General features: G+C 62.4%; 26 protein-coding genes and 10 non-coding genes across 61 annotated transcripts; 19 read left to right on the plus strand and 17 right to left on the minus strand.

Moving 5' to 3' along the window:
* Nucleotides 1–563: 563 nt before the first annotated feature.
* DPYSL5 (dihydropyrimidinase like 5) lies at nt 564–16,929 on the plus strand. Of its 2 annotated transcripts, XM_055811222.1 has the most exons (13): nt 564–637; nt 5,905–6,169; nt 7,919–8,077; nt 8,862–9,041; nt 9,151–9,219; nt 9,473–9,517; nt 9,797–9,872; nt 10,742–10,898; nt 12,092–12,233; nt 12,612–12,754; nt 12,838–13,045; nt 14,511–14,679; nt 15,605–16,929. In XM_055811222.1, exons 2-13 carry the CDS (start codon nt 5,909–5,911, stop codon nt 15,688–15,690), a joined length of 1,695 nt encoding a protein of 564 aa, XP_055667197.1. In that variant the 5' UTR covers nt 564–637; nt 5,905–5,908; the 3' UTR covers nt 15,691–16,929. The 2 variants fall into 2 exon arrangements, with proteins under 2 accessions (XP_055667197.1, XP_027634989.1); XM_027779188.2 differs by lacking the exons at nt 564–637; nt 14,511–14,679 and having other exon boundaries at nt 5,152–6,169.
* Nucleotides 16,930–17,852: 923 nt separating this feature from the next.
* MAPRE3 (microtubule associated protein RP/EB family member 3) lies at nt 17,853–26,817 on the plus strand. 5 transcript variants are annotated; one of them, XM_055811068.1, is made up of 8 exons: nt 17,853–17,986; nt 20,283–20,488; nt 23,783–23,910; nt 24,018–24,163; nt 24,292–24,448; nt 25,154–25,305; nt 25,446–25,598; nt 25,861–26,817. In XM_055811068.1, exons 2-8 carry the CDS (start codon nt 20,481–20,483, stop codon nt 25,927–25,929), a joined length of 813 nt encoding a protein of 270 aa, XP_055667043.1. In that variant the 5' UTR covers nt 17,853–17,986; nt 20,283–20,480; the 3' UTR covers nt 25,930–26,817. The 5 variants fall into 5 exon arrangements, with proteins under 5 accessions (XP_055667043.1, XP_055667045.1, XP_055667041.1 ...); XM_055811070.1 differs by having other exon boundaries at nt 24,077–24,163; nt 24,292–24,493; XM_055811066.1 differs by having other exon boundaries at nt 17,854–17,986; nt 24,292–24,493.
* A 429-nt stretch (nt 26,818–27,246) lies between these two features.
* Nucleotides 27,247–27,410, minus strand: LOC114010658 (U1 spliceosomal RNA). The gene has a single exon (XR_003552229.2). It is a non-coding gene; the product is annotated as a U1 spliceosomal RNA (small nuclear RNA).
* Nucleotides 27,411–29,624: 2,214 nt separating this feature from the next.
* On the plus strand, nt 29,625–29,788 carry LOC129784961 (U1 spliceosomal RNA). The gene has a single exon (XR_008748284.1). It is a non-coding gene; the product is annotated as a U1 spliceosomal RNA (small nuclear RNA).
* Nucleotides 29,789–30,556: 768 nt separating this feature from the next.
* LOC129784962 (U1 spliceosomal RNA) lies at nt 30,557–30,720 on the minus strand. Its single transcript, XR_008748285.1, has one exon. It is a non-coding gene; the product is annotated as a U1 spliceosomal RNA (small nuclear RNA).
* Nucleotides 30,721–31,272: 552 nt separating this feature from the next.
* Nucleotides 31,273–45,804, plus strand: TMEM214 (transmembrane protein 214). 2 transcript variants are annotated; one of them, XM_055811022.1, is made up of 17 exons: nt 31,278–31,476; nt 31,787–31,992; nt 34,187–34,337; nt 34,916–35,050; nt 37,111–37,193; nt 37,979–38,084; nt 39,213–39,294; nt 40,709–40,810; nt 40,933–41,074; nt 41,472–41,563; nt 41,690–41,738; nt 42,375–42,488; nt 42,814–42,931; nt 43,402–43,498; nt 43,755–43,923; nt 44,601–44,752; nt 45,231–45,501. In XM_055811022.1, the coding sequence occupies exons 1-17, from the start codon at nt 31,344–31,346 to the stop codon at nt 45,355–45,357; spliced, it is 2,058 nt and encodes a 685-aa protein (XP_055666997.1). In that variant the 5' UTR covers nt 31,278–31,343; the 3' UTR covers nt 45,358–45,501. The 2 variants fall into 2 exon arrangements, with proteins under 2 accessions (XP_055666995.1, XP_055666997.1); XM_055811020.1 differs by lacking the exon at nt 44,601–44,752 and having other exon boundaries at nt 31,273–31,476; nt 45,231–45,804.
* A 278-nt stretch (nt 45,805–46,082) lies between these two features.
* On the plus strand, nt 46,083–46,155 carry TRNAA-AGC (transfer RNA alanine (anticodon AGC)). Its single transcript has one exon. It is a non-coding gene; the product is annotated as a tRNA-Ala (tRNA).
* A 550-nt stretch (nt 46,156–46,705) lies between these two features.
* AGBL5 (AGBL carboxypeptidase 5) lies at nt 46,706–70,313 on the plus strand. 5 transcript variants are annotated; one of them, XM_055810881.1, is made up of 15 exons: nt 46,709–47,318; nt 47,592–47,763; nt 49,013–49,179; nt 50,884–51,091; nt 53,105–53,283; nt 54,270–54,831; nt 55,631–55,800; nt 61,291–61,426; nt 62,092–62,282; nt 62,928–63,136; nt 68,510–68,625; nt 69,035–69,081; nt 69,338–69,495; nt 69,730–69,818; nt 69,972–70,313. In XM_055810881.1, exons 1-15 carry the CDS (start codon nt 47,119–47,121, stop codon nt 70,062–70,064), a joined length of 2,697 nt encoding a protein of 898 aa, XP_055666856.1. In that variant the 5' UTR covers nt 46,709–47,118; the 3' UTR covers nt 70,065–70,313. The 5 variants fall into 5 exon arrangements, with proteins under 5 accessions (XP_055666854.1, XP_055666856.1, XP_055666857.1 ...); XM_055810882.1 differs by having other exon boundaries at nt 69,987–70,313; XM_055810879.1 differs by having other exon boundaries at nt 46,706–47,318; nt 69,730–70,313.
* Nucleotides 70,314–70,400: 87 nt separating this feature from the next.
* On the minus strand, nt 70,401–71,114 carry OST4 (oligosaccharyltransferase complex subunit 4, non-catalytic). The gene is made up of 2 exons (XM_055810884.1): nt 70,956–71,114; nt 70,401–70,689 (listed from the first exon to the last, which is right to left on the minus strand). The coding sequence occupies exon 2, from the start codon at nt 70,686–70,688 to the stop codon at nt 70,575–70,577; it is 114 nt and encodes a 37-aa protein (XP_055666859.1). The 5' UTR covers nt 70,689; nt 70,956–71,114; the 3' UTR covers nt 70,401–70,574.
* Nucleotides 71,115–73,287: 2,173 nt separating this feature from the next.
* Nucleotides 73,288–81,107, plus strand: EMILIN1 (elastin microfibril interfacer 1). Its single transcript, XM_055811092.1, is given in 11 exon segments — nt 73,288–73,691; nt 76,304–76,429; nt 77,123–77,141; nt 77,143–77,332; nt 77,415–78,384; nt 78,464–79,242; nt 79,652–79,698; nt 79,700–79,760; nt 79,881–79,898; nt 80,181–80,315; nt 80,540–81,107. Coding segments are annotated over 11 exon segments (2,850 nt in total). The 5' UTR covers nt 73,288–73,518; the 3' UTR covers nt 80,872–81,107.
* A 36-nt stretch (nt 81,108–81,143) lies between these two features.
* Nucleotides 81,144–87,424, minus strand: LOC101916682 (cGMP-dependent protein kinase 1-like). 3 transcript variants are annotated; one of them, XM_055811256.1, is made up of 21 exons: nt 87,182–87,424; nt 86,873–86,947; nt 86,454–86,653; nt 86,224–86,390; nt 85,855–85,968; nt 85,679–85,784; nt 85,031–85,094; nt 84,786–84,863; nt 84,604–84,692; nt 84,346–84,411; nt 84,215–84,262; nt 83,548–83,592; nt 82,928–83,066; nt 82,693–82,823; nt 82,519–82,608; nt 82,293–82,434; nt 82,036–82,199; nt 81,850–81,966; nt 81,615–81,677; nt 81,469–81,544; nt 81,144–81,393 (listed from the first exon to the last, which is right to left on the minus strand). In XM_055811256.1, exons 1-21 carry the CDS (start codon nt 87,188–87,190, stop codon nt 81,307–81,309), a joined length of 2,070 nt encoding a protein of 689 aa, XP_055667231.1. In that variant the 5' UTR covers nt 87,191–87,424; the 3' UTR covers nt 81,144–81,306. The 3 variants fall into 3 exon arrangements, with proteins under 3 accessions (XP_055667231.1, XP_055667232.1, XP_055667233.1); XM_055811257.1 differs by lacking the exon at nt 86,873–86,947; XM_055811258.1 differs by lacking the exon at nt 86,873–86,947 and having other exon boundaries at nt 87,200–87,207.
* A 446-nt stretch (nt 87,425–87,870) lies between these two features.
* Nucleotides 87,871–90,622, plus strand: KHK (ketohexokinase). 6 transcript variants are annotated; one of them, XM_055810999.1, is made up of 8 exons: nt 87,872–88,042; nt 88,127–88,243; nt 88,338–88,472; nt 89,382–89,454; nt 89,568–89,714; nt 90,003–90,091; nt 90,168–90,325; nt 90,424–90,622. In XM_055810999.1, the coding sequence occupies exons 1-8, from the start codon at nt 87,906–87,908 to the stop codon at nt 90,507–90,509; spliced, it is 942 nt and encodes a 313-aa protein (XP_055666974.1). In that variant the 5' UTR covers nt 87,872–87,905; the 3' UTR covers nt 90,510–90,622. The 6 variants fall into 6 exon arrangements, with proteins under 6 accessions (XP_055666975.1, XP_055666974.1, XP_055666973.1 ...); XM_055810998.1 differs by lacking the exon at nt 88,338–88,472 and adding an exon at nt 88,511–88,645; XM_055811000.1 differs by lacking the exons at nt 88,127–88,243; nt 88,338–88,472 and adding an exon at nt 88,511–88,645 and having other exon boundaries at nt 87,871–88,042.
* An 83-nt stretch (nt 90,623–90,705) lies between these two features.
* CGREF1 (cell growth regulator with EF-hand domain 1) lies at nt 90,706–93,882 on the minus strand. Of its 5 annotated transcripts, none has more exons than XM_055811005.1 (6): nt 93,017–93,074; nt 92,288–92,470; nt 91,887–91,958; nt 91,578–91,648; nt 91,371–91,495; nt 90,706–91,287 (listed from the first exon to the last, which is right to left on the minus strand). In XM_055811005.1, exons 2-6 carry the CDS (start codon nt 92,365–92,367, stop codon nt 90,940–90,942), a joined length of 696 nt encoding a protein of 231 aa, XP_055666980.1. In that variant the 5' UTR covers nt 92,368–92,470; nt 93,017–93,074; the 3' UTR covers nt 90,706–90,939. The 5 variants fall into 5 exon arrangements, with proteins under 5 accessions (XP_055666980.1, XP_055666981.1, XP_055666979.1 ...); XM_055811006.1 differs by having other exon boundaries at nt 92,944–93,023; XM_055811004.1 differs by lacking the exon at nt 92,288–92,470 and having other exon boundaries at nt 93,017–93,882.
* Nucleotides 93,883–94,012: 130 nt separating this feature from the next.
* Nucleotides 94,013–96,931, minus strand: PREB (prolactin regulatory element binding). The gene is made up of 9 exons (XM_055810996.1): nt 96,762–96,931; nt 96,330–96,525; nt 95,908–96,119; nt 95,596–95,676; nt 95,401–95,525; nt 94,917–95,090; nt 94,773–94,845; nt 94,512–94,671; nt 94,013–94,379 (listed from the first exon to the last, which is right to left on the minus strand). Exons 1-9 carry the CDS (start codon nt 96,894–96,896, stop codon nt 94,285–94,287), a joined length of 1,251 nt encoding a protein of 416 aa, XP_055666971.1. The 5' UTR covers nt 96,897–96,931; the 3' UTR covers nt 94,013–94,284.
* Nucleotides 96,932–97,851: 920 nt separating this feature from the next.
* On the plus strand, nt 97,852–99,985 carry TCF23 (transcription factor 23). Its single transcript, XM_055811025.1, has 3 exons — nt 97,852–98,279; nt 98,700–98,952; nt 99,401–99,985. The coding sequence occupies exons 1-3, from the start codon at nt 98,073–98,075 to the stop codon at nt 99,454–99,456; spliced, it is 516 nt and encodes a 171-aa protein (XP_055667000.1). The 5' UTR covers nt 97,852–98,072; the 3' UTR covers nt 99,457–99,985.
* Nucleotides 99,986–100,320: 335 nt separating this feature from the next.
* SLC5A6 (solute carrier family 5 member 6) lies at nt 100,321–106,467 on the minus strand. The gene is given in 16 exon segments (XM_005232031.3): nt 100,321–100,929; nt 101,031–101,152; nt 101,220–101,323; nt 101,440–101,624; nt 101,741–101,827; nt 101,913–101,980; nt 102,069–102,181; nt 102,258–102,346; nt 102,445–102,574; nt 102,660–102,754; nt 102,756–102,801; nt 103,032–103,186; nt 103,289–103,356; nt 103,448–103,499; nt 103,578–103,643; nt 104,043–106,467. Coding segments are annotated over 16 exon segments (1,857 nt in total). The 5' UTR covers nt 104,373–106,467; the 3' UTR covers nt 100,321–100,782.
* Nucleotides 106,468–107,240: 773 nt separating this feature from the next.
* ATRAID (all-trans retinoic acid induced differentiation factor) lies at nt 107,241–110,324 on the plus strand. Of its 2 annotated transcripts, XM_055810816.1 has the most exons (7): nt 107,241–107,401; nt 107,676–107,806; nt 108,057–108,128; nt 109,548–109,619; nt 109,685–109,806; nt 109,906–110,006; nt 110,081–110,324. In XM_055810816.1, exons 1-7 carry the CDS (start codon nt 107,342–107,344, stop codon nt 110,183–110,185), a joined length of 663 nt encoding a protein of 220 aa, XP_055666791.1. In that variant the 5' UTR covers nt 107,241–107,341; the 3' UTR covers nt 110,186–110,324. The 2 variants fall into 2 exon arrangements, with proteins under 2 accessions (XP_055666791.1, XP_055666792.1); XM_055810817.1 differs by lacking the exon at nt 108,057–108,128.
* Nucleotides 110,325–110,943: 619 nt separating this feature from the next.
* LOC114010657 (U1 spliceosomal RNA) lies at nt 110,944–111,107 on the plus strand. The gene has a single exon (XR_003552228.1). It is a non-coding gene; the product is annotated as a U1 spliceosomal RNA (small nuclear RNA).
* A 685-nt stretch (nt 111,108–111,792) lies between these two features.
* LOC129784963 (U1 spliceosomal RNA) lies at nt 111,793–111,956 on the minus strand. Its single transcript, XR_008748286.1, has one exon. It is a non-coding gene; the product is annotated as a U1 spliceosomal RNA (small nuclear RNA).
* Nucleotides 111,957–114,749: 2,793 nt separating this feature from the next.
* Nucleotides 114,750–114,913, plus strand: LOC114010656 (U1 spliceosomal RNA). The gene has a single exon (XR_003552227.1). It is a non-coding gene; the product is annotated as a U1 spliceosomal RNA (small nuclear RNA).
* A 319-nt stretch (nt 114,914–115,232) lies between these two features.
* Nucleotides 115,233–129,994, plus strand: CAD (carbamoyl-phosphate synthetase 2, aspartate transcarbamylase, and dihydroorotase). The gene is given in 46 exon segments (XM_055810350.1): nt 115,233–115,416; nt 115,676–115,815; nt 116,870–116,999; nt 117,230–117,372; nt 117,604–117,745; nt 118,297–118,468; nt 118,559–118,744; nt 118,815–118,927; nt 119,068–119,213; nt 119,304–119,435; nt 119,655–119,888; nt 119,982–120,203; nt 120,594–120,782; nt 121,282–121,406; nt 121,508–121,641; nt 121,714–121,826; nt 121,934–122,184; nt 122,256–122,502; nt 122,601–122,699; nt 122,795–123,019; nt 123,104–123,286; nt 123,395–123,613; nt 123,711–123,878; nt 123,950–124,132; nt 124,213–124,317; nt 124,397–124,645; nt 124,891–124,972; nt 125,153–125,319; nt 125,433–125,597; nt 125,680–125,811; nt 125,913–126,114; nt 126,203–126,393; nt 126,469–126,609; nt 126,703–126,798; nt 126,870–127,011; nt 127,150–127,197; nt 127,693–127,737; nt 127,850–128,004; nt 128,132–128,206; nt 128,317–128,529; nt 128,742–128,867; nt 128,975–129,067; nt 129,069–129,131; nt 129,200–129,301; nt 129,416–129,510; nt 129,870–129,994. Coding segments are annotated over 46 exon segments (6,771 nt in total). The 5' UTR covers nt 115,233–115,331; the 3' UTR covers nt 129,973–129,994.
* Nucleotides 129,991–139,490, plus strand: MPV17 (mitochondrial inner membrane protein MPV17). Of its 2 annotated transcripts, XM_055810352.1 has the most exons (6): nt 129,991–130,113; nt 134,735–134,850; nt 135,697–135,789; nt 136,180–136,275; nt 138,463–138,495; nt 138,756–139,490. In XM_055810352.1, exons 1-6 carry the CDS (start codon nt 130,041–130,043, stop codon nt 139,116–139,118), a joined length of 774 nt encoding a protein of 257 aa, XP_055666327.1. In that variant the 5' UTR covers nt 129,991–130,040; the 3' UTR covers nt 139,119–139,490. The 2 variants fall into 2 exon arrangements, with proteins under 2 accessions (XP_055666327.1, XP_027634979.2); XM_027779178.2 differs by lacking the exon at nt 129,991–130,113 and having other exon boundaries at nt 130,140–134,850.
* Nucleotides 139,491–147,054: 7,564 nt separating this feature from the next.
* TRIM54 (tripartite motif containing 54) lies at nt 147,055–150,733 on the minus strand. The gene is made up of 10 exons (XM_055809421.1): nt 150,496–150,733; nt 149,808–149,980; nt 149,250–149,421; nt 149,056–149,151; nt 148,716–148,949; nt 148,407–148,429; nt 148,054–148,178; nt 147,716–147,817; nt 147,397–147,435; nt 147,055–147,182 (listed from the first exon to the last, which is right to left on the minus strand). The coding sequence occupies exons 1-10, from the start codon at nt 150,661–150,663 to the stop codon at nt 147,172–147,174; spliced, it is 1,143 nt and encodes a 380-aa protein (XP_055665396.1). The 5' UTR covers nt 150,664–150,733; the 3' UTR covers nt 147,055–147,171.
* Nucleotides 150,734–152,223: 1,490 nt separating this feature from the next.
* Nucleotides 152,224–154,348, minus strand: DNAJC5G (DnaJ heat shock protein family (Hsp40) member C5 gamma). Its single transcript, XM_055809423.1, has 4 exons — nt 154,118–154,348; nt 153,803–154,016; nt 153,522–153,675; nt 152,224–152,938 (listed from the first exon to the last, which is right to left on the minus strand). The coding sequence occupies exons 1-4, from the start codon at nt 154,228–154,230 to the stop codon at nt 152,856–152,858; spliced, it is 564 nt and encodes a 187-aa protein (XP_055665398.1). The 5' UTR covers nt 154,231–154,348; the 3' UTR covers nt 152,224–152,855.
* A 356-nt stretch (nt 154,349–154,704) lies between these two features.
* On the minus strand, nt 154,705–166,575 carry LOC101915136 (uridine-cytidine kinase-like 1). Of its 2 annotated transcripts, none has more exons than XM_027779169.2 (14): nt 166,260–166,575; nt 165,751–165,857; nt 165,534–165,659; nt 164,848–164,919; nt 164,335–164,524; nt 164,163–164,224; nt 163,618–163,634; nt 162,780–162,878; nt 156,712–156,805; nt 156,538–156,600; nt 156,204–156,326; nt 156,018–156,125; nt 155,785–155,941; nt 154,705–155,617 (listed from the first exon to the last, which is right to left on the minus strand). In XM_027779169.2, exons 1-14 carry the CDS (start codon nt 166,510–166,512, stop codon nt 155,544–155,546), a joined length of 1,545 nt encoding a protein of 514 aa, XP_027634970.2. In that variant the 5' UTR covers nt 166,513–166,575; the 3' UTR covers nt 154,705–155,543. The 2 variants fall into 2 exon arrangements, with proteins under 2 accessions (XP_027634970.2, XP_005232083.3); XM_005232026.4 differs by having other exon boundaries at nt 165,489–165,659; nt 166,260–166,574.
* A 1,901-nt stretch (nt 166,576–168,476) lies between these two features.
* On the plus strand, nt 168,477–172,350 carry SLC30A3 (solute carrier family 30 member 3). Its single transcript, XM_055810492.1, has 8 exons — nt 168,477–168,732; nt 169,915–170,076; nt 170,152–170,298; nt 170,369–170,522; nt 171,081–171,285; nt 171,448–171,553; nt 171,863–171,997; nt 172,105–172,350. Exons 1-8 carry the CDS (start codon nt 168,477–168,479, stop codon nt 172,248–172,250), a joined length of 1,311 nt encoding a protein of 436 aa, XP_055666467.1. The 3' UTR covers nt 172,251–172,350.
* Nucleotides 172,351–173,183: 833 nt separating this feature from the next.
* GTF3C2 (general transcription factor IIIC subunit 2) lies at nt 173,184–185,100 on the minus strand. Its single transcript, XM_055809415.1, has 18 exons — nt 184,539–185,100; nt 183,886–184,267; nt 182,698–183,004; nt 182,042–182,136; nt 181,702–181,779; nt 181,189–181,287; nt 180,662–180,889; nt 180,302–180,413; nt 180,037–180,154; nt 178,050–178,081; nt 177,687–177,816; nt 176,951–177,095; nt 176,508–176,669; nt 175,923–176,010; nt 175,459–175,587; nt 174,879–175,010; nt 174,080–174,187; nt 173,184–173,904 (listed from the first exon to the last, which is right to left on the minus strand). The coding sequence occupies exons 1-18, from the start codon at nt 184,831–184,833 to the stop codon at nt 173,698–173,700; spliced, it is 2,847 nt and encodes a 948-aa protein (XP_055665390.1). The 5' UTR covers nt 184,834–185,100; the 3' UTR covers nt 173,184–173,697.
* A 65-nt stretch (nt 185,101–185,165) lies between these two features.
* On the minus strand, nt 185,166–185,329 carry LOC114010655 (U1 spliceosomal RNA). The gene has a single exon (XR_003552225.1). It is a non-coding gene; the product is annotated as a U1 spliceosomal RNA (small nuclear RNA).
* On the plus strand, nt 185,328–188,867 carry LOC129784884 (proline-rich protein 2-like). The gene is made up of 3 exons (XM_055810493.1): nt 185,328–185,808; nt 187,122–187,550; nt 188,593–188,867. The coding sequence occupies exons 1-3, from the start codon at nt 185,328–185,330 to the stop codon at nt 188,865–188,867; spliced, it is 1,185 nt and encodes a 394-aa protein (XP_055666468.1).
* Nucleotides 187,591–187,754, plus strand: LOC129784959 (U1 spliceosomal RNA). Its single transcript, XR_008748282.1, has one exon. It is a non-coding gene; the product is annotated as a U1 spliceosomal RNA (small nuclear RNA).
* LOC129784960 (U1 spliceosomal RNA) lies at nt 188,437–188,600 on the minus strand. Its single transcript, XR_008748283.1, has one exon. It is a non-coding gene; the product is annotated as a U1 spliceosomal RNA (small nuclear RNA).
* A 993-nt stretch (nt 188,868–189,860) lies between the features above and the next one.
* On the minus strand, nt 189,861–196,465 carry EIF2B4 (eukaryotic translation initiation factor 2B subunit delta). 2 transcript variants are annotated; one of them, XM_055809418.1, is made up of 13 exons: nt 196,114–196,465; nt 195,962–196,005; nt 195,738–195,876; nt 195,070–195,276; nt 194,766–194,848; nt 194,458–194,549; nt 193,947–194,061; nt 193,522–193,598; nt 193,202–193,304; nt 192,610–192,737; nt 190,594–190,774; nt 190,314–190,494; nt 189,861–190,104 (listed from the first exon to the last, which is right to left on the minus strand). In XM_055809418.1, exons 1-13 carry the CDS (start codon nt 196,463–196,465, stop codon nt 189,905–189,907), a joined length of 1,902 nt encoding a protein of 633 aa, XP_055665393.1. In that variant the 3' UTR covers nt 189,861–189,904. The 2 variants fall into 2 exon arrangements, with proteins under 2 accessions (XP_055665393.1, XP_055665392.1); XM_055809417.1 differs by having other exon boundaries at nt 195,070–195,279.
* On the plus strand, nt 196,423–204,915 carry SNX17 (sorting nexin 17). The gene is made up of 15 exons (XM_055809420.1): nt 196,423–196,622; nt 199,572–199,646; nt 200,024–200,141; nt 200,542–200,606; nt 200,786–200,896; nt 201,323–201,413; nt 201,615–201,702; nt 202,092–202,161; nt 202,273–202,365; nt 202,513–202,716; nt 203,077–203,199; nt 203,335–203,412; nt 203,602–203,676; nt 204,012–204,053; nt 204,142–204,915. Exons 1-15 carry the CDS (start codon nt 196,563–196,565, stop codon nt 204,259–204,261), a joined length of 1,413 nt encoding a protein of 470 aa, XP_055665395.1. The 5' UTR covers nt 196,423–196,562; the 3' UTR covers nt 204,262–204,915.
* Nucleotides 204,916–205,025: 110 nt separating this feature from the next.
* On the minus strand, nt 205,026–210,158 carry ZNF513 (zinc finger protein 513). Its single transcript, XM_055809419.1, is given in 4 exon segments — nt 205,026–206,184; nt 206,429–207,019; nt 209,427–209,663; nt 209,666–210,158. Coding segments are annotated over 4 exon segments (1,788 nt in total). The 5' UTR covers nt 209,874–210,158; the 3' UTR covers nt 205,026–205,432.
* Nucleotides 210,159–210,665: 507 nt separating this feature from the next.
* Nucleotides 210,666–219,013, plus strand: LOC101913654 (E3 ubiquitin-protein ligase RNF19B-like). Its single transcript, XM_055811264.1, has 9 exons — nt 210,666–212,257; nt 214,537–215,153; nt 215,667–215,857; nt 216,183–216,333; nt 216,795–216,956; nt 217,396–217,511; nt 217,702–217,839; nt 218,171–218,363; nt 218,509–219,013. The coding sequence occupies exons 2-9, from the start codon at nt 214,705–214,707 to the stop codon at nt 218,666–218,668; spliced, it is 1,560 nt and encodes a 519-aa protein (XP_055667239.1). The 5' UTR covers nt 210,666–212,257; nt 214,537–214,704; the 3' UTR covers nt 218,669–219,013.
* Nucleotides 219,014–224,971: 5,958 nt separating this feature from the next.
* On the minus strand, nt 224,972–253,306 carry PPM1G (protein phosphatase, Mg2+/Mn2+ dependent 1G). Its single transcript, XM_055810012.1, has 10 exons — nt 252,982–253,306; nt 247,739–247,808; nt 234,014–234,099; nt 231,423–231,555; nt 229,538–230,007; nt 228,968–229,105; nt 227,942–228,176; nt 226,399–226,528; nt 226,138–226,240; nt 224,972–225,696 (listed from the first exon to the last, which is right to left on the minus strand). Exons 1-10 carry the CDS (start codon nt 253,099–253,101, stop codon nt 225,502–225,504), a joined length of 1,680 nt encoding a protein of 559 aa, XP_055665987.1. The 5' UTR covers nt 253,102–253,306; the 3' UTR covers nt 224,972–225,501.
* Nucleotides 253,307–253,833: the final 527 nt, after the last annotated feature.

Below are 253,833 nucleotides of genomic sequence, written 5' to 3' on the forward strand. Positions count from 1 at the left end.
GTGAGGGGGAATGGGTTGTCAGAAGGGGCTATGGAGGAGTCCTATACGGGGCTGTGGGCTCCCATCGGGGTCTATAGGGGTCCCATGGGGTCCCACAGGGGGCCATGTGGATCTATAGGGGTCTCATGGGGGTCTCCAGGGGTGCCATAAGGTCCCACAGGGGTCCATGGGGGGGTCTATAGGGCTGTCATAGGGATGTATAGGGGGGCCATGGGGCTCTATAGGTGGTCGGTCTATGGAGGGGCCATGGCGGCCATGGGAGTCTGTAGGCGTGCCACAAGGTCCCACGGGGGTCTGCAGGGATGCCATGGGGTCCCAGGGGGGCCGGGGTCACTCGGGGCCGCCCCCGCGCGCCTTTGTGCCGGCTCCCGTCACCACGGCAACTGAGCGGGCAGGTGGCGCCGCTGGGCGGGGTCCTGCCGCAAGTCCCGCCCCCTCCGCCTGTCATTCAGGCCACGCGCAGCGCACCCTGCTGGGGGGGCCGGGCCCCTCCCCCGGCGGGGAAGACGGGCGGCGATTGGCCGAGGTGGCGGGCAGGCCCTGCCCCTGCCGCGCAGGTTTGGGTGAGAGGCGATCGCGGACGGGGAGCGCGGCGGGCGCAGCACGGAGCGGGAGCGGAGCGGAGCGGGAGCGGGAGGTACCGGCGGGGCCGGGCGGGGCGGGGCGGGGCCAGGCCAGGCCAGGCCAGGCCAGGCCGGGCCGGGCCGGCTTGGCTTGGCTCGGCTCGGCTTGTGTGGGCTGGGCTGGGCGGTTTCCGCACGTTCCCGCACCGGTGGGACCTGACTTGTCGCGGGGGGTGGCATAATCGCGACAGGTGCGTGCATCGCGACAGGCGAGGAGGGGGAGTGCCTCGCCGCCTCCGCATGGGATCCCTTGTGGGCTATCGCGGGGCAGAAAGGTTGTGTGCGGACCCCGCCCACGTACGGCGAGTCACCCGTCGCGACAGGGCGATGGTGTCGCGGCAGCGCGAGGGGCTCGCCTCGGCGGGGTGTGGCCACGGGGCCGCCCCGCCCGAGCAGGCCCGGCTCCCTCGTCTGCGCCTTGTCGCGACCGGGTGCGGAGTAGCAGGTGCGCGGGGCGCGGCGGAGTGGGGCCCCCAGGGCGGGCGGGGGGTGGTGGGGGCAGGCGGGGGTCCCACCGGGCCCGGCCCATTGTTCCGCGGGGGCTCCCGGGCGGCCCCGCCCCGGCTCGGAGCATCCTTTGTGCTGGGCGGCACCGGGCTTTGTCTGCGGGGCCGCCCCGGGGCCAGGACCCGGCCGCGCCCCCGGCAACCGGGCACCGGGGCCCCGCCGCGGCATCACCGGGGCCGCCCCTCGCCCTGGCGCCCCCACCCCTCGCCCGCCGTCCGCCCCCGCACCGGGGCTGCGCCCTACCCGGCACCCCACACCGGCAGCGGGCAGCCCGGCTCCCTGCCCAGTGCCCCCCACGCCACAGCCCCGGGTCGGGCCCCCCAGGGGCTGGCAGGACCCCCGGGTGCGGTGCCCGGCATGCCACCGGCCTGCCGCAGTGACAGCCGCGACGCACCCACCCGGCACACCCTGGGGTCCCCGGCACACGCCAAGCACCGAGCCCGGAGCGGGACTGGGGGTCCTGCCGGGCCCCAGCACCCCTCTGCGGCGGCAGCGCGCTCCAGCACCCACGCGGGTGTGGCTGTGCCGTGGCGCGTGCCGTGCCAAGGTGCCCGCGGGGACCGGGACCGGCTGTTTGCACGCCTGCAGCATCCCAGGTGACCGGCTCTGCCGGAGCATCCCTGGCCCTTCACCCATGGATCATGGTCCCCTGGTCACCGCGGGGCAGCCTGGGTGTCACCAACCCTCCCAGGGTGGTGGCTCAGTCACCCCAGCACCGGAGCTCATCCTGGCCGGGGGGGACATCAGTGGGACCCCGGCAGCGGGGCAGGGCAGCCCGGGCCCCACAGGCAGCGCTGGAGCGGGATGCAGGTGCTCAGCCTGGCTGTGTCAGTCATGGAGACGGGGACAGGGCAGGGCAGGGGGGATGTGACAGTTGTGACCCCCAAGAGGCATCTCCCAGGCAGGGGGAGATGGCCACCCAGCTGCCACCTCCAGCCAGGGCCAGGCAGTGGTGGTGGTTTGGTGTCACTGGCAGGGCTGATCCTGCCCAGGAGGGAACGGTCACCAAGCCTGGCCCCTGACAAAGGAGAGTCCCTGCCAGGGCCCAGGTGGGGCAGGGTAGGTGCCGGGCAGGATGGGTGCCAGGGGGCTCTCCAGCACAGACAAAAGCGGGGGGCGGTGGAGGGGCCATGGGAGGACTGGTGTGGGAGCAGCCCCTGACCTCGCCACACAATGCAGCTCTGTGTGCGGCCGCGCCGCAGCCCCCACCGTCCCGGCACAAAGGCCAGGCCCAGCAGCCACCCCGGCCCCAACAGGTGCCCCCCCGGCAGCCCCTGCTGGGGCAAGGGTCCCTTTGTCCTGCCCGGGTCACAGCTGTTCCTGCACCCCCGCCCCGCCAGCCCCCACGGCTCAGGGCTAGCAGAGCAGCCGGCAGGCGCTGGGGGGCTGCGAGCCCCCCGAGATGGCTGTGCTGCTTTGTATGCCGGGAAGCGCCGCTGCGGCCCCCCGCCTCCCAGGGCTCGGCCAGGCTGCCGGCAGCACCCAAGAACGGCTGAGCCGGCAGCCTGTGGCATACCGGTACTGGCTATGGTGGTGGGTCTGGGCAGGGGGTCCCCAAGGATGCTCGCGGCCCCCCCAATGCTGACGCTGTGTTTCTGCCCTGCCGGGGGGACCTGTTGTCTCACAGAAAGCTCCTGCCTGCCGCACCAGCGAGCAGCCGCCACCGCTGCTGCCTGATGCTGGCTGTGCCACCGCACCGCAGTGGCTTGCTGGGGCACAGGCCAGAGCCCAGTGTTCCCGGGACAGGCTGTGCTGCACTGGCGCTGCAGCATGGGCTGGGGGACAGAGGGACAGAGCCCCTGGGGATGCTCAGCATGAGTTGGGGGGACTGGGGGGGAACTGGCATGTCAGAGGGGCTGTGGTGGGCATGGGGACCGGTGTGCCAGCTGGAGCGGCAGCTGGTGGTGCAGGAGGCAAGGGGTAGCAGGGCTCTCCCGGGGCTGCGTGCAGGGGGTGACTGGCTGGAACCCCTGAGGAGGTGGCAGGAAAGGGGCCCGGCGCAGCAGGGTAGGGGGAGCACGGAGGTGGCAGCATGGGCAGCTGCACGGTGGCCAAAGCCATGGGCAGTGTGTGGAGCTGCCAGCCCTCACCTGTGCATTATGTCCAGCCCAGGCTGGGCTATCCCGTGTCCCCACGACTGCCAACTCGCCCCTGGTGTGTCTGCTGCTGCCCACTACACTGCCATGCTTTGGCACACTCACCCCCTCCCAGCACACCCACAGCAGCCACCCTCTCCCCCGGCTTGCTTATGGGGCCAGAGCTGTGGGGCTGGAGAGCCCACCTGCCCACCTGTGCCAGACCTCACGGATCCAGCCGGCAGCCAGGCCCCATGGCTGGCCAGGCTGTGTGGGACCCCAGGGGTGCCCAGCTCCTATCCCAGTCTCTGCAGCATCGGTCACAGTGGGTGACATCTCCCCACCCATCCCCAACCCATGCTAGGGGGCCCTGCCCATGCCACAGGGTGGGAGGGTGCTGTGGCACCACTGGGAGCTGGCACGGGCTGCCTTCCCATGCACTGCTGCGCTCCAGATCTGTCCATCACAGCAACCTGCTTTCATCTCAGGGTATGATGCACCACCTCCCTCCTGCACCCCCATTTCTGTGCCACACCGGCACCATCCTGCCCAGCCATCCCCTGCCCTGGGGTCCGGGGGGGCTCATGGGGTCAGTGGACACCACCACGTGTCCTGTGGGTGCTCACCCCACCAAGGTTGGCTGGCATCTTGCCCCATCCCAGCTGCTGCTGGCGTGGGGGCTCAGCACGTCTCTGCCTGGGGCTGCCCCCTTGTCCCCCTCATCCCTCTTGTCCCCAGCAGTGCAGCCATGGGTCCGGGTGCCCCCCAACACAGCCCTTGCACAGGGCAGTGGCTTTCCCAGGTGCCTGAGGCAGAGCTGGGGGGCAGGTATGGGCAGGGGCTGCCCAGGACCAGCCAGGCTAGGGTGCTGGTGCCCAGCATGCCATGGCAGCGCACCATGCTGCACAAGGAGCTGCTGCCAGGAGGAAGGTCACTGCCATCCCACTTTGGCCCCTCCAGGACCCGTTTTCCTCTGCCACCCCTCGGCAGCTGGCGCAGCTGTGCATGGCAGCAGCATTCTTGGCCCGGAGAGGGATGCCTTTCCCAGGAGCGTTCCCTGTGGCAGGGGGGCTGCTCACAGCACCCCAGCAGGTGTTCGCTGCCATCCATGCCACAGTGAGCAGTGGGACGAGGCACGGGCTGGCACCACCATCACAGAGCCCTGGGGCAGGAGCTGGCTGGGGAAGGGCTCCCAGTGCCCCCAGCCCCACACTGTTGTGGCCTTGTGGTGGGCACGGCCACCCACCCTCCCCAAGCAGCTGCTCCTGCCCACAGTGCCGGGAATGCTCAGCTGCCGGCAAGTCCCAGCTCAGCCTCGCCGGCTGCCACTGCTCCCGGCCAGGTCCAGCGCCCGGGGAAGCCATTTGCTGCCGAGCAGGCGTTTTGCTGGCTGGCTGGGAATTGCTGGCACATGCTCAGGACAGTCCTTTCAGAGCAGTGCCCCGGTATCCGCATGGAGCAGCGGCAAGGCTGTGGGGGCACTGGGCCAGTCCCCCGCCGCAAGGGACCATGCTCCTGCCAGCAGCACCCTCTGCCCCACGGCTCGGCGCTGGCCCCGGCGTCGTGACACGGACAGCATGTGCTGTGCCCATCCTGGGGCCTGGGAACACTGGGTGGGACTGGGGCCCTGCTCACACCGGGGCTGCTCGGTGCTGGCCTGGCACTGCTGTGGGCTCTTCCCCACAGTCAGGGCAGCAAGTCTGGGCAGTGCTGTGCTGCTCGCCCCTGCGCCCTGGCTGTCTGGAGGAGGGGAGGCAGCGCTGTTGGGGGGCCCTGGGCGGCGGGGGGGGGGGGCCTGCAGTGAGTCCCTACAGAGGCATGTCGGGGTGGGTTCTGGGGGAGTCCCAGCCCACCTCATGCCCCCAGGGTGCCCACACAGCCGGCACGTGCCGTCCCTGCTTGGGCAGGTCGATTGCGTTTGACCTTAATCTACCAAATGAGTTATAGATTGTGTCTGGGGACGCCCCTTGCTGCCGGGGGTCTGTGGAGAAAGCAGCCCTGGAGCAGTGCAGGGGGGCTCCAGCAGAGCTGGCACCATGCGGGATTGTGGGGCAGAGGTCCTGGTGAGTGGTGCCAGCCTGGCACTCTCCATGCCAGCCTTGGCTGCCCTGCAGTGCTGCCGGGACAAGGCAGGCAGCTTCCCCCAGGCATGGGTACTTGTGCCCCAGGAGAAGCCCCAGCAGCATCCCCTTGGTGGACACAACACCAGCAGCCAGGCTCAGCCTCCTGCCTCACCCTGCAGCCGGGGGAAGCAGGGCGGGCAGTGTGTGGGGCTGGCAGTGCTCAGGGTCCAGCAGCCCTGCTCTGTGGCTGGCTCTGGGTGCTGAGACTGCAAGGTAGGCAGCACTGGCCCGGGTGCAGGCTAATGTCATTGGAGTAGGGGGGCTCAGCAGTGTGGCAGCCCCTGACTTGGCACCCGGGGCCCCCCCGCTCTGTGGATTTCCCAGGATAATCCAGTGTTGACATGGCTCAGGGCGGGGATGGGCATTCTAGATGCGCAGCCGCGGAGCTGCCCAGAGCCCTGCCTGCCTGCACTGGGACCCCATGCTGACAAGGGGTACTCACCCCCCTGGCAGCAGCACTGACCCAGCCTGGGACCTCCATAGCAGGCAATGGGGCTGAGCAACCCCCGGCCCCGGGGGGCTGCATGGGACTGGGGCAGCCCACAGCTGCCCCAGGGCTGACACCTGCCCTCACAGCACCATGCTCGCCAACGCGGCCACCATGCGGATCCTCATCAAGGGGGGGAAGGTGGTGAACGACGACTGCACGCTGGAGGCAGATGTCTACATTGAGAATGGCATCATCCAGCAAGTCGGCCGTGAGCTCATGATCCCTGGTGGGGCCAAGGTCATTGATGCAACTGGCAAGCTCGTCATCCCGGGCGGCATTGACACCAGCACCCACTTCCACCAGACCTTCATGAATGCCACCTGCGTGGATGACTTCTACCATGGCACCAAGGTACCCCCTGGCCGCAGCCCCTCCCCACGCCCCCCCGGGTATGCTACCTGCCCACACCCCAAGCCCTGGTTGGGTGGGTTTGCTCCCAGCTCAGGGAAGGCTCCCTGGCCACTGTGGTACTGCAGGTGGTCAGCATGGAGCATCGGATGCCAGGCAAGCCCACCAGTGGGAGCTGTGTGGTGTGGGCAGGCTCTCTGCCCCGGCACTGCGGGCAGCCAGCAGCATCAGCTCCCCCACAGCCTGGCATGGCAACTGCCTGTCCCTGTGTCCCCATCCATCAGGTCCCATTGCTGTGAGCATCCTCCTCTCTCACTGGGAACTTGGCACCCAGTGCCAGCATGGGGCCCCTCTGCTCTCGTGGCTCCCTACGCACTGCTAGCTGTGCTCCCCATGAGGTGATGCTGCTGGCATGGGGCAGAGAGTGAAAGATGCCACTTCCTGGCAGATGAGCCCCTGGCCCAGGCATCCGGCAGCCTGGCTCCCCTGCCTGGCCATGTTTGCTGCCAGCCCCAGAGGGTGAGCAGAAGGGTGGGCACGCTGGCAGGGACAGTCGCCGTGGGGTGCAGCCCACCCGCATGCAGCGAATGTGCTCTCTCCTGCACTGGGGACCCCCTGGTGCCCTGCAGACCTTGCTGGGGGGGGGATGCTCATCCAGCTCCAGACCAGGGCATGGCAAGCCCAGGCCTGCTCAGCACACTGCCATGGGGGTGCTCTGTGGTGCCAGCCTGGCTTGCCCCTCCCTGTGTGGCAGGGCCCTGTTGTGGGCCAGTGGTGCCATGCACCGGGTGCCGCTGCCTGGAGGTGTCAAGGGACCGGCGCGGGCTTGTCCTGGGCAGTGCTGGGGCTGGCTGGCTCCAGCACCCTGTACAGAGCAGCCATTGTGCCGCTGTGGCACTGGCCGTGCCCGGCCCTGGGGTGCTTAGTGTCCCTGGGCAGGGGGCTCAGCTCTCCCATGGCTGCTGCAGCAAAGGGGATGGGGGGCCAGCCCCATGCCATGGTGCAGCAAGGGGTCTGGAGAGGCACAGAGGTGTGCTGGAGGGTAGGGGGCTGGTGCAGCAACCACAGGCATGGCGTGCCTGCTCCGTATCCCCATCCTGGCAGGCTGCCTTGTAGCCTGTGCCGGCACCACTGGCCTGCGTCAGCCTGCCAGGGCCAATTGGTAAAGGAGCTTTGGGGATCAGCCGGGCTGGGTGAGCTGGGGACGCTGCCAGGTGCGACAGTGCCTGCCCTGCTGCCCGTACCTGCCATGGCCGGGGGGCTCTCCCTGCAGCCCCTGTGCTGCTTGGGGCTGGGCTGGGCAGCCCCATCCCAGATTGGGCCCCATGTGGGGGGCGCAGCTGGGGGGGCCTGTGGGGACCCTGCTGCCCAGGCCCGTGGGTAGCCCAGGTAGGGCATCCCCCTGACACCCCAAATCCAGTGATCAGTGCTGGAGGGAGGCATTGGTGCCCCAGTGAGCAGCAGGTTGGGACTCTCCAGATGTCATGCACCCAGATGTGCAGCTGCAACTGGGCAGGTGCCAGCAAGGCCAGGGCACTGTGAGGGGTGGGCTGGCACCCCAGGGTGATGCTGGGGGATCCCTGCCTGCAGGCAACACTGTGCCCCACATGCAGCTATCCCAGCTTGGCCACCCAGGGGATTAGCCCTGCTCATTGCCGGGCAGGATTAGTGCTACCCCTCAGCATGGGCAGCAGAGACCGCTCCTGTGGGGCGAATCGGCCCCACACCGCTGGTGTCCCCTGTAACCCACAGGCAGCCCTGGTGGGAGGGACGACGATGATCATCGGCCACGTCCTGCCTGACAAGGAGACCTCGCTGCTGGACGCCTATGAGAAATGCCGCAGCCTGGCCGACCCCAAGGTCTGCTGCGACTACGCTCTGCACATGGGCATCACTTGGTGGGCGCCCAAGGTGAGCCCAGCCATGCCAGCACAGTGTGGCTCCAGCCCCCTGGCACAGCAAGTGCCCAGGAGCAGCTGCTGTGGTCGGGGCTAATTCCCAACCCTGCTGATCCCATTAGCTGCTTGTTGGGGTGGGCTGGGCTGAGCCCCCAGGCTGCCTTTTGAGCTGCCTTGATCCAGGCTCAGCGGGACAGAGGTTCCCTGCGGGGCTGAGCCCCCCACTGGGGTGGAAAATGACCAGGGTGCCTGGGCACAGTGATCCCAACCTGGGGGGACCCCATCCTGCAGCATGACCCCTATGGGGGTGGCCAGAGGGGCTGGCCCTGCTTGGTGCCTAGACCCCGTCCCACAGCATGCTTGGGCCCTGCAATGCCCACCAAAGCTGCCAGAGCAGAATGAAGCTGGGCTGCTCCCAGCCGCACTGCAGGGAGACCCCAGCCCCAGTGTACCCCGTGGCCTGGCCAGACCCTCCCCAGGCAGAGCAGGGGAGGATGGGTGTGGAGCAGGTGCCCCCCACCACCGACACACCAGGGATGCAGCCAGGCCAGGGCCAGATCATGGCACGACACGGCAAGAAAATCCCCCCCGCCAGCAGCTGTCACTCCCCAGATCACCCTGGGACACACACGCAAATCCTGCATCTTGTGTCCCCAAGTTGGTCCCTGCCCCATGGTGGGGGGCACCTCATCCCAGATCTGCCCCATAACTGGGAGGGAGAGGGTCTCACAGCTGCCTGTGCATACCAGAGCTGCCATGCCCCCCGCCACTGTACTGACCCCCCTGTCCTGGCACAGGTGAAGGCAGAGATGGAGACGCTGGTGCGGGAGAAGGGGGTGAACTCCTTCCAGATGTTCATGACCTACAAGGACCTGTACATGCTGCGGGACAGCGAGCTCTACCAGGTCTTCCGAGCTTGCCGTGACATCGGTGCCATCGCCCGGGTCCATGCCGAGAATGGCGAGCTGGTGGCTGAGGTGAGCACTGGGGTTGGGGGGTGCCCAGCAGTGATGGGCATCCCATCATGTGCTTGGGGCAAACAGAGCCCCCTGTGTCACCCCACGCTGACAGCCCCCCATTCCCCAGGGAGCAAAGGAGGCGCTGGACCTGGGCATCACGGGGCCGGAGGGCATTGAGATCAGCCGACCCGAAGAGGTAGGTGACAGCTGGCATCCCCGAGTCACCGCACAGGCAGTGTGGCCTGGGACATGGCTTGGATGCTCTGGAGCATCTTCATAGCTGGCACTGCCTGTGCACCCACCCATGCACCCATCTGTGCCATCCGTGCACCCATCTGCATGCCCATCCTTGCACCACCCATCAGTGCCACTATGCCTGACTGCACCGTGCCCCAGCTGGGGCATTTTGCCATGCTGTGCCATGCACTCACTGCCCACTCTCTCCGCAGCTTGAAGCCGAGGCCACACACCGTGTCATCACCATTGCCAACAGGGTGAGTGGTCCCACGCTGGGCAGCCAGGACTGAACCTCGCTGCTGAGGGTCTGCGCCGGGGTCCCCGCCCCTTAAGTGAGCTGGGTGTGTGGCACATGGCTGTGCCAGACCACGATGGGTATCCCACCTCCTCCTGCCGCTGGGGCATCCCCCTTCACTACATCTGGGGGTGGGTGCCCCACTTCCATGGGGAGGTCCCAGCGCCCTGGTAGGGGCACAGGGATGCCTCTGCGGAGCTGGGGCACTGTGGGGATGGTGACACTGACACCCTCTCTGCAGACCCACTGCCCCATCTACCTGGTGAACGTCTCCAGCATGTCTGCAGGGGATGTCATTGCAGCCGCCAAGATGCAAGGTAGGACGCCTGGATGGGCACCCCTAGGGGTGGCCCTGCCCAGGGCAGGATGTGCCCCCTACCCCGGGCTGGCAGTGGGGTGGGACATGGATCCCTGCGCTCAGTGCGCAGGTGTGGACTGGCCCCACTAGGGCAAAATACCCCGGGATGGGGGCCATGCGGTGGCGACCATCTGGCCGCGCTCTCGGTCAAGGCCCCACCTCTTCCCTGTAGCTCCGCCCCATCCTGTGGCCCCGCCTCTTGCAGTGGGGGCTGCTCCCACACGCGTGGGGACATGGGCACACGCAGGGACACGGGCACAGGTGAAGGAGTGCACACATGCAGGCATGAGCCTGTGCAGGGTCACGGTTGTGGGGCACATGCAGGGACACAGGCACACACTGACACAGACGTGTGTGAACAAGGGGCACGTGCATGGATGCAGACACACCCAGGCACAAGGGACACGCAGGGTGCATGTGGGCACCGGGAAGGTCCTGGGTGTAAAGGGACATGGACATGGGCACATGCAGGGCTGTGTCACATGCAGAGGCATGGACATGTGCAGCACAGGAGCTATGGGGACACACAGGGACATGTGGACTCTTAGACAGGGACACAGGCAGGAGCAGACACATGAGCACATGTGTGTGCATGTGTTCTCGGACACGTGTGCGCACATGGGCCAACAGCCACCGGGCACCCGCAGCTCTGCTTGCACAGGCACAGGACACATGGACACAGGGCTTGTGCCCAGATGGGGGCACACGCTGCCTGCAGCAGTACCGGTAGAGCACACACATGCTCTTGCACACTTGCCCCTGTGCACCCTTCCATTGCACGTGTGCCCTGCTGCCCCCAGCCCCACGCGTGTGCCTCCGCCCTGGCAGGGAAGGTGGTGTACGCGGAGACGACCACAGCGCACGCCACGCTCACCGGGCTGCACTACTACCACCAGGACTGGTTCCATGCTGCTGCCTACGTCACCGTGCCGCCGCTGCGCCTGGACACCAACACCTCTGCCTACCTCATGAGCCTGCTCGCCAAGTGAGGCACCCAGGGCACCCCATGCCCTGGGCACCCCCTTCCTGCAGCCACACTTCCCAGCACCCCCTCCCCAGTTGCCATGCTTGTTGGTTGTCTCCAAGCATCCCCAGTTGTCCAGCATGGCCAGGTGTTCTTCTCCTAGGTGCCACGCTGTCTGGCTGCCCCAGCACCCCAGCACCGCATGTTCAGGCACCCTGCTCTCCAGACACCCTGCTCCCCTGGTGCTGTATGCTCCAGACACCCAATCTTTCAAGCACCCCCCTCCCTGAGCTACTCTCGGGCACCCCAGCTTCCCAGCACCTCACTTTGTGGGCACGGGGCTCTCTGGGAACCTCACTTCCCAGACACTGTGCTCCCTTAGGGCCTTGCCCTGTGGGTGCTGCACTTCCCAAGCACACCCTGAGCACCTGGGATGCTAGGTGCTCCAATCCCCAGGCACACTGCTCCCCAGGCATTGGGCTCCCTGGGCACCCCACTGCTAGGTGCCCATTCCCCAAGCACCTCAGTCACCAATTGCTGAGCTCCCTGAGCACCTTGCTCCCCAGGCACTGACCTCCGTTGGCACCCCACAACCTGGATGCCCCACTCCCTGGGCACCCTGCTCCCTGGGTGCTGAGATCCCTGGGCACCCCATGATGTGCACACTCTGCTCCCCAGGCACCCTGCTCACTGGGTGCTGAGCTCATCAGGCACCCCACTGCATGGATGCCCCATTCCCTGAGCACCCTGCTCCCCAGGCACTGAGCTCCCTGAGCAGCCCACAGCATGGGTGCTTCATTCCCTGGGCACTGAGCTCCCTGGGCATACCTGGCATGAGTACCCCACTCCTCAGGCACCTTGCTGCCTAGGCGCTGAGCTCCCCAAGCACACCACTGCATGGGTGCCCCATTCCCTGAGCAGCCTGATCCCCAGGCACGCCATGGCATGGGTGCCCCACTTCTGAGGCACTCTACTCCCTTGGCACTGACCTCCCCTGGCACCCCACTGTGTGGGTACCCCACTCCCCAGGCACCTTGTTCCCTGGTCACCCCACTCCCTAGGTGCTCCATTCCCTGCACACACTCCTTCCCAAGCACCTCACTCCCTGGGCGCTGAGCTCCTCAGGCACCATGCTCCTGGCTGTGGGCCCTGCCACTGGCTGGCTGTGGCCAAGCCACCCCAGCAGTGCCATCAGCAGCCCCATCCTCCCACAGTGACACGCTGAACATCGTGGCCTCCGACCACCGGCCCTTCAGCACCAAGCAGAAAGCCATGGGCAAGGAGGACTTCACCAAGATCCCCCACGGCGTCAGTGGGGTGCAGGACCGCATGAACATCATCTGGGAACGTGGTGTGGTACGGGGTCCTGCACACCCACCCCCGCCCACAGGCACCCTGGGATGAGGCGGCCTCCCTGGCTCTTGGGGGGCTCAGCAGTGGGGCTGGCTTGGGCTGAGGTTTGGGGTGGGAGGGCCCTGGGGTGGGAGAACCCTTCTGTTGGCTCCCACAGGATGTCCTGGGCAGCGTTTGCCCTCCAGCATGGGGTGGGCTAGGTGCTCCCCAGTGCAACCCAGTGGGTCCTAGTAAAAGGCATAGCCCCAGCAGCCCCTCGCAAAGTGTTGGGGGGGGCAGTGCAGAGCACGAGGGACAGGGCACAGGCAGCTGGGCAGCACTGTGGGGCTGGGGCAGAATGCAGCCAGGCACATTCTCACCCTTCCCCTGCTCCGGTGGCAGGTTGGGGGCAAGATGGATGAGAACCGCTTCGTGGCAGTGACCAGCTCCAACGCTGCCAAGATCCACAACCTGTACCCCCGCAAGGGCCGGATCATCCCCGGGGCAGATGCCGATGTTGTGGTCTGGGACCCCGAGGCCACCAAGTAGGTGCAGCCAGCGGCAGGGCTGGGGAGGGGGCTCCCCGTGCCGATGGGCACCCACTCAACACCCCATCCCCCTCACTCAGGACCATCTCGGCCAGCACCCAGGTGCAGGGAGGGGACATCAATCTCTACGAGAACATGCGGTGCCATGGCGTGCCCCTGGTCACCATCAGCCGTGGGCGTGTGGTCTACGAGAACGGTGTCTTCATGTGTGCTGAGGGCACTGGCAAGTTCTGCCCACTCCGCTCCTTCCCAGACTCCGTCTACAAGAAGTTGGTGCAGCGGGAGAAGGTACAGGGACAGCAGGGGCCGTGCCGGTGCTGTGCCACAGTGTGGGGACGGGCTGTGCCGTGCCTTGCTCCTGGCTGCTGGAGGGGCCAAGGGAGACAGCGTTGGCAGTGGTCCCAGAGATGTGGGTCAGTGCTGCCAGTGCTGGGAGGACAGGTCTGTGCCACCTAGTGCTGTGCCACCCCAGTGCCACGCTATGCCACAGCCGGTGCCACCCTGGAACATCATGTAGCGGGAGCGCAGTGTACCTCATGCAGGGGCAAGGATGGCAGTGGTGGTGCCCAGCCAGGGGCAAGCACCAGCAGTGCGGTCCCTGCGGGTGGGTGTAGGATGGAGGACCCCCCTCAGCTCCCCACCCTTCCACGTGCTGGTGGTGCAGAGGGTTTGGGGACAGTTGGTTGGCAGTTGTCCTGACATGCATGTGAGGCACATGCCAAGTGTCAGGACCTGCTGCAGGCTGCTGTCCTGGGCTTTCTGCCCTCTGCAGCCCCCTGAGGCACCTCGCAGCTTATGGTGGTCCCACGTGCCCCAGGGCAGGGATACACATGGCTGGGACAGGAGGGGACACCAGGGCATGCGCTTGCCAGCTGTGGGACAGGTCTTGCCATGCTTGGTGGGGCCACAGAAGCCCCTCTCCCCACCTCTGTCCCCCGACCCAGTGCCCTCATCCTGCAGCGCTGGCCCCTCGTCCCGTTGCTGACCCGCTGTGCTCAAGGGGCACGGCCCCCACACACCAGACCCCTCGCGGGTCCCCAGGGCTGCCCAGGCATGACACCCAGGAGCTCTGGCAGCCCCCAGTCCTGCGGACCCCTCCATGCCCCCGCCTTTCACCAGCCCCTGCTTGGTGTATAGAGTGCACTGGAGGGGCAGGACGTGGTGCTGGTGCTGTGAGAGAAAGGGACAGCCAGGGGGTCCTATCACTGTCCCAGGGAGCTGGGAACCGGTGGCCAGCACCAGGGTGTGTGGCTGGAGCCGTGCATGGCTGGGGGGGACACAGGGCATCACCTGCCTGTGTGGTCCCCTCCAAACACTCACCTGCACTTTGCTGGGGGGGTGGGGGTGGTGTGTGCGGCTTGTCATCAGCAGGGAGACAGGCGAGGGGCTGCGCCGCTGGGGTCACCTGCCTCCCCCAGACTCTGCTCCTGCTCTGGCACCGCTCCGCACCAGCACCTCTTGAACAGGGAGCCCCACAGCCCAGCCAGTGTCCCACTCAGTGCCCCCCAAGATGTACCCCTCCCCACACCACAGCCCACTCCCCATGCCACAGCATGCCCTGGCCCCCTTCCTTCCTTCCCTCCCAACACCCGGCTGATCCGCACCCCGCTGTTAGGTCCTGGCACCCCTAACCCTGCTCACACTGCGGGGTCCCCCCATGCTCCCCCTGCACCCTGGCCGCAGCCCCCCGCCCATTACGGCGCAGTGCCCGCTGGGCTGACGCTCTCTCTGCTTTTTCTTTCCCTTCTGGCAGAGTTTAAAGCTGCGGGGTGTGGATCGTACCCCATACCTGGGGGATGTGGCCGTGGTTGTGCATGCCGGGAAAAAAGAGACGGGGACGCCCCTGGCCGATACGCCCACCCGGCCCGCCACGCGACACGGGGGCATGAGGGACCTCCACGAGTCCAGCTTCAGCCTGTCCGGTAAGAGTGGGGGTCCCAGCAGCCCCAGCCCTGTGCCCAGCCCCACTCCAGGGCTCGCTGGCAGCCCCGCATCCGGCGGCTCTCGGGCACCGGCCAGGCACTCACCTATCCAGGGTGTCCCCACCAACAACACCCCTGAGGGTGCAACCCCCCATCTCTGAGGCAGAGGGCCATGCTGCCCTGCTGCGCCTGTGGCAGAGTAGGAAGCTGACCCCATCCCTGGCCCCGCAGCCCCTCCAGCCTGTCCCTCCATGCACCGTCCATCGTGTGGCTGTGCCGTGCGGGGGTTCATGCTGGGCTGGGAGTGGCTGGGGCAGGTAGGACTGAGCCGGCGCATGCATTGTGTCCAACCCCAGCAGGCACCTTTGTCCCCAGGAACAGGAACAGAGGGATTGGGGGGCATCCCGGCGGCCCTAGCTGGCACTGCCATCCCACCCTGCAGCCACCATGGCGCTGCCCTGTGCCAGACAGGACCAAGCCACATGCTGTGCTGGAGCAGGAGTGGGCCTGGGGGCCTGGAGCAGGAGTGGGGCTGGCTTCAGCTGCGGCACCCGGTGCTGCCCACGCTCACCACCACCGCAGCTCGGTGCTGGCTGTGCCGGGGCCAGCAGCTGTGGGCGATGCTCCCTGCTGGCACCACACTCGGGCATGGGACCTGGCCACTCTGACCCCCTGGAGCAGGACGCTGGGACCCAGTGGGTCACGAGCATCAGTGCCAGCGTGGCCAGAGTTGCACAAGCACTGGTGCCCACCTACCACTCTCGGCAGGAGTGTGGCTGTTACAGAGCCAGGGGGACACAGAGCACCCACTGTCCTCAGGGTGCTGGCAGCAGGGCTGCTGGCCACGCTGGAGGTGCTGGGGTGGCCATCGGGCTCTCGCCCTGGCACCGGCGGCCCTCATGCCGTCCATCCGTCTGTCCGGCAGGTTCTCAGATCGATGACCACGTTCCAAAGCGAGCTTCGGCCCGGATTCTCGCTCCCCCCGGAGGCCGGTCGAGCGGCATTTGGTAAAGCCGGGGACATGTCCCCCAACTGAGGACCAGGTGCCGTCCCCATGCTGTACCCCCGCCGGGACCCCGGCTCTGGTGGGGCTCCCCTTGCACCGGGGGGGCCCTGCCTGGCCCCCGTCCTGCCGGCGGGGCCGTGCCAGCAACGTGAGCCGACAGCTGGGTGCGGTGGGCCAGGGGGCCACGGCCCAGCCGGCGGGAGGGGATGGGGCAGTGGGTGGGTCTGCCCTGGCCCTTTTCTGTTTGCACGTTGGGTTTGGATCAGTGAATTTTTGACTTGTTTGTGCATCACGTGGAAATACTCTGAAGTGGTTTGTGTCACTAGCGTTAGGGGAGAAGCAGGGACCCCCCCCCTCCGCCCTTCCCACCCCCGGGCTGCCCCCACCCCCCTCCCTGCTCTGGCCCCCTGTGGGATGCCCAGGCCCATCCCACGCCGGGGCAGCCAGCAGCCAGCATGCACACGCCTGCACCAGCGTGGGGCTGACAGCTGTCCGCTGGCACACACGTGTGCATCCCACCATGTGAGGTGCTGGCAGGCTTCTCACTGCGGTATGTGTGTCCACATGTGTGTGTAACACCAAGCGTGGTCTGAGATGTTCATAGCACACGTGTGCCTCCCTTTGTGCAAGGTGCTGGCAGGCTCCTCACTGCCATGTGTATGCGCACACGTGTGCCACACCATGCATGGTCTTGGTGAGATATTCATTGCACACACGTGTGCACACGTGTGCAAGGTTCTAGCAGGCTCCTGACCACTCTGTGTGTGCATGCTCATTGCACATGTGTGCACACATGTACTCCTCAGCAGGTGTCCATGCACGTACACACACGTCCCCATCCCTCTGTGCACGATGGCAGCACCTGTTTCATGCCATGCCAGGACCCCTCCACGTCCCACTGCGGTGCTGCCGAGGACCCTGAGGCTGGTGACACTCCCGTGCACCCACAGTGGGCACAGGTCGGGGTCCCTGTGGCCGCAGCAGAGCGGGGTCCCCACCCATGTCCCCCGCCATGCACTGGTGCTATCCGGTGGGTGCCCCCGCCCCACTGCCCCCTCCCCAGCCATGCCCCGTGGTGGTGTCAGATGTGAGTTGTCCCTTGTGCCCTGTCCCCCTAGTTGGTCCCTGTAGGTGTGTGGGGGGGCCGGGTGGGCGCGGGGGTCCTGCCCGCCCCTGGGTAGTTGCATATTGGCCGTTTTTAGGAACCTGCAGTACATTTCTGTTTGCTCATTAAAGACAGTTCTCACAGCACCCAGCCTCGATGCCTGCTTGGGGGGGACTGGCTGGGGGGGCCAGCCTGGGGTGAGGTGTGCAGTGGGCTCCACATCGCCCCACTGCCCAGTGTGCATGGCAGTGTGCTCCAGGACTGTCCCTATGGCCACCCTGCATGTATGTCCGTCAGCCCCCGGCACACCAGCCCTCGGGAGGGTGACCCCCCACACCCCCTCAGATTCCCTGAGCGTGGCTGGGTACTGTTGGAGGAGGAGAGCAGCCGCCACGTGTGCAGGGACACAGACTTGGCAGGTCAACCCCAACTCCTGCACATGGGATGCCCCAGGTTGAGCCACTGGCATGTGGCCACCATGGCAGCACCGGAGCCGGTGTGCAGGGGTCCCCGCGGCTGCAGCGCTGGGGACAAGCAGGGCCCAGGAGCCGCAGACCTGCCGGGGGGGCACGAGGAGATGTGGGGGGCACATGGAGCTGACCTAGCCACCATGTGGCCGAGGCATCTCAGCAGCACCGCTGCAGGCAGCTATGCCAGTTGCACATCACCGCAGCGGGAGGGTGGGGGCACATGCACACACACTGCTGGGGTGCATGAATGCACCCATGGGTGCAGAGAGGGTTTGGGGGTCTGTAGGGTAGGGATGGGGGGTAAGGGGAGAGCTGGGGTGTCCCGGGGCATCCCTGTGGGCTGGGGGGAGGGGAGGCATGGGGACCTCTGGGAGGTCCCGAGGGGTCTCAAAAGGGTCCCAGGGGGGATCCTGGGGAGGTCCCAGAGGGATCCCGGGGGAGTCCCGGCCGTGCAGAAGCCGACGCCCGCCCCTAGGGGGCGCTGTGGGGGAGGCAGGGCCGGTCGCGGCCCACGTTGCCATGGCAGCGGGAGGGGCGTGGCTCCGGCTGTTCCCATGGCGGCGGGGGCGGGGCGGAGCAGGGTCCGGCCCCGCCCACGGGGAGGGGTAGAGGCGGCGGCGGCGGCGCATGCGCGGGCGGCCTGTGAGGTCCTGGCCCGGTCCCGGCGAGCCCGGCGCGGTGCGGAGGGAGCGGAGCGGCGGCCGGAGCGGCCGCGGCCCGAGCACGGTGAGTGGGGGGCGGGGTGGGGCGGGGCGGGGCGGGATGGGACCGGACAGCACCGCACCGGGCCGCCGCCATCGCCTGCATCCCGACACCGGCCGGCGCCGCTGCCCCCGGGACCGGGCGGGGGGGCCCCGTTGGGGCCTCGGGGGATGGAGCGGCGGGGGAGGGTGACACCGGAGGATGTAGCGGCTGGGGCGGGGTCCGTCCGGTGCCTCCAGGGATGGGGCGGCTGTGACAGGCGGGGGGGCCCGGGGACAGAGCGGCCTTGTCCCGTGTGGGGAACGGGACCGCGGCTGGGGACGCGAGGCCCGTGGACCGGGGCGGCCGGGGCCTGCGGTGCTGGTGGCGGAGGGGTCCGGCCTGACTCAGCGGCGGCCGCCCCTGCGCTCCGGCTGCGTCTCCCGTGGGGCCGCGGCCCCGGTACGGCATGGCACGGCACGCCGGGAGCTGTAGTCCTGGCACCGGCGGGGCCGCCCGGCATCGCGCAGCATCGATTACCGGGCATTCCTGCCGGTTACCGGGCATCTTCGGAGCTCAGCTGGGTGCGGGGTGCCCGCCTGTCAGGCAGGGCCAGCGCTGTCCACCCGGTGCCGGTGCAGGGTGATGCTCCCGGGACGGCGGGCAGAGCCCCTGCGGTACCGGCTGGGCCAGAGCAGTCCGGGACAGTGAGGTGGCTGGTGCGGGTGACCTGCCAAAGCGTGACGTGCTCTCTCGTCCCTTGTCCTCATGGCGGCACGGTGGCAGTGGCTCCGGCACGGTGCCACGCCAGGACCAAGCTGGGCACCAGCAGCCCTTTGCGGGCAGGGTGGCAGCCTGAGCGTCTAACAGTGCCCGTGTCGGGATGGGGGGCACGGTGCCCTTCCCGGTGCTCCCCACCAGAGAACACTCAGCCCCGTCTCCTACCAACGACCTCAGCACGTGGGGAAGAGCAGGTCCCCCAAGCCGGGTGCAGGGTGCTTACAGGGTGTGCAGAGTCCGGCCCCCCAGTGCCACCCCAAGACTCTCCCCATACCCCCAGTGTGACCAGGAGCCAAGGGGTGCCAGATCGGGGCTTCATGGTGATGCTGTGTGCCCATATAGTGGCTCCTTCCCATCACACGTGTGGGGCCACAGTGGGGGACAGCTCTCCCTGGTAATCAGTGTGGGCACGCTGGCATGGCCAGAGAGTGTGGGGCTTCTCAGGGGGCTTGGCTGGCACTGGCAAGGGGCTGCCCAGGCTGGGGGATGCTCTGCTGTGGCACAGACCTGCAGGCGTGGGTGTCCCCTGCCCTGGCTGTGAGGTGCTGACGAGCAGCTCTCCCTCCGCTGGCTCTAACAACCACCCAATTTGAATCATCAAAAGGCACTCGGCATTAATATTTCAGGGATGCTGTGCAGGATAAGGATGCCGGCGCAGGCAAGGGGGGAGCAAGTGCGGTGGGAGGCGCTGCCGGCGGCACCGCGCTCTGCACATGCTCCTGCCGCTGCTATTTCAAGTTATTTAGGTTAGCGAGAGCGGAGCAGGCAGGGGACCCGTGAGGGTGGGCCACCCTGCCCCTGTTCCCCCGCATCGCTGTCAGCCAGGCACCGCAGCCACACCGAACACCACTGTTGGGAGCCACGGGCTCCCAGTGCGTGAGTGACTGGTTTTCCTCACCACGGGCCGGGCCGGGTGCTGCTGCCTGCTAAAGAGCCGGGAAAACAGGGAATGTGCTGGGGGATGGACCCGGCAAAGAGCCAGGTGCTGCCTGCTCCCAGGCAAACCCATCTGCCACATGCAGGCTCCAGCGTGGCGTGGCATGGACAGCACAGCACAGCATGGGGATGCTCCCCTCAGGGTAGGGGGAAATGGCACTGGGGGGGCCGTCTGTGATGGCCAGCGGTCGGGGGCAAGTGGCCACCCCTGCCAGCACCTGGGCCACCCTGCCTGCTGCCTGGAGCTGCCTGCCAGCTGCCAGATCAGCTAGGCAGCACCGCAGCAGCTCCCTCCGCACAGCCCCCGCTGAGTTGTCTGCCACCCCCCTCGCCTATTTGTCACTTGAGAAGCCACCCGGGATGGCTCCCAAAATAGAAGCTGCGAGTCGCAGCAGCCCAGCTCGCCCCAGTACGGTGGTGCTACCAGGCTGGCGCAGACAGTGAGGGGCCAGCACTGACCCGCAGCTTCAGTGGGCGACACTGCCCATCCGGCTCCCAGGCAGCCACAGCAACGTGCAGTTGGTGCCTGGCCTTGGCAGCTGGTGCTGCCACCACCGCCTTGGTGCTGAGCAAACACGTCCGGTGCGGCCACCGGCCTCATTCTCCTCCCGCTTTGTTTGGCCAGAGCGCGCCGGCCCGGCGAGGGCTGCGGCGTGGGACGCTGGTGCCTGCCGCTGGCTCCCTGGCAGCGGTGGCACGAGGAGCCGGGCTGGACGACCTCTCCGCGCCCCGGCAGCGCCGGCGGGACAGGGCAGAGACACGCGCCTGAGTGTTTTGTTCGCCGTTGGGCCTTGATTAGCAGCTTGGCGGCTGGACAATTAAAATGCAGCGGTAAGCGTCCCTCCTGCCCCGTCAGCACGGCTGGCCGGGCGCCCTGCGCAGGCGGCACGGGGCGGGGGGGCTGCCGCTCGTGGTGGGGGCTGTGCCCCAGACCTCTGCATCCCCCCCCACTGCCGGTGCCTGCAACCTGCCTGCGCAGCAGAGGCACAGCTGGCATCAAGGGCAGGTGGCAGGAGCCGTGCTGCCAAGCGAGCCACTGCTCCCCGGGGACCCAGTGCCTGCAGAGCCAGGCCGCTGCTTGCCCAGCACCAATGCAGCTGTGTGCCGAGCCCTGCACCAGAATGGCTTCTCTCCCACAGCCTGCTGGGAATTGGGGCTAAATTCTTACTTTTATTAGGTTTGGGGTTGAGTTTGTGGGTTTGTTTTTTTGGAAAAGGTGGCAGCAGAGGCAGCATGCAAATCAGCCCAGCTGGAGGCTCCCTGCCTTGGATGCATCCACCACACAGCGTCAGGGCTGGGGCAGGTGGTGGGGCTGGCTCCTGCCCTGCCGGAGGGCTGGCACAAGCATTGGATTCCCTGTCATTATGCTAGGGTGTGCTCGGCGCTGTGGTGAAGGGCTTTGAAGACCAGCATGGCATTTCAGAGACTGGAAATGAGCTGGGTGGCACAGTGCGCCCCAGCAAGCATCCCTGCGTGGTGCTGGCACCTCCAGCTCGATGCTGGTCACTTGGGGCTGGGACATGCAGGTGCTCAGTGGTGCCGCATGCTGGAGCAGGGTCAGGGTTCTCCCTGCCGGGCTTGCACATGTGGCAGCATGTGCAGGAGTCGGGGTGCAGCTGGCGGCAGCATGCTGGGGAGTGGCTGGCATGGTGACACCTGAATTCATCCTGCTGTGAAACCTGTCCCTGCGGCTGCCAGCACAGGCCTTGGCTTGCTTTGGCAAAGGGGAAGCCATGGCTGTACTGAGGCGCAGGGCACCAATACCGGCAGCCTGCTGGGAAGCGCAGTGGAAATCCTGGGTGGCCAGGGGGTGCGTTGCCTGCCTATGGGGGCTGTTCCCTCCTGCTTGACCCCAGCCCTTTGTTTGCTGGGTTCCGTACCGGGGTGAGATGATGATGAGGAAGGTGCTGGGTTCAGCCCTTGGTTGGGAGCAGCTGAGGTTTCTGCTGGGGTTGCACCCTGCTAGTGCTGGCGCTGGAATGGCATTGGACCACACGGGGTGTGCTCCGAGGCTCTGCGCTGCCTTGCCTGCCTGGGGAGCATCCCCAGTGGGGAGCTGCCTTCTCAACCCCCCCCCAGCAAGGTTCCTGCAGACCCCACCACACAGGGCATCCTGGTGAGCCCCATGCGTTCCTACATCCCCTCTGCTTCTCAAGGGTCTGGGGCATGCCAGCCACCCCCGTGCCCCTATCCCGGCCCCGGCTAGGTTTGGAGGGGACTGCACCCCAGGGCTGGGGCAGTTTCCCTGCTGCGATGGCTACAGCTGTGTTGGAGCTGCCCCAAAGCACAGGCAGGGTGCTGGGAGAGCTGTGGGCTGCTGCGTTGGGTCCGGGCACTGTGCACCCCCCAGCTTGAGTGGGGCCAGCCCCAGCCTCACGGCTCACTGTGGTGGCCACGGTGCTGGCACCCAGTCCAGCCCTGCTCAAGCTCTGCCCTGTGCACAGGGTGCTGGCAGCTGCTCCTGGCTATTTCGGGAAAGGATGGTGATGGGGGACGGTGGGGGGTGGTGGGGGTGGTGTCAGCCAGCCACTGGCTCCTTGCCGGGACGGGCAGGCAGCCCTCTGCCCTGCAGCACACACAGCCCCCCCCGCCTGCCGATCCCCTGCCCACTCCAACAGTGGACAAGCGCCATTGCCTTCCCGGCTGCACTGCAGTGCGCGTGGCTCTGGCTCTGTGCCGCGCATGACTCAGCTCAGCGCTGCTGGAGGAGGGGGGACCCCTGCCTGCACCCCAGGCAGCATTAGGCTGTTTGAACAGACACTGCAGCCAGTGTGATGGGTGGCTTTGGTCCTCACTGGCTGCCGGGGAGTGAGAGGGTGCCCACCACACTGTGCTGGGGGCTGGCGGCAGCTGCAGGGGCCTCTTTTCCAGCTGCTCCAGCGGCTAAAAATACCAACACCCCCAGCTGCGTGCCACGGCCCCGTGTGGGGTGGGATGGGACAGGATGCTGGGGGTCCTGGCCTGGCGCGAGGGACGAGCCAGCTCAGCTGCCGGTAGCAGTTCAACCAGCCAGGCTGTGTGGGGGTGCTGGGGCCAGCATCACCGGTGCTGAGTCACGGCGCTACCAAGGCCGCGAGTTGGGGATGCGCAGCCACCGGCACCAGCACTGCACAGCCCCCCTGCCATTGCACCCATGGCTCCAGTCTGCTGGCAACAGGGGGTCCTGCGTGGTGGGGTCCTCCCCAGGCCCAGGGTGCAGGCGTGGTGCAGGCAACTGCCCCCCCTCGCCAGTCCCACACAGCACCTTGGGCTGCTGCAGCAGGAGAGCGGGGCCGGGGGGGTGAGGGGGGGCGGCCCCCAGCTGGCAGCTGGGCCAGAGGCCCGCAACCCCCCCTCTCCAGGGAGAGCGGATTAATGCGTGTCGGCTGCTGAGGCGTGGGGGGAGCAGGGCTGGAGACCCCCGCTCGTAGGGAGGGGGCAGTGGGACAGGGACCCTGCCCTCGCACTGGGGGCGGTCCCTGCTCTAAAGTGTTTGGCAGGAGCCGGTGGGATGCTGTCTCAGTGGCCCCCAGCTCTGCAGCACAGGTCCTTGGTGCTCTGCCATGCCAGGGCAGTGGCTGTGGGGTCTCCATTCCTGCGGTGCCCGGGCAGAGCCCTCTGCCATCTGGGAGCGGGTTTGTGGCCGTGCTGGCAGATGTTGACCCTCTAAGCCCTGCTCTAATGGACCCCAATCCTGGCCCCGGCAGATTAGGCAGCCACTGAGGGCTGGAAGGGGGGGGGCCATAAGCTGCTTATGGGCCGGCACTAGCCCCTGGCCCCCAGCCTCGTGCACAGGGAAGGAGCTGTACCCTCAGTGGTGCCCACATCCCCCCACGACCCCTTGCCTGTGAGCTGCATCTTGTGCCACATCTGTGTCCTGTGGTGGGTTCTGCTGCCAGTGGCTTGGGGCATGGGTGGACCCGGCTTGGTGGGACACCACAGGGCTGGCCAGGGACCCTTGTGCCCCCACCCCTGCCATACCGGGGGGTACAGCTGGGGTGAGGGGGTCCGGTGGGCTGTACCATGGCAGCCTGGCCCTGGTGTCCCCGGGTGGGACGGGTGCCCTGAGTCCTGCCAGCACGGAGCAGAGCAGGGCTGGGGGCGCAGTGGGGTGCCGGTGCTGGTGTGACGCCTGTCTCTCGGCAGCTGGGGCATGGCTGTCAATGTGTACTCGACGTCGGTGACCAGCGAGAACCTGAGCCGCCATGACATGCTCGCCTGGGTCAACGACTCCCTCCAGCTCAACTACACCAAGATCGAGCAGCTCTGCTCAGGTGGGGCGCGGGTCCCAGCGGGGTGGACAGACACGGGGAGGGGGGGACAACAGTGGCAGGGTGCTGCTGGCCCCCCTCACTGATGCCACGGTGTGGGACCGGCACAGGGGCTGCCTACTGCCAGTTCATGGACATGCTGTTTCCCGGCTGCGTCCACCTGCGGAAGGTGAAGTTCCAGGCCAAGCTGGAGCACGAGTACATCCACAACTTCAAGGTGCTGCAGGCCGCCTTCAAGAAGATGGGAGTGGACAAAGTAGGTCCATGGGGGGGGGGGGCGGGGGGGGGGGGGGGGCAGGCTGTGGCATAGCTGTGGCTGTGGCATGGCTGTGGCTGTGCCCATGCTGAGGGCAACCCCACCAGCCCTTGCCTGTCCCCCCCCAGATCATCGCAGTGGAGAGGCTGGTGAAGGGCAAGTTCCAGGACAACTTTGAGTTCATCCAGTGGTTTAAGAAGTTCTTTGATGCCAACTACGATGGGAAGGAGTACAACCCGCTGCTGGCGCGGCAGGGCCAGGACGTCGCGCCCCCCCCAAACCCAGGTGATCACATCTTCAACAAACCCAAGAAACCCATTGGCACTGCAGGTAATGTCCGGGTCCCCCCCGGCAAGCGCTGACCCCTGCCCTCCTGCTCCCCACGTCGCTCTGCCCGCAGCCAGGCGTGTCCCCCTCCCGCACCCCTGCCCCTGCCTGTGCCCAGCTCTGCTGCCTGCCTGCCTGCGACCGGGTCTGCAGGGACACCTGGGTCGGAGGGGACGGCAGAGGGACCTGCGAGGAGCCAGGCAGGGCTCAGTGCCTCCATCTTCTTGCTCACTCCAGGCTTGAGGGTGGTTTGTCCCTCTCAAGTTCCCCCATCCCATGGCTGCCATCCCCCGGTGGTGCCCAATTGCTGCGGGGCTACCAGGCTGCTCCTGGCTGCAGGTGATGCTCTATGAGGATCACAGGCTCCCTGTGCTGGCCCCACAGGAGCATCTCAAGGGCCAGACACCCCCCCACCCCCTGGTCCCTGGCAAACTCCAGCCAGGCCACGAGCACCCCTCAAGGGGGCTGAGGGTGAGATCTGCCAGGGGAAACTGAGGCATGGGGGGAGGCTGAAGGCAGGACAGCTCGGAGTCATGGCTCAGCCCCAAGTGCTCTGCCTGCTGCTGTTGCCCTGCCACCCAGCATGATGCAGAGGGGGGGTGTCCCTGCTGGCAGTCCCCCGGGGCCGGCATTAACCTGTTGGTCACCGTCTCTGCTGTCAAGTCCCTCAGAGGACCTCTCCCACCGGCCCCAAGAACACGTCAAACCCAGCCCGCCTCACCAACGTCCCCAGCAGCATCCTCCGGAAAAACTCTCCTGCCACCCGCAACGGGGGCACTGAGGCTGATGCGCAGATCCTGGAGCTCAACCAGCAGGTAGGCAGGGCCCCTGCCCGCCGCTGCCTGCACCCAACTGCCTTCAGGGCTGGGGGACACCCCGGCGTGGGAGGGAGGGGGTGGTGCTGAGCCCCCTCTGGGTGCGGGCTGAAGGCTTTCTGGACGCCCCCATCCCACAGCTAATGGACCTGAAGCTGACGGTGGATGGGCTGGAGAAGGAGCGGGATTTCTACTTCAGCAAACTGCGGGACATCGAGCTGATCTGCCAGGAACATGAGAACGAGAACAGCCCCATCATCACCGGCATCGTCAGTGTCCTCTACGCCACAGAGGTGAGGGCCGGGCACCATTACCCACCCCTGTCACCAGGATCCCCAGTCCCTCATCCTGCTCTCTGGGTTTCCCTGGGACCAGACCCCATGGCTGCTCCCGGCCTCATTTGCAGTGTGACTGGGGCAGGGGGGTTTGGGATTTGCTGGAGCCCTTGCACCATGCCGGGGGGTGGTGGTGGGGCTGAGGCAGGAGCTGGCTGCGAGCAGGAGCACCTACACAACACAACCCCCGGACTGATGGCCCCCCGTGCCCCCCTGCCAGGAGGGCTTTGCCCCACCAGAGGATGACGAGCTGGAAGAGCAACACCCAGAGGACCAGGATGAGTACTAGACCCGGCACGCTCCCACGCCACCCCGCGCCGTTCCCCCACCATAGACATTTTGAGGTCTGAGCCTGTGCGCCTCGCCCTGCACTGTCCACATGCCATCACGGTCTCCAGCAGCTGAGCCCGCGGCCTCACTGGTGGGAGGCCACCGTCTCCATAATAAATAGATGTCCATCCAGCGAGGAGCACGGCTGTACCTATGCCGGCAGGTGGGGACGGGCTCTGGCCGCCGTGCCCGGCCCTCGCCACCCCCACCCCGTATTTATTTCCGTTGACCCCTCCGATGTGAGTGCTGCAGCCGCCCCGGTGTCCCTGCCTGCCCCGTTGTGTGAGAGCGAGAGGGAGAGAACCGAGTCCTCAGGGTGTTTTCCCCGGGGTGGAGTGCGCTCGTGCGCTGCCTGTGCTGCCTGCACCCTGCCAGCCCGGGGGGGCAGGTGGGCTGGAGCCAGCGGCCGCGGGACCACTGCCCGGGGGTCGGTGCCTGCCCGGCAGCCTGCGGGGGGGGGGGGGGAGGGGGAAGGGGGGGATGCGGCTCGGACGAGGGAGGTTGTTGCTTCAGGTTCCTGGGAGGGTGGAAAAGAAACCCCAGTCCGGCTGACGACGTGGCCGCCTGCCTGCTCGGGTGGGTGCAGGCAGCGGTGGGGGGCACCTGGCCCCCGCGGGCCAGAAGACGGTCTGACCCCCCCCCCGCGGCGTGGGGACGGTGCCGTCCCTCTCCCCGCTGCGGAGCCCCCTTGCCCGTGGCCACTGAGGACCCCCCCGGGGCGCTGGGGTGGGTTTGCTGCCCGCCCTGGCCATCGTCTCCCCGTTGCATTGCTTGTCTGGTCCGTCACTCCGGTTGCAAAGCCTGCATCTGTGTTAAGTTTTATTTAAAATAAACTCGTGTGGTAAAACGCTGTGCTGCGGTTCTGGGGCCGGGCTGCGGGAGGAGCGCGGCTGGGGGCGGGGCACAACCGGGCTGTGGGCTGAAGAATGACACGGAGTGGGCGGACGCCCGGGTGCCCCCTGCTGCGGGGGGGTCTCCTGGGCCAGGCCTCCAATGCTGCAGACCTGGCTCGGGGCTGGGGGGTGGCCGTGGGTGGGGTGAAGCGGCCGGGGGTGGCGGCTAGGCTGTGTTTGGTTTGTTCCTTATACTCGTACGTTAAGAGCGCAAAGACCCCCACTAGCTCTGCAACACCAAACCCCCGCGACCCGCACTGGGGCAGACCACTGCGTAGCGGAGGGACTGCTCGGGTAGCGTCGCACGCGGGTACTGTATGAGCTACAGCAGCACTACGCTCGTTTTTCACTGATACTATAACTCTGTCTTTTGACCACCGAGCCAGGGGAGAGCGCGAACGCAGTCCCCCACTACCACAAATTATGCAGTCGAGTTTCCCGCATTTGGGGAAATCGCAGGGGTCAGCACACCCGGAGTGCAGGGGATGAGCCTCGCCCTGGGAAAACCACCTGCCTGATCATGGTGTCTCCCCTGCCAGGTAAGTATGAGCACCGACTCCGCAACACAACACCGCACAACAACGCACGCGCACCCACAACGCGGCCACCGCGGAACACGCACGCGGAACACGCCCCGACACGCGCCCCGCGCCTGCCCGATGCCGCGCGCCCGCACGACGCCGCGGACGCCCGTGGCCGCCGCCGGCCCCGACCGGGAACGGGCCCCCAGGAGCCCGCGCGGCGCCTCATCTGCATGGGCACGCCCACGCCCCGACCGCCCCGCCCCGGCCGCGGAAGGACGCTCCTGCCGGGGCCGGGGCCGGGCCGCGGGGCACCGCCGCCGATAACGTCTGGTCCCACCGCCTGCCGCGGGCGCCTCCGCCGGGCCGGCTCCAGCCGCCGCCGCCGCCTCTCGCCACAGACACCCCCCGCCCCCTTCACGGCGGCCCGACCGGCCCCGCGGCCCCTGGGACACCGGCACCCCCCGGTGCTGCGTGGGGCCGGAGCCGCAGCGGGGCCAGCAGCGGGAGGGGACCCGTGGGGCAGCGCCAGGGCCTGTGGCCGGGACCGTGGGGGCGCCCGGGGGTGCTCGAGGGGGCCGGGGCTGTTTCGGGGACACGGGCTGTGCTCCGCAGCCGGCTGAGCCCACAGAGGGGAAGGCGGGAGCTGCAGCCTCCGCACCCCGCTGGGCGGTACTGGCTTGTGCTGGGCTCTGCCAGGGCTCCACACAACAGCACCTACACGGTCTGTGGCGACAGCACATGCAGCCCAGGGACCCCAGTGCCAGGACCGTGGGGTCTGGGCGCTGACAGCGGCACGGCAAGAGCAGGTGCCCGTGGAGGGGACAAGCACGTGGTGCCCTGAAAGCCTCTGTGCCCTCCACGGTGAAGGCAAGGGGCCGGTCAACACCCGCAGTCACAGTGCCCCACACCCGCCAGCTCCAGCACCCCGTGCGCCCTTGTGCTCCCTCAGCAAACGCAAAACCACCCCCTCGCCCCCCTCCCGGTGTCTGGGTGCTGCTGGTTGTGCTCCTAAACCTCGTCCTACCACGGGAACTGCTGGGGCTCTCGGGGTTTATCCCGGCTGCCTCTGGATCAAAACTGTCCCTGCTTGTGCTTCACACACCCACCAGCCGGTTACATGTCACCAAACAACATGGCAAATGCCCCACGCGTGCTACTTCCCCTGCCCGCACAAGCCATCCCCCCGCATGGAGCACTGGCTGGGGCAGGACCTGCCGCCGAGGCCCTGCCATGGTGGGGGTGCTGCTGGCGCTGCCGGTCCAGCTTCACGGACATAGTGACACGAACTCTGGTGCCCACAGACCGGAGCAGCTGCTCAATGGGCTGGGGCCGGCTGGACAACAGCACATGCTGTGCACATGCAGAGCCCAGGCCAAGGACAGAAGTGGCTCCTCATAAAATTTGAGGTCAACATCAGATACTGCTTGAGGCACCAGGAAAAAATCTTTGGGTCGGTGGGAGCGGCCCCCAGGCATGGGGGGTAGATGAGGAACTGCTTGGGACAGCACCAGGCGTAGCTGGGCGTATTGACGGTGGTGGCAGTGCACGAGAGGGCTCAGCTGACGCTGCCTTGAAGGCAACGGGTACGCGGCGCCGCCTGCCCCGGGGCTGGAAGAAAGAGACGGTCAGGCAGCAGGGCTGGGACTGACGGCTGCAAAGGCTCATACAGCCCAGCGGCCGGGATGGGCGATGGGGTGGCGGGGCCCAGCGCTGGAAGCCCCCGCGCTCCCAGGGCACCTGCGGCCCTTCCACCGGCTGCCCGGCCCTCGGAGGCTCTGGCCGGCCGAGCCCCGCGCAGCACTGGGCGGTGCCGGTGTCCCAGGGGCCGCGGGACGGGGGCGGGGGTGTCTGTGGCGAGAGGCGGCGGCGGCGGCTGGAGCCGGCCCGGCGGAGGCGCCCGCGGCGGGCGGTGGGACCAGACGTTACCGGCGGCGGTGCCCCGCGGCCCGGCCCCGCCCCCGGCAGGAGCGTCCTCCTTCGGGCGGGGCGTAGCGGCCGGGGCGGGGCGGGCGGGGCGTGGGCGTGCCCATGCAGATGAGGCGCCGCGCGGGCTCCTGGGGGCCCGTTCCCGGTCGGGGCCGGCGGCGGCCACGGGCGTCCGCGGCGTCGTGCGGGCGCGCGGCGTCGGGCAGGCGCGGGGCGCGTGTCGGGGCGTGTTCCGCGTGCGTGTTCCGCGGTGGCCGCGTTGTGGGTGCGCGTGCGTTGTTATGCGGTGTTGTGTTGCGGAGTCGGTGCTCATACTTACCTGGCAGGGGAGACACCATGATCAGGCAGGTGGTTTTCCCAGGGCGAGGCTCATCCCCTGCACTCCGGGTGTGCTGACCCCTGCGATTTCCCCAAATGCGGGAAACTCGACTGCATAATTTGTGGTAGTGGGGGACTGCGTTCGCGCTCTCCCCTGGCTCGGTGGTTGAAGAACAGATGAACCAGCCCGGGCAGCACCTCCAGCGCTGTTGCAAGCACGGTTGGGTGCGGTCGTTACCTGCGCACAACCCCGGGGCTGCCAGCAGAGGGCAAACTTCGCACGCGCCAAGCGACAGTGGCCCGGCCCCAGTCACGCGATCATTTTCAATCGCCGTTCGTGCGCGCCTGGGCTCCCGTTTAACTGCACAGCGCTCGCCTTCCTACGCCCTCGCGTGCTCTCGGGGGGGCGCCCTCTGTGAGGAGGGGGCATTGCTCGGGGGAGGGTCTCGAGTTGCCCGAGGACAGTTCACGCGGCTGAAGCCACTTTCCGTGCGCGCTCGTCCGCTTCCCAGCGAGCTGACCTGGTGATGGGCAGCGGCGCGATGGCGTCGGCACCTCCCCGGGGCCGTGGGTGGCCGTTTGCAGGGGCTGACGGCTGAACATCCTGCGGGGTTTAAAGCCCTTCTCGTCCGTCATTGCAGCCCCTCGCACGTTTCGTCAAAGGAAAATCCTGCACCAGCTCCCGCGGCGCCTCAGGGCCCCGCGGACGGATAATGCAGAGCCGGGTGGAGCGAACCCGACCCGGTGCGCGCGAGGCGACTTCCGGGCGGGGGTTGGGATGGGGTGCTGCCGGGGCGGGATCTGGCCCGCGCGAAACGTCCCCAGCAAGACCGACGAGCGACTGAAAGCGAGCCCACGAAGAGCGGTGCAAGGCTACCTGCGAAACTACTGTTAAACCGCAGGATCTGTTATTAACCGTGCGCGCCAGGGGAGAGCGCGAACGCAGTCCCCCACTACCACAAATTATGCAGTCGAGTTTCCCGCATTTGGGGAAATCGCAGGGGTCAGCACACCCGGAGTGCAGGGGATGAGCCTCGCCCTGGGAAAACCACCTGCCTGATCATGGTGTCTCCCCTGCCAGGTAAGTATGAGCACCGACTCCGCAACACAACACCGCACAACAACGCACGCGCACCCACGACGCGGCCACCGCGGAACACGCGCGCGGAACACGCCGCGACACGCGCCCCGCGCCTGCCCGACGCCGCGCGCCCGCACGACGCCGCGGACGCCCGTGGCCGCCGCCGGCCCCGACCGGGAACGGGCCCCCAGGAGCCCGCGCGGCGCCTCATCTGCATGGGCATGCCCACGCCCCGCCCGCACCGCCTCCCACGACGACCCGCCCCGATGGGCTTGGCCAGCCGGCCGCAGTTTGAGTGTTCCCGCCCCGCAGGTCCCGCCCTTCCCTCCGCCTCGCACCACTCGCTCCTGGGCCGTGCCATTCCCGGGGCCAGGAGGGCGGCGGAGACCGCGACTGGTGGCTCGGAGAAAGGGGGAAGTTACGGGGCGGGGCGCGCGGGTCAGGCGGCCGAGGCCTGCCAGCGGGGCGGGGCCCCACCACCCTGGGGGCGGGGCCTGAGCGCTCACGGCGTCCCGCGGCGCGGTGGGGTGGGGCGGAGACGTGGCACCCGCCGCGCGGGCCCCGTGTGCGCGGCCGCAGCCAATGAGCGGCCCCGCCTCCCCCCTGCCCCCCCCTGCCCCGGCTCGGCGCGATGGCGGCGGCGGGCCCGGCCGCGGGCGGCGGGCGCTGGGAGGTGGTGCGGAAGGGCCGGCGGCCGGCGGGGGGCTCCGGCAGCCGCCGTGCCCTGGGCGAGGCCAACGCCGTCCGCGCGCTGCCTTTGGCCGGTGAGTGCGGCGCGGTCGCGGGCCCGCGTGGGGTGTCACCGCCGCACGCCTCGGAGCGGGCTGCGTGGGGGCCTGCCGCCGGAGGTCCGCGGGTCCGGGCGGGGGGCGCTGCCTGGGGCTGGGTGTCTCGTGTGGGGAGGGCCGGTCGGCTCCATCCCCCAGGCTGCTGCCAGCCGCGGGGGGCCCGACCCCCCTGCCCACGCTGGGGCTCGGGCCCGCTGTGCCCCTGGGGCTGGGACCCACCCCTCTGCCCCACGGGCCAGTGCTCCCCACAGGCCCCTGCTACCTACTCCCCTTTTCCGGGTTCCAGCTCCCATCGCTACCTCTGACACCATCTTCGAGCTGGGCTTCGAGCGGGCGCTGAAGAAGCAGAACAAGGAGCAGGTCCCCCCCGCGTCGGCGCCCGAGCAGCCACACCGGAGGCAGCATGCAGGGAAGAGCACGAAGAAGCCGTCAGCGACCAATACCGGTGCCAAACCAGGGAAATGCCGCTCACTGGAGGAAGCCCTTAGAGCTGTGAGTGTGCCTGGCCAGGGTGTGCCACATGGGTGCCCTGACTGCCGACTGCAGAGCCGAAGCTCCGTGTGCTGTTGCTCACTGAGGCTGCCCAGCACTCACTCCGGCAGCCTCTGCTCCCAGTCGCTTCAGCAACGAGAGCCTAGGTGCTCAGGGCGCCGTTAAATCCAGTCAAAGCAAGCAGCACAAAGAGCACGGTGCCCTGTTTCGGTTCAGCCCTACCACACAGGTGCATTACGCCTCGGGGAGGGAGGCTGGCTCCGGTGCCCCAGCCCCTCAGTGCCCACAGACCCCCAGCTTGTGGCAGGATGCATCCTCACCCCTGTGCAGGGACGAATGCTCCCACCTGCCGCTGGCTTTGGCCAGGGTGGTCTCGCTTGCTGTGGAAGCAAAGTGGATGGTGTGCGGTGCTTTGGCAAGTGCTAGGCTGGCCTGGGAGATCTGTCTGGTGCTTGGAATTGTGCTTTGGCTGTAGGCAGGAGACAGAATGGCAGAAGCTGGCCAGAAGGGAATTTCTGGTTTCTTTTTCACCCACTCCCTGTCTGCTGTCTGGGAGGAATCCTGGGAAAGTCTCGTTGGTGAAGCCTCCTCCCTGTCCCACCAACTGCAGTCCCAGGGAGCTATTTCTGCAGGTCATGATCCCTGTGTTACCGGTGGATCTGCAGAACTCGTTTGACTTTGTCCTGCCTGTTCTTGTGATGTCTGAGCAGGGATGGGTTTTAGAAAGAAAACCCAAATTAATTCTGTTGAGACAGTGTCGGGAAAAGCGGCTGCCTGGCTGGGCTGTCCCGCAGCGGTCGCTTCCTCAGCTCCATGGTTTCACCCAAGCATTGCCCCTTGCTTGTGCCCTGAGCACCTCTGATCACCCTGGCTGCAGGGGTCAGGGGTTTCCTTCACTCTGCTGCGTACAAGTTGTTCTTTGCATCCAGCTTTTGGTTGTAGAGACAGCTTGGAGTGGAATTAACTTGTGTTATTTCTGAGTGTGTCACAGCAGACATTCCTCAGGGGGAGCAGCAGCATGGTTGCTCTGTAACCGCTCTGCACAGCTCAGCAGTGACAAATGTAGTTGTGTGACTGCTGCTCTGTCAGCTTCGCTGACAGTGTCAGTTACTTTTTTGGTGTAGCAGCAGCTTTCTTTTCCTCATTCCTCTCTTCCTCTTACTCCTCAGCAACCATTCTTCCAAAATGGTTGCTGAAATAAGTGTGCAACAAAAGGTGCCCATTTCAAATTTAATAACGTACTGTGGCTGAAATGCACTGTGTACAGAAATGTTAGACTGCAAAACTTCAAACAGCTATCTAAGTCTTGCTGCATCTCCTAAACTCTAAGTGAAGGCAAGGTATCTGTTCCCGAGAGCTTCTAGATAATCTGAGTTTAAAAGCAGGCAAAAAGCATGTTTCGTGACAGATGTCACAGGAAGAGAAAGGTGCGGGGATGTGGGCTGCTGTCTGTGTTCCTGGTCTGTCAGTTGTTGGTTGTTACTCAGGTGGGTCTGGATGATCTTGGCTGTTGTCTCCTTTGAGGACTCTGAGTGCAGAGTTGCCAGTCAGTGCCCACACAAACCATCCACAGCTGGGGTAACACTGGGCTGATCCTCACTGAGCTGCAGCCTTGAGCTGTCTCCTGCTGAGTGAGAGACTCTGAGCACCGTGTGCTCCTCGGTGGTTTACACAGAGCTGGCTGGTCCCAGGTGACGCTTGCAGCAGAACCCCGGCTGCTGTGCTGTGGAGCGGTGTGGAGCAAGGAAAACCCCTCAGTGTGCCCAGGGGTGGCTCCAAGGAGGGAGAAGGGCTCATCCCTGCATCCTTCTGATGTTTCTGTTGGCTGTGGAGCCTTGTGCAGCCCCTTTGACACTGGGTGCCTGCCACATTCCCCACATGGGTTTTGTTATTCCTCAGCAGCAATCTTTGCTTTTCTGAAGAAAATGTGTTTTCAGTACAAAATCGAATGCTGTTTCCAGGCCAGCGCACCCATTTGCATTAACAAGTGGTGGTTTTTTGGGGATTGCTGCATAGCAGCACCAAGCAGCTGGGGATTTCCATGCGGGAAGGGTGGTGTTCTCAGAATGAAGGTGGGGGGTGTTTTCATCCGTGCCCAGCAGTCCCTTAGGTGCCAAAGTTAACTTCCTTCTTCCCATGCTTTTTGACCAGTTCTGTATGTCCTGGGTTGAACTTGTCTTGTCTGTTGCTTCAGCTTGACTTGGTGGATCTGCAGAAGGAGCTGGATAAAAGTCAAAGCGTGTTCCCCGAGAACCCCTCCGTCTGGGTGAAGGACTTGGCTGGCTATCTCAACTACAAGCTGCAGGCACCCAGGAGCGACCCCACGCTCAGCCAGCACCCCCACGGTCAGTGGCGTTTAACCTGTCAAGGCAACTTGGTAATAAAACAGGGAATATTTGTTTTATTCTGTGATATCACCGGAAGTGACTTTTCTTGACTACAAAGACAATGAAATCGTATATACAGTTGGCAAATTAAAGATTTTCCCCAGTCACCCCTTCTCCATAAGAAGCCGTGACCTGTACCTGCTGTTGTGGAATTCTGGAATCTGCTCGCAGGTATCTGCACTCATCTTTAAAAGGGATATTCTGGCTGGATTTCCCTTTTTTTGCATGATCTGTTGGTTTATGCTTGCTTTGAGCACTTGGTGCCGGGGTGGCATGGGTAAAAGAGCAGATTATCTTCTCAAAACCCGTGTATATCCTGCAGTACCAACATCTGACAGAAAGCAATCCTTTATTGCTAGTTAGATGCATCTAATATAGAATGAGAAAGAAGTCACTTGTTGAGTATGTGGCATATGAGGACAAGGCGCTTCTCTGTGACCACCTTGCCTGCCAGGCCAGCTTCTCTGTGCAGCCACAGCTAAAAGTCTCGCGAACTGACATTCACTAAACTCTTCCTACCCTTGTGTTGGCTCCAGACTATCCGTACTGCCTTGTGAGCAAGGAGCTGAAGAACATCATCAGATCCCTGCTGGGACGGTCGTCCGGCGTGCTGGAGCTCTTCTTTGACCACTGTATTTACAGCATGCTGCAGGAGCTGGACAAAACCCCAGGTGAGGCACAGTCAGTGCAGGTCTGGGGTGCTGGCACACCCATTGTGCTCTATTAGTGTGGCAGACTGGCGATGAGGTTTTCTGGCCATGGGAACACTGCTGCTTCTCATTGCCTGTTTTAAGAGCTCATCTGAATTCCTCCATGGAGAAGGGGAGGTGGGAAACTCTTTCTGTGCATCGGGTGTGCGGTGAGGAGCTGCTCCTGCCTGCACAGCTCATCAGTGTGATGCAAAATGCTGCTGAAGCTGGGGGGCTTTGGGCTGGAGGAGCTGGAGCAGACGTAGCAGGGGGCAAGATATGAGCCTGGCATGGTGCTTTGGGGAAGAATTGCAGACTGGAGAGTGTGTGAATGGAAAGCATCTTTCTGAGGGCTTTTGCATTGTGGCATGTGTTGCCATAGCTTTTAAAACGGGGCCTTTTGGCCTTATGTAATTGGGTAAAAGCTGGTTTGTTTCTGTCCTGTGCTGCAGTAAGGGCATTTCCTGCAAAGCGAGTGATCACCCTTTAGTTGCCAAGTTGCCAATGTGCCAGTGGGATTCTGGGGTGCCTTGGGAGGAACGTGGCCTGCAGGTCGAGGGAGGTGGTCCTCCACCTCTGCTCTGCCCTGGTGGGGTCCATCTGGACCTCTGGGTCCAGTGCTGGGCTCCCCAGTTCCAGAGAGACTGGGAGCTGCTGGAGAGGGGCCAGCAGAGGTGACCAAGCTGATGAGGGGCTGGAGCACCTCTCCTAGGAGGAAAGGCTGCGGGAGCTGGGGCTGTTCAGCCTGGGCAGGAGAAGGCTGAGAGGGGACCTGAGCGATGCACACAGGTACCTTAAGGGCCAGTGTCAGGGGGCCGGGGCCGGGCTTTTGTCAGCAGTGCCCAGCGACAGGACAAGGGGCAACGGGCACAAACTGCAGCACAGGGAGCTCCGTGGGGAGAGCAGGAAAAACTTCTTTCCCTTGAGGGTGCCGGAGCACGGGGACAGGCTGCCCAGAGAGGCTGTGCAGTCTCCTTCTCTGGGGACATTCAGAGCCCGCCTGGCTGCGGCCCTGCACAGCTGCTGTAGGAGAGCCTGCTTGAGCAGGGGGTGGGCTGGGTGGTGTGAACTGGGTGGGCTCCAGGGGGTCCCTTCTAACCCCAATCACTGTGATTCTGTCCCCAGCCCTTGGCTCTGCCATATGCTGTGCTGAATGGCCAGTGGCACCACCTGTGGTTTGTTTCCATCACAAAACCTGCCTGATTGATTACAGTTATGGGAAGGGGATAGCTGTTAGGAAATGGTCGAGGTGCTGCTTTGCTTTGGGGTTGCATTCGTATGCAGTTTGGGAAGATGCTTGGTTGTCGAAGGAGGTGTTGGTCTGTGATAGGGAGGACCAGGGGGCTCCACTGGGCACAGCAGCTGTGCTGGCCTCCTCTGCCACTGGCCTCACATCAGCTTGACCGCGGTGTAGCTGATGCATCAGGTGTGAAAGCCACGTGTGACCCAGGGGAGCATCATGGCTGCAGTGGGACTGTGCCTCGGAGCAGGACCAGCCTGGGGGGCAGCCAGCCCCTGCTGTGGGCCACACGGCCCAGCCTGAGGGCCAGCAGAGCTGGAGGGAGTTGCTGGATGGCACCCAAGAACCAGAGGGTCCCTTGAATCCCCAGTCTCTTTCAAACGTGAACAGGGGGGACACGAGCCCTTGGAAGTTCCCAGACTTGGGGCTGCAATGGTGATGGTTACTGTGCCTGCCTGCGTGTTCTTTGGGGGGCTGAACTGGGCTGAGTGGGCTCCAGGAAGCTGCGGATGAGTTTCCAGGGGTCTGTGGGGTCTGTCCTGCTGCAGGCTGGAGCCCTGTAGTGGGGGGTCTGGGGAGAGGGCAGGTGGGGGGCACTGCCAGAGAGGGAGCAGGACCCATGCTACCATGGTGAGGCTTGTGTCCAGAGCTCGTTAGCTGGTGAGCAGGGCAGGTCTGTGCAGAGAGGTTCATCATCACCCCCCACCCCCCACCTTCTGAGGGTTGGTGAGGGAGAGGGGAGGAGAGAGGCTTGAAGAAGGCTTTTTGTGACTGCGAAGGCCCCTTCTGTGCTCTGTTTCAGGGGAGTCTTTGCACGGGTACAGGATCTGCATCCAGGCGGTGGTTCTGGACAGGCCCAAAATCGCCACCATGAATCTGGGCAAGGTGAGCCGGGTACTTGGGCTTGCTGGTGGTTTCTGCACAGATGCAGTAAACCTGGTGGTGCTGCTCCTGCTCCCACCTCGAGGATCCCCTGGAGCGGTTGGATGATGAGCATCCGTTCCTGTTAATTGGAAGTCTTGGGATCTGTTGGGGTTGTCCCATGCATGAAGTCCTTGTGCCTCCCTGTGCTTATGGCCCATGCAGAGGCACCAGCATCTCCCCTCCTCCCCAGATGTACCAGAACTGATGTAAGCACTGGTGCCCCACGGCATCCTTTCTTTAGAAAGACCTTGTCCAAAGCTCATGCTCCCTCTCTGCCACATTCTCTGTGCTCTGCTGCTCTTGGAGGGAGTGGGACATGTCTGTCCTTGGCTGCACTTGGTGGTCAGGCAGCCATGGGACGGGAATGAGGAGTTCTGGGGTCCCACTCCTTCAAAGCAAGCAGCCAAGTGGGTGATGGTTGCGGATGCAGCTCAGCTGCCATCCAGCACCGTGCAGTGCTGGCAGCTCTGCTTCCCCAGGGCTGGGGTTGGAATTCCGCTTGCCCCCAGCCAGCATGGCTCCCACCCTCGTCTGGTGCTGAGGGTCCCTCCCGCGGGGTAGGGGCTCTGCCCAGCTCCAGGGGTTGCTCCCTGCCAGGCTGGGCAGCCCAGGGCCCAGCGGGGCTGCTGTGGTCCTGCAGCACTGGCAGTCCTGCAAAGCGGTGTGATTCCAGGATTGTTTGCAGTGGCATTGGGGCAGGACAGGCTGAGGCTGCTCTTGACTGACATGTCTTGTCTTGCCCCCAGTACTTGGAGGTGTTGCGGTCTCACCAGAACAGGCCGATTAAATGCCTAACGGTCCTCTGGGCACTGGGACAGGCTGGATTCGTGGACCTTCATGAGGGCCTGAAAGGTGAGAGCTGGGGGCAGTGGGCTGAATGCCGGTCCTCCCTCAGGGGGCTCCCCCTCCCCTGGGGACCACAGCAAAAGCAGGGGCAGCCCCAGGTAGTGCCTGCACATCTCCGGTCCTTCCAGTGTTACTGCTAAGGTGTAGGGTAGGGTCTGCTTCAAAACACACCGTCCCACTGCTGAAATGCTGGAGAGGGGAGGGGTCTGCAAGACCTGGGGGGCACACCTGGGATCTGGAGTGTCTGCAGCTGCTGTGGTACCTCACGGTGAGAGCACACTGTGCCTGTCAGATGCTCGTTTGAGAGGAGAATGATAGAATCATTCAGGTTGGAAAAGACCCTTAAGGTGACAGAGTGCAGTGGAGGGTGGTGTCCCCCATGCTGCAGCAGGGCCAGGTCGGAGTTTGCTGCCTGGTGTGTCACGTGTGATGCTGCTTGCTGGAGCTGGCTGCTTGTTAATGCATTGTACATGCCTGCCTGCCTTAACTGTATATGTTAAAGGCTAGTCAGCACCACAGAGGCAGGGTGACTTGTGCTGAAGTGTGTTTATAGAGGCACAAATACTCAGCATTTAGGGCTGCAACGTAGAGGTGCGTGAAGCGGTTAATTATTTTGGGGGAAGCTGGAGATGTTGCAAGAAGCACATTGCTGACAGAAGGGTGAGTTCAGATCTCCTGCCAAGCCTTAGTGGCCCCTCTGCATGGATAGAAACTGCCCTCCTGGCATCTTGTCCCTGGAGAGCATCTTTCCTGCCTGGGACAAGGAAATAACTCAATCCCAGGAGGAGCTATCCTGCCTGGAAAGAGGGGGAGCATGCTGCTCTGCCATTCCTCTGCAAGCAGAGCAGTGGAAGCAATGCAGCCACCCTGGAGCCCTCCCTGAGGGATCTGTCTGGTTGCTTGCTGAGTGTTTTGAGTAGGGAAATGGGGTGGTGGTTTGTCCTGGGTTTAAATATAGCTGCGGTCCTGGCACCCAAGTGTTCCTCTGCTTTTCAGTTGCTGCTTGCAGATCTGAGGAATGCGCAAGCTGATGGAAGGAGTGCATGGTGCAGCCGATGAGCGCTCGGTGCCGTGTGGAGGCACGGCAGGAGCCCTTCTGCTCCACAGTCTGATCACTGCCTCTCTCCCCCACAGTGTGGCTTGGTGTCATGCTCCCAGTGCTCGGGATCAAGTCTCTCTCTCCTTATGCTGTTGCTTACCTGGACCGTCTGCTGATGTGAGTTACCTTGATAATGAAAGTGAGGTGTATATTCATTAAGAGGAATGAACACCTGCCCAGGCTGCTGGGTGTGGTGTGACTTTGTGTCTGCGTTGTGCTGGTGAAAAAACCTTGACTGTGTGTGGGAGAGTGGCGGTGAGTGGGTGTGTGTGCCCTGGCGAGACTGCCACAGCAGGCTGGCCAAGCTGCTTAGTTTGTCTCTGATCTTTGGTGACTGCCTCTAGTGTCAATGTCCCAGCAGCATTCAGCAGGCTCCTGACTGCATCTGCTGCCTCAATGGCTGCTGGTTCTGCAAATGGCTATGTAGAAATGCAGGGGGAGCAGAGCCCTTCCCCAGCTGGCCCAGGTCACCTCCCTGAAGCAGACGAGCGGCTCAGCCACCCCCTGGCTCTGGCTGGGGCGGCAGGGTGGGCTGCTCTGGTGCTGCAGATTGGGGCTGTGGCTGTGCCGGTGTGACCCTGCATATGCCCTGTGTCAGGAATGGGCTTCTCAGGTGCCTGTGTGCCACATTGCCTGTCCCCACGAGCCCGGGAGAGCAGCTCCTGCTCTGAGTGCAGCTGGTGCCCGTGCCTCGAGGGATAGTGCTCTGAGGAGCAGAGCCCATGTTGCCACTGGCTGCTGCGGTGCACAGGCATGTTGGGGCTTCTGGCTGCAGCAAGAGTTGCTGGCAGTATCTGCCATCACAGGCAGATGAGCCTTTCCCTGCAGGGAGAAGGGAGGTGGCATTTGGTTGAGGGCTGGGGCAGGCAGCTCTGCTGACCTTTGCATGGTGAGGGCAGCTGCCCTCTGGCATTCCCACCTTGGTGTGGTGGCAGGGAGCTGGGTGTTACTGCGACAGCTCCAGCACCTGGGGTGGAAAAAGGTCCAGTAGTGCAGGTAGCTGTCATGGCAATGGGAAAGGTCAGGAATGGCTTCATGGTGGGCACCAAGGGGCATCCCCTGCCCTTCCAGAGGGTCTGAGAGGTTTTAATTCAGGGTTTTTTTTCACCAAACACTCAGTTTTTTCCTCTGTGCACTTCAGCAATGGGGCCATAGCAGGAGCGTGGGGACACAGAGAGCTCAATGGGGGTGGGAGGCTGCCTGGCTGCCATGGCCCAGGGAGGGGGTGACTGTCCCCTCTCGGCCCCCGGAGGCCACCTGCCTTGTCCCAGGGGAATGGAGGCAGCTGCCTGCATCTGTTCTGCCTGGCCAGCTGCTGCCAGGGTGGGATACGGCCCCTTGAGCTGCCTGCTGACCATGCAGGGTGTCTCCAGGTAGCAGCGAAGACAGATGAGTCTGGTGGTTAGAAACCACCCACGTGTACTGGAATGGTGTGTCTTTGTGAAGGGAAACCACCTCGGTGAGGGTTGCAGGCTGCAGTCGGCCGTGAGCTTGTCTACTGTGGCTCACAAGATTTGTTTCTGCTGCACAGGATGCACCCAAACCTGACCAAAGGCTTCGGTATGATCGGACCCAAGGATTTCTTCCCCCTCCTGGACTTCGCCTTCATGCCCAACAACTCGCTGCCGCCCAGGTATGCTGGCATCCCCCAGTACATCCCAGCATGGGCTGTGCTGTGTGTGAGGCTGCCGTGGGGCAGTTGCCCCAGTCGCCTCGTTGGCCACTCTCCACAGCACCGGTGCCATCTCCCCTCAGCTTACAGGAGCAGCTGCGCCGGCTCTACCCTCGCCTGAAGGTGCTGGCATTTGGTGCGAAGCCGGAGACAACACTGCACACCTACTTCCCTTCCTTCCTCTCCCGTGCTACACCGAGCTGCCCTCCCAGCATGAAAAAAGAGGTGAGCCCTGTGCTGGGGGTAGTAGCTGCCAGCCCTGTGGGACCCCCAGGTCCCAGCATGTCATCGTGTGGCTTGGGGCAGCCCTGGTGTGAGGAGGGACAGCGAAGTGGGTCCCATCCTTCCTACCCTACCCACGCCAGTGGGCATGGGGCTCTGTTGACCACTGGCCTAGCTCCCTGGACACGTGCTGTCACGAGGCAAGGACAGGGATCATGGGACAAGATTCCTGCTGCTGGCACCCAGGGTCTGGGAGTGCCAGACCCATGAGTTATTCGGTGCCTCAGGAGCTGGCTGGGATGAAGGCAGTGAGGCTGTGCTGGCATACAGCCTGGGGCACAGTGTATGTTGCACTGGGGGTGAGGATCAGGTGTAATGACCTGCTGTGTTCTCTTCCCAGCTCCTGACCTCCATGAGCCAGTGCCTCAGCCTGGATCCCCTGAGCTTCAGCGTCTGGAGGCAGCTGTACACCAAGCACCTTTCTCAGTCCAGGTCAGTTTGTGCTGCTGCCTGCCCCCTGCTCTGAGCAGGGCCAGCACCAGTCTGCTAGTGCTTAGGAGTGTGTTAAATTGCTTCTTGGAGCTCCTGACTGAGCTCTGTGTTCTCTTCCCCCAATAGTTTGCTTCTGAACCATCTGCTGGAGTCCTGGGACAGCAGGAGCAAGAAGGTAGGAGTAAGCCATGGGAAGGAGGAGTTAACGTGAGATGGGGAGACAATGTACCGGTGCTGCTGTGGGAGGTCCCCTCGAGCAGCATCCCAGTGGGACCTGTGTGTGCCCACCCAGCGCTGCTCCACCGAGTTGGCAGCTCAGTGGGACTACTGGTGGCGGGAGGTGCCTGCCAGACTCAAGAGCCAGCACATTGTCCTGGGAACAGGCAACACCTTGCCCACAGGCAGGGCATTTGTTTGCTCACTGATGGAGCAGAGAAGAGCCCCTTTCCCTCCACACGCTGTGTCAGGACTCGGGTATTCTATATTCAGTCCCTGTTAGGCCTTGCTGTTCTGGTGCTGTGGTGAGTGGGGAGGTTGCACTGGCTTACGGCTCAGCATCTGTGGAGCAGCAGCGCAGCTCCTGCAGCACTGGAGCAGTGGCTGGCTGGATCAGCTGGGGCACTTGGTCTGGGCACAGGAGCCTTGGAGGTGTCCCCACAGCCTCATTTGTTCTGCAGATCCCTGATGTTTCTGCCCAGCCCATCTTCTCTCTGCTCCCTCCTGCAGCCCCTACAGTGCTGGGTTGCGTGGGTGCATGGTGCTGCTGGCTTGGGGTGCTCAGAGCTGTGACACAGCTCTTGCTTTTCCTAAGGTGCGTCAGTCACTGCAGGAAACGGTTCACTCATTCAAAGTAACGAACGAGGAGCTGGTGGCGAGAGGGCCCAACAGTGACCAGGACGTGGCTGCCTGCAATGCTGCCTGCAAGGTGAGGGATGGCACGAGTGGTGCCCAGTGTCAGCCAGCAGCCGGATTTTGGCTCTCTGCTGAGGCACACACCTCCGGCACACACCAGGCCAGCGGCCTCACAGCAGCACATATGCTGGCCACACCAGGGACAGATGGCGCTGGCCCTCGTCCATTCTCCCAGCTGCTTGGCAGGTGACACTGGTTTCCACTGGGAAGGCAGGGGTGGGTGATGAGAGCACCTGCAAGCATGGCAGCGTGCTGCCGTAGGGCAGTGCAGCTGTGCAGGAACCTCCCCAGCCTCAGGAGCCACACAGTGATGGGGTGTCATGTTCCTGTGCACCCAGGAGCTGCTGCAGAAGATGAAGGGCCAGGGCTTCCCCTGGTCGCGGCTGCTGCTCATCCTCCTGGTCTTTGCGGCCGGCTTCCTCCTGCATGATGTCCGGACACATGGCTCCTTCCAGGGTAAGGTGGCAGCAGCTCTGTCCGTGGCTCTGTGTGATGTGGAGGAACATCCCTGGGGAACAATAACTTTCCTGTTCTCCTGAGAGAAGGCCCTCCGTGCCCCTGCCTTCATCCTGAGTCTGTGCCACTGACCACCCTTGAGCAGCGTGGCCCCCTCCATCTGTCTGTGTGGGGTGTGCTTGGAGGGTATGTGGGCTGCAGTGGGCCAGATGTCCTCAGCAGGCTGCAGATGGATCCCCCTGCCTGTTGCCTCTCAGGAGGGTTTCCCCTGGGGCTGCCCTAACCCAGCTTTCCTCTCTGCTCGGGAGTTTCCACTCTTCTTTGTCCCATCTTGGAGCATCTTCCAAGATGTTTTGCAGGGCAGCTCGAGCTGCAGATCCCCAGAGAGTGGCCTCAGAGACAGACTGAGCATGCAGCTCCTGCAGACCAAGCTGGAGGGTTGCTCAGGGAATGGCTCTTGTCACTTCTAGCCTCCTCTTCTGCTCGCCTCCTTCATTCCTCTGGCGTCCTGCCGGCCCTGCAGCAAGCCTGGCAGAAGGTCTCCCACTGCTGCCTTGAAGGATACAGGTCAGTGGCACTGGCACTATGTGTGGCTGGGTGGCCATGAAGGTGTTGATACAGCCCAAAGTGATCTCCACTGGGAGCCCTCTTTGTTGGGGAGTTGTTTCCCAGCTCTGCCTGGGAGTGCTTTCAGCTCAGCTCTTGAGCTGTCCTCTTCCCTTGGCTTCTGGCAGCAGCTCCCGGTACCTGTGTGCCCCCATGGCTCTGCCAGTGGTGCCGGGGCAGCCGGCGCTGCCCTCAGCCAGCGCTCGTTCTGTTACAGGTGGCTGGAGCGCAGCCTGCCCGTGTACAGCTCCCAGGCAGCAGCTGTCCTGCAGCCACAGCTGGAACTGCTCTGGGTGAAGAGCAGCGAGGTGGCCCTGTACGCATCCGAGCAGTGCTCATCCCTGCTGTCCTGGGTCCACAACAGCCTGCCCTGCTTCATTGAGTGGGTAAGAAGGATGTCCCAGCTGCTGGGAGAGATGAGTGCCGGCGGGGCTGCAGCCTGCAGCAGCTCAAGAGACTGAAACCCCCATGTCAGGGGTTCCTGCCAGACAGCAGCACTGAGGGCAGGAGGTGGGGGGAGAGGCCCAAAGGAGGAAGGCGATGTCTCTGCTGCTGCTTTTGCACCAGCTGTCGGCTGCGAGCCCACCGGTGCTGGCAGGCCTGGGAAGGGGGAGCCATCGCCACAGGTCTCTGATGCTGTTCTTCCCCCTACAGCTACCACTCACCCCAGCTGCCTTCAGGCTGCTGGTGTTGACTGCATTGGGTCTGAAAGGGAAAGTTATCTTTAAGATAACTCACTAGTTTCCTGAAAGTCAGTAGTTTGGTGAAAAAGGGTTGATGTTAGCATCCCACAGAGCAAGCAGCATGGGTCCTGCAGCCCTGTCTCTGCTGTTTGATGGAGAGGGGTTGTGCATGAGCCGAGCGGTGAACGTGGGGAGGTCTAGGTCGTGCCAGGCCATGGGGGAGGGATGCCTGGCTGACTGTGGCACAGCCCGGTTTGCACAGAGCCTCCTTCACGGCTAACCCAGGCTCCTTGGGCTGCCTGAACCTGTGTGTACCTTGGGCACCTGCTGAGGCAAGGAGGTCATTGTTAAACCTGCACCTGCTCTCTCTGCCCCTGCAGCTCCAGTCCCATGTCCCGGAGTCCCTGCTGCACTTTGCCGAGTGCATCAGAGAGCTGCTGCTCTTCCTGGTGCGGAGCTGCCTGCTGCCGCTGCTGGAGTGTGTGGCTGTAGCGCTTGAGCGGGTCTGGAAGCACTGTGTGGACTCTTGCAAGTGAGCATCCATCCCTGCTGCTCTCGAGCTCTGAGTGCTCCCTCCGGGATGCTCTCCAGGCCCAGTGCTGCCCCGTGGCTACAGGGGCTGGTGTCTGTCCCTCGGTACAGCAGCAGCAGAATCTCTCCCTGACCTGGTTGCAGGGGGCTCCTTATCCTGCTCTGGCAGAGGGGCTGGGACATGGCACCATGGCTGAGCCATGTTCCTGCAGAGAGCATCCCCCATGGGAGCAGCACGGGCAGGTAACTGTGCTGCAGGACCTGCAGCCGCCCCCAGCTCTGCATGAGAGCTGGGCAGGGGAACGAGTAGCGTGTGTGCTCTCACGTGGCTGTGTCCCTGCTGCCGGCTCGAGGAGCTCCCAAATCCCTCGTGGGCTGCCAGTGCCGGGGGCTGGGTTGCTGCTGCTGCTGCCTGTGGGTTTGCCTGCCCTGCAGCTGGCACGTTCCCTGCCTGAAACCTGTTTCCCTCGCTTTTCCAGTGGAGAAATATCATGGGACTGCATGAGAGAACATCTGACAAGCTTTACCTATTCTTCTTGGATTTACCTGCAAAACACAACCATAGCCATCAAAAACTGGGCCCTGGCTATGATTTCAGGACACTGATCTGCTTTCTGGAGGAGTGGGGGCACGGTCATGTCATCTCCCGAAGTTCCAGCCACCGAGGAGTATCTCCAGCACAACTTGCGGATGGCAATGCCAAGGGAGATGTACACAGGGACTTTGGGCTTAGGTTGGGGCTTACGGGGGAGGTGGGTTTTATTGTTTTTTGGTTTGTTTTGGTTTGGGTTTTTTTTTCCCCTGGGGAGACACATCCAGGTTTTCCACACCTTGTGAATTAGCTTTGGCTTTCCCTGTCCTGCTGCCCCTTCTCTAGGTCTGGATGGGGTCAATGATCTTATGCTTTGCCTGCAAGTGCATCTGTCCCAAAGTGTCAGAGGATCAGGTGCAGACACCCAGAGGTCTCCCACCCGTGCCCCCCCAACTCCTTCCCACGGGTTCCAAGTTGATGAACTGGACTGATTACTTTTTTTTTTTCTCCTTTTGAGTGCACGTGCTTTGTCTTCCTTATTGGAGATGTCTGTGGAGTGGGGGGCTGTCCAGAACCCTGGCACAACCTGGGGGGGGGGGGGGGGCGTCGGGGGGGCAAGGGGGGCTCTGGTGGTGGGGAAGCACCCCAAATGCCAGAATTCCAGCCCCACATACCTGCCGGGGCTGTGCTGCCTGTGCAGTGGGCTCCGTATTCCGGGGTTGGCGCTGAGCAGCGGCGGCCCGTGGGGCGGGGCGGGGGGGTGTGTAGGGGGGCGGTGGCGGCAGCTGTGGTTGGTGGTGGGGGATTAGCTCAGATGGTAGAGCGCTCGCTTAGCATGCGAGAGGTAGCGGGATCGATACCCGCATCCTCCAGCTTCGCTGCCGCGCAAGGCGGGGAGCGGGTGGGCGGCCCCCCAGATTTCTTTATGGACGTGCGTGCTGGGGGGGTGCGCGGTTCTATGTATAACCATATGGTCTTATGGGCAGGTGTATATATGAGTGTGTGTACGTACACGTGATACTATGTACGTGTGTGTATGTAGAAGTGTGCACGTATTCTTATGTGCAGGTGCGCATATGCACGTGTATAGATGTATGTGCATGTATGTGCATATACACATGGATTATATATATACATGTGCATGTTTATATGATGTCTATGCACACGCATGTGCTTTGAGTGTGATATAGATGTGTGTGCAGACGTATGTATGCATGTGCTGCATGTTATGTGCAGTTGTGTATATATGCATGTAGGAGTGGGTGTGTGTATATGTTCTCATGCATGTGCAGGTCAGTGTGCATCTATGTACATACGTACTGCACATTCATGTGTTCTTATGTACATATGTGCATACATGTGTGAATGTGTATATGGAGATGTGTGTACGTGTGTGTGCATATACACGTGTTCCTATGCACGTGTGTGCATGCATGTATATATATAGGGGTGTGTGCACACACATGCACACACCTCTATACACACATATGTGTGCATGTGTTCTTATGCACGTGCAGGTAAGCGTGTGCTTACAGGCGTGCATGTATGTGTGCGCATGAACGTATGTGCATGTGCCGCTGCCCGTGTGCCTGTGTAGTATGTGTACAGTACGTCTGTGAGCGTGTGCGCACGGGGCGGGGCCAGCGAGGCAGGCGCGGCGGCGCGGCCCGCTGCCGAGGCGGTGTCCAACGGGCGGGGGCGTTGCTAGGGAGCGGCGGGCCAATAGGCGCGCGCGTTGCTGTTGCCGGGCGGCGCGGCGGACCGGGCCGAGGCGGGCCGGGCCGGGCCGGGCGGCGGAGCGGGGCGATGAGCGGTGCCGCGGCAGCCCGGCAGCCATGGAGATCCGCTGCGGGGGGCTGCTCTTCAGCTCCCGCTTCGACTCGGGCAACCTAGCGCACGTGGAGCAGGTGGAGCCGCCCGGGGCGGGGGGGCCCGGCCCCGCGGCCTGGGGCGCTGCCCTCCCCGCCGCCGACTACGAGTTCAACGTCTGGACGCGGCCCGACTGCGCCCAGACCGAGTATGAGAACGGTAACAGGTAATGGCACGGCGGGGCCGGCTGGGCGTCCCTTGGGGAAGGGGGTTGGCGGGGCTGGGGGGCTGTGGAGAGGGGCGTGGGTAGCTGGCGGGGTCAGGGGTGCCCTGGGTGGGGGGTTGCTTCAGGGGTCTGTACCCCGCACCGGGGATCTGACCGGCTCCTCGCGGGGTTGCGCTGGGGGGGATGGGGGTGGCCAGCTGGCGAGCTTGGGGGCTCCCGTGAGGGGGGACTAGTGGGCTCTGGGGCTGACCTGGGGCTGCTGTACCTCCCCAGGTCCTGGTTCTACTTCAGTGTGCGGGGGGGAGCTCCGGGGAAGCTAATCAAGCTGCACATCCTGAATATGAACAAGCAGAGCCGGCTGTACTCCCAGGGCATGTCCCCCTTCGTGCGGACCCTGCCCGTGCGGCCCCGCTGGGAGCGCATCCGCGAGCGGCCCAGCTTCGAGGTACGGGTGCTGAGGCTGGGGGCTTATGCTGGGGGGGCCCTTGGCTCAGCTGCCGTAACAGGCAGGGGGAGAGAGCCCTCGTGTTCAGAGTGGGGGGCAGCTCCAGGGACACAAACGCTCGCTGTGCCAGGGTGACCTCCAGCCTTCTGTGGCAGAGTGGAGCAGGCGAGCTGTTGGCTTTTACTTCAGCAGCCCCAAGAGGTGGGGGGGCGGGCAGTGATAAAACCCCTTCCCAGGGCCAGCTCGGGCCAGGGCGCAGGCTCTCCCTGGGCGATTTCCCTGTTGTGTGACTGGGGGGACCACAGAACTGCTCTCAAAGCATGCCTGGCGCTTCCCTTCCCATTCATTGCTTGTCAAAGTGGCTGGGAAACGGTTCTTTGTGGCGAGCTGTACGATGTTAAGAGTGCCAACGGCCTGCGAGGGGAATGATGTGGGGCAGAGAGCTGTGGGGTGAGAACCTGAGGAACCAAAGTCAGCAGGAGCAGCTGTGGTAGCAGGTTGATTATCACAGCCCTGTTAAGCTGTTTGGGTCTCAAACAGGAGTTTGCTGTTCCTGGTATTTTCTATCTTTGGTCTGGTAGGAGCTGCTTGTGTGTGCTCTGGGTCATCTTTGCTCCGTGTGTGCTGCTGTAGGGAGTCAGCAACACCCCAGCATGCCCCCTTCTTCTGCCCCACAGAACAGGAGCTAGAGAGAATCTGTGATTCCCTGACACAGGACAAGATGATGCTTGATTTGGCCTGTGCCAGCACCAGGGAGAGATACAACATACAGCTGAGCTTTGCAGCGCTTGTTAAATTTGCAACGTGTGCCAAAATAGAGTAGTTATTGCTCAGTCTCTGAGTGCTGGCTGGTGGGCATGAGGACAAGAAGGAACCCCCTGTGTTTCCCAGAGAGCTCTGCCTTAGAGCCAGGCGTACGGCAAGGCTTTGGTGTCCCTCCAGGGACCCAAGTGCTGGGCAGTGGGGCGAGCAGGGAACCAAAGGCTTTATAGGAAACAGTCTGGTATTTGAGGGATCTGAGCAAAGCGGGCTGTAATCTGCTGGCAGCATAGCTTTGATTCTGGTGCAGTTAGAGAAGGGTGAGCGGCTGCAGGCACCACCTGATGCACAAAGGAACCTGCACAGTGATGCTGGAGCAGAAGCATGGGGGCCTGCGGTGGCCTGTGCCTGGGACGCGGCTCTGTACAGCCTTGGCTGGTGGCTCCTGGGGCCGTGCCTTTGCTCAGTCTCTGCTTTGTGTCTGTCCCAGATGGTGGAGACGCAGTTTGTGCTGTCCTTCGTGCACCGCTTCCTGGAGCACCGCGGTGCCACCACCTACTTTGCCTTCTGCTACCCCTTCTCCTACACGGAGTGCCAGGAGATGCTGGCTCAGCTGGATGGCCGCTTCCAGGAGTGCAGGCACATGTCTCCAAGCAGGTGCGCACCCATTCCTGGCCCTTGCCTGCTTGGCTTTCCCCTGCCATGGAAGCACAGTGTTGTCCAGCTCTGGCTGCAGTGGGGTGGAGTGCGGAGGGGGGTCTTGGTGCCCCTCGTTCCTCTGATGCTTGCTCTTCTGGGCCACAGCTCTGCGTGAGCAGCTGCAGCATCTCCCCCTGAACTTGCAGTTCTGAGGGGCTTCCAGAGGGTCCTTCACTGCTTCAGGCTGGACGCTCCTGGCATTCCCAAGAGCAGGTTCCCATCAGGCAGAAGAGGCTGAGGAGGGGCTGTAACAGAGCTGCAGCTCTCTGTTTGAGGAGAGGGGGTTCTTGGAGGCCAAGACCTTGTTTGCTTTTCCCCTCCTGTCTGTGGGAAGGTCTAGGCATCTCTCTCCCACCACTCCCTTCCTCTACAACTGCTGTCACAGAGAGAGATTTCACTGCCAAGAGCCAGCCTTAGCACCAGGTTCTTTGTGGAATCATGCTAAGAAGCTCTTCTGATCTCAAGAATTTCTTCGCTGAAGGCAGAGGAGAGCTTAACACCAGGGTGAAGGGGAGGAGTACAGAGTCAGTCTCCAGCTGTCCCTGCAGATAACTGTCCTGCAGCCCCTCCTGCCCCCAGAAGCTTCCTGGGCCATGGGGCTGGCACCATAAATACCTTTTCTTAGACAAAGGGCGAGCAGCAGTTTATTGAAAGGAGTTTGTTCTTAAATTTTCATGTGATGGAGAACTATGAGAATTTCAAAACCTGACAGTCGGACAGCAGGAGTCCGACAGTGGGTCAAACTCAACTACTGACACGAGGCCCCTGAACCCCTCGGGATCACAACAGGGCTGGGTGGTCCTGACCAAACCCTTCTGCTGGAAGCCCTGGCCCCCTTGGCACAGCCTGCGCTGTGCAGGTGGGTCATGCTCTTCTCTGTGCAGCTGTTGCATTGAACCCCCTGAGTCCGAGCCTGAAGACCAGTCCTGTGGCAGCACCTGGCTGGTGCTCAGGCTGTTGGCGACCCTGTGCACGCCTCACCATGGCGTGCTGCCTTGGCTGCGGTGGGCTCCCGAAAGCCAGGCGGCTGCTGCCCCCTCTGCTCACCCTGGCAGATGCCCTCAGAGGCCAGTTCCTTCTGTCAGTCAGGGTTTAGTTCCCCACCTGACTGGTCTCGTGATGCTACGGCAGGACAACTGGACTGCCTGACAGCCACAGGCACCTCCACTGGGTCTGGCTGAGGAGCCACTTGCCCACCGTTCCCCACAGCTGGGGGGCTGGGCAGCATGACCCCAAGCCCTGAGCCACTGCTTTTCCCTCTGAAGGAGTTGCTGCTCCTGAGCACTTGTGTTCCTGGTGGACTCTAAGGGGAGTGGAGAGCTCAGCTGTGGGTGCCTGCTGACAGCCAGAGAGGGTTTGGTGGTTCAGGCTAGGGGCATGGAACTGCTGGGGAGCAGAGTGAGCAGGGACATGGTCCTGGATGAGTGGCTGGAGGCAGAGCTCAGGGCTGGGGGTGTGGAGAGTGTCCCCTGCCCAGCCAGGAGTCCCCCTCGCTCCTTAAGGGCATCTCCAGCAGCTTCCCCAGGGTGAGGCTTGCCACCCTGTCCCCTCAGTCCTCAGCCCAGCAGCACGCTCAGCTGGGGTGGCAGCTGCCACAGCCAAGCCACTTTCTCCCCTGGGAGGGAAAGCTCTGACCCATGTGTTGCCAGCTGACTGAAGCAGGCCAGCTGGGCCTCTTCCCTTATTTTGCAGCCCCCTCGACTCTGTCTATTACCACCGGGAGCTGCTCTGCCACTCCCTGGACAAGCTGCGAGTGGACCTGCTCACTGTCACCTCTTGCCATGGCATGCTGGAGAAGCGGGAGCCTCGGCTGGACAAGCTCTTCCCAGACACCACCACTCCCCGGCCGCGCTGCTTTGCAGGGAAAAGGGTGAGCTGCTGCTCCAGCTTTGGGGCCGCGTTGGGGACAGCCAGCATGGCCAGCAGGCTGTGTGATGGCCAGTGTGGGGCCTGTCGTGGTTTAACCCTGGCCAGCAACCAAGCACCACGCAGCCACTCGCTCACTCCCCCTCACCCAGAGGGATGGGGAGGAGGATCAGAAGGGAATATAAAACTCAGGGGTGGAGATGATAACAATTTAATAGGTAAAGCAAAAGCTGCGCACACAAGCAAAGCAAAACAGGGAATTCATTCCCCACTTCCCACGGGCAGGCAGCTGTTCGGCTGTCACAGCACTCTTGAAACTAGCCAGCTGCAACAAGGTCTTTTACTATCTTATACCAGCATACTCATCATGCCAGTCCCTCTGCTGCCTTCTCCTAGTCTCTCCTCATCCAGGGCCCTTGCCCTCTCTATTCTCTCTGCTTCTTCCTCCTCTCTCTTCATTGGCTGCTCAACCCCTTAACAGAACCAGCCACAGCTGCACCTTGTCTACACCAGCCGACCCACCGCCCCTGAAGCCAGCCCACAGCTGTATGTTATCAATGTCAATTAACCCAGCTTCATTCCTCTGCATTCAGTCATCCCCAGGGAAGCAGGGCTCCATCACGCGTTAATGGTTACTTGGGAAGACAAGCGCCATAATGCCAAACGTCCCCCCCTTCCTTCTTCCCCCAGTTTATATACCCAGCATGATGTCATATGGTATGGAATACCTCTTTGACTAGCTTGGGTCACCTGTCCTGGCTGTGTCCCCTCCCAGTTTCCCCTGCCCCTCCAGCCCTCTCACTGGCAGGGCCCAAGGAACCAAACAGTTTAGTAGAAACATCACCCAGCAACAACTAAAACCATCAGTGTGCTATCAACATTGTTCTTACACCAAATGCAAAACACAGTGCTGCACCAGCTACTAAGAAGAAAATTAACTCTATCCCAGCTGAAACCAGGACAGGGCCTTGCTGCCACCCTTGCGTATCTGACTTGAAAGGCGGCATGTCCTGAAAGGCTGGAGTTTTGGATGGAGAGCAGAGTCTGTGAGGTCCTGCATCGAGGCATGGGAATTGCCAGGACCCTTAGTGCACCCACATCATTTTGGCACGGTGAAATTCCAGAATCACACAGAATCACGGAATGGTCAGGGTTGGAAGAGATCTCTGGAGATCATCCGGTCCAACCCCCTGCTAAATCAGGCTCTTGTAGAACAGGCTGCACAGGGTTGCGGCCAGGCAGGTCATGAATGTTCCCAGAGATGGAGACTGCTCAGCCTCTCTGGGCAGCCTGTCCCCGTGCTCCGTCACCCTCAAGGGAAAGAAGTTTTTCCTCATAAAATGCCCTCTGGTAGCAGCCCATACACATTTCCTAGGACTTTTTTTTTCCTCTCTTCCTTTGAGTGCCATTTCTCTGTTAAGCTGTGAAGAAAGTGGTGAAAATGCTGTATTTGGGGTGTCAGCCCTTACTGCAGTAGGTGGGCCCTGCCTGCTAGGGCTGGGGGTGGGCAGGGAGCTCCATCTGGCTGCACAGAGCTGGGGTGGGCAGAGCCAGGAGGCTGCACCTGCATCTCTTGCTGAGAAGTTCCTACCCAGAGAAGGCCTGTTCAGGAGGTGCTTTGTGTTGTTGCAGTCAGGCTCATTCCCCATTCTGTGGGATCACTTGGGGCTTTTCCCTGGGGCCCTTCTAAGGCTCTGCTGCTCTGCCGCCTGTGCTCTGGTTTCTCATGGTAGCAGGCTGTGGGGCTTTTGTCCCTTTAGTCCCATGCAGGGATACACAACCTTATTCTAAGCAAGACCTAGGAGAGGTTCTGGGCAAAGAAGCCACCGAAACCTGTTGTGTTATCACGCCCAATACCTACTTCTCTGCTCTGCGTAAAGGCCTTGGCTGCATCTCAGGCAGCACAGTGCCTGGCTGTGCTGGAGAGGGGGAGCCCCAGGGAGCGTTTGGCCCCTCAACTAAAGCCATCGCATCCTGGGGCCCGCAGGACCCATCACCCTTGTCTGTTTGCCCCCAGGTGTTTTTCCTGAGCAGCAGAGTCCACCCAGGAGAAACACCCTCCAGCTTCGTCTTCAATGGCTTCCTGGACTTCATCCTGCGGGAGGAGGACCCCCGTGCCCAGATGCTGCGTCGGATGTTTGTCTTTAAGCTCATTCCCATGTTGAATCCTGACGGGGTGGTGCGAGGCCACTATCGGTGAGTAGGCACAGGCTGTGGCTGCAGCTCTGTGGGGGTCTGACTCAGGCTGTTCTTTCCTGGTTTGGAGCCTGCTGCGCCTTTCGTAGTGGCTGGGAAGAACAGGTCCCCACCCCTGTCATCTCTGACAAGGGCTTGTGGCTGCTGTTGCCTGCATAGGTCATCTCCTAGATCAGGGCTTTCTCGCTTGGGTGAGCAATGCTGCCCTGTGCCTTTGAGGCACTTGGGACGCCATCCTGTCCTTGCTTTCCCTGGCGTGTCGGAGCTGGACCAGCTTCAGGGAGGAGGGAGAAAGGGAGAGAGAGGTTACTTGGGGCTCTTTCTCACTAAGGTGACTGCCACTCCAGGAGAGAGGTTCTCAGCTGCTCTGCAGCAGAGTCTCTCCCTATCTGGTCCTGAGGGGATGATTTGGCCAATTGTACTCCAGGATGGAGCCCAAAGCCCTGGCCATTAGGGGGCGAGGTCAGATGTGCCATTGCAGAATGGATGGGGCTATGATCAGGGTTATGAAGATGCTGAGGGGCTGGAGCATCTCCCTTGTTGAGGAAAGGCTGCGGGAGCTGGGGCTGTTCAGCCTGGGCAGGAGAAGGCTGAGAGGGGACCTGAGCGATGCACACAGGTACCTTAAGGGCCAGTGTCAGGGGGCCGGGGCCGGGCTCTTGTCAGCGGTGCCCAGCGACAGGACAAGGGGCAACGGGCACAAACTGCAGCACAGGGAGCTCCGTGGGGAGAGCAGGAAAAACTTCTTTCCCTTGAGGGTGCCGGAGCACGGGGACAGGCTGCCCAGAGAGGCTGTGCAGTCTCCTTCTCTGGGGACATTCAGAGCCCGCCTGGCGGCGGCCCTGCGCAGCTGCTGTAGGAGAGCCTGCTTGAGCAGGGGGTGGGCTGGGTGGTCCCAGGGGTCCCTGCCCAGCCTGACTGCTCTGTGATGCCGTGATTGTGTGATGACATCTGTAAAGGACCTCACATCTCTGCTCTCTCTGCAGAACTGACTCCCGTGGGGTAAACCTGAACCGCCAGTATCTTAACCCCGATGCTGAGCTGCATCCTGCAGTGTATGGGGCCAAAGCTGTCCTCCTCTACCACCATGTTCACAGCCGCGTCCTGCCGGGCTCTCCCGACTGGAGAACATATGTCTCCCCACTCAGCACCAGCTCACTAAGCACAAAATCTTCCAACCATTCCATCTGCAGCAGCACCTCGTCCCCAGAGGCAGCCCTGTTGGAGCTGGAGAAAGCAAATAACCTCCACAACTCACCCAGCACCTGGCGTGCCAGCACCTACTTCAGCCCTTCTCAGGAATCCCAGCTCTCAGGAGCACCTGCCATCGAGCTGGGCAGAAAGGACCAAGCTGTCTGGATCCTCCCTTCAAGCCACACCACGGAGCACTGTGAGGAGGAAGGCAGGAAGCCTCCACCGCCAGCACCTCTCCCTGAAACCATCCTGCCCCAGGACAGTGGGCTGGCCTACTATGTCGATCTCCATGGGCATGCCTCCAAGCGCGGCTGCTTCATGTACGGCAACAGTTTCAGTGACGAAAATGATCAGGTGAGGGCAAGAGGGAGGAGTACAGACGTGCTGGAGGAGGCTGGGACCCTCTCTGCTCTGCCCCCTCCCTAGGATCCCAAGTACTCCCTCCCACTGCTGGGAGAGGAGTGGGGAGGTCCCTGTCACACCACAGAGTTGGGACAGGACTAGTGCCCAGGGAGAGGGTGCTGGGCTGGCTGCCCTCCCTGCCTTCAGTGCTTGGTGGGGTTTGCGCTCTCTTCTCCCTCGCCCTTATTCTCTTCTCCCTCGCCCTTATTCTCTTCTCCCTCGCCCTTATTCTCTTCTCCCTCGCCCTTCTTCTCTTCTCCCTCGCCCTTCTTCTCTTCTCCCTCGCCCTTCTTCTCTTCTCCCTCGCCCTTCTTCTCTTCTCCCTCGCCCTTCTTCTCTTCTCCCTCGCCCTTCTTCCAGGCCTGTGACTGAGGCAGCAGCAGGTCTCAGCTTTTCCCTGGGAGCTGGCATGGCCTGGACAGAAAAGCTGCTCCTTCTGCTCCTAAGGAATGACAGAGTGGGGAAGAGCTGTGCCACTGGGCTCCCTCCTCTCTGCATCTATGAGCAGGCTGTGGGGAGAGCCCGGTTGCTGCCTCTCCCTGCTGAAGATGGGCAGGGGGCAGGTAGGAGTGGGTGGGCAGCATTCCCCAGGCAGGGCTGGTGCTTACAAGATGCTGGAATTGGGCTGAGGGAGTGCAGCCAGCACCCCAGTGCATCCCAGAGCTTGGCACTGGTAGTGCTGGGGCAGGATGAACACCCAAGGGGTCACCCAAAGTCACCCATGTTCCTTGCTGTGTGCTGTACTTCACAGGTGGAGAACATGCTGTTCCCCAAACTCATCTCCTTGAACTCACCTCACTTTGACTTCACGGGCTGTAACTTCTCAGAGAAGAACATGTATGCCAAAGACAAGCGGGATGGGCAGTCAAAGGAGGGCAGTGGGCGAGTGGCCATATACAAAGCCTTGGGGATCATCCACAGGTAGGAAAACCTCCACTCAGTTGCTGCACATTGTGCCAGCTGCTCTGGCCCAGCTCCTCTCTGTCCTGGAAGGGGGTGGGTGGTCTTGCTGGACACAGGATGATAAGGGAAGCTGCAACCACCTCTGTCAGGGCAGCTGTGTCCTGCGCAGCTCTCTGGTGGGATTGGGACTGGCCAGGAAGAGTGCTTGGTGTAGGCAGGGGCCAGAACCAGCTGTGCCAGGGACTGCCACGTTCCTGCTTCATAGCCTGGCTCCTTTTCCTCTTGTACATCCTGCCCTGTCATGCCTCCTGTAGCTGCTCTGGCTTCTTGTCCTCACTGTTGTAGAGCTGCTTGTGCACGGCTTTCCAGAAGGAATTCTCTTTCCCAGATGTTTATATTTGTATTGAGCTGTAATTAAAACCTGTTTAGTTGTAATGGGATCAGCTTCCCCAGACCTCCTGTGTGAGACTGCCGTGCAAGATTCCAGCCTCAACCAATCTGTTATTCTGTGAGTGAAGGATATTTGTGGGATCTGTAGCAGCCACACTGCTCTTTCCAACAAGAGGCAGGATATTTTTGGCCTGTTTCTGTTGTGGTTGCTGGGAACATAAAAACGGCTGAAGCAATCAGACTGACAGCCCGTCTTACCCTCTTCGGCCCCGGTGGGGGCCAGTCACAGATGCTGAGGGAAGAGTACAGGAAGAGAAGTGTGTAATGCTTCTTTAGTAGGTGCTGTGTTCCCCAGGAATCTGTGGTTTGAGGAAACGTGGAAGTGCTGTCCAGCTTCTCACCAGCCCTGGACTCCCCCCAGAAACCTCTGCACCCCTTCTGTGAACAGCTGCTCTCTGTGGGAGCAGTTTCATTGCTGGCTTAGGCTGGCGTAGGACCAGCCTGGCTCCATCAGCTCCTTTCTTTCCCCCGTTGCCTCAGCACTTGCAGTGCGCTCTGCTGCTTCTCCGTGCCTGGCCGCAGGGTGGGTCAGGGAGCGTGCTGATCCAGCTAAAACCAACCCTGCAATAACAAATACACTGGGTTTTTAGGCTCCGGTTGCTGGTGTAGGTAGCTCTGCAGCCATTTGCTGTGGCTGGCGGGGAACAGCCCATGGTTAATCCAACAGCAGCACCCAGCTGTTGGGAGCACTGTCTGTGCCCATGCTGGGCGATGCTGTGCAGGCATGTCGAACAGACAGGGAGGGAGATGCTTGGGTTTCCTGCTGGACTAGCAGGCTGAATTGTCTCTGATCGGTTGGACAGAAGCCAGCTGTCCTGGCTGACAGCTCCCAGTCACCCTCTCCTCCTTCATGCCTTCAGAAAGGTGCCCTGGGAGGGCTCACTTGGTGGTATCTTGGGAACTGAGGTGAGGCTGCCCAGTTGCTCAGTCCCTGGTTTGTCTTTTTTTGACAGCAGATTTGCATTTCTCCACCCATCAGGGATCCCTTGCACTCCTCAGCACCTTTCCAAGATGACGGAGAGGAACCTTACAAAGACCTCAGCACCCTTGGATGCCACCCCTCATGGCCTGTGGACTCATATGGGTCATGTTAATCAGGAGATCTCAGGCTCAATTATCCCCCATTTCTGGCAGTTTTCTTCCTGGAGCCCCAGCCTCAGGCAGAGCCATCCTCCCTCCCCACCTGTTGCTCCCTGCAGTGGAGCTCCGTTCCCTATGAGCCAGCTGATCTCCTGGTATATCTGCATCTCCCTGAGGACAGGGATGGATTGTGCCTGCCATTGGAGGATGCCATCCTCAAAAAGCTGCTGCTTTTCCTAAGTTTCTTTGTCCTTCAGAGCTGTCTGCAACAGGATCCCCCTTGCTGGTGCCCTGAATTAGCTGAAATTGCTCTTCTGGGGCCCAGGGTCTGTGCTGTGCTGCTCTCCTCCCCTCGGGATCACAAACTCCACTATGTCCCTGTCACTACAGAGAAGGCTGATGTCTATTATCACATCCCCAGTTAACAAGTTCCTCCCTGTCCATGATCCAGCTGTGCATCACCTCGGGTGGCCCATCCAGCACCTGTACACTCATATTGGGAAGTTATTCCTCAACACCCTCCAGAAATCTGGAGGACTCTGGACTTCCCAGGAAAAGAAGCAGTATTTAATGCATGTTTCTACTGAGGTTTTTTTTTCCTTATCACTGTAAAGCACAGGGGAATTTCTAGCAGCTGTCACATTGTGCAGCAGAGATGCACTGAGCGACCAGGTGCTGTTTGCAAGTATTCATCATGTATCTTAAAAACCATTAGTTTTTTTCCCACCTTGAGATCACTGAGGGTGGAGAAAGCTGAAGGCTTGGAATAAAGAACACAATAAGACAGCAAAAAGAGGAAATGGAAGAAGGGGAGACCCCACTTAGTGGCCTTGGGGTCAGTTTGCAAAATTCAGTGCCCTCTGGGACCCCCAGGTCTGTCCCAATGGAGCCACTCTCCCAGGCTGGTCCTTGGCTAGGGAGGATGCAAAGCTGGTGGGGATGCTCCAGAGGGACTTGCCGGGCTGGAGGAGGAGCAGGCAGGGACCTCCTTGTGCTTCCACAGGGAACGACAAAGTCTCCCTTAGCCTCGGAGCTGGCTGTTAAGTTGTCAAAGGCTGCCAAGGCAGTTACGTGCAATTTCTCCTTCATAAATCTGACCGTTCCCAGACACTTGTCCTTCCTGCATTTCCAGGATTATTTTCTCCATCACCTTCCCAGTGATCAAGGTGAGACTGACCAGCCTGTGGGTCCCTGGCTCCAAAGACAGGGGTGACATTTGCTTTCTCCCTGTCCTTGGGACCCTGCCTTAGTCAGCAGGATCTCTCACAGATCATCATCAGCAGCCTCACTGGGTTATCAGCTGGCTCTTCCAGCACCCATGAGAGCGTCTGGCTATGCCCTACCAAGCTGTGGTGTCTGGGCTGTGCCATTGCTCCCTGGGCTGCTCTTCCTCCCCTGCAGGGACATCTTCCTCACTCCACTTTCCTCTGGTCTCAGGGGCCAGGGACTGCTGAACACAGCTTGCCAGTGACGACCAAGGTGAAAAAGACATGGAGTACATCGGGCCCCGCTCCATTCAGCAGCTGGCTGTCATTCTCCGCAGCCTTCCTTCTGGTACTGATACACCTCAGGAAACCTTCTTGTAGCCCTTCTCATCCCTCAACAGATTCAGCTCTGAGTGGGCTTTGCCTTCCCCAGCCCCATCCCTGCCCATTCAGACAGCATCTCTGTGTCCCTCCCAGGTCACCTCTCCCTTCTTCCACTTCATGTGTCATTCCTTTCAATTTTTTTATCTTGGTCCAGCCTGGAGCTCCGTGTTCATCTGTGCAGGCCTCCTGCCACCTTTGCTTTACTTCCCATGTATGTGGGTTGACTGTTCTGCAGTTGGAGGAAAATGAATCTGCTCTCCTGGGCCCTTCTCACCAGGGCCCTGTCCCAGGGCACCCTTCCAAGCAGATCCCTGAAAAGGCAAAATCTGTTCTCCTGAAGTCCAGGGCTGTGATCCTGTTTATTGCATTGTTCCTTTCTCTCAGGCTGCTGAGCTCCACCATTGTGTGAGCACTGCAGTCAAGGCTGCCCCCGAGCAGTTCTTCTCTGTCAGTAACAAGGTCCAGCAGCATTCCCTCCTCAGCACCCGAATTGGAATAGCCCCGCAGGCAGGGCTGCTCCTGCAAGAGCACCCGCTGAGCTGGTGAGATGAGGCACCTCTTGACTGTGCTGTGACATCATAGGCGTGTGCTGAGTTTGTCGGGAGGTTGGTGTGTGCTTTCTGCTTTCTGGCTCCCACCCAGGGACTCGTAGGTCAGCCTCAGCCAACTGGCTGAGGTTAATTTTCTTTAGCTGTCCTGATGAAGTCCAACGTTTCAACTGGGTGTCTATGCGGGACCTGGCAGGTTTTTTTTAAAAAAAAATTGGTCATCATTGTTGTTTGTGGGCAAGTTGATGTCACTGCGGTGTGGTGGCTCCAAGGTACTGATCTTTTTGCCATTGTGGTTTAACTGGGCTCAGCCCCGCTCTGTCCCCACGAGATGAGGGGACATCAGGCCGCTCCCTGCGCGGCACCTTGCCCAGGCTGTCAGTCTGCCAGTTCCCCTTCCTTCCCTGCTCTGACTGCAGAGTGCCAGCGCCCAGCTGCTGGGGTGCAGAGCAGGCAAGGAGCGGCTGTGCTGGGCTGCAGGGTCCTGTGTCTCTGGAGAGGGGTGATCCCACCCCCCCTGCAACTGTGGTGAGCCCCCTGCCCCATAGTGATAGCCTGGGCTCCAGATGGCTGGGGAGGGGGTGATCCCCTCTGCCTTCTGGAGCCCACTAAGCTGCACTCAGCCGATCCCATGCTGCTGGTGGGGCTGCCACAGTGCCATGGTGGTTAGACCTGCAGGTGCCAGGAAAGCATCGGGACACCGGGGCAGAGGAGGGCCTTCCCCCAGCCCGATGCCCCCACAGCTGGGCTGTTTAATGCCTCCCTCACACTGATCTCCCTGCAAGGCTTCAGCTTTGCTAGTTTAGTTGCATTTCCTCAGTAAGAGTTCCCAGCTCCCCTTGCTCATTACCTGGCACTCCTGTTGTCAGTTTACAAACTATCAGGATACACATCCTGGCTGTACGTGTTTTTGCAAATGCCTCAGCTCCACGCGCTGGCTGCACAGCATGCCTGGGCCTTCCCCTTCCTCCTCTACTCCACCATGGCAGCATGCCCTGCTCACTGGTGCAGACCTTCGGTGTCACACAGCTCCATCCCAGGGACTTCTCAATGGGTTTTCCCTAGAAGCAGAGAGACAAGAAGATGGCTCTGCAGCTCTCTTGCCCTTTCCCTGAAGTTCTGCAGCCTGTGCCACATTGGTGGTCCAGTGTATCATCGCCAGGAAATTCGTACGGCATGAGGCTTTGCCCCTGGGGAATGGCGTGCCATCCATTCTCCTGAGCCCTTTGTAAATTTCTTGCCCTGTCCTTAGCGTGAACTCATCCCTGGTGAGTGCAAACCCTTTTAGGAAAAAAGCTTTTTTTTCCTAAAAAAAGAGAGAATATCTTTTGATAGTTGCTTCACCCTGAAAAGCAGCTAGGGTGCTCCTCATAGCTGTAGGTGCCTTGACAGTTGATTTAAGAGAAGAGGTAGCTATTCTGATGCTGTGGGAGCCCGGTGCTCAGTGATCACTGGCCGTTTCTGCTCTCCATATTCTCCGGGGCCGGTCCTTCCGTTGCATTGATTTTAGACTCCAGTTCATTAGGTTCCGCATCGCAGCTGCCTCTCCTGTCCTCAGTACACCTCTGGCTTCTTCCTGATGACCAACTGCTTCTGATTTTTACCTCCTTTATTCCTGCCTCAGCGGATGAGAAAACACACACGAAGCAGGTTGCAGCAAGAGCTGCAGCTCCATCGCAGGAGCTTCTCTCCAGACTCCCCCTGGGGCTGGGACAGGAGGGACACTGGCAGCTCCCTGTCGGGGTGACCCCAGCTCTATCTTCTAAGAGGCAGCAGCAGGGCTGCTGTGCTCAGGCAGGCGTGGATCCGTTGGGTAACGTGGGCTTCTTTGTGCTTCACAGCTACACACTGGAGTGCAACTACAACACGGGACGCTCAGTGAACAGCATCCCTGTGGCCTGCCATGACAACGGGCGGGCCAGCCCACCGCCCCCTCCCGCCTTCCCCTCCAAATACACTGTGGAGCTGTTTGAGCAGGTAAGGGATCCCTGGCAGCAGGGTGGCTGGGTGTGCGTGGCCCTGCCCTGCCCCATGCGCCCCAGGCATCACTTTTTGGCACCCAGGAAGAGACTTTCACATGCTCTCATTCCTCTGTGCTCACGTGTCCCTGTGAAAAGTGTGACTCCTCCACCAGTCTGTGGTGTGGGTTTGGAGAGCTGTGTGGTGAGAGACAGGGTGTTCTCAGTGCTGTAGCCTGCCTGTATGTCCCAACCTGTGGGGGCTGTCTGTGACTGTCCCTGCCTCTAACCCCAGCCCCAAAATTCTTTGCCCACTGGCTAGACTGGAGGCTTCTGCCCTCAGCCTTCAGTGCAGCCTGGGATTGTCCCTGCATATCTCAAATCACTGCCGAGGGGTGGGGGTCTCTGGTCCCTCCCTGCAGTGTGGGGCTGCCTGCTCATCTAGTGCCCACAGTGAGAAGTGGTGGGTCCCTGGGGCCGTGGGCACCTGGCTTGCTTCGCACTCAGAGGCTTCCTATGGGAACACTCTCCTTGGAGCCCACCATAATGGAGATGAAATGAGCCCTAGGGGGTTGTCTGTCATTTGGGGTTGAGGTTTCTTTTCTTTGTTTTTCTGCCTCAAGTCCCAGAGAGCTGCTGCTCTTTCTTGAGGCCTTTCTCACCAGTTGTCTCCTGCCCTGGCAGGTTGGGAGAGCCTTGGCCGTGGCAGCACTGGACATGGCAGAGTGCAATCCCTGGCCCCGGATCGTCCTGTCGGAACACAGCTGCCTCAGCAACCTGCGAGCCTGGATGCTGAAGCACGTGCGTGGCATGAAGGACGCAGGCGGGGGCCCGCATAGGAGAGGAGGTGCCAGGACCCCCCCCAGGAGCTCCACGTAAGGGCCCGCCGGGTTGAGTGTTCAAGAGCTGCAGGATAACGCCAATTAGAGATGATAAATGTACTCCAAGTGAGTTACCCTGCAGCTAACAAAGCTGAGGTTTATTTGCTTGCTTTCCCAGCTTGTCAGGGCCCGTGCTTGTCCCTGCAGCGCTTGCTTTGTGAACTGCAGGTGTAGGTACCCTCCACTCCGAGTCACTGGCAGGCAAGATGGGTGTGCAGCCACGCAGGGTGAACCTGTTTGGGATTCACCTGCCCCAGTAACCTGGGAAGCAATAATCTGCCGGCAAGAGAACCAGCCTCTCTTCTGCTTCCTCTCCTCTCTCCCCAGGCTGGTCCAGTGCTGGACTGGGATGGATTTGGGACTGTGGGGGAGGGAGCAGGAGCTCTGAAACAATGCTGCTGGGACAGCCACATCTGGCACGGGGGACTGGGCTCTGCAGCTGCTCAGGGACAGCCCTGGGGCTCTGACAGAGACAGTGTCTCAGCAGCAGCAGCCTGCTGCTGGGTGCCTGAGTTGGAGACAGTGAACCCACTCAGCAAGGCGTGGTGTGGAGATGGCTGGGAAGGACAGGGGGGTGGCAGAAGGGAGCCCCTTCCCCACCGAACCAGGCTGAGCTTCCTGTTTCTCATCCCCTTCCAGCGGGCTCCCCACCTCGGCCTCTGATAATGCCTTGTCCCGCATGAGGAGCTTCAGCAACGGCACCAGCGGGAGCGGCAGCAGCCAGCAGGACTCGCCGCAGATCAGAGCCTCCCCCAGTTTCACCTTCAGCTGCAGCAGGCCCTCAGCTCTGGCTGCTGCGAGCCAGAGTCCTCAGAAAGGCAGCACCAGAGCCCCGGCACCAGGCAGAGGTAAGCTGGGCTGGGGACCTCTCATGCACTTGATCCCGTACCTGTCGAGCTGCTGTGCAAAGCCACAGCCCTGAGGAGAGCTCTGTGTCAGCGTAACTGTGTTTTGATGTAATAAAAGTGGTTTTGCGTGGAAGAAGTGCATGTGAACCGCCACCCCATCCCCTTGGAAGGGTCCCGGATGCTGTGCTCAGCCCTGGGCTCTGTCCTGAGTGGCACGGCTCTGGCTGGGTCAGGACAGACACCACATGGTGAGACCTGTGGCTTCTCCAGCCTGTCTTCTGCAGGGCACAAAGCGGGCCCCAGCTGTGCTCCTGCCCAGTGGCTCTACAGCCCCTGGCTGGGCAAAAGCTGCCTACTGCTCCTCTTGCACCAAGCTTAGAGGGACTCTGTCTGCTGGGGGCTGCTAGGGGAGATTGCCCTTCAGCGCTGGCAGTGCAGGGGCCAAGGGGCTTCTGGAGAAGCCAGCATGGAAAATCCTCCACTTCCCTCAGCCTCAGCTGCTCCCAGAGCATTCCCAAGGCCTGCGGGGATACACCAAAGTGCCTTTTCTCTTCCCAGGCACCTGCTGAGCAGCAGTTGACCATGGCACATGACTCTGGTCATGGCGAGGCAGGCTGGCAGAGCTGTAATTAGTCACTGGGGACTTGGAACACGTGGCGAGTCCCGTCCAGTGGGGGCCAGCTTGCAGCACCAAGCTGCCAAACCACCTCTACAGCTGGGAGAAAGGCCCTGGCTTACCACCCTGCCGCCAGCGCCTGGTGAGCCCTGCGGCTGCACCGTGCTCTAGCAGCAGGGGCTGCCAAAACAAGTCAAGGTGCTCGCTGTGGCCTCCCTGCCCCAGCTCCCTTGCCATGGGGCAGGGGACTCAGTGCCACTGCAGGCCATGGCAGGGCAGGCAGTGCTGATCCAAGGCCCTTGGGGGTTCGGTGCTGCACCCAGCTGGCCAATGGTGGGGGAACCCAGTGTCCCGTGCTGCTCTGTAGGCTGGTCCCACAGGACCTCAGCTAAGGAAATGGGGCTTGACTGGGAGCCCCAGTCTGCTGTGGGGCTGCAGGCCCCCATGAGCACCGTGCTCTGAAGTATCCCAGTGCCCTGAGTTGGGAGGTGTGTGAGCAAGGGTCCATTTTGGGGGCGGAGGGGGCTGCCTGTGTGACTCTGCGTGCGAGACTGAAGCTGTCGTTGTGTCAAGGCTGTGTGTACTGGTGTTGCTCTCAGGAGAGACTGCCGTATTTCCGACTGTTGGCTTCTTTCTCACACAGTGTACCGCCTGTGTTTCTTGCGTTGCTTCATCCTCCGTGTTTGCTTTCTAGCACTTTGTAGTGACTGTTTCTCATCTGCCATGAGAACATGGTGGGGAGGAAATAAAAGGTTTATGTTCTCATGGGCATGTTGTAACGTCTGTTCCTTCTGCCGTGCATGCTTGGCCCACCCTGGAGCCAGCAGGAGCAACCCCCTGGCCCGACCCCTGGCTGCCAGGGGGTTGGTGACAGTCGGCGCGTGAGCAGGAACAGACCTTGTGGGGCTGGAGGGGAAGAGCCTGTCTCGATAGGACAGATGGGTGTCGTTCTGCCTCCCTAGGCTGTGCTCTCCACTTGCTGGCTGCCAGTGTGGCAGGCAGCCGGGTGCTGTCTGCACGGCTTTCTCCGGCATGGGGAGCCGTGACTGGCAGAGCCGAATGCCTGGTGGGGCACTGGTGGAGCCCCAGCTGCCTGGCTCTTGGGGCTGGGACTTGGCTTGTCCTTCCCTGGCATCACCTGGCAGCTTGGCCTTCTGCATGACTGGTCTGGCTGGCACCCCCGGCACCCCTGGCCCTGGCTGCTGGCAGTTCTCCCTGCCACCTCAGCCAGCAGTGCCACAGCTCTCTGAGTGTGAGGGGTGCAGCAGCGCTGGCACTGCTGCATCTGCACAGGGAAACGTGGCCAGCAATGCTTTGACCCTGTGGCTTTGTTTCATGAGCCCCATGCTGCTGCCCTCCGGCCAGCTGTCCTATCCCAGGGTGGTGCCAGGATGCTATCATGGCCTCTTCCTTCCCCAGGCAGCCGGGAAGGAACTGGGAAGGCTCAGATCCTGCCTGCAGCTCTGGCTGCTGCCAGCCAGGCGTGCTGAGGTGGTGGTTAGATGGCACAGGATGAAGATACTGTGCCTCGGTCACATCCCATCCTTCCCTTTCCTGCATATGTGCTGCTGAGATCTTTGCGCACATGGAATGAGGGCCTGTCCCCACAGGTGAGAAGTGGGGGTAAGGACTAGTGCCTGGCTAGTTGCCCAGGGGCAACGGGATGGTCAGCTTACATGGAGGATGTCCTGTCCAGGACCTGCTGCGGCAGTGTCTCCCTCCCAGCTGCTTCCTCTGAGCCTTGCAGGAAGGGAGCCCTTTCCTGGTGGGCTCCAGCCACAGCCCTCCGGCATGGCGTGTGCCTGAGCTGGTTGATGGCGCCGGGCCCCCTGCCCTGTTGTCTCTCCCCTGTGCCAGCTGACAAGCCCTAGCTGTGGCAGGGACTGGTGTCCCCACAGAGGCAGTGGGGAGTTCACCCAGCCAGCTGCAGGGGTGCAGCCCTCGCTGGCAGAGCTGTGGGCACTGCCGGGCCAGGTCTTCTCTTGCAGCTGCTGTGTCTGAGGAGCAGCAGCACCCAAAAGGAAGCCAGGGAGGGGAAGGGCAGGTCTCTGTGTGAGCATGGGAGGAGAGGGCCCAGTCTATGCCTGTGCAGTGCTGCTGCAGGAGCCACTTTCCCAGAGGGCTGCTCCTTTGGTCTCCCCTCAACACACCGTGCTCCAAATCCTGCTCCTTTCCAAAGCTCCCACTCCAGCCTGCCCGTGCCAGCCGAGCCCCAGGGAGCCCAGCCCAGACCCATGCTCTGCCCATGGCCTCACAAGTGCCAGGGTGAGGCAGGGGTTTCTGCAGGACCCCCCAGTGACCCTCTTGTCAGTGGAGCCTTGGTTGCTGCTGGCCTTTGCTGGCTGGAGTTTGTCACTGAATTGAGCTGTTTTGTTTGTGATGAGTCCAAGGTTAAGAGTTGTCACTCCTTGGTACCACCCGCTGTTGCCTGTAAAGCCACCCCTCAGTGAGAGTGCTCCTGCACGCCGTGAACTGGCACCAGCTTTGCCGCAGTCTGGCTCCCATCTGCTCCTGCTCACAGGGTCTCGTTTGCTGTGGCGTCCACCGTTGTTCGTGGCTTGCTCAGGAGTTCTATGTGTTGTCCAATCCTCTGGGGATGCTGCCATGGTTTCACCACAGCGGGGTTGGGCGGAGAATGGAAAGGGTAAAAGTGAGAAACTCCTGGGCTGGGGTAAAAGTTTAATAGGTGAAGGAAAAGCTGTGCACACAAGCAAAGCCAGCTCGGGCCTTCCTTCACCGCTCCCCATTGCAGGTGTGCATTCAGCCATCCCCAGGAGAGCTGGCCTCCACCACACCTAACGGTGACTGGGGATGACAAACACCATCCCTCTAAATGTCCCCTTCCTCCTCCTTCCCAGCTGTTATTGCTGAGCATGATGTCCTGCGCTCTCAGATATCCCGTGGTCAGTGGAGTCATCTGTCCCAGCTGTGCTCCCTCCCAGCTCCTTGCCAGGTGAGGAGCAGAAGAGGCTTTGGCGCTGTGCAAGCACAGCTGAGCCACAGCTTAGCACCCCTGTGTTACCAACACATACGAAAATTAACTCTTTTTCCAGCCAAACCCAGCATGTGTTCGCACGCCTTGGCTCTGCTGGCACCCGTGCTCATGCACCTATGTGGCACCCTCGTCTGTGCGACACCCTCGCTGGCACACTGTGCCTTCCCCATCCCCCTCCTCAGCTGACATGGGATGAGCTCGTGTGTGCTGCCAGCTTGGCCAGGCAGTGTGTGAGTGCTCGTAGGGCTGGTCCCGTCCCAACGCCATCAGTGTGGCCAGCCATGCTGGGGACTCATGCCCAGCGTGCTGCCAGCCAGCCCCGGCCCGCAGGCTGTTCTCTCCAGGCACAGGGCTCCCCACTTGCCCTCCAGCTGCCTGAGGTTTCTCTTGCCCCATTTCGCTGGCCCTGCTGATGACAGGCAGCCCTTGGCGATGTTACTTCCCCAGCGTGGTGCTGCCCGTGGCCTTGCCACGGGCACAGCCCGGCCCAGCACCCAGCTGATTGTGGCAGATGCCAAACATTAGCCCCAGTGTTGCCCCACGAGGACGGTGCCTTGTGCCCAGCTGCCTGAGAGCCCCTGCTGCAGATCACCGGCTGCTGGGCCCAGCCCAGCTCTCCCAGTGCTGTGGGCAAGCAGGCTGGAAGTGTGGCTGGAGTCAGGGTAAATGACATCCAGCCACCACCTGCTCCCACCAGGTTTCTCCTCTGCCACCGTGAGGTGACAGCTGAGTTTTGCCACATCCCAGGCACCTTCCCTGGGCCTGGACAGTTATGTCCCACTCAGCCTCACATCTGCCGGTGGAACTGGGTCAGAGCCCATCACACCGGCAGGGCCAGGAGCATGAACTGGGACCAAGCCCCGGCACGCTGCCTTGCCGCAAGTGCAGTGCTGCGCTCCTGTCCCTGCCTGTCCCCTGCACCGCTGCTGAGCGCCAGCATGGGCGCAAAGCCCGGTCCTCAGCCACAGCCTCATCCTGCGGTGACTGAGCCTCGTGTCTGCTGCTGCTGCTTCTGGCTCCAGCTCTGGTTCCCACCAGCAGCCCTGGCCCCATGCTGAGCTGTTGAGTGCCTGTCACAGTCTGCCCGATGGCACTTCAGCAGCTGCCAAAACGGCTCCTCTTGCTTTTTGGCTCTGGGGCTGCGCCTCATGCCCATGCTATGGTGGAGGCCCCAGCCCTAGCGAGGCTGGCAGGCAGCTCCATCCCGACTCTCCTGGCTAAAAGAAAACAGCCACAGCCAAGCCCCGTGGCTCAGTGTGGGGCTGCTACAGCCGCAGGGAGCGGTGTTGCTGGACTCCCAGTACCAGCATACTGCTGCTGCCCCAGGCACACACCAGCCAGTACCTGGGTGGGTGTGGGGAGGCGTCGTGCCCCAATGGCCAGTGTGGCCAGGGGATCCTGGTTCCCCCTGCCAGAACTACAGTGGCTCGGTGGTGCTGCTGGCACGTGCGAGTGCCGCGTCTGGTGCCACGCTGGGCCCTGCACGTCCTGCCTGCACAGGGCCCATGGTCAGGGCAGTGCCACCACGTCAGCTGCACCTGCTGGGTGCCATGGCATAACTCCATGAGCGCTCTCTGCACCAGTACTGGAACTTCCTACCGCAGCAGCACTCCAGGCTTGGCCAGGCCATTGCAACTCACGCCACAGCAACTCTGTGAGCCCAGGGCAGGTGGCCAGTGCCCCCACTGCAGCTCATGGCTCTCCATTGCCAACCCTGGCACATCCCTGGTGCAGGCTGAGTTCTGTTTTGTTTGTCACACAGGGACCCTGCCAGCAGGCACCCAGGCAGCACCGAGCACCAGCAACAGCCACAGACCGCGGGAGGCCCAGCGTGGTGCAGGAGAGCAAGCGGCTGCCCATGGCACAGCACTGCTGCAGGTACCATGGGGCCTGGGGCAGGGAGGGCAGCTTGGGGGGAGTGGCAGGGCCCCATGGTCCCCAAGGAGGGGACTGTCCCATGGTGCTGCCAGTTTGGCCCAGGGGGATGTGGGGCTGAGGCATGCCAGGGAGCACATGGTGCCCAGGCTGTGCTGGGAGCTGTTGGACCCCTCTCCCAGCATGCGGGGCACTGCACGCCAACCACTCAGGCTGGCTGGGGGGCATCCTAAAGGCTCCGAGACCCCCTGAGTGTGGGGCCCTGCCAGGAGCTTCTGCCCCACGTGCATTTTCCCTGAGCCATGCAGACAGCCCAGGCAGCAGGGGTCAAGCTCCCAGCAGCCATGGAGGTCCTGCAAGATGATGACTAACACCCCTCTCAGGTGCCCACCGTCTTCTCCTCTCTCCACAGGTGCTCCCAAAGAAGCTGGATGCCAAGAGAGCCCTGGAGCAGCCCGGGTAGGTGCTGGCATCAGTCACAGTGGGGGGCCATCCCCCAGCATGGGGTCATTTCTCAGCCAGCCCAGAGTCTGTGTGGACACCGGGTTGGCAGGAGCCCCAGGCAAAGGCCCCACTGGGCAGCAGGGCTGGAGCTGCAGCAGGGTCCAGGCAGCAGCACCCCCAGCCCCGGTAGCATCCACCAGCCCTGGGGCCGCTGGCAGGAGCTGGAGAGCCCCCGGCTCCCACCTCAGGAGCGGCCTGTGGTTCTCTGCAGCCCGCGGGGACCCCCGCTGCGCCCCAGCAGGATCCCTGTGCGAAGGAAAGGGGCAGCGACCAGTCAGAGCCTGCCAGGACCCCTCACCAACAGTGCTGCAGCCCACCGGACCAGGAAGCCCAGCCATGGCAGGCCCCGGGCTGTGGAGACTCTGCCAGGTAGGGCACCGCACAGCCCTGGCATTGGCAGGGCCTGGCATGGGGCTGGGGGCTGCCCCTGCCCCTTGGCCTAGCTGGGAGCCGCAGTGCCTGTCCTGCAGCTGGCCCTGTCTGGGTGACCCCGACGTGCTGCAACAGGCCAAGGGGGCCAAAAGCCCCAACATGGGGGCTGTGGGGCAGCCTGGGGGATGCCTGTGCCTGGCTGGTAGCTGACACCTGTCTCTGTCCCCACAGGGCTCTGCCAGGAGGCCCCCACACCCCCCGGGGGGGTGCAGAGTGCCAAGGGACTCTTCCTGTGCAGGGGCAAGGGCCTGCACCCCCAGGTACAGCCCCACAGCATTGGGGGGCTGCGATGCGGGCAGGGGGACCCCAGCCCTTCTCTGCCCCATGCTGGCAGGGCCTGGGCAGGGGCCACAGCACTGGGGAGGGGGCTCTGGCCACTCTGCCCCACCCCAAGTGGCCTCTCTCCACCCCAGTCTCCCCCACCACAGCACCCAGCAGGCCCACCCGCAGGCCCCCCCTCGCTCAGTTCCTACCGGCAGCTCCTCTCCTTCTGCGCTGAGGCCTGACCGCAGCCACCAGCACCAGCCCTGTGACGCCAGCACCCCAGCGTGGGGCAGGGCTGGGGCACCCCCGCAGCCACTGTGGTCCCTGTCCAGACCAAAGCCGCACACTGCCGAGCCCGGGCTGCGGCACCACGGGGGACCCCGGGCCCACTCTGCCGCTCACCCCTGGACTCCAGGCACAGCCCAACACGGTGCCTACACCTGGCTGTGGCTGTCACCGCGCTCACCACACCGGCGGGGCAGAAGCACCCGCTCCCTGGTGACAGGGAACTCTCACCCCCGGGCAGCCCCGCTCCTCCCCGCGGGACCGGCGGAGGGACACGGCACGGGTGGGAGACATTTTTACATCACACGATTTTGTCTTGTATTATGGTGTTTCCGTTAAAACTTTGTTTGGAAGAAGCGCGGCCTCCTGCCTCTGTGCGGCACCATGGTGGGCACTGCAGCGTGACGGGCACCGGGCCAGGCTCTGCCCCGCCATGGCGCGGCGGGAGGGTGCCGGTGTGGGTCGCCTCACTCCTGCTTCTTGGGGTTGTTGACGGCGACGTAGTGGTAGAGGACGACGAGGAGGAAGAGCGAGACACCCAGCATGTTGGCAAAGATGGCGAGCTGCACGTCCGTGATCATCCTGCCGGAGGGACGCGCTGCCAGCCTGGTGGGGACCCCAGCGGGGACACCGGGACCCCCTCCCGGCCGGGACAGACCCCTTGGGCCGCGATCCCTCAGGACCTACTTCCGGCTGTGACAGACCCTCCGGGCCGGGACCCGCCCCCAATCCCCCTCCCGGCTGTGACAGCCCCACCCCCAACCCCGGGCCGGGATCCCCCAGTCCCCATCCCGGCCGAGACCCCTCCTGGCTGGGCCCACCCACACACCCCCGCCCCCCACGCTCACGCGCTGCCGGTGCCGCCGCCGCCACAGCCGCCACGTCTCCCTGCGCCGCGCGCGACTTCCGGCCGCTGTGCACGACGGGAAGGGCGGGGCCGAGCGGAGGGGGGTGACGTCACACCCGTCTCGGGTTCTGCGGTGACGTCACGGCCCGGTGCCGGCCACACCGTGACATCACGGCTGCCGGCCCCCGGCCAGGCGCCGGCCCCGGGGCTTTCTCACCCCGGCGCGCGGTGCCCCCCGCCCCGCAATGACGTCACAGCTCCTGGCCCAGGGCCGCTTTTACGTCATGGCCTGGCTCACACCCGAGCCCCACGGCAGGGGGCGGGGCTGTCGGGGTGGGGGTGGGGCTCTGCCCGCCCCGGGAAAAGAGCCGGTGTCCGCACCACCCCCCGCCCGGGACCTGCTGTCCAGCCCCCGCCGGCGGCCGCAGCCCGAAGCCGCCCGGGGGGGCGCGGTCCCGGGGAGCCCCAAGCGGCAGGCCCGGGCCCGGGCCCGGCTCCTTACAAGGCCGGGCCTCGGCGGGGGCGGGGGCGGGGCTAATTATAGCTGCTGGGAGGAGTACTGGGGGGTGCGGGGCTGGTAGGGTCCGGGATGGGCCGTAATGTGCCCCGCTGGGCTGAGCCGGGCGGGCGGGCCGGGCCAGGCCAGATTGCTGCTGCTGCAGGACGGCCCCAGCCCAGGGGCCAGCAGCGAGCCCTCCCTGGGGTCCCGCCCCGCGCCCCCGGCCGCGCCGGGCACAGAGGTCGGTCCCCCGGGGACGAGGCCCTCGGCTCCCCAGTGCCCCCCCGGCCCCTCCGGCCCCTCCTGCCTGAGCCGCGGGGCCCCGGCGCTGCCTGGCGTCCCTCGGGACACGGCACAGCCAGTGCCACCTCCTGCACGGGCCCGGGGCTGCCCGGCCCCCACAGCCTCCTCACAGCCCCCCGTAGCCCCCCCAGCCCCTGAGAGCGCAGAGGGGGCGGCGGCGGCCCCCCTGGGGTCAGTCGTGGCTGGGTGCCTGGCCCAGCACAGCCGCGGTCCCCGAGGCCCCATCCCCCACTCCCTCCCCTCCCCCGCCCAGCTGCCGGCAGCTGTTTGTGCTCAACGCGCCCTGGATGAGCCCCAGAGAGCGACGGGTTCCCGCAGTGCTGCGCCAGCCCGTGATGTCATCCAGGGCTGGGGCCAAGGTGTGATGTCACCGGGAGACTCTTACATCACCGCGTGATCTGGGGAAGCCGTGGTGTCACCACAGGCCTGGAGCAGTGGCAGGGTAGCCATGGTGTCACCACTTGGTCCCTGCTGGGTCCCCCTGCTCCTGCAACCCTGGTGAGCCCCCCGTACCCCCCAGTGCAGTGCCAATGGTGTCAGGGTGGGGCTGGAGCTGTGGGGCTGTGCCTGGCTCCACACCAGCACCTACTGTGGGGTGCTGGTGCTGCCATGGGGATGTGGCACTGGTGGAATGTCAGGGACATGGCTGGATCGGGCTATGGGCAGGGACACACTCTGGCTGCACCCACGCAGTGCTGGGGGCTGCCTCACCAGCAGCACCAGCTCGCCCCAGGGAGCCTCAAGCTGGGGAATGGTGGGTGCAGCCACTAGCTGGCCTGCGGCAGAGGGTGCACAGGGGTGACACATGCTGTGGGTGGATGAGGAGCAGGATGCTGTGCAAAGAACCAGGTGCCACACAAGACCATGGTGGTGCAAGGCATGGAGTGCCGTGCAAGGCCGTGGCAGTGGTGGTTGTGGGGTGCCATGTGAGGCCACGGCAGTGGCTGCAGAGGTGCCAGGTGTAGGGTGCCATGGGAGGCCACAGTGGTGCCAGGCATGGGGTGCCGTGCGCAGCCATGGTGGTACAAGATGCGGGGTGCCGCGCACAGCTGTAGCAATGCGAGGTGTGAGATGCCACACGAAGCCATGGCGGTGCAAGGCACGCAGTACCATGTGAGGCTGTGGCAGTACAAGGTGTGGGGTGCCATGCAAGGCAATGGCAGTGCAGGGCGTGGAGTGCTGTTCGAGGCTGTGGCAGTGCCAGGGGGCAGGGTGTTGTGCGAGGCCAGGGTGGTGCAAGGTGTGAGGTGCCACACGAGGCCATGGCAGTGCAGGGCACGGGGTGCCATGCGAGGCCACGGTGATGGCAGGGGGGGACCCGTCGCGGTAGCACCAGCCGTGCTGGCTGCCTGCAGCCCTGGCCCCCTGCCCGGCCTCTCTGGCTTCCCCCGTCCCTCCTTCCCGTCCTCGCTGGCGTCCCGGCCTAACGAGAAGCAGATGTGCGAGTGGCGGGGGCCGGCGGGGGCCGCGGTGCCCGGCGGAGGCCGGGGCGCGCCGGGGGCTGTGCGGGCCGGGGAGGGGGCCGCAGCAGGCAGGAAGCAGGGGGCCCCGGGGACCCCGTCGGCGGGCAGTGCCGGGGCGGCTCTGTGGCAGCAAGGGGCTGGCCGAGGGGCGGCCGAGGGGAGGGCAGAGCCGCCGTGCCGAGCCCAGCCGTGCCGAGCCGCGCAGAGCCAGGAGAGACGGAGCCGCGACGGGACGCGCCATGCACTCCTGAGCTGGGCCGTGCCCGCCGAGCCGAGCCGTGCCGAGCTGCCCGCCCAGCATGGCCCCCTGGCTCTGGCCGTGCCTGCTGGCCGCCCAGGCCCTGGCTGCCAACTTCCCCCCCAGGTACAGCCTCTACACCGGGGGGGGCGCGCCCCACGGCTCCGTCCAGGCCACGGCCCTGCAGGGCCCAGCTGCGACCCACGGCGGTGCCCGGGCCGCCAGCCGGCACAGGTAGGAGCCGTGACCGCCATGCCGGGCCGGGAGGGGACACACGGGCGGCCGGGCACCCACATGTGCCACGTCCCACCGGGGTGATGGGAAGGGGCAGCGGGTCCTGTCCCCGGTGGGTGCTGCCGTGCCGGGGATGGCGGTGGGGGTGTCCCCCAACTTGGTGGGGGGCAGCCCCCACCCCTTGATGGCCCGCTGTCGCCGGCACAGCCACATGGTGGGTGTGGACGGTGGGCACATGCAGAGGGGCCAGACCCGGGGGCGTACGTGGGGCCGGGCACCGGGCACCGGGCACCAGGAGGGGCTCGGGCCAGGGGCACAGAGCCCAGGCTCCCCGCAGGGATGGCTCTGGGTGTGCTGGGCTCAGCGCGGCTGGTGCCGGGGATCCCAGGGCTGCTGTGGCCCCAGCATCCCCCGGCCCGCGCTGTGCAGTGCGGGGCCACCACTGTTGGGGAGGGGGCGAGGGGCCCGGACCCACCCTGTCCCTGTCCCCACCTCTGCCGGTGCCATGCCGGTGGCTGGGGACAGGCAGCGTGGGGTTGGCGTGGGGCGGCTGGTGCCGGTGGGTGGGGGAGCTTGGGGGACTGCTGGGCTGGGGGTGGCCCCACGCCCCTGGGTTGGGGGTCACACTCTCGCCGCGGCCACATCAGTGCCACAGCAGCGTGGCCATGCACAGTGGAGCTGCCTCGGCACAGCCACTGCCGTTGCCTGCCCTATCCCTGCCCCACTGCCAGCACCGTGGCAGCCCCACTGCAGTCCCACTGCAGTCCCGGGTAGTGTGGCAGGACCTGGCTGCTGTCATGGGGCTGCCTGGAAAGGGGGGGTGTGGGGTAGGCACCCCCAGCCCAGCCCCACATCGCCGTAGCAGGGCACAGATGTGGCTGAGCATTTACCTGTGGCTTTGGGGGCACAGTGGGGTTTCCCCACAGGTTGGGGGGTTCAGTGACCAATCCTTATAGCTTGGGGGGCACAGCGGCCCCTCCCTGTGCTCAGAGCAGGCGTGGGGGGCCATCCTCATGCCCTGCCCTTTCAGGAGGGCTTTCATCCCATCCTGTCCCCATCCCGTATCACACATCTCATGTCCCATATCCCCGTCCCATCTCATCCCTGGAATGTGGGCATCCCCAGTCCTGGGCAGTGGGACCCTGGGGCCGTCTGGGGTCCCACAGGTGTGGGGTTAGGAGGCACAGCGGGGAAGGGAAGAGAAGAGAAGGGAAGGGAAGGGAAGGAGGGAGGCGAGTGGGGGCCATGGTCGGCGCAGGAATTCCCGGCGGCCCCCGGGGAGGAGCTGGAATCCAGCCGCGGCCTGAGGGGAACCAGCCGGAGTCTGACGGGAACCGGCCGCAGCCCCACAGGCCCCCACCGCAACCCCCCAGCTCCCACCACAAGGTCTGAGGGCCTGGGAGGCCGCTCCTTATGGGACTGCCTGAGGGGCTGCTCTGTGTGGGGCTGGGGGCTCTGGGTTTGGGGCTGGGCTTCAGGCTCCGGGCATAGACCATATAAGGCTGTGCCAGGGTCCTTGCAGCCTGCAGGGCCATGCTGGGGTCCCGAGCCATGGGGCTGGGGTCCTTGCAGCCTGCGGGGCCATGCTGGGGTCCCGAGCCATGGGGCTGGGGTCCTTGCAGCCTGCGGGGCCAGCTGGGGTCCCGAGCCATGGGGCTGGGGTCCTTGCAGCCTGCGGGGCCAGGCTGGGGTCCTGAGCCATGAGGCTGGGGTCCTTGCAGCTTGCGATGCCGGGTTGGGGTCCCGAGCCACAGGGCTGGGGTCTTTGCAGCCTGCGATGCTGGGCTGGGGTCCTGTGCCATGGGGGTTGGGGTCCCTGCAGGCTGTGGGGTTGGGCTGGGGTCCCTTCAGCCTGTGGGGCTGGGTTGGGGTCCTGTGCCATGCCATGGGGTTTGCACCTGGCTGGGAGCTGTGAGGCCCCATGGCTGGTCCTGCAGGCCTCTGGGCAGCCTGGGTTCCTGCACCCCAGTGTGGGGGGCTGGGGGAGCGGTGCCCCCCGTGCCATTGCTTTGCTCAGGGGGACAGTTGATCCCCTGTTGTATACTCCAGGTTGGGGGGCACAATAGCTGTGGGGTGGCTGAGCCCCCCCCAGTGGGTGGCTGTCCCATCTGCCCCTGCTCCACCAGTGCAGAAAGGACCAGGGACATGTGGGGCAGCTATGTGGCAAGACAAGGGGTGCCCATCCCCAGGACAAACTGTGTGGGGCCCCACAGCATGGCATGAGGGGGTGTCTGGCACACCAAATCCTGTCTGGCTGCCCCAAACCCCACAAACAGAGCCCCCAGCCCCACAGGGCTCCCCAGTCGCTGCCCCATGGCTGGGGGGCCACGGCTGCTCCTGCAGTGCCACCGGCCCCAGCAAGAGCTTGGCGCAGAGCCCTGGTGCTACAGGCTGCTGGGCAGAGCAGGGATGAAAGGGCTCCAGCATGGGGCAGGATCCGGCCCATTAACCCCACAGCACTGGGCCGTGACGGCTGCTACCGGTGGGGCCGGCAGGGCGAGTGTGGGGGTGTGCAGAGGTGGGGGGGGCCTGGTGTGTGCCAAGATGATGCCTGGTGCGTGTGGGGGGATGCCCAGTGTGTGCCGGCCAGGCGCTCTGACTACTTCCCACAGGAACTGGTGTGCCTACGTGGTGACGCGCAGCGTGAGCTGCGTGGTGGAGGATGGCGTCGAGAGCTTCGTGAAGCCGGACTACCAGCCCTGTGGCTGGGGGCAGCTCCAGTGCCCCCGCGTCCTGGCGTGAGTGGGGCTGGGGCTAGGGGAGCTCCGTGGGCTGGGGGGGCTCGGAGCAGAGCCATGTTGGTGGTGGCCCCACCACCCCTGCTGCTGCAGCTGCTGCTGGTGTTTATCCACCCCGCGGTCATGTTTACTTTTTCGCAAGAGCCCAGCAGCCTCAAGCAGTGCTGGGTGGGTGACTGGCCCCTGTCCCTGCCTGGCCAGCAGCCCCCCCACAAGGTGTGTGCCAGGACCCCTGGCACACCCCGTGCTGAGGGCAAGTCGCCAAGCTGGCAGCTCAGTGGCAGGGCCAGCAGCATGGGGCGATGGCAGTGGCAGGGTGGCAGGGGCAGCCCCCCACCCCCAGCTGCTGGCAGCTGAGCAAGAGGCTGGGTGCAGGCAAGGGCCTGGCTGTGCCACCGGGACCAGACCACAGCCTGTGTTTGGTTTTGCTCCCGCCTCGCCAGCTGCCCAGTCCCGAGCTGCTGCCTTACGCCCCTGTGCGCACGGTGCCACCTCCGACACCGGCACCCTGGCAGGCAGCGGGGTGCTGGCAGGCATGGGGGACCGAGCACAGGCAGGGCTTTGCCGCAGGACCAGCCCTGCTCCCCACACCCAGGACCTCCCCCCCCAGTGCCCCTCTTGCCGGCCCACACTGCGCAGCTGGGGGCTTTTCATCAGCCCCCGCCGCTGCGGCAGGGTCTCCTGTGCCCGCAGGTACCGCAGCTTCCTGCGGCCCCCGCTACAAGGTGTCCCAGAGGACAGTGTCGGAGCTGGCCTGGCGCTGCTGCCAGGGCTACTCGGGCGAGGACTGCACTGAGGGGCCGGGGCCGGCATCCCTGCTGCCCACCAGTCGTCCCCGACCCCGGCCCAGCCGCCCCACGCTTTCTGGCTTCGGCAACCCCCTCAGTGGCCTGGGGGGCGAAGGTAGTGCTGGCAGGTGGGGGGGATGCACCAGCGGGATGGTCCCGGCGCAGTCATGACCGTGAATGATGCGGTACGGTGGCAGGTGGTGTGGATGCGGAGAAGGTGCGGCAGCTGGAGGAGCAGGTGCGGCAGCTGAGTGAGCAGGTGGAGGAACTGCGGGCCAGGCAGGAGCTGCCGCCGGAGCAGCCACACCGGGCAGCAGGCGGCAGTCCCGAGGGCGAGCAGCCGGCCGATGCAGCCGCCCCAGCTGAAGTGCGGGAGGCCCTGAGCCATGTCCAGCGGCGGCTGGAGGAGCTGGAGAGCCGCCTGCATCGCCAGGAGAGCGGCCGGGAGGGTCCAGTGTCGGTGGCATCAGGGGACCCGGGGGCAGCCACGGCACTGCGTGAGCTGGAGCAACGGCTGCAGGAGACCTGCGCTGCCTGCACAGCCGGCACTGAGGGGCTGCGGCGGCAGGCAGCGGAGGACCGGGAGCGCATGCGGGCGCTGGAGAAGCTGGTGGGCTCAGTGGACCAGCGCAACCGGGAGGCGGTGGAGACGGTGCAGCGGCACATCAGCAGCCTGAGCAGCCGCCTGGCACCCGCTGCCGCCCCACCAGACGATCTGCACCGGCGCCTGGCCGAGCTGGAGCGGCGCCTGGAGGGGCTGCCCTCGGCCGTGATGGGGCCTGGCGGGCAGGGACCAGTGCTGGCCCGGCGGCTGGCAGAACTGGAGGGGCGACTGAATGCCTCGTGGGCTGGCCCATGGCCCCCTGAGCTGGACAGGTGGCAGAGCGGGCTGCCGGCACGCCTGGCCAACCTGAGCCGGGTGGTAGAAGGGCTGGTGGCGAGCGGGGCACAGCACGGTGCCCGCCTGGCTGAGCTGGAGGGGCTGCTGGCCCGCTGCGGCTGGCCCTGCCCGGCACCCCCAGAGCTGACGGCGGGTGGCCAGGATGGGCAGCTCGGCCTCCTCCTCCAACAGCTGGAGCAGCGGCTGCAGGACACTGAGGGGCAGCTCCAGGCCCTGGGGGCCAGCAGGGATGGGCTGGGTGGGACTCTGCAGGGGCTGCGGGCAGAGTGGGGGGAGCTGCGGGAGCTGCTGGGGGCACAGGGGGAGGCACTGGGGCAGCTGGCGGGGCGGCTGGGGCAGCTGGAGGCAGGGGGGGGCCCTGGCAGAGGAGCTGGCAGAGCTCCGCAACCGGTCGGGGCTGCTGGAGGCCAAGCTGGGGGGGCCAAGCCCCTGCCCCCCACCCTGCTCCCCACTGCCACCCCATGAGCTGGAGCAGCTGCGGGCCGAGGTGGACGCCTGTGCCGCTGCCTGCCGCCTGCCCGAGCCTGGCCCCACCGTGCCGGAGGCGGAAGCGGAGGTGCCACTGGAGGGGTTCAGTGTCTTCGGGGGCACCTCACCCTCGGAGCTGCGAGCGCTGCGGGGTGAGCTGGTGGCAGCACTGCTTTCCCTCGGTGGGATCAACACCACAGTGCAGGAGCTGCAGGATTCTCTGGACCAGCAGGATGCCCGGCAGCGTGAGCTGGATGCCATCATTGACCGCATCGTGGCTGAGCTGGACCAGGCAGCGGCGGCAGCAGCAGCACGGCAGGCTGAGAGCGAGGAACGGCTGGAAGGGCTGGTGCGGGAGCTGGTGCGGACCAGGGGCTGCCCAGCCGGCCTGGAACCACGGCTGGCCAAGCTGGAGGGAGTCTGCGAGCAGCTGGAGGCTGTGGCGGGCGGGCTGCGGGGCGTCCGTGAGGGTCTGGGCCGGCACGTAGCAGGGCTATGGGGTGCAGTGCGGGAGCTGAATGGCACGGCCCGTGCCCAGGACGTGCTGCTGGAGAAGGCGCTGCAGGCCCAGCTCCCACGTCGGCTCAGTGCCCTCAACGCCAGCCTGCAGCACCTGCGCGGGGAGCTGCTCCACCTGAGCCAGAGGGACCTCGCTGGTGCGCGGGGCACGAGGGCGCTGGGGGGCATGGGGTGGTGGGGACTGTGCTTGGGGACATGGGGCAGCAGGGAGTGGGAAGACGGGGTTGCCAGTGAGCGAGGCAGTTGCGGGGCATGGCTGGGTGGGTATGGGGGTGCGGGGTGGGTGAATGGCAGGTCTACAGGAGGCTGCGGGCTGTGGGGCTGTGGTGTGGAGACGTGGGCCTCAAGGTGTGGGGACATGGGGACACAAGTTTTGGGGGCTCAAGCCATGAGGAATGGGGACACAAACCGTGGGGACAGCGGGGGTCAAGGTGTGGGGACACAGGGCTGTGGGGACATAAACCATGGGGATCCGGAGCTCCAGGCATGGGGATGTGGAGTGAGGGTTGTGGGGCTGGGGCGGCTTTAACCCTATCCTCCCTTCAGGCCCCCCTGGACCCCCTGGACCCATTGGCCCCATGGGTGAGATCGGCCCCCCCCGGCCCCCCCGGGCCCCCTGGCAAAGATGGCGAACAAGGCCCCCTGGGCCCCCCCGGTAAGGAGCTGCCCCCCGTGCCCTGTCCTTCTCAGCAGGGCAGTGCTGGCATGGCTGGACCGTGCACCCCAGGGGTCCTGCCCCATGCCAGCTCTGCAGCCCTCTCACTTTCCCTTCTAGGGCTGCCAGGAGAGAGAGGTAGGGCTTGGGGGCTGGCGGGGCATGGGGTGCTTGTGGTGGGTGCTGCAATGGCCATTTGGGGGGTGTCTGGCCTGGGGCAAGGGGGCATGGGAAGGCACAGGACACTGGATGGGCCAGCCTGGGGTGATGGTCATGGCTGGCTGGGGCAGAGGGACTGGGCACACAGGGGAGGGGACGTGGTCAAGGGGGGGACATGTGGACACAGCAAAGGGGCAGGTATAGGGGGGAGCAGGGGCTATGGCTGCTGGGGCGGGTGCCCTGTCCTGATGCGCTGCCCAGGCACAGTAGGGGAGCCGGGCTCTGTGCCCCACATCGCCTTCTCGGCCACCCTGAGCACCCAGCGCACGGAGCCAGGTACCGTCCCCTTCGACCAGGTCCTGCTCAACGACGGCGGTGCCTATGACCCCGAGACGGGTGAGCGCCCACGGGTGGGGCAGGGTGGGGGCTGTGGGGCAGGAGGGGGGTGGTGGAGTGGGATGGAGGCTACATGGTCATGGCCATGGGAAAGGGGGTGCCTTGATGGCCGTGGGACACAGTGGGGGAACACCAGGGGGTGCAGAGCCCATTCTGGGGGCACTGGGGGGTCCCTAGGGACTGGGTGGCTGCTGGCACTGACACCCACCCACCCACTGCCACAGGCACCTTCACGGCACCAGTGAGTGGGCGATACCTGGTGAGCGCAGTGCTGACAGGGCACAAAGGGGAGAAGCTGGAGGCTGTGCTGTCGCGCTCCAACCAGGGCATCGCCCGCCTGGACTCGGCCGGGTTCCAGCCCGAGGGGCTGGAGAAGGAGCCGGTGGCCGCGCTGCAGCCCAGCCCCGGGACACTCGGGGTCTTCAGCCTCCTGCTGCCGTTGGCTGCTGGCGAGACACTCTGCGTGGACCTGGTGTCAGGGCGCCTGGCCCACGCGCCTGACGAGCCCCTCACCGTCTTCAGTGGGGCCCTGCTGTACGACACCGAGGAGCCCTAGAGCCGCTGGACCCTCGGACCAGCCCCCTGGCATGGGGCTGCCAGCCAGCCGGGGGCACAGCCAGGCCGGGGGGTCCCCACACCCCGGCGGGATCCCCCCACCCGTCCTGTTATTTATCAGCACCCCCCCAACCCCTCAATCCCCTGCCACCACATGCCCTCACCCCACATCACTGCCCCCTAGACCCCCACACCACCCCACCACCCCCGGCCCCCCCACTGCCCCCCACAAAATAAAGACGCGGCACCGGGTTTTGTACCCGCGGTTCCAGCTCCTTCCTGCGCCTGGTGGCAGCACCACGATTTATTGTCCTGGGGCAGCCCTCCCCCAGCCCTGAGAGAGCACAAGGCCACAGGGCAGCACCCAGCATCACCCTGGCCTGGGGCTGTGGTGGGGAGGGGGCACAGCCAGCCCAGCCCGGGGTTCCTGCTGCCATCAGAAATCCTCATCCCAGCCCGAGAACTCATCTTCTGCTGGTGTCCAGTCGGTGGAGAAACGCTTGAAGTTGGCATAGGGAGGTCCCTGGGGTGGGGGGATGGGGTCAGAGCCAGCTCCTCCTGCCCCCTGGACCCCAGCCCCATGACCTCCCCAGCCTACCTCCTTGATGAGCTGCCGGGTAGGTGCCTCCAGCTGCCGCAGCGCAAGCTTCCTCCACTTCAGGGCCCCAAACCACCTGGGGGGGGGATGTGTATGCTGCAGGAGGGGACAAGGGGGGCCCCCACCCGTGCACCCGCTCCCCTCACCTGTGCTTCTTGATGCCACGGATGCCACTGGCCGTGTTCCCTAGGCGCTGCCCCGGACGGCGCCTGCAAGGGGATAGTGTGGGACAGGGCAGGGGGGGCACCCCTCCCCAACACCCCCACAGGGTGCACTGATGCATCCACAGCACTTGAGTGCCTTGTTCCTGCTTAGGACACCCCCCTGCCCCCTGTGTCTGCCCAGGCTGTGGCAGGACCCCGCGGTGGGCGCCCTGTGCACCTGCAGAGCTTGCTGATGAGGGAGCAGGCAGCCTCGCTGAGGAAGGCAGGGAAGGAGAAGATGCCATCCAGGATGCGGCTGTAGATCTGCTGGGGGTCGGCGCTGTGGAAGGGGGGCCTGCAGGGCAGGGGCAGGTGGAGCCTCGCTGCAGTGGGGGCTTATCTGGCCCCAGGGGCGCACACTCACCTGCCCACAAGCAGCTCAAAGGCAAGGATGCCCAGCATCCAGAAGTCAACAGCGAAGTCGTGACCCTCCTGGCGCAGCATCTCAGGAGCCAGGTACTCAGGGGTCCCACAGAAGGAGTAGGTTTTCTCCCCCCGTCCCAGCTCCTTGGCAAAGCCAAAGTCGACCTGCAGGCACCAGTGCTATCAGCCAGCACAGCCCACCCTGCCAGCCCTCCCCAGGCGCCGGTGCTGGCGCTGCCAGGATGTCCGCTCTGGTACCAGCTTGATGTAGCCACGCTGGTCCAGCATGAGGTTCTCAGGCTTCAGGTCACGGTAGATGATGCCACGGCCATGCAGGTACTCAAGACCCTCAACAACACAGGCGCAGCAGAACACAGCCAACGGCTCCTCAAAGAAGCGCCTGCATGTCAGGGACCAGCAGTTGTGTGGCACAGCACGGCATGGCATGGCATGGCACAGCCATGTGCTCATCCCAGCCCCGTACATCTCACGCAGCTTGGTCCACAGCTCACCGCCCTGGCAGAACTCCAGCAGCAGGTAGATGTACTGCCTGTCCCGGAAGGTGCCAAAAAAACTGCCACCGGAGAGGGGTTGGTGGGACCTTGGCACAGCTGGTGGCCTCACTGTCCCTGCCAGTGCCCACAGCCCCCTCTCTCACCCCACGATGAAGGGGCTGCGGCTGCCTGCCAGCACCCGCCGCTCCGTGCGGACGTGCTCCTGCTGCTGCGTCCGCACCACCCAGTCCTTGCGGATCCGCTTCAGTGCAAAGAGCCTCTCCCGGTACTGGACCTGGGCACGGGTAGCCATGGGCACCCCGATGGGCACCACCGGTTGCAACAGGATGGGGCTGGGTGGCAGGAGCCAGGGCAGAGGGTGCAGGGTCTGGCTCTCACCAGCTCAACCCTGCCAAAGCCGCCAGTGCCCAGGATGACGTGCTGGCCCTGCCACTGCCCCTCCTTGTAGCGCACAGCCACCAGGTCCTCCAGTCGCACTGGTGCTGGGGGCTGCCGCAGGCTTGGAGACCCCAATTCCCTGTGGGTGCGAACCATGGCCCTGCATCACCCGCACCAGCCCGGGGATCCTGCTGACCCCCAAGCCTTGCCAGGACCCCCCTGCTGCTCTCCAGAGATTGCGCTGGGTCAGACCCTGGGGTCCCCAGTGCCATCAGGCTGGGCCATGGGGACACTGCCACACCCAGAGCCATCCCAGGGACCCTGTGTCACCCGGCCAGACCCCAGGGACCCCAGCACAGAGCAGAGCCTTGGCTGACTTGCTGCTGTCTGCCCTGTCAACTGCCCACCCATGTCCTTGCCCTGAGATCAGGAAGACCCGTACCAGGGCAGCGTGGCCCTGTCCCCATCCCCATTCCATCCTGATCCCTTTCCCATCCCCATCCCACCTCCACCCCATCCTCATCCCAATTCCTTCCCTATCCCCATCCCTATCCCCAGGCCATCCCCGTTGCAGCCCCATCCCCATCCCTAGCACATCCCCAGACCCATCCTGCACTCACTTTCCAGGATCCTCTGGGGCCGGTACTTCTGGCTCAGTCGTGTTCCTGCAGTGGGAAGGAGGTGGGCCGGGCCGGGGCGGGGGGGGGGGGGAGTGGGCAGTGGGGCAGCCCTTGCTCAGCCCTGCTCCCCACCACAGCCCTCCCCATGGCCCCCCAGACCCAGGTTGTGGGGGGGAGCAGAGACCCTAGTCCATGTGCAGGACCAGGACAGAGCCACCTTGGCTGGGGGGTCCACAGTGGGGCCATCGTGTGTGGGGCCACGATGGGGCGAGCTGTGGGGCTGGGTGGCAGTGGGACAGTGCTCACCACCCAGGGAAGAATCTAGGAGCAACCTGAGGTCACAGCACAGCCCCCGCCCCAACGCCCCCCCCACCCGCACCAGCCGGAAGCTCTGTGCAGGACACCTGCCCTGAGCACCCTGCACCCATTGCCCCCAGATGCCCCCCGGCCCCCCACCTGCAGTGCCCATGCAGCCTGGCCTGACCAAGGACCCACTCTCTGGGGCTTCCTGGGGCTGGGGGCTCCCCCCTGGGTTGGGGGTCCCAGGGGCTGGGGGCTCCCTGGGGCTGGGAGTCCCAGAGGGGCTGAGGGCTCCCTGGGGTTGGGGGCTCCCTGGGGTTCGGGGTTCCCTGGGACTGGGGGTCCCAGGGGAGCTGGGGGCACTCACGGCTCTAGGAGCAGCTGAGGGCAGAAGGGGCTGATCTCGAGGAAGTCTCTGTGAAGCAGAGGAAGGGTTGGGAGTCAGTGGGGCCAGGGGGGTCCAGCAGTGCCAGGAGGGGGGGGCATGGGGACACCTACTCTTTGGCCATGGTGACACAGGTGACATGTCCCTGGGCCTGGCATGAGGCTGTGCGGCGGCTGTTCCTGCGCAGAGGGGGGTCAAGGGGGTCACAGGGGGCACTGTAGGGGGGGGTGCATAAGGGTGTGGGGGGTGTGCACATTGGGGGTACAAACGAGGGGCGTCTGTGGGGGGGAGGGGGGGTGCTCCATGGACAGGTCCATGGTGGGGGGGATGTCTATGGGGGGTGCATGGTGAGGGGTCAGCAGGGCACGTACCGCAGCAGGGAGAGCTCCCCGAAGTGCTGCCCAGCGCCCAGGACACGGATGAGCCGCTGCCCCCCGCCTGCCCGCTGGCTGACCCGCACCTGCAGCACCGGGCAGCGGGAGTGGCTGAGTGCCAGCGGGGCCAGGGGGCCAAGGGGGCGCTGGAGGAGCCCAGGTCATGGGTCTGCACCCACCTCACCCCTCAGGATGATGTAGAAGTTCTCCCCCTCATCTCCTTCGTGGATAATAATGTGGCCGGGCGGGAAGGTGCACTGTGGGAAGGGAGTGGAGGGGCTGCTGGGGGCAGGCAGGGGCAGGCAGCCTCCATAGCTGCCCCCAGACCCACCATCCCAGGCACAGCCCAGCAGCCCCAGCCCCCCGCGGGGAGGTGTCCTGAGATCCCCGGGCCCTGGGAGCCCCTGCCTCAGTGCCCACCCACCTCCTCCATGGCATCCAGCAGCTTGCAGAGGTGGCTGTCGGAGAGGTCCTGCAGCCAGTGCACCCTGTGGCAGAGAGGGGCTGGTGGGTGTCCCACGGCCTGCCTGTGCCCTGCCTGCACCCCACCTGTGCCCTGCCTGCACCTCACCTGGGCCCCACCTGTGCCCTGCCTCCCGCCTGTCTGCATCCTGCCTGCACCTTGTTTGCAACCTGCCTGTGCTCTTCCTGCACCCTGCCTGCAATCTGTCTGAGCTCCTGCACCACAGAGCCCAGCCCAGGTGGTGGGCAGGGCAGGCCTGGGTAAGGGGATGGAGAGGCAGGCGGCTGCAGGGGGGACAGAGATTGGGATGGGGAGGGGGGCGTGGTGGAGGTGGGGCTGGGCATGGGAACAGGGATCAGCTGGGAGCAGGAATCGGGATGAGGATGAGACCAGGCTGGGGCTGGGGATAAGGGTGGGGACAAGGATGGTGATAGGGATGTGGCTGAGACGGGGGTGAGGATGATGGTGAGGACAGGGCTGGGACCAGAAGGGGACTCTGCAGGCAAGGGCTGGTAGGAGGGTCCAGCCACCCCTGAGGGGGTCAGGGTGTGGGGCCTGGGGGCGGTGGGTGCTGTGGGGTGGTGTCAGCAGGTGCCAGGCCCCACTCACATCCGCAGGGACCCCAGGAGCTCCACTCGTCTCTGCTTGGCATTGCTGGTGGCGATGGCCCGGTACCGCTGCCTGTCGATGGCCCAGAGGCGCACAGGGCTGAGAGCTGCACAAAAGGGAGTCAGCGGGGTGCTGGGGGGCCGGGGGGTGGCATGGGGCCGGGGAGCTCTCCTTACCCCTCACGGTGGCCGTGCGCTTGCAGTGGTAGAGGATGGCAAGCTCGCCAAACACGTCACCTGGTCCCAGCGTGCGGAGCTGCTGGCCCCGCTGGCTCACACTGAGATGCCCCTCTGCACAAAGACCCGCAGCATCATGCACACACACACACGTGTGCACACGCATGCAACTGCCCTGCAGCAGGTAGCCTCGCACCCCATGCAAACGGGAGATGCATCCTCCGCAGAGGTGCACACATACACACGGGTGTGCACAGGCACCTGCATGTGCAGCAGCCCAATGTGCACAGGCACACATGGCACACCCACACACGGGCACAGATGGCGGCACACATGTGACCGCCATGTGTGCCCATGCCACATTCTCACCTGCCACAATGTACATGGCAGTGCCTTCGGTGTCCTCAGCCAGCACAGTGTCCCCAGGGCCATGCCGGACAGTGGTGAAGCTCTGGGCCAGTGCCTCAGGGCAGCCCTCGCCCAGGCGCCGCAGGAACTCGCTGCGCCCCACCGCCTCCGCGATCAGGCTGAGGTCCCTGGGGATGTGGGTAGGGCAGCACTGGACGCCAGATCCCGGACCCCCAGTTCCCGCTGGCTACCTGTGCGACTTGGGGCTGTTGGGTGCGGCATCACTGGCAAGGGGCTCGGGGATGATGGCCAGAGCCCGGCTGTCCCGCCGGCTGGGGGGCTGCTCCATCACATCCTCCCACGCCATGCTCTGCAGGAAGGTCCTCTCCTCCTGCAACCGCAGGTCCCGCAGCTTCTCATCCATCCCCACACCACGAATGCTCCCAGTGCCCTGGGGGTGCTGGTGTTTAGGACCACCGTGGCATCATGGCACCAGTCCCCTGGCCCCAGAGCACAGAGGGGGGATGCTACCCAGGGCACAGCCCCACATGGCACAGCCAGGCTCAGCATGGTGCTGCTGGCTTTGGCTCTGCACTGCCCGGCACGGCCCAGCCCAGCGTGGCAAGGGTCACCCAGAACCCAGCAGTGCTGTGCATGGCCCCTGCCGTACCCCAGGCCGAGGTGCAGGCAGGAGGAGTCCCCAGTGGGTGTCCTGGCATGGTCTGCCACAGCCCTGCCTGCAGCCCTGCAGCAAAGACAGGTGTGGGCTCCCACAGGCATCGTGCCTAGGCACTCCCTGCACCGTGCAAAGGTTGTGCCGCTGGCACAAGGGAGCCCAGCAGGGCCTCGGCGTGGCTGACAGCACAGCACGGCAGGAGAATGCAGAGACCTGTCCTGTCCCCCCTGGCACCCTGGGCCGTGGCTGCGGCCAGCCCCTGGGGACTCAGCCCTGCTACCCACCCTGCACCCAGCCGCCTACCGCTGCCATCGCTGCTACCGCTGCCACCGCTGCCGTCCCCTCCTAGCTGCACTGCTGCCAGGGCCTGGCCCAGTGACACATTAACCGACACAGCGGCACTCCCACCCAGCACCTGCCGGCCCGCAGCTGCGCCTGCTCACCCCAACCCGCACCCCCTGCTCGAGGAGGAGCTGTGGAGTGGGGCCAGACTCACCCCCAAGTCCCCTGCAGTGACACCGGCTGTTCCTGGCTGGCCAGGGCAGAGTCCAGAGGACCCTAGCCACGTCCTCACCCCCCAGGCAGCCCCCACCCCATAGCACCCCTCGCCCCAGGGCTGCCCCAGTGGAAGGGTGTGCATGGGAAGTGCGGGTGTAGTTGCAGTGTGCGCACCAGGGGGGGTACACGGGGGTGCGTGTGTGCATGGCGGGGGGGGAGGGGGTGCACACACTGGGGGGGTGCCCCGCGGAGGTGTGCCCGGTGCCCGCGCAGGCCCGCTCCCGGTGCCCGGTGCCTGTTCACTGCGTGCAGACCCACCCCGCCCGCTCTGCGCACGCCCCGACACCCGGGGCTCGCGCGGTGCGGAGGAGGGCGTGGTCTCGGGGCGGGACGGCGCTGACCACGCCCCGCCAATCGCGGTCCGCCCCCAGGCCGCGCCCTCCACTCGCCCGCGGAGGGAGCGGCGTGGCGGCGGGCTCTGATTGGCGGCGCCGTGAGAGGCGTGGCGCGGGGGCGGGGCGGGAGTAGCATGGCTGCGGGAGCAGCAGCGCGACGGGAGTCAGGGCCTGGCCCCGGGGGCGAGAAGCGGATCCTGTGTGTGGGGCTGGTTTGCCTGGACATCATCAGCGTGGTGGAGGCCTACCCCGCCGAGGACTCGGACATCAGGTACCGGGGCGGGGGCAGCTCCACAGGGTGTTGCCAGGGGTCTCCCCGGGGCCGGCCCGGTGCCCACGGCCCGGTGCCTTGCAGGTGCGTGTCGCAGCGGTGGCAGCGGGGCGGGAACGCCTCCAACTCCTGCACGGTGCTGGCGCTGCTGGGAGCCCCCTGCGCCTTCATGGGCTCGCTGGCCCCTGGACACGCTGCCGAGTAAGTGGGGTATGGGGGGAGGGGGGGGGGGGGCGGCTGGGGCTGCCCCACTTTGATGCTTCCACTGGCCCCTCCACGTCTCTCCCACCGGCAGCTTCGTCTTGGCTGACCTGCAGCGCTACGGGGTGGACGTGGGCCATGCAGTGCCGCAGCCTGCTGGCTGCTTGCCCACCTCTGTCGTCATCGTCAATGCCAGCCGGGGCACCCGCACCATCCTGCACGCCCATGGGTGTGTGGCACCTCTCACCCCCCTCTCTGTCCCCCAAGTTTCATTGTGGCGGATTTCCGGCACCGGGGTGTGGATATGACGCATGTGGCCTGGCAGCCCCGTGGGGATGTGCCCTGTGCCTGCTGTGTTGTCAGCGCCGCCAGCGGCTCCCGGACCATCGTGCTCTATGACACGTAAGGGCACCAGCCCCAGACCTGATCACGCAGCAGGCAGCGCTCAGTGAGGCCAGCTTGGGGCTGTGGACCCCTCCCTGCCTTTGGCCCCGGCCGAGCTAGGCACTCAGGCCATCCCATGCACCCCAGAGGTCTCACAGTGCTTGGCCTGGGCCAGAGGCTCTGCCAGTGCCAGCCCAGCGCTGCCTGCCAGGGAATCCTGTGTGCCAGACTGGGTGATTCCCCATAATCCTGCACACACAATCCCTGTCAATCACCCCAACATGCTGCAGCTGTGATTGGCGGTGGCATCCCTGCATGGCCATGCGCTCTGGTGTGTGGGACAGCTGCCACAGCCCCCACAGGGACACACACCCTGCACCGCACATGGTGCCCAGGACAGTGCTCCCGTGGCTGTGCTGGTGCCAGCAGGGCAGCCGAGGTCCTCACTGTGGCAGAGGGCAGGCTGCGCTTACATGTGTTGATGGTGGAAGTGGCTGTTGGGCATCACTGACCCCTCTGGCAGCTCCAGCCCAGCCACTGCCATGCTGCCCTTTGAGTCCATCTCAGGGTCGCACTGCACCATCATTAATAATTCACCAGGGTGGTGCCATCCCTGCTGGGACCTCTGCCCTGCAGCACCACTGAGCCTGCCATAGCCTGCAGTGCTTCCCGTCACCCCTGGCTGGGGGTCCCTGGGGGCTGCCCCACACTGTGGCTTGGTGTCCCCCCTCCCTGCCTGAGCCCCTCCCTGCAGGAACCTGCCCGACGTGACTGCGCATGACTTCGAGCTGGTTGACTTCTCCCAGTACAAGTGGATCCACTGGGAGGTGGGGCCGGGGCTGGGGGGGGACCCCCGGGGCCGTGTGTGGGGGACCCTGGGGCTGTGTGTGGGGGACGACGGGGGCAGCCGGTGCCTGTGCCAGGCGGTGTGTGACCACAGGCTCGGAACGCGGCGGAGCAGGAGGCGATGATGCGGCGCGTGGAGAGGTACAACCGGGACCGGCCAGCGGCCGAGCGGGTCCGCACCTCGGTGGAGGTGGAGAAGCCGCGGGAGGAGCTGCTGCCGCTGCTGGGCCTGGCCCACGTGGTGCGGGGCGGGGCCTTTCTGTTGGGGCGGGGTGGGGGAGGGGCCTATGCATCAGGGGCGGGGGGGGTCATGAGGCGAGCCTCAGGGCGGGGGTGTCAGGGCTTGGGGGGGAGCAGTGGGAGTTTGGGGTGTGGGGTGGTGGTGGGCAGGGCTGCGAGGGTGCGGGGCGAGGTACAGGGGGGCACAACCTGTGGGTGGCTGCGGTCTAGGGGAGTGCAACCAGGCTGCCAGCACAGCATTGCATAGCTGGGGGTGTCGCCCGCCCTGGTCCCAGCCCTTCTCCCGCAGGTGTTCATCAGCAAGGATGTGGCTCGGCACTTCGGGTACCAGTCGGCCCCCGAGGCGCTGCAGGGGCTGCACAGCCGCATACAGCCGGGGTAGGGGGGGTGTGAGCGGTGCCAGTTTTGGGGGGGGCACAGCTCTGCCGCATGCCCATTCCCCCACCCCCACCAGGGCCACACTGATCTGTGCCTGGGCTGAGGAGGGGGCCGATGCCATGGGGCCCAGCGGGGAGCTGGTGCACTCAGATGCATTCCCGCCAGAGACCCTCGTGGACACGCTGGGAGCTGGGGACACCTTCAACGCTGCCGTCATCTTTGCGCTCTCAGCAGGTGGGCACAGCCACAGCGCAGCTGTGGCACGGCCATGGCCCAGCACAACTTGACTCGGCTCAGTGTGGCCTGGCATGGCTGACACCCCCATTCCCCAGGGAGGAGCCTACAGGACGCTCTCACCTTCGGCTGCCAGATTGCGGGCAGGAAATGTGGGATTCAGGGCTTCGATGGTATCGTCTGAGCCAGGCACCCTGTGCCAGCACCAGGAGCTGCTGCCAGCCCTGGGGCGTGCTGCTGCCCTGTCACATGCAGCACCCCCGCACCCCACTCACAATAAAGCCCCATACTGCCACACTGCTGCCTCCTGCCCCCCCCCCCCCCCGAGCTGTTCCGGTCCCCCCTCCCCAGCCAGGGGCCATACTGACAGGAGGCTACACTGACCAGGGCCCTGGCAAGCACCAGCAGCAGCGCCTGTATTTCTCCATCCTGCTGCATTTACACACATGACTGCACCATCCTGGCCCCACCACCCTCCCCAGCCCTGCTGCGGGATGGGGGGCATGGGGATCCCCCCACTGCTCTGTGCCCTTAGTGGGGCAGGGAGCAGCTGGGGCATCACACCCCACAGCTACTGTGGGGCTGGCACAGCCCTGCCCACAGCCCCCCCCCACCTACCCTTCCCCCGGCTCCCCCAGAACTGGGGCTGCCTCCCCCTCAGGGGCTCCAACCTCAGGGGCTTCAGTCTCAGAGGCTTCCTCTACCTCCATGGCTTCAGCATTGGGGGCTGCAGCTGGGGGGACCACCTGCCCCTCTGCCGGGCCATGCCCGGGGCTGCTCACCCCTGCATCCCCCGCCAGCACAGCCCCAGCCTCTGCCAGTGACTCCCCAGGTCGCTGCACATGGGGCTGCCCCAGAGGTCCCTGACCCCTGCTGTGCAAGAACAGCAGCTCCGGGGGGTTGACCAGCCCGTCCTTGTTCAGGTCCTGCCTCTCCAGCACTTGGTCCACCAGTGGGACCACCTGCAGGGACGGGAGGAGGATGGGGTGAGGGTCCAGCCTGGGGGCTCCATGGGGCAGTGAGGGACCATACCCATGGAACCTACCACATAGGGGTCCAGCCACTCACTGTCCAGCGGCACCAGCACAGAGCTCAGCAGCTGCAGCAGCTCCAGCCCATCCAGGTGCCCGCTCTGGTCATGGTCATGCAGCACGAAGAGGTAGAGCAGGGCTGTGGAGCACAGGAGCCACGGGGCTGGGGCTGCATCCGTGCTCCTGCCGGCCCCCAGCCCCCTGCTGCCGTGTGGCCTTACCCTGCTCCCGTGTCATGGTCTGCACGTCCCACTCCGGTGGCCCCAGGCTTCTCACCGTGCTCTGCAGCAGCCTGGAGGCAGCCAGGCTGCGTGTGGGCACCCACTGCCCCTGCCCTACAGCCTGCCCCAGGGCTGCTGTGCCCCACAGCCTGCCCCACCCTACAGCTGTCCCCAGGACCATGCTGCCTCGCAGGCAGCTGGGCACTGCCCAAGCACACCCCGCACTCCCACCCATCCGGCAATGAGGAGCCCCCGGGGCCAGGAGTGCAGGGCCCAGTGCCATTGGGGTCCCCGAGGGGCAGGACTCACTGCAGCATGGGCAGCTCCGGGCTCAGCAGGTCAGGGTCAGGATCCAGCCCTGTGGCTGCAGGGACTTCAGCCCTGGCCGGGGAGAGGGGTGGTGTTACTTGTGCCCCCAGGCAGGGGCATTGACCACACTGGCCTGGCCTGATGTCCCCGCAATAACCCACACAAATGTCCTCTCCACCCATGGCCTTCACAGCCCTGCACACACCCCTGTGCCCACGAACCCTGTCCTTGTCTATGCACCCCCCAACCCTGGCACCCCCACCCAGCCATGCACCCAGCCACCCCCATGCACCCCACCTGCACTCATGAGCCCTGTCTGCACCTGTGCACCCAAACCACACCGCCCCCAAAGTTATGCCCCCCCCAGAGCTCTGCCCCACCAAAGTTCTGCTGCCCCATACCTCTGTCCCTCAGCCTTGGGGGCAGCCCACACCGTGGGGACCACCACCAGCAGCAACAGGATCACCACTGGGTTCTTCATCCTGCAACCTCAGGCTGCAGCCAGGTGAGAGCAGCTGGGTGCACGAGAGCAGCTGGATGGGTGCCCTGGCTCAGGAGGGGGCTGTGCCCAGCTACAGTGGGTGCTGGGGGAATCCGGCGTTTGGAGAAGGGCAGGGGGTGGGGAGCAGGTGAGGGGCTCTGCAGAGGCGCTTCCACTCTTACGGTCACGGCACCGTCCTGCCCCAGCTCGTCCAGCCCCTGCCTCCCTGCTGCCAGCCCCTGCCACCCACCTTTGCACCTGCAGCAGCTCCCCCGACACCCACCCCACCCCCCGCGAGCCGGGCTGGAGCAGCAGCTCGGAGGGGGGGGCCGGGCAGCGCTGGGGGGCGTCCACCAGCTCCAGCGCGGCGGGGACACGGCAGGGACACGCTGGCACCGCACCGGCGGAACGCCTGCGTTGTACGTGGGCACGCCGCAGGGCACTGCTCGCACTGCACGCACTGCTCGCACACCGGGTGCCTCCGGGCCTGCCGCACGCCCCGCGTACCAACGGGCTGCCCGGCGCAGCGCACACACCCACAGCCACGAACACCCCTGCAGCCCGGTGCCCACTCACCCGGCCCCGGTACCACGTCTCAGTACCGCTCGGTGGCGCCCACCCCGCCCTGGGCCACGTAGCTGACACTTACCCGGGCACCGCCGCCAGCACCACCACCGGCAGCGGCTGGGACACGCCCGGCCCGCCCGCCGGGCCCTCCCCTGCCCGGGGCGGGGGCTCAGCCCCACCCGGGGCGGCTCCGCCCGCGCCCCCCCCGGCAGCGCAAGGGTTAACCGGCATCCTGCGCCCTTGCCCGCCTCAAAGATGGCCGCCGGGGCGACACGCGCCCACCGCGGAGCGGGACCGACGTGGGTGCAGCCGCTGAGTGGGCGGGGCCAGCGTTGCCCCAGCTCCCGCCGCCCCGGCCGGCTCCCCTCCAGCCACCGGCACCCCGCGCCGGCCCCGCCGCTCCCGGGCCCCACCGGCAGCGGCCAAGCCGTTACCTGCACCGCCTGCCGCACCGGCTACTGGTGGGCACCTGGGTCCGGCGAGCCACGGCCCCCCACCACCACTCCCACCCGCCGCCTCCACCGTGGTCAACCCCTGAAAGTGCCGGGCAAGGGGCAGCTGCTGGGCGAGACGCCCACACCCTCCCCGCCCGCGGCAGAGCCGGGACAGCCTTGCAGAGCGGGGCCAGTGCCCATCCCGGCCCTGCTTCCCCGCTCAGAACCCCCCGCAGCACCGAAGGCCCGGTGGGCAGCCTGCTCTTCCACCCGCACCTGGCCACCGAGCCGGGCCAACGCCACAGCAGGTGCATGGCGGGGACACACCCGGCTGCTGGCATGGCCTGGCACCGATCCCAGGCCCCGTGCAGCTATGGGGGACAATGTAGGACCCAGGCCCCGCCCCCCCCCCCCATTTCCGGCTCCCACACCCTAAGCGTGGCAGCTGGAGGGGACAGGGACAGCACTGGGGAGGGGGCTGTGTGGCAGGATGCTGCCTGCCCCCACAACAATAAACCCACGCAGCTGCAGCCACACGCCCGTGGGCTGGGCAGGGAGGGCCCAGAGCAGCCCCCCCCCCAGCCGGGAGCAGCACCAGAGCTGGCTCCTTGCCCCCTGCAGCGCAGCTCCAGCATGGACACTGCTGCTTTTGCACTCCAGTTTTAATGGCAGCAGTGGGGTGGAGGGCTGGTGGGACCCCTCCTCTCTGGGGCCAGCCCCATGCCGCACCGCAGCCTGAACAGTCCCATCCAGCTGGGGCCCCATGCGGCTCCTGGACCCCTCATCCACGCCCCGAGCGCCAGCAGGGCGGGGGCTGGTCCCTCATCTGCTTTACAGTCTGTTTGGGATGGGCCAAGGCATGGCAGAGGCTGGCCGGCCTGGGGAGTCCATCCTGGTGCCTGGGGGGACACAGGGGCTACAGGAGCCCTGGGAAGGCAAGCTGCAGCAGCAGGATGGTGGCCACAATGAGCCCAGTACAGAGCAGCAGCAGCAGCCAGACAGGGAGAGAGCCTGCAGAGGAGAGAGGAGCGAGGATGGGTACTGCAGCCCCTGAGCCCCCCTCACCTCCTGGAGGACAGGCAGAGGCAGCCTGGCTCCGGGCTGGGGAGTGGTTGTAGCCCGTGGCAGCCCCCCAGCACCTACGTCGGCTGGGGAGCAGGTGCAGCTTGCAGCGGCTGTCAACAGCCACGCTGAGCAGGGCAGCCTCATTCCCTGCCAGCAGCTCCCGCCCACGCCGGCTCTCAGGGACAAATGCCACATCCGTCACCACGATGCCATGTGCCTCCTTCACATAGTACAGCCTCTGTGGGGCAGGACAAGGGGGTGGCCAGAAGCAGTGCAGCCCCTGGGGAGGGCACTGGGGCTACCCCTGCACCCCTCCCTGCCCAGCACCCTGCAGCTCACCTGCAGCGAGAAGGCAATGTGGATGGCGACAGAGCCCGTCACTGTGCCCAGCCCCAGGAAGGTGCCTGAATCACTGCAGGGGGGAGGACAGTAAGCAGGGGCTGATGTGGCCCCAGGTCCCACGCCTGCCCTGCCCTGGGGTACCTGATGGAGAGGCAGGAGATCACTTCGCTGCCACAGGGCCTGGTCAGCAGTGGCAGAAAGCTCTTCCCATCCCACTTGGTCAGGTAGCAGGGCGGGGGGCGGCGCTCCCGCTTGTGGGGCACCTGAACTGTGTAGAGCCGCAGTGCTCCAGTGTTGTCCTCCACGGCCCCAAACCTGCCGCAGGAAAGCAGGGGTGGCATCAGTCCCTATAGCCAGCACCGCCACCACCCCTTCACCCATGGCTGCAAGGTGAGGATCTGTGGGGGCTACAGCTCTCCCAGCACTCAGCACCTGCCCCACCTCCCAAGCCCAAACCTGGACCCAGACCCCACCCCACTAAAGCAGGCACCGCCCCTGCTCCTCCCCCAGCCCCAGGGAGCCCCTCACCACAAACACCACAGGGACTGGGAGAAGGCTCAGCCCAGGGCAGCTGCCGTGGGGGTGGTCTGTTCCCAGCCCCCCACCCACATGCCACAGCCCTCACCGGCAGGCCTGGTAGCGGTAAGCCCTGTCAGGAATGCCAGGCAGGTTCTCATTCCAGTGCAGCCCCGTTACCAGCTGGTCCTGCTGCCACACGCAGCACTGGAAGTCCCGTCCTGCCGTCACCACCTGCACGCAGAAAGTGTGGGTGTCCAAGGATAGCTTTCCCTGCCGAACTGGGGAGCCCCCTGATGCTCACCTTGTTGTCAGGGCCCAGGGCAATATCTTCAATCTCTCCGTCATGGGCTTTGAACTCCAGCATCTTCTTCATGCTGGGGAACTGCAAGGGCAGAGCGGGCGTCAGCCATGCCCCATGGACCAGGAGCCCTCAGCAGCCCCAGGCTCCCCCCGACACAGCATCTGCAGTTGCTTGGGAAAGGTGTCAGGAAGATGCAGCGTTATGGAATAACAGATGTTGCCAGTTTGGCACTACTGGGGCCTGGCATTCACCGCCAGATACACACCACTGCCGGCATGGCAATACCCAGCCTCAGCTCCGCGCTGCACCTACCTCCCAGAGGCGGAGGAAGCCGTCAGCACCACCGGTGACGAGCAGAGAGCAGTCAGCATTGAAGCGGACGGCCTTCTGCAGGGCATCGGGGCTGAAATCTGTGCGGACGCTGTGCAGGCTCTCCACCGTCACCTCACTTGTCTGGCTCTGTGTGTCACCCTGTCCCACCGAGCTGGGACCCTTCCGCTTCCGTGGCCCCTTCTCCCCACTGCCTGTGGTGGGGCAGATGACATGGAGCCCTCAGACAGCTCCCTGCCGCCAGGCAGGCTGAGCCCAGCAACCCAGCAAGCACAAGGAGTGGGGGGCAAAGGCAGGCCCGGAAAGGGGGGGGCAGTGGGCGCACAGCACTGCTCCACCTCCAAAGCACCCTCCAAACCACCCGGCACCCCACACCAGCCCCCCCGGGGAGAGCGGGACCTCACCATTCCGTGCGTCTGAGCCGCTCTTGGCCTCGGGTGCCTGCAGGCTGAAGCGCAGGATGTGGCAGCTGGCGTCCTGCCCCGCCGCGATGATGTCGTCGGCCAGAGCCATGGTCATGGTGGCGCGGGTCTCGGTGTCGTGGGAGTGGAGCAGGGAGGCGCTGAGCTGCCCCCCGATCTGCTCCAGCTGCAGGAAGTGCTGCGGGACGGGGCTCGGCCTCAGCCCCCGCCAGGCGCACCCCCGGCCCCCGCCCGGCCCCGCAGCGGGGACCTTCCCCGGGGCCACCCGCACGGCCGAGGACTCCCCCCGCTCCCCGCCCCGCTCCCCGCCGAGGGCCGCGGCCCCACCCCGCCCGCCCCCGGGTCCCCCCGCCCCCGGGTCCCCGCACACCCCGCCCGCCCGTCCGTCCGCGGGACCCCTGGCTGCGCCCGCACCACGCCATTGCGGATGCCGGTCTTGGCGGCTCCGCCGCCGCCGGCAGTGATGGCGAGCGGCCGCCGCGGGTGGAGGCGGACAGTGTAGAGCGGGAACGGCGCCCGATACAGCTCTGCCGGCCGCCGCGGCGCCATGGCTGCGCCGCACACGTCAGCGCGTCGCCGCGCCGTTACGTCACCGTGCCGCCACCACGGCCCCTGCCGCCATGGCCACGCCTCTGGTGCTGCACAGCGGCCAGCAGTGCACCCGCCCACCGCCACACAAGCCCCGCCCCTGCCGCCCGGGCCCGTACGGGAGGGGGAACCGCGGAGTGGGGGGTGTCCGGCCCCGCCCCCTCCGCATATCCCCCTGCCGTGGGGCAGCCCCCACGCAGCCGCGCGGGGCCCCCGTGTGGGTCAGGACCCCGCTGCTGCCCTACGGCCCCTCGCCCGGCCCCACGGCCGCGGAGGGGCATCGCTGCGGCCCGAGAGGGGCCCGGGACGGGGGTCTCTGCGCCACCTCCCCGCTTGGCCCCAGCCCCACCGCCCCCACCCACATTGCCGCGTGGGGCAGCGCGGGGTGGCAGGGGGCTGCCCGGCTCCCCGTGGGCCCCCCTAGCCTGTGACCCCCCCAGCCTCGGGGCCCCCCAGCAGCCTCGCTGTGCCTCCTCCATCCCAACCTTGACCTGCCCCTCCCCTACTGGCCTCCCCCGCCACTGCAAGCACGCGGCCCCCGGGAGCCCTCACCCTGCTGCCCAGCAGGGATGCAGGGGTGCCCCAGGCTCCAGGTGTGCCGGGGCTGGAGCCAGGGTCACAGCGAGCTGCGGTGGGGGACGCTGCCCTCAGGGGGGACCCCTCAGCCCATGCTGGGCGGCAGCGGGTGCAGAAGCTCCCCACGGGGTGGGCCCGTCGGTGCAGGCAGCTGCCAGCCCCGCACGCCGCACCGGGGCTGACACCCTGTGGGCAGGGCTGCCTGCAGGGCCGGGGTGCAGTGTGACCCCGTATGGGAGCCCTGCCCGGTGCACAGGCTGTGGTACGGCGGCTGCTATGTGGGTCCCGCGGCGCTGGGACCATGGGGCGGGCAGGACTGCTGCCGTGGGCGGCTGCGGGCTGGGGGAGGCTCCAGCTGGGACAGCCTGTATCCTCCTGCTCATCCCACGGTGCCAAGGAGGGGGAGGCGAGACGCCCGCCCAGACGAGGCCGTGGGCCGCGCTGTGCTGGGAGGCGGTGGGGGGATGTGCCAGTGCTCCCTGGGGCGCCCCGACCCACCAGTGCTTCGTGTGGCCGAGGCACAGGCAGGAGCGTGGGTAGGGGCTGCCTGGCAGGGCCGGCATGGCCGAGAGCATGGGGTGCGGTGTGGGGCCGGCCACCACGCATGGCTGCTCCATGGCCACCACCACCCGCAGCTCCCGGGGGAGGAGAGGCAGCAGCAGCCCCGCACGAGCTGCCCGGCATTTCTGGGGAGTGGGCGCAGGCAGGACCCCAGGGCCCTTGTCTGCCCACCCTGGCGACCAGGAGAGCCCCCTCGCAGAAGGACAGGTAAGGAGCTGGCCAAGCACACACGGCAGCAGCGGGGAGCCCCATGGACATGCCTGCCACCCCTTGCCCTGCTGCATCACAGCCAGATGGCACAGGGGCCCCTGGGGTGCTGCTGGGGGGGCAGCCATAGGGAGGGGATGCATGCCAGGCAGTGCCAGCCCACTCAGCTTGGGTGCAGGTCACGGGCAGTACTGAGCCTGTTTGGCTGTGGGCAGGGGGACAGGGGCTGCCCCATGGCACGTGGGTGGGCGGGATGGATGTGTCCCTGGGGGCACAGACACCCCATGGGTCCTGGGTTCACCCAGGTATTGTGGAGGACAGGTGCTGTCCTCGTCCCTGCTGGGAGTGACAGTGACCATCCCAGCCTCAGCTGTGGGGTGCCACAGGCTCAGGGCTGGCTCAGCCCCCCTCTCTCCACAGGGGCCCCCGGGGCCACTGTGCCCCCAGAACGCGGCCCGGGAGCGAAGCCGTGTGCGGGCGCTGCGCCGGGCATTCCTGTCACTGCAGGCAGCCCTGCCCACCGTGCCCCCTGGCACCAAGCTCTCCAAGCTGGATGTCCTCGTCCTGGCCACCAGCTACATTGCTCATCTCAGCCATGTGCTGGGCTGTGGCCCCCCCCCCACCTGTGCCCTCCCGCCCACCCCACGGACACCCACTCCTGCACCCCCTGAAGGTGAGACCTCTGTCCCGGGGTTCAGCTCCCCTGCACTGCACCCCGGGGTCCCCCTTGCATGACAGCATGCAGTCCCTGGGGTCCCCCATTAATCCCCTGTGCGCACTAGAAGCCAGCCCCCCAGGTCTCCCAGTCCACAATGCAGCCAGTCCCTGGGGTCCCCAGTGCACACCAGCAGCTGGTCCCTTGGCTTGCAGCCCCTCCACCCCAGCATCTCCCGCGTGCCCCATACACACTGGCACTGGTCCCCCGTGTTCCCCGTGCCCACCAGCACCAGTCCCAAGGTATCCCCAGAGTGCCCCATGCACACCAGCACCCAGTCCCCAGTGTACTCTGTGCACACCAGGAGCTGGTCCCTGGGGTCCCCCTCCTCCCTAGGCATGGGGCATGAGAAGCAGCAGGACAAAGGGCCCCGCTCCCAGCACCAACCCCTCTCCCTCTCTTGCAGAAGTGGCCGATGCGCTCCCGCCTCTATGCCGGCCCCTGGGGGGGGGCTGGTCCTGACCCCCCCGGAGCAGCCACAGCCACCAGCAGCCAGGAGCACACCAGCCTGGGGGACAGCAGGCTGGCAAGGGGGGAGAGCCCCCCCCGACCCCCCCAGTGCCCACAGCCACGGGAGCCCCTCCCTCTGCTCTCTCCCCACAGTATGGGGAGGCTGTGCCCTAGGGTGGGGATCGGGGGCAGTAGTAAGGATGGGGGAGGGGGCCAGTACTGATGGGATCCACACCCCCATCCTGCAGAGGTCCAGGAGCATTGTGAGCAGCAGGATGCCAGAGGTCCCTGCCCTCACCCTGCCTGCAGCAGAGCAGGACTTGGGCCAGGACCTCGGGGACACTTGGGGTGGGGTCTGGTGGGAGCTCCCACCGTGCAGGGACAGGCATTATGGCGCCTGCCTGGCCTTGGGATGATAGGGCGGGACAGGACATGGACATGCTTCACACTGCCCATGGGGGCTGGTGGCTACCCACGGCAATAAACTTGCAGCGAGCACCCACCACCTGCCTCTTGTCTAGGCTGTGCCAGGGCTGCAGGATGGGCCCCCCATGAGACCCTCACCCCAGCTTAGCTGGGCCCAGAGAGTTGGGGGATGGGGGCCCTGCACTCCCCAGCCATGGAGCAGCTGACAACCCCCCCCCCCCCCCCAAGCCATGCTCACCTGGTTCCCCCTGGCTGGGACCCCCCGCCGCTGGCCCCGTGTCAGGGGAAAGGGGCCAGGGCCAAGGCTGCTGCCATAAATCTCCCCTGGCTGGCGAGGCTCCTGCTCCTGGGGGGCAGCGGGGCCCCCCCACTGCTTTGGGAGACTGGGGTCCCCTGTCCGCACAGGCTCCCAGCAGAATGGCAGGGAGGGGGCTGGTGCTGGGGCTCCTCTGACACTTGCACTCCAGAACAATTTATTGGGGGCACAGTGAACACAGAGATGGGTGATGGGGGTCTGGAAGGAGGAGGGGGCAATGCTTGGCACCCCCAGGGGTCTGGGTGGCCCCCAACCCAGGACTGGTGCGTTAAGGCACGTGGCTAGGCTGGGGGCACCGGGCAGCATACCGGCCCGAGGCAGCGGAATAGGTCACCACTCTTGACACCACCCCACCCCATGGTCCCAGAGCCCCCCGGCGGGGGGGGGGCAGAGCCCAGCACAGGCAGAGGCGCTGCTGGCAGGGGGTGCAGCCCAGACAGCCCCCCCCCGGGCAGGGACCCAGCCCCTCCTAGTTATTTGGTGCTCCCCAGCCCTATGCAGGCACCCCACAGGGGGTCCATGCCTCCCGGCCGGGGGTAGGCTGGGATAGGGGGCAGGGGGCAGCCAGGACACCCCTGCCGGGGGTGGGGGTAGGCTCAGAAGGAGGTTTCCTGCAGGGCGTAGGTGGGGGCCCCAGCCGCACGAATGTAGCCCTGTCCCTCCTCTTCCTCCTGCAGCCCGGGCGGGGCCAGGCCGTTGGCCACCCCATTGCTCTTCACCGTGGCGTCTGCGTGGTCGGCACCCTGCAAGGACAGAGCGGGGGACAGCAGAAGCACGGCGGGGGGCGGGGCACCGACCACACACCACCCCCTTTCCCCAGGGTGCTGGGGTCTGGGCCCCTTACCTGGGCAGGGAAGGCCACCCCACAGCACAGCCTCTGCCTGTACTTCTGGGGCAGGCAGCAGAGCAGGCGGGGCAGCACCGGGTAGATGGTGCGGGGGTCCACATCAGCTGGCGGCGTGGGGCCTGGGGGGGAGAGCAGAGGGTGAGGGGGGGCGCGATACTGCTGGCCCCCCAACCCCCCCGCACTCACCAGTGAGCAGGCTGACCAGGAGCCCCACCAGGATGACGGTGGTGGAGTTGTGGGCGCTGTACCACATGTATGACAGGCTGTAAAACTTCTGCAGCCCTGTGGGGCTGGGGAAGAGGAGCACGAGGCGGGGAAAGAGATGGGGGGGGGGGGGAGCACAGAGCAGCACCCCTGCACCCCCCATGCTGCAGCACCTCAGCACTGAGCCCTCCATCCCACTCACCTCTGGGGGGTCGGCGTGGGGGCCAGCAGGGTGGTGGTGAGAATGGTGGTGAGGTTGCCCGAAGCGGGGAGCGCTGTGCCATTGGGTGGGGGGGGCGCCTCAGCCGCCCTCATGTTGTGCAGCAGGCCACCAATGCCCACCCAGAAGGCCATGGCCAGCCCTGCCAGCAGCCCTGTGATAGCACCCTGTGCCAGGGGAGACAGAGGGCACTGACCTCCCACTGGGCTTGGGACACCCCAGACCCCCTGGCACTGCCCACCCTTTGGGGTCTGTGCCCCTGTCCAGGCAGGAGGACACTCACTGTGGGGTTGGCACAGGGGAAGAACATGCCCAGGCAGAAGAGTCCCAGGAGTGGGCCCCCCACCATGCCGAAGATGCTGATGGCCGCCTGTGGGGGAACAGACTGCAGCGATGGCCTGGGGCACCCACCAGCTGGGTGCCAGAGCTGGGGGGCCCCGCACCCCCACTCCTACCTGCAGCACAGGGCCCAGCATGGAGGACACGTAGGCCATCCCCAGGCACAGCAATCCATACCCAAGAGCTGGAGAAAGGAGCAGGGAGGGGTGTCATAGCAGTGATGGGAACCCCCAGTTGCAAGAAACATCCCCCCTGAGCCACCCCCTGCTCACCCAGCAGCTTGGAGAGCAGCGTGGCCCGTGACTCCGACAGCCCGGGGCAGTGGGGCCGGACCAGGTCCTCCATTGTCACAGTGGCCAGTGAGTTGAAGGCAGAAGAGATGGTGCTGGAGAGGAGAGGGAGCAGGAGGGGACTCAGCTGGGACCCCTCTAGCCACACCAGCCTCGGGGCTGCCTGCTTACCTGAGGGACCCGCTGAAGAGGCAGGCAACGAAGAGCCCAGGCAGCCCTGGCAGGTCCTGCAGCACGTCCATCACGAAGTACAACACCAGCTAGGGCAGGGGCATCAGCACCCACGGAGCCAGGGGGACCAGGGGAGACTGAGGTCTGGCCCTGAAGGCTCCAAAGTGTGGGGAACCCATCTGCCCACCTGGTCAGGAGAACTGTGGCGCTGGTTGGGTGCCAGTGGGTGCTCCTGGTTATAGACAAACATGACAAGGCCAGTCAGGCAGCTGAGGCAGAGAACGATCTGCTGGCAGGGGAAGACGGCGTAGCAGGAGCTGCGGGCACCAGACAAGTGTCAGAGGTGGGGGAAGTCGCCAGGGAGGAGCCCATCCCAGCTGTGGGACCACCAGCTCCACTCACAGCTTGGCCTCCTGCTCGCTGCGGGCGCTGAGGTACCGCTGCACCTGTGCCTGGTTCACCCCGTACAGCGACAGCATCATGAAGACACCCCCCCACTGCCAGGGTCCAGAAGGTGTGCCGCTCAAAGGGGTCGGGGTCCAGGCTGTGAAGAGGCACCAGCAGGTGGGCAGTCACGGTGCCGAGTCCTCACCAGCACCCCACAGCACAGTAAAGGGGGCAGCAGGAATGGCCCCCGCCACCATGCCTAGGTCTGTCTTTCCCACCCCAGACCCTACCCAGCTTCCCTGTGTCCCCATGGCATGGTGTGGGGTGCCCAGCCCCAGGTGGGTGGAGGCATCTCAGCACATGGCACGGCAGAGCTGCGCCACTCACTTGATGCTGGAGATCTTGCCCTCCTTATCTGCCAGGTGCCAGACGCGGGCCATACCGCCCACCCGCTGGGCACCCACAATGATGACAGCCAGCTGCCCCGCGAACATCACCAGCGTCTGGAAGACGTCTGTCCAGATGACGGCCTTCAGCCCGCCCTGCAGAGGCACAGCACCTGTCACCGCAGCCGGGCGGTGGCACGGAGCGACCGCAGCCGGGCAGCAGCTGGCCCCACTGTGGCATGGTGGGCAGGGACTCACCAGCGTGGTGTACAGTGTGCAGACCAGCCCCATGGTGAGCACTGCACTCCAAAGGTCAAAGCCTGTCACTGGAAACGGCAGAGGCTGTTAATGAGGCTGCCGCCTCCCCATGCAGGATGGAGCTTCCAGCATCACCCCCCTGCTCCTGTCCCCCCTTACCTGCATTAAGGGCCAGTGCGGGCGCGTAAAGCACCACCCCCATGTAGATGACCTGTAGGGAGAGCAGTGCTGCAGCCATGCATGGCCTGCAGTGCCCTGCACGCCCTCCCCACCCCCACCCCCCACTCACCATCTGGAAGATGAAGGTGATGGTGCCAAAGACCCGCACAGTCTTGTTGAAGCGCAGCTCCAGGTACTGTGGGGGAGACGGGTCAGGGAACTGTCCCACCTGGACACGGGGTCCTAAGGAGGGGGGACATCCCCTGCATCCCCCATGTCCCCTTCATGACAGTGGAGAAGCAGAGGGGGGCACGCAGCCCTGCCCCAGCACCTCAGCTCCTGCTGCTGTGGAGGTAGGTGAAGTGCCTGAGGCAGGGGGACAGGGCAGGCGCTGGACAAGCCGGGTGGGAGCCCTGTCTGTGGGGCACAGCAGGCTGGGTGGCAGGACAGCAGCACAAGGCAGCGAGGGAAGCTGAACCCCCCACTGGGCACCGTCAGCTTGTCCCCCAAGGACAGGCACTTGCCTGCACATGCTTCTGGGTGCAGGACTCGGTGCATGTCCCCCCCGTCTCCCTGTGGGGATGAGCCTGCTCACCTCGTAGGTGCTGGTGATGCGCAGGCGGTAGAAGACGGGGATGAAGATGTGGGCTGGGATGAGCAGCCCCAGGAGGTAGGAGCAGCCGAGGAACCAGTACTCGGTACCGGAGCGGAAGATTTCGGCCGGCACTCCCAGGATGGCCACAGCTGACTGGAAGGTGGCCAGCAGGGAGAGGGCAACAGGCAGGAAGCTCATGTTGCGGTTGGCCAGAAGGAATTCCTGTACTGTGCGCTGCCTGTCCCCGCTCAGTGCGTAGAAGAGCCCGATGGCTGACGACAGCACCAGCAGCAGCACAAAGATGCTGTAGTCGATCACCGTGAACTCCATGGCGAGTGTCTTCAGTTGTCACTGTCCTGCCGGAGCCACCACTACCCGGCCACCCGCCCCAGCTGTGCCCCACCAGCCTCATGGGCACACCAAGCCCTGGCAGCCACCCCGGCAGCAGGTCCTGGCCAGCATCTCCCTGGCACTCAGAGCTGCAGGAGGAGGGATGGGTGTCAGTGCTGGGACACTGCAGGGACCTTTGGGACACTGCAGAGACCTTCGCTCGCTCCTCAGCCTCAAGAAGGCAGCGTGAGGCAGGGGCCAGGCTGCATGAGAAACATCTCGTTCTCCGCCCTCTGGGCTGGGCTCAGCACCACACGGCCCACCCCCAGGCCCTCGCCAAGAGAAACGGGAGCCTCTTCCAAAGAACACCGAGATCACAATTGCAAAAGAGTCCCACCCAGGACCCCGGCAGCACCGGCCCTGCCAGCCCCACGCAGCTCTGCCAAGCCCGGCAGAACTGGCCCAGTATGGCCAAACCCAACACAACCGCCCCCGGTGCAGGACAGTGCCGCCAAGCCCGGCAGCACCGGTCTTGCCCCAGCCAAACATAACACGACTCAACCACGCCAGCACCACACAGCCCCGCCAAGCCCGGCAGAGCTGCCCCCGGTGCAAGAGCTCAGCCAAGCCCAGCACAACCGGACCAGCCCTGGCGCCAGCCTGCTGCCCTGGGGCTGGCACAGCCCAGCCAGTGCCAGAGCAGCCGCCCCCACAGCAGCCCACCCTGCAGGATTGGCCCTACCGGCAGCTCCTAGCCCCACGGGACCCACGGATGGGGCTAGTGCGGGCAAGTGAACAGGCAGCAGAGCCCAGTGTGCACTGGTGAGGAGGCGCAGGAAGAGCCGCGGCACCCTCACCCAGCTGAGCAGAGGTTGGGCAGGGCGACCCCCACAACACGGGTCCCACACAGCTGGGAATGGACAGACAAGTGGGGATGGGCAGCCTTGGAGGCTCTGGGCAGCAGCAAGGCTGAGCAGACCCCTGAGCTGCTGCTGGCCCTGGCACACCCCCGCCTGCTCACAGGAACATTCCCAGGGGCTCCGTCAAACCTGTGCCCCCACCCCTGTCTCCAGCCCCTGCAGAGGAGGCTGCAGCCAGGCAGCCCCAGGGGCAGGGCAGGGAGGGGGCATGAGCACAGGCCCCCCTCTGCCTCTGTCAGCAGCCACGGGGCTATGAGGAGCTGGGAGCCAGCAAGTGCCAGGGGATTGGCGCGTGCTGCTGGGGCAGGGGGTGCAGGACACAGAGGGACCCCAGGCTGCCGTGCTGGCGGGGCAAGGGGTCCAGGATGCGGAGAGACCCCAGGCTGCCGTGCTGGTGGGGCAGCGTTGGGGCTGCTGCAGGGCAGCACAGAGCACACAGAGGATGAAGCCAGGCTGCCAGTGGCAGCAAAGGCAGGTAGGAAGGGGGGGGGGGCTAGAGCTGTGCCTGCCATGATCCCTGGAGGAATGCCTGCTCAGGGCATACTTGGGGGGATTAGGCTGAGCCTGGCTGGCACCCCTGCACCCAGCACGGCTTGCCCAGGCCTGCCTGCTGCAGGGGCCAGGGAAGTGGGGTGGCTGTGCCAGCATGGGGCCCCACAGCAGTGCCAGGGCCAGCGGGGCAGGAATCAGGTGAGAGGGCATCGCCTCCCGGCCTCGCACACCACAGTCCCTGTCCAGGACACCACCCGCGTGGTGCTGCTCCCAGCCAGGGTCCAAGGTCACTCCACCACATTCCACTGTGGAGACTAAACACAGGGCAGGCGCTGCCGAGCCCCGACAGCTGTCCCACCAGCAGCGCAGCCCAAGGCCCGGCAGCCCCCGGCGTCCCCAGCCCAAGGCTCCCCTGTACCCCAGAGGCCCCCCAGTGTCCCTGAGGCCCTGCTGCCTCGAGCCTCGCGTCCCCCCATCCCCTGGCGTCGCCAGTCACCCTGCCTGAGGCCAGACACTCCTGTTCCTCCTTGTCACCGCCTTACACTTCCTTGCTCTCCCATGTCCCCGGTGACCCCGCTCGAGGTGCCACTGCCCAGCCCCGGTGTCCTCGGTGACCCCAGGTCACCTGCTCCTCCCTGCTGCCCAGTGCCCGGTGCCCCCAGCCCGAGGCACGTCCCCCCGTCCTTCAGGGCCCCCGGTGCCCCCAGCCCAAGACTCCGACCCCCCTCGCCCCCGCTGTCCCCCGTGACCCCACCCGACCCCAAGCCCGGCTCCCCGCAGCCCCGGTGCCGGTCGAGGCAGCTGCAGGACAAGCCCCGGCCCCAGCGTGTGGCCCAAGCCCCGTAGGGGCGCTCCCGAACCGGGGGCGGGCGGTGACCTTGAGGGCCGCGGCGGCCCCGGTGCGACACTCACCGGCGGCGGCGACCGGCACGGAGGAGCTGGGCCCACGTGCCGCCCTAACAGCCACCGTCGCCTCCTGATGACGCAGGGCAGGCAACGCTGCCCTCACCGCCACTTCCGCCCGGCCCGGCGTCACGGGGGCAGCGGGGGTGACACGGGGCCGCCCCAGCGCCGGCCCTGCTTCGCTGCCTCGGGCAGGTCACCGCGCCCCGGCTCTCCCCGCCGCGGCCACCCTGTCCGCCGCCCAGAGGGCGCCTGACCCAGAGCGGGCCCGGTACAGCCCGCGGCCCCCCCGCTGAAGGGGCCCGGTCGCGTCCTGCCCGTGGGCCCGCGGCCAGCCCCTGCCGTGCCCGGGGCACCGGCGGCTTCCCGCCCGTCGGGGTCCCCCCTTCGCCGCGGTCCTCCCGGCCCCTCCGGTTGGCGGTGCCCGGGGAGCCTGGCACCGGGTGGTGGCACGGCACGGCACGGCACGGCACCCCGCCGCTGCCCCGTGAACGGGCGGGAAGCGCCGCTGTGCCTCGGTCTGCCGGGACAGCGCTGCCCGGTGCTGCCCGCCGTGCCCGCCAGGGGGCGCCCTCGCACCGGGCGTGTCCGCTGGAGCGGGCCCGGAAGCGTCCCGGGGACGGCGGGGGGTGAGGGCCGGGCTCGGCCGGGGCCATGGGCGCCTTCCTCCTCCTCCTCCTCCTCTTCCTGCCCTGGGCCGCCGGTGGCGCGGCGGTGAGCGATGGGGACCGGGGGGTTCCCGGGACCGGGGGGTGCCGGGGACCGGGAGGGGGCTGCTCGGGGTCGAGGGGTGCCGGGAACCGGGGGGGTGCCCGGATCGGGAGGTGCCCGGGACCAGGGAGTGCCCGGGCTGGGAAGTGCCCAGGTCGGGGGGTTCCGAAGGTCGCCGAGGGCCCGGCCAGGGCGGGGGATGGTCAGAGGGGATCAGATCGGGGGGCTCCAGGAGTGCGGGCTGTCGGGGGGGCCCCTCCAAACGCCCCTGCCCCAGGTGTGCGGCCACTGCCCAGGACCGGTGCAGAACAGCTCCATAGTGGCCCAGTACTGCGCGTCCCGGGCTGGCACCGAGAGCGAGGGACGCTGCTGCTGGGAACGGGGCGCTCGCCCGGAGCGCCTGCTCGGGTATGGGGGGACGGGGATGCAGGGGTGGGTGCATGCGCGGGTGCTTGGGGCACAGAGGGTGTCGGGTGGCACATAATGGATGTGCTGGGGTTGTGGGAGGGTGCCTGGTGGTGGGGGGTGTCAGTGTGGGTGTTGGGGGACATGGGGCCAGGAGAATGCAGGGGTGGGGCGTGCAGGGGACATGTGGGATGGGGGTGCGGGGGGTGCCAGGCACACTGCCAGCCCTGCTGTAACTGCTGCCCCTTCCCAGGCTGGACCTGAGTGACTGCTCCCTGCGCAGCCTTCCCCCGGGGCTGGCTGAGGCTGCAGCCGCCATTGTCCTGTGAGTCCATGTGCCCCCTTGTCCCCCTTTCTGCTCCCTGTGAGGGGCTGGCCTGGGCGAGGGGCCTAGGCTGGGTCTGACGGGACACCCTCCTGCTCTGCAATGGGCCCCCAGGGCCAGCACAGTCCTGCTTTGCTGGTCCCCATCCTCACCCCAGCTGTCCCCAGGCCCCCAGCATCCTACTACCCAGGGGACAGCATCCTGTGTGGAAGGTGGTGGCAGTCAGAGGGAGTCCACAGTGACTGGAATAAGGGAAACATCACCCCCATTTTGAGAGAGGAAACCCTGGAAACCATCGACCAGGCAGCCTTGCTTCTCTGCCCAGTCAGAGCATGGGGCAGGTCCTCCTGGATGCTCTGTCAGGGCATATGCATGGCAGGGAGGTGATGTGGGACAGCCAGTATGGTGTCACCAAGGGCAAGTCATGCTTGACTCTCCTGGTGGCCTTCTACAATGGAGTGACCGTGCTGGTGGATAAGGGAAGAGCCACTGATGCCAACTGTTTTGGCTTCTGTAAGGCTTTTGACACTGTCTCACATAACATCATGACATCCTTGTTGCTGAATTGGAGACATGTGGGCTTGATGGAGGGACTACACAAGGGGCATCCAAACAGTTGCAGCCAATGAATGGCTTGATGTCCAAATAGAGGTCACAGAATCACATAATTACAGCATCACAGCGTGGTCAGGGTTGGAAGCCAGCCCACCCCCTGCTCAAGCAGGCTCTCCTAGAGCAGCTGCGCAGGGCTGCAGCCAGGTGGGCTCTGGATGTCCCCAGAGAAGGAGACTGCACAGCCTCTCTGGGCAGCCTGTCCCCGTGCTCCGGCACCCTCAAGGGAAAGAAGTTTTTCCTGCTCTCCCCACGGAGCTCCCTGTGCTGCAGTTTGTGCCCGTTGCCCCTTGTCCTGTCGCTGGGCACCGCTGACAAGAGCCCGGCCCCGGCCCCCTGACACTGGCCCTTAAGGTACCTGTGTGCATCGCTCAGGTCCCCTCTCAGCCTTCTCCTGCCCAGGCTGAACAGCCCCAGCTCCCGCAGCCTTTCCTCACAAGGGAGATGGTCCAGCCCCTCGCCATCAGTAACAAGTGGTGTCCCTCAGGGCTCTGTGCTGGGGCCAGTGCTGTTCAACGTCTTTATCAATGACATGGTGGACTGGAGCGCATCCTCAGCAGCTCTGCAGATGGCACCAAGCAGGGTGGTGCAGTTGATTTTACTGGGGGTGGGGAGGGTGGCCCTGGCATCTCCAGGATCCTGGACAAGCTCAAGAAGTGGGCCCCTGTGAAACTCCTGAGGTTCAACAAGGTCAAGAGCAAGGTTCCGTACTGGGGTTGGGGCAACCCCTGGTACCAATACCAGCTGGGGGATGAAGGGATAGAGAGCAGCCTTGCTGAGGTCCATGTGCCTGGCATGTGTTTACAGGGACCTGACAGAGAACCCCCTGACGGCCCTTCCGAATGGCTCCTTCCTGGGCTTCACCCACCTGGAACGCCTGTGAGTACTGGAGTGGGGGGGTGCAGGGGCTGTCGTGGTGCTGGGTACTGAGCTCTGCTCTGCAGCGCGGTGCCACTGGCACTGGATTGCCCAGGTGGGAGTAGCGCCTGGGAGGAGGTGACGACACATGGCAGCAGCCGGCTTTGTCAGGGCCAGAGGAACCCCTGCAACAGCTCCAGGGAGCTCGGTATGGTGTGGGAAGGAGGTGCCGTATCCCCAGCACTGGGCGCTGTGGGACTGGCAGGTTGTGGCAGGTCCTGTGACCCACGTTGCTCTGTTCCACCAGACTGGCCATGCCCTGACAATGCTGCCTGTGCCCCAGATGGCCCTGGTCTCATCCAGTGCCTCTGTGACAGACCCTTCCACGGCTACAAGTGCCTGCGTGAGGTGAGTACCTGTGCGACAGGGCCCACCACTCCAAGTGCCACGGGGCAGCGCTGCTGATTGCTGCTTCCTCGCAGGGCACGTTCCCCACACTGCTCTTCTGTGGAATTCTGGGAGCCGCCACCCTGTCCCTGTCCCTCCTGCTGTGGCGAACCCAGCGATGGAAAGCCAAGACCCCCTGAAGCAGACAGGAGGATCAACGGTGCTGCTGAAGCCAGGGGCCGGGCCAGGCCGAGGGACTCTGTGTCTTGGGGGACTGCGTGCCCCGGGGCTGGGCTTGTAACTCGGTGGCTGGGGGTGAATAAACTCCATAGCAGCCTCTGTGTGTGTCGGTCCGACTGCTTCCCGGGACAGGCAGTGCGCAGGGCGGTGCGGGACCCCTCGGAGGGATTTGGGGCGCTGGCCCGCGGGAAAGGGCCCCCGCCGGCCCTCGGAAACCGGCACGGTGGGGAGACCGCTGGGTCGGGGCGCGGCGGGGGGCGTATCCATGCAGGTGCCATCGCTGCCGGGGCCGGTCGGGTCGCCGTGAAGGGGGCGGGGGGGTGTCTGTGGCGAGAGGCGGCGGCGGCTGGAGCCGGCCCGGCGGAGGCGCCCGCGGCGGGCGGTGGGACCGGACGTTATCGGCGGCGGTGCCCCGCGGCCCGGCCCCGGCCCCGGCCCCAGCAGGAGCGTCCTTCCGCGGCCGGGGCGAAGCAAAGCGGTGCGGTGCGGGCGGAGCGTGGGCGTGCCCATGCAGATGAGGCGCCGCGCGGGCTCCTGGGGGCCCGTTCCCGGTCGGGGCCGGCGGCGGCCACGGGCGTCCGCGGCGTCGTGCGGGCGCGCGGCGTCGGGCAGGCGCGGGGCGTGTTCCGTGCTCGTGTTCCGCGCGCGTGTTCCGCGGTGGCCGCGTCGTGGGTGCGCGTGCGTTGTTGTGCGGTGTTGTGTTGCGGAGTCGGTGCTCATACTTACCTGGCAGGGGAGACACCATGATCAGGCAGGTGGTTTTCCCAGGGCGAGGCTCATCCCCTGCACTCCGGGTGTGCTGACCCCTGCGATTTCCCCAAATGCGGGAAACTCGACTGCATAATTTGTGGTAGTGGGGGACTGCGTTCGCGCTCTCCCCTGGCTCGGTGGTTAATAACAGACCCTGCACTTCCACAGTAGTTTCCCGGGCGGCAGCGCCCCATCCCCTCCTCCCCCCGGAAGTCGCCTCGCGCGCACCGGGTCGGGTTCGCTCCACCCGGCTCTGCATTATCCGTCCGCGGGGCCCTGAGGCGCCGCGGGAGCTGGTGCAGGATTTTCCTTTGACGAAACGTGCGAGGGGCTGCAATGACGGACGAGAAGGGCTTTAAACCCCGCAGGATGTTCAGCCGTCAGCCCCTGCAAACGGCCACCCACGGCCCCGGGGAGGTGCCGACGCCATCGCGCCGCTGCCCATCACCAGGTCAGCTCGCTGGGAAGCGGACGAGCGCGCACGGAAAGTGGCTTCAGCCGCGTGAACTGTCCTCGGGCAACTCGAGACCCTCCCCCGAGCAATGCCCCCTCCTCACAGAGGGCGCCCCCCCGAGAGCACGCGAGGGCGTAGGAAGGCGAGCGCTGTGCAGTTAAACGGAGCCCAGGCGCGCACGAACGGCGATTGAAAATGACGATCGCGTGACTGGGGCCGGGCCACTGTCGCTTAGCGCGTGCGAAGTTTGCCCTCTGCTGGCAGCCCCGGGGTTGTGCGCAGGTAACGACCGCACCCAACCGTGCTTGCAACAGCGCTGGAGGCGCTGCTCGGGCTGGTTCATCTGTTCTTCAACCACCGAGCCAGGGGAGAGCGCGAACGCAGTCCCCCACTACCACAAATTATGCAGTCGAGTTTCCCGCATTTGGGGAAATCGCAGGGGTCAGCACACCCGGAGTGCAGGGGATGAGCCTCGCCCTGGGAAAACCACCTGCCTGATCATGGTGTCTCCCCTGCCAGGTAAGTATGAGCACCGACCCCGCAACACAACACCGCACAACAACGCACGCGCACCCACGACGCGGCCACCGCGGAACACGCGCGCGGAATACGCCGCGACACGCGCCCCGCGCCTGCCCGACGCCGCGCGCCCGCACGACGCCGCGGACGCCCGTGGCCGCCGCCGGCCCCGACCGGGAACGGGCCCCCAGGAGCCCGCGCGGCGCCTCATCTGCATGGGCACGCCCACGCTCCGCCCGCACCGCCCCGGCCGCTACGCCCCGCCCGAAGGAGGACGCTCCTGCCGGGGGCCGGGGCCGGGCCGCGGGGCACCGCCGCCGGTAACGTCTGGTCCCACCGCCCGCCGCGGGCGCCTCCGCCGGGCCGGCTCCAGCCGCCGCCGCCTCTCGCCACAGACACCCCCCGCCCCCTTCCCGCGGCCCCTGGGACACCGGCACCGCCCGGTGCTGCGCGGGGCTCGGCCGGCCAGAGCCTCCGAGGGCCGGGCAGCCGGCAGAAAGGCCGCAGGTGCTCTGGGAGCGCGGGGGCTTCCAGCGCTGGGCCCCGCCACCCCATCGCCCATCCCGGCCGCTGGGCTGTATGAGCCTTCGCAGCCGTCAGTCCCAGCCCTGCTGCCTAACCCTCTCTTTCCGCCAGCCCCGGGGCAGGCGGTGCCGCGTACCCGTTGGCTTCAAGGCAGTGTCAGCCGAGCCCTCTCGTGCACTGCCACTGCGGTCAATATGCCCAGCTACGCCTGGTGCTGTCCTAAGCAGTTCCTCATCCACCCCCCATGCCTGGGGGCTGTTCCCACTGGCTCAAAGATTTTCTCCTGGTGCCTCAAGCAGTATCTGACGTTCACCTCAAATGTTATGTGCAGCCGCTTCTGTCCTTGGCCTGGGCTCTGCATGTGCACAGCATGTGCTGTTGTCCAACCGGCCCCAGCCCACGAGCAGCTGCTCCAGTCTGTGGGCACTGGAGTTTGTGTCACTGTGTCCGTGAAGCTGGACCGGCAGCACCAGCAGCACCCCCACCATGACAAGTCCTTGGCGGCAGGTCCTGCCCCAGTCAGTGCTTCGTGCAGGGGGATGGCTTGTGCAGGTGGGGGTGAATAATGAGCTATGTACAATGAGTGATGAATGGTATACTACTTTTCTAGAAAATGATGTGCTTATAAAATTATCCAAAGTTGGGAGGTGTTCAAGGACCCTTATTGTCGACATGATGAATACACCAAGACCCTTAGTGTCAGCTCCAAGGATGTATTAGACACAAGGTCCTTGGATTCGTTATCATTTATAAGGGCCATCTGGTCCTAAGTTTCTGTTGTGGCCAAAACAAGGACTTTAAATCATGCTCATTAGCCTATCAAGGAACAGAGTCTGCGCAGAAACAAGAAGGTAAAAAGTTCACTGGAGGAAGACTCCTGATCTTCATCCTGAAGACCCCCAGACGACCACTCCTCAAGGACATTGTGCAGGTGCAAAATATGTAAATGAATTACCAGAATGTTAATGAATATGTAAATGATTCCCCGGAAAGCTAATACATGAGAAACCTGTATAAAAGAGGGTCTGAAAAGTCCTCTCGGTGTGCATGACTCTGGTGGAGTGATCCCCCATGCACTCAGCGCTGCTGAATAAAGATAACCTCTGCTCGCTTGAATATTGCTAACTGATTCTTTAAATCAGGGGAAGCGGCATGTGTGGGACATTTGCCATGTTGTTTGGTGACATGTAACCGGCCGGTGGGTGTGTGAAGCACAAGCAGGGACAGTTTTGATCCAGAGGCAGCCGGGATAAACCCCGAGAGCCCCAGCAGTTCCCGTGGTAGGACGAGGTTTAGGAGCACAACCAGCAGCACCCAGACACCGGGAGGGGGGCGAGGGGGTCTGTTTGCATTTGCCGAGGGAGCACGAGGGCACATGGGGTGCTGGAGCTGGCGGGTGTGGGGCACTGTGACTGCAGGTGTTGACCGGCCCCCTTGCCTTCACCGTGGAGGGCACAGAGGCTTTCAGGGCACCACGTGCTTGTCCCCTCCACGGGCACCTGCTCTTGCCGTGCCACTGTCAGCGCCCAGACCCCACGGTCCTGGCACTGGGGTCCCTGGGCTGCATGCGCTGTCATCACAGACCGTGTAGGTGCTGTTGTGTGGAGCCCTGGCAGAGCCCAGCACAAGCCAGTACCGCCCAGCGGGGTGCGGAGGCTGCAGCTCCCGCCTTCCCCTCTGCGGGCTCAGCCGGCTGCGGAGCACAGCCCGTGTCCCCGAGACACCCCCGGCCCCCTCGAGCACCCCCCGGGCGCCCCCACGGTCCCGGCCACAGGCCCTGGCGCTGCCCCACGGGTCCCCTCCCGCTGCTGGCCCCGCTGCGGCTCCGGCCCCACGCAGCACCGGGAGGTGCCGGTGTCCCAGGGGCCGCGGGGCCGGTCGGGCCGCCGTGAAGGGGGCGGGGGGTGTCTGTGGCGAGAGGCGGCGGCGGCGGCTGGAGCCGGCCCGGCGGAGGCGCCCGCGGCAGGCGGTGGGACCGGACGTTACCGGCGGCGGGGCCCCGCGGCCCGGCCCTCGCGGCCGGGGCGTAGCGGCCGGGGCGGTGCGGGCGGAGCGTGGGCGTGCCCATGCAGATGAGGCGCCGCGCGGGCTCCTGGGGGCCCGTCCCCGGTCAGGGCCGGCGGCGGCCACGGGCGTCCGCGGCGTCGTGCGGGCGCGTGGCGTCGGGCAGGCGCGGGGCGCGTGTCGCGGCGTGTTCCGCGCGCGTGTTCCGCGGTGGCCGCGTCGTGGGTGCGCGTGCGTTGTTGTGCGGTGTTGTGTTGCGGGGGTCGGTGTTCATACTTACCTGGCAGGGGAGACACCATGATCAGGCAGGTGGTTTTCCCAGGGCGAGGCTCATCCCCTGCACTCCGGGTGTGCTGACCCCTGCGATTTCCCCAAATGCGGGAAACTCGACTGCATAATTTGTGGTAGTGGGGGACTGCGTTCGCGCTCTCCCCTGGCTCGGTGGTTAACAATAGAGATTGATTCCAGTTACGCAAGTCCAGAAGTCGTTCCTAACATTGTACCCTTCCGTCTCTCTTTGAGATGCTGGAATCCAGCCCGAGTCGGGCGCCGCTGGAGCTGCCTCCCGCACCAGTCTCGTTCTCCCCCCCACCCTTGCCCGCGGTACTGGGTCCTGAGGCGCCACAGCCGGCGGATCCGGTGCTCCAACTCCTCTCTCGCCGCTGCCCCGCGGCGCTCTCGCTCCCCGGACCACCGGTGAACCAGGTGCTGCTCCTGGGCTGCCGCCTGCCGCCCCGCCCCGTCGCGGGGGCTGTCCCGGCCCGGCCCCGCCCCGGATCCTGCCGCCTCCGCCGTGCTGCACGCCCTTCGCTCGTTCGCCGCCGCGGGGTTGCCGGAGCGCACGTGGAGCCGCCATGGAGTGCCTGGTACTGCAGGACGGGTCGGTGCTGCGCGGCCGTCCCTTCGGGGCCGCTGGGGCCGCCGCTGCCGGGGAAGTGGGTGAGTGCGGCCGGGCGGGGCGGGGCTGGGCTGGCATCGGGTCCGGGACGGCTGCGGATGTCGGGGTCGGCCTGAGGCCGGCGAGCGGCACCGAGGGGGGGGAGGGTGTGTGTGGGGGGTGGGCCCGGGTCGGTACGTGGACCTCCGCCTGCCCGGCGCCCCGCCGTGGGGCTGGAGCGGGAGCTGGCCCGGGGCGCTACGGGATGCGGCCGGGCCCGGCGTTCGGGGGCTCCGTCCCAGGCGCTCCCTGTGCTTGCAGTCTTCCAGACGGGCATGGTGGGCTACCCCGAGGCCCTCACCGACCCCTCCTACAAGGGGCAGATCCTGGTGCTCACCTACCCGCTCGTCGGTAACTACGGCGTCCCTCGGGATGAGACCGACTCTTTCGGCCTCAGCAGGGTGAGTGTGCTGGAACGGGGGCGGCGAGGCAGGCAGCGGGACAGGCAGCATGTGTGGGGCAGCACAGTGGGGCAGGCAGCGTGCATGGGGCAGTGTGTCCCTGGAGTACCTGGAGCTGCCCGGCCCAGCCACCCACATGTGCCACGGCGGGGGTAGCGCAGGGCAGGATGGTGCAGCGGTGGGCTGACATAGGATGCTGGGGCAGGGGTGTGCCAGAATGGCACGTGGCAGCAGGTGCGGGTTTGATACCCGTGCTGCAGGGCCCGGAGCCAGCAGTGGGGCCCAGGGTGCTCCAGCCTGCCATCCTCCTAGGAGGGGAGCAGGGTGGTGGGGGTGGGCGGGGGTTAGATCTCTGTGTGCTGGGGTTGGGGCGCCCTTCCAGCACATGGGGAGTGGGGCCATGTGTCTGTCCTCGATGAGGCCTCAGCCCCTCAGCCTCCACACTGGCTGTCCTGGGGCCGCCTCTGCCCGGGGGCAGAGTCCAGGCCCTGCTGTGCTGTGTTGGGCTAAGCCATGCTGACCCTGGGGGTCTACCCAGCCCCATCCTGCGTTGGCAGACTGGGGTTGCTACTGCAGCCCCACAGGCCTTGCTCCCGGGAACCAGAGACCCAGTCCCATAGGATGTGATGCACTGGCATGTCTGGGGCTCCCTGGTGAGGCTGTGGCCAGAGGGAGCGGTGCTTTCCAACATTCTGGTTCATGTCGTGGCTGTGCTCTAAGCTGAGGGGTCCTGCGATGTGGGCTATCCTGGCCCCTGGGCAGGGGGCTGCCATCCAGCAGTACTTGGGACCTGGCCGCCCATTCCTGGGAGCTCAGGTGGACTAAGCCTCAACCTCATCAGGGCTGGGTATGAGATAAGGTGGGGGCGGCAGCAGCCCAGCATGCCGTGTGGGGTGTCAATGGGGGCTGGTCCTGTGCCATGGGATTCCCCCATGGCTGTAGCCATCCTGCTGTGCCCCATGGGGATGGCCAGGCTGGGCACCCGCAGGGTGCACAGGGCTTCTCCCAGGATGGTGACCCCCCACCTGGCCATGCTTGCCCTCTGTCCCCTCAGTGGTTTGAGTCCAGCAAGATCCATGTGGCTGCACTGGTGGTGGGCGAGTGCTCAGAGACCCCTAGCCACTGGAGCGCATCCCTCTCCCTTGACCAGTGGCTGAAGGAGCAGAACATTCCTGGGCTCGAAGGTGGGACTGGGGAGACTGTGGGGTGGGAGCTGGGGGGCAGCTATGGAGTGGCTGAGGGGCTAGGGTCCAGGGAGCAGTGAGCTCTGAACAAGGCTTGTCTCTGTGTTGGGATTTGCCCCCCTGGCGATCGCTGCGGTGTTGGCAGTTAGGGGGGATGATGTTGCTGGGGCGTGGGGTCCTGCTCGGGGAGGGACAGGGCTGTGGGGTTTTGTCTCATAGCCCATCTGCAGGGGTGGATACTCGGGCCTTAACAAAGAAAATCCGTGAGAAGGGGACGCTGCTGGGGATGCTGGTGCCAGATGGGACCCCCACGAAGAGCCTCTCCTTTGAGGATCCAAGCAAGCGGCACCTGGTGCAGGAGGTGTCGCTGAAGGTGGGACTGAGGGGGCTGGCACTGGGCTGGGGGGCACGAGGGGGGCCTTGGGGAGTGGTTGGGGGCCTTGTGCTGGGCTGGGGGTATGAGTGGGGGTGCCTGGGGAACTGGAGAGGTGGCAGAGGGGGGTGGCACTGGGTTGCGGGGTGGCTGGGGCTGCCGAGGTGCTTACTGTGAAAGGTTGGTCCCAGCCCGAGGGGCCGGGGTGATCTGCACTTGCCCCTCCTGCAGGTACCCCTTGTGGTCAACCCCGGTGGGTCGCTGCGCATCATGGCAGTTGACTGCGGTCTCAAGTACAACCAGGTGCGGTGCCTGTGCGAGCGGGGCGCAGCCGTCACTGTGGTGCCCTGGGACCATCCACTGGACACTGCAGGTGGGGTATTGCTGGTTGGGGACATCCTGGGGCCCTGCCAAGGGTTGGGGAGGGGGGCAACAGGGTCTGGAGAGGGTTGGGGAGGGGGGCAACAGGGTCTGGAGCAGGGGACGTCTCCTTGGTTGGTGCTGGGGGCAGCAGGGAACCATGATCTGCTCTAAGGCACTGGGGAGCCTTGATGTCACCTTTCTGGGGGACTTTAGGGCTCTGGGCCCTTGGTGTGATGCTGCAGAGATAAGGGGGGCATGGGCTCAGGGTGCCTTGCTGTGATTGGGGTGGGGGGCTCTGGACCATGGTGTCAGGGTGCCCTAATGTGGCTCTGCATGTGGGGCCATGGGGAGGCTGGGGGGGTCCTTGCCACCACCAGTATGGGTGTTGTGGGGTCAGGGCACTGTTGTGTGACCCTCCTGGGGTGTTGGGGAGCTGTGGGCTCAGAGTGCCTTGTTGCTAGGCTGCTGGTAGCCTGAGGGACCCTCTGGGGCCTTGGAGGGATTGGGAGGCCCTGGGGGACTGGGGAGCCCCGCTCTGACCCTGCTGCTGTCTTGATGTAGACTTTGACGGGCTGTTCATCAGCAACGGTCCTGGGGACCCACGGCTCTGCCAGGAGACAGTGTCCAGCCTACAACGGGTGCTGGATGTGCCCCAGCCCAAGCCCATCTTTGGGATCTGCCTCGGGCACCAGCTGCTCTCCCTGGCCCTTGGCGCCCGCACCTACAAGATGAAGTGAGTGGCCATCTGGGGTGAGGGTCGGTGCAGGGTCCTAGCTGCCCAGGGCTGCCTGACACCCATCCTGACACCCATCCCACCACCCAGGTATGGGAACCGCGGGCACAACCAGCCATGCCTGCACAAGGACACACAGCGCTGCTTCATCACGGCACAGAACCACGGCTTTGCAGTGGAGGCGGGCAGCCTGCCACCTGGCTGGGTCCCGCTCTTCACCAATGCCAATGATGGCTCCAATGAGGGCCTTGTCCATGAGCACAAGCCCTTCTTCAGGTGGGTGCGGGGCTGGGGCTGGGGAGTCCAACGGGGCATGAGGCCATGCCCTACCTGACCACCTCCACAGTGTCCAGTTCCACCCTGAGCACCGTGCCGGCCCCACAGACCTGGAGGGGCTCTTCGACATCTTCATGGAAGCAGCAAGGGACCTGCGGAGCGGAGACGGCAGTGCCCGGACAGGTAGGTGTGAGCTGGGAAGGGGTGGCCAGGCCCTTGGCTCTAGGGCTGTGGGTGGGGGTTGTGGGCAAGCCTGTGGGGCCAGGGCTTTGCACAGGGGTGCGTGTTGCCCCAGCCCCAGTGTGACCCATCTTCCCCCGTAGTACGGGAGCGCCTGCGGGACTGGCTGACCTATGACAAGGCGCCAGCAGGGGGCCAGGATGTAGCCCGTCCCCGCAAGGTGCTGATCCTGGGCTCCGGTGGCCTCTCCATTGGGCAGGCGGGTGAGTTCGACTACTCTGGGTCACAGGTGAGCAGCCACACAGGGCGCGGTGGGGGTGTCACCCAGGGGGTGGGGGCCTGGGGGTGCCAGCTGTGACCCCTCTCTGCTCCCCATAAGGCCATCAAAGCACTGAAGGAAGAGAACATCCAGACAGTGCTGATCAACCCAAACATCGCCACGGTGCAGACCTCCAAGGGGCTGGCAGACAAGGTCTACTTCCTCCCCATCACCCCCGAGTATGTCACCCAGGTGAGCACCCTGGGGTGCCAGCTGGGTGAGGGGTGGTTTGGGGGGCGCCGGGGCAGCAGGGATGGGGGCTACCTGGGGGGTCAGTGGGTGTCTGGGGGTCTGTGGTGTGGTGGAGGGGCTGATACGTGGAGGGTTGTGGGGGGCAGCAGCAGATGGAGGGTGTGGGGTGCGTTCTGCAGGACCACTGTGGGTCCCTGCCCCATTGCCCGTGCCCCCTAGGTGATCCGGAACGAGCGCCCTGATGGGGTGCTGCTGACCTTCGGGGGGCAGACGGCCCTCAACTGTGGTGTGGAGCTCACCAAGGCAGGCGTGCTGGAGCGGTACCGTGTGCGGGTGCTAGGCACCCCTGTTGCCTCCATCGAGATGACAGAGGATCGCAAGGTCTTCGTGGACAAGATGGAGGAGATCGGGGAGCACGTGGCGCCCAGTGAGGCTGCTGCCTCCCTGGAGCAGGTCCGGGGATGGGATGGGATGGGAATGGGGGGCAGCTCCCAGGCAGGGTGCTGTCCTCCCTGTTCCCAGTGTGACCCCGTTTGCTCTCTGCAGGCACAGGCAGCGGCTGAGCGGTTGGGGTACCCGGTGCTGGTGCGCTCTGCCTATGCCCTTGGGGGCCTAGGCTCTGGCTTTGCCAACACTCGGGAGGAACTGGTGGCACTGGTGAGCCAGGCCTTCACCCATACCTCCCAGGTCCTGGTGGACAAGTCCCTGAAGGGCTGGAAGGAGATAGAGTACGAGGTGGTGCGGGATGCCTACAACAACTGCATCACGGTACGGGGTGAGGGGAGACCTCCAGGCCTGCTCTGGGGGGAACTGACAGAGGAGTGTACTGGGAGTGTGGGGTCAGAGGCTCCCGTCCCCAGGGAGGGCTCCTCAGTGCCTCTGGCTGCTGTGTGCTACTGAGAGCTGCACTCCTTGAGCCAGACCCCCCACACCCCCCGTGCTTTGCTCTGGGTGGGCTGCAACAAGTGGGGCATCCGAGGAACTTGTGTTCAAGCCCTGGCTGTGCAGGGCAGCCCCTGTTGGTCCTCAGGGCAGGGGAGGACATGGTGGGAGTCAGGAGGGATTCGCCTGGGGCAGCAGCAGCCAGGAGCACATGCAGGCAATGCATGGGGTGGTGGGTTCCCTCCCCTCAGCCTGTGGTGACCCCCCTGCTGCCAGGTGTGCAACATGGAGAACCTGGACCCGCTGGGGATCCACACGGGCGAGTCCATCGTGGTGGCACCCAGTCAGACCCTCAATGACATGGAGTACTTCATGCTGCGGCGCACGGCTGTGAAGGTGGTGCAGCACCTGGGCATCGTGGGAGAGTGCAACATCCAGTTTGCCCTGAACCCTGAGTCAGAGCAGGTTTGTGAAGCTCCCACAGCTCCCCCTCCCGATGCCCCCAGCCAGCCCTGCCCTGGGGAGCCCATGTCCAGGTCCTGCCCTGCGCTAGCCCACGGTGGTGCGCCTTACCAGCCTCCCCGGGCTGCAGCACCTGGCATCCCTGGGGGCCAGAGGGTCTCACCGTATCGGTGGCTTGGTCGGCCCTGACAAGTGCAGCAGCGTACTGGGTCTTGCTTCCTCCCGGTGCTGTGGGTGGTGCTTGGGAGGTCCCTGCGTGGCTCTACATCCTGCTGCAGCTGTCAGCAATGTCTGCCCTTTCCCAGCCTAGCTGCCTGCCCTTTCCTAGCCCAGCTGCCCTTCCGTTTGCTCCCCATTGCTATTTGTGCCCACCCTGTGCTAGCGACTCTTCAGTGCCAGCTGAGCACCGGGCAGCTGAGAGCTGTGCGGCCAGCACCCAGCCTAGTGCTGCAGGAGCTGCATCCTGCACTGCCCCACTAACCTGCCTGCCTGCTGCCTGCAGTACTACATCATCGAGGTGAACGCCCGGCTGTCCCGCAGCTCAGCTCTGGCCAGCAAGGCCACCGGCTACCCCCTGGCCTACGTGGCTGCCAAGCTGGCCCTGGGCATCCCCCTGCCCCTCCTCAGGTAAAGGCACCACTGTGGTGTAGGGATGGGGTGCTTCCCCAGCTGGCCTCGCACCACTCTGGTGGGACAGCCCCAGTTACTGACCCCTGTCCCCTCCCCAGGAACTCTGTCACCAACTCCACCACAGCCAACTTTGAGCCCAGCCTGGACTACTGCGTGGTGAAGATCCCACGCTGGGACCTCAGCAAGTTCCTGCGTGTCAGCACCAAGATCGGCAGCTCCATGAAGAGTGTGGGTGAGTGCAGGGTGGACAAGTAGGCAGCACGGTGGGTGTGTGGGGTCTAGCTGCTCACAGCTCCATCGACAGGGGAGGTCATGGCCATTGGGAGGAACTTCGAGGAGGCTTTCCAGAAGGCCCTGAGGATGGTGGATGAGAACTGCGTGGGCTTTGACCACACTTTGAAGCCAGCCTCTGATGTGGTGAGTGCCAGGGGTCTGGGGAGGGTCTCTGCTGCCAGTGCAGTCCTAGAGGAGCGGTGGCTGTCTGCCCCCTACCTGGCCCTGCTCACCTCTCTCTGGCCGGGCAGGAGCTGGAGACACCAACGGACAAGCGGATCTTTGTGCTGGCAGCTGCGCTGCGGGCTGGCTACTCCATTGAGCGGCTCTATGAGCTGACCAAGATCGACCGCTGGTTCCTGCACAAAATGAAGAACATCACAGACCACGCAGTGCTGCTGGAGTCGTACCGTGAGGAGCAGAGCACCATGCCGCTCACTGTGCTTAAGCGGGCCAAGCAGCTTGGCTTCTCAGACAAGCAGGTGGCTCTGGCCGTGCTCAGGTAATTCAGGGAGGGGGTGTTCCCACTCTCTGGTCCAGCCCAGGTCCTGGTGCTCACCCTGCCCCTTGCAGCACTGAGCTGGCTGTGCGGAAGATGCGGCGTGACCTGAAGATCCTGCCGGTGGTGAAGCAGATCGACACGGTGGCAGCGGAGTGGCCGGCCCAAACCAACTACCTGTACCTGACCTACAATGGCACCGAGCATGACCTGGCCTTCCGCGAGCCCCACGTCATGGTCATCGGCTCTGGCGTCTACCGCATCGGCAGTAGTGTTGAGTTCGACTGGTGTGCAGTCGGCTGCATCCAGGAGCTCCGCAAGGTTGGCTGGGCTCCGGCACCCTGCAGGGTTGGTGAGCTGGGTGTCTCCAGTGAGAGCGGGGTGGCCCTTGGCCTCACAGTGTCCTACTCCCCTGGCAGATGGGCTTCAAGACGATCATGGTGAACTACAACCCTGAGACGGTGAGCACAGACTATGACATGTGTGATCGCCTCTACTTCGATGAGATCTCCTTTGAGGTGAGTAGGGGCTCTGCCTGCTGTGGAGCTGGGGTAGGGTAGGGGCTGCTGTGGCCCCTGTCCCAGCCATCCCCCTGCTCCATGCGGTGCTGCAGGTGGTGATGGACATCTATGAGCTGGAGAACCCTGAGGGCGTTATCCTGTCTATGGGTGGGCAGCTGCCCAACAACATTGCCATGGCCCTGCATCGGCAGCAGTGCCGCATCCTGGGCACCTCCCCAGAGGCCATCGACTCAGCCGAGAACCGCTTCAAGTTCTCCCGCCTGCTTGACTCCATTGGCATCAGCCAGCCCCTCTGGAAGGAGCTTTCCGACATGGAGGTGGGGGGCTGATGAGAGTGATGGGGCTGCCCCAGTGGGGACTGGCCCTTGGCTTGTCCCCTGAGGGTGCCATCTCTACCACAGTCGGCCAAGCACTTCTGCTGCAAGGTGGGGTACCCCTGTGTTGTGCGCCCCTCCTACGTGCTGAGTGGCGCTGCCATGAACGTGGCCTACTCGGACAGCGACCTGGAAAAGTTTCTGAGCAACGCCGTGGCTGTGTCCAAGGAGCAGCCCGTCGTCATCTCCAAGTTCATCCAGGAAGCCAAGGTCCATCCAGGAGACTGCCCTGGCTTTGGGGCACCCGTGCTCACCATGAGAACCCTGTCCCCCTGCCCCAGTGCCGACAGCAGGCTTTGACTGTGTTCCTGCTTGCAGGAGATTGACGTAGATGCCGTGGCCTGCGATGGCGTCGTGGTGGCCATTGCCATTTCGGAGCACGTGGAAAATGCTGGGGTGCACTCAGGTGATGCCACGCTGGTGACGCCCCCCCAGGACATCACCCCTAAGACACTGGAGCGCATCAAGGCCATTGTCCATGCTGTTGGGCAGGAGCTGCAGGTCACTGGGCCCTTCAACCTGCAGCTCATTGCCAAGGTACCCTAGCTTGGGGAGCTGCACCGGGTTGGCACTGTGCTGGTGGGAGGACACTTTGTATCCCCATATATGCTTAATACCATCCCCTCTTCCCCAGGATGACCAGCTGAAGGTGATAGAGTGCAATGTCCGTGTCTCTCGCTCCTTTCCCTTTGTCTCCAAGACTCTGGGAGTGGACCTGGTGGCTCTGGCCAGCCAGGTGATCATGGGTGAGGATGTGGAGCCTGTGGGGCTGATGACGGGTACAGGCATCGTTGGTGTCAAGGTGAGCAAGGGCTGCAGAGCCTGGGCTGAGGCACATGGCTGGGCAGCCTCTGAGCCCCCTGCTGCCCCCAGGTGCCCCAGTTCTCCTTCTCTCGCCTGGCGGGTGCTGATGTGGTGCTGGGTGTGGAGATGACCAGCACGGGCGAGGTGGCCTGCTTCGGGGAGAACCGCTGTGAGGCTTACCTGAAGGCGATGCTTAGCACTGGCTTCAAGATCCCCAAGAAGAACATCCTGCTGACCATTGGCAGCTACAAGGTGCGTGGGGCTGGGACAGAAGCTGGGACAGAGGCCAGGGCTCCCCTTCCACCCTCTGACTGACCCTGGGGTCATTGCAGAACAAGAGTGAGCTGCTGCCCACAGTGCGGACCCTGGAGAGCCTCGGCTACAAGCTGTATGCCAGCCTCGGCACTGCTGACTTCTACACCGAACATGGCATCAAGGTTGGGGATGGGGGTCTGGTGGGGGCCGGGGACACCCTCAGGGGAGGCATGGGACCATGATGGGTGTCACTGCTGGCAGGTGATGGCCGTGGACTGGCACTTTGAGGAGGCAGACAGCAGTGAGGCTGGTGCTCGGGAGACGCAGCGTAGCATCCTGGACTACCTGGCTGAGAACCACTTTGAGATGGTCATCAACCTCTCGATGCGCAACTCGGGGGGTCGCCGACTCTCCTCTTTTGTCACCAAAGGGTACCGCACCCGACGCCTGGCCGTTGACTACTCCGTGCCGCTCATCATTGACATCAAGTGCACTAAGCTCTTTGTGGAGGTGGGCTGGGGTGTGCCAGGGGCTCAAGGGATGTGGGTGCAGGTGAAGGGAGCAAAGCAGGGGCTGGGGTAGGAAAGTCCTGTTGTGGATACTGTGGGATGGGGTGCTGTACATGGGCATTGCTGCGGGAGGGTCTTTTTTGGGGTGCAGCTCAGGCAGACATCTTCATCCTGGTCCCGTTCCTGAGCCTGGGCCTCATGCGTCCCTGCAAGACAGGTCCTGCCTCATGGCTGCTGTCTCCGCAGGCACTGCGCCAGATTGGTGCAGCCCCCCCCTTGAAGATGCACGTGGACTGTATGACATCCCAGAAGCTTATCCGTCTGCCAGGTAGGTGGGACCGGGGCTGTAGCAGGGGCCAGGGACCCAGAGGATGCAGCACAGAGCTGGGGCAGCGCTGGGGGCATCTGAAGGCGCTGCAGGGAGAGGAGACATTTTACTGTGCTGTTGGGGTGTCCTGTGTCCCCCGTGGCTGGGGGCTGCCTGTGGTAACATTGCCCTGCTCCCCAGGCCTGATTGACGTCCATGTCCACCTCCGTGAGCCAGGCGGCACCCACAAAGAGGACTTTGCGTCGGGCACAGCAGCTGCCCTGGCTGGGGGCATCACCATGGTGTGCGCCATGCCCAACACCAGCCCTGCCATCACTGATGCCACCTCCTTTGCCCTGGTGCAGAAGGTGAGGGACTGCTGCTGCCCAGTCTGATGCCCACGTCCCCTTCCCGGGTGCTGTGGTGCTGTCTGCAGTGGGGCTGACTCTGGCCTGGCACCGACCGCCCCTTGCCCCCACAGCTGGCCGAGGCCGGGGCCCGCTGCGACTTTGCCCTTTTCCTGGGGGCTTCCTCGGAGAATGCCAGCTTGCTGGGCCCCCTGGCCGGGGCGGCTGCTGGGCTCAAGATGTACCTGAATGACACCTTCTCCAGCCTGCGGATGGATGACGTGTCGCTGTGGATGGAGGTGAGGTGTTGTGGGTGGAGGCTGGCGTGGGGCTGGACCCAGCTCCCGGTGCCGGCTCCCACCATCCCTGTACTGCCCTCAGCACTTCGAGCAGTGGCCACGGCACTTGCCTGTCGTGGCACACGCGGAGCGGCAGACAGTGGCTGCCATCCTGATGGTGGCCCAGCTGTACCAGCGCCCTGTGCACATCTGCCATGTGGCCCACAGGGAGGAGGTGAGCAGCAGGGCCCAGGGGTGCAGCAGGGGGACTGCAGGCCCCCATGATGGGGCACGGGGGCTGTTTGGGGACCGCCTCTCTTATTGTGGCTCTCCCAGATCCTCCTCATCAAGGCAGCCAAGCAGAAGGGGATCCCAGTGACGTGCGAGGTGGCCCCACACCACCTCTTCCTGTGCCGGGATGACCTGGGGCGCCTCGGGGAGGGCCGAGCGGCTGTGCGGCCCGCGCTGGGCACCCGCCAGGACGTGGAGGCGCTCTGGGAGAACATGGACACCATCGACTGCTTCGCCACAGACCATGGTGAGCCCTGGGGGATGACAGCTGTGGGCCAAGAGCACGGAGTGGGGGCAGCAGCGCGTCCCCCAGTGACCACAGCCCCATCCTGCAGCCCCCCACACGCTAGAGGAGAAGCAGGGGCAGGAACCACCCCCTGGCTACCCTGGCCTGGAGACGATGCTGCCGCTGCTGCTGACTGCCATCTCCGAGGGGCGGCTCACTGTGGAGGATGTCATCCAGCGTCTCTATGAGAACCCCCGCAAGATCTTCGGGCTGCCAGCACAGGAGGACACCTACGTGGAGGTGAGTGTCTGCCTGCCTCCTCCCCAGATCCAGTCCCAGTGCTGCGCTGCTGCCTCTGACCTGCTGTCCTGACAGGTGGACCTGGAGCACGAGTGGATCATCCCCAGCCACATGGTCTTCTCCAAGGCCTGCTGGACACCCTTCGAGGGCATGAAGGTGAAGGGGACGGTGCGGAGAGTGGTCCTGCGTGGGGAGGTTGCCTACATTGATGGGCAGGTAAAGCCCCAGGTCACCCTTCCCCCTGTGTCTAGGGGAGTCCCCCAGCACCAACTCTTATCACCCCCAACCTCATCATTCCTATGGCTGCAGGTGTTGGTGCCCCCCGGCTATGGGCAGGACGTGAAGAAATGGCCCTCAGGAGCTGCGCTGGTGCCACATGCAGCCCCTGCCAAGGAGAGTGCGAAGGTACTGGGGTGTGTGGAGCTGGCGGGAGGGTCCCTGCCCTGTCCTGGCTACATCTCTGTCTCTTATTGCAGACCCCTGAGCGGCCCCGGCATGTGGCAGCCAGTGAGATGCTGCGCGGCCGAGCCTCCAGCCCCCGCCGAGCTGGCCCCATAGGCGAGGGGCGCTTCCACCTCCCGCCCCGCATCCATCGGGCCTCTGACCCTGGGCTGTCAGGTAGGGGGTGGGGGCGAGTGGTGTGGCGTGGTGGAGTGTGGTGGGTGGGCAGTGGGGCTGCAAGCGTGCCGCCCCAGGGCCGGGTCTGGGGCCACGGCTGGGCGGCCCCGCTGACGCTGGCCCTTGTGTCCTGTTCAGCGTTCCGGAGGCTGGGAGCCGCGCACCGCCCGGGCGCCCGAGGCACCGGTAATGTCGCGGGGCGACTCACTCAGACAATGAGACGCGGCTGTACTAATGGCACTAACCGCAGCCGAAGAGTGCTTCCCCTCCCCCAGGTGCCGCGCTGGCCCCGGGCTGCCTGTGCCACCCTGGCACGGGCTCCTTTGTGCACCATGTGATGGGGCCAGGCACCACTGGACAGGGCACAGCTGCGCTTGACTGCGCCCCATCTGCCCCAGCCTGCACGGCACCTCGGGGACCCTTTGCCTGCCAGTGTGATTTGGGTTGCGTTTGATCGGGTTCTGTGGGGTGTGTGGGGAGAGGGGCACAGCACTGTGCTGGGGCTTGTCCTGCTCCATCTCTGGGGGGTCACAGCCCCAGCATCGGGCCCTGCGGTGCTTTTGCCCTGTGCTGTCAAGTGCTGGGAGGGCTGTGCCACACACAGCACCCTGGGAGAATGGGGCCCAGGGTGCCGCAGCTGCCCGCACCCTCTAATATCACCGCTCCCCTCTCCCACCCCAGCTGAGGATGCCCGAGAAAAGGCCGGCAGGAAGGCAGCGGAGTCGGGTGAGTGCTGCAAGGGGATCTGGGGGCCCATAGCAGGCAGGCAGGCTGAGTGACTGGGGGCCTGCAGTGAGACCCACCCACATGGGCTGACCGGCTGCTCTTGGTGCTGCAGATCCAGCTGGGATCCAGGACAGCTACTTCTACCCACTGGGCCCCTTCCCACGCCAGGCGTCCCCCCAGGGCATGCCCCACTTCCAGACCTCCACAATGCTGCACCCCCTCGTCGGGCAGCATGTCCTCTCTGTCCAGCATTTCTCCAAGGACCAGGTGCACAGGCTGGTGGTGGGCACTGGGGTCACGGGCACCTGAATAAGAGGAGGGGGTGCGTTGCCTTGCGCATCCCAGCACAGTCCTGGCACTGTGCACACCCCAGCTGAGCCACCTCTCCCTGCAGCTATCACATCTCTTCAATGTGGCGCACATCCTGCGCATGCTGGTGCAGAAGGAGCGGAACCTGGACATCCTAAAGGTGAGCTGGGCGTGGGGTGGCTGTCCAGACACTCCAAGCAAGGCTGAGGGGAGCCCTGTGGTGGGTGTAAGTGACCTGGGCTCCCCAAGGTGATAATGTGGCACCCACAGGGCAAGGTGATGGCTTCCATGTTCTATGAGGCAAGCACGCGGACCAGCAGCTCCTTTGCAGCGGCCATGAGCCGGCTGGGTGGCTCCATCCTGTCCTTCTCAGAGGCCACCTCCTCGGTGCAGAAGGGCGAGTCGCTGGCTGACTCCGTGCAGACCATGTGCTGCTACGCCGACGTGCTGGTGCTTCGACACCCACAGCCGGGTGCTGTGGAGGTGAGAGGGGCTGGTGGGGTGGCTGCATCCTGCCTCTGAAGGTGTTGATGTCCTGCCCCTATGATGGGGACGGTGAGCTGCGCGCCACGGGGCAGGGCTGTGTTCGCCAGTGGGTCAGGCTGGGCAGGTGTCAGGAACAAGAGCCAGGTCCTGTCACCGTCGGGCTGGTGGGGGCCGCATCCTGCCTGCGCTCAGCGTTGCTGTGCTCCCAGCTGGCTGCCAAGCACTGTCGCAAGCCCGTGATCAACGCTGGGGATGGTGTGGGAGAGCACCCCACGCAGGCGCTGCTGGACATCTTCACCATCCGCGAGGAGCTGGGCACTGTCAACGGCATGACGGTAAGGTGCTGTGGGGGGTTATGGCTGCCACCCCCCACCACAGTAGAAGGCCCTCTGTGGGGCTGGGGAGCCATGGCACTGTGGGTTGGGCTGACTGCTCTCCCCAGATCACCATGGTGGGTGACCTGAAGCATGGGCGCACGGTGCATTCCCTGGCCCGCCTGCTCACCCTGTACCGCGTCAACCTGCGCTACGTCACCCCCCCCTGGCCTCCACATGCCCCCCGACATCACCAGCTTTGTGGCCTCCAAGGGCATCAAGCAGGTGAGTAGGCAAGCTGGGGGGGCTGGGGCCCTGCGCCCCCCTGGCCATGCTGACAAGTGCTGCCCCAGGAGGAGTTTGGGAGCATTGAGGAGGCGCTGCCTGACACGGACGTGCTCTACATGACCCGCATCCAGAAGGAGCGCTTCCGCCTGGCCGAGGAGTACGAGGCTGTGAGTGAGGGTGGTGCTGGGAGGGACTGGACCCCCCCAGGTCTTGCTCTGGCAGTGGGGAGTGGCAGCCTGCCACCCTGCCCGGAGCTCAGGGCTGTCTGCCCCCCCTTGCAGTGCTTTGGGCAGTTCATCCTCACGCCCCACATCATGACCCGGGCCAAGGAGAGGATGGTGGTGATGCACCCCCTGCCCCGTGTCAATGAGATCAGGTGGGGATGGGGGGGGCTGGAGTGTGGGGATGGGGGGACTTGGGGGCTCGGGGGCAGCTCTGGGGTGGGGTGGGGTATCTGCAGGGGGCTGCTCTGGGGCAGTTCTTGGGGGCGGCTCAAAGGCAGCTGGGGGAGGTTCTTGGGGGGGCTCGGAGGCAGCTGGGGGGGCTGTTGGGGGGGGGCTCTTGGGGGGTGCTCAGGGGCAGCTCTTGTGGGGATGGCTCAGGAGCGGCTTTTGTAGGGGGCTCAAGGGTCCATCAGGGCGATGGAGGTGCTAGGCGGGGTTCGGGGGGTCTTGGGGCGATGGGGGGCGGGGCATGGGGTTGTCGTTACTTCCTCTTCTGACGTCACTTCCGCAGCGTGGAGGTGGACTCGGACCCGCGCGCCGCGTACTTCCGGCAGGCGGAGAACGGGATGTACATGCGCATGGCGCTGCTGGCCACCGTGCTGGGCCGCTACTGAGCCAATAAACCGCGTCACCGCGCGCCGCGTCACCGCCTGCTGCGTCATCGCGCCGCGCCGCGCGGGCCATGGCGGCGCTGTGGAAGGGCTGCGGGCGGCTGCTGGCGCGGCGGCCGTGGGCTGCACCGGCGCTCACCGCCGGTAAGGGCCGCGCCGCGCCGGGGCCTGTCCCCCCCGTGCCCCTGCGTCTGGGAACGCCGGATCCCCAGCCCCGGCTCGGGGCCCTCCCTGCCCCCCGATCCCCCAGCCCCCTCACCCCAGTAACACGGGGCCCCGTTGCTCTGCTGCTGTGGGCTCGGTCGCCCCCTGTGGGAGGCAGGGCAGGAGCCCCACGGAGCGGGGGCGGTGGAGGGTCCCGGTGCCTCAGTGGTCCATCGTTCGTGGGGAGGAGGAGCTGCTGTTCCCCCTGGCTCAGCAGGGAGCAGGGGCTCACCATGTGTCCCACTGGGTGAGGGGCCTCAGCCCCCTCCAGCTGCAGGAGATCTGCATCGGGAGGCTGCACTAGAGCTGGGAGGCCTAATGGGGTTGTGCCTCCTTCCAGCCCCCCGGAGAGACCTCCCACAGCTCGAGGCCTTACCCCAAACCTCTGGGTAGAGGCTGTTTTGGGGCCCCCCCCTCCTCCTGGGAGGGTGTAGATGCTGGGCCGTGGCGCTGGGGTGGAGACCTCCTGACCCTCCCCTGGGTGTTAGCCAGTACTTGGCAGCAAAGGCTTTGGGTCGAGTTGGGCACAGAGGTGCTGCCTGGGGAGAGACCCTGCCCCTGAGAGGCTCCTTGGGGCCCTGCACAGGTAATTTATTCTCCCTAACAGTGTTGCTGTTTGAAGGGCTGGCAGCTGTCATAAATCTACCCTGGCACTGGCAGGTGCCTCCCCATGCCCCAAGGACACTCTCCCTATGCAGGCAGCTGCTACAGGCAGGGATGCTCCTGACCTTGCTGGCCCTGGACTTGCAGTCCTGAGCAACAAGCATCTCTGTCTCCCTGCTGCTCATTGCTCCTGTGCAGGGCTGCTGGCTGGCAGGAAAATCCATCCTGCCTGTGCTGTAGAGCCATGCAGAGGGGTGTGCAAAGCAGGCTGGTTGGCAGCAGGGTCCCTGCGTGTTCTCCTCTGCACCCCCTGCTTGCAGCCTTCCCCACCACCCCTGCCACCCACCAGCCATGCTGCTCACAAATAACCAGCCTGAGATGCTGGAAAAACAGCCTGGGGCATCTGGGGATGCCCTGCTGTGCTGGGGAACTAGTATGGGTGCCAGGGGGCTCCGCTTGCAGCCACTGGTCCTCCCTGCTGCTGCGGGGGCGGGGGGTGGGGGGTGACGGCATGTTGCTCTGCCTGCCAGGCTGCTGGGGTCCTGCCAGGCCACCTCACTGTTCTTGCTGTTATTTTTATCTGATTTGATGGAGTCTATTGCCTGGAACCTGCTGCATCGTGTGCTGCTGGGCTGCACATCCCCCCTTGATTCCTGGAGCGAGGCCAAGGTGGAGCTGGGAGGGCTGCCCAGGACCAGCCCTCTCCTTCCTTGGCAGCCTCAGCTGCTGCTGTAGCTGGCTTGGTGCAGCCCCATGCTGGCTCTGGGCTCCACCTCTGCCTGTTGCTTCTTCACGCTGGAGCTGGTCCTGCCATGCTGAGATGTACCCCTGTTCCCCCCTACTAACAGTTCCTCGTGGCTGTGGCAGCCACCAGGAGCACAGGGCTGTGCCCATGGGGCTGCGCAGCCACCGAGTACAGCTGCTCTGTGTGAGTGATAGGCCCAGTGCTGGATGTGGTTGCTGCAGCCGAGAAGAGGCTCAGGCTTGGTGGCTGGATGTCTCCCTTGCCTGCAGCGGGGGCCTGGGCCCAGCCCTGGTGGGAGCATAGCTATTCCTCTAGGATAAGGGCAGCCCTTCTGGAGGCTGAGCTTTCCTGCTTCCTTGTAGCTCCAGCAAATAATTATCCCATCCAAGGCTGGGCTTGGCCCCTTGCTGCTGGCTGTGCCATGGTCCATGTGGAGGAGGCAGACTCCCCCCAGCCCTGTGCCCCATGCTGGGCAGCTGCAGCGGGGCTGTGCAGATCCCAGCCTCCAGCCGTGCCTTTGCTTGCTGCTGGAGGAGCCCCCGATGCTGCTGTTCCCCTGGGCAGAGCAGAGCCACTGGCTAGGTCTAGGCTGGGGAGGTTTGCTGGCAGTTGGCTGTGCCTGGTGTGCCCAGCTGCACTCCCCCAGTCGAATCGCTGTCCTGCCTGGCAGTGGAGCAGTGGGGTCAGGCAGGGCTTTGCCTCCTGCATCTCAGGCCTTGGGCCAGGATGCCAGCAGGGCCCAGGCACAGTGGGCAGCAGCACGTGCCCATGGCCGTGACCTTGCTGTCCCTGCCTGCGGCAAGCAGCCTTGTGCTCCTGTGGTGGCAATGCAATCTCCAGCTGGCAGCCGGTGAGGCCCACGGGGGATGCAGACGGTGTGGCCTACTTAGATTTGGGCTCGTTTCAAAGTCCTCTGACCACAGGAACAGCAACTTGTGGGATCGGCCAGGCACCCTGGGCTCGGCCTGGCTGGGGGCTGCGTGCTGCCTCCTGCCTGCCCGTGCACTGCTCTGCACTGAGCAGACGAGAAAGTGCCTCCTTGGAGCTCGGGTGGCGGCCAGCTGGGGAGCCCTCACCCTTCCCATCAGCTGCATCCAGCACTCCCGTGCAGGTGCGGTGCTACCGTGCGTGTTGGCTCTTCCCAACCCAGGGCAGGACATGGCAGTGGTGGCAGGGCCTGGCAGAGCTGTGGGGTCCACCAGGGGCTGGTTCCTGTGTTCATGGTGTGCAGTGCAGCTGGGGTCCCCAGCCCCGTGCTGGAGCTGCAGCAGGGCTGGGCAAGTACAGTGCGTGTGGCGAGTGGCACTGGTGCCAGCCTGAGTGAGCAAAGTCATTGCGAGAGACTTGATCCAGCCCTGCTCCCAGGCTTGGTCGGGGTGCACGGACAGGTCTATTCCCTCACTGGCAGCCCTGGCATTGCTTTATCCCTGCCAGGCATTGTGCCCGGAGCCTTCAGCACTGAATGAGTAATGCCAGTGCTGCCGGCTGCGCTTTCTCAATGAGCGCCATGCGGGGGGAGCCTGCCTGTGCTTAGTGGGAAGGCTGCCTGTGGGAAGCAGGCAGTTGGCGCTTCTGCCATGCTGGCCTGGGGTCCCTCGCTTGCTGGCACCCCCTGCCCCTGCACTGCTGTGGGCTGGTGGAGGCCACTCTGCCATCACGGAGGGGTGCAGTAGCTCTCAGGGCCTAGGGGCAGAGCCTCAGCCCCTGGGGGCTGCGTTTGGTCCAGGGTGGGAGATGGAGCCAGGGATAACAGTGGCAGGAGGCAGTTCCAGGGGTGCGGCAGCTCCATGGGGCTGCAGAGATGGGGCCAGCTCTCCCAGTCCTGCCAGGGCATGTCCAGCCTGACTGGTCTTGGCTGAGGCCCTGGCTCCTGCCCAGCCTCCTGGGCTGTCTCCAGACTCTGCTGGGCAGCTGGGCTGGGCTGGGTCCAGCCACTGCCCATGGGCTCCCCGGGGCCACACTGCAGCCCTGGCCTGCATGGCTGGGGCAAGGAGCTGGGCAGCTGTTCCCACCCCGTTCCCCTCGTGCATGCTGGCTGGGGACGGCACAATCCAGCTGCAGGCACTGTAGAGGCGGCAGGCATGCTCCCCTGCCACGGCCTGGGGTCTGCAGCCCTTAGGCTGGGATGTGCTCCCTGTGGCACTGCTGGGGGCTGTCACAGAGAGACCGGTGGCCCTGGGAGGGAGGGAGTAAGGGCTGGGTGCTGCTGGTGACACGGCCAGGGCTCTGCCACCCCTTGTCCACAAGAAACCGCTCACAGAGACCTTCTGGGCAGGGCTGGCCCTGAGCTGGCAGTGCGGTGGGGGCTGCTGGGACCAGCACTTCCCAAGACAATGGCTTGCTGGGTTCAGGTTTTCCAAGAATGGAGCAGAATCGCAGCAGGGCTGGAGACCTGCCTGGGAACCATCCTGGGAGGAACAGCGGGAATAAGCAGGGAGCCCGCAAAGGTCAGGGGAAAGAGCACTGGGCCAGCCGAGTTGCGTCGAAGAGGTCAAGGGTGTAAGGATGGAGCAGGGGCTGCCAAAGGCCCAGCTGAGCAGCACTCTGCAGGGGTTGCGCGCAGCAGAAGGTCCCTCACACTGATATGGCAACAAGGCAAGGAGCTGTGCCAGCAGCCAGGCAGCAGCGAGGAGCCGGGGCCAGCCCTGGCACCCAGCGAGCCTTACCTGGCTGGTGGCGGCGGTGGTGCTGCCAGGTGAGAGCGGCAGAGAGCGGCTTTCCAAGGAAGGGTATTGTAGTCGGCAGGGTTTGCACGGTGCTCGGGGAGAAGTTTCAGGCAGTGTAAGGTGTCAGGAGAGGCCACAGCGGGAGTGCAGGCAGCAGTGGGGTGGGCTCTGCCCCCGAAACCCCGGGTACTGTGGGCCCTGGGTGATGGATGAACCCTGTGCCAGGGCTCTGGGGACACAGCACAGCTGGCCGCTGTTTCAATTAGAGATGCTGCATCGTCCTAAGAGCAGCCCAAGGCACTTGGCCTCTGCGAGAGGGCTGGTGCTGCAGGGTGGGAGTGGGCAGGTTTGGTGCAGGGCAGTGGGCAGCTGTGCACCGGGATGGGCTCAGTGGGGCCAGAGCAGGCTCAGGCCTTCCCGGCGCAGCAGCGCTGCAGGCAGGCAGGGCAGCGCTTGGGCAGGAGGAGCTGGCTGTCCGCAGGGTGCTCTGAGGTCGTATTCTGGCCCAGTGCACGGCAGCTGCCAGAGCAGGCTGTGCTGGTCACAGGGGCCCTCATGGGAGCTGGTGACATGATCGCCCAGCAGCTAGTAGAGCGGCGGGGGCTGCGTGGGCACAACGGCCCCCGGACCCTGAAGATGATGGCCATCGGCTTCTGCTTTGTGGTGAGTGCCAGTGTGCAGTGGGCACCTGGGCTGAGCAGCAGGCTTTGGGTGGGGTGGGATGGAGGGCTCTTTGGGCAGGGTGAGACTGTGCTGCCTGGGTGTCAGCTGGGTCATCCTGGTGCCACCTTCAGCAGCTGTGGGCAGAGCTGGGTCCCCTCGAGGAGGAGCACCCAGTTCCTACACCCAGCTATGGGTATGGGCACCCCCAGCTGCGCTGCAGGGTGGGACAGGGCTGGCAGCCTCCCCATGCAGCCTGGGCACCTGTGCCTGTCCCTGCTGCTGGTGCCATCCCTGGGGAGGTTTCACTTTGGCAGGAGGGTGACCTACACCCAAGGGTGCAAAACGTGCTTTGCTCTGCTGTGTAGGCTGAGGCTGGATCCTGACCCCTCAGCTCCCATGCTCTGGGCAGGGCGACATTGGGCCCAGTGCCCTGCACTGGCGGCTTGGGCGGGGAGCCCTGGGTGGCACTGGCACAGCCAGGGTCCCCATGCCACAGAACCCTGCCCAGTGTGTCAGATGTGAAGTCCTGTGGCTGCCGTGCTGGAGCAGGCCCCTGGCTGCCCCATGCCAGTGCTGGTACTGCCCGGCAGAGTGGTCAAGGAGGGGCAGGGGGGGCTGTGGGGGTCCCTGTGCCCACCCTACACGTGGGGGCTGTCCCATGGCAACACAGCGTTCAGCAAGGAGCAGCACAGCCCAGGAGGGGAGGCAGGACAGGCCCCGGTCCCTGTGTTTCAGGGCTAGGGCCGGGCCATGTAGCTAGCTCTGGAGACCCCCCAGCCCTGACAGCCTGTGGCCTGGGAGAGCGGGACGAGTAGGATGCTGCCCCTCACCATCTGGCTTTTGCAGGGGCCTGTTGTGGGGAGCTGGTACAAGATCCTGGATCGTCTCATCCCAGGGACCACAAAAGTGGTGGCTGTGAAGAAGATGGTCCTGGACCAGGTCAGTGCCACGTGGGTGAGGGTGCCTGCATGGGGCTGGTGCCGTGGGAGGTAGGTACAGCCATGTGTCCACAGGCTGGTTTCCATCCTGCTCCAAGAGCCCCAGCTCCTGAGGCTGGGGCCAGTACCAGTGCAGTGGAGGGTTGGGGTGTACAGGGTTGCAGAGGGGCCACCTTAGTCTGGGTTTGGACCCTTCCAGAGGTTCTGTGGTGGTGCCTGTACTTCTGTATGGCTCTGTGCTGGGGAGCAGCAGGCTGAGTAACCCCAGGCCATCGGGCAAGCTGGGCCTGTCCCCCCTTGTCCCACCACACACTCCCCTCACCCTGCATTGCGGACCCAGCTCCAAGCACCACAGGTTCTACAGCACTGGGCTCTGACTCGCCTCTTGCAGGGGGCATTTGCGCCGTGTTTCCTTGGCTGCTTCCTCGCCATCACTGGAGCGATGAACGGTCTGTCAGTGGAGGAGAACTGGTCCAAGATCCAGCAGGTATGTGCTGCTTCCCTGGAGCAGCAGGGAGCTGTCATCAGCAGGGGCACCTTGGCAGCTCCTCCCAGCATGCCAGCACTGCCAGCTGCTCCTATTTGTGGTCACGCCTGTGCCCAGGCACAGCCCCGTCCCAGCACCGACTGCGTGCCCCCAGCTCTGCCATCGCGCTCCTGTCCTCACAGCCTGACTTGCAACTCTATCGTGCCCCAGGACCTCAGGCAGAGAGCTGGCTCCACAGGCGCTCCACGGCTGGGGTGGGGAGGCATCTGCCGCACTGCTGCAAGGCACAGAGCAAGTCTTTGCCTGGCCAGAGCCCAGGGGTGCATGGGGCTGGCCCTGCCAGGCTCAGTGCTGGGTTCCGGGGCCTTGGGGGCATTGGGTGCCTGGTGCTGCCAGTCTCCTAGGTGCTGGTGTCAAGGCTGCTCCCTGTGGCACAGCTCTCTGGGGTCCTACCTGGGCTGGGGTGGCTGGGTGCCTGGTGCCATCCAGCTCCCTGCACGCTGTCTGGCCCCTCTCCTGGCTGCATCTCCAGACCCATTACTGAGATGGCTCCCATTAGCAGTAATTGCTGGAAACCAGTGCAAAAGCTGAGTCAGCATGTCCAGAGCGTGAGTTGCCGGGGAACAGGTGACCACCCACCATGCGGTGAGGCACACCAGGGGTGGTCTTGGGGCTGCCCAGGGTTGTGTGGCACTGGCACTCACACACCAGTGATGGCTGCAGGGGCTGTGTGTGAAGGGCCCTCTGCCTCCAAGCTGTGAGCTGGGGATGTTGCCCCAACTGGGCCATGAGCTGGTGCCCCAGGCTGGAGCTCTGCCTGGGGTGCATCACCCAGAGCTCATTCCTCTGCATGGGTTCACCCATCAGGCACCAGCCAGCTGCCCACCATGCAGCAGGTATGTGTCAGCAGAGACCTTTCCTGCCCCTCATCTTGCACTGGAGTGCAGGGAGCAAATTCTGGGAAAGAATTGAGTTACCTCTTCTTTCTCCTGGCTTTGTGAGAGCAGCAACCAGGGTTCAAGGTGTTTTGAGACACCCCAGAGGCACATGTAGACTGGCCCTAGGCATGGGCAGCATGCCCGAGTGCTCCCATCCACCCTAGCTGCATCTCAACCAGGTGGTGCTATCTATCTTGCCTTGCCTCCACCAGGGAGACCGGCCAGGGCCTGAGCACAGTGGTGGGTGATTCCTGCGAGCTGTGGCTCCTGGCCGGTGCCCTACCCATGGAGGGGGCTGGGCTGGGGACCAGGCAACAGCGGCTGGCAGCCACCTTCACCCCTGGCTTGGGGCACATCCATCTCTCCCCACACAGAGGAAGCGTCAGCAGAGCATCCATCACCCCTGTGCCCGCTGTCCCCGTCCTGGGCTGCCGGCCAGCACTGGGAAGAGGCTGGGCTCTAGGCTGAGTCACAGCCAGCCTGGATGAGGGACTCATCCTGCTGCTGTGGGGCAGGGCTGCGGCACAGCCATGGGTGCAGCACAAGGACAGGGTGGCTGCCCTGTCTGGGTGCCCCTCTCTGGCCCTGCGCCACAGTGCCGGGGCGGGGGGCAGGGCTGGGGGGACACGGGGTTGGATGGGGGCTTGCAGCCTGCACTGGGGAGAGGAGCCAACTGCCCCTACCTTGCCCACTGTCTGAATCTGCTGGGGGCACCCAGCTCACCACTTGCCCTCTCAGCACCTTATCCTGCCCCATGCCTGCCCCTGCTCTCCTGCTGGGCTTGCACAGGCAGGGCGGCATGTGGTGGCCTGCCTGTGGCACCCAGCATTGGTGGCAAAAAGGGCTCACAGTGGGGACGGAGCACTTGTGGCTACCTTCTCCCTGCCACTGCATGCGAACACAGCTCTGGGAAGGGTGCAGGCAGGCAGCAAGGGGCTGCAAGCACCCCGTGCGCAGGTGGAGCGGGTGTGGAGTTGGGGAGGGGGATCATGGCAGGGGACAGTGGCCCCTCCACATGCTCCTAGCCCCTGCTTGCAGCCCTTTGGTTGTTTCCTTGGCTGCTTCCTTGGGTTGCTGGCAGCTCTTTGGAGACACTCCTGCACCATTCTTGCTGGTGCTGGGGCCTCCCTGGGGCTGTGCAAACGACCATCCCTGCCAAGGCTGCAGGCAGCTGGGTGGCAGGGCTGGGCACTGGTGCTGGGTGGCAGTGGGGCTGCACTGCGTGCTCACAGCCTCCCCTCTCTTGCAGGACTACATGGATGCCCTGCTGACCAACTACTGCGTAAGTGCGGTCAGCCGCTGCAGGCGGGTCCTCTGGGGCCCTGGGGTGCCATGCCGGGTTCCTCCTCACACCTGTCCCCTGTCCCTCACCTCGGGGGCTGCCATGGGCTCAGTTGGGCGCCCTGAGCAGAGATGGGCATGGTGCTGGCAGGGCCTGTTCACTGCTGTCTCCTTTTCTGCCCAGATCTGGCCACCGGTGCAAATCGCCAACTTCTACTTCGTGCCCCTGAAGCACAGGTAGTAATGCAGCCGTGGCCCCAGCTCTCAGGCTCCCAGAGCTTGTGGCTGTGGACCCTGTCCCTTCTGTCCCCAGGCTGGCTGTTGTCCAGTGCATTGCCATCGTCTGGAACTGCTACCTCTCCTGGAAGGCAAATCGGATGTGAGGTGGAAGCCGTGTTGCCTCCCAGGGATTCCTGCATGCTACCTGACTCTGCCCCACCTCTAGAGCCCTTGGAACAGGCGCCTGTGGCTGTGGATGGGGCCAGGATATGTAGGGTGCTAGCAGCAGCCATCCCGCTCGCTCCTTGGAGGATCCCATTGCCTGTAACTACAGCCCTCACCACTCCAGGGATGCACAGAGGAGAAGATGACGCCATGGTCACCCCGGGGCTGCTCTGGGTCTGACAGCCTGCTATGCCATGGGGCAGCTCTGCCCCTTGAAACGCTCCTCCATCTGTGTTCACTCCTCTCTTTGGCCCCTGGCCCTGCCCACAAGGTGCTCCTGCCCTGAGCATTGCTCTGTCCGTCCCCAGCAGCACACCCCAGGGGCTGAGAAGCAGGGTGCAAGCCCTGGGTTAACAATGCCGTGGGTTGGGCACTGCACCACTCAGAACCAGGGTCCCCGTGCTGCTGAGGGGCTGCCCTGTCCCAGGCTGCCAGCCCCATGCCTGCAGCCCCCGCCGCCACAGGCCAGCTGTGCTGCCCCTAAAGTGTGGTTTGCTGTATCTCTGCTGCGGACACTTGGAGCACCCAGTAAATGGCGTTTTTCACTCTTGATTCTCATGACACCAGCTCATGGCTTTCTGATACGTTCTCAGACCGATCATTCCTTTGCTTGTGGAGCTGCTGGCAGCTTCCCTGTGCCCTCGGTGGGGTGTGGACCCAGCCAGCAGGCAAGCGAGCACAGCCTTGGGGCAGATTGATGGCTCCACACTCTGCCTCCTCCCCAAGGAGCCCAGTGTGCGGCTGTGGTGCTAGCATTGTCCCTGGGTCTGGGGCACCGCAGTGCTGAGTGGCATAGGTTGCTGGGTCGCTGGCGGTGGGCAATCCCAGCTGCCTCGATGAGGGGAGGGGGTCTGGCAGAGGGAAGGTGGTGGCTTAGGGGGTCACCAGGTGCCACTGTGGCTGTTCCATGAGGTGTGATGGTGCCTCCGCTGCTGCTAGGCAGTGGGACAGGTTGAGCTGTACCCAGGTGGCACAGGCGCTGGGTGCAGGATCCTCCTGGGGCTCACAGCATTCTCGGAGCTGGGCATCAATGGGGAGGATGCAGGAAGGGTCTGGGTGAGGGCTGGAGCTGGGGCTGTGACAAGGCCACATCTACCTGTGCATTGTCTAAGACAAGCCTGCCTGTCCTGCCTACAAACCCCACAACGCTGCTGCCTGCCTGCATTGCTGCCTCATGGGGATGTACATCCAGGCGCGTCCTACAGTGGCAGTGAGCAGACACAATCCAGGTCACGCAGTGCCTGCCCAGCACATCCTGTCCTGGGTCTCCAGAGCAGAGCTGATGGGACCATGGTGGTTAATCCCACCGGGGGGCCTGAGCCCTGTCCCCCTCAACTGTGCTGCCACAGCCCCAAGCAAGTGGTCAGAGCCATCCCCGTGCGCTGCCAGCACCAGGTCGTACTCTGCCAACCAGCTGCTGTCGTGGCACTCACCGAGGGCAGAGCACTGACCTTCCTCCCTCCAGTTCACACAGAACCTGCTCCACGCTGCCCTCGCACACCAGCTGGGCAGGGGCTGGCCCTGCTGTGGCTGTGGGTGCAGTTCCAGGCATATGGGTGCAACCCAAAGCACAGAGGAACCAAAACTTGTGCAGGACCCTGGTGCACTGTGCCAAGGATGGAAGCCCTCAGGAAGGGGCTACAGCTGCAGCCAACCTGACAGCGCGGTGGAGCAGCTCTGGGCTGTGCGGCTTGGCCATGCACTGGGCCTGTGCCAGACAGCACTGGGGCTGTGGGAGGCTTGTGCCTCAAGCACCATGTTGGGCTGTGGGGCTCAGCCCAGGCTCTCCCCATCCTGCAGGGTGGGCGCTGTTGGCCAGAGGCTGTGAATGGCAGGAGTTTGCAGCCCTGATGCACTAGGCAGCTCCATCCAGGGGTGCAGGAGGCCTTGATGTGTTGGCAGTGAGTGAGCTGCAAGCATGGCATGAACTTGTCCCCAGGAGCAGCCAGCCACATTGCATGGGGGCTGCCAGGGCATGGGGGATTGAGCCCAGCCCCTGCTGAGGGCTCTGCCCTGGAGCTGCAGGGAGGTGGTGCCAGGTGCCAGCCTTCACACCAGATCCACATCACAGGTGCATGGCACCGTGTGCTGCCTCACTGTGGGCAGGGCTGTGTCCCACCACCCCTGTGCAGCCCAGTGTGGGATGTGCTGTGTGAGGGGCCAGGCTGTGCCTCTGTCCCCAGGCTCTCGCTAACACTGGCACCGTGGAAAGAGCCTGTGCCAGGCCCATTTTGGCACCTGCACCAGCATTGGTGCTGGGTGTCAGCTCGGTTCCCCTCCACCCCCAGGCAGTGGCATGGGGCTGCCAGGCAGGGCTGCAGTGCCGCCGGGGGTCTGCCGGCAGGGATGCGGTGCACCAGCAGCTACCTCACCTTTTGGCAGCAGCGGCCGGTGCCCCGGGCTGGAACATCCTGCATGCAGCACAGCGCTCTCGGCTCCGGTGCCTTCGCTCTATGAGTCACAGAATTTGGCTAGCGGTGCCTCGCTCGGGGCTGTCTGCAGCGCCAGGCACACGCGGCGGTTTGACCTCAGCACCACGAGTTCTGCCCGGGGCACGATGCCTCCGGGCCCCGCCACGGCCGGGTCGTGCACGCCCCCCCTCCCCGCGCCCGTCCTGTGCCGCTGGGTGCTAGTAACCGAGGTCCCGTCCGCCGCCGCCACGCGGTGACTGCCCCAGACGTGGCTGCCCGATGCGGTCGCTTGGCCCGGCCCACCCGGGGGGTCCCACGCCGAGGAGCCGCGGGTCAGGCCGCCCCACCGGCCCGGCACAGTCCACCGGCCCCGGGGCCCTGCCCGCCCCCGCGGCCCCGGCCCCTCCCGGCCCTTCAGCACCGCGGACAGCGGCACCGCCGGCAACGGAGCCGGGCGCCGCCGGCGCTCGATGAACGGGCCGGGGACAGGGCGCGGGCCGGGCAGCGGCGGGAGGTGGGGCTGGGGGTGCCGGGAGCAGCCGGGTGACCGGGAAGCTGCACTCCCGGCGGCTCCTGGCCCAGGGGACCTGCCGGCCCCGGCCCCGCCGCACCCCTCCGGCTGGGCTCCAGAACGGAACCGGGGTCACGGCCCCCGCCGCCCCGCAGTCCCGCACTCCGCCGCCGTGCCGGTGCCCCTCCCGCCCCCGCCCCCCGCCGGTCGGTGCGTGCCCGGCGCTGACGTCAGCCGGAGCTCCCGGACCTATATAACCACCGGCCGCGCCGCCGGCTCAGCTCCGGCGGGACGGACCGCGCTCCGCTCCACCGGCAGCGCACCGGCAGGGGAAGGGCACAGCGCACCGGGTACGGGATGGTGCGTGGGTATGGAACGGGGGCAGCGCACCGGGCAGGCGCCGGGGCAGGGGAGCGGGGAGGGCGCAGCGCGTACGGGACTGGACGGGCGGGCGGGGAGGGGGCACCGCGCCCGGGACGGCCCCGCACTGCCGGGTGCGCGATCCCCCGCGGGGTCCCCGCTCCCTCCCCGTTGCTCTGAGCCCCCGGCTCCGCAGGTGCGGACGGAGCTGAGGATGCGGCGGGCGCTGCTCACCCTCCTGCTGCTGCTCGCCCGCCCGCCGCCCGCCGCCGCCCGCCCCGACGGCTCCGTCCCGGCGGCCACGGCCGAGGCTCGGGCCCGCCCGCTCTGGCCGCCGCTGGTGCCGCCGTCGCCGGAGCCGTGGCGGGCGCGGCGGGACGAGCCGCCGCTCTCCATCGACCTCACCTTCCACCTCCTGCGGCATCTCCTGCTGCTCGCCCGCGCCCAGAGCCAGCGCGCCCGTGCCGACAGCAACCGCCTCATCCTCGACGCCGTGGGGCGCTGAGCCCCGTCCCGGGACCCGCCGGGGCTGCGCCGGGGTCCGGCCACCACCTCCGCCTCCCTGCCCGGGGCCGCACTGGCAAACGCACCGGCACCGGGCTGCGCCTGCTGCACCCGCCTCACCCTCGGCGCTGAGGCAAGTGGGCGCCGTAACCGGCCCCGCGACGGCCCCGGGACGGGCCAGCACCGATTTTTTAATAAAACGTGGTGGAAACCCGAGACGTGACCGAGTGCGGGGCGGGGGTGGGGGAGCTGTCGGGGCTCACCGGGAACGGGCGGAGCAGAGCTGGGACGGGTCCGCGCGGGGGCCGCTGGCCGGGCAGCACCGGGCATACCGGCACTGGGGCCGGGGCTGCCTGTGTCCCTGGGTTGGGAGGACCGTACCGTGGTGTCGGGGGAGGGGAAGCAGCTCCAGGCCCCGGAGGCGAGGCAGCCGTGGGTGTGGTGGCAAGCAAATGGCACAGGGCGAATAGAACAACGGGTGCCACTCTACCGAGGAGCAGGGCAAAGGGGTGCTGCACCCACATACGGGCAGCCGGGGACGTGAGTAGGGGGAACCAGCTCTGCATGTGGCAGCCCCCTCGGAGCTGCTGTAAGAGCCAGGCAGCAGGGTGGGATGGCTTGTGGGGCTGGGAGGGGTGGGGGGCGGGCACAGGGTCTTCAGGAGGGGCACGGCCACCCTGTGCAGGAGCGCCAGGGGTGGAGGGCTCCTCGGTGGGACACACGGTGCTGCTGAGTGCGGGTGGATCAGGACTGAAGCAGAGGGCAGGGAGGGGGGCCCTGTGGCAGGGTGTGTTTCAGACCCCCGATCAAGAGAAGGACATGGATGAAGCCTCCCTGAGACATCTGGGAGAGATTCAGCCTCCTCATGGGTGGCCCCGGTCCTCACAGGGGCCTTCACCTGGTGTAGCTGAAGGTGTCCCTGCTTGCTGCAGGGGGCCCCTTCCAACCTTAACCATTCTATGATGCAATTATTTGATGATAAACTCCATGATACCTGCTCGAAGGGCAGGATGGCAGGACTGGAGCAGTGAAGTTTTCTGGAGGGTGCTTGGAAAAAACTGCTTGGGGCTGTGACGGTGGCAGCCATGAGGTGGTGGAGGTCAGCACGTGGGGGCAGGCAGGAATGCAGGCAGCAGGGTGCAGCCCCTGGACTTCAGATGAGCCAATTGCAGTGACTTGGTTAGGTAGGCTCTGGCAGGAGGCAGCTCTGAAGGATGAAGGAGCTGAGGAAAGCAAGAGTGATCACAGGATGCCAGGATGGCTGAAGCTGGAAGGAATCTTGGGAGATCTCCCACTCCAACCCCCTGCTCCAGGGAGCAGCAGCCAAAGCTTGTTGCTCAAGGCCATGTGCATCCAGGCTTTGAAAGAGGAAATTCCATGTGGCTGTGAGAAACCTGGAAGACTGTACTGGCAAGAAAGACTGTACTGAAACAGGTTGCCCAGAGCATTTCCCTCCTTGAAGATATTCAAGACTGGACACAGACCTGGACAACCTGGGTCTGTGAGTAGCTTCACAGCTGGAGGGGCCACAGCCTCTCTGGGCAGCCTGTTCCAGGCAACCTGTTTGATCAGCCTCACTGTAAAAAAAGGGTGGTTTTTTGGGGGGATAAAAAAACCTACCAAACTTTGGAAAAAAGTTTCAGTGGTATCTCCTGTACTCCAGTTTGTGCTCATTGCCTCTGGTCCTGTCACTGGGCACCACTGGGAAGAGCCTGGCTCTGTTTTCCTTCCCTCCTCCCATTCAGGCATGTATACACATCAGTTCAATCCCCTGAGCCTTCTCTGCTCCAGGCAGAAGAGTCTCAGCTTCTCCTCATGTAGCTGCAGTCCCTTCAGCATCGCTGTGGCCATTCCCTGGACTCCAGGGGTCACGTCCTCCTTGCTCCCCAGTTCATGACCACAGGGATGCACAGCAGAGCTGCCCACTGGGACCAGGGAGAGGTATGGAAGTAGCAGAGGGTTGGTCTGGAGATGCTGGGAACCCAGGGTGGAGATCTGGGACAGGGAAGGGGTGGAGGCACAAACATATGCTGGGGGACAGACATCAAAGGAGGGATTTTTAAAACCTTGCCTGGGTGCACAGAGAGGGTGTCAGGTGACCAAAGACCAGCAGAGCTGGGATGTGCAAGGTCAAGGAGAGCAGCCACTTCACTATGGGCAGTCAGGGGCTGCCCAAGGGACAGGCTGAGGCTGGGGAGGGCAGAGATGGGTGGAAAACACCCTGAGCTGGGCCTCAAAGAAGAAAACTACCAGAAATAGAGGAGAACCAAGCTGGGACTCTGCTGAGACACCTCAGTCCCTAGAGGTGGCACCCAAGGGTGCACAGGAGCTGCCACTCTTATCTCTGGAAGGTGATGGGGACATTTCTGAGGGGTGGAGAAAGCAAATCTCACGTGCCCAAAAGGCCCTAAATAGACAGTGCAGGAATGGAAAGGCCACCCGGCCTCACCTCAGTCCCCAGGGACCACACAAGCCCTGCTGGGGCATGTTTCTGGTGTGTGAAGGAGCAGACAGTGACCAAGGAGCAGCTAGGCTGGGCTGCGGGGTAGATTGCCCCCCAGCCACATTGCCTCTGGCATGAACAACAGCTTGAAGATGCAGCAGAGCAGAGACAGCCCTCAGCCTGTCCCTGGCCAGGACTGAGTGTGTCTGCCAGTGCTGGGACACGGGGTCTGGTGGGTGGACATGGGCAAGCCACACTCTGCCAGCGGCTGGCAGTGAGCAGGTGCCGCAGGGCATTGTGCCAGGGTCCCTCACTTGGATGGCAGGTAACACCAAGCCCTCAGGGACTAGTCACTCTGCTTGAAGGCAGAGCTGCCACCAGCAGGACTGAGCCAGGCTGGAGGAGGGGGCCAGCAGGGACCTTACAAGGACAAAGGCAAATCGCTGCTCTGGGTGGGCAGCAGCACCCCTGGCAGCCATGTAGTTGGAGCCCACAGCTACAGCAGGAGTAAGTTCAGCACAGGCTGTGAGAAGGGAGATGTGCCGGGCCATGCCTCATGGTGGGCTCAGCTCCAGAACTGGTCCCTCTTGCCTACCTCCCTGTGCCAAGCAGGGTCCCTGCTGGGGATGGATGGAGACGCTCTGGACTCCCCAGCCCTGTTTTAAAGGTTGGGCTCTTGGGAGAAGGAGTTTTTCCTGATATCCAATGGGCATTTTCTCTGTCCCAGCTTGTGTCACCAGCTCCTGCACTGTCCCTTTGCCCCCAGGGGGGTCTTGCTTCACGTCCCTGCACCCCAGGAGCAGCTGAGGGGTCTTCTCTGCCCCAGCTGCACAAGTCCGGCTCCTGTCCCCACTGTGCTCCCCTGTCTGGCCGTGTGTCCTTGCCTGTTTGCTCCCAGGGGCTCCAGACTAGGCCAGAAACCAGCCAGCAGCAGGGGAAGGGTCCTGCTGGCACAGCCCAGCACTGGGGTCTCCTCTGCTGCCAGGGCATCCCTGGCCTCCCCACTGGGGCTCAGCTCCTCTCCCAGCCCCAGGTTCACTGGGACCTGCCATGCTCCAGCATTTCACTTCCCCCTCTCCCATGGGCCTGTCCTCCAGGGTCCTGCACCCCAGCCCCAGGCCAGCCTGGTGGTCCCTGGGCTTGCTGTGGGGTGTGCTGGTATGCTGAGCACTGGAGGTGGAAACAGGCCCAGCATGCAGCCCCTGCTGCCCTCCAGGGTGGGGGTTGGCTGCAGGGGACACCCCCGTGCTGCCCCAGCCCCAGGGGACCTGCCCAGTCCCAGCCTTGCCCCCACAAGGAGCCCCTCGCCATGTGCATCATCTGCTGCATCAGCCATGACGCCAGGGCAGTGTGGGGACAAGACAGGTGACGCAGCCAGTGCTGCCACAGCCCTCCCGGGGGGCCTGGCTGGCGGGGTGGGGGGTGCAGGCCCCAGCCCGGTGCTGGTCGTGGCGTTCCCAGCTGTGTACTCAGCCAGCTCATCCCAGCACTGTTTGCTCAGTGCACCCAGGGGACGGTGCTGCCAAGCCGGCATCCAGTCCAGCAGGCAGGCTGGTGGGGCTGGGGGCTGGGGGCCATTCCTCACTGCCAGGCAGGGGCTGCAGGCAGGGGTCAGCAGCCCCACTCACAGGGTCCGAGGTGCAAAGCCGCAATCCTGCCCTGGGTTGCTGAAGCCAAGCTGCACCAGGGGTTTCTGGGGACTCAGTCCCTCGTGTGGGGTCCTGGGTTTACCACTGGGGTGGTGGGGCAGGGGCCCAGCTCAGTGGGGCAGGGGCTGTGCCTGGGCTGGTCCCTGTGGAGCTGGTGTGGAGCGGTGTGGGGGGCAGCCCCCATGCTCAGCCTGGCCCACACACCACACTGGAGACAACATCCTCACACAGGGTTTAATGTCAGAGAGGGGCAGCTCCAGCATTTGGGGAATTGCAGCAGCAGGGCTGGAGCTCACAGACAAGTGCCAGGGCCATGATGAGCCGGCAGGTGCCGATGCTGTCCCACAGCAATGGCTCAGTGCTGACCTGTGTGAGAAACTGGCCTCAGCACCGTGTGATGGGCTTGCTGGGACCCCCGCCCCAGCAGGCAGGGAGACAGGGACAGCTTGGGGGGCCCCAAGGTATGAACCCCCATCCCCATCTCTCCTCACGGGGTGCCTCGTCTGCCCCACAGCACCCCACGGCCTGGGCCCATTTGCATTCCCCCCACTCCCTGTCTCAGTCCCAGTGAAGGTCTCACCATGGGGAGAGCTTGCTGGCTTCTGCCTCGGCCCCACATCTGCAGAGGGAAAGCAGGTGACAAGATGGAGATAGGGATACCCTGGCATGGTGCAGCCACACAGACGTGGCACTGGGCATGGCATGGCACATCCCCCCACCTCCATGGCATGGCAGCCCCCGTCCCATGGGTCCTGCTGTCCCCAGCCGACCCTGCAGCCCTGGGGGCAAGAGCAGCAGCCAGGCATGGCACAGCACAAAGTGGCTTGGCACAGCACAACATGGCATGGCGCAGCACAGCACAGCATGGCATGGCACAGCATGGCACAGCAGGGACTCACCCTCCATGGCTTCAGGTGCCTCCAGGCTGTCCAGCCGGTCCTCATCTGCTGTGGCCTCATTGCTGTCCCCAGGTCCGTCTGCCTCATCCTCGCCCAGTGGCTCTGTGGGACAGAGGGACAGGTCAGCCAGGGCTCTCCCTCTCCATGGCCTGGGCAGGCCAGGGACACCCCAGGCGAGACGTGTGGGAGCCAGGCTGGTCTGTAGGACACAGCAGCCCACAAGCCAGGAAGGAGCATGGGGCTGAGGGGCCACACCTCCCCACGCAGGGCACAAGGTGATGGGGGGCTCTGCCCATCCAAGGCCCTGGGCACAGCAGCACTCGTCCCGGTGCTGGCACCTGTCTGGAACTCAATGGTCCTCAGCATCTCTGCCACATAGTCCACGTTGATGGAGAAGTGGTCCATGTTCTCGTAGCCAGGCTCTGGGCGGCTGCTCATTGATACCTTGGACATGTCCATGATCCTGCAGGGCAGGCAGACCCCCAGGAGCTGCTGGGCTCCAGCACCCATGGGGGCCCCTTGTCCCCAGCCATGGCCCAGCAAGACCAGCCACAGCTGTGCCCCACACCCTGCCCATGCTGCCCATGTCCCCAGCTCTGTGCCCTCCACCCTGCCCATGCCCCCAGCTCTATGACCACCCCCTGCCCATGCCTGCCATGCCCCCACCCCTGTGCCCCTCATCCCCACTCACTTTTTCAGGAGTTCCTTGGAGTGCTATGGAACAAAGTGGGGGAGGGAGGGGAGGGGGTCAGTATCTCTCTGGAGTAATGGGGCCCAGGACCCCAGGAGCCAGACATCACCCCCACCACAGCATATCCCAGGGACAGCCCCAGACCCTTTGGGGTGACCACAGTTCCCCCTGCACAGCCCTGTGGGGCATCCCCAGCCCCCCACAGGGACCACTGCCCCCACCCCCAGCCCTGGGGCAGCTCCAGACCCCCTGGAGGGACCTGCCCACCCCCAGTTCCCCAGCAGCCCTGCAGCCCCTGCCCACACAGACCTGCAGGTACACGGCCATTTGAGGCTCCTCCATGGCCTGGATGGCCGACTCCACCAGCTTGGAGGAGGCCTCCAGGTGGTCACCGTACTGGCGGATAAGACCCCGCACACGCTGCAGCTTTGCCTCCTGCTCCCGCGCGATGCTCTGCAGCAGCTCCTTCTTCCGCTCCTCCAGGATGCTGTACAGCGAGTCAAAGCGCAGCCCCAGGTGCTGCTTCTGCCGCCGGCCATTCTCCTGCAGGACTGTGGGGCTCAGGGGCTGCCCTGGCCCCCCCATGTCCCCACCACTGGCATGGCCCCAGGGCTGTGCATGGTACCCAGGGACACCCCCCAGCCCCCACCTCGATGGTGTGGCAGATCTCCTCCATCTGCGTGATGATGGCCTGGATGCGGTCGTTCCCTGCCACCAGCATGGCGATGCCATCGCTGAGCTCACTCTGGGAGAGGACAAGAGGGGTGTGAAGGCTGTCTCGACAGGCAGCCCCCAGGCCCCTGCCATCCCCGGGGCCCTGCTGTCCCCTTCAGGGCCACCAACCTTCTGGCGCTGGTAGACAGCAGGCAGCGGTGCAACCTCGCAGTCTTTGTGCGCCCCGAAGACCTTGCAGAGGGAGCAGGTGGGTGCCTCGCAGCGCAGGCAGTAGATGTTGATCCGCTCGTCCTCATGCTCCTCACACATGAGGTGCTGCTCGGCCTTGGCGTGCAGGGGCCTATGGGTGGGACCCGGGCACTGCTGCCCACAGGTAGACCCTGGCCCCAGAGAAACCCCCAGACCCAGGGACACCCCCAGCCCCACAGGCACACCTAGCCCCAGGGGATGTCCCCAGACCCAGGGACACCCCCAGACCCAGGGACACCCATGGACACATCCAGCCTCACAGGTACACCTGGCCCCAGGGACACCCCCAGCCCCCAGAGACACCTTCTGGTCTCAGGGACACTCAGGGACACCCCTAATCCTGCAGGCACATCCCGCCCAAGGAACACCCCCGGCCCCAGCCCTGCACCTGCACCTCCCCCTCCCCCGTGGGCTCCCTTTCACCCGTGGGGCTCACTTCCTCGTGAGGTCCCCCGTGCCCCCGTGGGGTCCCCGCACCTGGCCGACTCCTGCTTGTAGATGTCGATGATGTTCTCCACCAGCAGGTTCCGCTGCAGCCCGTACACCCCGTGCCGGTCCAGCACCACCTCGTGGCGGCACGACGGGCACCGGAACCGGCCGCCCGACGGCACCGCGCTGGAGCCCCGCGACTGCCACAGCGGGTTGGAGGCCTGGGGGGGCGGCGGGGGGTCACGGCTGTGGCACCCCTGGGCAGCCTCTACCCCAGGTTCTGCCGCCGGCAGGGAGACCCCGCGGTGCCTGGGACCCCCCTGGCTGTGCGCCCAGTGCAAACAGAGGCACGGAACAGACACAGGCACTGGCGCAAGCAGAGACATGGGCATGGGTGAGGCCATGGATACAGACATAGGCATGGGCGTGGACACAGGCACAGGCATGGACATGGGCATGGGTGCGGGCATGGACACAGGTATGGGCATGGGTGTGGACATGGACACAGACATGGGCATGGGTGCGGGCATGGGCACAGCCACAGGCATGAGCATAGACAGACACAGACATGATCATGGACACGAACACAGACACGGACATGGGTACAGATGTGGATGTGGGCACAGACATGATCCCCCCTGTGCACCAACATGGCCCAGCCAGGGGTCCCGGTGGCGCACCCTGGGGTCAGCCCAGATCCAGCACCCTCCATGGGTCAGGGTCGAGGGGGACGCACCTGGAAGACATCATTGGCACATTTGCGGCAGAGGTTGTGCTGGCATGGCAGGATCACCACAGGCTTGGTGAACATCTCCAGGCAGATGGGGCAGATGAGCTGCTTCTCCAGGCTCTCCATGCTCCGTGCCTCCGCCAACAGCGGCTTCAGCCCCACTGCGAAGTTCATTGCCGCGTTCCCGGCCCGGCCCGGCCCGGCTCTGCCCACCACGGCCCCGCTCCGGCTCCGGCCCCGGCCGCCCGCTGCCCGCTCTGCCCCGGCCCCGGCCCCGCTGAGCACGGCGCTAATTTTAGCCGCCCCCGCCCCGCCGGGGCCGCCGCAGCTGTCGGCAGCGTCGGGTGACACTGAGTCACGGCCGCGCGGGGCCCCACCGGCGCCCCCAGCCCGGCTGACCCCCGGCACCGGCTGACCCACCAGGGACCGTCTGGCACACCAGGACCAGCTGATCCCTTGGGGACTGGCTAGCCCACCGGGACCAGCAGCCCGGGCAGCCTGGTGGAGGCGGCAGGGGCAGCAGGGGCTGAGCCGCACGCCGCCCCCATCCCCGGGCAGACCTCCCTGCCGTGCCCGTCCCACCCCAGCTCAGCCCGCAGCCCTCGGCTTGGGCAGAGCCCCGCTCCCGCCGGACGAGCACTGCTGCTCCCCAGGCGCTTCCCAGGGCTCCTCCACCACCTCCTGCCCAGGGAGTACAGGGGCGGGGGTCCCGGGCAGCTGGGGCACACCGGCACAGGATCCGCAGAGGTGGGAGGGAGCAGGGCCCGGGCAGAGCAGGGCTGCCAGGCTCCCACTGGGACGTGCATGCCCACCCCCGCAGGCAGCGGGGCTGCGTGGAGGCTGCGGTGCCCCAGGCCCCACAGACCCTATCCAGCACCAACCAGCCACTCCTGAATATCAGCATGGAAGGGCATGCAGGGGGGCCTGTGCCAGGAACACCCCCGTACCACCCCTCGCCCTGACACTCTGGCTATATTTAGGGGGTGAGACAGCTCTGGGCAGAGGCTGCTTAAGGGTGAAGCTCTCACTGCGTCCCCCTGGCCCCTCACTCCCCTAGGATGGGGTGGCACCATCCAGCCCTGGCCCTCAGCAGGGCCACAGCTCCTGAGAGAGCAGGGCAGGAGCCGGGCAGCCTGGCGGGGCAGCCGGCAGCCCTGGCCAAGTGGGGAGCAGGGCCCCGGGGCAGCACAGCGTGGCAGGACCCAGGTAGGCACTGAGCTGTCAGCTGCCACACACCGTGGGAAGAGCCCCAGGGCTGGAAAAGCTGCCTGAGCCACACCACCACGGCACCACTGCTCCTGCCCAGAGTGGGTATCTCCCGTGGGGCTGCAGGGAGATGGGGATCACACGGCACCACACAGCACGTCAGCAGCGCGAGGAACAGGGACAGTCACTACAGACGCCTCAGTGGGACCTCGCCAGGCATCTCCTGCCCTATGCCCCACAGCAGCGAGGAGGGGGAAAAGCACAGCCCCGTGTGAGCCAGCACTAGATGGGAGACATGGGACACAAAGCTGTCCAGGAAGGTGACAGAAGACAGAGCAAAATTCACCCCTGCGAGAAAGCACCCCCTCCAGCCGCACTTGGGACATGCCCCACCTACTCCGTACCCTGCTCAGCACACCATCCCGTGGACCCACAGCCACAGCCCCCCAGCGCAGGGCAGGGCGAGGCAGAGGCCCATCCCACTGCAGAGCGTTCAGGTGGGAAACAAGAGACCACACAGCAGCATGCTCCCCTCCTAGCATCCTTTAATGGTGCCCAGAAAACCTATACAAACCCAAGGAAAGTGCCTGTACTGGGCCCAGCCCTGCAGGGAGCCTGCCAGCAGCAGTGGGCATGGGGTGTAGCCAGTGCCCCAGAGCTGGGGCTGGGCAGAAAGGAAGGGGGTGCAGCAGGCAGCACCCCCACCCCACAAGCAGCGTTTGGCACCCAGCACCCATCAGGAGGGTCCCTGTGAGGGCAGGTAGTGGGCTCAGCCCAGCCCCAGAGGTTACAGTGCTAACGGTCTTGGACAGGCTCAGCTACCTCTAGTAAGACAGAGCCTGGCCCAGAGAGGTCTCTGCTCGTGACTGCCTACACCGGCTCCAATGCCTGGTGCCAGGCCAGGGCACAGCAGCAGGCTGTGCAATGGGCACGGGGTGCAGCAGCACAGGGTCCAGGCCACGTCCACCACCAGTGCTGGGAGACAGGGGCATCGCCCCACAGCTTGAGCAGGGGCAGAAGAGCCTCTGCATCGATGCTGGCCAAATTAACCTGAGATTCTAGCCACCCTGAGTGGCATGACCGGGGTCCCGGAAAGTGACAGTCCCAAAAGAAGATCTCTGCCCTGAGTCCTGGGTAAGCTGGCAGGACTGAGGCCAGCCTCAGGCATCGGTCCTGGTGCTGACAGCTGGCAAGGGCTCTGTGCTGGCAGGCAGGGGCTGTTCCACAACAGGTATCCACGGATCTGGAAAAGAAAAGCTGCCTATCAGTGGCTCAGCCTTGTCCTGTGGTGGTGGTGAGCAGGTATCTGAGATGTCCCATCACCCCCAGGAAGGCTCCCACACCTCTAGCCAGCGCGCAGCCCTGCAGCAGTGCCCCCTGCCCCATGGAAACCTGCAAAAGTCACCCAGTGGCAGTTCCTGTAGACATCAGTATGGCCAGTGCCCAGGGAATGAAGCCAGCCTGGAGCACAGCTGCATTCCCCATGCTCCGTACCCCTGGAGGGGACAGGCCCAAGTGTGTTTAAGCCGCAGACCTGTGCAGGGGCTTTGGGGGGCCCTCGCCCAGAGGCAAAAGAGGAAGGAGAAGGCATCCCCATGGCCTGTATGGTGGTTCCCTCTATCACTATCACCAGCCCCAGTCTGGACAGAAAACACCGAAGGATGGCTGCTAAACAAGGGCTGCAGCGAAGTCTGATCTGAGCCTCCAGCTAGAGCTCCATCCCTGCCATGAGGTGAGATGGGGAGCTCCCCCAGAGCCCCACACAAGACAACGCCAGGTGGTCTCATCCGCCGGGGCGTAAGACAGACACAGACAGCCCAACTCACCGCTGTCCTCTGCACGCATCTGCTCCTCCAGATCCTTGGGGTCGACATACTTGTAGGACTCGTCCTCCTTTGGTGGGCAGCACGTCCCGCAGCAGAAGAAGCAGCAACAGCAGCAGCAGCAGCAGGTGAGTGCGCCGCAGCACAGAGCCAGGGCCTGCAGAGGAAGAGCCGACAGCCCCCATAAGCCCACCCGAGCTGTGCCAGCAGCCAGCCCCCACCACGGCCGCCCCGCACGGAGGCCAGGCCGCGCAGGGCCGCCATGGCGTCGGGCCAGGCCTCACCTGGAACCACCACTTGGACATGAGGAAGTAGTGCTTGACGGCATCGTCGCCGAACTGCTCAGCCACGTAGAGGCCCAGGGAGCCGTACTGGTCGTAGAGGCGACGCTTGTCCTCATCGCTCAGCGTGGCGTGGGCACTGTTGATCTCCTTGAAGCGCTCGGCTGCAGCCGGGTCATCGGGGTTCTTGTCTGGGTGGTACTTGAGCGCCAGCTTCCTGCGGGGCACGGTGGGAGGGTGGGCACGGGGCGGGACCCCCGGGACGGCCCCCTCGCCCCGGCTCCCAGCTCCCCGCCCCCCCGCCGAGCCCCGCCGTACCGGTAGGCCTTCTTGATCTCCTCGGGCGAGCTGCCCTTCTGCAGGCCCAGGACGCGGTACAGGCTCTCCCCGACCCGGGACAGCTTCCGCTGCGGCCGCCCAGCCTCTGCCATGGCGCCCGCGCCCCGCGGCGGGCACGGCGGGGACCCGGCACCAACCGCCCCGGCCCGGCCCTGCCCCGCGCCCGCCGCCGCTTCCGCCCGCGCCCGCCGCCGCTCTGCGCAGGCGCGACGGCCCCGCGTCCCGTGACAGCCCGGCACCACCACCCCTCCCCCCACACCGTGACAGCCCGGCACTGTCGCCCCTGCCCCCACACCGTGACACCCCGGCATCCAGCCCCACACATGGTGACAAACCCGGGACACGCCGCAGCACACAGCGACACCTCCCATGCACATGGTAACGGCCCCAGTATCCCCAGTGTGTGGCGACACTCCCACTGCAGTGCCAACCCCCTGCACACGGGGCTCCTCTATCACAGCCCCCCCATACGGTGACACCCCTATCACACACGGGGACACCCCTATCACAGGCACCCCCACGCTGACAGCCCCCTGGCAGCGTGATGCAGTGGCAGGAGGCGGCAGCCCGGAGGTCGCGCTGCTCCTTTATTGGGTACAAAACAAAGGCAGCCGGGGCAGCGGGGAGGGGGCAGCGCCCGGGGTTAGGGGTGCAGCACGGCCTCTTCAGCCAGCAAAAGGGGGGCGCCCGGCCCTGCCCCCCACCCTCCCCACTCCCACTCTGCAATGAAGGACCTGAGCAAGGGCAGCAGCACCAGGGGCCCACCACGCTGGGATGGTCCCTGGGGAGTGGTCCTATCCCCCCCAGAGTGTCCGAGTATCAAACCCTCCTGGGAAGGCAGCCCCTGCCCTCCCGCTGCTGCTGGCAGCCCCCCAAGCCCCTGGAGGGCCCAGCTGAGGGGATGGAGTGTCAGATCGGTGGGGACAAGGCGGCTCCTTGAGGAGATCCCCACTCCCTGATGTTTTTCAAGTAGCTGGCCGGCCCCACCGGAGCACCAGGTGGGCAGCCGCTCAAAATAAATACAAATAAATACAGATTCCAGGCAAGGGAGCTTGCCTGGCCCCCAGCCCAATGAAGCCTTGAGGGGTCTGGACCCTGTCCCCCTCCACTCCAGGGAAGAGGGTGACCGGCCCCTCAGGCACAGGCTGCAGGAGACCACCTCTCCCTGCCCCAGGCATGGCCAGGGGCTGAGGGAGAGGCCATCGCTCCCCCCAGGGCTGCCTCTGTGGCATGGAGGGCAGCTGGCAGAGAGGGGTGCTCGTCCAGTGGAGCAGGAGAGCCAGGGGCTGGCAAGGCTGTGCTGCGGCTGGGTGGGCACAGGCTGGCAGCTCAGAGCCCCTCCTGGGGGCGGAGGTGGGGGCCAGCCCTGTAGCCAGCCTGGCTGGTGGTCTCATGGCCAGCCAGCTCAGCAGTCCATGCCGTCGCTCTCACACCAGGCAGAGGGGCCATCAGTGCCAAAGTATCTGTCCCCAAAGTTACCTGGAGGATGAGGGGACAGAGTGAGGGGACAGCAGCGGCAGCCCCGCCTGCAATTCCCCCCACCCTGGAGCTCCCTCAGCGTGGCCAAAGGGCACCTCACTAGGCTGTTGGGGTGAGGGGCTAGGGGCCTGGCCCGTGAGGCACAGCGCACCCATGTCCACCCTCACCAATGCCTGGGATGATATGGAACTCCTCGTTGATCCTCTTGTCCACGGCAGTGGTGATGATGCGGACACAGGGAAAGGCGTAAGCCACAGAGTGCACCCCCATCTCCGCCATCAGCAGCGACAGCAGGAAGATCCTGTCCTCCTGCACATCGTGATCCTGCAGCACACGGAGTGGTGAGAGCCCAGCTGGTGTGCAGCCCCCACCCTGCCCACTGCTGCCCCCGGCCCCTCACCAGCAGGACTCGCACTGCCATCATGGCTGCGGCTCCCGTGGACACAGTGCTGTCCATGAGGATGACGTAGTCCTCACTGATCTCCTTGGGAAGGCGCAGGTAGTGGAGCTGAGGAGGACAGGAGAGGCGGTCAGCCATCCCACAGTGCAGGGGGGGCTCTGCACTGCGCCAGCAGGCACCGCTCACCTCAGGCTCCCCTGTGTCATGGTTGGTCTGGATCAGGATCTTGCCCAGGCGGATGTCCTTGCACACAGCGGTCAGGGCCTGCTCCATGGTCTCCCCTGCTCGCAGGATGGACACACCTGTGATCTGGGGAAAGAAAAAGGAACACGGTGCTGCACAGGGGAAGCAGCTGCTCCGGTGAGCTCCTGAGGCTCCAGCACTGTGGGAGCAGGGACAAGCCCTGCTGAGCGGTTTGTCTGCACAGGGACGGACCCTGCGAACCACCAGGTTTTCCCAGTCTGTGCCGACCCAAGACAGGGCGGCCGCGTGCTCATGGGAAGGTGCTGGGACATCTCACCCTCTGTCTGTGGAACCGCTTTCCTTCATATGTTGTCCCCTGGGGCGTCTCCACAGTGACCGACTGCAGGAAGGGGAAGAGAAAGGAGTGAGGATGAAGCTGGGTCCCCAGATAACCCAGGCGTTCAGGAGGGGAAGACGTGGCTGTGGCTGCACCTGGGGAGCAGTCACTTACCTTCAGTGGCAGGAAGGAGAGGGCATGTTCAATCAACAGCCTCATCAGGCGCTTGGAGTAGAAGATGAACTCGTCCCTGGTTGTGTCCTTGTTCCTGTTAAGGGAGGACACCCGCATGAGATGAGAGCAGTCCCTGCTCCACCCCACAGACGGCAACAGGGCTCCAGAGGAAGCCTGGCACAAACCGAGCAGCTCGCGGGAACCTGGACACTCTTGGGGAGGACAACACAGTTGGGAAGCATCAGTGTTTCAGGGCTTGCTGAAGACCTACGGTGTTGTCTAGAAAGGAGTACATGATCAAGAAACATGTTTGGTTCCCCTGAAAGAGGGGCACAAAGGCCCATCATTCAGATGGGACAAAGTGAAAGGATGCCACATGATGCTGTTCAGTCCTCTTTGGGACACAGAGGATAGTCCAGAGCTGACTCTGCATGGTGGGCTAGCTCGACTAGCAAGTGAATAAAGCCAACCACCAAAAGGAGGGATAAGCGAGCACAACATCAGCAGCCTGGTGCAGACGTACATCCTGACCCTAACAGAGGTGAGGCAGGTGCCCCAGAAGCAAGTGTAGAGGCACAGCATTACTCACTCCAAGCATGACCTCCAACTGCTGCTGAATCTCTGTGGGAGGATTTGCAGGGCTGGAGATTTTGGACATAACTGCTGACTACATGGAAAGAGGCAGGGAAAAAAACAGGGGGTGGAAGCAGCAGAATGCCAGGCAGCAACACCGGATCTTGGAGCAACAGAAACTCAGGAGTGAGTGGCCACTGTTTTGCACAGGCCCTGTCAGGGGAGCACAGGAGACCACCCAGGATGGATCATGGCATGGCAGGACAGCTGGCTGCGGGAGCATCTCAATGTGGAAAAGACCAGACTGCACTACAGCCAAGAACAACAAGGTTACCCGACACAGGTAATGGGAAAACATCTGACATTCTCAGCTCCTCTCTGTTTATGCACTGAGTTACAGATAAACTACTGGCAGGAACCAGATGGATTTTGAAATACCTGGTGATACCTCATCACAACACTGAAGTGCTGAGGGCAGCAAGAAATAAAATAAATAAAAATAGATAGTAAAATCACAGTAGGACTGTAATTCACATGAAACCTCTTGTTCTCCCTCAGGAGCAGTAAATCCAACTGTATGTGCACGTGCGCTCATCCCAGTGCCAGGGGCAGAGGGGGAAAGAGGCTGGCTTTTCTTATTCGGAACATTGTCACCACCATGTATATGTTGTAGTCTAATTCATTCATCACACAAAAGAAATCACTGCACAAAACCTTGCATTTCCTGCAACGCATGGCTCTCACAGCACAGCAACACAAGTGTGTGCAGCACTTAATGATAGGCAGGGCTGTTCTAGTCCCATGTTCCTAAGAGGGTATTTTCTGGTGAGCAGAACAGCACCTCCACCAGCACTGTCGATGTCAAGTGCCTGAAGGCAAAGTACCTACAGTAAGAGGTCACTTGGCAGGAAAAGGAAAAGAAACTGAGATTTGCTTGTCGTTTAAAATATGGCTATAAGGAATCCACCAATGTCCACTCATACCTCTTGCAGTCCATGGCTGCTTCAGCAAAAAAGTAAGTAGCAGGCTGTAATGTAAGTGCCATTTTATTGGAGAACCATCAAGAACAAGCTTCTGGCTCCCTGGCAGAACAATAACCAAGAAGCAGACTGACACCAAAGGACTGCGGTTAACGATGCAGCTGATATCTTTCCGTGACCTGTGTCTAAAGCAGCACAGCCTGCATATACCCCTGGTACTTTCTGGAGAATGTAAGGAACACTACAGACATTCACCATTTTCCAGATGGAAGAGGTGTAACTGGCAACAGTCCAGAAGAGGCAGAAGGACATTGGATATTTTTGCTCTGTATTTTAAGACATCATCTGCCACTTCTCACATCTCACCACGATGACAGACAGCCCAGCCAACAGTACTCAGGAGAAGGATAAACTGTTGCTACTATCCCCGAGATATTTTTGCAGCCACACATGGGCAGCTCACACCCACAAGCTCTGCAATGACCAGAAAACCCAACTAACATGGACACTTCCAACAAGCCTGGGGCCAACAGGGCACTCCCAGAGAAGTCAGAAAATCAGTTCTGGTCTGGAAGAAACAGGCACCCTGCCTACAGCTCTTCAGTGTGGGCCATCAGCACGCACACTTCCCCATGAGTGGGCTTCACCCACACACTCACCCACAGCAGCTTTGGAAGCGCCACCCGAGCTCCAGGCACATGAGCCCGGCAGCAGCCCTGCCTCCCCAGGCAGCCTCCCCCAGCCAGCCGCCCCTGACAAGCCCCACACTGGTGCTGCCAGCACTGGGGCTGCTCTGCCATGGACGGGGGCAGTCAGCCACGCCAGCCAGCCCCTGAGCTGCGTGGGACAGGCCTGTCAGTGATCCCGCAGAGGCAGGTTCCTCCGCAGCTTCCAAAAAGCATCCCAGGGATGGAAAGGCATCCTCAGTCCCCATGCCACAAAGACCCCAGCGTGCCTCCCCTTTCATGCAGAGGTAAAGACAACCAAAAAACTTCTCACCCAGGGTACACGCAACCATCACAATGCAAAGGGGAAGGGGTGCTGCAAGGGAGGGCAGCACTGACATCCCCTGGCAGCAGCAGAAAACCCTCCCTGCAGCGGTCAGAGAACAGGATTGCTCCAGCAGTGCCTCTGTGCTGAAGGCACTCCCAAAAGGGACACTGCCATCTGAAGACCAGGACCGCTCACCCCACCTCCGACCCTCCTGGCATGGTCCAGGTGAAGCCCGAGGCCACGCACAGCTCCAGGCACTGCCCATCCCCTCCAGTGGAGGGAGCAGCCGAACCACGGGCAGCCTGCACACCCCGGCAGGCCTCGAGCCCACAGCTGAGCACTGCAGCCAGCACCTCCTGAGGACCTCAGTCTTCCCTGGCACTCTCAGCAGGAGAGAGCAGGAACTGGGTGGCATGACAGGGATCAGCAAGTATCTGGCTGGGAGCCTGAACACGGTGTCGGCTTAGCTCATGAACAGCAGTGTCTGTAGCTGAAAGCCAGCCATTACATTCAGGCCCCTGGGAAACTTGAGTGTGGACAGGTTTAATGTCTGAACCACCTTCTCTGGTGCTGGCAACTTCCCGGCACACAGGGAGCGCCTCGCTCTGCCCCTCCCTGAAGCACCAACAGCCACACGCTTCTCAAGGGTGGCTCTGGCACAGGACAACATGTCCTGCCAGAGCACAAAGTCCAAAGGCTCAGGCTAGAGCAAACTTGCTAAAAGCAGCAGGTGACCCACGCCACCCACCGGCTGTGCTGCTGGGGATGTCCTGGAGCCCTTCCATGAGCCTGTGAGCACCAAGATGCAAGTGGTGGAAAGGAAACGTTCTCCTGCAGCAGAGAGCCTGAGATGCTTCAGGGCTCTTGGGTGGCAGAAAGGACCGTGCAGGCACTGCGGAATCCTGGTGTGTGGCATGAAATGCTCCTATTGACTCCAGCCATCTGGGCCTAATACCAAAGTATCTTGTAAGTTGGAAGACATGACTCAGCTTATTACACTGTCCATCCTCAGCTTGTTCTTAAATAAAATCATTCAGCTATTCCAGCACAGGATTATTTTTCAGTTTCTGCCTTCCCACAGTAACAGAAAATCACTCTGGAAACCACTTCTCCCTGAGATCCCAAACCTCAGTTTGCCATGACTATACTCTGAGATGCTCATCTGCTGCCTGCCACAACATAATATTCCAGGAGGGCCCTCAGCAACAGAAGGCTGAAGCACACAAGAGCCTCCAGTGTTGAACAACAGGGAAATGACAATGGATGGCAACAGCCTGGTAAGCAGAGATCAACAGGCTGTCTCCAAGGGAGCTGCATTGGGAAAGGCAGTATGGGAAAAGGGAGTTTGGAGGGAAATTCTAGTTCATAGCTCTTTGGTGGATCCACAGATGCCAGGTTTGGTGTGCCAAGGCACTCCAAAAGGAAGTACTGGTGGGAGCACCAGAGCTCCATGAGGGCTGTCACTGTGGAACAGGGCTGACAGCATTGCAGCAGCTGGAATAAAGATGAGATATCAGACTTGCCAAGACACAATAACTTCACACACAGAGGTGCGAGAAGCTTGGCAAAAGGCATGTCTTTGATCTCCCACCAGTCTGGCCCAATCCAGGGAGCCCAGGAGAACGTCAGCAGGCAGGGAGCAGCACCTCTGGAGCACAGGGAAGCCCAGAGGGTCACGCACAAGGACTACTCACAGTTCCACACCTTGCTGAAGTCATGCAGAATCAAATGAGCGCTGCCAAGTATCACCTACAAGCACCAGAAACACAAGCTGCCTTGCTGTCACCAAATACAGAAACTTTTTACCAAAGGACTTTCTCAGCTTAGAGATCTTAGTAACAGCATTGCTTCAGCTTTCCTTGTTTTCCTGGGCTGCAGCAGGATTTGAGGGGGTGGCTGACAGGCCAAGTCAACGCCCCTCATAAACATGGCATTCTTCATTTACCATCTGGGAGAGCCAAAGTCCGCCTTCCCACAGCCCTGCCGCTCATGCTGGCCAGCTCCAGCACAGTGTTGTTACAGTAACTGGAGATCAGGGGCACTGCTGGACTCCGACCACAACCTGCATGGGTTTGATCCCCTCCCTCCCCAGGGCAGCTGAACAAACTCCTAAGTCATAGGAGATTCTGGTTATTAGAAACTCATGGCATAAAGGCGGAGGCACAAGAGGCCATTCCCGGCAAGGCAAAAGGATGCAGACTTCATGGAGGAAGAAGGGAACAGCAGCAACAGATGAGAGAGAATTCAGCACCTGCCCATACTGCTTGTCCCTTCAAACCTGGCCCTCAGTACTGCTAATGGGTCAGCTCAGGCTCATTCATCCAAGAGCAGCATGCACCAGTGTCATGCTGCTGGCTCTCCTAAGGAAGCAGGAGCCGTAGGCAAAAGGTCCATGCCAGAGCCTGTGAACGAAGGCTAGAGACAGGGCAGGCTGCCACACAGAGACCTGCATTCGCCTCTCCCTGCATAACCCTAGGTAAGGAAAAACTGCTCCTTTGAAGGCAAACAACATTCAGCCTCCAGAGGTGTTGTTCCCCAGGATCTCCCCCCCCCCCCCCCCCCATCTACCATTGCACACTCAGACAGCAGATGAGCTAGAGAAATCAGCTCAGGCCATGAAGAAGCCACTGCCAGAGCACTGGAGCAAGAAGACACTGGAGGGACATATCTGCTCCTAAGTTCCCTTAGCTGGACCTGAACTCAGAACTACTAGAAGCCCACAGCCTAGCGGTGAGGCACACGGCCTTCAGACACCAGTACACATATCTGCCCAGTGCACACAAGGTGCCAGATCACCTGGCTTTTGACTGCTGTGAACTGCCTTTGGAGCCTGCACTTTGACAGGGAGGAGTCACAGGAGGAGCCTGGAGAAGGAACACCTTGCTTCCTACAAGGACGTGCACAGCCTGCGTGTGGTCACAAGGTTACATTCTCCAAACCAACACACAGGTGCTGGTAGCCAGCCACAGTGGCAGCAGGTGCAGAAGAGTCCTGATGAGCTCAGCATCTCCTTTCTGTTTTACAACCCAGTGACTGAGACACACAAAGAGGCTGCAAGCTTCTGCTCTTGACCCTACACTAACACTACTGTCACCTGGAAAAAAAAGTGCATCAAAGGGGAATGAAAAGATCAAATGAGCAGCAAAGTCATGGAAGGAGCAACCTGGGTCCGTTCTGTAAGCTGGCTCTAAAACCAAGCACCTCAGGAGAGGGGCACCTCACCCCATGCCACCAGCTACTGTGCCTGTGCTCCAGCTAGGAAAGAGCTAACCAGTCTCCTCCTACCCTAGGAAATGCCTGCCTATGGCTCAAAAGTTACCCCAGAGCAGATGTGCCAAGGTCTTTTCACCAAAAAAGTGTCTGTAGGCCAGAGCCAGCTCTGTTCAGCAGTTCTGTTACAAGAACACACCTACATCTGAAGCCCTGAGGCAGAGGAGGGAAAACTCACACCAGGTTTTGTAGTGTGATCCTACAGAACAGCCCTTCTGTGAGAAGGAAATCCCAAAGGAGTCAGGGACCTACCTGATGATGGTGTGCATGCCTCGCACCTGCGGTGTGTTCTCCAGGACACTCAGTGTCTTTGGCAGGGGCTGGTCTTGGTGGGCAGAGGCCAGAGCTGCCCTGCAACACAGAAGCAGTGATCAGTGCTGCACAGCACATGCAGACAGAGCCACCTCCCAAAGAACCTACCGCACAGGCTGGACACCAGAACACACTTGGCCTTCCTGCCCTGATCCCTAGGAAAGCCTCAGGTCTGGTCCCAGGTACAAGATCTCAAAGCAGTACCACCCCGTAAAACCGGGCAAACCTCCCATGAGCACAAATCCAGCTGTCAGCAGCCTCTGCACTCATGAGCCTCTGCCAGCACCTGGGGAGCAGGAGTAGCAGCTCTGTACGGGCAAGACCTTACTATGTATCCCAGGACTGGGCTGCCCGGGTTGCACTGAGGTATGAGGACTGTCCCATTGAGGCTGACTACATAAAATCCCACAGAACAGGGATTGTCCAGGGCACTTCTCCCATAGAAGGGAGCAGCCTGGGGCAATCCAACACTCAGGGCATGAACCATGTTCCAGAAAGGGACAGGAGCAGGGCAGGGAACCAGTCACTCAAGGCAAATGTAGCTGCGGGACAGGTCATACAGGAACCTACAGCCACAGTGAGACAGCCCCCAGGAAGCTACATGCAGGGCAGCCACCGTGGCAGTTGAAGAGCAGTTATGCTCAGGCACCTCAGCAAAGCTTTGGCCAGCAGGGACAGGAAAGAGGCAGGACTCTTGAGAAGAGTGGGTGCTGGCAGCCCTCCACCCACCCCCAGCCTAAGAACCAGCCCCTCTGCAGCTGGCAGAGCCCCCACGTACCTGACAGTGATCTCGCGCTGGGTGGTAGAGCAGAGTCATCCAGCATGGCAAAAGGGGAAAGAGAGGACACCCAGTCACTGCATCAGCCAGGCACAGGCACCCAAGAGCAGTCCCAGTACAGCTCCCACCCCTTCTCCTGGGGCTAAACCGAGAGCAGGAAAACCACCGCTGGGCCCAGCCAGGAGGCTGCAGTGGGCTGCTGGGGCACAGCCATGTGTGAGTGAGGTGGGGACAGCCGAGATCAGGAGAGCTGACTGGGACCAAGGGGGACAGCAGGTGAACAAGGCCAGGCCAGACCGCAAGCGCCAGGTGTCACTGCCGGGGCGGGCACTGCACCCAAACCCATCTCAATTTCCCCAGCCCCCGTGCCGCAGCTCTGTCTGCCCCAAGAGCTGCACCAAGACCTTCTGTAAAGAGAGGTGACACTGAGACCCTCTGGGTGCTCCAGGGGCACAGGGCTGTGAGCAGCCACATCCTCCCCTTTGTGTGCAGAATCTTCCTCCTCCTCGCCTGCGCTAGCAGCAATCGATCAGCCCACACCTCACCTTCTCAAGCTGGCTGTGCACATGCTGCACAATGAGGTCCAGGGCCACAAAGTTCTCCCCACCTGACAGGAGAGCAAAGAAGCCAGGTCAGACGCACACTGACCCAACCCAACCCCAGAACATCCACTCCCGACACTCAGATCAGGTCTGGCAAACAGAGTGCATGTCTCACCCCTGGGCACCACGATGTCGGCAACCTGCACGGTGGGCTCGATGTATTGCTCAAAGGCTGGCTTCACAAACTTGTTGTATTGCTTGATGACACCTGCAACGTCACGCCCCCGTTCCATGATGTCACGTTGCAGCCGCCGCACCAGTCGGATGTCAGAGTCCGTGTCCACAAACACTTTCATGTCCAGGAGCTGGAAAACTGGGAGGGGTGAGCACCCCCTAAGCAGCCCCCTATCAGACCTGCCTTGTTCCGCTTGCCCATGGCCCAGCCAGGTCTGACTCCCCCACCCAGCAATGGCACCCAGAGCTGCCTCCCCTGAAGCCTCTGACACAGAGATGCTCTGCCAGCAAGCGGTGGGTGGCCTCTCCCTCCGCAGCACCCAGCCATCACCCTGCCCCAGTGGCACCACGGACTGGGCCAAGACAGCATCCACCCCACCTGCAGCACACCACTGCACATCTCCTCCCACACCACGCACCAAGATGGGCCACCAGCTGCATCAGGCAGCAATACCTTCAGCAACTCCTTGTTCGCAAAAGCCAATATCCCTTCGAACACGATGACGTTGGCCCCGTACACAGTTTTCTGTGGGCAGATAAGAGCCGTACTCATCCTGCCCTCCTCACACACACTGCAGCATTGCCAACGCTGGGCACAGATGGCACCTCAGCCCCTGACCCACACCAGGCTCTTGCCACCCATGGGTAGGACTTCCCACAATCATCCCACATCACCTAACCTTTAAGGGCCCTTACTCTCAGCGCCACACTCAACGCCCCAGGCCTGCACTGACCCAGAACCCTGCTCCAGAACCCCAAACCTCTGCCCAACACCTTCCCTCCCACAGTTCCTGTACCCCCTGTACTCCTTCACACTCTGCACTACAGCCTCTCCCTGAACTCTGCACTGCTTCCACATCCATCTCCATGCCTCTGTGCTACTTCCCTGCCTCTACACCCCCAATCCCCCCAGAATGACCCTCCTGCACATGACTGACCCCAGTCCCCCTCCCTTTGCCCTGCCAGGCCCCACAGCCCCCGCACCCACTCCCTAACCCTGTCCCACAAGTACGTCCCCCTTCCAGGGGGCTCTCCCCACAGTGTCCAGCCTGCCTGCCCTCCTGGGGCCCGGCCCAGCTCCCCTGCAGCACCCACCCACTCGCGGCGGCGGCTGTGCGAGGTGAAGTCGTAGACTGGCACCTTCACGCTCTTGCCCTTCTTGAGCTTGCGGAGGACGCTGATGAGCAGCTCAAAGTCGAAGGCATCGGGGTGATCAAAGTTGTAGTCACTGCGGGCCGCCAGCGCCTGCTGCCCCTCGTCCAGCACCTGCAGGCACTGCCACTGCTCAGCACCACACCAGCCCCCCTGGACCCAGGGGCACCAGCACTGTGCCGGCCCCCTAGACCCCAGCTCTCACCTTGTAGAAGGAATCCATGGACAGCAGCACGACCCAGGGCACATCCAGCGCCTCTATGATCCGTGTTGCCACCGTTGTTTTGCCTGAGGCACTGCCACCGCACAGGCCTGCAGGCGAGCCCGGCTCGATCGTTTCCCTGGTCCAATCCTAGTCCCAGTCCCACCACTGCCATGGCTCAGGGCCTGGCTACATCATTTCCCTGGTCCCAGCTCCAGCCGTAATTACAACTCCATCCCTGTCCCGGCGCAGACCTAGTTCCGGCTCCGTCCCCGCCCCAGTCTGGTCCCGGTCCCAGCTCCATCCTTGCCCCAGCACGGTCCCGATCCTGATCACGGCTTCATCCGACCCAGCCCGGTCCCGGTCCCTGTCCCGGCCTCATTCCCGCCCATCCTGGCTCCGGTCCTGGCTCCATGCCCGCCCTCGTCCCAGCCTGGCCCCTGTCCAGGCTCCATCCCGGTCCCGGCTCCATCCCCGTCCCAGCCCGGTCCCGGCCCCGTTCGGCCGCTCACCGATGACGAAGGCCTCATCCACGGGCGCGCCGGTCTCGCTGTACCACGGCGGCCGCCCGGCCGTGTAGATGGTCCGCTTGCTGGTGCGCAGCAGTGGCGGCTCCGGCTTGCACTGGCTGGCGGTCCGCCGCCGCGGAGACGGCGCAAGCGGCAGCCGGCTGAGCAGCGACCCCAGCGGGCCGGGACCGGGGCCGCGCTCGGGGCCCGCCGCGCCCCACGCACCGCACCGCTCCTCCGCGCCCGCCGCCGCCATCTCCCCGCGCCGCCGCGCGCCGCGCCGGTCGGGACGGGCCGCGGGGGCTGCCGGGACGAGCCGCAGGGGCTGCCGGGAGCCCGTCCCGGCAGCCCCGGCGGTCCCGCCCCTCGGGCTGCGGCGGTGGCGCGCACTGGTCCCGGGGCCAGGACCACCTGGGCGCTCCCTCTGCCGGCTCCAGTCAGGGCACCGTTCCCCCGCCCCGGCGCTGCCCCTCCCGCCGCGCCATGTCCAGCATCCACGGACCGGCGGGGCCGGCCCCGCTGGGAGCCCCCGTCCAGCCCCCCTGCTCCTTCCGGAGCCACAACCAGGGACCGAGGCACACAACCCCCACCGCCCCGGGCAGCCTGGGCCCGTGTCACCCCCCACACCGAGGAGTGTGTCCTGGGGTCCAAAGGGACCCTCCGGGCACCCGTTTAGAGTCCGTCACCTCCGGTCCTGGCACTGGGCACCGCTGGCAGAGCTGCCTGCGTCCCCTCGGCACCCTCCCGCAGGTGTTTATGGACACGGATCCAACCCCCTGAGCCTGCCCTGCGCCAGGCTGAGCAGTCCCAGCTCCCGCAGCCTTGCCCCAGAGCAGAGGGGCTCCAGTCCCACAGCATCTTGGTGGCCCCTCGCTGGACCCTCTCCAGCCTGGCCGTGCCCCTCTCGGGTTGGGGAGCCCAGCACTGAGCCAGCGCTCCTGGGGTGGCCTCTCCAGGGCTGGGCAGAGGGGAAGGATCATCACCTCCCCCAGCTGGCAATGCTTTGCCTAAGGCAGCCCAGGACACCGTTCGCCGCCTTTGCAGCAAGGGCACGTTGCTGCTTCACCGTCAACTTGGTGTCCACCAGGACCCCGGAGCCGTTTCTGCCAAGCCGCTTTCCCGCTGGGCTGCCCCAGCACATCCTGGTGCTACGGGACTGTTCCTCCCGGGCGCAGGACTTTGCACATCCCCTTGCTGAACCTCACAAGGTTCCTGCCAGCCTGTTTCTCCAGCCTGTCCAGGTCCCCCTGGCGTGCAGCTGCTCTCCCGGCTCGGTGTCACCCACAGACTTGCCGAGGGTACGCTCGGCCCCATCCTCCAGATCGTTAATGAAGACGTTAAAGAGGACCGGACCCAGTATTGCCCCATGGGACACACTGGTTGTTACTGGCCTCCAACCAGACTTTGTGCCACTGATCATCAACCCCCTGGCTGGGCCTGCCTGCTCATGCAGCCCATGCTTCCACAGCTTCCCTAGGAGGAGCTTGTGGGACACTGAGTCACAAGCCTTGCTGGAGCCTGGGCAGGCAATGTCCACAGCACTCCCCTCATCTACCAGGCCCATCATCTCATGGCAGAAGGTGATCAGGTTGGTCAGGCACAACCTCCCCTTGGTGAAGCCATGCCATCTTCTCCTGATGACTTTCTTGTCCTTTGTGCACTCAGAAATGGTTCCCAGTATTAGTTGTCTCATCACCTTCCCAGGAACAGAGGTGAGGCTGGCCCCCTGGACCCAAACAGTCCCCCTATATGAAAGCTGCCCCCTTACAACCAACAGTTCCCACGTACCCAGGCAGCTCCCCCCACACCCAAGCAGCCCCCCGGTACAAGCGAGCCAGAGCACCCCACACCGCCCAGCACTCGCAGCAGAGCTGGTGCTGCTGCCCAGTACCTCCCCCAGGCCTCGTGGCACAGTGGCCTGTGGCCCCACGCAGTGTCGGTGGGACCCGCAGCTCACCCCCACACACACCCACCCACCCCCCCCCGCCGTGCCTTTGGCTGGTGTCTCAGTGGGGCCGCGGGCTGGGCTTCCCGCGCTCCTCCGGGGGGTGTCGGCACCTGCCTACCCCCCTGGGCCGGCCCCGCTCCCCCCCCCTCGCCCCAGCCACGGTCCTGAGTGGGGCCGGGGGGGCGGGGCCGAGGCGGGAGGTGGGGGGGAGGCGGGGGGCGGGGCTGCAGTCGTCCCAGCGGCGGGTGCCCGCGGTGTTGCTCGACCTCGGTATGGAGCCCCCGACCGGCACCGAGAGCGCCCACCTGGTCAGCCCGCGGGACGGCCGCGCCGACGGCAGCCTGCGCCTCAAGAGGTACCGCCGGCACCCCGGCACCCCATCGCCCCCGCACCCCCATCATCCCGGCACCACCATCTCCATCACCGGCACCTCCATCACTGGCACCTCCATCACCCCGAGACCAGCATCTCCACCACCGGCACCTCCAGCACCCTGGCACCCCAGCACCTCCAGCATCTCCATCACCGGCACCTCCATCGCCCCGGCACCCCCATCACCCTGGCACCAGCACCTCCACCACCCCAGCTCTCTGGCACACCCATCACCCCCGGCACCCCACCACCCCCTGCTAGCGTTACCTCCTAGTGCCCACGGCAAACCCTGGCACCGCCACCTCCATCAACTCCTGAGTCTGCAACCCCCGATCCCCCCCGCACTGCCAGCACCGGCTCCCCCCTCACCCTCAGCTCCCCCGGCCTCCCTGGCACCCGCACCCCCCGGCACTCCCCGGCAGCGCCAGCTCCAGCTCCCTGAGATCCGGAAGCCCCCGGTACGTCCAGTATTGTCCAGTTCCCACGCCTCCCACCCCCCCCGACACCGGCAACCCCCTGGCACGTCCATACCCCCCCTCCAACCCCCGCGCCTTCATCCGACACGGACATCAGCGTTCCCGCAGACCTCGAGACGGCCCTGACCGTTCGTGCACCGGCACCTCCCTCCAGCCCACAGCGGCACCCGCACCCCTGACACCGGCACCCATCTCCTCCCTGGTACCGGCGGCTCCATTCAAGCGGAACGGGCGCCCCCATCCGTGCGCCAGCCCCGCTCCCCCCTCGGGCATCCGTCCCGCTGCTCCCGGTGCCCAGACATCACCCACTGGCGCCGGCACCGTCCATCCGTCACCCACCCGCCCCGGGTCCATCCATCCCCCCTCCCGAACTGGTGCCTTGCGCATCAGCCCCTGCGCCCCGGCCCCCGCCGCGCACCCCGACTTACCTCCCCACCCCGGCGCCCCGGCCAGCAGCCCGGCCCCAGGCACGACACCTCGGTCCCACCGGCACCTCCGCCGCAGGCACCGGCTCCCGCCCCCGCCGGGCTCCCCTCCGCCCCGCCGCTCAGCCGAGGTGAGGCGGGCAGCTCCGGCCGTGCGGGGCCGGGGCTGGGTGGTCCGTGGCACACCGTGGCTGCCTGGCCCGACGGTGGCGCCCGTACCCTGCCGGTGGCCCAGCCGCGGACCCCGGTGCGGCAGCGGGACCGGCCGGCGGGTTGGGGACCGCAGCCGCCGGCTTCGTTACTAGGCGGACGGCCCGGCCAGCAGAAGCCCCGGGCAGCTGGGACGGACTGGGCTACCGGGAGCCCCGGGGGTCCCGGGCCGGGGGGCGGGGAGCCAGTGTGGCCGGCAGTGACCCCTGCTCCCAGTCTGTTTGCAGGCGCCCAGAATCCCCTGCCACCACCGGCCCCCCTGGCTCCGGCTCCCCGGTGCTGCTGCAGCCCCCCCAGCCCCAGCCCCGGCCGGGGCAGGCTCCAGGCCCGTCGGCAGCTGAGCATCGCCTGCACCGTCTGCTGTTTCTTCATGGTCGGGGAGGTGATAGGTAATGGTGGGATGGGGATGGGGATGGGGGGCTGCCCTGCTAGGGCATGGGGTGTCAGCTGCTCTGCGCCCACAGGTGGGTACCTGGCACACAGCCTGGCCATCATGACGGATGCAGCCCACCTGCTGACAGACGTGGGCAGCATGTCCGTCAGCCTCTTCTCCCTCTGGGTCTCTACCCGCCCACCCAGCAAGACCATGAGCTTCGGCTGGCACCGCTCAGGTGACCTGGGGGGCACAACTCCACGGGAGCCCCACAGCCAGGGTAGGTGCTGATGGCTCTCATCCCACAGAGACACTGGGTGCACTGGCCTCTGTCCTCTCCATCTGGGTCGTGACTGGGGCCCTCGTGTACCTGGCGGCCGCCCGCATCATCAGCAATGACTACGAGATTGAGGCACAAGCCATGCTGGCTACAGCTGCCAGCGCCATCGCAGTCAACCTGGTGTACGTCCCACGCAGGGCTGCACATCCCTGCATCCCCCACACCCCCCCAGCCTGAGCCCTGGCCTCCCCTCCCACATCCCTGCCCCATGCATGCCCCTAGTACCCAGAGAACCCCAGCCCTGGCCCCTGGGTCACCTTCTGTCCCTGTGCACCAGCATTGTGTCCCCAAGTGCTGCCTCCTCCTGATCCCCGGCCCTAAAACGCTCCTGGCTTCCAGCCCCTGTATGTACACCCTCTGGCCCCACATCCCCTGCCCTCCCCAACAGCAGCACCCCCTCAGTCCTGCCCCCATGCCCAGCCTGAGACCTGGCATACGCCCCGGGCCTGAACCCCTGCCCTGGCCCCATGCACGTCCCTGCAGTGTTGCGGGTGCCCTATGCCTGCTGCACCTCCAGCCCTTCCCCATACTTCTCCACCCTCCTGGGGCCTAGGTGCACCTGCCCATGCTCCCTTTGCCTGCGATGCCAGGCACCGTCGCCTGCATGCAGGTCCAGGGAGGGTCAGTGAGGCCCCCGCATCCTGCCCAGCACAGTGCTAAGCCCTCCCTGCTTTCCCCAGCATGGCCTACATCCTGCACCAGTCCCCCACCGGCCACTGCCACGGCACAGGGGGCTACGAGCAGCTGGAGAGCTCCAGGGGCTGCCTGCCCAGCCATGCCCCCCTGCCCGGCAGCACCAGTGTCCGTGCAGCCTTTGTCCACGTGGTGGGTGACCTGCTGCAAAGCGTCGGTGTTCTTGTGGCTGCCACCATCATCTACTTCAAGGTGCCTGGGCTGGACTCCCCCCGCCCCCCGCTGCCAGCGAGAATGACTCCCTCAGCCCCAGGCAGGGTGCTGTGGGGCACTGGGGTCATGGACCCCCCCACACCTAGGTGCCCAGCTCAGCTCTGGCCCCCTCCAGCCTCACACAGACTCTGCTCTCTGCAGCCCCAGTGCAAGATTGCAGACCCCATCAGCACCCTCTTCTTCTCGGTCTTTGTCCTTGGCTCCACCTTCACCATCCTCAGGGACGTCTTCAGAGTCCTCATGGAAGGTGAGCAGCAAGTGAGGAGGGTGCAGGGCCATGGGTACAGGGAGTGGCGGGCTGCAGCTGCCACAGCCCCTTCCCCACATGGCAGCTCACCCCCTTGCAACCTCTGCTCCCCATGCAGGCACAACCCAGCCCACCCCTTTGCCCTTCCCTTGCCCCTGCAGCCCATCTCCTCCACCCCAGGCAAACAGCCCTGTGGTGAGAGCCTGCTTCACCCTAGAGCCACCATCCCCTGCCTGGTCACTGCCTGGGGAAGCCCCCACGCTGGCAAGGACTGGGGCTGGCCCCTCTGTGACCAGGCGTTGCTGGCAGGGACACCGCGGGGCCTCGATTTTGATGTGGTGAAGGAGGCGCTGCTGCGGGTGAGCGGGGTGAAGGGTGTCCATGACCTGCACCTCTGGGCCCTGACACTGAGCCACCATGCTGTGTCAGTGCACGTGGCTGCCGGTAAGTGCCCCCGTGCACAGCCCAGCTGGCTCACGCAGCCCCCGGGCGAGGGGTCCACCAGCTGCCCATGTACTTGGGGCTGAGCCGCACTGCCTTGCTGTCCCCAGAGACCAGCGCCGACCCCGAGATGGTGCTGCAGGAAGCCACCACCCAGCTGCAGAGCAGGTTTGGCTTTGCCTCATGCACGGTGCAGGTGGAACGGTACCGGGAGGAGATGGCAGCCTGCCAGCACTGCCAGGACCCCTGCACCTGAGACCCTCACACGCTGCGGTGCTGGGTCAGGCCTGGCCCCCACCCCATGGGCAAGTGGGAGCTGCCTCTGGAGCACAGATGCAGTGCAGGAGTGGGGACAGTGCTTGGACTCCTGTCCCTGCGCTGTACCCACTGTGCTGCCACTGAGCCCCAGGGTGGGACAGTGCCCCTGAGCGCATAGGGTCTGGGGGGGGGAACACGTGCAGCCTGGCTCCCCAGCACAGGGGCTCCCCTCAGGACCTCCTGTGCCAGGAGGGTGCCCAGGCCTACTGGGACCAGCCCCAAAGGGGGGAAGATCCTGCCCCACTGCATGTTGACCCCCGCTCCCGGGGAGCCCTGTTGTCCCCTGCAAAAGGGGACAGGAGGGAGCCACTGCAGCTGCTGAGGGCCCAGGGAAGGGACACCCCTGAGGGGGAAAGCAGAGCTCAGACCCAGCCTTGGGCCCATGGCCAGAGGGGCTGCCCCACCACCCCCCACACCTGTAGGCTTGTGCTACCCGGGCTGCAGGGGGGGTCCGGGGTGGCTGCTGCTGTTGCACCCATGTGGGCACAGAGAGACAGGGCCGCCAGAGCCTGCAGCTCAACCGGCATGCTAGCCCCCCTGGCTTGCTCCCTGCTGCCCAGCCAAGGCTGGATCCTGCTGTGCCTTGGCCTGATCCATTCCCACCCTTATGAGTCTGTGTCTGTTGCACTTGTGAAGTGTCTGTCTATCTCTTTGTGCAAGGAGCCCAGCAGGCAGTGGCAGAGTCCACAGCTGCCAATAAACTTGTTGGAGAGCAGCAGCGGTGGCACAGGCAGCCAGAAGGGGACTGGGGAGGGAGGATGGCCCCAGCCCCCCTGTGAGGGGCAGTGTGGCTGGGGTACAGCACCGCAGACATGGCCACCCCAGACACCAGCCTGCTGCAGGGGGCCCCGTGCCAGCACCACAACCAGCCTTTACAAAACAAACCACGTTTACTGCACAGCTGAACACAGGCTCAATGTGAGCAACTTCAGAGCTCCTGGCAACCCTGCCAGCCCCATCTGCCCTGCCCAGGCCAAGGCTGGCCCCCCCCGGCCTCCTCCCTACACCTGCATGGGACAGGGGGTCAACCAGCAATGGGGGAGCAGGAAGCAAGAGCAAGCACAGCCCCACGCAGGTGGGGAGCTTACAGGTGCTGCTCCAGCGTCAGGCCCCAAGATCCACAGCTCAACCCAGGGACTCACACAGTTCCCACTGCCCACCGCCCCCCTCCCCTGCCCCACCAGCTCAGACCAAACAGCACAAATCCAGAGCACAAGGACAAGTGTCCTGAGCATCCCAGGTGATGGCCAGGAGCAGCCATCCCTTCCCCGAGGTGAGGGCCCAGAGGGTAAGAAGCACCAAGAGGAGGCACACAGCCCCTCCTGGACAGCACAGCTCCAGCCCGGAGCAAGCACATGTGGCAGCACCATGAGGGACCCACTGCATTACTCTGCCGGCAGTGGGGAGTGCTCGGCAGGGCTGGGGCTGCCAGGCTTGTCCCCAAAGAGGGAACTGAAGCGGGCACGCCGTTCCAGGAGCAGCTGGCAGCCCACACTGGAGGTCAGCCCTGACAGGCAGTGTGCCCGCACGATGCCCGCCTGCCCACCCGACACCAGCCAGCCGTGCGAGTCCAGGTTGGGGCTGAAGCGCACCTGCAGGAGCAGAAGGAGGTCAGGAGGAAAGGGTCCAAGGTGCTGGGACCCCTGCACCCAGAAAGTGGCATGGATAGCAGGGCAGAAGCAGATGCTGCCTGCAGCAGCCACAGCCTCCTGCCTGTGGTCTCCCAGGCTACAAGCTGGGCTGTGGGCTTGGTGCAGCCCCTCTCACCTTGTGCAGGGACTCCAGCTGCAGCCGGTCGAGGCTCAGCTCTGCCTTCACCTCCTGTGTGTGCATCCTGCGCATGGGCTCCCGGCTGGGGAAGTTCTTGAAGCTGCGCTGTGAAGTGGCGGCACCGCCATGGGCTGCGTGCCGGGGCAGGAGCACTGCACGCAGAGGTCCTGGCAGCACCAGGACCGCAGCAGGGGCAGGTGCTGCTTGGCCAGGGAACACAGCTTGCCCTCAGGGTCACCCACCAAAAAGCCACAGCAAAGGGCAGCTGGAGCCAGACCACAGGGTGGGCCTGGGCAGGGTGGCTGGAGCACGGCATACCCCCACCAGCGCCTCTGATCCACAGACTCGCTCCCTCTCTCCAGGGGGCCCTTGGGCACAGCCTGGCCCTGCTGTCCCATGCCAACACCTCTGAACACGGGCTGGCGCACTGGGGAGCGGGGGTCCTGGCAGCCTGTGACCTTCTAGGCTCCTCCCCAGGGCTGGGGACTTGACTGCTGCCACAGCCAGGACACCAAGCCATGCTCCCCACCACCCTGTGACCAGGCAGCCAGGAGCTCCCTTGCCTGGGGGACCCCAGCCCAGGCTGGCAAGGCAGCCAAGGCTTTACAGAGGGGAGGTGGCAGGGCAGCCCATCCCCTTGCTCTCAGGGCAGCCAGCCTGGGCTCTGCCAGAGGTGAGGGGCTGCCACAACATCTGAGCTGTGTCTCCTTGCCCTGCCGCTCCCACTGCCCAGGCACAACCCCACAGGCCCTGCTCACAGTCAGGACCACCCAGCCCTGCCCCTGCCCCCTCCTACCAGGTCTGTGTCCCAGAATCGGATGTAGCTCTTGGTCACCATCTCGCTGTAGAGCCTGGTCTTCGGCAGTGCCTGCTCACCACCCTCCGACCCAGCGGTGCTGCAGGGCAGCAGATCAGCTTTGTAGATGGGCTGTTAGGGAGATTGGGCTCAGGGCAGAGCAGAGGGTCCATCTGCTTCCCTGCACACAGGACCACCAGACACTGAGCAGGCCTGGAGGCCCTGGGATCCCTGCGCCGCAGCACGGTGGGTCTGGGGCAGAGAGAGGAAGGAGGTGCTGCCATAACAGCGGGGGCAAACAGGGCCAGGCCTGCCCCATGCATGAGCTGAACCCCAAAGGTCCCATCCCCAGGGCCAAGGCTGCTGTCACCACCACCCTTCCCCACCAGGCAGCCCCTGCCTGGGTGGGAAGGGCACAACACACACATGCCTGTCAGGCAGACATGCAGGCATGTCCTTAAGGAAGCAGAGACCCTGACACCAGCTCAGGATGCTCTTCCAGCGACCCAGGAACACAACTCCCACCCTGCCCAGCCCCACACGTCACAGATGGGCCCGGCTGAGCACAACAGCCTCTTACAAATCTGCGGTCTGAGGACCGCTTGACGTTGAGGGGGTTGATGGCCAGGTCAGGCAGCACCGCAGCCACCAGCTCGCCAGTGATGTCTCCCGCAGCCACTGTGTTCAGCCAGTCCGAGCCAGATATGCTCTGCAGGAACATACAGCTCTAAGGCACACGGTTCCAACAGGCTCCCCACCAGCACCACAAATGCCAACCCCCAGGTACCACCTTCCACCCCCTGGGGAGGGATGGGCTCAGAAGTGCAGCCAGCTTGGACACAGGCAGGGACACCACCTCGTGTGGCTGCCATGGTTCCTCATCCTAAGGGCAGAGGGTGACCCCCAGGGCCAGGGTCTCGCATGGCCAGGCAGTCACCCCCCATCCATGAGCCATGGGACCCAGCTGGTACCGAGTTTGGGGCAGATGCCCACCCCGCCTCCGACATGGCCCCAGGACAGAACTGCCCTGCACCAGCCTCTTACCCACACAGTCCCCTTGCGAGGGGCCACAAAATAAGCCTTGAAGCCCAAGTACCCAGCGTCAATGTAGTGGATCCCACAGAGACCATAACTGCAACAGAAAGGGGATGGATGAGGACAGAGCTCTGCACTGCCACCCTGACACGGCAAAAGCCAGGCAGCAGCCCACCTCCCCAGAGACCCCAGGACCCAGGCGGATTGGAGAGGGGGTGTCCTTGCTCTAGCAGCACATGACAAGGCAGCTCAGGGCAGTTCCTGGAGGCTGAGAACACACCAAGACCCCAGAATCCTTCTGCCAACTTGTGTCAGCCTGGAGCCACACAGGAGCCCCACTGCCCAGCCCAGCTTGGGGGCCTCATCCTTCCCCTCACCCAGCTTGCTCATGCCCCAGGGTGGCCCAGCTGAAGGGATGCCAGCACTGCGCAGCTGTGGTGTTGCCCGGCACAAGCACAGCCTGCTCCTGCCATGGCATAGATGGATGCTCCCAGGCAGGGAGAGACCAGAGGGGCCCCTGGGGAGTAAGGCCAGACCCCAGCAGCAAGGCTGGCCTCCAGGCAGACCAGTCACTGCAACAGCCCCAGAACTCACGAGGCATAGCAGTTGTCCTGGGCCACGGTGACCCCATTGTAGGGCAGCAGCCAGGCCACCTCAGTGCTGAGGAACCGCTTGATGCTGTTGATGGGCTCATAGAGCCGCCGCAGGTCCCAGAACTTGATCTTACGGTCGCTCCCTGCCGTGACCAGGAAGTTGCTGAGAACCAGGAGAAAGGCAGCACTGAGATCCCAGCGCAGGGCTGTGCCCTGTCCCTGCTGCAGGGATGAGGTGGTCCTGGCTTGGCAGCACAGCACTGCTCCCGCAGGCAGTGGCTCAAGCCCTCTTCCTCTAACACCCAACCCAGCCTCTCTGGTGCTCCAGAGGGCCAAGGGCCACCAGCACAGAGTCCTCTTAAGCCCATCTTGGCAAAGGAGCCTCATCCGCAGGAGCAAGCGTGTTCTCCCAGGCAGCACCTGCAACAGCTCTCCTGCCCTCACCTGTCAGCCTTGCACCACTCTATGCTCCGGACTGCGTGGTCATGGGCTAGAAAGCACCGGAAAGGGTAGAGCTTGAGGGAGCCATCGGGCTGGCGCACACACTGCAGCAGGGACTTGGTGAGCAGGTTCCAGACAGCCACAGTGCCTGTAGGACAAAACCTGTGCTTGTGATGAGCTGCCCCGCAACTGCACCAGTGCTGCAGAGGACACCCAGCACTGCAGCATGGGACCCAAGACAGTGCATAGCTGCAGAACAGGCAACAGCCCAGGCAGGGGCTGCAGGAGCTGCGAGGCAGAGCAGTTGAGCCAAGGCTGGAGCCACAGCTGGGGCTTAGAGCAGGACAGGACAGCTCGGGTACAGCAGGTCCTGGCAGCACAGCACAGAGCTGTGGATTGCCTGAAGCCAGGCACAAAACTGCATCCAGGCAAGTCAGACAGATGTGGATTAAGTCAGAGCCACATCCTGGAGCTGACAGGTGCCGGCGGCCAGCCCATGATAAGCCTTCCCCCCATGCCAGGGACAGGCCGACAGGATCCTGCACGGTGCCTGCCGCTTGCTGCTACTCAGCCCAATGCTGACCCCATACCTCACCCTCAGGCTCCCCCATTACCTGCCCCAGGCTGAGGCTAGAGGAGCAGGAAGCTCCACATGTCTCTGCCTGCTACAGGGCAAGGGCTGCTCCCCCAGGGCTCTGCCACAGGATGCAGGCCCTTCTTGTGCAGGAGCAGGACTCACCATCATAAAAGCCAGCTGCAAGGTGATGATGGGGCTTGGATGGCATCCAGGAGAGGCTAAAGCACTGGCCACACTCGGACGCATTCCCTGCCTGGACGGAGCCCACCTGGAGCGTGGCAATACACTGCACCTGAAAGCCAAAGGACAGACATCAGTCACAGCTCCACGCTGGTCTCATCTGCATCCCAAGAGCCAGGGACACCCAGGTCTGTGAGCACAGCTTTGCTCTGCCACTGCAAACAGCCCAGGCCAACAAGCTCTGCAGGCATCCCGACTCCCTCCCCAGCTCTCCCACCTGCAGCAGCCAGGAGGCTCACTGAGTGCCAGCCCTGATGGGGGACCGCGGTGGTAGAGGACACTGACCTTGCAGATAATGTGTTTGTGGAAGGACCCATCTAGAAAAGAGCAGAGGAGGGTCAGGACAGGCACCAGCTCTCCTAGAAGCTCCCTGTGGCACAAGCTGCTCAGCAGCCCTGAGCAGGGCTCTCAGTCCCTGTCCTGTCACCCATCAGGACCAGTGTCCCCATGGCACGCAAGCACACCCAGCAGCAGCAAACAGAGCGCACATAGGAGCAAATACCAGGCACTAGCAGGACCTCTAGGAGCCAGACCTGCCTGCACTGGAGGAAGCAGCATCCTGAAAGGCACCACAGGCAGAGAGAAGGCAGGGCTGACGTTCCCCTCACCCCAGCAATCTTCCCCCCACCATGACCAGCTGCCTGCCTTGATAGAAGACACATTCAGAAACTTGAAGGGATCCAGTGACATATAGGGACCAGACCAGACCGTGACCACTCGAGGGAGGAAAAAAGGAGCTGCGTGGGACAGACTGCTCTGCCAGGCAAAGGCAGCTGGTGATGGGGGCTGGAGCAGCGCAGGCAGCCACTCCTGGGGAGGGCAGACTGCGCAGAGACCTCTGCGCCAAACAGCTCAGGACGAGGCACCTGCAGGACCCCCCATGCACCAGCTTTGTCCGCCAGAGACAGACAAGGTGCTGCAGGTCCTCTCTCATGCACATCTTGGGCTGGAAGGGCCCCCCCCAGCAGCACGGGGCCGTTCTTGGGCACAGCGAGCACCAGACAAGCACATCCGCACCCCGGAGCGTGACAGCTGCAGACAGAGGCAGCGTCTTGCAGAGATACAGAGGAGCCACACGTCTTCTCTGGCACCTCCGTGACAGCCAGGGCACATGCAGAGAGCAGCCCCAGGCTCTGTCACATGGAGGCACTAGGTAGGTGCAGGTACCTGGAGCCCCAGGGAAAGCCAGCACAGCCACACTGACCCGGGAGCTGCCGGCAGAGCCCCAGCGCACCGCAGGCTGGCACTGATCCCATGGCTGCAAACCAGCACCCCCAGCCCGGCTGTGAGGCACAAGGACAGTACGTGCCGCCGCAGCCAGGCTGACGCTACGTGACAGGACCGGCCCGTCCGCAGGAGCTTTGCAGGCTGGGGAAGAACACACGCCTGCCGCAAGCTCCCCACGTGGGGCCTGCGGCAGCCAGCACAAACCACCCGGAGCCGGCACGGGAAAGGGGGGCGGGAAAGGCAGTGCGGGGCCGGCGCAGGCAGCAGTGCAACGTGCTGAGGGGGTCGGTAGCCATGCTCGAGTGCAGGAAACCTATTTCCCATTGTCAGCCACAGACGCGCGGGCTGTCAGCCATGGCTGAGCAACCACGAGCAGCACGTGCAGGTCATCAATCTCCCTTGGCTCCCAGCAGATGAGACTATTACAAGCACCATTAGCCTGAGCCAGCCAAGTGCTCAGAGCTCCAGGTCTCTGCTATGACAAACAGCTCTAAGCCAGGCTGGAATAAGCAGCTCTGCCATAACAGGACACGCTCGCAGCAGCAAGTGGGGAGATGGGGGAAGATTCGGGAACACACTCGTGCAGCTATCTCTCACCCTGCAACCCCACTCCAGTCACATCATCGTTGCCAAGAGCTCCCTCCCGATGCACCCAGCTGCAGGTAGGGCTGGCTTGGGAGCCATGGCCTGGCTGGGCTGTCCCAGCAGCCCCCTGAGACTTGACCCTGCCTTTGGGCCAGTGGTGCTTTGACATCCTCCAACATCAAAAAGCCACCTTACTCCCCCTGCCACAGTGCCTCGCTGTCAGAAGCCACGCTGCAGGTGGCAACAGCTGCTAGTCCCAAGACTGGAGGTGTGTGTGCCAGGGCTCACTGCTCTGGGCACAGTCCTGCTGCATCTGGTGAGAGGGACTTGCCCCACAGCTGTGCCCCAGCACAGCCCCCCCATCCTGGCACAGCAGGCTTCCAGGGCTCGCACGCTGCCCACCCCGGCACAGTGGGACAAGGGCCAGGACGCCCCTGCCTGGCGGCGCAGCTCTTCCTACCTTTTACCTGGGTTCTCTTGGAGTGCTGCAGGGCGCTGGGGTGCGGGAGGGAGTACAGCAGCACCTTGCCAACCGAGAAGGCCACAGCCAGCAGGCCCAGCCGGCTCATCTGTGGGTGCTGTGGAATGACACACGGGCTCAGCCCCTGGGTCACCATCCCCTACCTTGGAAAGCAAGGCTTTAGCGAGGGCACGGACTTAGGAGCCCTGGGGGAAACCAAAGGTGGCCCCCAGCGCCCAGACAGCCCTTCTAGCAGCGCACTCACCTTCCTGGCAGCAGTGGGTGGCTCCCAGGCACCACTGGGGCAGAACTTCATGTCCCAGACGCAGCCGTGATCAGCAGCAATGGCATAGGCCAGCCTGGCTTTGTCAGCAGTGCTGCAGGTATGGGTTGAGCCATAAAGAATGCTGCAGCTTGTGCCCAGCAGCTCCAGTATACACCAGCAGCGAAGGTGGCTGCCAGTACAGCCCCCATGGGGTTCAGGCTGGCGGCTCTGGGAGAGGATGAACCTCACCACACACTCAGCCACAGAGGGACAAGGGATACAGGCCCTGTCTCATCCCCCGGAGCCAGGCAGCCCCTGGCCCCTTCCCCAGGGGTCTGTTCCCCAGGCGAGGCCACTCACCCCTGCTCCTGCTGCAGCGTGCCCAGGCCCCAGAGCTGCAGGAGCGCGGGGCCCCTGTGGAGCCCAGCCACGCTGTGTGTCTCCTCCATGCTCCCATGGCAGTAGACAGCCACGTATTGAGAGGCCGCCGAGCCCTCCGGGGACGGGCACCACTCCATTGCCCACACAGGGCCACCCACGAAGAAAGACACATCCAGGCGTTCCTTGTGGGGCTGCAGAGAGTTGAACCTGCCAGCAAGGAGGCATGTAAGGGCACAGGGGGCAAGAGCAGCGCTGCTGTGGGGTGGGAGTGTGTGGGCTGGGCAGAGCAGCACCCAGCTGGTGCAGAGCCCTGGCACGGGGCTGGGGAGCAGTAGGACCCCAAGGCACGCTGCATGGCCTGGCTGATCAGCCAACAGCTGCTCCTCCTGTCCCAGGGCAGCCACCTGGCCCTTGGACCTGCTGGAACCGAAGCCCTGGGGGTTACTGCCTGCCCTAAACACAACAGCCACCACCCTGGCAGTGCCCCAGGGCACCCTGTCACGGACCTGTTTACCCTGTACAAGACACCTTCGTCTTCGATGCCCTCCCGCTGGATGGAGAAGAGGGGAGACCTGTCCTCTGCTGGCAGGTACGGGGCAGCTTCGCTGGGGAGGCAGAAGAAGGTGAGAGGATGTCTCCCCACCCCTGCCCCTCACCCAGTCATGCCCCAGCATGCCCTGGCACCCATCCCAGCCTCCACACAGTCCGGTGTATCCTACTGCTGGCCACCCTCAGGACTACTCAAACTCCATGGCCAAATCCACGAGACCCTCAAAGCCCACGACCGAAAGCTCCACCCTTTCTGCTGTGGCCTAATCCTGCCAGAGGAGTGGGGGAGTACAATGCTCACTGTGCCCTTGTTTTCTCCTAGCCCTGATGGCTGGGACCACCCACCGTTCCCACACCAGTTCACCCCAAACATTGCCAGAACCTGCCCATCACACAGCCTGAGTGCAGGCAGCGCCTGTGCCACATGTCCTTCCCAGCCCCTCTCCCCTCCTGCACTGCTCCGATGGTACCTTTCAGAGAGACATGTCCACTTATGCACCAAAGGGATCCAGTCGGGGAATTCCCACTGCGAGTACTTCTGATCTCGCCTGCAGCAGATACACCAGACGTCAGCACAGCCCTGTTGCCCAGCCCAATCCCTGCCTCGGGCACAGGCAGCCCCCCTGCCCACACCCTGCCTGCAGCACAGGTGTCCCATCCCTAGTGGCTGCCAGCAGAACACCGACAATCCCAACAGCACATGCTCCTTTGCTCTCATGCCTGTGATAGCGATGCTACCCAGGGCACCAACAGCCACTGCTCCCCCCATAGCCCACCCAAACACCCCAGCACGCCAATGCTCCTACTCACAGGCTGCAGGTGAGGCTGGAGCACTTCTCCACTGGGGCCATGATGGAGTTGTGGAAGCCATTGGGAGCAAGGCCTCGGCACTGGGGCTTGGATCTCTGGGCACAAGAGAAGACTCAGAGCAGGACCTAGCCAAAGGGCCTGGCCCGGACTGCCTCTACCTGCCCAAATGTTCCCACGAGCTCCTGGGGGGACCTGCCCACCCTAAACAGCAACAATGCAGCCCACAAACACTGAGCTCTCCCACAGCCACAGCAGCAGCAGTCACCAAGACCATGTCACACTGGGCTGAAGACACAAAGTGCCATTCTGGGGACTTTCACGAACTACAGGACAGCCCCCAGGATCCTGCCTTTACCTCCCCATCAGCTTCAGCAGGAGCCCAAGAACCTGCACCCTCTCCCAGGAGTACCTATCGCCCTGTCCCCATTCACCCTCACTTGGAGCTGCCTCTGCCCACAATTAAGCCCAAAGAGCTCATGCCTGGACTCACAGCTGAAGGACACTGTGCCATCCCTGAGTCCTGTTTCAGAGCTGTCCTGCCCCAAACAGCCGGTGTGGGGGCACCACACGACAGTTCAGACACTTTGTGTTGTTCCTGCCAGGCCAAAGGTAAGAAGTGGCCAGGGCAAAGACCTTGCCTTTAACCCTGCCCTTACCCCTGCAGACGACACCTTCCCACCATGTCCTCGGAGCACCTCCAGCTCTGGCTCCGACACCTCACTGAGTGGTGCATCACTCCCCTCCTCCTCCTCTGCCTGTAGCAACACCTCCTTCGAGGGCACAAAGTCAGAATCTTGTGCAGGATCATCACTATCTGTTTCCTCCTCCTTCCTCCTCCGGCTCCGACGCTTTTTCTGCACATGCTCAACCTCTGGCTCCGGCTCTTGGGCACCCTCAGTGGGAGCTGGAGGCTGGTACACAGATGTCAGCTCCTCTGCCAGCTCTTGCAGGTACAGCAAAGCCCTGGGACACCAAAGACACAAAGATGAGCAGAGGGACCACACAGGGACCAGCCAGCCCTCCCTCCAGGACCATGTGGGTCTGGGCAAGAAATTTGCTCCAGCCCTGCCTAGCCAGGCTTCAGCAGAGCCTGTCTGGATGCACTGCCAGCCTCCCAGCTGGCCACTCAGGCAACCAGCATCCCCTGCAACCTCCCCAGGGAACACCAGACTCCTTGGGTCTCTGGCAGTAGGCAGAGGAACGCATCCAGCAATCAAAAAAGCAGCATATGTCCCTTTGCCAGCCAGAAGGCAGGAAAGCCAGAGCTCCTCCTGCAAGTGCCCTCAGCCAAGGGAGTTCCCGTATCAGCTACTGCACCCTCCCTCTGCTCAGCAGAGTGAGGGGACTGGGGCACTGCAACCTGCCAGCTCTGCTGTGCAAACCCAGGGCTGCACAGGCACTTGGAGGGCAAAGGCATTGCCTGAGCTGCCTTCACAGACCACAGAGCACACTGGCTCCCCCCAGGACTCTCCTTTAAGCAGCACATTGCTTGCACAGCTTGCTCTGCTCCCCCCCCAACCCCAAACAAGCCTGTCCTGGCTTTGTCAGGAATGAAGGAAACCTATTCCCCACCGCAGATGGCCCATCAAAGACCCACTGCATGCAAGCTCATCTACAGCCCCTGCTCCTGGATCCAAACACATCATTCTAGAGCAGGAAAGGACTGTTCTATGGGGAATCAGTCTGTCCCACCAACGTGGGACAAAGTCCTTCAGGGAAGACACCAAGACCCCCAAAGCAAGGCGGAGGTCTTGATGAACCACTCTGAATGCAGTGTCCCCCTGTCCTTCCACCCTCCCCCTCGCCCCCACCCCTGGACGCCCGCATCCACTGCCCCCGCTTACACTTTGGCTGCTCGCCTCTTGGGGCGCCCGCCGCGGGGGGTCTCCAGGCCCTCCGCTGCCTCGCTGCTCCCCAGCATCTTCTGCACGCAGATGGGCTCCGGGGTCGGGCACTCCAGGTCCTGAGACAGTTTTAGCAGCAGCATCTCTGTCTTGGACTTTCGCCCGCGCTTCCTCGGTGCCTTTGGAGGTGGCACGGCCCCGTTCTCAGAGGTCCTCGAGGGCTCACCACAGTCCTCGGCCTCCGCAGGGGCTGGGTCACTGGGGTCACTAGGATGACTTTTTGTTTTTTTGTTTTGGACAGTTTTTTTCTGGGACTTGGCAGCTTCTACTCCCTCCTCAGAGTGGGCCGAAGCATCCACATCTCTGAACGGTGACAGTTCCCCTGCCCAAAAATAACAGCTGGACTTAGCACGAAAGCACAGCGGGGCTGTGCCACCGCCCTGGGCACCGAGACCGCCGGGCTGCAGCCGCGCCCGGTCAAAGCACACGGGGCCCGGGCGCGACCAAACACGTTCCCAGGAGCGCTGGTGCGGCTCAGCTCTGAGCCGGCCGCGGCACCGCACGGTACCCAGGGAGCCGCCCCCGCCCGCGCCCCCCCGGGCACCCTCGCAGCAGCAGACGCGGCCCCAGGCACCCCCCACCCCGGTACGTACGGAGCGGCCGGGGCTCGCCCTCTCGCGCCCGGCTGCGGCTGCGGCTGCGGCCGGCGGCAGCCGATTCCCGTCCCGAGCGTCCCCGGCGGCTCCGCTCCCGGCAGCGCGGCCCGCGGGCGGCGCTGGACGCCATCCGGGCGGGTCCCCACGGGCTCCCGGAGCCGCCGCCGCCGCCCCGTCGCGGGCCGCGCAGCCAGCACGGAACCGGATCCGGAAGCCGAAGCGCGCCGGTGGCGCGGAGGGATCGCGTCACGCCGGCAACGTCATTACCGAAAGGCTCCGCGCCCTCCCCCATCGCGTGACAGCGCCGCGGGGGCGCACAGCCCCACGCTCATCGAAGCCGAGCCTCCGGGGCCGCGCGGGGAAACGGCACCGCTCCAGGAGTGAACATAGAGGCGCGTGGACGGGAAAGCGCGGGGTCCGCGGGACCCCCCGCCGACGGGGTGCGCGCGTGGCCATAACGGAACGGGCCCAGGATTTGCATGGTGATGAAGCAGAGAGTAGCACTGGAATAACGCCGTTAGAGGGCGTGGAGAAAACACTGCGCACCCGCCGGTAAAATTATCGAACAAAACTGACCGACTCGTCATTATAAATAGTCCACGACTGTTTTTTAACCATGTGAGCCAGGGGAGAGCGCGAACGCAGTCCCCCACTACCACAAATTATGCAGTCGAGTTTCCCGCATTTGGGGAAATCGCAGGGGTCAGCACACCCGGAGTGCAGGGGATGAGCCTCGCCCTGGGAAAACCACCTGCCTGATCATGGTGTCTCCCCTGCCAGGTAAGTATGAGCACCGACTCCGCAACACAACACCGCACAACAACGCACGCGCACCCACGACGCGGCCACCGCGGAACACGCGCGCGGAACACGAGCACGGAACACGCCCCGCGCCTGCCCGACGCCACGCGCCCGCACGACGCCGCGGACGCCCGTGGCCGCTGCCGACCCCGACCGGGAACGGGCCCCCAGGAGCCCGCGCGGCGCCTCATCTGCATGGGCACGCCCACTCCCGGCCGGCCCCGCCCCGCCTCGCTCCGCCCCGGCCGCGGAAGGACGCTCCTGCCGGGGCCGGGGCCGGGGCCGGGCCGCGGGGCACCGCCGCCGGTAACGTCCGGTCCCACCGTCCGCCGCCTCCGCCTCTCGCCACAGACACCCCCGCCTCCTTCACGGCGGCCCGACCGGCCCCGCGGCCCCTGGGACACCGGCACCTCCCGGTGCTGCGTGGGGCCGGAGCCGCAGCGGGGCCAGCAGCGGGAGGGGACCCGTGGGGCAGCGCCAGGGCCTGTGGCCGGGACCGTGGGGGCGCCCGGGGGTGCTCGAGGGGGCCGGGGGTGTCTCGGGGACACGGGCTGTGCTCCGCAGCCGGCTGAGCCCGCAGAGGGGAAGGCGGGAGCTGCAGCCCCAGTTTGGGCAGAGGCCACGGAGCCCTGGCCACGGCGCTGGGCTCCAGTAGCTGGGCCGGATCCCACTGGGCGGTACTGGCTTGTGCTGGGCTCTGCTACGGCTCAACACAACAGCACCTACACAGTCTGTGACGACAGCGCATGCAGCCCAGGGACCCCAGTGCCAGGACCGTGGGGTCTGGGCGCTGACAGTGGCACGGCAAGAGCAGGTGCCCGTGGAGGGGACAAGCACGTGGTGCCCTGAAAGCCTCTGTGCCCTCCACGGTGAAGGCAAGGGGCCGGTCAACACCCGCAGTCACAGTGCCCCACACCCGCCAGCTCCAGCACCCCGTGCGCCCTTGTGCTCCCTTGGCAAATGCAAACCCACCCCCTCGCCCCCCTCCCGGTGTCTGGGTGCTGCTGGTTGTGCTCCTAAACCTCGTCCTGCCATGGGAACTGCTGGGGCTCTCGGGGTTTATCCCGGCTGCCTCTGGATCAAAACTGTCCCTGCTTGTGCTTCACACACCCACCGGCCGGTTACATGTCACCAAACAACATGGCAAATGCCCCACGCGTGCTACTTCCCCTGCCCGCACAAGCCATCCCCCCGCATGGAGCACTGGCTGGGGCAGGACCTGCCGCCGAGGCCCTGCCATGGTGGGGGTGCTGCTGGTGCTGCCAGTCCAGCTTCACGGACACAGTGACACAAACTTTGGTGCCCACAGACCGGAGCAGCTGCTCGTGGGCTGGGGCCGGTTGGACAACAGCACATGCTGTGCACGTGCAGAGCCCAGGCCAAGGACAGAAGCGGCTGCACATAACATTTGAGGTGAACGTCAGATACTGATTGAGGCACCAGGAGAAAATCTTTGAGCCAGTGGGAACAGCCCCCAGGCATGGGGGGTGGATGAGGAACTGCTTAGGACAGCACCGGGCACAGCTGGGCGTATTGACGGCGGTAGTGGTGCACGAGAGGGCTCGGCTGACACTGCCTTGAAGCCAACGGGTACGCGGCACCGCCTGCCCCGGGGCTGGAAGAAAGAGAGGGTCAGGCAGCAGGGCTGGGACTGACGGCTGCGAAGGCTCATACAGCCCAGCGGCCGGGATGGGCGATGGGGTGGCGGGGCCCAGCGCTGGAAGCCCCCGCGCTCCCAGGGCACCTGCGGCCCTTCCACCGGCTGCCCGGCCCTCGGAGGCTCTGGCCGGCCGAGCCCCGCGCAGCACCGGGCGGTGCCGGTGTCCCAGGGGCCGCGGGAAGGGGGCGGGGGTGTCTGTGGCGAGAGGCGGCGGCGGCTGGAGCCGGCCCGGCGGAGGCGCCCGCGGCGGGCGGTGGGACCGGACGTTACCGGCGGCGGTGCCCCGCGGCCCGGCCCCGGCCCCGGCCCCGGCAGGAGCGTCCTTCCGCGGCCGGGGCGGAGCGAGGCGGGGCGGGGCCGGCCGGGAGTGGGCGTGCCCATGCAGATGAGGCGCCGCGCGGGCTCCTGGGGGCCCGTTCCCGGTCAGGGCCGGCGGCGGCCACGGGCGTCCGCGGCGTCGTGCGGGCGCGTGGCGTCGGGCAGGCGCGGGGCGCGTGTCGCGGCGTGTTCCGCGCGCGTGTTCCGCGGTGGCCGCGTCGTGGGTGCGCGTGCGTTGTTGTGCGGTGTTGTGTTGCGGAGTCGGTGCTCATACTTACCTGGCAGGGGAGACACCATGATCAGGCAGGTGGTTTTCCCAGGGCGAGGCTCATCCCCTGCACTCCGGGTGTGCTGACCCCTGCGATTTCCCCAAATGCGGGAAACTCGACTGCATAATTTGTGGTAGTGGGGGACTGCGTTCGCGCTCTCCCCTGGCTCACATGGTTAAAAAACAGATGAACCAGCCCGGGCAGCGCCTCCAGCGCCGTTGCAAGCACGGTTGGGTGCGGTCGTTACCTGCGCACAACCCCGGGGCTGCCAGCAGAGGGCAAACTTCGCACGCGCCAAGCGACAGTGGCCCGGCCCCAGTCACGCGATCGTCATTTTCAATCGCCGTTCGTGCGCGCCTGGGCTCCCGTTTAACTGCACAGCGCTCGCCTTCCTACGCCCTCGCGTGCTCTCGGGGGGGCGCCCTCTGTGAGGAGGGGGCATTGCTCGGGGGAGGGTCTCGAGTTGCCCGAGGACAGTTCACGCGGCTGAAGCCACTTTCCGTGCGCGCTCGTCCGCTTCCCAGCGAGCTGACCTGGTGATGGGCAGCGGCGCGATGGCGTCGGCACCTCCCCGGGGCCGTGGGTGGCCGTTTGCAGGGGCTGACGGCTGAACATCCTGCGGGGTTTAAAGCCCTTCTCGTCCGTCATTGCAGCCCCTCGCACGTTTCGTCAAAGGAAAATCCTGCACCAGCTCCCGCGGCGCCTCAGGGCCCCGCGGACGGATAATGCAGAGCCGGGTGGAGCGAACCCGACCCGGTGCGCGCGAGGCGACTTCCGGGGGGGAATGGGGCGCTGCCGCCCGGGAAACTGCTGTAGAAGTGCAGGGTCTGTTATTAACCATGCGAGCCAGGGGAGAGCGCGAACGCAGTCCCCCACTACCACAAATTATGCAGTCGAGTTTCCCGCATTTGGGGAAATCGCAGGGGTCAGCACACCCGGAGTGCAGGGGATGAGCCTCGCCCTGGGAAAACCACCTGCCTGATCATGGTGTCTCCCCTGCCAGGTAAGTATGAGCACCGACTCCGCAACACAACACCGCACAACAACGCACGCGCACCCACGACGCGGCCACCGCGGAACACGCGCGCGGAACACGAGCACGGAACACGCCCCGACACGCGCCCCGCGCCTGCCCGACGCCACGCGCCCGCACGACGCCGCGGACGCCCGTGGCCGCTGCCGACCCCGACCGGGAACGGGCCCCCAGGAGCCCGCGCGGCGCCTCATCTGCATGGGCACGCCCACGCCCCGCCGGCCCCGCCCCGCCGCCCGCGGTAGGCGATGAGGTTCCGCAGGAGCGAGCTGGGCTGCCGGCCCCACCTCCCCGTCCCGGCGGACCGCGGTGGCCTGGCTGTGGAGCAGCGGGACTTCCGTTCCCCACGGGCCACCCCGCACCTGGCGGAGCCGTGAGCCCCATACGCGGGGCCCCGCCCGCCGCCGCCCCCGTCCCCAGGCGGGAAAGGCTCGGCCCGTTGCTGCTGTGCCTGCCCCCTGCGCCTAATAACGCAGCCGGGGGGCATCACCCGGCAGCTCAGCTAGCCGTAGGGGGTCTCAGGGACCCACGGCCTGGCGCCGGCCCTCGAGCCCTGTCAGTACCCGGCCTTCCTCACCCCGCTCCCGGCTGGGAACACAGAGCATGCTGCTGCCCACCACCGCGGCCAGGATTGCAGACCTGTGTTTGCAGACCCCCGCCTTTTTTGGAAGAGGCCAGGATAACCAGCACCCCCGATCTCTTGCACTCCCCCCCGCGCCCCAGAGCTGGGAACGTGCAGGGCACCAGCAGCGACAGGCTCCAGGGGCGGAAGCACAGACAGCCCACAGCAATGCCTGCCCTAGAGCTGGGATGAGCACCGGTTCTACTGCTGCAGAAAGGGATGGGAATGCTGCAGCCACTCCCTTCCCATACCAGAGTCCCCAGCCTCTGCTCAGGCTGGACCCTGCACTAGGCCCTTCTTGCAGGAGCAGCCTTGGCACCCCTGGGGTGCTGCAGGGTCCGAGGTGCCAGGCTCTCCCACACAAACTCTAGTAGCTGCCAGAACCGAAGCCAGAGCAGGTGTGAGCCAGGGGCTGTCACCATAGCATCCTCATCATCGTTTCCGCCAGGTCCCAGAGAAGGGGCCTAGGGACAGGGAAGATCCCCACTGCAGCCTGGAGCAGGAGGAGAGGGGCTGGGCTGAGCTGGGCAGGAGTGTCAGAATGCCCAAGAAAAGTGCAGAGCTAAGCCTATGGTGACATAGGGTGCCAGTACCACATCACAGAAGGCAGACAAGGTGTATTGAGGGCCTGGTTTATTAGTGTCCATGCAGCTGTCCCTACTACTGGTCCACATTCTTGACACGCAGAACTACAGGCACTGAGGTGCAGGGGATCATGCCCAAGTCTGTGATGACCAGATCTACCAGGTCAGGTGGTGTCACATCATAGACCAGGTTGAGGAGGCGTAAGGACTTGTTCTCTGCCCAGCCACCCAGCTGGGCCTGGCCCTTCCGGAGCACGATCAGGTCATCGGGGTCATCTGTGGAAAGAGTGGCAGACGGCAGGATCAGCGGGAGGCACAGCACCTCTCCATCCTGCCCTGGGAGCACAAACCGCTGCTGCCTGCCAGGCCACCCCTCCTGTGAGCAGGGGAAGGGAAGGAAAACAGCAGGGCAGAGTGGCCCATCCTGGCCAGCAGCGGGAAGAGGGAGCAGGTCTCAGATGGGAGGAAGGGGACAGAAGACATACCCAGCTCGTTGGAGACAAAAGAGTCTGTCTGCACTCGCTCACAGAACTTGTAGGTCTCGCAGCACACCAGGATGGGCACGTTGTAGGCCTTGGAGACTAGCGCTATCTGGGACGTCCCCACCCGGGACATGACAGAGCCATTGGCCAGGAGTGCATGGGCTCCCAGCAGCACTTTGGACACCTGTCAGGAAAGCACAAGGATCTGTTAGCACCTTTTATCATTCTGCAGCCTCCCTCATGCCCACCTCCATGTTCGGCACAGCCCCGTTCTGCTCCTCACCTCAGGCAGCACATAAGAAATGGCGTTGATCATCACATAGGTACAGTGAATGCCCTTACGCACCAGCCGGCGCAGTGTCTCCCGGCCTTCCAGCCGTGGCCGGCTATCCACCACAATCACACGGAAGGCCCGGCCCTTCTTCACGTGGGCATCGCACAGTGTGCGGTTCACGAGGGAAGAGCTGAGGGACACCAGTTAGGAGGCTGCCCCATCCAACCAAGCCAGGCTCTCACCTGGCTGCCCCAGCTGCCCCGTGGTGATGCTGCATGCTGCCAGCATTGCCCAGAGATGCCCAGTGCCAGGACACCTTCCTTGGTGCTGGCTCTGGTGCAGGACTCATCAGGTGCTGGCCGGGGAGGTTTCCTGAGCCCTAGCATGGGGTCTTGCCCAGGGGGCAGCTCTGACAGGTGCCCCACAGCAGGAGCTGGCTGCCAGCAGCCACAGCAGAGCAGGCGCTGCCAGGTGCCAGCTGCCATGGTGGGTCCCCAGGCATATCCAGCCGAAAAAGGGCAATGTCTCCCTTACCCAGGGCGGGAGCTGGGCTCCCACCCAGACCCTGACGGGCTAGCGCTGCCTGGAGATGAGTCCAGCCAGAGCTGACGCCCACCCTTGCCGTTACAAATGCTGCCCCTTCCAGACACCCTCTTGCTGCGCTCACTTCCAGGGCCCCCCTCTCCCTGTCTTTGCACAGAGAATCAGCCCCCAGGAAAAGTGATGTGTCAGCCCTCCCTGGAAGCAGCACTGGCCTCCAGCTGTCCGTGACCACAGCGAGGGACTCCCCCTCCAAACCCTCTCCAAGTTTCCCTCTCCTAACACTCCAGGTCTGCACTGGCCTCCTGCCCCTGCTCCCTCCTCCTCCAGCCACACAGGAGGCACACATCTGGACTCTCTTGTCACAGCAGTCTCTGACTCCTTTTCCCACCTCTAATTCCTGGGACACAGTCCCTCAAAGGAAGAACGAGCTTCTGTATTTTTGCTTCTAGACATTTTACTTTGCTGCAGTTTGTTTAAAATGCCAGTAAACAGCCATGGCTACTCTGTAAATGTCTTGTATTGAAGAACTGGTGAATCTGGGTTTCTTGAAACACTTAACTCTGGACAGGTGCAGAGGACAGTGCCAAGCACTGAACAAGAACAGCAAAGTCATATGGACGAGCCTTCAGTACAGGCTTTGCTGGCGGCAATGGCTTTGGGCCTCCATCAGGTACTTCTTGGCCCAGTCAAGTGTTGCCCACCACTGCAACACGACAGGGTGGCGGGTCTCGGAGCCTGGGTTAGTTGAAATGGCAGGCACTGCAAATGCGGGCACTCGCAAACTGAGTTTGAGGTGCTAACGCAACAACATTAATCAGTATAGGCTGGTATAAGGCTACCTGATCAGACCCTCCTACTTGTTCCTCTAATGAGCCTGAGGGCTCCACTGCTTCCAGCATCTAGCCTGTCCCTGTGTGCGGAAAAATTTGAAACATCAGCAGGACACAGTCCCCCTGCGATGGGGCCCTCCAAGGATGCCTGCTTGCAGCCGAGCCTGCCAACACTGTCCGTTGTGCTCCACAAACATGGTTTAGCATTCCCCTTGGCAGCTGCCAGGCAGAAAGCGCTCTGTCACCACCTCGTGATGCGAGCTCATCAGCCTGCCCATCTCCCAGGACGGGACAAGAGTCCTAATGAGCTCTCTGCTTTTTCTAAAGCACTAACAATACATCCACAGCCAGCTGGCAAGTGCTGATCCCAGGGCCATGCTCTGCTTTGTACTGACACCCTCATTCATCCGCTGCTGTATCCTGCTGCACTGGTCATAAACTTCTCCCTTGTGCCTTTCATTTACCAGCTTCCCACCACAGCCATGTTCTGGCTGGCACCTCCAACTGCCCCCTCCCCAGAACACAACTCCTGCCTCACCCTTGGGCAACACTGACCTTCCCACCCTTGAAAAACTGCTTTTGCAAGAGCTTCCCATGCTCACTCAGCTGTTCTGTTTCCCTTTTCCACCTGCTGCCCTGGCTCTCCTCTTACCATCCGTACACCAGGATCACGTCATTGTCATTTATCTTCTCAAAGGCAGACCTTGAAATGGCTTCAGCTGCTAGAAGAATCTTCTCCCGCAGGTATTTGTCAATAGTGTTCTGCAGCTTCTCCTTCGCCTAGGGAGATACAACGATCATGTACAGCATGGCCTTGCCACACCATGGACACTCTGTGGTCCCTTGCAGCCTGGCAGGACAGCAGGCTCAGCTCTGCCTGCAAGTGGAGAGCCTGGCCCTGCTTCTAACCAGTCCGTTTACTGAATGGCACCTTCCCCTGGGACAGGGGCTCTGCAGGACATGCAGGGCCACTCCTGTCCCAGCACAAGCCTCCTAGCAGACTGTGGTGCCTGACTATGCGTTTGATGTTGCCATTAGGCCCTCCCAGCTCTGCCTGTTGTCTCCCCTGCACCTCCTGGGTCAGTTGCTCTGGTCATCCCATGGAGATTTACTGCTCAGACTCACCAGCCAACTCCTCTCAGCCCACTAGCCATGTGGCCTCAGGGGTCTCCTGACACGTACCACCACCACATGGCACCTGCATCCAGAGGGCTGGAGCCTGCTGCTCGGGTGAGGCCACTCACCTCCTCGTCTCTCAGGGTGTCGGGTAGGCATGAAATCTCCTTCTTGAGGAACTTAATGGCGTTGCCCATGCTGGCTGATAGGGGCCGGCACTGGTTCAGGAAGCTGCAGAGAGGAAACAGGTTTAGCTCCAGAGCAGCCTGGAGGGCTGGAGAAGCAAAGGAGAGGGTACAGCTGAGCTAAGGATGGTGCACAGGGAGGCAGAACCCAGAGCCCCAGGGAAGTCAGCCCAGATTTGGGTGGACACCAACCCAGAGAGGTGACCAATGGACCACCCTCAGAGGAGTTTCAGTCCCTCTGCGCTGGCACTGGGAGCCCTCACCTGATGTGTGGCTTCAGCTTGGCCACCAGGTCCCGTGACAGCTCCTCATTTGGGGGAGTTGAGTAATCCCGGATCAGCTGAGACAAGAAGGAAGAGAGCTGAGCTTAGGGCACCTGCCCTTTCTGACCAGGCAGGGCACACAACCACCCTTGCCCAAGAGGCTGCAGACCAGGCACAAGTGAGTACTGTACAGCTTGACATGCTTTCATGTGGCAGGGGGCAAAGGGGTGCTCCAGGAACTTAAATCTGCAGTGGCAGCACTGAAACAGGATACCAGCAGGGCCTAGACCTGGGTATGGTCAGAAGGAAGAGGCTGAGGATGACTGAGCACAGATATAGCCTCAGCAGTCAGGGAACGGGAAGAGCTGCCTGTGCCTGGTGCAATGCCCCTGCTGCCTGGTGGGCATGGGTAGCTGCTCACATACCTGTTTGAAGACTTCCAGCAGGGCGATGCAACGGGCATTGGAACCATTGATGATGCCCTGGGAGTACTGGAGGCCTAGGCGCACCACAGCTGGGTGAATTACAGTGGAGGGGATGCTGCAGGGACAAATATGAGAGAGCTGTCAGCACTGGCCCTCTACAGCCTAGGAACAAGAACCCATTGCTAGGCCCGCAGCCAAACCACCTGAGGGACAGCCCAAGAAGGGAGGTGTCAGTCAGCCCCTACTTACTCTGTGAGCTGGAGTCAGGCTAACCCCTCAGACCCTTCTCCTGTGGCCCTGCCCTCCCCGAGGGCAGCTCTCCTCATCCCATGGGCAGGACACCCAGCTGCCGGTGCCACTGCTCCCCAAAGCAAGCGAAGGTGTCCCCTGCCACCCCATCAAGGCCAGCCCACACACAGGACCAGGGTACCCCTTCACTACAGCTGTTTTGTAGCCAGGCCAGCCAAAGAGCCAAACATTTGCTAATGGCTTGGGCTGAGAGGCCACATACCTCATCTGCTGCGTCAGCGGCTTCTTCCGGCTGTACTGGTGCAAGTGGGAGAACAGGTTGACCTTGGTGCCGTAGTCCTGTCTCAGAGGTACCTGTAGCCGCACAGTGTTGATGATGGCCACCACAGCGCCTTGCTCACTCCAGTGCCACCAGCCACACCCAGCGCTCACTCGTAGCAACACCAGAGGTCCCCCCCGCCCAGCAGAGAGCAGGCCCCAGTCCCACCACACCTGCAACCTGACCGCCACCACACACCTACAGCATGACTGCCTTGAAGCATGCAGCCTGTTACCCAGCCCTCCTCCTACCTGCTGCCGCTCCAGCTTTTTGGCCAGTTTCCTCTGGGCAGCAGGGTCATCCACCTGTACGTGCTCTGGCAGCCGCTTTACCACTGTGAAGATAGTGGGGAGGGCAGTGTGGGGTGTTACTGCCCTTGTGCAGCCCCCAGCCCAGTCACGCTGCCCCCAGATGTGGGAAATACGCGGCAGGGCAGTGCCTAGGACACCAGGGAAGAATCAGATGGGCAGACCCTGCAGGTGTTCACCCCAGACCCCTCCCTCCCTGCTCACCCACCCACCCACCCTCTGCACCCTGTGGTGATGATAGCTTTACCGGACTGAGGCTCGGTGGGGGTCAGCCTGGGCTTGGCTACTGTGGCTGCCTGGCTCAGCTCTGCTTTCTTGGCCTGCTTCTGGGCCCGCTCAGCCTCTTGCTTGGCCCGGCGTTCTGCTCGCAGCTCAGCTTTGCTCTTGCCCGCTGGGGGCCTCTTGCCATCGTTGGGGCCATCGGCCAAGGCTGGCGGGAACGTGGGGTGAGCAGCTACTGCAGGAGACAGAAGAGGGAAGTCTGTGCCCAGCCTCTACCACCAGGAGATGTAGCCCAGCACGTGGAGCAGCCCATGGCAGGGAGGCCCTCCTCTGTGCAAGGGTCTGCCTTTGGAGGGGCAGGTGGGACTAAACCCCTCATTCTCCAGCACCTTGACAACCCCGCGCAGCTGACATGGAACCAGCAGGCCAGCCAGGTGGGGAGGGGAACGGCCTCCCTGAATCTCAGCCCCGCAAGAATGCAGGGTCTGGGGCAGCGAGGCCCAGGGCTTGGGTGCAGAGAAGTGGGATATGCTGGAGGTGCTGCTGCAGCCTCCCCTAAGCAGGGCTGTTCCAGCCTGGGGGCATTCCCAGCCGAGAGACCACCAGGGCCCTGCCGCAGGGCTGTCCCAGCTCAGGGTGGTCAGCGGCGGGGCTCCCCGGCTGTTGGCTGCTTCGGGGGAAGGGGGTCCTCACCCCGCGGCTGCCCTGGGTCGGAGGGCGTCCCCTGCTCCGGGGGCTCAGCTGCCGGCCCCTTCTCGCTCCTCTTTTTCTTCTTCTGCTGCTTCTTCTCCTTCCGCAGCTGCAGCTTCTCCTCCCGGGAGAGCTCTGGGTCCTGCGGGCACAGACCGTCAGGCAGCCCCCGGCCCCCATGCAGGCCCCCGGCCCCCAGCCCCACGCCGGTCCTCGGCGCAGCTCACCTGCGGTCCCACCGGCACCGGCGCGGCTGCTTCGGGGCCCGCACCTGGAACGAGGGGAAAGGGTGAGAGGGGCCGGGGAGAGGCTGGCGGGGGCAGCTGGGTGGGTGCCGAGCGGCGGGGTCCCGGGGTGCCCCCGCCGGCTCCGCACTCACCGTCCGGCGCGGCCCGCTCCGCCATGGCGCCCTGCCGCAGCGCCCCCTGCCGCCCGGAGGCCGCTGCCGCCCGCCGTCTCTGCACCACCTGCCGTGACGTCGGCGGCCCTCCGCGTGACGCGCGATGACGCCACCCCGCAGCCAAGGCGCGGGCGGGGGGGGCTGTTCCCTTTCCCGGGCCGTCCCTCCCCGTGGCCGGCGCCCAGCACCGAGCGCGGCAGGGCAGAGCCGCGGCCCCTGCCGGACGGTGCCGGGCAGCGGGCCCGGGGCTGCGGCAGGCTCCCGCGGGGCGGGGCGGGGCGGGCGGCCGGGGCGGGCCGGCCCCGGCGGGCGGTTCCACCGGCCTCGCCATCGCGGGGGCCCCCGCGGGGCGGCGCCGGGGAGCGACCGGCCCGACATGGCGGCGCGCGGCAGGTAGCGGGGGCGCGCGTCCCGGCCCCGGCCCCGCAATGCACTTCTCCATCCCCGAGACCGAGACCCGCGCCGGCGACGGCGGCACCGCCTACGTGGTGAGCGGGGCCGGAGCGGCGCTGTCCCGCGGGGCGGAGCGGGGCGATGCGGCCCGGTTGCGGCGGGGCCCCGCGGCGGCGGGGACAGCGCCCGGTGGGGCCGGGTGCGAGTCCGCTGTCCCGGGGCGGACGCTGCCCGCGCCCTGCCTGGTTGGGGCCGTGTGAGCCCGCGGGCCCTGTGGCGGGTGGCCTGTGCGGGCCGGGGGCCGGGGGAGGCGGCCAGCCCTCCCCCGTGGCCGGCCGCCACCCCCCAGACGGCCGGGCGGGCGTCGGGCCGCGCCGCCTCTGCGCCCCGGGGCCGGGCCCTGCGGTTCAAGCCAGATCCCGGCGGGTTCGGGGGAGTGTCCCTGGGCTGCGACCCCAGTGGGGGTGCTGGGGCCGTGCCCTGCGCGGGGGTGGGGGGGAGCGGCTCGCCCGGTGCGCTGCGGCCCGGGGGGCCCCGGCTCATCCTGGCCCGGCGGCCCGTCCGTTCCTCCCGGCTTCCTGTTTTGCTGGGCTGGCCGTGCCCGCCCTGCGGCTGCCGAGCACCTCCGGGAGCGGCTCCCCGAGGCCTCGGCGCGGGCTGTGGTGGGCAGAGCCCCCCGGGTGCGGCCGCAGGGCCGGGGCCTGGCCCGCGCCCACCAGCTCTGGGCCTCGCGGCCGTGCCGCGGGGACCCCGAGCCCCCCGCTTCTGCCGACATCCCTCTCTGGGGGGGTCTCAACCGTCTGGGATGCGCGGTGCGTGGGGGACAGGGGTGGCCGTCATCGTGGGCTGCAGGAAGGGCGGCGAAGGGCCCTGGTGATCCACGAGGTTCGGCCCTGTGCCTCCCCCTGCACTTTGGCCTCAGGTGTCGCGATGGCCCCTTGGGTGGGGGAGGGCCGTGTCCCCAGCATCCCCAGCATCAGAGGACTGCTCCTCTGCAGCCCCAGCTGTGAGCAGGAGCTGGTGACCCTGCAGAGAGCCTTGCCGGTGCCAGCCCCCGAGCTGATGCTGGGCAGGCGTGAGTGCTGCCTGCGCCACCTGGCCACCCCTGCCCCGCACCGGTCTCCTGGGCCCTCGACAGGGACCCTGCGCAGCAGGGTCCTTTGGCTTGACCTTTGGCAAGACCTTTGGCTTGGAGGATGGTGTGAGAAGGCAGCTGAGCTCCAGCGTGGCCTGCCCAGGTGCCTCTGCTGACCCTGGGCAGCCCCAGCTTGCAGGGGCAGGACGCTTGGGGCTTCCAGTGAGCGAAAGAGCAGTTGGTGATACCTGGCTGGGCTGTGATCGCTGCCTGCAGGCACATTTGCAGCCCCTGCAGTGCACCCCTCCTGCCCTCCCAAACACCGTTCTGGGGACAGCAGGACCTGCTCCGGCACAGAGGGGATAGCATTGTCCCCTGAGAGGATCGGTCGTTGGGGCATGGAGTGGCTGGGGCTTGTGTGCTGTGCGGCCCTGTGCCTGTGGCATCAGTGGAGACCTGAGCTGGGGCAGGGGTGCAGGGCAGAGGGGGCAGCAGCCAGGGCCCAGCTCTGTGGGATCCCCTGCAGCAGGGGCAGTTGCCTCCCCAACTCTGTAGGGCTCCCTCCAAGCTGTGGGACAGACGAGCCCTGGCTGGGCTGGTGCTGCCTGGGGCAGAGGTGTCCCAGAGGGTTTCCAGCCTCTCCCCTGGCTCAGGGGGCATGTCCTGGGGCTGGGGTGGGAGGCACGTCCTGCCGGGCTCTCTGCAGCAACCCTTACACTTTCAGCACCCCGGTAGTGCTGGGGCATGTTGTGGTGGCCCAGGGGTGGGCAGGCAGGCAGCACATGAGGAAGGAATCCCCTGCTCTGTGGTGAGGGCTGGCAGTGGCTGTGCATCCCAGGAGGTGGTGGAGAGAGCCCAGGCCCACAGCCTTTGGTGGCGTGGACATCCCGGCTGTGCAGCTCTCTGACTGGATGCCAGGCTCCTGCTTTGCTGGCCTGAGCACAGCCCAGGTTGCTGTGCTCGCCACTGCGTTGCTGTGCTCGCTCCTCCAAATGTTGTGGGCCTGCAGAATGGAGAGCAGCTGCTGGCTGCCACTTCTTGCCGCAGGGAGTGGGGAGGGGTCTCCTTACTTGCTGACTTGGGGACACCCGCATCCCTGGGGCTGCAATATGGCTCCATACTCTCTCCCAGTGGCTGGGCAGCTGCAGGGTTATGTCTTCCTGGTGTTCATCAGACACACCTCTTGGATGCACTTGTACTTCCTGAGCAGTTTTGACCATATCCACTGGGCTGCAGGTCTGTGCTGACGCTGATGTGTCTTCAGAGGAGCAGCACACAGAAACCTTCCAGTGCTGTTCTTATACTCACCTGTGCAAGTCCTGGGCATTTGATCAGTCTGTGCTTGCTAATGCGTAGCCCTTGACTGCTGACAGCAGCCCCTCCTGGTCCTGGCTGGGCTGAGGGCTGTGGCTGTGCCTGCCTGGGGCTGCTGGTTGCATGCATCGGTGTCCACGGGCAGCTTTGGAGTGTGAGGGCCCTGCTCTTCTTCCGGCTGCTGAGGGTGCTGCCCCTGAGAGCCGGAGAAATCTCCGGCCCTGTGAGGGAAGTGCTGCGGAGCTGTGTGCTCCAGGGCAGCACATGGAGGGGGTCCAGGCAGCGGGTGGCATGCCGCTGTGACCGGGCTGGTGCCTGCAAAGCAAACCCAGCTGCTGTGACCGGGCTGGTGCCTGCAAAGCAAACCCAGCTGCTGTGGTGGTGCCTGGCCTGGCATGGGCACGTGAGGGTTCCAGGTGGGTCCTGGTGCTTCCTCCAGACCTGGTGGGTCCAGGAGCTGACCTCTGCTGACAGGAAGGGATGGCTGGGGGTGCCCTATCTGCCCTTCGGCACGGTCCTCAGGGGTGTCACATCTTCCTGGGCCGGTCCCTGCAGAGGCTTCTCCTTGGGGTGGCCTGTGTGCCCCAAGCTGGGCAGGCCCTGGGGCCCCTCCATTGGGCAGGTGCTGGGATCTGACTGGTGTCTCTCCCTGCAGGCCTACAACATCCACGTGAATGGGGTGTTGCACTGCCGAGTGCGTTACAGCCAGCTCCTGGGGCTGCATGAGCAGGTAGGGAGATGTCCCCAGCAGCGGTGGGAGCTGCTGCTGACTGACCCCACTCCTGCAGGGCAGCACTGTGGGGTCTGCTGTGCTCGTGGCCCGCTGGGTGCTGCGGGGAGGCACTGAGCGCTGCTGGAGAGCTGGCATGCTGGCTGCTGCGCTGGCTGTGGGCAGGGTGTTGGTTTCTGTTCCTTGGCACAGGGTACAGGCCTCCTCCTGCTCTGTGACATCCCACCTTCTTGCAAACTGCTGGCTGTCCATTTGGATGAGGAAGGCTGTTGAGCCTTCTGGTCCCCTTGCCAGGCCCCTGGAAATCAGCTGGGGTGGGGGGTCAGAGCAGCCACTATCTCCCTGGAGGCACTGGCAGCACTCTGCTCTCTTCCCAGTTAAGGAAAGAGTATGGTGCTAATGTGGTCCCAGCCTTTCCCCCAAAGAAGATCTTCACACTCACCCCGGCAGAAGTAGAGCAACGACGGGAACAGCTGGAGAAATACATGCAGGCTGGTAAGCTGGGTCTGCCCTGCGCTGCAGCTCAGGGCCAGCTGTCCCCTTCTTGGTTGCTCAGGGCACTGGGGCACTGCCCGCATCTTCCTTCCCACACTTTTACGTTTACTGTGTCTCATGTTGGTATTCTCAGTCTTGCTCTGGCGTTAGCTGGCCTTGTCCACTGGGTGTCAGCTCGTCTGTCCCAGCCCCTTCCCCTTCCCTGCACTGGCAGAGGTGAGACCCACTAGTGCCTCCACCTGTGGGGAGTCCGTGGCTGCCAATGTGTACCCCCTACATGCAGTGCATGCTTAGTCTGGATGCAGGCTCTGAGGGGCCACCGAGTGGATGGGCATTGGCTTGGGTCCCCGCCCCTTCCCACATCTTAACGTCTGACTCCTTGCTCATCTTCCACCCCCAGTGCGGCAGGACCCGACGCTGGGAGGCAGTGAGACCTTCAACAGCTTTCTGCGCAAGGCCCAGCAGGTGAGGGGGCAGGAGCCGCTGGATGTGGTGGGCTGCTGGGGCAGCCTGTGTGGGGGTGAGTGCTGACCACTGGGACTGGGCAGTGCGTGCTGGGGCCCTTGGACTGTGGGGCAGTCTGAGTGGTGCGAGGGTGGTCTGCGGTGGAGGGGCCAGGGTGCCAGTCCAGTTTCTCTCTCCAGGAGACGCAGCAGATACCCACAGAGGAGGTGGTGCTGGAAGTGCTGCTCTCCAATGGCCAGAAGGTTAAGGTCACCATCCTTACCTCGGACCAGACAGAGGATGTCCTTGAGGTGCGAAAGTTCTTGTGTTGGGTGGGACCAGCTCTTCCTGCTGAGTTCTGTGGTTTCCCACATGTTGCAGGGGTTCCCTCAGCCTGGCAGCCATTCGGCCCTCCCTGCCGCATCCCTACCCACCCCACAGAGCAGGGTTGTCCAGAGGGGCTGAAGAGCGGTGGAGCTGGGAAGAGCATGCCGATGTGCTCGTGACCCTTTCTGGGTCCAGACTGATGTCAGGAGGCTCCCAGCTCTATCATGGTGGCAGTGATCCCCTGGGCCCCACTTGCCTGTCCTGCCCTGGCCCCCAGCCCAGCAGAGGTGCTGCCTTCCTGCTGTTGGGAGGCCCCAGAGCATGCGTGCAGGCTGGATCCTGCCACGGGGTAAGGATGTAGAAGTGCTGCCTCTCTGCAGGAAGTGGTGACCTCCTGCTCTTGCTCCCAGGCTGTGGCCTCCAAGCTGGATCTGCCAGATGACCTGGTTGGCTACTTCAGCCTTTTCCTAGTGAGAGAGACCAAGGATGGAGCTTTCTCCTGTGAGTAGAGCGCACTGGAGACCCACAAGGGCTGCGGTGGGATGTCTACCCTGCACCCTGCCCTGGAGTGAGAGCTGTGTGCTTGGACCAGACGGTCCTGGGTGGGGGGATCCAGCGTGTTCCCCTGGGGTGTCCTGGCTGGTGGGGGTCTGGTGGGCTCCTGCTGCCCCAAGCTGCTGCTGAGCTGCTGTTTCCCTGCAGTCGTGCGGAAGCTGCAGGAGTTTGAGCTGCCGTATGTGTCCGTCACCAGCCTGCATAACCCTGAGTTCAGGATCATCCTGCGCAAGAGGTGAGTGGCAGGGCTGGAGGGGGCAGTGACTGCCAAAGCAGTGGGGTAGTGTCTGGGGCGCCCTGCTCTGCACAGGGGCCGCCCCCTGCCTCACCATTGCTGTCTGCAGGGTGCTTTGGCTCCCAGCAACACACCCAGGTGTCCCAGGCCGTGACACCGGGGGCCAGGCTGCCCTGCTGGATTTGGTCCCTGTTTCTGTTTTCCCAGACACGACCCTTGCTGCCTCTGGCATCGGCTTGAGAGGGGGAGTTGGGGTGTGGCAACTGATGGGCTACCAGGGGAGCTGGCCAGAGACCTGGCTCGGCGCCTTGCCCCAGCATGGGAGATGTATTTCTCCCCATTGCTGTTTGGAGCTGGGGAATAAGTTGACCCATGTGGTTCCCTTCTAGCTACTGGGACTCCTCCTATGATGATGATGTAATGGAGCATCGTGTGGGGCTGAACTTGCTGTATGCTCAGGTGAGGGTCTGTGTGGCCCAGCTGGGTGAGGAGGGGCACTGCACCCCTCGGTTATGGCTGTGCGGGGTCTCAGGTGGGCCCCACTGCTCACCAGCCTCTGCTTCTTGGTAGACGGTGTCAGACATCGAGCATGGATGGATCCTTGTCAACAAGGAACAGCACCGGCAGCTGAAGTCCCTGCAGGAAAAAGTCTCTAAGAAGGAGGTAGGGGAGGGCAGGATGCTGTGACTGGAGCAGTCCAGGCACTGGCCTGTCACCAGTCCTGTGTGAACGCGTGGTGCTGAGTTCGTTGCCTGTTCCTGGCTCAGGAGTTGTGGTGTCTGTGCTGAACTTCCCTGGCTCTGTCCACAGTTCATCCGCCTGGCGCAGACCCTGAAGTACTACGGTTATCTCAAGTTTGACCCCTGCGTCACTGACTTCCCTGAGAAGGGATGCCATGTCGTCGTTAGTGCTGGCAACAATGAGCTCAACTTCCAGGTGCGGCTGCCGAGCGAGCAGATCAAGGAAGGCAGCTTCAAGGTCACACGCATGCGGTGCTGGCGGGTCACATCCTCGGTGAGTGCCACTTGCCTGTGGGGCCCTGGAGAGCAGGGAAGGCTCGTGGGGGTCTGGTGGGACCTGGTTGTGCTGGGCCGGTCCAGCAGCTGTCCCTGGGAAAGGTGCTGGATGTGTTGCCTGCTTCCAGCCCAGCTGGCCTGGGGAAGGTCCGAGTCGTGATTTGGGGTTGAGGGGGTCATCGGTGTGAGGACATTTGAGGGGCCTGCCGCTGTGAGGGGGACCTGACGGTGCTGGAAGGCCAGTGGGAGCTGGGCAGGGTGTCCAGCAGCCAGCTGGGGCTACCCTTTTGGCAGAGGGTCCTGGGAAGCTGGCGTCTTTCCCTCTGGAGGCTCCCAGCCTTAGCACGTGCCCTTGCAGGTGCCAATGAGCAATGGTCCCTCGGGGAGCAGCCCAGGGAAGTCTGAGGTGAAGCTGGAGTTGGCTTTCGAGTATCTAATGAGCAAGGACCGGCTGCAGTGGGTCACCATCACCAGCCCGCAGGTAGGGCTGCCTGCGTGCCAGGCTGGCAGCGGACAAGGATGGGAGCGAGGGAGTGGCTGTGCAGGAAAGGGCTTGGCGTGGTGTGTTGGGAAGGCTGTGCGGTGCGTGGAGCCTCATGACACCTCTCCCTTGCAGGCGATCATGCTGAGCATCTGCCTTCAGTCCATGGTGGACGAGCTGATGGTGAAGAAGTCTGGAGGCAGCATCCGCAAGGTGACAGCTGGGGCTGGATGTTGTCTCTGGGGTGGGATCCCATCTTGCCCCTGCGACTCCTTGGGGTCTAGGCTGGGCCCTGCTTGCTCTTCTCAGGATGGGGCCGGCTCAAGGATCCCCAGGGGCCATCTTAACCTCTGGAGTTGCCCTTGGGGACCCTGCGGCTGAGCTGAGCTTCTCCCCTTGCAGATGTTTCGCCGGCGGGTGAATGGGACCCTGCGGCGCTCAGACAGCCAGCAGGCTGTGAAATCGCCCCCACTGCTGGTGAGTGGGACCCTGTGGCCCTGGCAGGGGGAGACCAGTGTGACTGTGGGCTGGCTTTGCTGTATTGGGTACCAGAGCCTACCGCCCCCAGAGGTGCCACTGTCCCCTTGGCAGGGCTGGGGCAAGCCCAGAGGACAGCAGGGCTGCTGTGCCCCATTCCCATAGCCATGGGAAGAGAAAGAACCATGGACCAGTCTCCAGGAGCCAGACTCCCCGGGGGAGGGAAGAGAGGGTAGCCTGGCCTTGTCCCAGGAGGGCGAGTGGTGGCTAATGGTGGGTAGGGTGGTTGGCATGTCCCACCACCCCAGTGCTGCCTGACTGTGCCATCCCCACAGGACTCGCCTGACGCCTCCCGGGAGCCGATGGCCAAACTCTCGGTGAGTTGTGTGTGGGTGCACTGTCGCCATCACCCTCGTACAAAGCAGGGGGGAGTGGGATCCTCCCTAATGCCTTCCCTCTCCACAGAGCAAGCTCACCTCTGTCAGCCTTCGAGGGATCAGCCACTCCAGCTCTGCTAACGATGTGGGCGCTAACAACTTCCATGGCAATTACGCCTTTGAGGGCATTGGTGATGAAGATCTGTAGTGCCCCCCTTCCTAAGACAGCAACAGCCGAGGGCCTTCGCTGAGGAATGTACGACCTGCAGCCAGGTTGCAATCAACGTGCCTCTCACCTGCTACATCCACCTTCCCCTGCTCCCCTGGGCTGGGGAGCTCACCCCCAGCCCACTGCTGCCTTTGGGGTGGGGGCAGCTGAACTCCTGCTGCTGGCTCCAGCTGGGAGAGGGCTCGTTCCCAGGGCTGCAACAGCCCAACCCGAGCAGCGAGCAGCGTGCCCAGGCTGAGCCCTGGAGCAGTGTCGCGGAGCCTGGCCCAGCGCGGGGGCAGAGCTGCCCCTTCCCCAGCTGGGATGGCCTGGCTTGAGTGCCCAGCTGCGCAGGGGGGCAGCTGCCCCGGGTGGCTGGGCCAGCGGCTTGGCAGCAGCAGCCTGGTGGCACTGAGCAGCTCTTGTGAGGCTCTGTAATGCCAAATTAGCGTTTAGGTTTCTGCTCAAGGGACAGACTGCAGTACACTGTCTCCAGGGGGCTCTGCGCAGAGCCCCTTCTCTAACCCGCTCATAGACTCCAGCGTAATCTAGGCTTGTAACCACGTATCTCCTGCTGCTCAGACCGACCGAGCATTAATGGACAGTAACCAATGTTTACACACCAATGATGATTAAAATGGATCCTGATTGGTACTGGGCTGTCTGTTGGGAGGTGGTCACTATCCCTCTTCTCCCTGCACACCTTGCCAGCCCCACACTGTCCTCTCCTGAAGCAGAACAAGGGCCCCAGGGAGAATAGCAGATAACAAAACTGACCGTTTAATGCATTTATACACAATATAAATTACACTGACCAGCATGGAAACAGCCATGGAACCAGTCCTGTTCCCCCCTCCCCCCTTTTCCCCAGACTCTGGCAGAGGAAGGCTCCAACAGGCAGGAACAGGCAGGTACCACACCCCGCGGGTGCCTGGGGACATGGCACCACCGCCGTTGGGCCAGGCACCTGAGCCTGGAACCCAAGCTGCTGGTTGTGGCTTCACGCTGCCCAGGCAGGCGAGGGCTGCTGGAGACCCCGGTGCACCCACATAAGGCAGCCCCGAGCCCCCCTGGAGTCTGCTGCCCATCCCTCCCCCAGGGAGGGCGGGGGCCGAGGCACCCCGGGCCTGATGCAGGGCTGGGCACCCCTGCAGCTGGGCTAAGTGCTGTCTCAGGGCAGGGCCGTGCCCACGGCTGGAGGGGCCAGGAGGGCTTTGGCATTGCGTGGGTTTACCCAGCTCTCGGCTGTGTGGCCATGGATCTTCTGGTGGCGCTTGTAGTTGTCCCAGTGGCCAGTGGTGTAGGGGCAGTCCCGGCACTGGAAGGGCTTCTCACCCGTGTGCCGCAGCATATGCCGCTTCAGGTTCATGCTCTGGTTGCAGCTGTAGTTGCAGAGGCTGCACTGGAAGGGCTTGTCACCCGAGTGGATGCGCCCGTGACGCTTGAGGTTGGCCAGGTTGCCACAGGCGTAGTCGCAGAGCTGGCACTTGTAGGGCTTCTCGCCTGTGTGCACTCGCTGGTGCCGCTTCAGGTTGTCGAGGTGGGCGGAGGCGTAGGGGCAGAGCGGGCAGGCAAATGGCTTCTCCCCACTGTGTGTCTTCATGTGCCGTGCCAAGTGGTTGGGGTAGTGGGTGACGAAGGGGCAGAGGCTGCAGGCAAAGCCTTTGTCCCCAGTGCCCTTGCGAGGGCTGGCGCCCGGCTCGGTGCCCAGCACCGCCAGGCTGCAGCGCCCGCAGACCTGCTCAGCCAGGCCCTCATCCTGGGCGAACCCGTCGTCCAGCACCAGCCCACACATGCGGCATGTGAAGGGGAAGAGCAGCTCGGGCAGCGCGGCTGCCTCCTCGCCCCGCAGCCGAGTGCAGCCAGGCAGGAAGGGGCCGCTGCTGCTGCCCACGTGCAGGCTCAGCTCTGGCAGCAGCGGTTCTGCGGGAAAAACACAAAACAGGGCTGTGAGCGGGATGAGGCAGTGCTGGCAGGGCTCAGCTCTGTGACAAGCTGTGGGCTCTGGGGTGACAGTGCCCTGGCTGAGGCTGGTGGCACATGGTGCCACGCTGGGCACAGGTTGATGGCAGGATGCGCATCCTGGCCCTTCGCCAGCCCTGGGGCTGTGCCATGGGAGAGAGCCCCCCAGCAGCTCTCCCCTCCCCCCCACACCCCCTCTCTTTACCTGGGTCCTTGTCCCGCCGGTGCGGCCCCTCGCCTTCGGGCAGGCGGTGGCTGAGCATGTGCCGCTTCAGGTTGCGGCTCTGGTTGCAGCGATAGTCGCAGGCAGCACACTGGAAGGGCTTGTCCTGGCTGTGGACTCGTTCATGACGTTTGAGGTTCCCCAGACTGCTGCAGGCGAAGCTGCAGCACGTGCAGCGGTACGGCTTCTCCCCTGTGTGCGTGCGCAGGTGTCGGGTCAGGTTCACCAGCTGGGCAGAGGCGTAGGCACACTGCGGGCACGCAAACGGCTTCTCCCCGTTGTGCGTCTTCATGTGGCGCTTGAGGTGGCTGGAGTAGTGGGAGGCGAAGGGGCAGAGCTGGCAGGAGTACACGATGCGCTGGCTGCGGCCCCCTTCCGTGCCGGCACACTGCAGGCAGCTCTGGCCTAGGCTGGCAGCCAGCTGCAGCCCACACTGGCGGCAGGGCAGCGCTGCAGGGCCGGGCTCCCCACCCTCCTCAGGGTCACTCTCCACGCTCAGCTGCTGGTACCCGGAGGAGCAGTCGTCGTCGCTCAGCGCATATGCTGGGATGGCAATCTTTCCCACCAGGGTATCTGCTGAGAAGACCATGGGGATGGGACGGTGTCAGCCTTGCTGGCTTAGGCACAGCCCCTCTGCTTGTGCCACCAATCCCCGCAGGGTCCACCTCAAGGAAGGGACCACAGGAAGGGGGGGCCAGGCAGCTGTGCCCACCCTGGCAGCACCCTGCAGGGGTCCACCACACCACCCACAGAGGGGTGAGGAGCTTCATGGCCGTAAGCTGCCCTGACAGCCTGCTGCAGGGCCTGTCCTGGGCCCCTTGGGTAACACTGTCATCTCTGCCCTGCAGCTGGCCGAGCTGGGCGGTCAGCCTGCGGCCATACCCTCAGCACAAGGAGGGCAGGTGGCGAGGGGCACAGGAGCGGGGCAGGCACCCACTGTTACTGGTGGGCCTGGCCGGTGGGAAGCAGTGACGGTGGGAGGGTGTTGAGTGCAGCCTGACCCGGGCAGGAAAGCTGGGAGCCCATAAAGCTCGCTCCGGGCCCCCTGTTGCTGTTCTGCTGCCCCAGCCCTGGGTCCTGCTCCCCATGGGGCCTCAGCACCAGCCCGGCTCCATCACACTGGGAAACAGACCTTCCCCAGCCCCACGCGGCACCACTGTCCCGTGGCAGTGGGAGGAAGTCTGGGCCAGGCTCTGAGGGCACTTCTGCTTCCTGGTTGGGCACAGACCCATCCTTCCGCAGCCCCTGAGGCAGTGCCTGTGCCCCAGGGAGGGATGACAAGAGCAGAGCCTGCTACCCTGCAGCTGCTTCAGGCTGGCCTGTGGGCCCCACACCCCAGATGTGTCCCCAGGCTGGTGCTTGGGGCCAGAATGGCAGCGACATATAGCCAAAGCCTTGCCACCACCAGTCTCAAGCTGTGCCCAGCTGTCCCCGTGCTGTGCCTGACCTGGAGCCCCGGGGCCTGCGAGACCCAACACATGCCCCCTGCCCCAGAAAGCTGCCTGGGCCGATTCACCCCTTCACTACTGCCCAGCTCCCAGAACCCCAGGCAGGTGCAGGATTGAGGCTGCTCCCATGTGGTGGGACAGGGTGGCCTCCCAGCCCCCGGTACCCCTTCACAAGCACTGCCTGAAGCACAGACACCAGAATGGGGCATCCTGTGAGGGCCTGGCTATTGCCAGGGGAACTCTCGACCCTGCCTCAAGCCCCACACCAAGGGACTCCCCGGCCTCCTCAGCTTGGGCCCACAGTCCAGCAGTGCCACAGCATCCCTAGAGCAGTCCCCTCAGTCTGGCTGTGTCTGTGCTCCCCTCATGGGACAGTGTGGCTCACGGGGTGAGGATGAGCACATGGCCAGTGATGGCTCTCCTGACCTACTCAGTGGGCCCTGAAGTGCCTGGTCCTTCTCCCCGGCTGGGGCTAGCAGCTGTGATCGGGAAGAAGGTATTTCAGACAGCAAAGAGCATCTTTCAGCCCTCACCGTGTCTGGCTCCGAGAGCTGCCGAGTGAGCTTTGTCCCACCACTGGGCCCTGCCGCAGGCTGTGGGGAAGTGCAGCCCTCAGAGCAGAACCCCATCTGCCAGGCAGCTGGGACCGTGCCTCGGCATGAGAGTGGGAGCTGCGGGCACAGCCCAGCACGGCTGCCAAGCACACGCACCGGAGCACAGCCCTTGCAGACAGCAAGGGGACAGAGCCACAGGCTCTGTGCCCTCCTCATCTCGCCATTCTGTTTCTATGTTATTCTGTTCACCACTCACCATTGAGGGCAGCGAGTGATGCACCCACTGGTCCTTGTGAGGTACCTTAATGGAGCCAAAGCAGCATCTGCTCCTCTGGCTGCCTTGTGGCTCTAGCTGACCTGGAGCCCAGCATGCTGCCAGCTGGGCAGGTGCTGGCTGGCCTTGCCGCAGGGCCTGCAAGCAGAGGCTGGTGGAGAGACAGCCCCGGCCCAGCTCCCCACACCACGCACTGCCAAGGGGCAGCGGTGGGGCAGGACCCCATGGGGACAAGGCCCCGGTGGGCTGCAAAGTCGTGCCCCTGCAGCTATGGGGATGAGCCCGGTGGCGGCCACGGCATGCGGCGAGGCGGCTGCCAGCTCCGGTGTACCCGCAGCCCCAGGACAACCCTGGGGGCACAACGCACAGGGGGTGGGGTGGGAAGGCTTGACGGGAGGGAGCGCTCAGTGGGGGTCTGCGCCGGGGATCGGTGCCGGGCAGGCAGATACCACCGGCGCGGGCCCCTGCCGGGGGTCGGGGTCTTACCCCGCGGGATCCGGGAGAGGGAAACGCCCCCGGCGGCGGAGCAGCCACCGGGCGGGACCGTTCCCGGGCAAGGCGGCTGCCGGATGGGGCCATGCGCGGGGAACCGGTACCGGCAAGGCCGGGCCGCGTCCCCGCCCGGCGGCGCTCCTGGAGCGGGGGGGGCCCAGGCCGGCCGTTCCCGCGGGGCGCCGCTGCCGGGCCCGGAGAGCGGCACGCACCTGGCGGTCCCTTCTCGAAGGCCAGGCCGCGGCCCAGCAGCAAGTCGCCGGGCAGCACCAGCGCCGCTCCCGCCGTCTCCTCGGGGCCGTCCTCGGCGTCCGCTGCAACACACCGAGCGCCGCGGGTCACCGCCGGGCCTCCGCCGCCCCCCTGCCCCGCTGCGCACTCACCCTTCACCGGCTGCGGGTGGCTTTGCTTCCGCCGGGGCATCGTGGCCGGCCCCGGCCCCACCGCCCGCCCGCCCGCGGCCCGCCAGCCGCCCCCGCCAGCCCGGGGCGGCCGCCGCCGCCCCGCCTCGACCGGGCACTTCCGTTTCCGGCCGCAGCGGGGTGGGGCAAGCGCCGGAAGCGGACGGTGGCGCCCCGGAAGCGGACCGGGCACCGGAAGCAGGAGCGGGTCCGCTGCCAACCTCTTCCCTCCCGGCACCGCGCCGGCGTCTCTGGCATGCGGCGTGGGGTCCAGGCCGCGCCGCTGGGGAGGCAGGCGGGGGATGGGCACGGCCGGGTCCCCTCGGGAGGGGCGGAGTCTCGGGTGCGGTAGCGGGCGCCGGTGGGACAGCGGCTCCGGGGCAGGGCGGCGCAGGTTAACGCAGCCGCGCCCGGTGAGGCACAAACACCGCCAGCCCTCCGCCCTGGTGCCCCGCTCCCAGGGGGCCGGCAGCGCCCGCTGTGCCGCCCGCCGGGGCCGCCGCCCGTCTAGTGGTGCCCCCCCTGGGCCATATAGCCCCGCCCCCAGCCTATATACCCACCCCGGGCCATATAGCCCCGCCCCCACCCTATATACCCCCCCGGGGCCATATAGCTGCCCTCCCGGGCCATATAGCCCCGCCCCCACCCTATATACCCCCCCGGGCCATATAGCTGCCCTCCCGGGCCATATAGCCCCGCCCCCACCCTATATACCCCCCGGGGCCATGTAGCTGCCCCCCCGGGCCATATAGCCCCGCCCTCACCCTATATACCCCCCCGGACCCTATAGCTGCTTCGTCCTGGGCCATATAGCCCCGCCTGCACCCTTTATACACCTCCCGGACCCTATAGGTGCCCCCCCCCGGCCATATAGCCCTGCCCCCACCCCATATACCCCCCCCCCCCGACACTATAGCTGCCTCGCCCCCCTGGGCCATATAGCCCTGCCCCCACCCTATATACACCCCCCCGGGCCATATAGCTGCCCCCCCGGGCCATATAGCCCTGCCCCCACCCTATATACCCCCCCGGGCCATACAGCTGCCCCCCCGGGCCGCCTCGTGCAGAGGAGAGGGCTGAAGGAGCGGGGTTCCCGGGAGGGCGATGGAGATGCACCACTGCGGGTGGAAGGTTGAGACAGCTTTTCTGCCTGTGGCACCGGTGGGCTTACAGAGCTCCAGAGGCTCTGGGGATCCCAGCAGAGTGGGGGTGGGTGGTCCAGAGCCCACGTTGCCCTGGCACAAGAGGGCAGGGTGGCCAGGCAGGATGGAGAACTGACATGAAGCAGGACACATGAGTAGCGATGACTGGCAGCGTTCGAGTCTTTCACCATCTTGGTCCTTCGGTGCTGAGATCCTTTCAGCCTGTATGAGGGATCTGGAGCTCTTGGCAGCGCAGAGAGGGACTCGCAGTCCTGCCTGTGGTCTGATCTCCAGAGGCAACTGAAACCGTCCTTTGGAGACACCCAGCCGGGGTCTTGCTCCCTTGTACTGTCCTGGGAAGTGGGAACAAGTCCAGTCACGGATCAGGTTGCCCAGAGAGGTTATGCAGTCTTTGTCCTTGGAGGTTTTCAAGACCCAACTGGCATAAAGTCCTTAACCCCAGTGCTGACCCCGTTTTGGGCAGGAAGGTGTACTGGAAACCTCTTGAGGTCCCTTTCCACCTTGAATTATTCTGTGATTGTGGTGACCCCTGTGGGAACTGGCTGTAGAGGAAGGGTAGCCCAACTCCCCACAGCCAGGCATGGGAGGAGAGGCAGATGCAGGACAAACTCAGTTGGGGCACCATGACCGTGCAGTGGCTCCTCTGTGGCTGTTACCTCTGCCAGTCATACCCGCATAATCACAGCTCATTCAAGGACCACAGACCTGAGCCCTGTTGCCTGGTTCTGCCAGGAGCACGTGCGGGTGATGGGCCCCCACGTGGTGGAGCTCCTGATCTCATCTGGCAGGTCCCTGTGCTTCATAACCCCCCCTTCTCAGAAAATCTCCCCCGGTTTGTGTGGCTCAGCTCCTGGACGCTCAGAAATGCTCTGACCCTGCTAGGCAAGGAGTCTGCTGGGCCCCAGGGTAGCTGTGACAGCTCCTCATGCAGCGCAGTCACACTGCAGCCCCTGGGGGAGCTCAGCCATCTCATGCTGTCACATTTGCCTTTGCTTTGGTTGGTTTCCTGCAGCTTCTGTCTCCCATGTCCTGGCATTGTGCAGGCTGGGGACACCTAGGGCTTTGTGTCCTACTTCTTGGGGAGAAGGGCCCCTGGTTACCCTGCCTCAGGGCTTGTTCGGCCACACTGTGGTTTGGCCCATTTCCAGGGCTGGCTGTTGTGCAACTCTGTGTGTTGGGGGCAGCAGCCCTGCTCTGGCTTAGCCGTATCTTATATTCATCTGCTCTGATGCCTAGACCTGTGCCCTGGATGTGGTCCCCACCTATGGGACTCGTTCTGCCTTCTCTGTGGCTCCATTAGAAGAGCTGTCTGATGTGTCCAAGTGACTCTGGCTGTGCGAGCTGCTGCTGCTGATCCTGTTCATGGATAGGTTTTGTTTATTTGCAGGTCTCTGAGGCAGTCGAATGTGTTGGGCTTTGTGGCAGTCCCAGGGGAGCCATGGCCATGCTGTGTCATCAGCAACGATTCCCTGCTGACAGGTACCTCGGGGCCAGAGGATGGGGTTGCTTAGATCCCTGCCAGTGCTTCTTCGCTTGTGTTGTGCAGCCCGGACCATTTAGTCAAGGTGTCGTAGTCCCAGTGCAGGACCTGCGCAGGCCTGGGGTGTCTGTGACCACGGGCTGGCCCCGCTGGTCAGACAGCTGATGTCCACAGTGTCGGTGCAGCTCTTGCTGCTTCGGCACTGGCTCCTGCTGTTCTGCTGAGCAGAGTCTGTGGTGACGCCATCAGTCACCTGAGACAGTGGTCCCATTGCCCTCCTCTGTGTTTGAGCACATTCCTTCCCTGCTTTCCTCCTGCGGTACCTCCCATTCTCTAACAACAATTTAAATTCAATCTCAGCCTGGTTTCCATCAGCTCCTCAGTTGTCACCTCACCAGAAAGTGCTTATCACCTGGGGTGACATGGTGCAGGACTTTACTAGTTCCCAGCAAAGGAGATGTAATCAGACTCCTCCGTCTTACCTGAGCTGTCACTAATATCTACCTCCTCCCATGCCAGTGCTTCTCCTGGTTTAGTTGTGCTGAAACGCAAAAAACAGTAGAGGCTGTTGGAGTGGAGGGGTGCAGCGATGCTATGGAGGTGTAAAGTGTAGGGTGCAACTTTCTGGGGTATAGATAAGCAAAGACCAAGGACACCAGTGGAGGGACTGGTTCTTCTGTCAGAAGAGATTATGGCATGGCTAGGACTTGTAAGCTCTAAGTAAGGGAAAACTGACAGATTTACCTCCTCTCTCCTGTAATCACCTGGCTTCTGGTCACTTAATTAACGGACTCTTGGGTCCCTTGGCTTGGTTGTCTCTTCTACAAATTCAGCAGCAGCTTGGGCGATGCAGGTTTTAGTGCAGCACTTGGGATGTGAGGAAACATTTGTCAGAAGTGACCACTCCTCACGAGGCTTCAGGTGCTGCTGCCCTGGGTTGCAGGGCAGGTGGAGGAGCTCTCTCCTCCTGGGACAGTTCAGGATCCAACCTTTGTGGAGGAAGTGCTTTCTCTGTGGCAGTGAGACATTCTGTGCTCTCCTGTGAGCTAACCCTGAGAGGAGTAGTGATGGCAGTTTTGATTTGCCACGACTTTTCCTGTGGGCTTCCTCCAGCTAGCAGTGGCTAGGAGCTTCCCAGTGCAGGCTGGTCTAAGGAGCTTGTGTCTGCAGTGGTAAGCACTGGTGTCCGGCTGTGCTGAGTCTGTGGCTCTTGGGCACTTGAACTCCTGCAAAGTCAGAGCTTCAGTCATGTCTTTTCTTGGAGAGCAGAGCCACACAGACTTGGGGTGGGGGAGGTGAGGGGTGTGATTATTGTAGTGCCAAACCAGTTGTCATAGTGTTTGCCACTGCCTTCCTTGCAAAGACCACTGTCTTCCCTGCCTCAGGGCATTTGGGAGGTCCTGTGTCTTTGAATTTTGATGCTGAACTGAAGGAGACAGGGTGGGACGGACAGAACAAAGCTGGCTCAGGGCATGTGGATGGCTGGAGACAGGCTGTGGCTGCATTGCCCAAGCTCAGCATGAGACTGGTCAGCTTTGGCACTGCCACCTGGGGCCTTTGGGCCAACGTGGGGCTGGGGGTGACCATGGTCGCACTGACCAGGCAGGATGTGATCGTGGGACCGCAAGGCTGGGTGCTTTTGTTCTTGCCTGCAGCCTGGTGGGAGGGAGCATGTCAGCTGGAGACATCAAGCAAGGACCCCTGGGCCATGTGCTGAGTTCAAGGGTGGCTGTGCTGGGGGGTGCAGGAGGTGAGCAACGTCCTGGGCCCTGACAGGGCTCTGCCGGCAGCTGTGCCTGGATGGAGATTGCTTGCCGTTTCAGGGTGGGCTGCTGCCCATGCCGGGCTGGTGCGCAGCATGTGGGAGCTGTTCCAGGTGTAGGAGGAGGCGGATGCAGGAGCAGAGAGAGGCAAGCTCTCGGGTCTGGGCTGTGGGCTGTGACCCACCAGAGGAGAGAGGATCTGGAACAGCCCCAGCTGGGGCCAGGGGCCAGGTCCCCATGCTGAAGGGCTTGTGCTGGGGCCAGGGCACTGCTGGCAGGGTTGGCTCCACTGTCCTGGACCCAACAGGGATGAATGGCTGGGACTGGGCTGGCCTAGGGGCTGCGAGGAGCACTGCGGGTCTTGGCTTGTCCCAGAGCTGCTGGGATGCTTTCCGTGGTGCAGCCGGTGGATGGCTCTGGGGTCCGGCAGGGCGGTAGTGGGGTCTCATGGGTACTGGGGGCCCATTCCCACAGCCAGGGCCCAGAGCTTGCTCTCACATGTGGTTCCTTTGCAGGCTGAGCGCACCAACTGCAGCTGGAGATGGTTCAGCTCTTGTCTGTGAGGAGGTTGCTGGCTCTGAGGCCCAGGTAGGAGCTCAGCCGTGGCGGCCACGCGGGGGTTGGCACCTCCCTGCTGCCCTCTGTAGCCCAACAGCAGCTGGCTGCCACCCTGATGGGCCACCATGGAGCGGCCCAAGTGGGTGCACGGACCCCTCCGCCTCCTGGGCTTCTTTGGGCGGAAGCCACAGGCTGCTGGAGGGGAGATGTCACCAGAACAGGAGCCAGAGCCTAAGGAACCTGAGGAGATGCATATCATGCTGCCCCTGGGTGAGGGTGAGGAGCTGGTGGAATGTCCCCTGTGCCTGCTGCCCCAGCCTCCCGAGGCCTTTCCCACACTGGCCTCCTGCGACCACCGTTCATGCCGGGCTTGCCTGGAGCAGTACCTGCGCATCGCTGTCAGCGAGAGCCGTGTGCAGGTGGCCTGCCCGCACTGCCCTGCCGTGCTGCAGCCCACCGATGTCCACCACCTCCTGGCTGAGCCTGCCCTCCGTGACAAGTATGAGGAGTTCCTCCTGCGACAGCTGCTGGTGGCTGACCCCAGCACCTGCTGGTGCCCTGCGCCTGACTGCAGGTGACTGGCTGGCCCCCTGCACAGAGCCGGGAGCAGGGGGGCCATGTGGGTCCCCCACCTCTTCCCGCAGTGGTGGAGGCAAAGGGCTTCCCCAGCTGGGAACTGGTGCCCAGCAGACTGTGCCCGTGTCCCGTGAGCTGTTTTTAGGCTGAATCCCCTTGTGGCTTGGTCCCGTGTGGGGTTGGGCCTGCTCAGAGAGATGTCCTGGTCCCTGTCCTGGCTGCAGAGCCCAGGCAGCTGTGTGCCTGCTGGGGTTGGTGCTCTTGGCCATGCTGGGCCAGCCTAGGAGGCCCCAAGGGAACTGTGTGGGTGCTGGGTGAGGAAGGCTGTGCTGCAGTCTGACCTGGTGACAGTGTCTCCTGGCTCTCCTGGCTACAGGGGCTGCAGCTCTGGCTCAGTGTGGAGCTGGCACCTGCCACTGCATGGCCTGGCTGTGCCATGGAGGGGATGCAGGGATGGCCATGGGCACCGCTGCCCCCTCAGCCCCTAACACGGACTTTCTTCTTCCCACAGCTATGCTGTCATTGCCTATGGCTGTGCCAAGTGTCCCCGCCTCACCTGCGAGCATGAGGGCTGTGGTACTGAGTTCTGCTACCACTGCCGGCAGCCCTGGCACCCTGATGGCCCTTGTGCGCCAGTGCTGCCAGCCCCCCGCCTGACCAGCCCCTCAGCACAGCTAGTCCACCCAGAGGACTTGGCGCATGGTGAGACTCTGGCCCAGGGTGGGAACAAGGAGGGGAAGGATTTGGCATGGCTGAGCAGCACAGTTGGATGCCTTTGTACCTTCCTGCCTGTGGGGATGCTGGAGCCAGGACCCAGTGGTCCCTGTTGACTGCCTGTGTGTGGAGGCATGTGGCCCTTGTGCCAGTCAAGCTGGGGGTGTGTAGTGAGACCTTGCTGTGCCTGGCTCACCGTGACACCTACAGGACAGGCTGTGATGCTGGGACAGGGTGTGGGGGTGGACCTGCACTGTCATGTCTCGCTTGCCCCCCCATCCCATCCATCTCATCTCATCTTCTCCCCCGCCAGATGAGGCTGAGGATGTCAAGGTCTGTCCACGCTGCAGTGCGTTCATCATGAAGATCAATGACGGGAGCTGCAACTGCATGAACTGCACGGTCTGTGGCTGCCTCTTCTGCTGGCTCTGTCTGCAGGAGATCTCTGGTGTGCACTTCCTGAGGTCAGTGCTGGGTTGGGGGGCCACTGGGGGGCTGGGGCGGAGGAACTGACAGGAGCTTAAGGGGTGGTTGCAGAAGCTGCCCGGCGCTGAGCTGGAGGTGCTGCAGTGCTGGGCCAGGGGCCCTGCCAGGAGCTATGGGTTTAGGATGGGTGGCAGTGGGACCCTGCTGAGAGCCACGTCCATGCACAGCCAGGCTTGGGACTGGCTGGGCTGTGGGGCTGATGGTGGGGTGGGAGCAGAGGGCTGCTGGGTCTGGCCAGGCTGGGGGCCTGGGGCCGGCTGTCAGCACCCCACAGCGGGGTTCCAGGTGGCAGCTGGAGCTCAGGGTTGGGGTGGAGAAATCTGGCTTTCTGCTTCCCCGGTGGGCCCGTGGGGCTCCCCCCAGCGTGAGGATGGGCTGTGCTGGTGTCTGCCTGCCCCTGCGCAGGAACCATTGTCCCAGCCCCACTCTGTCCTCGCAGCCCCTCTGGCTGCACCTTCTGGGGGAAGAGGCCTTGGTCACTGACCCAGAAGATCCTGTGGCAGCTGGGCATGGTGCTGGGGGCGCCTATGGTGATCTCCCTCATCGCAGGCATCGCTGTCCCTGTCATTACCATTGGGATCCCCATCTACATGGGTAGGAAGGTACTGGCAGGGGGTCCTGGAGTCCCCATGGTCGCACTCCCCACCGAGCCTGGCAGCCCATGGCCTCCGGGCCAGACAGACACGCAGTGCTCGCCACTGCCCACAGCGTGTGTCTGTGCCTCCCCCACAGTCCCTCCTGGTGGGAACCCTCTCTGCTGCCTACCCCAGCACCCGTCGCCAGTGAGGGTTCTCTCAGCCTGGAGAGGTGGGGGTTGGGGTGGGCGAAAGGAGGAAGGGGTCTCAGGGGTCCAGGACTGTTTTCCAGGAACACCTGGGCTGTGGTGGTGGCACTATGGTGGCTGCTTGTCCCTGAGGAGGTGGAGGGGGTGTCCAGGCAGCTGTGGCTAGAGCTCTGCCAGCGCCAGGAAGAGACCCCATCCCTGGGGGCTGTGTGCTGAGATCTCTGCAGAGCCCTTCACCTGTCTCGCTTCTCCTTGGGGTGCTGGGCCAGAGCCAGAGGAGCAGCTTGTCGGGGTGCCAGCAGTGCCTTTCTGTCACTAGCAGTGTCCTCCTCTCTCTCTTTGTGTCTCCCATCATAACAGCAGTCACTGTGGGTAAGTGGCCAGGGCTGAGGGCACTGCCCACATGCTGGGGACAGTGGGACTGGGGCCTGGGGGCCGCTGCAGTGGAGTGTCTCTGGGGGGGGGGATGTCTGAGACCTGGGGCACCAGCGTTTTGCCCAGGGGGGCAGGCCAGCTGGGGCTGTTGCTGGGGGCTGGGCGGTAGCTGCCTGTCTGCCCACAGGTGTTGGTGTGCCCCTGGTGCTCACCTATGTCTATGGGGTGGTGGTGCTGTCACTGTTTCGGAGCCGCTGGGGGTGTGGGGGTGGCCGCAGCCCACCTGGGGATCTCGGTGTGGTGGAGCTGGAGAACCTGACCAAGCGTGCGTCCTGTGCTACTGTCTGTCTGCTGGCCTGTGCCCTCCGTTGAGCTGCACAGGCCCTGGTTCTGCCTCTGGCCTCTGTGGCTGGGACATCTCCAGAGCCAGGGGCTCCCTGTGGACTTGTGCCGGTTCTGGCCTGGCCAGTACCTTGCACACCTCTGTCCCTGTGGGGAGGCTGCAGGCTGGTGTCCTGGAGAAAGCGGGTGCTGCTCAGAGCAGTCTGGGACCAGCTTGTCCCTGCTGAGAGCCTGGAGGGCCTTTCTGCTCCCTGCCATGGATGGGGAGCAGTTGTTGTGAACAGGGTCCTCAGCACCATCTCTCCCTCCACCGGTGAATGAGCTGTGGTCGGTGCTGCCCAGCCCCAGGACAGGTGAGGACGGAGCCCCAGACACAACTGCCTCCTTTCCCAGCAGCAGCCATAGCCCGCACCCCGGGGTGGCATGGAAGGAGCGGGACAGCCAGTCAGCCAGCACAGTGGCCCTTGCAGGGAGCATGCTGAGCGAGGGCCAGGATATGTCCTACAGGTGAGCTGGGGCTGCTGTGCTGGGGAGGCAGAGGGGACTGGCGTGTCTCCTTCTTAACAGCCTTCCCCATATCTGCTGTAGTGGGCAGAGATGTGGCAACATCCCGCTTCGGGCTGCTACCCTCAGGCCCTGTGTTTGTCTGCAGGGAAGGTGTCAACATCGAGGTGGAGGTGTCAACTGAAGCAGTGCCGCACCCTGCCCGGCAGCAGAGCCCGTGCAGCGTGCTGTCAGGGCAGAGTCTCTCTGGGGACTCCCTGGGAGGCACCAGTGACAAGTGCAGCACCATGGGCATCCCTGCAGAGTGAGGGGGACTGCAGCACTGAGCAGGGAGACCCTCAATCCACAGAGCTCTCATCTGCCACTGGCACAAAGATCCGTGCCCTGGTCACTGTCTGTGGGGCACCACCAGCCCCATGGACTGGGTCCTGGCCGTCCCCAGGCTGGGTGGGTACTGACTGTGCTCAATGCTGCCAGCACCCTGTGCACCCCTTCCCTGAAGGCAGGCTCAAGCATTGGCACCGCTGGGAAATAAAACTACTGTCCAAGGGTCTGTCTGTCTCCTGCGGCACAGCCCCCCTCCCCGACAGCACAGCCCCCATCACAGCAGGCTTTGGTCCATGGTGTGTTCCTCTGCAGTAGGGTGGGCCCAGCCCCACACAGGCACAGGCAGGGGGGACAAGCAGGGCCAGGGAGCAGGGGAAGATCGGGTATATTCCCTTAGGCAAACACCCCAGCTGAGTGCTGCGGGTGCAGGACCAGCATGGCATACAGCTGGGAGGGTGGGATGTGTTGCTGTAGAACTTCAGCTGGCACCAGCAAACTGAGCAACTTGGGTAGGGGTTGAGCACTGCCCCAGCTGGGCCGGCCCCTGGTGCACAGTGTGTGGCACCCATGGGACCTGTGTGCCCCAGCTGCCTTCCTGGGGGCAGCACGTGGCTGCTGGCAGACAGAGCTCGAGTGTGGTGCGGGACAGCTGCAGTGGGGGCCCAAAGCAGCCCTGAGGGTGGGAGGCCATGCACTGGGCTGGGGCAGAGCTGGGGAACACACAGGTCTCGCTATGCTGACCCGTACCCATGTATCTGCACCCTACCTGCCCCAGCAGTGTGTGGAGTGGTCCCAGCGCTGCTGGAGAGGAGGCCTGTGCCCTTGGGCCAGCTGTGGGTGATGCTTTAGCATGTGGGGTGCCACAGCATGGGGACCTACCTGGATCCTTGTGACAGGCACCCACTCCAAAGCAGGGGAGAAAGTGGTGCTGAAGGATCTATGGCTTCTCCCAGGTGGAAGGGGCATCAGTAGTAAGGGTGCCCACAGCTGCTCCCTTCCATGGTGCCACTGGGATTAAGGGCCCCCACACAGCCCTGCACTCCTGTGTGGGGTGGCCCCTGCCTGGGGGCCAGGTTATCCCCCAGCCACTGGCAGAGCTGTGGTGCTCCACATCTTACATTGGCTTCCCTCCACTCCCCATGGGATGCTGGCATGGGCTGCAGGGCACCCATTTCTGCATATGGATGAGGACAAGGCAGTGGTGGCCATCCTGGTCCCTCCACATGCAGGGCTGGTTGTGGCCTATCGCCCTGCCCGCAGGCAACAGGGGTGCCCCTGAGGAATGCCCTGGATGGGCTGGGGTGGGGGCAGCTGCCCCCTGACTCCCAAGCTCCTCAGGCCAAGCAGCTCAAAGTTGTGGGTCCTGACTCCCACCAAGGATCCATCCTGCAGCCAGGCCGGTTTGGAGGAACTGTGTGGGAATGCCACAGGCTGTGCATGGGTACCCTGAACTGGGCAGGCAAGTGGGATCCTGCCTGCGACCAGTCCGCTGCAGCATCCTTGGGAGATGTTGCGTTGAAGGGGATGGAGTAATTTAGCAGAAAATACTACCCCCCCTGCCTTCCAACTCTCCTCACCGAGGTGGCAGGTTAGGTGCGGCTAGGTTTAAGTTCTAAGTGATGTCCAATTTACCACTATCAGTCCAGTTGTGTTTAATACGTATATTAAACTACCACGGGTCTGGATACACTAACAGCAGTCTGCACCACCAGAGCAGTCATACACATGAGCTAGCATGGCCACACTCTAGGGTTTGGTCACGTTCAATGAGAAACTGCAACAACCAGCTACTTAACAGTGCAGTTTTATTTGTGCAACAGAGATACAGGTTCTTGGATTGCCAGTGATAGTGACTGTTTGCAAAAAGGCATGTGCAAATAAAATGTTATAAAGTATGAAATGCGCAAAAACGTTACAAACAATACAGCCTGGCTACAAATATTAAAAAGTAACTCTCTAGAGATATTTCTGAGTCTCCTGCAGAAGCACTTAGTTTCAGTCTCACCCAAGGCATCCCAAAGGGGGGAGAAGCAAGGCTCAGCCCATCAGCTGGTCCCAGGAGTCCGTCTCGGTGGTGTCTTCCCTTCACTTGTTCTTGGTGGTGTCTTCCCCCCTTGTCCCCTCATTCGTTCACTTTTTATACTTCTCTTTACTCTCAGGTGGAGCTTGAGTGACCCTAGTCATACATTCCTTCATTATGCTGATGTGAAGTTCCCTCGCTTTCATTTAAAGATACATTTCATTTTAAATTTACTATGCATGCTCCCCGAGTGGGGGATCCACCCTCTTCGGGGGACCCATTTGAGTAGGAGAGCTCGATCTACTACTACCACAATTCTTTTACCCTAGGATCCTTGAATTTTATCTTTTTAGCAGTTTTTTTTTCTTTTAGCACTCAGCACGTTCTCGTCAGAAGGCTCTGAAGTGCTGAGGGGCCTAGTTCCCGACCTTCTCTTGCAGATGAGGCTCTTGCTTGGTCTTCGCCGTGGTTGTTGGCCCAGCAACAGACACCTTCTCATATATTTTGCAGCCGCTATGCAGCTTATTGGCTGTGTGGTACTATCGCATTCCCAATCCTGCAGGGAGCACAGCAGAGCCTGGCCGTTGTGTCTCCACTCTGCTCCGTCCTCCACTGCTCCTCCAGGATAGCAGGTTGTGTGCCTTAGGTGATGCAGATTCCGTGCATGCCAACCGTCCTGAAGGTGATAGCTGTATTTTAGCCTAAAAAGCTTTCTGTAATACTATGCTTCTATTAGGACCCAATTTTTCTCTAATTTCCCTCCTCAAAGTGATTTTCCCACAGGAGAAAAAGCTGCTTCTGAACATTTAGCTACTTGATGTTTAGCAGAGTCTGGCAGCATCTTAGAGCATGGTTGCAGGGACTGGTACTGATTGGGGTGAGTGCTGCCTGCGCCTTTGCCCTTCCCCAGCCATGGTGGGTCACGCACTCCATGCTGTTGTGATTCGCTGATCCCTGACCCCAGCCACATGCAGCTGCTGCGGTGCCTGTCTCTCACCCAGAAGTCATCAGGTCCCCTTCCTGGTCCCATAGCTGACACCCCCCAGGTGCTTTTACCCTCGAGATGCACAGGGGTGCTCACACCCAGAGTCAACCACGACTCCTGTGGTCCCATAGCCACACCCTGCCCGAGCTGCCCTTAGGGACCCACTCGCTCCCTTGCTCCCAGGCCCCATCACCTGCTGCCCAGCTGGTGCGGCTGCTCTTTGCTGGTGTTCATGCATGTGTGCGCACATTGTTGGCACCACAGATGCTCCCCGCACTCACATGGAGGAAAGTTGGTTGGACGTGTAGTTTAAGAAGGTGATAGGACAGACTAGGATGAGCAGGTGTAGGGCATGGCCAGAGTTGTGTACTGCCTGGTCTCTGCTCACCTGCAATAGACCCTTTTACTCCCTTAAGCCTCTATTGCCCACACGTGTTCCTCCCCAAACCTCCTGAATCTCTCCCTTTTCCCACTTTGGGTTCCTCCCCTAAACATCCCATAATAAACCCTGTGCTATCCCCAAATGCTCTTTCCTTGCATCCCATGATGTGTTCCACACCCCTAGGGAGCCAGACTCCCAGCCTGTGCTCGCAAGGTGTTCCAGAGGGCTCTGGATGACGTAGATGAGGCCACCTGGACCATGGGGCTGATGGTTCTCCTGGGACAGCTCTGGGAGGGGCCCAGGGGTGTGTGTCTGTGATTTCGGTCCCCCCACCTGCTCTTGTACCGCTTTGTCCTGCTAGATTTTTGGACATTGGCCTTTGAGGCGCTGGTGCTTCTCTTCTGATGGGCCTGAGAGTAGCTGGGTCAGTTTATCAATCAAATTACTCCACTTGCCATTGTTTCTTTGTGCCTCTTTTGTGCCTGTGGCTGATCTTACTGCATCACCTAACGGCCTGGGCTTCCCGCTGCCTTCAGCAGCCAACTCTCAGACTCTGGTCTCTCTGGGCTCTGTCCCAGGCTACACCAAAACCTAGCCCCCAGACCTCTTTGCCTGTGCACCAGCAAATCCAGCGCAATGTTTGCTGCCGACTACATGCTAAGGTACGTGTCCCTCCCCAGCATGCTGGACTCTCCCTTTGCTGGCACTGGCCTCCACACCCCCTGTGTGCAGTAGAAAGAGCCCATGCACCTGGGAAAACAGCTAGAAAATAAGATCACTGTGGTGATCCATTATTATTATTATTATTTATTTTTTCCTCCCACCCACAACTGGCCCCTTTTATGCCCATTTCCCATGCTCATTCCTCCCTCCTCAGTCCCTCCCTTCTCCCAAACAGCCCACAGGACTGCGTGCCCCAGGATCCCACAGCAGGGGTGTCTCCCGCCCATGCACCCATGTGGACATTGGGCAGCCCTGGGTCCCTCTGTCCTTCTGGGGGGCCCTGTGGCAACGGGGCTGGGGGCTTCTGCTGGCTCCAAAGAGGTCACCAGGACCCCTCCCTGGCATGGCTCCTTGGCATTCTGGAGATGACTTGTTGACACATAACCTGCCAGCTGGTCTTAGCAAAACTCCTGATTCTGCTCTTTAAACAGCTTCAGTAGGTTAATGAAAATAACTGTGGATATAAGGGCCCTCAATAAGCCACATGACATACCACAGAGCATTTTGATTAAAAACTAGCATGATGGAACATCAATAGAGCGCACAGTGAATGGTCTAAACCCAGCTACACCTCAATACAATTTACTAATGTGACATCACCACTAACCAGAGTCATTTTAGGGAGCTGCCACTGCAGAGACAGGTGTTAACTCCTGTACTAAAAACTTTAATGACTAGGACGAAAGTTTAAAACCAAACCCTCTTGAGGCTGATGCCTCACAGCAGGAATGAAACTGGAGGCACATGACAATTCAATGTTTTTAACTCCACTGCGCGGAACTGCCTCTGGATTCAGTTTCCCAGGGCACTGCAGCTCTGGGCACTCCATCCAGGGTTGGGATTTACCTGTCTGCACAAGGCTCTACAGCATTGCTACCATCTGTGTTCTAAAAAAGATGTGTGGAAACTAGAGGGACTTCAGAAATAACAAATGCTTTTAGGACCAGATGAAATAATTCTGCTCGTTCCTGTGACAATTCAGGCTGTTTATACAGAATTTGGGGGCAGCTTGGCCAGCACATTCATAGCAGGGAGGAAACAGCAGGTACTGAGCTGTCCCTTAGCTGGAATGATCCTGAGACAAACCCATCTGGCAGCAAACGAAAGATGCCCTGAGAAGAAACCCACTTCTGCAAAGTTAAAAATCCTCTCCTTGGGTGCTTTACTCAGGCAGCACCATTCTAGGGGAACATGTCAGCTCATCTGGAGTTTCTGAGCACAGAAACAGCCTGAGCAGCAAGTTGGACGGCGGCGCCTATGGGTGTTTGTAACTCTGAACTCCCAAGCCTGAGCAGGGCTGCAGGAGCCCAGCCTGGATGATCCAGCGGCCAAAACATTTCGGGTCTGGACACACGATCACTGGAAAGCCACTAGACAGAGGGGCATATCAGGGCCATGAGGGAAGGGGCTCAAAGATGACATGAGATGCACCCATCCTGGCTGGTGAGGCATGGGCTGACTGAACTGCAGAAGCCGAGACAACAGTCCAGGACTAGGAGGGTGGACTTCGTTTTCAAAGAGGGAAGGCTTGCAGTGCGAGGCGTTGCCAAGGGAGCTCCCCCATGACACAGGAACGCCAGAGCAGCTGGAGTTAGAGATGAACTGGCTGGCAAACCTCACCTGCGCTTCCCTGTGCTCCCACACCATGCCAGGTGGAAGGTGAAGGGGCACAGCAGCAGGGAGTAGCAGCTGACCTTTCCATCAGTGGTTTATAGCCCAGGGACTTTGCTCCTGTGGGAGCAACGGCAGTACCGACACACGCTGAACAAGCTTTACACCATCCGGCACACCAGGCTGGAGCCGCTTCTTTGTTGCACCTTGAAGAGCACGCAGCTAGACGGGGTGCAGCATGCTGCGGGCAGGTTTGGTCAGGAGGGTGACTGGTACCCCTGTACCTCAGCAGACACAAACTGTCTCCAGAGCCTTGTCTCCTGCTCCGTGTGCCACAGACTGACCTCAGTTGGGCCACCTCAGGGTGGGTAACAGAAAGGCAGCAGGCCCAAGCACTGCAGCAGGGGCTGGCGCTCTGCTACCACACAGCAGAAGCCAGCTGCTTCTTGCGAGCTGCAGACACATCCCCTACGGTGCCTCTAAGATGCCAGAGACATTGTCCTCCCCATCCCACCTTCCTCTCTCCCCACCTCCAGGAAAGAACCAAGGACCAAAAGTACAGCTACGTTTTGTGGGCTTTTAGTTTGAAAAAAGTATTGATTGAAAGTGTACAACAGAACAAAGTGTGGCAGCAGCACCACAGCCAGATTGTTTCACAAATAAAAACAGAAAGGGCCTTAAATAATTGGGTACAGATTAAAAAAATCTCAACAGTGAAAAAGTTCTTCCCTCCGAACAGAAATTCACAGGCACAGAAATGGTAACAACCACATGGAGGCAATGGGGGGAAATCCTTCTTCTAACCACAGGGCTCTGTGCTCACAGGCTGCCAGCTGTGGCCAGCTCCTGCGCTGTGGCTGGTGGCTGCTCCCGCGTGCAGCTCTGCCCTTGGCTCCCTCTTTGGAATGGTTACAGATGAACAGTGCGACATGCCCTTGCTAACCAGACCCGCCCCCCCCACCCCCCAACCAGGACACGAACAAACAAGGCCTCTGCTAAGGCTAAAAAAAGGACAAGACTTTGGAGTCTTGAGTTCAGCATGTTTAAGAAACGAGTCTGGTGAGTGCACAGCAAAGTCCCTGTGCGAGGCCTGCTATTCCAGCTTGGCCTTCTTGTTGTTATCCCCGCCATTCTCTTCTGCTGGTGCTGCCACATCCTCCAGTTTCCGCTTCCCACTTTCAGCAGGTGGGTGTGTATTACGGGGTTTGAAACTGATAATAATGCAGGTCATGTTATCACAGCCGGTGCCATCCCCTGAGGTGTCTGGAGCCAAACACTGATCCAGCAGCTGGAGAGGGACAGGACAGGACAGGTTAGCGGAAAGCACAGACAGCACTGTGAATCACCTGAGACACCAGGCCCATTCTAGCAAACGAGAGCAGCTTAGGGGCTGCCAGGCCAGAACAGTGCGGGCTGGGGTCAAATGCTGTTTGCCACCAGACAAGGGACAGAACAGCCTCAGCAGCTCTGGTTTTCTGGAAGTGGACAGAAACTTCTTTGGTTTGACAGCAACCTAGAAGTCAGAAACACTGGCCAGGGTGCCACAGGAACTGGGTCCCAATTCAGAGGCATCTCTGCTCCTGTTCCAACCAGTGTTGCAGGCCATACGCTCCCAGATACCCCAAGTGCTGAACAAACCAGTCTGATGGAGAGGGAGGGCAGAGTCAGGCACCAAGCTGGGATGCAGAAACACTGTGGGCTGAAGGGATACCGAAGCTCTGGACCTTACCTCTTCTACAATGGAGGAGAGTGGCCTCAGGACTCCATTCTCATCCTTTTGAGTGATCTTGGACTGGATGAAATCCACCACTTCCTGGCTGCTCATCACATTCCTGCAGAGAGCGAAGAGCTCAGAAGGGCTAGTGAAGGGAGCAGTCATGCCATAGTGTCTGACTAGCACCCAGGGCCATTGGGTGTTCCTGAGGCCCAGCTCCAGAGAAAGATCAGTGTAGTGATGCCCGAGAGGCACAACAGTTCCCTCACTACTCACCAGATTCCATCACAGGCAATGACCATGAAGTCGTGGTCATCATTTATTGTCAGCACTTTGATGTCAGGGAAGGCAGAGATCATCTGTTCTTCTGGAGGCAGATTCCTGTTCCGCTTGTAGAAGTGATCACCTGTAGCAGAGAAGAGGATCACTTTTTCTGTGGTTGGGCCCTGGCAATGCTGCCTACTCCTGAAGAGTGAGAAACACTACTGCCGAAAGGGCAACCTCAGCAGAATCGAAGCCAGTGCTCCCACAACCAGAGCAGATCAGGCTGTGGGCACATCAGAGAGAGAAATCTGCCACATGTTCCAGGTATTAGCTTTGGCAAGCCCAACATGCTGTTACCATACAATGGGAAAGAGGCGCTTTTGCCAGTTCAGCCTTCCTGGGCCAATGCCAGGCCAACAGCACACACTGCCTGACAACACCAGCTCAGACCCTGCAGCTGTGCTCATGAAATGAGTGTGTCTAGGAGCAGAATTTGCAACTCACCCCAGCACTAGCTTGGCTTTGCTCATTTTCCAGAAGCTCAGGCTGTCCTGGGCCAGTTATTTCAGTGCAATGTCCACAGCACACTGTTGGGTTCAGGTCTTCCCAAACCTTCAGTAGCCAAAGCTCACTTGAGAAAACCGATCCTCAGCTGTGACTACCAGGCTTGCCTGGAGTTACCTCCTAGGAAGGGATTTCTAGGGCCACCGCAAAATAGTAGGTGGAAATGTTGGTGCCTACCTAGATAAACAAACTCCTCGTTTCTGTCCTAAACGTATTTTTATCTCTTCACCCTAGGATAATTTCAATAGTCTTGGTCCTTCTGCACAAGTACTCTCCACTCACACCCATAGCTGCTTCTCTGTGTATTTTCCAGTACATTCTCAGTGTTATTCACTACCCTTTCCCTAATGCCTCCCAGTATCTATCTCATCCGCTCAAACTATAGCCATCGACTGGGCCAAGACCTTGTTTGGCTACTAATAGATGTGCCCAGCCTCCCGAGCCATTAACCCCAACACTGTTCATAAGAGACCAAGAGATGAGTACAAACACCATCCACGTGCTGCCTAAAGCACTGCAGCAAGTGAGGGTGGAGTTTGTGCAATTAAAAGGCAAGGCTGGCTCAGGAACAAATGAGCTCAAACTGGTATAAAATTAGGTCTCCAGGAAGCAACATACCAAGATCCTCCAGCACCCTGCTAACAGAAAAAAAACCTGTTCAAAAGTTAACAGTCTGGTTATGAGACAGTTTGTATGAGGTGGTTTCTGACAACCCAGCTGCTGGCACAATAGCCTTGGAGGCTTCACACACTCTGTCCTGCGCTGGAGCCTGGTAGGTGCTAGGTGTTGCTTTCTATCAACATCTGCCAGTTTCATGGCTATTTTCTCTAACTAGACTCAAATCTTACCACATCAAATATTGAATACGTTCTACTCATCATCCGGTAAAAAACTGTTTTAAACTTATCAGCTGGCAAGTGCTGGAAGCACAGATGTTCTAAGCACAGTACTCTGAGGCCAAGCAAGCCAACTTCACCCCCGTCTTACTCACCGATTGCTCTGGAGAGGTTGAGACCACCGTTCACTCTTCCATCCATGGTGACCTTGCCGCCAGCGTTCTTTATCCTGGCCAGCTCCACCTCATCCTCCGGTTTGTGGTCATATGACATGTCGACAGCTTTGCCACCTTCTGACACCACGCAGCGAGAGTCTCCAGCATTAGCCACAATCAGCTGCTTGCCCCGGATAAGCGCCACAACAGCAGTTGTCCCACTGTCAGAGCCAGGCTGCAAGAGACAAATGATTTTGCTGAGACTCCTTTCTCTTGCTCCGTATCAGGTCAATAAATGAACGATGGTCCCAGCCGTGTCCCAAACCCTGACATGCTGTGTCTTACCCCTTCTTCCCATAGGCACACACAGAACAATGGAGAAAAGACTGAGAGAAGCATGAAACACAGCAGGAGTGGGTTCAATGAGAGGCATGGTCAAGCAATACCTCCGTTCCAGCCTCACAAACCGCCAGTGGTTCAGGGTTCTCCAGTGTTCGGTATATCTCACTATATACCCTCAGCTCGAACATGTTGATTCCAGCTCAAAGCAGAAGCCTCACTGCAAGCCAGGACATCTCTCTGAAGAGAGAAGGTTGGCACCTTTGAAGCTGTAGTCCCCTTTTCCTGATGCCCTGGGTCCCTGGCCCACCTGCCAGCACTGCCACGGGCTGAGGGGCCACTGACTTGGCCCGGCAGAGAGCAATGCTCTACCCAGGAGCAGCAGTGCCAGCAGAGCTGACCTACTCCTGTCCTGTACTCTCCTTCCATGCCAACCTCCACAGTGGATTCTATGCACAGCAAACCCAGCAGCCAGGTCAGCCTCTTCCGATCCCAGCCTGCTGCCCAGACCCATGCCTTGTTCCTCAGCTTTTTGCATAAAGTCAGGCTGTCAGCAGCTGTGTTCAGCCTCAGGAGAACAAAAGGGATGTTTTATCCCCATCTGAATGGAAATAACTCCTTGCTGAGTGCCCCCCAAGTGCCCTTGGCTCCACACTACACTGCAGAACACAAGAACAGGGTGTGCACCTCCTCTTTCCCCTCCATGCCTGGTAACAACATTTCCTCCTCTTCATCCTCATCCTCCTCTGCTTCTTCAGTGTCATCTTCATCATCTTCATTCTCTGCCTCTTCACTACTGTAACCATCCTCATCTTCACTGCATTCCTACAAGAAACGAGAGATACCACCAGGAGTCACACAGGACGCCCTCAGTGCCCTCCCCAGACAGCTGGTCCCTCCATTCTGGGGACAGATGACAAGTTTGCCCCAGAAGAGTGAGATGACCTGGTACGTTTCCCCCACACCTGATGTCTACAATCAGAGCAGCTAGTTTCAGCTACCACAGTGAATGAAGGGATGGTGCATGCAGCAAGACGGCTATCCATTACGGCCACTGCACAAATGGGGGTATGTTTCTGTCAGGGTTGTCAAAACAATCCCCAACACTCCCATGAGATGGTCTTCAAAGTATCAGCCTGAAAAAACCTACTCCTAGGACACACCTAGGATGAGCCAGAGGCTCATAGCTCAAGTACCACAGTAAGCAATGCATTCTGCCCAGCCAGAAGGCCACTCTGTCCCAGTGCTGTTTCCTACCTCACTGTCTTCCTCCTCTTCCTCAACCTCATCTGACTCATCCTCACTGTCCTCAAAAAATTTGGATTTGGTTGTGCGCTGGGGCTTTCCCGTAGAGGAGCAGGAGGGCCCTGCCTCCCCAGTAGAAGAGGTGACGGCCTCGTCACCTTTGCCTAGTTCAGGCTTCTGCAGAGCAGGGCTGTTGCCTCCAGCGCTGGCTTTGTCTGAGGTGGAGGAAATACCCGTGATTTCTTCATCTGGCTTCCCATTCTTCCTCTCCTTGTGGTCGGTAAGCTCCCCTGGGTCAGCCTCTCCATTCATATTTGACTCCCCATCATGCTGCTTGCCTGTCCCCTCTGCAGCGTTCTCCCCAGCTGGAGCTAAAGACTTGTTTTTGAGGTTCTTGGTGCAGTTTTGTCCGTAGCGTGTGAGAAGCTCCTCAATGGTCATTGTGGCTTCTTCATGCAGAAGAGCAGCTTCCTCATTATCCACTAAAAACGGAAAGGGGGAGGGGGGTGAGGACAAAGAGGGTCAGAAAGCAGGATACATCACCACAGCAGCAGCTGTGTAGCACACACTGGGTTCAGCAGTGAGCTGCCCTGCCTGGATGCTGCTATTGCAGACAGGTTTCAGCAATGCTCAACAGGTTGATCCCCAGCAGGCGCAGGCAAATGCAGCCAGGCCCGTGCCATCCCACAGCTTCCAAGTGCTGCAGATGAACAATATACAAATCGCAGGGCAACGGCTTCTAACCACAGCCAAAGCACGCAGTCTGCAAGTTACCCTCGTGACTCCAGCCTCCGATGCTATCTGGCTGACTGGTAGGCAGCACAGAGCATTTAAATTAGATGTAAGATTGGAGGGTAAAGAGCCCCGTATTTCTTGGGTGCAGCTCATCTGAAGCTGCGGGGGAAGCAGGCAGACCACTTTCATGTGCAGATTTGTTTATTAATACTACAACCAGGAACAAGAAGTTTTTGTTATAGCAGTTGCTCCATGGGCCTTAAGCACCACAGGGATCCCAACCAGCTGTAATCTAGACACTTACAAACAGATGATAGAATAGCTTTAGGCAGTGAATGCAGTACCTCCTCCCAAGCAGGACACTAGACAGAAAATAGGATGACTTTCCCTAAATTATGAGCCAATGACCACTGCTTCCCTATTGACATCCCCCTGGTTATAATTTTCCTTGTTATTTAATCCCAAAAGGAAAAGGAACACCCATATCCTAAACACTCCTCAAAATACAGAACATAAAAGAAAAAAACCCAACAACCAAGCAAACAAAACCTCTACTGTCAGCTGGAGAATGAGGGCCAACAAATTTAGCGTTTTCAGACCAATACACAGTGTTCAAGGTGACTGTATCACTTTGCATCTGCTTCAAGGCTAGTTACAAGATATTCAGCTGAGAGCAGCATCGGACTCTACCCTGGCATTTACATTCTAACTGGGTTCATGGTCTGGCAACTACTTGCTGGTGAAAATGAACACTTGTTTCTTTGTTGAGAACCACTGAAGAGATCAGAATCTGCTTCAATCCTATCTGCAGCTGGTGTCTGTCACCAGCTTGGAGCATCATATTGTTCCACTTTCACAACTTAGCCCGCCTCACACCTCAGAGATTTCTGACACATCCCAGAACTCTGCAACCCATGGAGAAAGCTCTACAGAAAACTGACAGAATTGTTAGTTATTCATAGGATTAAGCTACCAAATGAATCAGAATTTGCCTAGCATCTGCCTGAAGCAATAAAGAGTGCTGAGGGGTGGCAGTTCAACTCCAGCTGAAATTTAACTGAGAAATTTGCACAGAAAACCTTCTGCTAAAGGAGACCTGACCCAACTGCTCTCAGTCCCTGTCCTGGAGCTGCACTCGTTTATTCAGTGGCATCTGACTTACCATCATCTTCGTCAGCAACTTTCTCCTTCTCATCTTCATCATCTTGGGGCCGTCCTGCCATCTGAGAGAGCTCTTTAATCACCTCCTCAGTAGTGAGCTTGGCATCTATGGCTAAGAAAGCATCTTCCAGGGCCTGTGCATGAACACAGACATGAGGGTGTGCACAGTTTCAACTTCATTACAGAATGCCTATGTGTCATGCTGTGCAATCAAGTCTCTCCTACAACACACACCATACAGAACCACAGAATGGCTGAGGCTGGCAGGGACCTCTGGGGTCCACCTGACCTAACACCCCGGTGCAGCAGGGACATGCTGAGCTGTCTGCCCAGGCCCATGTCCAGACAGCTTCTGAACAGCTCCCTGGGCAACCTGTACCTGTGCTTGGTCACTCTTGCACTGAAAAGTGTTTCCTGATGTTTAGAGAGACCCTCCTGGCACCCATTTAGGGTCCGTCACCTCCGGTCCTGACACTGGGCACCGCTGGCAGAGCTGCCTGCGTCCCCTCGGCACCCTCCCGCAGGTGTTTATGGACACGGATCCAACCCCCTGAGCCTGCCCTGCGCCAGGCTGAGCAGTCCCAGCTCCCGCAGCCTTGCCCCAGAGCAGAGGGGCTCCAGTCCCACAGCATCTTGGTGGCCCCTCGCTGGACCCTCTCCAGCCTGGCCGTGCCCCTCTCGGGCTGGGAAGCCCAGCACTGAGCCAGTGCTCCTGGGGTGGCCTCTCCAGGGCTGGGCAGAGGGGAAGGATCATCACCTCCCCCAGCTGGCAATGCTTTGCCTAAGGCAGCCCAGGACACCGTTCGCCGCCTTTGCAGCAAGGGCATGTGTCTGCTTCACGGTCAACTTAGTGTCCACCAGGACCCCGGAGCCGTTTCTGCCGAGCCGCTTTCCCGCTGGGCTGCCCCAGCACATCCTGGTGCTACGGGACTGTTCCTCCCGGGCGCAGGACTTTGCACGTCCCCTTGCTGAACCTCACAAGGTTCCTGCCAGCCTGTTTCTCCAGCCTGTCCAGGTCCCCCTGGCGTGCAGCTGCTCTCCCGGCTCGGTGTCACCCACAGACTTGCTGAGGGTACGCTCGGCCCCATCCTCCAGATCGTTAATGAAGACGTTAAAGAGGACCGGACCCAGTATTGCCCCGTGGGACACACTGGTTGTTACTGGCCTCCAACCAGACTTTGTGCCACTGATCATCAACCCCCTGGCTGGGCCTGCCTGCTCATGCAGCCCATGCTTCCACAGCTTCCCTAGGAGGAGCTTGTGGGACACTGAGTCACAAGCCTTGTTGGAGCCCATGGGGGGCCTGGGGACAGGATAGCAATCAAAGCCACTGCGGAATGGCTCAGCATGAAGACTCCTCGACTCAGCAGACAGGCTCATTGCAGTCAGCAAGCACAGCCAGCTTGGGATCAGCAAAGCACAATACTTGGGCATTTCAGCCTAGAGCAAGAGCCACAAACTGATTCAAGTCTGTGTTGTAGACTATCCTCAGCCTAGATGTAAACAGAGTTTCTGGAGGGACTGCCTTCCCCTCACCCACACAGCTACAGATCCCAGCTCCAGCCCACAGGACACCCGATGTCAGATCATGCATTAATACTACAAGGGAAAATTACATCAGAAGGACCACTTGGTGGAAGGAAGACATGAACTAACCTCCCACCTCTGACAAAAGCTACCACTGCCCCCTAAAAAACAACCTACCAAAACCAGTGTCCTGGTTTCGGCTGGGATGGAGTTAACTTTCTTCTTAGTAGTAGGTGCAGTGCTGTGTTTTGGATTTGGTGTGAGAACAATGTTGATAGCACACTGATGGTTTTAGTTGTTGCTGGGTGATGTTTATACTAAATCAAGGACTTTTCGATTCCTTGGGCCCTGCCAGTGAGAGGGCTGGAGGGGCAGGGAAAACTGGGAGGGGACACAGCCAGGACAGGTGACCCAAGCTAGTCAAACAGGTATTCCATACCATATGACATCATGCTGGGTATATAAACTGGGGGAAGAAGAAGGAAGGGCGGGACATTTGGCATTACGGCGCTTGTCTTCGTGAGTAACCGTTACGCGTGATGGAGCCCTGCTTCCCTGGGGATGGCCGAGCACCTGCCTGCCCGTGGGAAGTGGGGAATGAATTCCCTGCTTTGCTTTGCTTGTGTGCGCAGCTTTTACTTTACCTATTAAATTGTTCTTATCTCAACCCTTGAGTTTTACATTCCCTTCCAATCCTCCTCCCCATCCCTCTGGGTGAGGGGTAGTGAGCAAGCGGCAGCGTGGTGCTGGGTTGCTGCCCGGGGTTAAACCACGACAACCAGTCAAAGAACCAGCTCACACATGTGACTGGAATGAGTCTGAAAATTAAAAAAAAAAAAAAGAAAAAAAAAAAAGAAAGCTAAGCTGGAAAACAGAAGGTTTATCTTTGAAAAAACAATGAATACCTGGTGTACACTCCTAGAAACAAGGAAGGGAAACTAAAATAGAAGACATGGCAGACAGACCTTAGAGGGACAGGGCCCTGCACATAAGTACTAGGTACCTAAACACAGGTTTTCCTCTGCATTAGTGCTTACTTGTTTCAGGGCAGAGCTAGATTCTTACCTTTTGCAATTTGCCTTCCTTATAGGCCTTCTGGTCTTTGATTATCTCAGGAAGATACTTGGCACAGTAAAGGGCAACTTCTTCTCCTGAAAGAGAGCAGAAGTCATTTAAAGAGGCTGGTCCTCCCAGAAGCAAAATGCATCTTGAGCAACTGAATTCCTGAGGCAAATCTTGGGACACGAACCAGAACTACTCCAGGCATGGAAAAGTCACGCAGCAACAGACTGCTGGGGATTGCACTCACACCCCTCAGGAGGCTGCATCTCCAGAACAGCAGGATTTGCTGATGATCCCTGGCAAACCTCAATGAGCTCTTGCCCATTACGTTTGGCCAATGCTATAAGCTTCCTGAAAGGGAGTTTAGGCCCACTTTGGCACTTAGGCTGTTTAGGCCCATCCTACCTAGAAAGCTCAATTTTCTCATGTAAGCACAGGGATAAACAAGCAGAGAAAAAGGGAAGCTTTTGGTTAATGTAAACTCTTTCTCAGAGCATTACCAACACATGACGAGCAGCACAAAAAACTTTATGTACTCGAGCATATGTTCTAGACCAATGAGAAGACAATGCCACAGCCTTGAAATAAGCCCTTTGGGAAGACGGGTGTCCTGATCGGCAGAGCAGTCACCTTGGCACAGGATGGGGTGTGTGAGTGCACAGCATGAGTAAATGGTGGCCAGAACACCAGGCTGCCAAGAGCATAGAGGGTAACTTGGATTGATGGTCAACAAGTCAAACCAAGAGCTGAAAGATTTTTCAAAGCCACAAACACCCCAGCAGCTCAGTAATTAATACTGTCAAGTATGCAACTGTGCAGAGGAGACATTTTGTGTGATCATGACGGTGCTATTAGAGAGGAAGATTAAACAGAGTGAGGGATTGTGAATTTCTGTAGTTCAGCTCAGCAAGAGGGACCAGAAAGAACAGTGCAACTTGTAAGAGATCAGTCTGGTAATTTAGGTTTTTATGTGAGAGGCAAAGAACAAAGTAGGACATAGGAACCTGGCTCGCAAGTCACAAGAAAGAAAAACTAGAGCTAGAAACAAACTAAATGACAGTCACAGAAGGGTGGCAGGGAGAGGAGCAGGGCAGATTGCAAGCAGGTGGAAGGGTCCAGCCACAGGGCCCAAGAAGATGCTTAAGATTGTGTTGGATGAGCCATTCTCTACCACAGGGCAAAGAAGGAGTAGTATGACTGAGCTGAACATAGCGCTCAGAGCCTCTCTGCACACTGCCAGCTTTCCTATGGCTATAGGTAAGGTGAGAGAGTGCTCCTTCCCTCCCGGAGGGTGAGTACAGAAGGCTACAGAAAGACGGTTTTTACAGCAGAGCTAGCTAGAGAAGGCCAGTTTTTACAGAAGAGCTGTAACAGCCACTCAGTCTCTTGATCTCCCTGCTAGCACATCCCAGCTTCCCTCCCTTTCTTCCAGCCAAAGAGAGGCTGTGCAGGCAGGTGGCCATGATGAGTAGTAACACACACAGGAGCAAAGCTCTGCGAAGCTACAGGGAGCAGGGGAATTGAGGGGAACGTATGAGAAGGGTGAGAAGTAGCTAGCCATCAGCTTAGCAAAGGGAGAGGTAGAGGGAACATAGCAGGAAGCAAAGAGGCAGTTAAGATTTGAGAGAAAGAAAGGAACAGCAGACAAGGGACTTTCCCAAATGTGCCTGCAGAAAAGGGATCAAGTGGCCATTGACAAAGAACAGAAACCTTGCAAAATGGTCGTTGTTGAAATAGCGCTGCAAAAAGTTCAATACAAAGAGACTGAGCTCTATTCTGACCGTGCTCTCAAAAATGCAGAATGGGAGGAAGAGCGGGTGAAAAACAAAAAAAGAAGATCACAGAAAAATAAGTGACCCAAGAGAGAAATAGGAGTGACTCCAGCATTTTAATGAGAACTTAAAAGTGAATACCAAGGTGACCTGACAACCACAGACCTGGCAGAAGAATAAAAAACTGGCCAGACCTTACAGGATCTCAAATGAAAAAGACGGACAATTAATGTCCATTGACATGGGATTATGGAACCAGATCTTGCCAATCCAACTCAACATCTACTTTTAAAGATAACCAGGATTATGGCTGATTTAGGTAGGGTCTATAATGTGTATGTATATAATACATAACTTAAATATACACATATGTATATAAGACAGCACTTTGCTTAAAAAGTTAAACTTTCAAGCCAGCACATGCAGAATAGGTTAAGGAACTGCTAGCTCCCAGTTGTGAGATTAAACTGAACAAATCAAATGGGAAGATGTGTTTATATGCAGTTTTGAAGGACTGGCTTCCAGATGATACTGTAACGTTTTTATCAGAGAGCCAAAATGAAGCAAAATTTCTGAGTAAACTATAGACAGAGTAGTGAATAATGACAATGACAGGTCTTCCAAGTCACTTGATGAGCTGGGGGAAGTGAGCACAGGCTGCTCAAAGAGGTATGGCCTCCAAGGAGAACGTGCATAGTTTTGGACCATGGCAGGAAACCAGCCAGCGGCTCCAGATGCTCTGCAAGATGGTCCTAGAAGAGGCCAGGAGCATGCTACATGTTTCCTTTCATTTAGGCTGCTTTTAAAGCATAAATTAGCAGGCCATAGAACAGTAGCACTTGCAGAGACAGGGATTGAGTGGATCAGCCTGGCCCAAAGGTGGCTGGGGCAGTTTGCTGCGGGGACACAAGGCTCTGCCATGGGTAGACCTGTTCCAGGACTTGGCCGGCACCTTGGCTGAGAGCTAGATGTGATAGTGATGTACTCCCACATAAAGGCTTGACCAGCAAGCAAGGTGGTACACTGAGCATGCCTCAGCAGTCCAAGGAGGAGAAAAACTAGGAAAACTGCAGGAAAATCTAATCCCAAATCAGGAACTAAAGGACAGGAAACAGGCCCCATGGGCTGCCAACACGACTGCTGGTCATCGCAGGGAGCAGCTGCAATCTCCTCCGGTTTCTCTTCCAACTTGCAATCATTCCTGCCTGCTCAATCTGCACCAGCATGATGGTGCTGACATCTGCCACTCATCTCATTTTGACACTCTCTGGGGCACTGAACTGCATCATCCAGAGTGACAGACATGCAGGTGGGTCACCTGCACACAAGCCATGCTGTGCCCTGCAGCGCTTCAGAGGCTTTGACAATGGTCTTACCCAAACGCTAAGCAGGAATGGGGTGGGTAAAAGCCTGCATCGCTTGTACCACTTAATTATTCTGGAGGAAGACAACCAGCCACAGCTGCCTGCTGAAGACCAGAAAGGGAGAAGAGAGTGACTGAAGGGCACCCTCATCCCTGCCCAGCAGGGTCTGCAGATGAGGCAGCAGCTCTGTGCAATCTGTGCTACTGGAAGCAGCTGACAGATCTAATAATACCAGAGTGGACACCTGATCACCCACCAGATGGAAAAGATGACTGAACATCGCAATCTTTCTGCCACAACTAGGGATGGGGGATTTTCTTCATAGCAACAAGTAGCTTGATCTAAGAAAGCCACCAACAGCTTTGCAGCCCTGGCCCTGGTACGTACCCTGTAAGCAAGGAGGGCATGGGGCTGGAGCACAGCCTGCAGGAAGATGCTTTCCACAAGGCTGGCAGCAGTGTGCAAAGCAACGCAATAAAGATCTTGCTCTGTCGCCGCCGAGCAGGAAGACAGCCCCAATATGAAAAGCTTTAACAGTTAAACCATTTCTTTGAAACAGGGACACTGAGATTCAATAGCAATCCGGGAATGTCCAACATGCCTGACTGTGCCTACCCAAAGACAAACTACTGCAAGAGAATTCATAGGTCCCATACTGGTTTTGGCTGGGAAAGAGTTAATTTTCTTCACAGTAGCTGGTATGGAGTTGTGCTGAAAACAGCGTTGGTAATTCAGGGATAGTTTTGTAAGTGCCAAGCAGCGCTTATGCAGAGCCAAGGCCTTTTCTGCTCCTCACCCCACCCCACCAGTGAGCAGGCTGGGGGCACGGGGGCAGCTGGGACAGGACACAAGCTGGGACAGCTGACCCCAACTGACCCAAGGGATATTCCATGCCATATGACATCATACTCAGCATATAAAGCTGGGGGAAGGAGGAGGAGGAAGATGTTTGCAGTGATCGTGTTTGTCTCCTCAAGTAACCGTTACACACGATGGAGCCCCGCTTTCCTGGGAATGGCTGAGCCCCCGCCTGCCATGGGAAGCGGTGAATGAACTTTTTTTGCTTTGCTTGTGCACGCAGCTGTTGCTTTATTTATTAAACCGTCTTTATCTCAACCCACAAGTTTTCTCACTTTTACCCTTCTGATTCTCTCCCCCATCCCACGGGGGAGAACGAGCAAGCAGCTGCATGGGGCTGAGTTGCTGGCTGGGGTTAAACTATGACAGTGCCACAGAAGGAAAGAAAGCTTTGCTGCTTCCCATGCAGCTCCAGCACAGATGTCACAACAGACATTTCTACTGCAAACTGATGAAGCTTCACACAGGAACCTTTCGTCAGTCTCCTAAAATCCTCTCCCCATCGGCTGCAGCTCACCCTCAAAGCAGGCCACCCTCTATGCGCACAGCTGGTCGTGGCAGTACCCCATCTCCCTTGCTCAGAGGATACCAGGCCTTGGTACCTATGGGTGTGAAATGCCTTCAGGGGCAGAACACTTAGAAAAAATAATTACTCACCTAGAACCGTAACACATAACCAACAACAAATCCAGGATCAACTCTGCCACATCTCCAGTGTGCAACCCACTGTAAAACTGAGTCTCAAAGTCTCTATGAATTATTTTATTAATGTTTTTTTTAGAGGAGCAGCATCCAGCTAAGTAATGCCAAAGCCTCAGCTGCACTTTCTGCTTAATGTGACACAGATGCAGTAGTAGGAAGGTCTTCAGGAGGCTAAAGTAAAATACATAATGTGTAGCACTGATTTCAGTGAAAAATACGTGGAGGATTCTCCAGAGTGCGTACTTTTACGTTCCTACAGAATTATAACAAGAGATCGCTTCTGTTTGCAAAAAAACGTGTGGAGCATTCAGGATACCTGAATGACCATGCATAAAGGTGGAAGCATACATGGGAAAGTTCAGGTCTGAGAGTATATTTCTGCATGGCTGGATGCCACTGCCAAAAAATACATCTGATTCAGTTTTAGAAGCAGGAGTCACATTCAGATTAAATATGGAACAAAGTCAATTTATCTTGGCGCTTCAGGCAAGGCTGGCTCCAGACTACCTCAGACCCAGCTGGAATCTTACTGCAGTATTTCTCTATCTCCAGGAGCACAGGCTTGAATATGACATGTGAAGACTAGAACTGGCAGCAGCTTCAGGGCAGAAACCTAGGGAAGAAAAAGGCCTCCAGAGATACAGGTTCCTAGATCAAATCTTTTTCAGGGCATGTACATGCACAAACTCATCCTATCTCATCTTCACAAGGCTGAAAGTAGATCCCACTCCAAGATTTGATCTGTATTTAGACACATAAACACCATATGAACATAAAATAAAGAAAGCTTAAGAGTCAAGTAACAAACTAGTTAACAACAAGTATCACAGAATCCCTATGGATTGGAGTACTATGCCAAAACAGGAAAAGAAAAAAATTAAACTCAGAGTATTAACTCCCACCCCGAGACAATGACAGAGAGGCAGAATGTTAAGGTAGATCAGAAGGCAAGACGACTGTTGTGGTTTCAGCAATATCTAAAGCCAGCTGGATGGCTTTCACCTCTGCAAACTGACTCCATCCACCTTTTCCTTTGGCAGTTTCTGTGACAGCACATAGGACTCTACACAGCAGCTTTCCACCTTCAATGCTTTCCCACAACATGGCAGGATCCATCTGTGAACAGGGCATACTGCTCTTCATTTCCTGGTAATTTATTATACAGAGGGACCTCTTCAGCATGAGTCCCCTCCTCTGGCAACACTCTGAAGTTTCGGCCCTCTGGCCAGTCCATGATCACTTCCAGGACTCCCGGACAGTCAGTGCTTCCCATTTGAGCTGCTGTGTGATCAGTGTGACCTGCTGATGCCTAGATATGCAGAGGGGACGTCCCCTTTGAACATCCAGCCCAGCATAGGCAATCAAGGTGCCAAAAAGAGCTATGCTTCAGTACCAACTACTTCTGAAGCAGCACCAATTCCTTCATATGCTGCTGTTTCTTTTTTCAGTTGGAGTGTGATGGGCTTCAGATCCCCTATACCCCCAGCTCCAAAACCCTACGGTGAACCTTGAGTCTCTCCAGGCACTTTCTGCCAGACGCTCTGGCAGGTGGGGCTGTTATCCCTGGCAGAAGTATAAAGCATGTATTTTTTTTTGCCGTGCCCAGACTGGCCCAAATGCTACTGCATGAACTATCTCCTGTTTAATTTGTTCAAAGGCTTGCTGCTGCTCAGGGCCCTATTCAAAGTTGTTGTTCTTCCAAGTCATTTGATAGAGAGGGCTTAGAATCAGACTATAACCTGGAATATGCATTCTCCAAAAACCCACGACACCTAAGAACATTTGTGTTTCTTTTTTGTTAGTTGGTGGAGACACAGCCATTATTTTATTGAACACATCCATTGGGATATCATGACACCATCTTGCCATTTTATTCCTAAGAACTGGATTTCCTGTGCAGCTCCTTTGACCTTTGTTTCATAGCAAAAACCAGCTTTCAAAAGAATCTGGATTATTATCCCGTTCTGAAACACTTCCTCTGCTGTGTTGCCCCACACAAAGATGGCATCAGTGTCTTGGAGGTGTTTTCCAGAGCTTCACCTCGTTCCACTGCAGTCTGTATCAGTCCATAGCAGATGGCAGGGCTATTTCCACCCTGGGGCAGTTGATTCCAGGTGTACTGGACACCCCTCCAAGTGAAAATGAACTGTGGCCTGCGCTCTGCTGCCAAAGGGGTTGAGAAAAACGTGCTGGTGCTATCAGTTGCTGCGTACTGTTTGGCAGCCTTTGACTCCAGTTCATACTTGGAGTCTGAGGTTGGTATGGCAGTGCTCAGTGGCAGCATGACTTTGTTCAGCCTTGACAGTCCGCTGTTACCTTCCACTCGCCATGAGATTTTTGCACTGGCCTTATGAGACTATTAAAGGGTGAAAGCGCTTACTGACCACTCCTTGACTCTCCAGTCGCCAGATCAGCTTATGTATGGGAACCAGGGAGTCTCGATTGGTGTGATATTGTTGCTGGTGCACTGTCATGGTAACAATTGGCACCTGCAGCAAAGCCCACCACAGATGGGTCCTCTGAGAGACCAGGCAAACTAGACAGCTGTTTAATCTTTGCCATACTCAAGACAGCTATACCGAAACCCCATTGGTACCCTTTTTGGGTCTTTGAAGTACCCTCTTCCTGAGGTAGTCTATGACAAGTATACATGGAGCCTCCAGACCAGTCACAACAGGATGCTTTTGCCACTTGCTCCCAGTTCGGCTTACCTCAGCCTCCAACACAGGCAGTTCTTTGGATCCTCCTGTCATTCCAGAAATACAGAGGGATTCTGACCCTTCGTAATCTCATGGTACTAGAGCACACTGTGCACCAGTGTCCGCTACAGCTTTATACCTCCCTGGGGCTGATATGCCAGGTCACTGAATCCACAGGGCCCAGAAAAAGCAGTTGTCCCTTTTCCTCCATGTGGCCAAAGGCAAGGTCCCTCTAGTCCTGACTGGAATCTTCATTACTTGATTTTTATTACTGCAAAACAGAAGTCCCTTCACCAGGGTCAAAAGTACAATCAGCCCTTCTGCTCTGCCCAGCAGATATCGGAGCAGTAATTTTTCTGGACAGATGCTTTTCAGCTGTTGTTTTCCCTTGCAGCTCCTGTACCTGAGCTTCTAGTCTCCAGGTTCACTGTCCCACTTCCTTATGTCCTCCCTTGGTCATGCAGGAAGAACCATGGGGGTTGCACATGATGTGTGCCACTGGTACTCTCTCCCTTGAACAGAAAAAGGCTGACTCTTTATTAAGATATTAATAAAGATAATTAATTTTTCATTAATTAAGAGGTTAATAGCTGAGGCCTTGGTTGGAACACATGAGGAAGACCTACCCTTCTCTGCTTACTCAGACATTTTTTGGGTCAGTCTGTCCACAGCTGAGACACAGGCCCACATAGAGCAAGTGAGATTATCTTTGTATTCTTGGAATTGCCTGGCCAGGCCATCTATCCTTGGTGCCTCCCTATCTGCCCAGCTTGTTATTGCCAGGGTGTGGGCATATATTGTCAGTTCATTTCATACAAACTTTTGTCACACGGACTGCATGCACTGGATTTCACCCCGGTCTCTGGATGCCTAATTGTCACCCAGGTTGCTATAGATCATCTCCAACACTGCTTGTTCCCTCAGACACTGGATACCTCCCTCAATGTTGGTCCATCTGCTTTGGGAATTTGCAAGTTCTTCCTTGAAGGGACACCTGTCCTTATGCTTGACAAGAGTCACCACCAAAGACTGAGGACTCCTGCCCTTTTTCTAATCCCTTTGTCAATAGCCTTATCCTTAGCAAGGGATCCCAGCTACTGGGCTTCCTTACCCTTTAATTCCCAACTGCTGATCCCACTGTCCCAGCATCAGAGTAATCAGTTGAGAATTAGCTCACCTGGTTAATGGCTAAAATCTTTTCACATCTGTTGCAGCTCACTTAGGGATAGGGATCAGGTGGTTTCTGTCTCATTTACGATTTCAGCCTCTTCCTCCTCCTGTTCTTGACTGCTGTGCTGCAGAACACCTGTTCTGCCTCTTTCTCCTCCTCCTTCTTAGAAGCTTCCTCATCTCTTACTAAAACATACTGACTTCCACTTCCATTGTTTCTTTTTAGTTATATGGGCAACCGATATAATGTCTGGTTTAGCCATAATGTCTGTTGGTGTGCTTTCCCTCTCTTCTTCCTGAGGGTGCTGCATAATATTGAGCAGTGTTTGGCAGGTGCTGGCCAGGGCCCAGCACAGTGTGGCAAGTTGTGCCTCTTTGGAATAGCCACAGCCATTTTTTTTCCCCCTCAAACATTCTATCACTTCATCAGGATCCTGTAGTTGCTCAGGAATGAAGTTCCAGACCACTGGACGCCAGATGTTCTTTAGATACCTGCTCATATTCTCCCATATGCTATGCCACCCATGACAATACTCTTGCGGAGCCTGGGTCATATTCCTAAATTGCTTGTTAACCTTAGACAAAACCAAAGCAATATTCCTAAGAAATACAAATAGATGTATTTTAACTACCCAAGGATGTTCAAGATACTGAGAAGTTATTGTAACAAGGGAGAAAACATCACAGAAGGAGGTAGTGAAGGTGCCATTCTGTACTACTTCCACAAAAAATCCTCTCGGAGGAAGAAGTGTAATTGTTAATTGTCTCTGTGAGATGGTACCTGCAGTACAGTAATGGCTTCAGTACAGAGCCCAAACACCAGCTCAAGGTCAGTGCTTTAATAACAAATCTCCCAGGCAAAGCATAACTAATCACTACAAAGCACAGCAAGCTGCAAAGCCAACATCAATCTTTAACGTATATGGAGGAAAAAAAAAAAGAAAAAAGAAAAAAGAAAAAGGAGACCATGGCATAGATCAGATAAAGTAATACCAAGAACATAAATCAATACTGTGACCTGCAACTGTTTTAACAGATAAAACCCATTCTAATATGCTCTGCTCAATCTGTTATTACCTCAAACCCTTCAGGCCCCATGTTGGGCACTACAAAAAGGACTGTTGTGGTTTAACCCCAGCCAGCAGCTAAGCACCATGCAACTGCTTGCTCACTCCCCCCAGCAGGATGAGGGGAAGAGAACTGGAAGGGTTAAAGTGAGAAAACTTGTGGGTTGGGATAAGAACAGTTTAGTAATTGAAATAAAAATAGCAACAACAATAATAATATTAACAAAATTGTCACAAAAAGGAAAGTAACAGAGATAAACAAAACCCAAGACAGACAAGCACTGCAAATGAAAAGAATTGCTCACCACCAATGGACTGATGCCCAGTCAGAGCAGCAGCACCCCTCTGCCAACATTCCCCTCCAGTTTTCTTGCTGAGCATGATGCCATATGGCATGGAATATCCCTTGGGTCAACTGGGGTCCCAACTTGTGTCCCCCCCTCCCAACTTCTGGTTCACCCCCAGCCTGCTCACTGGCAGGCAGGGTGAGGCGCAGAAAAGGCCTTGGCTCTGTGTAAGTGCTGCTCAGCACTAACGAAAACATCCCTGAATTACCAACACTTTTCAGCACAACTCCAAAGCACAGCCCCATACCAGCTACTGTGAAGAAAATTAACTCAACCCCAGCCAAAACCAGCACTATGACCAAGAACAAGGCAAGAGAAATCCATTGCTCTGCATATAAACTGGGAAAAAATTACAACAGGGCTTGGCTTGCTGTATTCAAATGAAAACCCTGGTAGGAGCAAAAAGAAAACCTCACTATGATAATGTTGACCTCCAAAAAGGAGGAACTACGTGTCAATGAAGACACTTACCAAAAGGAAATAATAAAAAAAAAAGAGCTAAAAGGATAAAGCATGTGTAGATAGATACGGAGCCTGATAAGAAACACCATACTGGAGGTGCACAGTACCCATATATCATTCTCCAAGCTTTGAGGACAGGGATGCCAGGGCAAGTAAAAAACAAACTGGAGAAAGCAAAAAAACAGCAGCATCATTTAAAAACTGGAAGTCTCGTCCACAGGGGGAAAATACAAAAGAAAAACTGATGAGTGAAATGTAAAGGTAAATAGGACCCCCCCCCCCCCAACCATAAGAAAAAACCCCCCAACAACAACACCGCCCCTGCTTTTTCAATTAACACAATAATAAAATATTTTCCCAACCTGTCTGGAGCAGGAAGCTTACTGGATTGTTTAAGGCTGACAGATGAGCAAGGTATAAAAGAAAAGCTAAATTAATTTTTTGCAGTGCCAGCTAATACAGCTTGGACAGGTTCCCACTCTAAAACCTTCTTTTACATGGGACAGAACTGCAATAATTTCAAACTGAAGAACTAGTGCATCAATAAAATCATACAAAAGTAGGGATGAGCAAAAGTTGTTCTTCAGAGTCAGGTTCAACCATATCACTATACTTCCTGATAAGGTTTGACTAGGAAGAGCTGCAGAGATTCAGCCACTGCAAGTCTAAAACACAAGACAGAAAACAAGTTTTAGAAAACCATGCCAGTGCTTTGCCATTCTGATTAATGCCTAATCCCTAATGTCTATCTTGAATCTCTCCTACTGTACTAAGAAACCCGCAAACAACATACTGCTTCATGTCCTACACTAACAGCAATGTTGTAAGTGTTCAAAGTCTTCCTAAAACCCAACACATGAAATAGTTTCTCAGCTAACAGGGAGGTCTAGCACACCAATCTTGAAGAAGATCGGTTTGATATTATTCATTCTTGACCAGTTTTTGCTAGATGCTACTTATCTTTATATGTGCTAGATGCTTACAAATGGTTTCTAAGCTTCTGCAAAAAATAACATTAAGTTGTAGTTGCTAAATCCCTAGATGTTTTTTCCTTTGTCCTTCCCCTGCCTTTCAGAACCAACCCATTATCCCAGTGTTCTCAAAAGATAATTTTCAGGATATCAGCAGTTGCTCCATCCAGGTCTCTGCACGCTCCAAGATGAAGTTCAGGCGGAAAATATTTTCAAAACATTAAATACAAATGCTTCACACTGAGATGACATCTTTTGAAGAGCTACTTGTCATCTACGTACTCAGCCTGACCATTTTAATAAGGACTATTGCAAAAAAAGGTCTTAAACTCTTACTTACAAATTGGCAGAATTAGGTAACTCAGTTCCAAAGGAAAGCGAGCAGTTATGAACTGTGGTATGTAACCTTCCACTTGAATCTGCTCCATTATCAGCAAAATGAAAGACATACATACCATACCAAAAAAAGAATTAATGTAAGAGCTGGAGAGTGGTGGAAACTGGGTTCACAACACTACGTACCAGCATATCCACTATGTGAGTACAGAAAACAGTAGAAATGGTAATAAATAGAATAAGCAGATATACGGATACATATAGGATGGGCAGGGGTTAACTATACAGCAGAGAATGTAACGAACTGGTAAATGTTCTTTCAAAGAGTCAACGAGCAGGAGAGAACAGGCAGTTTAGTTGATCTACTTCATATAGATTTGCAAAACGCTTTCCTATAAATCATCAAATGTTTCAAATACTAAGCTGCCATGGGAAAAGAAGTAAGGTTTGATAGAAGCAGACAGCTCTCAAAATGGAGGAGGGCCACTGGCAGAGTTCCTTAAGACTTATGTGGTTCAACATCTACACAAATAATTTGGAAGAGAGGTCAGTAAGAAGTGATGATCAAATTCAGGATGATCAAAAGTAAAATAATTTGCAAAATTTAACAGTAGGATCTTGCGCTTTTACATGATATTGGCAGATAAAACTCCTCACTGACAAAGACAAGAAAAAAACATAAAAGACAACCAACCTCCAAACATACATTGGATGGACTCAAACTCATCTATTACTACTTAAGGAAAGATCTGGAGGAAACTGAGGACAGAGTTCTGAAAATGTCATCTTACAGTTTATTTGTATCAAAACATCCAACATGCTGTTAGGAAAGGAACTGTGAACAAAGCAGAAAACACTTAACGTCATGATAAATTCACAGTATATCTGTAACTTGAAAGGTACAGGCAGTTCTAGTCAGCCTAACTAAAAGCATGTTGCAGAGCTAGACCATGCCCAAAAAATAAAGGACAAATATAATCACAGCTGTGGTACAATGTTTGGAATCTGTGGCTCTGTCCAGCATCAGTAGCCTAGTAAGTTCCGCGGCTCAGGCATTTCATCACCTGTGTTAAAATTTATTAGAATTACTAGAATGATCCATGGCATAAGCTAGTTAGCACTCTCGTAATCTCTGGACACAGTTCAGCATGTAGTTGGAACCAGGAACCAAGAGCTAGTTTGAATGCAGCCACACTAGGCTAAATGTTAAGACAGCTTAACAGCATCAGTGTGGCCAGACTGTGCCAATTGACCTCAGGGCCAGAAAATGGTGCTGCTGTTATTTAATAGTACAGCTGTGTACAACCAGAGAAAAGTCTAGGAGTCTTCTGACTGGAAGAAATTATCAGGCAGCAGATTTAGATCAAATTCTTCTTTCAAATAATACAATTCTAAGCAAAACATCCCATACAAACAATCACCAAACATATAAACCTGGTTTAAAATGCAATTAGACAAATTCATGAAGAATTAGCTCACCAAGACGACAGAAGCACGTCTATAAGATAAAATGGCTGCAACCTGTAGCTCAAGGAGCCCTTACGTGGGGGATGGAAGCTGGGAAAGTGTGTCAGGGAATGGATCTGCCTGTTCTGTTTTTTCACTCGTCTTGGGCAACCAGTACTGGCAACCAGCAGAACATACTGACTAGAGTCAGACCTTTGGTCCAATCTCATGTAGTTTTTCTTACTGACACTCTTCTGTGACTATCCTCTCTGGCTGATCCACCAAGAAAATAACCATTCTTAAAAGTTTTAGAAGATGGAATGCAAATCTCATTTCAATTTCATATCAACCCATGCTCTTCCTTCTAGAAACCCTAAGGAACTTTCAGAACCTCAGTCGATGATATAAAAAAAAACGTTTCCCAAGAAGGAGCAGGATTTTTAGTGATAGACAGATGTTTGCCCCATCAGCCACTGAGCAGCCTAGAAGAGCCACACTGAAGGGCTCTGGAGAGAACACAGTGGATGCAGTTACCTCCGTGTCCATCGTAGACTGAGAACATGGCTGTTTCACTGTCCAGCTCGGGTATGCAGTTGTGCGCATCCTGAAAGAGAGAGCAAAAGTCTGGAATGATGTGGATTGCACTAGTCCCCATAGAGAAGTGGGTAGAAGGCACAGCAAGGCTACGAGCACTAACACAGGGATTCTCAAATCTGGAGGGAGAGCAAGAACAGTAAGAAAGCCTCCTCTCACATTCTCAAAAGCTTACCTGACAAGCACTTGTCTCCAAAGGGGGGGAGGGGCACAGATCTTTAATGTTACGGTGCTCTCTGCACTAGAGCAGTAACGCAGCCTTGACACCATGCGATTGTACCGGAAACCCCTTCAGATCCTCAGTACAACAACTCTAGGTATGGCCAAGCTCAAGCCAGAATCAAACTCCTCTGCTCCCAGTACTCGCAAGGCCTGCGTTACTGTAGTAGCTCACAGTTCTTAAAGAACATGAGGCAGCAAGCCGTGCTCTACTGCACAAACTGGTACAGAGGTGAGGGCTGTCCAGCTGAGCATAACTACAGAAATACAAGTTATGCTGGTACCAATATACTGGCAACCTCCCACACACAGACGAATGCAACTGGCTTAGGGTCACCTGTGGAGTCTGGCTGTTCCCATAGATGCTCTCTTCTCCAGTTCTTGCCAAACAAGAGCCATGCAAACTGAAGAGCCACGTTGATGCACTGACAAAGCTAGAAGGTCACATATGGAGCCTCCTGACCTCATGCCTTGAAGCAAATATAGCTTTGCCTTTACTTATCCTGGTGAATATGGTCACAGACAGCAGCAGTTGTCTACCCAAACAGCCCAAAAAAGAGGCAGCCCTGCAGGACCTAGGATTACCACCACATCCAGTGAGAAGAAACAAACCAGTCTGGAAAACCTTCTCTTGGGACAAAGGCTCTTTTCTGCTTTTCTTGCCATGTGCGATGCTCCATGAAGGCACTGCTGGCCTCAGGTGCCACTACCTGACAAGCAAGACAAAAAGCCCGGCCTCTCTCAAGCATCTTTTAAGCAGCTGAGCAAAGGACAAGCAACTAATCAACTAATAGTGCAAAACCCAAAGTACAAACCCAGATATCACTTCCTAAGGTAAGACATACATCTTGGTTCTGGCAACTATGCAGAAACTCTGAGAAGGTCCAGGGGCAAACCAGCAGAAAGGTGTGTCCCAGGGGCATATTGGGCTTAAATATCAAACTGCATCCAACCTTTCCCCATGCACGTCCCCAAACTACAAAGATCAACAACATACAAGCTACATACACTGAGCAACCTTCCCCTCCACAAGGTCTCTCAAGAACATCAGACTTTGAGGAAGGCACCACCCAAATTTTACAGCCAGGTGCCTGACCTCTTTTGCCCTATAGGTAAGCAAACCAAACCTGGCTGTTCCAATGCAAGGCCTAGAACTGATGGATGGACTGAATCTTTCTCTTAAACCTTCCCCCTGCCCAACTAATCTCCTGACATTCCTTAAAGTTCAAGCCCTAACCTACCAACTTACTGTTGGCAGACCACACCCCACATGCTTTTGTTCAAGAACAATCATGTGATACTTCAAACGACTTGATCTAGTCTCTGCTGTGGTTCAAGTTCACCACCTTGAAGTTAAATGTGCTACAGTTGCCCCAAAACCACTGTGCTTAATCCAAGACAGCTGGCTCAAAGATTTGGATGTGTTCACAATGCCAGCCATAACACAGAATTTCTATATACATACACACACACAGAGTATGCTACAATTGCTGTGCAGCCAAGCAACTGTTGAGCTCTTCATTTTTGTTGTAGGAGTCCTTGGATAAGAGCTCTTTGCCCTCTGGAGTCCCACAATCTTATAAGACAAAAACTCTATTCCCCTGCAATTTCTATCAAGTGCTAAAGAAAACAGGAAAAAGAGAGGCTCAGGGTTTATGCAGTACTTAGTGCAATGAAACTCCTGACACTGTGATGAAAATAAGTGTCTGAAATTACAATCTTAGTTCAAAATGAAAAAAATTACTCAGAATTATAATGTAGGAAATTTAACCAGACAGCTCACTGGAGATAGCAAATGAAAATAAGAATAAACAAAGAACCAGCATTTTAATGCTCACTTTTCAGAGCATTTACAGAAGCTAGTGAGACAGCAAAACCACAACAAACTAACTGGGCTAAGTCCCAGGTGACTAAACAGCAGTTTAATTAGAGCAAGTAATGCAGATGCTGCTAGGGAGGAAACCCAGTATTGGCAGCAAAAACCGTTTCTCTACTCCATTTGTAGAGCACTCACCGCAACTCATCCTGACCCCGAACCAGGGTGCTACAGTCAAGGAGGGCAGACAGACACGGCCAGCACGTGTTGGTAGGAGTGGGTTCAGCTCCTGCGCTGTGCACAGGGCTTGCTCTACACTGCTCTGGACAGGAGGGCCACTGGCTCCTCAAGCTGGGCTGCACACCAGCCCCGGCAACTTCAATGGTACAAGCAGTTCAGAGAGCACCCGATCGACCACCACTCAGACCACCTCTGCTGCCAGCACAAGGGGCTGCCAGTTACCAGTCTCCATCCTTGCTCCCAGGTCTGGTAAGCTCACTGCAGTGACTGCCTTCCAAGCTAGCCATCACCTCATGCTCTTCAGACTGAGCAACAGATCACAAAACCTGGGTGCCAGCTTTCTGCTATCTAGCCTTCCCCTCAAGGGATTCTAGGTCTCCCCCAGCTACCTCAGCTGTTCTACAGCAGTACTGAGAAACATCAAATTCAGTTTGATAAATCTTCATATTTTGAACCAAATTCTTGCACTTTTTGAAGCAAGGGCCTTTTTTCCTGAGCCCTGGAGTGAAATGAAGCTGCACACAGGAGTTGTTGGTGTCTCATCTTGGAGATACAGTCAGAACAACAGCAAAGAGCTCCGAGAGGCCCCATTCCACTACCTCCAAAGTGCCTCATGCACCTTTGTATCCCAGAGCTCTCCCCCCTGAACCATAAAGCTGTCTTCAGCTTTTTTCCTTTTCTTATTCACTCATAGTACCTAACACTAATTTTTGTTGGTATCCTTATCTTTTGGGTCCCTCATCTGCCCAAAATGTTTCCATACTCACAAAGCAACCTCTCTGGACTAAGAATGGATTTTTATTATAGTATTTCTTCAGAGTCCTGTATACACGTCACCTGAGGGCTCCTAAAACATGACTTAAAGGCAACAGATAACTCCTTTATACAAATTTCTACTACCCAAAAATGCCTGTGTCGTACCACTTGTACACGCCCTGACTGGTTTCACTAACACAACACATAACCAAAACCTTAAGCATAAACATTTGCCCAGAACTTTCTCCAAGCCTTACATGAGCAAAAGTACAATTAAACATGAAGAAAAGGAAAAAACACAAACCAAGACACAGAGAAGAGCACATAGCACTGGAATGCCAGAAACTGTAACAGAACTGTTGCTCAGCTGTATGTGAAACATGTTTCTCTCCCGTTACAGACTTCAAAGCAATTTACAGCAGGTTCAACTTGTAACGCAAGCACTCATGCCATCTTTTCTCATTTCTCGTGATAACAAAACCATGTCTACACCAATGGCCTCAGTATTGCTTCTACCAACAGGGAGATAAGCCTGGGAGATGTTGGCTAGTGCAGAAAACACAGCTGCAAGCTCTGGGCCTCATCCAATTTCCATAAAGGTCAACAGCAGTAAGAACAGACCTCAAATAAGTGAAATTACAAGCCAATGCTCCACCTGTGGGAGGGCTACTTTAGCCCACCACCACTATAAACAGGGGCAACTCTCTACTCACCCTCATCCAAGCCTGCCTCCTTAAAACACACACTTCCAACCTCTGTGCACCAAGGATGCCAGAACGATGTCTGCATTCAGCCTCTTACACGAGCTAATCCCCTCGCAGAGATTATACTGCGTATCACCTCTGTGCTCCAGTAATGTCTCTGTGCCACCATTTCACCCCTCCAGACGTCACTGTGATGGACGAGCTGAGACACCAGCAGTCATGGTCAGCTGAGTACACACATATCTTAAGAGCACTCTCCTGCCTCTTCTACCGTGGAAATGTGAGCCCACACTTTCACAAAGCTCTGATGCACACAGAAAAGAGGAAACACCTGGTCACCGTTTTGTCACCAGTTAAGACCACTGTAACATTTCAGTAGCAATAAAGTATCTGATAGCATTGCTCATGAAACTATTTGCAAAACCTCAGTCCCCAGCAGTCTGAATGGAACATCCTCTCCAAACTAGCCAAAGGGCTACAAACAAGAAGGCTGCTTTACTGTGTTCAGAGAAGTAGTACCCTGGGAGGGGCTGTAGGGACCAATACTAATCCTATTTAATTTAGCCTGTTTGCTGGTTGCCTGGAAGGGAAAATAAAGCAGCACATTAATGGCACTCTGAGGGTGTTAAATTCAAAGAACGAGTAACTGCTTGCAAGGCTGAGGAGTCCCAGCAGCTTGACATTGCCCTTATACAAGCAGCTTTACAAAGTAGTTCCAACAGACTCCCTCACCGGCAGGAGCGTGGGCAAACATCTGGCTCCTGCAGTCAGATTTCTATCTTGTGGTAATTCATTTGCCCCATAATTAGCCTAGCTAGTAGGATGGGAAAGCCAGGACTGGCTACAGGAGGCTGAGAGCAGCAATGAGAATTCCTCCAATAAATTCACCTAAGGAAAAAAAAAACAAAAACCAGGGAGAGAGAGAACAGAGACTGACACTTCATTTCTGCCTGGAAAGAAAAGCAGAGATTTTGCCAGTGGATTTTTCATTTGCTTTCATTCAGTGCTTCATCCCAAGCACTAAACTGCCCTTTCCTCCACTTTTTAACCCAAATCTCTCCTTCCCTGCCGGGATTTCTCCGGACTGCCTGTGCCAGGCGCGCCCCCGCCGAGGAACCGCGCCGCGCCCCACGCAGCGGGGTGTCTCCCCGGCAGCTCACCGCGGGAGCCGGGACAAGCGCCAGCCCAGCGGCGTTCCGGCAAGGCCATGGTAGCACCGGGAGCGGCAGCCCTTCCCCGCTACCGACGGACACCGCGGCCTCAGCGCCTGGCGCCGGCGGGAGAGACCGGCCGCCTCCCCGTCCCACCGGTGGGCGCCGGCGGGGCCGCCGCGCCGTCCGCCTCCCGGCGCAGGACGCCGAGCAAGGGCCGGGGGAGAAGGAAGCCTCCCCGCCGGGCTCGCAGCGCCGGGGGCCCAGTGGGCCGCCCCCACCCGCTGCCCCGCTCACCTCCATGGAGACGCGCCAGCCCTGCATGGCGCTGAAGCCGAAGTGCAGCGGGCGCGGCCCAAGGCCAGCCCCGTCCCCGGAGCTCTTCACCGTGTTGGGCTGCGACAAGTAGGCGCCCATGGCGCCGCGGCGGCCTCCGCCAGCGGACCCGGCCCCCGGCGCACGGCGGCCCTGCGCGGAGGGGGGCGGCGGGGGCGGCCGGGCCACGCGCGACCGGACTGGGCGGCACCGGAGGGCGCGAGCGGCCCAGCGCGGGCGGCAAGGCAGCGAGGGCGGCGGAACCACCCACCAGCGAACCGCCGAGCGGAAGTCGCGCGGCCGGAAGCGCGGGCTATAGAGTCGCCAAGGGGGAACAGCGCTCAGACCGCGCGGCCGCGGCACAGGGGCCGGAAGCGCCTACCATAGAGACGAGCGGCGGCTAGCGCGGCGCAGGACTGACAGCGCGCTCCGCTCGGCGGCCTCAGGCCCGCGGGGCTCGGGCGCGCCCCCCCGCCTCCGCCCCGGCCTGTCAGCGCGGCGGGGCCCCACGCGGGACTGCGCACTGGCTGCGAGCTGCCCTGCGGCCCCCTCCTCCCAGCGCCACAGGTTCCCCCGGGCCGGCCGAGCCGCGCTCCAGGGACTGCGGTAACCCTTCGGGGGCCTGCTCGCCCTGCCGACTCGGGGGAGACGGAGGCCGCCCCAGGCAGCCGCGCTTCGAGCAGGCTCATCGTATAGCGGGGAGGGGGAACAGGGAACTCGGGATCGGCGGTACCACCGCCTGCCTGTGGCGGGGGGCGGCCCCAATCACTCGCCCCGCTGAGACGGCGAACCCTCACACCACGCTGCCAGGTGTGCCTCCCGCCGCCACTCCCC

Source organism: Falco peregrinus, chromosome 7, assembly GCF_023634155.1.
Source record: "Falco peregrinus isolate bFalPer1 chromosome 7, bFalPer1.pri, whole genome shotgun sequence".
NCBI classification, from domain to species: Eukaryota; Metazoa; Chordata; class Aves; order Falconiformes; family Falconidae; genus Falco; species Falco peregrinus.

What these genes read in the sequence shown, in the direction of transcription:
- DPYSL5 (XM_055811222.1), top strand. Translation starts at nt 5,909, where the DNA reads ATGCTCGCCAACGCGGCCACCATGCGGATCCTCATCAAGGGGGGGAAG. An exon ending in AGATCAGCCGACCCGAAGAG is followed by an intron (nt 9,220 to 9,472) that starts GTAGGTGACAGC and finishes CTCTCTCCGCAG; the next exon opens with CTTGAAGCCGAGGCCACACA. An exon ending in TGCAGCCGCCAAGATGCAAG is followed by an intron (nt 9,873 to 10,741) that starts GTAGGACGCCTG and finishes CCGCCCTGGCAG; the next exon opens with GGAAGGTGGTGTACGCGGAG.
- MAPRE3 (XM_055811066.1), top strand. An exon ending in TCCTGGAGCTCAACCAGCAG is followed by an intron (nt 25,306 to 25,445) that starts GTAGGCAGGGCC and finishes CCCATCCCACAG; the next exon opens with CTAATGGACCTGAAGCTGAC. An exon ending in GTGTCCTCTACGCCACAGAG is followed by an intron (nt 25,599 to 25,860) that starts GTGAGGGCCGGG and finishes CCCCCCTGCCAG; the next exon opens with GAGGGCTTTGCCCCACCAGA.
- TMEM214 (XM_055811020.1), top strand. Translation starts at nt 31,344, where the DNA reads ATGGCGGCGGCGGGCCCGGCCGCGGGCGGCGGGCGCTGGGAGGTGGTG. An exon ending in GGAGCTGGACAAAACCCCAG is followed by an intron (nt 35,051 to 37,110) that starts GTGAGGCACAGT and finishes GCTCTGTTTCAG; the next exon opens with GGGAGTCTTTGCACGGGTAC. An exon ending in TACCTGGACCGTCTGCTGAT is followed by an intron (nt 39,295 to 40,708) that starts GTGAGTTACCTT and finishes TCTGCTGCACAG; the next exon opens with GATGCACCCAAACCTGACCA.
- AGBL5 (XM_055810879.1), top strand. Translation starts at nt 47,119, where the DNA reads ATGGAGATCCGCTGCGGGGGGCTGCTCTTCAGCTCCCGCTTCGACTCG. An exon ending in GTGGTGCGAGGCCACTATCG is followed by an intron (nt 53,284 to 54,269) that starts GTGAGTAGGCAC and finishes CTCTCTCTGCAG; the next exon opens with AACTGACTCCCGTGGGGTAA. An exon ending in GCCTTGGGGATCATCCACAG is followed by an intron (nt 55,801 to 61,290) that starts GTAGGAAAACCT and finishes TGTGCTTCACAG; the next exon opens with CTACACACTGGAGTGCAACT.
- OST4 (XM_055810884.1), bottom strand. Translation starts at nt 70,688, where the DNA reads ATGATCACGGACGTGCAGCTCGCCATCTTTGCCAACATGCTGGGTGTC.
- LOC101916682 (XM_055811256.1), bottom strand. An exon ending in GGGGAGCTCTCCCTGCTGCG is followed by an intron (nt 84,412 to 84,603) that starts GTACGTGCCCTG and finishes CCCTCTGCGCAG; the next exon opens with GAACAGCCGCCGCACAGCCT. An exon ending in TGTGTCACCATGGCCAAAGA is followed by an intron (nt 84,263 to 84,345) that starts GTAGGTGTCCCC and finishes TCTGCTTCACAG; the next exon opens with AGACTTCCTCGAGATCAGCC.
- KHK (XM_055810999.1), top strand. Translation starts at nt 87,906, where the DNA reads ATGGCTGCGGGAGCAGCAGCGCGACGGGAGTCAGGGCCTGGCCCCGGG. An exon ending in GCCGAGGACTCGGACATCAG is followed by an intron (nt 88,043 to 88,126) that starts GTACCGGGGCGG and finishes GGTGCCTTGCAG; the next exon opens with GTGCGTGTCGCAGCGGTGGC. An exon ending in GCCCCTGGACACGCTGCCGA is followed by an intron (nt 88,244 to 88,337) that starts GTAAGTGGGGTA and finishes TCCCACCGGCAG; the next exon opens with CTTCGTCTTGGCTGACCTGC.
- CGREF1 (XM_055811004.1), bottom strand. Translation starts at nt 93,165, where the DNA reads ATGCCGGTTAACCCTTGCGCTGCCGGGGGGGGCGCGGGCGGAGCCGCC. An exon ending in GACCATGACACGGGAGCAGG is followed by an intron (nt 91,496 to 91,577) that starts GTAAGGCCACAC and finishes TGTGCTCCACAG; the next exon opens with CCCTGCTCTACCTCTTCGTG. An exon ending in AGTGGCTGGACCCCTATGTG is followed by an intron (nt 91,288 to 91,370) that starts GTAGGTTCCATG and finishes CCGTCCCTGCAG; the next exon opens with GTGGTCCCACTGGTGGACCA.
- PREB (XM_055810996.1), bottom strand. Translation starts at nt 96,896, where the DNA reads ATGGCGCCGCGGCGGCCGGCAGAGCTGTATCGGGCGCCGTTCCCGCTC. An exon ending in CGGCTCAGACGCACGGAATG is followed by an intron (nt 96,120 to 96,329) that starts GTGAGGTCCCGC and finishes GCCCCACCACAG; the next exon opens with GCAGTGGGGAGAAGGGGCCA. An exon ending in GCACCTGCTCCCCAGCCGAC is followed by an intron (nt 94,380 to 94,511) that starts GTAGGTGCTGGG and finishes TCTCCTCTGCAG; the next exon opens with GCTCTCTCCCTGTCTGGCTG.
- TCF23 (XM_055811025.1), top strand. Translation starts at nt 98,073, where the DNA reads ATGGCCGAGAGCATGGGGTGCGGTGTGGGGCCGGCCACCACGCATGGC. An exon ending in GCCCCCTCGCAGAAGGACAG is followed by an intron (nt 98,280 to 98,699) that starts GTAAGGAGCTGG and finishes CTCTCTCCACAG; the next exon opens with GGGCCCCCGGGGCCACTGTG. An exon ending in CACTCCTGCACCCCCTGAAG is followed by an intron (nt 98,953 to 99,400) that starts GTGAGACCTCTG and finishes CCTCTCTTGCAG; the next exon opens with AAGTGGCCGATGCGCTCCCG.
- ATRAID (XM_055810816.1), top strand. Translation starts at nt 107,342, where the DNA reads ATGGGCGCCTTCCTCCTCCTCCTCCTCCTCTTCCTGCCCTGGGCCGCC. An exon ending in GCTGCAGCCGCCATTGTCCT is followed by an intron (nt 108,129 to 109,547) that starts GTGAGTCCATGT and finishes ATGTGTTTACAG; the next exon opens with GGACCTGACAGAGAACCCCC. An exon ending in CAACAGCTCCAGGGAGCTCG is followed by an intron (nt 109,807 to 109,905) that starts GTATGGTGTGGG and finishes CTGTTCCACCAG; the next exon opens with ACTGGCCATGCCCTGACAAT.
- MPV17 (XM_027779178.2), top strand. Translation starts at nt 134,569, where the DNA reads ATGGGCTCAGTGGGGCCAGAGCAGGCTCAGGCCTTCCCGGCGCAGCAG. An exon ending in AGAAGATGGTCCTGGACCAG is followed by an intron (nt 135,790 to 136,179) that starts GTCAGTGCCACG and finishes CGCCTCTTGCAG; the next exon opens with GGGGCATTTGCGCCGTGTTT. An exon ending in ACTGGTCCAAGATCCAGCAG is followed by an intron (nt 136,276 to 138,462) that starts GTATGTGCTGCT and finishes CCTCTCTTGCAG; the next exon opens with GACTACATGGATGCCCTGCT.
- TRIM54 (XM_055809421.1), bottom strand. Translation starts at nt 150,663, where the DNA reads ATGAACTTCGCAGTGGGGCTGAAGCCGCTGTTGGCGGAGGCACGGAGC. An exon ending in TACAAGCAGGAGTCGGCCAG is followed by an intron (nt 149,422 to 149,807) that starts GTGCGGGGACCC and finishes TCCCACCCATAG; the next exon opens with GCCCCTGCACGCCAAGGCCG. An exon ending in CTGTCTACCAGCGCCAGAAG is followed by an intron (nt 149,152 to 149,249) that starts GTTGGTGGCCCT and finishes GTCCTCTCCCAG; the next exon opens with AGTGAGCTCAGCGATGGCAT.
- DNAJC5G (XM_055809423.1), bottom strand. Translation starts at nt 154,230, where the DNA reads ATGGCAGAGGCTGGGCGGCCGCAGCGGAAGCTGTCCCGGGTCGGGGAG. An exon ending in GAGATCAAGAAGGCCTACCG is followed by an intron (nt 154,017 to 154,117) that starts GTACGGCGGGGC and finishes CGTGCCCCGCAG; the next exon opens with GAAGCTGGCGCTCAAGTACC. An exon ending in TGTCCAAGTGGTGGTTCCAG is followed by an intron (nt 153,676 to 153,802) that starts GTGAGGCCTGGC and finishes CTTCCTCTGCAG; the next exon opens with GCCCTGGCTCTGTGCTGCGG.
- LOC101915136 (XM_005232026.4), bottom strand. Translation starts at nt 166,512, where the DNA reads ATGGCGGCGGCGGGCGCGGAGGAGCGGTGCGGTGCGTGGGGCGCGGCG. An exon ending in GGATGAGGCCTTCGTCATCG is followed by an intron (nt 165,858 to 166,259) that starts GTGAGCGGCCGA and finishes GCTCGCCTGCAG; the next exon opens with GCCTGTGCGGTGGCAGTGCC. An exon ending in TCTCCTTCCTGCCACTGAAG is followed by an intron (nt 156,601 to 156,711) that starts GTAAGTGACTGC and finishes CCCTTCCTGCAG; the next exon opens with TCGGTCACTGTGGAGACGCC.
- SLC30A3 (XM_055810492.1), top strand. Translation starts at nt 168,477, where the DNA reads ATGGAGCCCCCGACCGGCACCGAGAGCGCCCACCTGGTCAGCCCGCGG. An exon ending in CTCCAGCATCTCCATCACCG is followed by an intron (nt 168,733 to 169,914) that starts GCACCTCCATCG and finishes GTCTGTTTGCAG; the next exon opens with GCGCCCAGAATCCCCTGCCA. An exon ending in CATGGTCGGGGAGGTGATAG is followed by an intron (nt 170,077 to 170,151) that starts GTAATGGTGGGA and finishes CTGCGCCCACAG; the next exon opens with GTGGGTACCTGGCACACAGC.
- GTF3C2 (XM_055809415.1), bottom strand. Translation starts at nt 184,833, where the DNA reads ATGGGGGAGGGCGCGGAGCCTTTCGGTAATGACGTTGCCGGCGTGACG. An exon ending in ACGCTGCAGCAGGAGCAGGG is followed by an intron (nt 180,414 to 180,661) that starts GTGAGTGGCCTC and finishes CCATACCTGCAG; the next exon opens with CACTGCTGACAAAGCCAGGC. An exon ending in GAGTGGTGCAAGGCTGACAG is followed by an intron (nt 176,670 to 176,950) that starts GTGAGGGCAGGA and finishes CCTGGTTCTCAG; the next exon opens with CAACTTCCTGGTCACGGCAG.
- LOC129784884 (XM_055810493.1), top strand. Translation starts at nt 185,328, where the DNA reads ATGAGCACCGACTCCGCAACACAACACCGCACAACAACGCACGCGCAC. An exon ending in CCAGCAGCGGGAGGGGACCC is followed by an intron (nt 185,809 to 187,121) that starts GTGGGGCAGCGC and finishes CGGCCCTCGGAG; the next exon opens with GCTCTGGCCGGCCGAGCCCC. An exon ending in TGGCCGCGTCGTGGGTGCGC is followed by an intron (nt 187,551 to 188,592) that starts GTGCGTTGTTGT and finishes CTCCCCTGCCAG; the next exon opens with GTAAGTATGAGCACCGACTC.
- EIF2B4 (XM_055809417.1), bottom strand. Translation starts at nt 196,465, where the DNA reads ATGGCGAGGCCGGTGGAACCGCCCGCCGGGGCCGGCCCGCCCCGGCCG. An exon ending in CCCCACCGAGCCTCAGTCCG is followed by an intron (nt 194,849 to 195,069) that starts GTAAAGCTATCA and finishes CTATCTTCACAG; the next exon opens with TGGTAAAGCGGCTGCCAGAG. An exon ending in ACACCCTGAGAGACGAGGAG is followed by an intron (nt 192,738 to 193,201) that starts GTGAGTGGCCTC and finishes GTATCTCCCTAG; the next exon opens with GCGAAGGAGAAGCTGCAGAA.
- SNX17 (XM_055809420.1), top strand. Translation starts at nt 196,563, where the DNA reads ATGCACTTCTCCATCCCCGAGACCGAGACCCGCGCCGGCGACGGCGGC. An exon ending in TCCTGGGGCTGCATGAGCAG is followed by an intron (nt 199,647 to 200,023) that starts GTAGGGAGATGT and finishes CTCTCTTCCCAG; the next exon opens with TTAAGGAAAGAGTATGGTGC. An exon ending in TCACCATCACCAGCCCGCAG is followed by an intron (nt 203,200 to 203,334) that starts GTAGGGCTGCCT and finishes TCTCCCTTGCAG; the next exon opens with GCGATCATGCTGAGCATCTG.
- LOC101913654 (XM_055811264.1), top strand. Translation starts at nt 214,705, where the DNA reads ATGGAGCGGCCCAAGTGGGTGCACGGACCCCTCCGCCTCCTGGGCTTC. An exon ending in CCCAGAGGACTTGGCGCATG is followed by an intron (nt 215,858 to 216,182) that starts GTGAGACTCTGG and finishes CTCCCCCGCCAG; the next exon opens with ATGAGGCTGAGGATGTCAAG. An exon ending in GGCCAGGATATGTCCTACAG is followed by an intron (nt 218,364 to 218,508) that starts GTGAGCTGGGGC and finishes GTTTGTCTGCAG; the next exon opens with GGAAGGTGTCAACATCGAGG.
- PPM1G (XM_055810012.1), bottom strand. Translation starts at nt 253,101, where the DNA reads ATGGGCGCCTACTTGTCGCAGCCCAACACGGTGAAGAGCTCCGGGGAC. An exon ending in AAGAGGAGGAAGACAGTGAG is followed by an intron (nt 229,106 to 229,537) that starts GTAGGAAACAGC and finishes CGTTTCTTGTAG; the next exon opens with GAATGCAGTGAAGATGAGGA. An exon ending in CAACCTCTCCAGAGCAATCG is followed by an intron (nt 226,529 to 227,941) that starts GTGAGTAAGACG and finishes TCTCTGCTACAG; the next exon opens with GTGATCACTTCTACAAGCGG.